Genomic DNA, 286,812 nt, shown 5'->3' on the forward strand with positions numbered 1-286,812 from the left:
GAGGGTGTAGGATCGATCTCACAAAGGCACAAGGCGAAGAGGCTGTTGCAGGGAAAGTGGTGGGATTAGCGTGCTGGAAACTCTTTCCCGGCTGTCGGCAAACAGCTCTATCTCAGAGTGCTTTCAAATGTAAATGACGGGAGGGGGGACATCAGCGACTGAAGTCTTTCCAACAACGATAACACTCCCAAATCTGAGCGTCTAACCTGCGTTTAATAAGAGCATTTAATAAGACATGCAACTGAGATTTCAACCTTTTCTAAAATAAGCCCTGCGTTTCGAAAACAACAAATAAAAAATTACGGCCAAAAAAGGCTCTTGCAGATATGTCTATAAGCCCAGAGAAATGGGAAGAGGGGCCAGGGGAGAGGAAGAAGGTTTATTTCCTTTTTTTTTTTTTCTCTCTTGTTTTCTTTTTTTTTTTTTCTCCTTTTATTTCCTATTTTAATAAATATTTAATCATGGAAAGAGAGCAAAAGGCCGAAAGTAACAAAGAACTGTCGGTTGTTTAGATTACTTGGAAACTCCCTCTTTGCAGCTGACCATTGCTACATGTAGGTTAATTTCCACATGGAGCTGGAGAAACACTATCCCCGCTTTGTGAAGTATGGGTCAGCCGAAGCATGTTAATCTGTTTAGCATGTGTGCTTCGTGGAGGTGCCAGACCACCACCGTGCAAGAGCAGAAGCAGCAGCAGCCACGGTCCTTAGGGATAGTTAATAAAGACTTTAAGAGAAATAAGTTTATGAAGATTTCAGTTCGTACACCGTGCCAGTTCTGGACATTGCAGTCTTCCAGCCCTGCGGAGCAGCAAGTTGAGAGGTCTCTGGGCTGTTTATAGGAGCCTAGAAGGGAGAGTGCCGGTGCCACAGCCTGCACGGTCGGGGGCAAAGTGCCGACAGCCCTGGTGCTTCTTCTCCCCGAGGACAGGGGGAGAGGCACCAGCCCGTCCCCCGCACTCCAGGGGCATCCTGAATCCCCCGTGGCGCAGCACACAAGGGCACCTTCCCTGCCTCGGGCAGCCTGAGAGGTTTTCGGGACCCCGGGTTTAACCTGCGCCCTTCTCGATGCAAAGCTTCAAATCCCGCTGGAGGCTTGGAACATTGTGCTAGTCGCTAAACAAGATAACAGCAAATAAAGCTTCGAGTCTATTCGTATAGCCCCACACAATGCAGACTAATCAACCTCTCGTCTCTCATTCGGGGATGAGCTGTGAAGCATGTGGCGCCCTGGCTGACTCTCTGCTTCTCTCTCAAGATTTTTTAAATTTTCTTTTGAAATACTAGACACTTATTAAAGCGTTTTTAAATAATCAAAATATTTGCTGATGAGTATTTATTTTGACAAGGGTTTTGGTTTGGGTTTCGACTTCCCGCTCAACTATATAGACTGCAGTAATAATTTACTATAAAGCCAAATATGGTTGAGGTTATTCTGCCTTGGCTCTGGGTTTCACTCATTCGGGAGAAGTTTCTCTGGTAGATGAAACAGTCACAAGCACATCTCTTTCCATTTTCCGGCGCGCTTCGCCATGTGTTCCTCAGAGCCAGAGGAAGCTGAGCATTGCTCAAAAGGAAAAATGTACCGAGAACAAACACATCCCCTCGTCATATCCAGAAAACAAGGACATCCACGCAGTCCCGTGGTGTCCGCATCCTAGCCGTATTTAAATCACGGTGGCAAGCACGTCGAGGATTAAAAAACAAGCAAACAAACAAACAAAAAACCAAAACAAAACAAAACAAAAAAAAACACAAAAACCAAACAACGAACTGGAACTGGGACTGGAGGAGACCCGGCACCCCTCCTGCTCCGCTCCGGAGGGGTCCAGGGAGGCACCCCTTAGCGCCCCAGACGCGGGATCCTGGCCCGGGAAACGACAGTGCAGTCGCCATCCAGCAAGGCTTTTTCTTTCCTCCAGGCCCGGGCGCTCGTTCCTGTTATTTTAAGCGTTGTCGGTGATAAGGTCTTGAAGAAGGGTCCAGGACCAGAAGCAGCCGCGATGGCGGTGTACGTGTCTGGAGAAACGGATGGCCTCCTTTTCGCTGGCAGGCGGACCGGCTCCCAGCTTTCCTTCCAGGAATAACCACATGCACTGTTTCCCTTGTTTCTTCTTCGCTAGCAGGAGGCAGTGGCTGTGGTCATCCCCATGTGTCTGCTGGGCTGAGGTCGGGCTTCTCGGCGGTGCCTCCGAGAGAACCATCTCAACACCAAATGAGCCCCTCTTCCATGACATCTGCAGCAGGTTGCTTTGTCCTGCAAAGTTTTTTTACTAGAATATTTTTGCCTTTTGGTTGGTTGGTTTGTCTGGCAGTTATGTTTGAGTGTGTGTTTGTATGTATTGCAAGCTTGCACATATTTTTCTCAGCACTTTTTAAAAATTATTTTATTAATGGCCAAGGAATTGGCCAGGACCTAAACCGTGGTCTAGCTTATGTGCTGGCACTCCTTGCCACTCACTCTTACCTGTACTGGTGGAAGGTATTGTCCATCATTTTGAAAAGGGCGGTGGTTCATGCTTTAAGTTCACTGCTGGGAAAGAAGCCTAACACACCAGTAAAACATACCAACAGTGAACATAGGGGGTCCTTAGGTCGCGTTGTAGAGGGGGAAGGTGTCCACTATTTCAGAACAGTTGACTCTTGCCGGGCCAACACACGCAAGCACACAGAGGAATTTTAAAATTCTACTGGAAGAAGAAATGTCTGTACGAAGTTAAGAGTTTCCAGTACTGAACTGCGCCCCACTCTGCTTCTCCCGGTGAAACAATTCACAAAGTGTTATTTCCTTGGGGAGCGTCCAGGGATCGGTAGTATCCCTGGAATAGCACCGTCTCCTAGCGCGAAAAGCCCTTTTCCACCCAGGGTGTTTAATGCTCTGAGGTACCCTCGAAAAGCAGGCGCGTCCTCCTCTGAGCATAGAAGTAATCTCAGCCGTATCGCTGCTTCTCGGTCCCTACCAGCCGGGCACGGCACACCGAGCAGAGAGACACCCTATCGGTTCAAGCTATCAAAACCTTCTTTTTTTCTTTAATGACCTACAGCCTATTTTCTTTCCCTGAAGAATCCAGTCAGAGCTATTCTATCTGGAGCAGCGGCTGTACCGCTTGGCCGCAGGCCAAGTGAGAGTCCTGCCAGAGGAAGTTAAACAATGAGTTTCCGGGAAATTCTTGGCTTGAAATGTGCTCCTGGTCAGAAACCTGGGTATCCCTCACCCGACAGGTCTGCTCCCGGGCATCTCGGCTTCTTTCGGAGCAAGGCACTTTCACTTCGGTCAGCAATGCCAAATCAGGAAAATGAGGTGGTGCCTGCACTGGTTTATGCATAATCTCGATAGTTAACTGACGTCTGGCTAGCAAACCCGTTATTTCCGACAGCTCGGTCTTTTCGAAAGCCAGAAGCGTAGCAGGGTTGCTTGAAGGTACCAACTTGGCTTTCCAGCCATTAGGACAGCTCGGCCGCCTTCCAGCAGCCTGTCCCCTCGACTGCGCTAGCGCTGCCGCAGCGGCTGCCGGGGGGCTTTTGCGTGGACGGGGAAGGTCTCCGTGATGCCAGCCCGCACGTAGAGGACAAACACCGGGCGACCACGGGGGAACTCATCAGAAACGATGCGAGGCGGCCCGGCCCAACCCGCAGGCCAGGGCCAGGGCGCCGTGGGCACGCCGCCCACGCGAGAATGGCGAGAGGCCGCGAGGCCGATTAGCGTTGAGAACAATAATTCCACGGCGGCATCGGGAACCTGCGGGAACACCGACGTGTTTCAGAGAGGATCCGTGGCACCACTGCCGGGCTGTTTCCCGCCGCCGGAGCGGTGGGGAGAGGACGGGAACCCGACTCCTTCGGAGAGGCGGTGGCGGCAGGATAACCCACACCCGTGGGCTTTCGGCACAGTCCGGCGGTACCGACACGTCGAGTGGGAGCACCCGCACCCGGGAGCCGCTGCAACCCTCCCGGGCCCCCCTGCAGCTCATACCTGCCAGCCGGCTCCGCGCCGGCGCTGAGAGAGGGTCCCGCCGCCCCCCGCTCTGCCCGCCGCGGGCGGACGGCTCCCGTGGCGCTGCGCCGTGTCAGGGCGCTCCCTCGCCGCCGTGGGGCAGGCGCGGGGAAGGGCGGGCACGCATGGGAGCAGACGGGGCGCTCCCGCGGCGCTGCCGGCACCAGGCCCGGGAGCACTTGCCTCGGTTTCTGAGTGTCTCGTAGAACAAACAACGTTAGAAAATAAAATACCCCACGCCACTGAATTCCTCCAGCGCGGCGCGGAGTAGGCTTCCCACTTTAGAAGCTCTCTTCGTGTACAGAGGTATTTTTGTTGTCTCCGAAATAATAAATCGCAACAGCAGACAATAAAATTTACTATCACAGGAGTAACGGAAGCCTAAAATATTCCCAACGTGTTCCTTGAACAAATAACATAATCCCTGGCACACTGGAACACATGGTTTGCTTCAAACATGTTTCATTTTGTCATCGCATTGAGTGTACAGTATTTCTCTTCGGGTGCAAGAGTGATTGATATCTTTGGAAGAATTGTTTGTAAGAACATGAAAGTTGCCAAAGCAAACACGTTGGAGGGAAGTGTGCAGAAGGGGGAGCAGAAGTATTTGGAATAGATCTGGGTTTGGGGAGTTCACACAGAGGTGAGACAGCTAGAAGTAGAACAAATAAAAACATTCTGCACACTTCATCTAAATAAATTATATACAAAAGTTGCCCTTTTGTAGACGGCAACAGCACAGTTACCACTCTTCCCTTATGCCCCTATAGAATGTGGGCTGGAAGCCAATTTTCTTCGGCTAATGATTTGTAACTTTTGCTCCACTTGAATGAATCTATTAATATTTAGATCTCTCCAATTCTGCTTCGTACTAGCTGTCAGCATTGTTAAACAAAATAATCTATTTACCTTCTGTTGAGTGTGTCCAGCAGTGGCTTGCGTGGCTCGATGATGTACGCTAATAGGTTTTTTTATGCTCCAATGCACCGACCAAAGGCAAAACTTCACATATTTTGATCTTTCTTTTTAAAAAATAATGTTTGACAAAACTCATTAGAACGTGCAAACTTTGAGGCGTTAATTTAATAACTTCCATTCCTGAAGGACAAATATTTATTTTAATTCCCCTTTTATCTCTTTCTGCCATCAACATCTGGGGAAAGTCCTTGCTCTGGCCAGCTTGTGATGGCCAGATCACAAGCGTACTTTGACAGGAGATGGCGAGGGGTGCCGTGCTTTCAGACACATACTTCCGAGGCAAAACCCCTCACTTGGGCAGGTCTCTGTGCCTCCGAAACTGCCCTTATTAAAGCCCCTGACCCTCTGCCCCCACTTTCACCGTGGCAGCCGCCCTCAGGACCCTGGGAAGGGTTTGAGGAGGACGTGGGACCTCCTGCATCAACCCACTGCCCAGTGCTGAGTCACTTTCTGGCCTGCTCCTGTCCTGAGCACTGAACGTAAAAAAAAGGGAAACAAACAAATATTAAAAAAAACAAAACCAAAAACAAATCCAACCAAACAAAAAACCAACGACAACACACACACACACACACACACACACACACACACACAAAAAAAAAAAAAAAAAAACAAAAAAAAACAAAAAAAAAAAACAACAAAAAAAAAAAAAAAAACAAAGCAAAAAAAACCCCAAACCCAAACAAACAAACAAACAAAAACCGCAGCACACTCATAGCTCTGTACATCTCAGAGAGCAAAGAGTTCCTCGGGAATGAAATTCCAGGGTCACTGGGCGACTTTGACCCTGCGGCACCGCTGCAAGGGATTTTCACCAAGGACTGGATTTCAGAGAGGCTTGCCCCAACTTCTCTTCCTACCCTCAGCCTCCCAAATCATCCAATGCTCCACCTCTCGCCTCCCTGCCCAGCCCGAGGTGAATAGCACAACTGCACAAGGGAACAACGGAGTAAGGACACTGCTAAGACTCGCAGGAGCAGAGGAGCAAATGGGTGTTGAGGCACAGGTTTCAGCTAAACATCTCAAGCTGAAGCACTGACCTCATGTTTATGCTTCTTGCAGAAACTTCCCATTTGGATCAAATTTTTTTAAAAATCCCCGGTGGTAACAAGGAAATTTGCAGTAAAACGCCCACGAGGAAAACAGTATGAAACATGTAAAATGTAGGCAAACAGCTCAGCCACCTGCTAATTGCAATGGACTACCAGACATACAGCTGTAACTGCCATTGGGTCGGGACAGGGAGAGAGCAACCTCAGCTCTCATCTAGTTGTTTTCTGAAAGAGAGAGGTCATCATCATCAGGACTTTCCCTGGCGGTCCAGAAATGCAGACACTAGCCCTGTGAAGATCTTGCACTCTCTATAATTAAGAAAATTCTAAAACTGAGTGAAATTCAGCAAACTGTCTTCTGCCTCTCACCCTTGTCCTTGGATTCTTGCAGGCCGGACACCCTGTCCTGATTGACTCTTCGGCACCTCCGGAGCTTCCTTTCGTGGTGAAAGGCCCCAGAAGCCATCCGTGCTGGAAGGCTGAGAGCAGAGGCACAGCAGGAAAAAGCGACAAGCCTGCCTGTTGAGAGGGGTTGGCCTCCCTCCTTACATTCTCAGCGGCCTGTCCTGGTAGCCGGGGGAAAGTCTGCTGCTGATCCCCCAGGGCCAAACCCCCCTCCCTGGCATAGGGGGCTGCCTTCTTGCTTCCCGAGGTGGTCCTAGGGGTGCCTCTAGCTCCGCGGACCCAAGCGGAGAAGGGGTGAAATCCTCTCAGGAGCATATAATGGAGAGATGGGCTTTCTGCAGCTGTGTACATCTGTTCTCTGAGCTGGGTTCACTTTTGAAGTGGATTAAAAAAATATGTATATGTATATGTATATGTATATGTATATGTATATGTATATGTATATGTATATGTATATGTATATGTATATGTATATGTATATGTATATGTATATGTATATGTATATGTATATGTATTCCTAAGGGAACTATTGGATAGGTTTTGTCCTTTGGACCCGTCCTGTCGAGTTCACTGGGAACAGAGGTGATGCACAGTGAATAGCTCCCCACCCGGCCTACGGCAGAGGACAGCGAGTCTGGAAGAGCACGCCAGAACCGAGACACGGCAGAGTCTGTCCCCCTTCCCACCTGCCTGTTCATCGCGGGCCCTGAGCCAGTCCTTCCCCCCCAGCAACGCCGTCTGATTGCTGGGGCAAAGAGGAGGGTACTAACCAGACCCTCCTAATTCTCTCCCGTTCCTCTTCCAGCAGAATGGGGGTCTGCAAAAGGGGCTCTGGAGGCTTGGAACAAAAGGGAAGAGTCCGCTTGGTTTTCCGTGCTTCCCAGTCCGGTGGGTTTTTCTCCCACGAGACCCCACGGGCCAGCGGCTCCACAAGACTCGAAGGGGTCTCTCCTGGGGGAAGACAGGGAGAACGGGACGCAGATGCTTCCCCCTGGCAGATACGACTGTTTCTCCAGAGAGGCCCATAAGTGGTCGTAAAAAAAAAAAAAAAAAATCCAATTTTACCCCATTTTATCCCACTCTGCTGACACGTGGTGCTCTGAAATTACTAAAGACCTGGGGGTGAAATCCGCCCTCCCCGCGCCCCGCCGGCTGTACTGACGGGGCCGCAGGAGCCCCGACGCCCTTGTTCGCCGGCACAAAGGACGCTGCAGCCCCCAGGTGAGTGCCGTCTTCGGCACCAGCTGTCGGGAGCTCGTCCCCTGCCAAATCGTAAGTGCGAGCTCTTTTCAGGCACTTTTGGTCATAACTAACCCATAAATTAAAGCATCTGAGTGTAGCAGGGTGGTGTTAATGCAGAAAAAAATTTCCACCTCCCTTCCCTCGTCAGCACCCACTTTTTTACTCGCGTTTATGTGCACAAAAATCCCTCGGTCGCATGGGGAAGCAGCGGCGCCGCACATTTACGAGGTGCTCGACACCGCTGCGCTCCACCGGGGCTGGGCCTCCCCGGGAGTGGGGCATCCAGGGCCGTGAGGCAGGAAACTCGGGTCTGAGCTGCTGCAGGGGGTGCAAACGCCTATGTGCGGTTTGGGTGCGCGGAGGTGTTCCCAACTCCCAGCTGGAAACACAGGGCACCCCAGGAGAGATTTTAGTCGTCTTTCCCTCACACTCCCGGCGGGTCCGGTCGAAACCGTCTCCCTCCCCGGCTTGCCGCAGGCAGCGTTTTGGATGCAGGAGCCGTTCCCCCGGCGGGTGACCTTTCCCCACCCGTCCTGCTCCCTTTTTATACTCCGCTGGTGCTTTCCGACCCACGCCGGAATGACCTAGCGCCGAGGCCAGCGGAACAAGGCGAGAGCCAGGAGCCGGGCTCCGCACCTGCGCACGCACCACGGCCGAGGGGGCGCTGGGCGAGGGGAGGAGAGTGGCAGCCTTTTTCCCTTTCTCAAGCTCCCTCCTAGTAGCAGCAGGCAGCAGACCTTGAGCTGGGGAGCTCAATACAGAACCCCCCTCCCCTACCGGTCTGGCGGGATCGGGAGCATCCTGGACACTGAGAAATCCCGAGGACTGAGAGACTGGCCCTGCGAGCAGAAAAACAGGGCCCGAACACAAGTTTCACGCTTGTGGTGGAAGACCTCAGCATAGCGCCATTTTTCTGCCCTCAGTTTCTATAGCTGCGTTATCTCTTTCTCTCCATCCTTTTATACTTTTTTCCCCCTCCTCTTTTTCTTTTTTCGAGGTGGGGGTGGGGTGGGGGTGGTGGAAACATGTAATTCTGCTGAACAGAAAAGCCAGGCCCGGGAAGAAGTTTCTTTTGACTGCTCAGGGTGATCTATCCAGGCCCTCTAATTAGAGGGGGATCCAGGGTGGCATTAGTTTCCAAACATTTTAATCGAGCTTTAAGCAGAGCTCTTTACAATAGCAGGAGATAAATGTAGCAACTGTTACCGTCCCCCTGAATGGCCACCTCCCATGGTGGGCATTCAGTCTTCCTTTCACAAGCCATAAGCAGTTCAGTCTATGGACCCAGCAACACTCCACGTATCTTCTAATTAGTCTAATTAGAAAGGTGGATTGATAGATGCAAGGAAGACAAAGTTAGGAAGATGCTCAATGCTGCCAATCTGCGCCGGGGAGCCGCTTATTCTCTGTGGGAGGAAAAAGAAAAAAAAAAAGGGGGGGGGGGGGCGAGGGGGGGAAAGGAAAAAAAAAAGGGGGGGGGGGAAGAAAAAAAAAAGAAAAAATTGAAAGAAAAGAGAGAGAGAAAAAAAAGAAGAAAAAGAAGGAGCCTGACACGAAGGATGAGTCCCGAGGAATTCGAGGGGTAGGAGTTGCTGTCTCTTTATTGAGGCGGATGCATAATTGAGGTGCCTTTCCTGGCCGGGTTTTCCCCTGTGGGTTGTCCCGGCTGCAAGGCACAGCTCCGGGCCATGCCGCGCCGTCGGTGCACCGCCTCGGCCCCCGCCCGCTCGCCACGGGGACGCGAGTCCCCGCCATCACACACGCGTGGAGGAGAAGGAAGAGAAAGGAGAAGGCGCCGAGAAGAGGCTTGCTTCCCGGTTGCCCACCTCGGTTCATCGCCTCTCAGGCTGTCGACAGGGAGCGGGGAGCGGAGACTCGCGGAAGCCCCATCGAAGCTGCGTTTTTGCAGGGGTGCGTGATAGGGACCTGGTGGGGCTGCAGGGGCAGGCAGGGGGCTGAGGAGAGTTTCCGCCCCACATTCAAGCCCACCATTGCCTCCTCGCAGGGAGGAAGGTGCCGAGGGAAGCAGTTCGGGTGGTTTGAAGGAGGCTTGAACCTTTAATTGAGCGATAAATCAGGGAGAGGTGCATGAGACAGTGCGCGCAGGTGTCAAAACAGAGGAAAAGTCCGTCGGCCAGCACGGCAGGGCAGGGCCTCCTCGCCCCCTCCCTCACTAATATCAGCCTGGTAAATCTCCCGCCCTCAGACAGGACTTGAGGAGGGGGAAGGCAAGGCGAGGCCGGCGGATCGCGAGTCCTTCCGAGCCATGGGGTGAGGCTGCGGGCTGAGTGTGGGTTCTCTAACCACCATGGCCCGGGAGACCGCGTCCACCGGTGGGCTTCCCCTTCTCTCTCTTTCTCCAAGTCGACACAAAAGCCCGCAGAAGAAGCAGGTCGGAAGGAAAGGTCCCCGTCTTTCATTTCGGCACCCTGCGGCAGCTGAGCTGCCACTCGCCTCCCCGCCCGCTCTCCTTGCTCGGTCCTCACTACCTGCCTTCCCCACACTTGTTCGCTCTCTGGTCCATTTGGATTACTGACCAAATTATGAGCGATTTCAAATTCAATACTTTGCTAGGGGAAAGGCGGCAGGGGGAGCGAAGAATTAAGACCCAGCCTGTCAAAGTCCCTAATCAAACTGCTAGCGAAAGGGGATTCGCAGACAAAAGGAAACAATGGAAGTCTCGTTAGATCATTTTTCTGGACATTGTTTATGGTCTGGAAGGGATCAATCGTTTCAAAATGTTACCAGTAAAAATGATCCTGTGTGGAATGCAGCTAATCCTTTTAGGTTCCTGTCAACTGTTTCCACTCAAGGAATCCGATTTTTCAAATCAAAGGTGCAGAACTCAATTGCAGAGGGATTTATAGCGCCGGCACCAGGCTCTCCGCACCCTCCCCCAGCGACCCACGGTATCTCCAAACGCCCCTCGTGGGTGCCGAATGCAGGGCCGACCCTGGGCCACGGGCTGTCCATGTCGGAGCGCGTTATCAACCCAGGGCGCTCCATCGGCGGAAACGTAGGGCTGCTCTGCCGGCGGGCGACTGGGTGCCCAGGGCAGCCGAGGCAGGGCCGCAGCGTACCTGAGGCCGGGAGAATACAGGGAGCAGCTGGTCCTCTCCAGCCGAGCTCCCCGCGGGGCCCTCGGCTCTGCCTGGAGCGGTCGCGGGAATTTGCGCTGCTCCCCAGGCGAACAGCTCCGTCTCGCAGTCGCAGCAGCTGCCCCGCGGCTGGGTTCAAAAGCTCGTGTGGAAGCGCTGGTTTTGTGTTGCACGTGTGTTAGCAAGTTGTTGCGGGCTTCCTTTGGGTCGGGAGGAGGCTAGAGAGGAAGGGAGTCAGTTTGAAAGCAGAGACATCCATGTTGCTTGTCGGTAGCTCCGCTCCGGTGCGCGGGCCGGGGAATCTGCCTTCTGAGAGTGCGGGAGGGACGAGAGTCTCCCCCGAAAAACATGTCCCGATGGCGGAAAGGCAGATATTTGAACACACGGGGAAGAGCCATAGCGAGGGAAGTCGTGCTGAAAGCGATCTAAATAGGTTAATTTCCAGAGCAGAGCCGCCCTTTTAGCTTCTCGTACAGAAGCGGGAGGCAGAGAGGAGAAGGTCTGCGGTTTGGTCCTAGCGGGGCCGCCGGCTGCCGAGCGCTTGCGGGACAGTACGAGGACACACACTCGTGTGCTCTGCCTCACATGCTGCACCGTCTGCACGGAGAAAGACCCGTTAAGGACTTCCAGGACGGCGAGGAGTATGTTTGACAGAACTCGCCGAGTTGCCCCAGGAGGGATTTCGAGCAATCAGACCCCGCCTGGAATTAATAGTATGAATTATTTTCCACGGTCAGTAATGCCCAGCCCTATCCACTGCCGAGCAAGCCAGTCACCTGACACACCTACCCTGGACTTTTTTTTTTTTTTTAAATCAGTGGTTCCTTTAATCATGAGTTACTGATCTGAAGATTTCCTTTACCCCTTTCCTTTACCCCTCCCTTCGTGCAGCCGACAGGTGGAATTTCACTGTATACACGTCTATTAGAAAACCATCAGTTTCGTCTGGTGGTTGCTGAATAAGCAGACGTGACAGTGTTTATTTTACGAAAAGAAAACGTGAGGAAGACACCTCATTTATCTTGATTGTGTGTATTTAATGTATTTCGTGTATACAGGTGTGCATGTGCTCCTCTGTAATGAAAGCTGAGAAGCAGACCTTCGTCCACCGTGGTAGACATAGCCACATGCCCGGGTTTTACAAGGATTTTCCAGAGCGTGGGCATTTCACTGAGCGACCACCGCAGTGCTACAGATGCCCGGGTGCGGGCTGGTGGCAGCACCGGGTCCCAGACACACAGGCCTGAACGTACACATGTGTTTCGATGCACATATACGGATTTCAATTGCACGGACGGCAGAGGAATACCTTCGGATTAACCGTGGATAAGATTCTCCCAGTCTTAGACAACGAATTAATGCAAGAACTGAAATCTCTATTTATCCTTTTGCTTCCAACATAAATTGTATAATTTATCATCTAAATATGGGGCCCCACAGACTTCTGCATGCCGTTTTGCTCCATCAGCGAAAGGAAAACTTAGAATCAATTCAACAGGTCTCTTGTGGTTTGGAGAAAGGCAAGTTTGACTATTTTGATTTAAAAAAACAACACAATATTCCCTCTGAATTCAGCTCAGTGATACAATTTCTGAAACTGGCTAGACACTGCATTATAAAAATCACAAATTTTAAAAGTCTTCCGTGCAGTCCAGTCCGTATTTTTTTCTACTTTCTGAGCACTCCGGGGCCTAGCCGGTGAGTCTCTCTTCTCCTCCGAGGCGCAGATCACAGCGGGAGCCCCGCTGGCCCTCGCCGCGGAGGCCCGCGGATCCGAAGCCCTCCACAGAAGGCACACCTTCTTACGAGGCGCCCTTTCCACGGGGTTCCCGCGCTGATGCCCGCCGAGCCGCCGCCGCCTGCTTCCCAGCTCCCACGCGCAGGGTCGTCGCGGTGTCCCACCGCGGTGGCGGACGCTCTCCCCTGCAGCGTGTAGTCCGCGGAGCTGCCGCGTTGCTGCCGCCGGGCGGGTTGCGAATTTTGCCGGGGGCTCTCTGACCCCCGCAGACGTGCACCCTTCTCCTCTCGGGAGCTGCGCGGTGAGCCGGGCCGGGCGACAGAGAGGGGGCGGCAGGCCCGTGGGGTCGGCAGCTCACGGCACCCCTCTGGGCGAGAACCGGCGGCTGGACACGGCGCTCTTCTGCAAGAGAAAAACAAGAACAAGGAGTCTACCGACCTGAGGCTCGCCTGCAAGTCTCCGCCTTCCCCCAAAATCGATGGGCACCCATCTTGCGCAGAAAGGCAACGGGAATGTTTGCTGCTGCAGCGTGGATCGGAAAGCACATCGTGCGCCGGCAGTGCCATTTTCCTGCACACGTACATACGTGTACACACGCACCATCTTTTCTCCGCATCTCAATCATGCATTATAGCGCAGGAAGGGGCAGCGAGCGGAGGGTCCACAGCGGCTGCTCGACGTGGCTCTCACCGGGAGGGTTGTGGAGCGGAAAGGACTTATGGAGAAGGGTGGAGGAGCCCCGCAGCCACCTGCGGCAGGTCACCGCGGCTGCGGATGAGTAGCGAGTGGGCACCTACCTGCTCGGAAGGTACCCAGTTGCGGGTTCCCGGGTCCCGCCAGTGTGTGAGACCGCAGCGGCGCCGAAAGGGAAGCAGGAGAAGCTTCACTGCGCGGTGAGGAAGCCGCTGGTAACAAGCTGAAAAACGGATCTGGTTTGGTTAGTAAATCCCAGCGCAGGGAGAGTTTGGCCATGATCATAATTTCCGTGGTTTCTGTCAAATACAATATTGTCGGAGACTACTGAAATACTTCCAGTGAGTAATGAGAGAAAGTATTATGTACGGAGCGGATCCTGAGGGTCCTGCCAAGGGGCCATTAAACCAGACCCGCTTTCCAACAGATCCCCCCCACAGGCCTCAGTCTCGGAGACTGTGCGCTCTGCCCTTGGAACCCGCACCTCAAGAAAAGGAGCAGCTGAGAGCAGGTGAGGCCCTCACTCCCCCTTTTACCGTCATGACTCAGGGATGGGACACTTGAAGTCAACCTACAAGGACGGGGGGTGCACCAGCCGACACCTCGTTGCTCCCGGGGGTGCCCTCGCTGCACGAGAAAAATGCCCAGGAGCGAATGCGTGACCAGAAGGAGCTGCGGATGGGGAAGGTTTGGGAGATCAGCTTCAGGGCCGGGGAGCGGCACACGGGGGCCCCACGTCTCGGCCTGACACCCGGCCTGAGCTGTCGCCCGCAGCCCACGCTGGTCACGCCAGAGACCGCGCGGTGTCTGGCTTCTCCGCGCAAGGAGTTGGGGAGCCCCCCGGCGGGAAGGGCGCAGGGTGCGGATGTGCAAACTAATCAGCTTCGAAACGGGGGAGGGAAGGGGAAACTTATACGGGATGTGGGAAGGGACCTAACGAAGTCCTTCTTGAGAGAAACGCTATACAAGATGTTTGGAAAGAAAATTTTTTTAAAACCTAATTAAAAATATATAAATCACCCAACAGAAACAAAGAAATATGTAGAAGGAAACGTTTCTGGATAGAGACACTGTGTGTGGCATAAAAAGCGATTGAATACATAAGGGCTTCATTAAATTCCCAATAGATAACATTTGGCTAAATCTATCCCTAGATTAAAACTCTGCATAATAGCACCATAAACTAAAGTTTCTTTTTGTGTGGTCCTTCTGGAGGAACTGATTGAAACATTAGCCCCCATATAGAGCAATCCCCTCCCAATTCAGCTCCAGTAATTCGTCTCTCAGCCCTACGGGGACATGATGAGAAAAGGAGACGGGTTAATGAATCTACACTTTGTAGCTGGGAGAAGGAGACGACATCATCCTCTTGTCCCACCGGCTTGTTTATTAGGGTCCAGCCTATTCTAGAGGAATTATTCGTCCGGGCTCTGTCCCTGCGAGGACTACACGTACCCCCCTGTTCGCCTTGAAAGCCGTGGGGGCACGGTAGCCCATTTGCATGCGAATGAGGCGCTGGGGCTCGGCGGTGCTGCGAGCCCATCAAAGATCTGCGGGGCCGGCGCCTTTTCTGGCAGCACCTGCTCCGGCGCAGAGCCTCCAGGAACCGGGGCCGCGGGGCCTCGGGGCCTCGGCCGGGCGGCTTCCCCGAGGACTCGGAGAAAACAAGTGAAGAGGTCTTTCCCTCAGCACCACAGCCTCCTTTCCTGATTCCTTTCCTCAATGTTTAAAACAAAACAAAACAAAACAAACCCCCAAAAAACCTATACCACGTATTAAAATTTGCTCCTGCCAGGTTGCCTACGAACTTCAGGTGAAGGCCCTGTCCTCACAGGATGCAGACGAGCAGCATAACGCGTGGAAGGAACAAGTCACTGAGCAGTTTCCTTGCCGTATATTTTCGAGCAAGGGTTTCTTGTGAAGAGACCCGAGGGGAGGACGGCGGGCACACTCGGACCCCACCGTCCCCACGGACCGGGCCGGCCTGCACTCACGGGAGGTCGCCAGGCTTCCCGGGGTTTGCTGGGAAGCCAAGAGAAAGAAATACCGGGTCGTCGGAACCTGCTCTTGCCATTTAACTGCATGAGGGCAGCACAAGGACTCCCACGGCTTCTCGACCTAGGCCACTGCTCGAGCAGGCAGGAACCGGAACGACGGCAAGCAGCATCCCGCTGCGGGGACTCCGGTACCGCCGTGCTCACGGCTACAGCCCCCTTTCTCCCTCGCAAAACTTTCCCCTGCTTGATTTTCGCCGCAACTCCGAGGGCAGCTTAAGCCGGGCTCTGTATCCCGCGCTGGACTGGCGCTGCAGCCGGGCGCATCCCTCGGCCGGGACCGGGAAAAGAAAGTTAATCGTTCCCTCGTGAAGAGGATGCGCTTTCCCCTACGGGCACGTATGTGGTGCCTCTGAGTTCTTTTCCCCTTAATTTTAGGAATTAAACGGGAGGCTACATCCCTGTTCTCTAAGGAACGCGGAGCACTCAAATAGGCCCTCCAGCTGCAGGCAGCAAATGGAGCCCAGTAGAGTTTTTACATTCAGTTTTTCCACTTATTTAAAACTGTTACTTTAACCCTGCGTTGCTACAAACAAAACAGAAAAAAACCATCACTTTCCTATCTACGAGAATACTTGAAAGAAAGGCGACAAGATATTTCGATACGTAAAAGCACGTAGCCAAACAACCTCCTTCCTTCCAAAGAACGTTAAAACACATCCCTCCCTCCTTTTTTTTTTTCTTTTTCACACAGAAATTTCACACAATTCACCCCTGAATCTACTAAATTGTTATAAGTATAGTCGTATTTGAAAAGTGCATCCCTGAATTGAAAAACTCGTATTCCTATTCCACAACAAGCAACCACACACGTCTACTCCTAAAACCTGCTGTTCTCTTTTAATGCCTAAGCTCCGAATACTTGAGGCACACTTTTTGCTTAAAAAATAATTCTAGTTTATGAAATAGATATCCATGGACCTTATGCATGTTAAGATTGGAGTTCAGAATGAGAAAAGCTGCTTTCACGGTTTTTCCCATACATTTACATATCCTTACTTCAATAGCTCGTGCACTTAATCAGGTCGTCACACGAGTATATTCCAATGTTCATTTTATATTATATGTATTGAAAAGTAGAAACACATGTCCCTATTATCGTCACAGAAGCATGAGAGTGTAGGACAAGCCTCTCTGAAGTTCGGTACGTGCCCCTTATTAGTGGTATTTTCCTTTGGGCCTCCTGGAAAGCCAACTGTGAAGCAGTTGTGATTTAGAACACACCCAAAAGTATAAAAATAGTTTTAAAACGGCTTTTTAATCAGTCCTGTGATTGGTGCCTTACAGAACTGGGTTTTACTCCCGCGAGAAACAGATCTATTTCTATTTATACCCTCTTTTGTCCTTGCTTTTTTTTTGTTGTTGTTGTTGGTTGTTGTTGTCTTTCACTCCCTGCTAGCGTTAACAATGGTTTGACTGTGAAGATCATATTCTGATCTTCTTCTTCGCGCTCAAATCCAGTCATAACAAATTTCAAGCTGTAAAATTCCTCGGCTGTTGTGCTACTAATCCCGAAGAAAAAAAAATAATTCAGTGCCCCAAAGAAGGGAGAAGTATTACAGAGGGACGAGTATGAAGCCAATTGTTTGGCTGGGCTCCTTTGGTCTTTGGGTTGGTTTTTGCCCCTTTTTTTTTTTTTTTTTGAAAATTAATTTTTTTATTTTTGAAAACGTGTAAAAATTTTACATTAGAATGGTACAATAATACTTGCCAGTAATTTTTAACAATATTCCTTGTAAAGAATACGCATAAAGTACGAAATAAAAAAACTCCATAAGTCTATTATAATACAAAACACAGGTTAAAATAAGAAATTATAATCTTGAGTTTCTTCTGTGTAAACATGTTAATCTTTTCTTTTATAAAAGTACATGAGACAAGTGTACTAAAAGGAAAAATTATTGCTTTGCTGTCCTCCCTCAAGTCTTTTTTTTTTTCCTGTACATTACTGTATTCAAGCTCCTAGACCTGAGAATCTCTGAACTTCAACGGTTTAGAGACGTTATTTATCACCATATCACCTTTTTTTTTTTCTTTTTTTTCTTTTCAAGGAGTAACGAGTAACTTTCCAAGAGCGTGACCGCCTGCCTGTGCAGCATCTAGACCAGGCTTTGCAAAAACACGCGGCGGACTCCCTCCGAGCCCCACCGCGCAATCCCCGCGCAAAGCCCGCAACCCCTCCGGGCGGCGTCCACTAGACACCCGAGCGGTCGAGAAAGGAGATAACCCAGATCCTACCTTCGGAAAGACTCCCAAACCCTTAACAATTAGAGATCCGTGCCGCGAAGCCGGAGGCGGCGGGCAGGGCGGCGGCGGGGCGCAGGCTGCCCCCGGAGCTCCCCAGCGAGCGGGCCAGCCCTGGCGCCGCGGCCGACTGCGAGGCGCAGCTGCTGCCCGCACCGGGGCCGGGACCGGAGCCGGGGCCGGCACCCCCCCCGATGATGCTCTCGATGGAGAAGGGCGAGCGAGCCAGCGCCGCGCCGCTGCCGGGCTTGGCAGCGTGCAGGGAGGCCGCCAGCGCCGGGCCCAGCGGGTGCGCGTAGCCGAAGGGCGTCCGTGCCAGCTCCGCCGCCGGCAGCAAGGGGCCCGGCGGCGCGGAGGCGGCGGCGGGGGGCAGCGCCGCGCCGGGGGCGCTGCCGGGGGCGGCGGGGGGCTGGCGGGACGGCGGGGAGGGGTGGTGGAAGGCGAAGAGGGCGGAGTGGGGGTGGTAGGGCTGGAGCTGGAGGCCGTAGCCGCAGCCGTAGGGTCCGTAGGCGCAGGGCGGCTGCTGCGGGGGCTGGGGCGCGGGCTGCGGGAGGAAGGCGGCGGGGTCCACGGCACGCAGCAGCAGCTCGGGCGCCGGGAGCTGCTGCCGCTTGAAGCGCTTTCGGCGGCGCAGGAAGCTCCCGTTGTCGAACATGTCGGCGGACTCGGGGTCCAGCGTCCAGTAGTTGCCCTTGCCCGGGTTGCCGGGCTCCCGGGGGATCTTGACGAAGCAGTCGTTGAGGGAGAGGTTGTGGCGGATGCTGTTCTGCCAGGCAGGGAACTTCTCCCGGTAGTAGGGGAAGCGCCCGCTGATAAACTCGCAGATCTCGCTCAGCGTCAGCCGCTTCTTGGGGCTCTGCAGGATGGCCATGGTGATGAGGGCGATGTAAGAGTAGGGCGGCTTCACCAGGCTGTTCTTGCCGCCGCCGCCCGCCCCGCCGCCGCCGCCGCCCGCCCCGCCGCTGCCCGCCGCCACCGCCTTCTGCGGGCCGCCCCGCGACGGGGGCCGAGAACCGCCGGCACCGTCGCCGCCGCTCGCCCCGCTGCCACCATCGCCTCCGCCGCGCACGGGCGACCGCGGCAGCAGGGCATCGTCGTGGAGGTCGCCCACATCCTCCTCGTCCTCTTCCTCCTCGTCCTCGGCGTAGGAGCGGCGGCGGCGGGGGGGCTGCGGCTCCTCCTCGTCCTCCTCGTCGTCCTCCTCGCCCACCACATCGATGTCGGTCTCCTCAGCCAGTGCCGACGCCTCGGACATCTCCGAGCTCAGGGTCATGGCGCGGCGGCGGGGCAACGCATTGGTGGCTGCCGGCGCGGCGCGGCGGGCGGGCGGGAGCGCTCCCCGCCGCCGCCAGGCCCCCGTGCCGCTCCGCGGAGAGCCGCCCCGCCGCCGCCGCCGCGGGCAGGCGGGCCGCTCCGAGCCGCGCCGGCCCCCAGCGCCGCCGCCGCGCCGCGGAAGCGCTCCCGCGGCTGGTTTGGGGTTTGTTTCGGGGTATTTTTTGCTGCTTTTTTGATTTTTCTCTCTCTCTTTTTTGTCCCCTCCCCTTTTTTGGGGGGTCTTTTGTGGTTTTTTTGGTTGAGGTCGGGGACTGGGAGGCGGGGGGGCTGTGCCGCCGCGCCTGGAAGTCTGTTCCCCCTTCTTCTCACCTCAGCCCCCAGACATTAATGGATGCGGGGCAGGAGGGAGCGCGCCTAGTACTGGGAGGAGAAGAGGGGAGGAGGCTGGCGAGGAGGGAGGGCAGAGGGGGCGGCTTGCTCGGCCTTAGGAAAGACGGTGAAAAGGCTGGGGCCGAGTCCCAGAGAGGGCGGCCTTCCTCCCCGCCTTATAACGAGGGGGCCATCACATGGCTCCCAGCGTCAGAGCGCGGTGGGGCGAGCGGCGGCCCCGGGCGGCGCCGTGTCTCCCCCCCACCGCGGGGCGCCTCTCCATCCTCCCCCGCCCCCCGCCCTCGCCCCGCCAGGAGGGACTCTGGGGGGCCGTGGAGCGAGCGGGGCCGTCTTACGTGGAAAAGGGGGGAAATAAAGACAAACGCACACACATACCGCCGGGAAAGAAAACGGGGAAAAAATAATAAACAAACAAAAAACCCCAAGCAAACACCAACACCAAATGAGTCTGTCCCCAAGTTCTGGAGCATCTTCCTACAAGCCGTCCGGAGGGTGCTGGGAGCTCTGCGTCTGCCTGGGCTGCTCCCAGGATCGGGGTCCCGTTTCCCGTGGGAAGGAGAAAAAGCGTCTTCTCGCCGAGATTCCGGCGCACCGCCGCTGTTTCGTCGCCCGGCGCCCCGTGGCGCGGGGCGGCGTGGGGCCGGCCTGAGGCGGGGGCTGCAGGAAAGCCCGGCTGTCGGGGTGCCGGCGGGGACGGCTGGGGGGGACCTGGCGAGAAGCTGTTTTTTCTTTATCCTCAAAATCATGCCGCAGAGAGAGATGGTGAGTTAATAAACTTCAGACTTCGGTCCGCGGGACGGCTTAGAGACATCTCCCCCTCACTTTCCTCTTCCCGCTCCACAGTTTAATTCATTTTAAAATGAAATCAAATATCTCTCGATGTCGCCCTCACAAGCTCTCAAAGAACCCCGCTAATCTAACGGTTTACTTGTAAGGCTATTGTTTTTAACTGAGTGAAGCAGCTTCCTCCATTATGGGAAACACTAACAGAGAATCAGCGTTATCTCTTTCATATGCAAAGCAAAACAATTCACTGGCCTTTAAAACGCCAATTCTGTTATGAGTGTAAGAGCAGCATCTCCAAGAAAAGCGACACAAAATATTGCTTCCTAACTAAATCTCAGTTTCAGGTGATACACTCGAGGAGAGCAGGAGAGCTGGGACCCCCTTTATGCGGGGGCTGCGGATTTTGGTGAGGGACCAAACTTGTATACAAATGTAATTACCGTGGTCTTAAAAAGAAACTCTTTGAAAATTCCCATCGATCCTAGTTCTGACAGGATAACCCACGATCAGGATCCGATTGATATGGCAGTTTGTAGGAGACCATGTAATGCTCAGGCAGAAATCGTCGTGAGAAGGACGGGCTGATGCCTAGCGTCCTTACTGCTGAAATCTCTCTTCTCAAACAACTCTCACACACCGTTTTCTTGAAATGCATGTTCAGTATATTGTCCTAAGTCAAAGCTTCAAGCCACCTTGTTTCAAACTCAGTTCCACGGATCTACAACATAATCCTTTCTACTATTTCTAAATAATCCTATTTACGTTTTGTTCGCTACTGAGGCGCCTGCAGGACAATACTACCAAAAGTTACAAAAGAAAGAAAGAAAGAAAGAAAGAAAGAAAATAATAATAATAATAATAATAATAATAATAATAATAATAATAATAATAATAATAATAATAATAATAATAATAATAATAATAACAACAACAACTCTTACACCCAGTAACTGACTACTATTTTTTATTCCTGCAGAAAGATTGATAACGTCGCTCGAGATTTACAGTTCACAGGAAGTAAAATGCCTCTTTGAGTCCTAGGGCAAGTTACTAAAAGAAAGGCAGAAAGGACTTTTACTCTCCGAGAGGTTTCTCCTTTTTACAAAGCTAGTATTTTTCCTTTTCACCCTCTTTTTGTTCCTTTTATCCTTGCTCTTCTGGTGGTACTTTCTGATGTGCATGAACATTTAAAACCATCTTGAAACAAAAATTCACTTTATCAAATAGGAAGAACGATGTGGTTTAAAATTTTTTGTGCAAGAACCCAGGAAAGTAGAACCAGAAAGCTGGGTCTGCCCGCTATCTCCTGCTAACACCCAGTCAGGACGCACTGGTATTTCACTGAGAGTGTGATACCGGCGGCTCTTCGGCAGCACTGGGTGCCCGGGAGCTCCGCAGCTCCGGTGTACCGGGTGGGGCCCGGCTGGGGTGAGGGTCCTCCTGGACGTGGCCGGCCGCGGTGACCTCGGAGGGATGGTGGCGGGGCGTTGAGGACCACCCCTGGCAGACGTGGTCAATAATGTAAGCCCTTGTCCGTCTCGGAGTGGGGAATCCAGGGTCTTGCTTTCTGGGGGGCAGCTGAGCCAGCCCAGTGCAAACCATTAAGACCTGACGTTACCGCAGCCCCTAGAGATCGCGACTTTTCTTTGCGCATCTTCGGCTTGCTCCCGTCCCAGCCCGGCAGGTGCCTTCTCAAAACGGCGTGAAAGAAAAAAAAAGGAAGGCGAGGAGTGGCGGCACAAGGCATGAACGGCGTTTCCCAGGTAGGACCCGCCGCCCCCCGGGGCAGCGGGTTTTGCCCCGGCCCTCTCCCGCGGCCGGTCCCGCTGCGCTTCCGGCGCTGCTCAGCGCGGGCGGGCGATGCCACCTACCGGCAGCACTGAGGATGCCACCCACTGCGGGGACGGTCGGGCCGGCTCGGGCATGGCTGTGTGCCGGGGCAGAGCGCCCGACGGGGCCCCTGGCCCAAAGCAGCACATCGGGAAGGAAGCCCATCCCGCACCCCCACACTCCCGGGCAGGACTCCGAGACCCTAAGGAAAAGCAGCGTTTTGGGGAGACCTGAGAAACTCCCATCCATGGGAAGGCTGGGACTTCCCTGACCACTTTCCCACCGCCGCCGCGGGGCTCTGCCGCCCTGCAGTCTTCCTTGGGGGAGAGGGGCTGCCCTCCTCATTCGCCACACACTCACCCGTGAAAAGGCCACCACGGGCCCAGGGCCTCGGGGGCTGTCTTCCATGGTTTCCTGTTGTTTGCGAATGATGTAACATAACGCGTATCTGAAACAAGAGCAGGACAGAAACGAGATGTGAAATACAGCTATGCAGGTGGGGTTTATTTGTTTATTGCTTAGGGTTATTAATATTAATTATAAATCATATGTTACACACAAAATTCCTGCATGCATATATAGAACACCCCACTCTTCATCAATGCAGTGCATGTACTGATCAAAGCATACAAGCAGTCCTGGTGACTCCTGCTCTTCACCTAAGTCCATGGTACTCCCCAGCAATAAGGCTCAGATCTTGGTGTCCACAGCTCGACAGTGGACAGGAGCTTCTCCCCAAGCCTCATCCTCAGATCCAAACCTGAGAAAGACTGGGTATTTTGGCAGCTTCCTGTAGCTGGAGCTGACAGGACAGCCCCAGAAAGCCAGGGCATCCTGCTCAGGTGGTGGCTCCAGGGACACTGGGCAGAAGCCAGACTGGGTGGATCCACTACCATCTCCCTTTGATGGGTTCTGGGGAACAGTGTTCCTTGGGAGACCCACAGTGCCCCAGGCCACACATTCTTCTTACAGCTGGGGAGTCCATGACTGAGCAGAGCACCCTGGAGCCCCTGTTGCAACAGGGGATAGATGAGCCTAAAGACCTCCCCTGCCCCTGAATTCAAAATCAAAGAGCACCGCAGGCACAGCTTAAGGCACTTTCCTGCAGCCACATTGGCACACTGGCTGAGGTGCTTTGGGTTTTCCGGGGTTAACCTTGACCATGCAGATTCCAGAGCCTTCTCCAGCTCCACACAGGTCAGTTGCCTGGGTGATTTTTTGAGTGTTTGAATAGATGCAGCCTGTGGAAAGTGCCACAGATCCTGGCCACCACCTGCACATGCTGCAGTTGAAGAGCCTGCCCTGGGCTTTCTGCGCCTTGCAAGACTCCATCACCAAAGGCTGCACTCCTTTTGTTGCACACCCAGACTTGAGTTTTACGTGCAGAACAGACTTTCTGTTAATTGAAATAAAACTATTTTCCAAATTACATTTTCTGTCAATGTAGTTCATTTGGCCAAAGATTGGACTGGGTTATGAGCTGCTTGTGTCATGGAAGATAAAAATCCTTCACCAATATCCATGCAACTGGATGGTGGCATCCCCTGCACAGATAGCTGTGGTGTCCCTTGTCCAGTATCACTGTGACCACCATTTTAGATGCACTTTTTTGTGAGTTTACCCCCCTGTTCCCTTGCAGTGTAGTTTTGGAGTAAGGTAACATTTGTCTTAGTCTTCTGAAGAGACTGGGATTATAAACAGGGTCTGTGTGACCAGGCCAAAAGGCAGCTCATTGGTGAGGGGTTGCAGCAGTCACCTGAAAAGCTGAAGGAGCCTGAAGGAAAGTTTGTGTCTTCCTGCCATGTCTACTGCTGAAATAGAGTTCCTCACTCTTGGAAATGACCTTTCCACCCCCTCTCACTCTCAAACTTAGTTTTTTTCTTATTTGGTTTGTTGTTTGTTTGTTTTTGTTGTTGTTGGTTTGGTTTGGTTTGTTTTTTGTGTGTGTTGTTGTTGTTGTTGTTGTTTGGTGTTGTTGTGTTGTTGTTGTTGTTTGATGTTGTTGTTTTGTTTTGTTTATTTGTTTGTTTTCTTTTCCCCCCTTCATTCTATAATTCTTACAGGGCAAATACATTTGCCATGACAGGTGAAATTAACTTCTTTTAAGGCACTTTTCAGCCCTTAATTACTGTAAAATGCAATTAAGTGTTCTCAGGACCCTTCTGCACTTCTCATCTAACACAACACAAGGAGAGTTTATACCAGGTTAGACCAAGACCCATACAGCATTATAAGCTAACTTCAACATCGGTCAACACCAGATGTTTAAGGAAGAATGCAGGAACAGAACAAGTGTGTAAATTTTCTTCCTAGCTGAAAGAAATCTAGGTTTTGTTTTGTTTTGTGTTTTGTTTTGTTTTAAGCCAGTGATAACATCTGAATTTAATAGCCGGTTATGTAATTTATTGTGTGAATTTGCCAAGTCACCTTTTGAAATCATGTACATTTACACCACTGAACATGTTCTGTGGTGAAATGCTCTGCAGCTCTAACCACGTGTGGTGTGAAGTGCCTCTTTTTGTTTGCTTTAAGCTGGTCACCCGCTCATTTAATCCGATGCACTCTCATTTTTGTACTAGAAGAGGCAAACAACAACTGTTGCTAACCACCCTCTCCCTGCCGCTCCTGACTCTGTAGATTTTATCACACTTTTTTTCATTGGTCAGCTCTTTTTCAGGCTGAGGGGTTCATTTCAGAATCACTGGATTAGCATGGAAGTAATTCTGTACCCGTGACAATCTTTGCCACTCTCTCCACCTTTTCACGTTCAGCTCAGGCTGACTACTGTAATAATGTTCCAGAACAGCCTGAAGTGCCTAAATTTGCTTTTACAGTTTTCTTTTCAACTTATTATTTCTACTTTTTTATGTCAGTGTCTATTCCCAATGCTAGTGGAGGGATATCTATTTTCAAAATGTAGCACTGGCCATCAAAGCTGATGTAGCAGGGTACTTGTCATATAAACAAATCATGTTTGTTTAGGTTACAATTGATTTCATGACTACCCTGACTATTGAAAATCTTTCTAACATTCTCCACATAAGCACCAAATTTTTCATCGTAGACAAGCTCTGGCAAATTAAGGGGAGATGCCATAACTAACGTCTCAGATATTTGAGATATTTTCCATTTAATTCTGTAGTGATGCAAGTAAGCCCTGAGGGAGTATGAACCCATTCGTAAGTGCAGTGAATATTGGCAGGTATGCTCTTCATTCACTTAGAAACCCTTGGCAATAAGCTATACTGTGATCAAAGACAGAGAAGATTGATTTTTCCATCTAAAATTAAGCGTGTGGTGCATTCCTAACAGGGCTTGAGCAGAAATAACAGCTACCTGCTGCAGAAGGAGGAAGGCCCTTGCCCTGTTCTGCCTCCCCACTTCTGGCCACCTGTGCTTATCTCTTACCTCCTGACAAGCACCTAGTGGGATCAGGAGGCCCAGAAAGCCAAAGGCAAAATCCAGAATGAATCACACCTTCACAGTTGATAAGACATTAGTCCAAGGCGGTATTTTGACAGCTACACACCTGAAGAGGGGCAAATTTAGTCCTGATTCATCCTGGGCTAAATGTGCCATCCTTGAGTGGGACTATGCCGATTTTGGATTGTGACTTAACAGCATTCCTGACTTGTAACTAATTGTCTTAGCAGGGGTCCAAAGATTTCTGTGATTTTAGCTTAAATGAGAAATTTCTCTTCTGTGTATAGGATGCCTACAGGAATAATCTGTTCGGTTGAGTCTCTGACATTTCTGCTTTAATTTAAGGTACCATCTTTTTCACACACAGCCAGTGACAAATATGGTGACTTCTGACTTTAACCTATTATCTAGCAAGATCTTCATTGCTAACTAAGACTAACACTAGAGTCTTTCTAGGCAAGGCTTTACAAGTCCAATTAACATGAACTCCCAAGTATTCAGCAAAGCCTGTTCAAACCACGTTCAGCGAAGGCAGGAGATTCTTCAAGTAGCACAACTCCAGCTACTCTCTAGACAGTCTCTGCGGGATGTTACAAACAGAGAGAGGCATCCCACAGCTCATGAAAGGCTTGTGATGTGGCTTCAAGCCCAGGTATTTTGGGTTGCTGAGTGTAAGAGTTTCAGGCCGTGAGGAGAGGATGCTGTTTGCTGATGAGCACTCTCTCTTCCCTGACACGGAAGTCTATTATGGATTACTCCATACAACTCACTGGCATGTGGTACAACACCATAATATATGAGATAAAAACAAGACTGCACTTAGGTTCAATGTTCCTGGGCTCCCATTCAATGCTTATATATTTAGTATCTCCTAAAAAGTTAATAATGCTTCAGTGAGTCTTGTGTCTGGACTTTTGGAGATAGTTTCTTTTCCATTCATGTCTATCACAACACGTTTGCTCCTGTACCCCATAATGTCACTACTTTCCTCTATTAAATCACTAACATATAAGCATATTATTCCAAATTACTTAGTGCTTTCCTCCTTATGTCATAGAGCAGCTACATTAGGAATGATAACATCATTATTCCCTGTGGTGCCCTGCTGATGTGCCATACACTTCTGCTTTCTTGACTGCTGAATACAGCACTCTTTTGAAAAAATGCTTCCTAATGACATTTTGAGTATCAGACAGGTTTCCTTCACTGCCTGAAAACACATGTGTTCTTTGTGGTCACTGGCAATCAGGACAAATATTACCTCACTTTAGACTGATCACTTATTTTTATGACCTGTGATTTGTTTCCTGAATAACCTAGTAACTTACGTTCTACACATACTCTATTACAAGTTACACAGCACTGGCCATTTTTTCAGGAGAGCTTTTTGACTAGAATTTTGACAGCAAATTCTTGTTCCTTTAAACATAATTTAGGACACAATTTTCCCAAGTAAACATTTTAGTGGTCTTTTTCCACTCCTATGATGCTTCTGAGCAGCTAATAAACTTTGCTTTAGCAATGTGTATTCTTTCATGATTTTGAGATCTTAACTGTAACCCTTTTCAGACCTGAAAAGATGCTTACTGAGCTCAGGCTCCATTTCAGTGTAACACGCTTTGGTGCTATTTCATTTCTCAACAGAAGTTCTCCATCTACAACTAAATCCAGGCTTAGTTTTATGTTTCCCATTATACAAATACACAAAAAGGACCGAAAAAGCAAGCCAATACTATTTTAGCATTCTAAAATACTTTTTCTCTGATGTAGAATGTGTTTTTTGAAGGTTTGCTGTTTGATCCAGCAAATGTAACCACACCTTAGAGAGTCCCTTGAACTGCAGCTCTTGAACTGCTTTAGTTGATTCCTGATACCACTCAGTGATATAGTTTTCAGCATAATTTGTCTCTGAAATCTCACTTGAGGAAATATGAGATCATACCTCCAGCCTAGTTAATCCTAGGCTGACAGCTGGGACACACTTCCTACAGCTTCTGTCTTGGAATAAACTTTCGGTGACTCATTTTCACTTCAGTATTTCAGACTATTAAAATATTTTGCATGTTGGTAATTATCAGTTGTACTAGTAATTCTGAAATCTTTCTTATATGTTGATGGTAGACTGCACTAAGTGTGAAGCTGAAGTATTTATTGTTTTTACTTTCAAAAGCCTGCAATGATTCAGTTTGGTTGTTTTCTTTTGTTTGTTTTCATCTTGGCTCTATTCCCTTTTGCTGCAGGTAAACTGCCAATTTCATCTTGCAATAAATTTATAAGCTTCCTTTTTAGTTCAGAACAAACTCTATCCTCCCCAGATCCCCTCTTCCTCCAAATCCATTTTGTTCCTTCTGAATTTGATATGCATTTGCTAGTTCAGATACAGTAACATGGGCTTCTTCCCACCCCACTCTTTTCTGAGCAATCTGATTCATTTTTCCAATTTTACAGATATACCGGACCAAATTTCTGCAGGTTCCGCCACCATTCTTTATATATGTTTGATCATCCTCGAATTCTTGGCTGTGATGTTAATCTGTTAGCTGCTCTTCAGCAGCACCCTTTGAATCATCACATCCCTGAGACCTTCTGTCACCACCAGTTGAGTAGTTTCAGGTTTATCATTTATTTTCACTCATTACAAAAGTCTCAGTTTTAAGTGATCAAAATCTTCTGTACAAATTGACTCTCAACTCCAGTGTAATGAAGAGCCAATAACATTTACACGCACATGGAAAGCAATACCTCGCAAAAGCCTTGCCTAACACGGGAACCTTAAGCTTAGTCAAGAAAGAATAATAAATTAATTATTAACATAATCTTACAGAAACAAGAACAAAGGGAACAGTTTATTGCGGATATTCCAGAGAAGAACTGGTTTAAAAGGCACTAAAATACAGGATGAGATAACAAGGTCAGTGCTGTTTGTACTTATGCCAGGAGGCCCATGGGGTTCAGGTGTGGTGACGGCGGAGGCGCGACCATAGCACGGCACAGCTCCTCTTCCCTTGCGTCCCCCAGCCAGCATGCGTAGCATTGACGGGAACATGAGGCTTCTTTCCCCGTCAATCTCCTCCCGCACCCCCCTGTGCAAAACTGTCCCCAACTCCGCAAACACCGCTTAGCTTTAACATTCATTGGAGACGGACTAACAAGTTCCTGACAAACGTGAGATTAGGGCCACCAAATTCCTCAGCGAGGGCAAAACAAAACACACCGCTAACCTGCGGACGACCAAAACTGTGGGCTGTGAATGATCCCTGCCCTGAGCAACGTGATTTACAAACACTCAACTGCAGCAGCAACTTAGAGGTGACCTCATCACTCTCTATAACTACCTGAAGGGAAGTTACAGCCAGGTGGGGATTGGTCTCTTCTCCCAGGCAGTTAGCAATAGGACAAGGGGGCATGGGCTTAAACTCTACCAGGGGAAATTTAGGCTGGATATTAGAAAGAAATTCTTTACAGAGAGAGTGGTCAGGCATTGGAATGGCTGCCCAGGGAGGCAGTGGACTCGCCGTCCCTAGAGGTTTTTAAGCTGAGATTGGACATGGCACTTAGTGCCATGATCTAGTAAACGGACTAGAGTTGGACCAAGGGTTGGACTCGATGATCTCTGAGGTCTTTTCCAACCCAGTCGATTCTGTGATTCTGTGATTCTGTGAACTGCTTGACTTCGGGCCTTGACGGCGTCTCGTTAGTTCTCAGAACGGGAACAGCGCGGGCGCGGGGAAGAGGTTTGCGGTACACGAGTAACGCGCGTCCTGGGAAGAAGAAAATTAAACAGGTAATGCCAGGGCGGGGACGAGTTCGCTCGTGGCGGGGAAGCGCCGCGGCACAGAGGGAGGGGCCTGCCGGCGCACGGCCCGCCCAGCCCCCCGCAGCGCCCGCCCGCCCCCGGCGCGGCCAACAACACCCACCGGCGCGGCGCCCCCGCCCCTCTGCCGTGAGGCCCCGCCCCGCCGCCGCGGAAGGGGCGCCGCCTGCCGGCCCGGGCGGCCGCGCATGCGCCGCGGGGCGCGCGGGCCCTTTCTTCCGGCCGCCATCTCGTTGTCGTCCGCGTGCTCCGCCCGGTCCAGCGCCCCGCCCGCGGCCCCGGCCTTTCCCCCGGCCTCTCCCCCGCTCCGGCCCCGCCGCCACAGCGCCGAGAAGGTACGAGCGGGACGGTGGGAGGAAGGTGGTTTTGTGGCTAGGGGCTGCGGGTCGGGGGGTGGAGGCGGGAGAGGCGGTGGCGGACTGGGCCTGAGCCTGAGCCGCGCCTCAGCGCCGCTGCCCTGGAGTAGAGCCCCGTCCGGCCCGCTGCCGGGCTGGGGATGTTTCTGCTGGGGATCGGAGTGGGATGAGGGTTCGCTGCGGATCCGCCTGGCCCCCCTTCCCGCTGCCGGGCCAGCCGCCGCCTGACCCGCCTTCCACGGGCGCTCTTCTTGCTTCCGCAGATGAAAGAAACGATAATGAACCAGGAGAAGCTCGCCAAGCTGCAGGCCCAAGTGCGCATCGGGGGCAAGGTAGGAACCGCGTCCCCAGCGTGTCCCTGCGGGCACAGCGGGCCGAGCACCAGCGGCCCCGCAGAGCGGAGCGGCGAGCAGCCCCACGTTGGGAGCTGAGCTGCTGCAGGGACCTCTAGAGTCAGCCCGGTAGAAGCGGCGTGTAGTCGTTCACCCTCCAGCCTTTTCTGTTCGGACTTGTGGTTACATATTACAGTAGTCTCGCAGCCTGTGTTCTTGTATGAGCTCTCTTATAAGGCACGTAGGGTTTGACGTGAGTAAACCTTCCAGCAAGTGAGCTCGTGGGTAGTTTTCGTAACAGATTGTAGGTGGTTACATGCCAGACTCCTATCACAAATCTTTAAGGTGTCTATGGCTGTTTTTTTTGCCTTTTAGGATAAAGCTGGAAAATCTGTACTTTTCATACTCTTGTAAAGTAGTGTGCTTGGAAGACCCTTTTATTATGGTGTCTGAACATATGTGGCTGTGTGGTTACTGAAAATTTAAAAAGTATGTTGAGTATAGTCATGTGCTAATAAAGTACAGTGTTGATTTTAAGGTAAGAACTAGTTAGTTTTTTTGTATGCCTGAGGAAATGTACACATGATATTCTAAAATACAATCTATTCAACAAAACTCTTCCTGACAGAGTTCCCAGAAGCTTTCATTTCTGTTTTGAATCTTTTCTGTTTTGAATCTTTTTTTGCCCTTAGCCGCACATTTAGACAGCCTTAAGTCGGGATTAACATAGTAGTTAACTGGCTTAGTGATTTTTTTTTTTATTATTTCTTTTTTTTTTTTTGTATGGGTTACTGTTTAGGCAGAGAATTGCTATATTATATTGATGATAGTCTTTGTGTTACTAGCATGTGTGTATTGACTATGGAGGCTTTTAATGTTTGTCACGTAAGAGCATACATTCAGACTACAGCTCTGACAGCTCTCTTGTCAATATGGGCTGTTTAGAGACATAGAGCAAAGCTTAGAATATGCTGATGATACTGTCATTCAGTTTTAAAATTGGTCTGTGAGATACTTTGAATGCCTGAACTTGTCTTTTAAAATTTGTTTTACAACTGGAAATTATTACTGGGATTCTTCATGGTGTTGTCACCTTGTAAGCTGAGATGGGTGTGGAGGCGACGAAGAGGGAAGAGTCACTTCTTGTGAGAAAAAGTTGCACGTGTCCTCTGTTGGAAGGTTTAAATGATGTTGCAAGGCTGCAGATCTTACAAATAAGCTAAATACTATGTTTAGGTCGAGGGCGATTGTAGTACTTTGTTATGTGAAATTTGAGATTTTTATGTAGAATATTGCTACAGCTATATGTCATGGCTCTTCTTCCAAACCTATCTAGAGGAGTGGCAGATGAGTCTGAAGTATTCCATTGTTGGCCTGCTGTATCCACTCCCTTTTAATATAGAGGTAGGAGAGTGAAAACAGCGTGTTTAAGCATGGTTAGGATAGAATTTGCTTAGTAAAAACCTTCAGTCTTTAGCAGCTGAAATCTGCAGAGGTGAAAGCAGCAGCTCTTCATTTAAATTCGATTGTCTGAGGTTTGATATTTATGTTCAATACGGATAAAAAGGAGGTACATGTTCCTAACACAGCTTTTGATTCAATACTTCATTTTTTGAAATTTACTGAGCAGTCTTTTGTCCAGAAAGACTTAATGTATGTCTTATGTAGCTCCATTTCTGGGTAGTTAAGGGACTAAAATAAAGCAGTTTTTATTATGTTAGTAATTTTCACATTGCTGTGTGTGCAAACCCGACAGTAGCAGGGAAAAGATATCAAGCTTTCTAAACAAACTACTAAACTTCTGAGCTGTAGTCTTCCAAGCATTAGTTTCATGTGAATTTGTCAGGAACATTCCTCATTGCTTGTAAATGGATTATGTTAGAGCTGTTAGTGTCCAGTTGGTTTTCTAACTTCTGCCAGTTAACTCAAAAGGTATTGCAGCCATTTATACAACTGTGCAGCAGCACATTCTCTTATTGCTAGCATGTGGCAAATGGGCAACTGGAGTAGGACTTAGATTAATAGTTATAGTGTGTCCGAAAGGAGCTTAGTTTCACCTGTTCCTGGATGTTTTATGTCTGATATTACTGTAGCATTATGATTGTGAAGGAAATATAGAATGACACTTTCTGCTTTTTTCATTCTAATATGGGACAATTATTTCCCTGGAGAAATCTAGAGCTCTTTGTCTTTAGGGGAACTTAACCTTTGCTTGTTTTGCTTTCTAAACAAGGGTAGTCTAGAATACTATGTAGAAATATATTTTTTTAAACCTGTTTATAACATATTTGAAAGACGCTTATTTTCCCCAAATATGCATGTATAATTCAGTCAGATGGGAGATGTCTGTTTGGAATAAAAGTTGAGTATTTTGAGTTTTCTCACATTCATTTGTTAATGATGCATTCATAACTTACGGCCTCTGACTATTATCAAAATTTGGCTACAATTTAAGACAGGTGATCTAAGGAAAAATTCATAAACTTCAGAAGTTATCTAAAACTGTGCTCATTCTTCAGTTTTACGCTTATGATAACAGATAAGGTTAAGCTTGCAGTTTTTATTCTCTAAGATGCTGCAGAATCCCTATGAGAATTGTGGAATAAACATTCTCTGCAGCATTGCTTCCTAAAACCTCATGCTTCTCTGCAAAGCTTGCTTTATAGCAAGGGAAGGACTGCTGCACTGCAGTTGCGGGGGTGGGGTTGTATGCACTGTAGCAAAGAAGCAACACTTTGTATGTTAAGTTAATCTGTAGATGGCTGCAGAGTAGCTATACAGCTCTGAGGATTAGAGTTTGTGAAGAACTACTTAAGTATTAATTTGTAACTTTTTTCTTTTTTTCTTTTTTCTTTTTTTTTTTGGAAAGGGTACCGCCCGCAGAAAGAAGAAGGTTGTCCACAGAACAGCTACAGCAGATGACAAGAAACTTCAGTTTTCTTTGAAGAAACTGGGAGTGAACAATATTTCTGGAATTGAAGAGGTAATTGCTTAAAAGGAAAAAATACTTTTCTATGTAGAAATATAAAATGTATCAGAATCTATTTCCTGGTAAGTAACTTATTAAACTTGTCTGTAAATTATCAGTAGGTCTTTGTTGAGGTTTAGGAGCTGCAATTTCCTGTTAAATTGAAAAATCTTGTTATACTGGTTCAAATACTGGATTTTTTTTTCTTGCAGGTAAACATGTTTACCAACCAAGGAACAGTCATTCACTTCAATAACCCCAAAGTTCAGGCGTCTCTGGCTGCTAACACTTTCACTATCACCGGCCATGCTGAGACAAAGCAGCTGACAGAAATGCTTCCTAGCATCTTAAACCAGCTCGGAGCTGACAGTCTGACCAGCCTGAGGAGATTGGCAGAAGCCCTACCCAAGCAACGTAAGTTGAAACTTGAATGCATTTAATGCTGGCAGCTGACGTGTGGCTTATTTGTGTAGCAGCAGTGAAATGCATTGCTCTCTCACTGTCTACACGCATATTATAAAATGCCTATAAAGAAATGGGACTCTTGGATGTTATTTATAGCTCAGATCCAACAAAGAGTAAAACCAAATAGAGCAGGGGCACCTGTCAGCGTATCTTGCAGCTGGCCTAGCACTGGAAAGCTACAGCCAGGCTTGATTTCATGGTAGTTTACTTCTTGGTGTGGCTACCATATTTTGACATACCTCATTCATTAACGCTAGGTATAAGAGTCAGGTTTTAAGAAAATACATACTTTGAGTTTATCTGTTTTGACACTTTGAATGGAAACCGAAGTAATGGAGAGAGTTACTTCAGACATCTTACAACTGCTTTGCTGCCTCACAGGTGTGATGAAGGTGTTTATTCCGTGGACTTTTTGATAGCTAGGAGTGAATTATGCAGTATTTGTAAGGGAGTATGTTAACAGTTCCTCTGTCTGTAGAAGAGTGTAGAGAACAGGACTATCAGGAACATTATGTTAGATAAACCAAATTCTAACTCCATCTTTAAATTAGTATAAGGACATGGACATATGTTCTTCCCAAAACTGTGTGGGGAAAAGTAGAGAAGGGACCTAAGTGTGTGGTGTTTAGAAAAACTGCTGCTGCTAAAGGGTGAGAATTTGGAGTGAAACACAGGCTTGTTGATGCTGGGAAAACTCCTTGTGTCCTGCATGTACTGTCTTCCTAATTTTATGAAATATCTGAATCACAGAATGTTAGGGATTGGAAAGGACCTCAAAAGATCATCCAGTCCAATCCCCCTGCCGGAGCAGGAACACCTAGATGAGGTTACACAGGAATGTGTCCAGGCAGGTTTTGAATGCCTCCAGAGTAGGAGACTCCACAACCTCCCTGGGCAGCCTGTTCCAGTGTCTGTAACCCTCACTGAGAAGACGTTTCTTCTCATATTTAAGTGGAACCTCTTGTGTTCCAGTTTGTACCCCTTGTCCTATCATTGGTTGTCACTGAGAAGAGCCTGGCTCCATCCTCGTGGCACTCACCCTTCATATATCTGTAAACATTAATGAGGTCACCCCTCAGTCTCCTCCAAGCTAAAGAGACCCAGTTCCCTTAGCCTTTCCTCATAAGGGAGATGCTCCGCTCCCTTAATCATCTTTGTTGTCCTACGCTGGACTTTTTCTGAAGTCCATTCCTTCCAAGGTATGGAATATCCTGAACACATAGTGTATCATTGTGTCCAGTTTGTGGTAGTTCTTAGCTTCATTCTTACATTTTTTTTTTCTTCTTGTACTTTGCTGCCGACAAGACATGCTGTATTTCCATTCCTCAAGTTGATGATACTTCCCTCCTGTCAGCTGCCCACTGAAAAAGTCCTGCTAGAAGTAGTCTTCAGGAGGTGGAGTAAACTGCTTCTTTCCCCATGGAGCTCATCCTTCCTAAAGCTACCAGTGTGGCTTCATTGTAGCAGTAGGGCTTAAAAGAAAAAAAACTTGAAGGATTTAAAATGATTCCCTAAGATCTCTCATAACAAAGCGAGTGTTTTCTGGATAAGCTCAGTTGCGCAGTTTTAATATTAGGGAAGATTGTTTTAAAGTGCTTGCTTTGTATGACCTAGCAGATGGCGATTCCTTTCCACTTTAGGTGGATGCCAGAGTAGTTGCACTAAACTTTCCAATCAGAATTGTCTTGCTAGATTTGGAAGCCTAATGTCAAAAAGTAAATGGTCTGTCATTATTGTATTTACAGGTGCTAAAGTAAACTTAGTCTGGTCTTGGGGATGAGAGAGAATGCATATAATTTAGGAGGAAATAACATGGTTTGCTTTTGAAATGTTGCATTTGACACTAAGAGGTACTTAGGTTGTAACTGTTTTCTGCTGTTAAAAAACAAAGTAGAGTTAGAAGTGACTTTGTCTCAAGCCCTTACTGACCAAAGCTGATGCATTCATCAGGGTACTGGTCAAGTGGAAACCCATCTCTGTCCTCACGTTTTTCTTGAAAACTGAGGAGGATTAATAAAACTGAGGTTATACAGAGTATGAGACAGCTTACCCTTGTAGTATAGCTAAGAATAGCAGTAAAAGTAGTGGCACAGGCACCCAGGGACCTGAGATAGCTATTCTTAGCATTATACTACTGCAGTTTTGGAGGTGCTCATTGGTCTGCCACAGCGGACATGGTTAAGTCTCGCTAGCTCTGGCAAATACAATAGGAATGGTTAGGAAACTACTCAGTCAGCAGATATGGACCAGAACATGTAGTTACCTCAATCACCTAAGTATAAAATTGTGCATCCAGTTTCATATTCCTCTGACTTTGCCAGGGAACAATCATATTTTTAAGCACCTCTGGTCGTGTGTGTAATTGTGAAGCTGCAGGCCTAAGATCATAAGATCTTTTCTTTTCCTTAAGACTTGTTGCAAGGCACTCAGTATACTTAGGTACAAGGTAGTGACCAGTAAACTGTAGCATGCATCCTCACATTTCCCCACTGGGCTGTTTTGAGTGTTAGCAGCAACAAAAGTTAGTTGAAGATTTTTGTTCAGCAGGGGAACTGGATAAAGCATTGCAGTTTAGCTCAGACTCTTTAATAATGTTTTAAAAAAAACACAAAGCAAAACAACTAGTCAAGATACCTATGGTGAGCTTGACTGATACTTTTGAACTACTTGCTCTTGCAGCTGTGGATGGAAAAGCACCACTTGCTACTGGTGAAGATGATGATGATGAAGTTCCAGGTAAGAACAAGCATGCAATGGAGTAGAAGTGAATTTTCCTGATAGATAACCTGTAGCATATGATTGGGCCAAGGATGGTAGGAGTATTTACTAGTCCCTTGCTGTCACAGAATTTCTGTGGGCAGGTTATTTCATGGTTTTCAAACACCGTGAGAGATTTAGATGGACTATTCATTTGAGTGAGCATTTTTTTTCTGTGTGGAAGTAGTAGCTATGGCTAAGATAATTATTTAATATTCAATAAGAAGGGTGGGAATAAACTACCTTTTCAGTATCATTTTGCCCATTGTGCTATAGTGAAGTTAAATGCTTTTAGAATTGTGCTTTATAATGAACTATCTAAAACTTACTTGATTGAACAAGAAGAATGAACTGTGAAGCTCTCAAAAGTTACTTGGTCTGTATTTTATAAGCTGAAGTCTTTATGTTGTAGCACTTGATATGAAGTACAACTTTGGGAAAAAAAAAAAAGCCAGAATGTTTGGTGAAGTGGATCAAACTTTAATTTCAATATTCTTCTTTTTCTAGATCTGGTTGAAAACTTCGACGAAGCTTCAAAGAATGAGGCAAACTGAACTAAGTGTCACTTTCTGAATAAAGTTAAAACTTGAAAAAGCTATATGGAGCTGCTACTTTATATTGTGACTGCTTTTATCTTATTTTCTGATGAGATCTCAAGATCTGTAATATTTGGAAACTCCTTGAACCTGCAGCTCTTTAGTTACTGCTTGTACACAATATTATTTTTGTGGCCTAATTGAACAAACCTGTGCTTTTAAATAAGTCAGATTGCTAATGAATTTCTGCCTAGACACAATTTTTGAGTAACTTGTATACAAGCAAAACTCTATCTTTAATGAACTTTGGCATACAATAAAAATATAAAATAAAGTTCCTGGTGTGGCTTCTTGCCAGAAGACCGTAAGTATTAAACATAAATATTAGACAATGATAGAAGGTCATGCTTTTCTGCAGAGCATCTTCCTTTTGCTGTGTTAGAAAACTGGTTTTAATTTTTTTTCTGTGCATAATGTTGCATTTTAGACTTACTAGATGAATTCCCAGTGTTTGTAGATCAGAGCTACTTATGCTGTAAATCTTTTTATAATCTACTGAATTAAAGAGGTAGATCTGTATTCTAGAAATAATTATTCGTGGTGTAACATGACATAAAAAGTGCAGGCTGAGAGAGAGCTTTACTTGGCAAAAACTCTGGCAAGCTGTTGGCATCTTGTGGGAACTAGATAGTAATGTTAAATTTTTATTTTCAGGAGTGTTTATTAGGTATTTGTAGGGTGTAAGTATTTAAGGAATCAAATAATATTTTCCCAGTATTTTAATTTTACTTATCTGAAAAGTTCAATTGTGGGAGGGAATGAAGTATAGGAATGGGAAAATGCCTTAATAGAATTTATCATGGCTCCTAATTAAGTCTGTATTTAGCATCTCCAGATGTTAACCAATAATATTTGGATGTTTCAGGAATATGTTCTTTCTGTTGCTTTTGTGTGTTTCAGAGGAAAGGAGAACTTGTTTGTTGGGCGCAAGGAATACTTTTTAAATGCTGGTCTGACATTTGCCTAGCTGGAGCTTCCAGGGATGAGAGCTAAATTTCACGTTTGGTAGTCTTTGATGTCAACGGTAGATCACTTCCATAACAAGCTGAGCTAGGATAGAAGAGCACTCAACTAGCAGCCTTCTAAGGTTGTCTCTAGAGCAAGTACTTCTGGAAGTGGAAATTTGTCCTGACTTGTGCAGCATAAAATTCAGGGGAAAACTTGGCTATACCTGTAGCAAACTTGTGCCTGGGAAGAGGTGGGGCCGTGTCTGACTTGCCAAGCATGTTTGTCATGGTGTAAGTCATTGCTGTTGGGAAACAGTGGAGGAATGAATTGCTCAACCCTTGCAACTCCTGTGGTTTGAGGTAAAACAGGAGTCTTACATGAGCATGTCATGGCTGAAGTCAGGTGCAAGAACTTATAGTAACAATTTCATTTTACTTGTCTCAGTTTGCACGTACTTTATCAGTAAATTACACTTTTAACATTGAATTAATTTAAATAAATAAAGTGCATTTATTGAATTGTGGCAATAATGTAGAAGAACTAAACTATGCAAATTTGAGTTTTGAAATGAGGGTGGTGACTTTAAGCTAGTTGACCTGTAAGCAGTGAAAACTAAATTCTGCAGAGTTGTTTACCCGGCTTCTTGTGACCTGTCAAGTCAATAAATCCGTGCTGATTTTTTTTGAGAAATCAGTAATTTGTGACTCTGTGACTCTAAGTCCTCAGAAATATGTCCTTTAAGCCACTGTAGGTAGCCCTTGCTTATGAGATGTTTCATACTGGTTTCTGCCTTAGGAAGTGGCGTAGTGTCTTGCTTAAGTGATTTAGACACTGTTAGCCATTTCCCTACTGACAGACATACCTGGTGCTTAAAAAAATAAGATGCTTGCTAAAACAGTATCTTTGAGATGCAAAATAATGCTTATCCAGTGATAAGCAGCCATGTGACCTGTTTGTGGAAGTCTGCATGCTGGGTATGCTACCAGTCAGGAAATACTGGCATGTCTCTGCATCCCTGAACTGAGACTAAGGATGAAGATATGATCAAAGTATGTTATTGACTATAGCAGATTCTAAATGGAAGTAGTTCTGTTGTTGGAAGTTTATAGTAGTCTTCATGTCTAACAGTTAAATGCTCGGCTCTGGACTCAACACTGTGATTATTTTCTTTTAGTAAGGAGTTTAGTTATGGTCATTCTAGTCAGTCATTAACTGCTAGAAACTGAAAATACTTGTGTTTGTTTCTCATTAGCTTGAACTTCTATGTAACCGTACTGTAATTATGCCATTACAGATGCACATCTGTAGTCTTGCTCAAGGAAAATGGCTTTGTATCTCCATTCCAAATATCTTGGACAATGGAGAAATGAAAACAGATGCCTACATTTCTATTGAAACAAAAGTTTGTTTGAGCTTTTCATTTTTAAAAAGCTGAGGGAATGTCCTGGGTTTGTCAGATCAAGCTTTGTAACAATTTTACTCCAATGCAGTGGTGAGATTTTTTTTTTTTCATAGTTTTTGCAAGATTTTTAGAAATATCTTCATAATTTTTAACCTCATGCTTTAGGGCTTTGTTCTGATTTAAAATTAGTATATGCTGTAGAAAAACCCAATTAAAATTCTTCTGGAAGATGGTGAAACTACATCTTTTATTAAGGTAGTGTGGTGTATATAGCAAAACAAGAACCTGCCTACTATGGTTTTAAAATAACATTGTTTTTAAAGCTCTAGAAGGCTTCTTGAGTCATTAGATGGGATTTTTTTTCTTTTGTCTTTTGATATGTTGTGAGTTTCAGGTTGTGTCTCTTAGGAAGTGTCCCCAGTGAGAATTTATCCTAATTAGCAGTGCGTATTTAACATACGTGACCGAGGAAGATCACTTGGTTTAAAATATTCACAGCTCAATACCTCAAATACCCAATCAATACTTGTGTATCTTACTATATTGATTTGCTGGGTGTGTGGAGGAAATTCATGTAGCTCTGTGAAATTTTCTGCTACCAGTGTGTTTTGCGGGTGGAAAACACAGACATTTCACCTCCCTTGAAGTGATTTCCTGTATCTCTGCTGAAAACTTAAATGTCACGTTATGGTACAGATAAGAGTACTGGAAGACACTTAAAGAGAAAAGCTTGTATTTGTTCTCAGAATCAGTGGAAGAATTAGATGAAAAACAAGATATGATCAAAACAGTGTCCCGGAAAAGCAGTTGTGTATGTGGATATAACAGAGTGGGAGGTGAGTGGAGGAAGCTGGTATTTTTGGTGGGAGGTGGAGGGGAGTCATTGAGAATCCAGAGCGTGGAAGCTAAGCTGGTTGATCATGCTGTTTGTGAGAAAGGATTTGAACAAGTTACAAAACTGCAGAGTTAATGTTCAGCAGAAATAGGGAAACCTACCGGGAAGTTTGTGTTGATGACTACATTACAGCTTTAAGTGACTGACCAGGTGGTCGTATCTGTAAAGAAGAGAGATTTTAAAGCTAGGTATTTTAAAGTGCTAACATGTACTCAACATATCTTTGTCTTACATAAATATATGCAATGTGACTCCTGATTTTTTCTAAGCTATTCATTGTTCCTTTTGAGACCAGTCTTGAGGGATGTGTGTCAGGTGAGGAGTAAAAGTCAGAACCCTGAATTTTACGAAAGCAAGTTTCCAGCTCTCCAAGGAGTTACTCAACAGGACCCCCTGGCAAACTGCCCTCAGGGACAGGGGAGCAGAACAGAGGTGGCAGATTTTAAGGATGCTTTCCAGGGAGTGCAAGAGTTTGTGATCCCCAGGTGTAAGAAATCAGCAAAGGAAGGCTCCTGGCTGAATGGAGACCTGCTGTTCAAACTAAAGGGCAAGAAGGGAATGCAAACGCAGGGGAAGCAGGGATGGGTGTGTTGGAAGAGCACAGGGACACTGCCCGGTTGTGTACAGGTGGGGGCAGGAATGCTGAGGTGCAGCTGGAGCTGAGCTTGGCACAGGACGCAAACAATAACAAGAGGGGCTTCTACAGGTACCTCAACCACAAAAGAAAGATCAAAGAAAGCACAGCCTCCCCAATGAACATGGCTGGCAACCTGGTAAAAAAGGGCAGGAGGAGGCTGAGGTACTCAATAATATTTTTGCTTCGCTCTACACTGGCAACCTCTCTCCCACTTCTCTCGAGTGGATGAACTGCAAGACAGGGACTGGAGGAGCAAAGTCCCTCCCACTAAGAGAAGGTCAGGTTCATGACCACCTGAGGAACCTGAACATACATAAGTCTACGGGATCTGATGAGATGCATCCCAGAGTCCTGAGAGAACTGGCTGATGTAGTTGCTAAGCCACTCAACAAGGTATTTGAGAAGTCATGGCAGTCAGGTGAAGTCCCTGGTGACTGGAAAAAGGGAAACATCACACCTGTTTTTTTAAAAGGATAGAAAGGAGGACTCTGGGAACTACTGTCCTGTCAGCCTCACCTCTGTGCCTGGGAAGCCCATGGAACAGATCACAGAATGTTAGAGATTGGAAGGGACCTCAAAGATCATCTACTCCAACAGATGCTCCTAGGAGCTGTGCTGAGGCACTTGGAAGACAGGGAGGTGATTCGAGACAGGCAGCATGGCTTAACCAAGGGCAAGTCCTGCCTGACCAATCTGGTGACCTTCTGCTATGGAGTAACTACATCAACGGAGAAAAGAAGGGCTATGGATGTTGTCTATCTGGATTTCTGTAGGGGCTTTGACATGGTCTCCCACAACATCCTTCTCTCTAAATCGGAGAGGTATGAGTGTGATGGGTGGACTGTTCAGTGGATGAAGAACTGGCTGAATGGTCTCACCCAGGGAGTACTGGTGGATGGCTCAATGATAGGATGGACACCAGTGACAAGGGGTGTCCCCAAGGAGTTCATATTGGGGCCAGTACTCTTTATTCTTATATCTTCATCAATTACATAGACCAGGAGTATCAAACTCATTTTCACCAGTGGCCACATCAGCCTCACGGTTACCTTCAAAGGTCTGAAGGTAATTTTAGGACTACTTATACAGTCCTAAAGTTACATTTGGGCCTTCAGAAGCCAACTGCAAGGCCGATGTGGTCCCCTGGTGAAAATGAGTTTGACACCCCTGACACAGACAGTGAAATCAAATGCACCCTCAGCAAGTTTACAGATGACACCAAGCTCAGTGGTGCAGTTGACACCTGAGGGACAGAATGCCATCCGGAGGGACCTGGACAAGCTCAAGAAGTTCACCCATGTGAACATAATGAGTTTTAACAAGGCCGAGTACAAGGTCCTTCATCTAGGTTGGGGCAACCACTGATATCAATAGAGGCTGGGGGATGAAGGATTCTAGAGCAGCCCTGTGGAAAAGGACTTGGGAATACTGGTGGATGAAAAGCTGGACATGAGCTGACAGTGTGCATGTGTAGCCCTGAAGGCCATTGTTATCTTGGGCTGCATCAAAAGCAGCGGGGCCAGCAGGTGGAGGGAGGTGATTCTGCCCCTCTACTCAGCCCCGGTGAGACATCACCTGGAGTCCTGTGACCAGCTCTGGAGCCCTCAGCACAGGAAAGAGATGGACCTGTTGGACAGGGGTCAGAGGAGGCCATGAAAATGATCAGAGGGCTGGAACAGCTCTGCTGGGAGGACAGGCTGAGAGAGCTGGGGTTGTTCAGTGTGGAGAAGGGAGTCTCTTCCAACCCAAACTATTCTATGATTCTATATTTTATAGCTTCAGCCGCATCCAGTGATTTGGTAAGTTGCTGAAGATGTTTTCCATCAGATGTGGAAGTTGAAAGATCCTGACCTATAAGAGACTGGATTCTGGGAGGAGGTTTGCTTTACAGAAAAGGAGTTGATGGTGCGGCTCAGCCAAGGTAGTCTGTAGCATGAGCAAATTTGACTGTGAGTCAAACTCAATAACCTTAAAAATGGGTGAGAAGTGGGTGCATTTAGAAGCTGTGAGAACCAGGATTTCTGTGTATTCTCGTAAACTTTAAGCTGCGTTTTTTTTTTTGGTAGCATAAGCTACTTACAGTCTCATTGTGAAGTCTTTTCATTGCTCTGTTGCTATTATGCCTTCATGTATTGATTATCATCAGAGAATGATGTTACTGAATAGAAGGAAGACAGCTTATGTTACTGTACTGTCTTGCTATAATCCCTGTGTTTGTTTATTTTGTTTTTGATTTTTTATTTTTGGTTTTGTGAGAAATAGATTCAACAATGTAACTTGTTTATTGCCCTTACATTGCAGTGAAGGTATTGTGGCAATGAAAAAGCCATTCTAACAGGATTTGTGTAGTGCAGGGATTAATAATTAATTCTTTTGCAGATAAGTTGCAGCCCAACCTTTTGTATTACTAATGAATCTGAACAAATCATAGATTAATTAGTGTTATAATCATATAAACACTAATAATTATTTTTATAGTGTATGTCTATTATTTCCTATGTAATAATTATTTTTATAGTGTATGTCTATTATTTCCTATGTAGGCAGAAGGCAGAATTCTAGGACATCTTACTGCTATTGAGATCCTAGGCTGGTTGAAGCTCAGTTTGATCATGCAACACTTTCCTCACACCGTCTGGGATTTGGTGTGCTGTGCAGGATATTGGCAGGTAATGGTGGAAATAACTGCTGCACTTGCAGTCTTTATTGTACGTTTCTGTTGAGTATTGGTTTAGGTGAGTTTGGGTACTGGAAAAAAGGGAGATGTGGATTCTGCCCTACTCTCTGTTTTTAGAAGGCACCTGAAGTTGAGTTGAACAGATCTTACTTTCTTTATTTGGAGACTTCTGCAGTTGTTCATTGAATTGTTAATATCTAGGCTTGTGCTAGAATCTCAGAAATTTCAGCCATGTACATCTGAGCAGTCTCCTACGTCACAACCAACATGTAACTTGTGGCAGATGTTTGCACCTGCTTGTTATCGTAGAATCATGGAATAGTTTGGGTTGGAAGAGAACTTCAAAGGTCATCTAGTCCAACACCCCTGCAATGAGCAGGGACATCTTCAACTAGATCAGGTTACTCAGAGCGTTCAGCCTGGTCTTGAATGTCTCCAGGGACAAGGTATCTACCACCTTTCTGGGCAACCTGCTCCAGTATTTTACCACCATCACTGAAGGAAATATTTTACTCATATCTATCCTGAAGCTCCCCTGCTTTAGTTTAAAACCATTATCCCTTGTCCTGTTGCAACAGGTGCTGCTAAAAAGAGTATCCTCATCTTTCTTATAGGCCCTTTGTAAGTACTGAAAGGCCACAATAAGGTCTTCCTGGAGCCTTATTTTTTCCATGCTGAGTTTAAAATGATGCAATAAGATTAAACAAGATTTGAAGGTGTTAGAATTATCTACTGAAACAGGAGGAACCCTGGGTTTAAGCCACAGCTTCAGAACTGTGGCTGGTCCTCTTGCATTCTGTTATTTCCAGCAGTTGCATCAGGCATTTGCAGAGGTTACTGAATATGGCCTGACGGTCAGATCTTCTCTCAGCAGTAGCATTTTGTGGGCTACTTTTTTACAACGAGTTCCTAATAACTATTCATCACTGACACCTTAAAGGACCCAGCTGAGATCCAAGAGGGCGTCTTGAACTCGCAACTTGTGACTGTGCAGGAGGACATAGATAATGGAAAGATGGTTGTGTGGGCCAAAATCTATGATCTATGCTAGATCTGTGACATTAGTGTTTGACATTGTCACTGGTGGCATTACAAACCTGTTGAATGTAACTGGCAGTCACAGTAAAATGGTGTTGGTAATGCATGTGGTGATTAAGATGTTCTTTACCTCTTCAGTATTGCTGCCTCTGCAGGACTAGCAGGAGTTGAAAGTGGTGATGCCTCATTAGAGCCACATATGTGAGCAATGTGGCTGTGGAACATAGTGAGCAGACCTTAGTGGGTAGGACCATTTTACAATATTTATTATGATCAGCCACGTTTTAAGGACCTCTGCATTTGTGCTGGTTTCTAACATTGTTTGGCTCACCCTCAGGTGACCTTCACAGGTCAGTCAGCTCACATTTTGTTGTTTTATCATTAGGGGGTTCATCTGCCCCCACCAGACATGAGTCTTATGTGGTGAGAGACGGCAACTGCCTCAAGGCTCTTGATCCTGTGAAGGTAGTGTGAATGCAAGTGTTTGTAGGCTTCATACTTAAACTAAGAACTAGATGAAATGAAAAAATGAACAGTTGATGTGCCTGTCAAAGGTTTTTGTCCCTGGGACAGTTGGCATGCAAAGCAGCAGGGAGGAGTTATATGGAAATTCATTTATTTGCCTTCTGGCTGTTTTGCAGCACTTAGTGTTAGGAATCAGGAGATGGTGCAGTTCTTTCTGGCTTAAGGAAGTCCTCAAACAACATGAAACCAGCATAGCCAGCTCGTGCAGCTGGGGTTTGCCTTTAGCGTATGTTGGGGGCAGCATTTGGATAAACAGTCCCCATGTACATCTGTGGCCTTTCATGCTCCAGTAATTCCCGCCCAGGGGTGGTGATGTTCAAGATTTTTTTGGTGTGTTTTTTACTGTTTGTAGAAGCTGGAGTAGCCTACATGTCTCAGGATTCACTGAGTCATCTTCTTCCACCAGCATACCAAATTCAGACATGCTTAGATGTGACCTCATGCACGTACACACTGGTGTCTAGGCTGACCTCTGTCAGCAGCTGTAGAATAGATGAATTGTCCTTATGCTTCAGAGTGTCAGTCCCCTCACATTTGTAGAATAGGCCTTCTGTTCCTGTTCTGTTTGGTCCTTGTATTTTAGCACTGTCCTACTTCATTCATACCTTGGAAATTAAGCACTATTATTTGTTTTAAAACCTGAAATTGTTTTTACTTTTGCTTATTCAGTTATGTCCCATCTCTGTAGCTCTCTAATTTCATCAGGAAATACAGTATATTTGACAGACTAACTATGTCAGCAGGCTGTAAGTTAAATTCCAAGCAGGACTTGAGCCTTCAAGAATGCACCAATGCGTTTTCTGTGAGGCTGCAGGTCTTCTTGAAACCTTTACGTTTTCTGTGAGCAGAAAAGCATAACACTTCTTAACAAAAGCCTTTTTAGAGACAATGGCCATGTTGCTATGTCTGTGATCCTAGCCTGTACTCAGGACAGACATTATACCACAAATGCAGGATAGTTAGGCAAGCTGTTTTTTGTGATGCATTTTCAGAAACAACAGCATTTTGAGTCCTTTATGTTACAACATTTAAGATAATCTAGGTGTAGTCCAAGGGCTACAAATGCAGGGTGCAGGGGTTTTTAGGGTTTAGACAGAGCTTGCCCATTTTTCAGCTGTTCTAGAAACCTGGCTAAGTGCTGGTGCATCAAGTTTGCCTTCAGATTGCACATCATCTAGTGTCCTCTAGCTGACAACAATAGAGAAGGGCTGAGTCGAGCCATTGAATGGTAAGACATGTCCTCCTGAAATACTTGCAAGTCATATATGCTAGAGTTTTTGTAAAAATTATACTGTCCTGTAAGCTGTATTTTGTATTTCTGAAACAGAAAAGCTGATGTGCTAGAAAAACCTGTGGGCTGTGAAAAAATCATGCCATGTGGCTGTATTTGCCATGTTTTGATTTCAGTGCTAAAAAAGGAGCAAAAACGTTTACGTAATGAATCAAAATAATATTCCCCACAATGCAGGTCAGTATTTTTTTTTTTTCAGAGGATTACTCAGAGGTTACTTAGGCTGCTTCTTGCAGGAAAGGACAGGCGGTACAGCACAGTCCCACAGCTGTAATCCACCTCGTTGCTGTGCCTGGTTTACACCTCCTTTTCTGTGGGGCAACCTTCCCGCTGATTTCTGCATGCATGGTTGGCTTAATCACTGCTCATCTGCTGAAGATTGACTGACATGCTTTACAGTCCTGTATGCCTGGAGAGTTGCTAGCTTAATTTGGTGACAAATCAACCTCAACAGAAAGATCTATTCAGACATCATTCCTAGGACTAACCCCTAACAATATCTTTGATCTTTAAAGTTCCAAGTGACTGGATTCCTAATTTACCCAGTTATACATTCATTGCCAGATGGAGCAGTGTACTTCCTGAAAGCGTTATGTGCTGCTCAGCAGGAGGTGCGTGCAAGCGGAACTGCTATAACAATGCTAATGATGATCATTCTAGTGATGAGCTGTGTCTGCACTCCAGTGATTTATACTGTTGTTGTAAAGGAAAATAAGTCTGGTCCACAGTGTTCAGGAAAAAGTCTGCTGGAATGTCCCTAACAATCATTTTCCCAGTGAAAAATGCAGAACAGATTTTAGTCTATCACCCCAGTATATACAGTCTTTCTCTTTTCTCCTACCACTTATGCTTTACAGTTTTATGAGAATATGGAATTGCATCTGGTTCATGCTAGGGGTTAGCTAGAGCTGTGAATGTGAACTGTTTAGGCGGAACAAGTTACCTATTATAGAATTAGGATAAATTTTCATGGTTACTCCTGGCACTTTCTGTTCCAAGTACTGTTATAAAACAGTTGTGGAAAATAAGTGGTAGGTCTGGACTTATTTTACAGCTATCTTTTCAGGCTGTGAGATAAGTAGCATCATCAGGGTTTAAAGTGAACTTCAAGATTGCTTAAAAGTTGCTGGAAGAATGTATGGCCAAGGCACAGTAAAACAGCTTCAGAAATCCAAAATTGGTGCATGCCATAAGTAGCAGTTTGTCTATGTTGTTTCTTAGCCAACTAAGAATAAGGTTCAGTAGCTGATTTCCATCTCCTTGGAGCTGAGTGATGGTATTTTTGTAGGAGTACCATTGGGATACCAACTTCTGAATTATCTGAAAAAGAGTGTCATGGAGGAAGCCTTGTGTCATGGCCTTGGGACAGAGTTTGCCTCTGGTGCCACAGTGAGGACCTGTGATCACCTCGCATGGATCCTGGGAAAGGTGGAGAGCAGAGGCCCTGTCTTCCATCCCTTGGCTCCCTCGGCTCCATGTGTGGCTTGGGGTGGTGCAGGATACAGTTTTTGTTTTGTTTTGTTTTTTTCTTCTACTAAGGGATAGCCCACAGGAGGCTAAAGAGACATGAGGCTCTGCCCTGGGAAGGTCTGGCTGGAGATTGCTGCTTTCTGTAACTGTCTCAGAAATGCAGGTGGGGAATTCAAAGTACAAGACAGACGAACAAAAGAAGGCAACAGAGTGGAACTAGTAACATCTCCAGGGAAAAACAGAACAGACTGGGAAGAGTGTTGCAAAGTGCTCATCAAATTTGCATGCAAATAGTAATGCTAACACTGTACATGATTAATTGCTCACTTGATTGAATCCTGTCTGGATGAAAATGTATAGATTTAGAGTTACGTTTCTGTCACTCGACACTGAGGGGACAAACAGGTTCTCTTAGAGATCCTTGACAGAACTATGATGGCACTAAATCATATTTATAATTTAAGCTTTATTTTCTTAACAGGAAGTTACAATTAGAATAGCACATGATTTCTACAAGCAGAATCAATGTAGTACAAGCTGTAAGTAGCATAATACAGGATTTATAATACAACTTCATTTCTGGTTTCTAGTGACCTAGACTCTCTGCAGATCAGGTTGGATCTTAACATGTGGTTTATTAATATAACAATCATAATTTAGACTCAAAAATCACGTAAAAGCATGTGAGTCCCTCCCTCAGTCCTCAGAGGAGGCAGACGGTGGTGGGGGCATCCCTGGCCACCCAGGGGTCCAGGTCTCACTGTCCAGCAGCCGTTCTGGTCCAAGTTCCCCTTTAGGACTTGTAACTGCGCAGTTTTACAGACAGTGCCCTGGGAGCTGTTACATTTCCCTGTTCTGTGGTGGGGGCACCAACACCACCAGGTTGGGCGGGTGCTGGGACCTTCAGGGCTGACAAGGGAGTAACGGGCCTGGTGCCCAGGAACCTGTGACCGGTAGGGAAGGGAAGAAGTAGCCTGTTTGGTTTGTCTGCTTCATGCACAGGGGCTTCAGGGACTGGTAGGGAGGGGAAAAGGAACAAACACGCGACCTGCTCGATCCCAGAGAATGGCTGCTTGCCTTATAAAATGGTGTTAGTTATGCCCACCATGTTACCAAGGGTTGGGAGTGGGGGGTACCTGGTCCCAGTTCCTTTAAGAATTCCTTTACATAGTATCTTATTTTAATCAAATATTAACAATCTATGTATGGTTATTCTTCACTGTCTTTGTTGGTCCAGTTTCTCAGCCATTTCCTGTGAGAAAGAACTTTGAGCAATTATAAAGTGGATTTCTTTTCTCCTTGATAGTATTATTTTACAACTATATTATTGCCCTCTATGAACAGAGCTGCTTGCTTTTTTAGCTTTCTTTTGCCTCTCTGCCAGACAGATAAAGCCCGTCTGTCTTGCTCTGTAAGGTTTCTGAGCTGTCATAGCCAGCAGTAGCTGTAAGTGAATGTAAATTCTGGCAAATGTGATACTCACTGCACTGAAGACTAGAGTTTGTTTGTTGTGTGCTCACTGTGTTAAATAAACCCCAATACCCTGTGAAGTCAAAGGCGAATGGATGAGACAAAGACTTTGTGCAGCTCTGAACTGTTTGGCTGTTATTACTACCTGAAACTGTGCTAGGCAGTCTGCTTTGTGAGGCAGAGTTCATGACATCTGTGATTACACGCTGCACACTGAATTTGGCAAAAATAGCTAATCAGGAAAAGCAACTTGTTTGTTAACAGCCTGAAATACAGTACACTGTCATTCTAGTTCAAATGTAAAATATTTTATTAACATTCCCATAAGAAATTACATTGTTAAGAGCTCTTGGTGAAAGGTATGGGGAGAATCAGGTTGGAGTTAAGATTTTGACTGCAGAATTTCCGAACTCCTTTGGTCTTGTGGCATGCCATGGCAAGGAAACACTGCTGCCTTCAGATCCATACGTGTGGTTTGAAGGTAACCTCTAGTGTCTTGTCCATGCCATGTAAGGCTACAGAAATGGTTCACCAAAACAAAATCAGTAGGCTGATGTTTCAAAATGCTCATCAATGCTGAATCAGGGCTTGGAAGTTTTTACCGTTATAAACAAAGAAAACTGAATACTGAGAAGTATTTACAGCAAGAGAAACAAAAATTCATCATTGTGTCTCAAGAAACACAAAGTATGTGAAGCATGCTGTTAATATTGCATAACCAACCGTTGTCTCTACTTTCTTGACAGTAATTTTTTGCAGTGAGTGAAGCTTTGTCTTTTCATAGATTTTTTTTTTTTCAATCTCCATTTGCTAACTGTAAGTTTTCCTCAGGGTGTCTGCACCATAGCTTAAGAAATACTGCTGGCTGTTCCCTGCAGGGCCATTGCAAGAGCGACAGAAAGCTTCAATTCCATGTTTGCTGACTTAGCAGCATAATGTTATGCTATAGAAGGGGTTCTTAATGCAGGAAACTGTTTCTGAAGATGACCATCTTCACCTTTGTACTCACTTTTGTGGGATGTGTGGTGATAACTGACTGACAATTGCTTGAAATTCTACAGCAAAAGATGGAAGAAATTTTACATTTTGCTGTCTTAATATACATTCCTCTATTTTTCACAGAATCACAGAATGGTTGGGGTTGGAAGGGACCTCTGGAGATCATCTAGTTCAACCCACCTGCTAAAGCAGGTTCACCAGAGCAGATCGCACAGATCGTGTCTGGCAGTGTTTTGAATGTCTCCCGAGGAGGAGACTCCACAACCTCTCTGGGCAGCCTGTTCCAGGGCTCTGGCACCATCAAAGTAAAGAAGTTTCTCCTGATGTTTAGATGGAACCTCCTGTGCTTCAGTCTGTGCCCATTGCCCCTCATGCTATCATTGGGCACCACTGAAAGGAGCCTGGTCCCATCCTCTTGACACCCACCCTGGAGATATTTATAAGCATTGATAAGTTCCCCTCTCAGCCTTCTCTTCTCCAGACACCGCTCTCTCAGCCTCTCCACTTAAGAAAGATGCTCCGGCCCTCTAATCATCTTTTTAACTCTCCGCCGGACTACCTCCAGTAGTTCCTTGTCCTTGTTAAACTGGGAAGCCCAAAACTGGATGCAGCACTCCAGATGTGGCCTCACCAGGAGAGAGCAGAGTGGGAGGAGAACCTCCCCCAACCTGCTGGTCACAGTCTTCCTAATGCACCCCAGCTACCACTGGCCTTCTTGGCCACAGGGGCACATTGATGACTCATGGTCAACCTGTCGTCCACCAGAACTCCCAGGTCCTTCTCTGCGGTGCTGCTTTCCAGCAAGTCCACCCCTAATCTGTACTGGTGCCTGTGGTTATTCCTCTGAGGTGTACGACCCTACACCTGCCCTTCATCGGGTTCTTCTCTGCTCAATACTCCAGCCTGTCCAGGTCTCGCTGAATGGCAGCACAGCCTTCTGGTGTGTCAGCCCTTCCTCCCAGCTTGGTATCATCAGCAAACTTGGCTGAGGGTGCACTTGGTCTCTTCATCCAGGTCACTGATGAACAGGTTGAATAAGACTGGACCCAGTACCAACCCCTGGGGAGCCCCACTAACTACAGACCTCCAACCAGACTCTGCACTGTTATCACAACTCTGTTGCTCTGCCATCCGAACAGTTCATGGTCCATCTCACCATGCACTCATCCAACTCCCACTTCCTGAGCTTGCCTATGAGGATGTTGTGAGACACAGTGTCAAAAGCCTTGCTGAAGGCAAGGCAGACAACATCTGCTGCTCTGCCCTCATCTACTCAGCCAGTCATACCATGATCCATTTTCTGTTGCCCCACATAATCCAAAAATGCATTTTCTAGGATACATTTCCAGGCAACAGTTAAGATTATCAGTCAGTTTATTTCCTATATATTAACTCAATGCTGATTGAAGTTCAAGACAAAATACAAAGCAGATATTGAATGTTCACAATTTAGAACAAGTACCTAACTGTAACACAAATAATACAAAAAAAAAATGGAAATTCTCTCCCTTATGTGTACTTATACAGTATGTGTATACTTCAGATGTCCTAAAAATTGATCAGAAGTGGCTCAAGTTCTGATATTTCAAGAAAATACAGTTTGCATTTTATTTGCGTTATTTTTCAACAAACACGGGAGTTCAACATTTGTTTTTACAAATGCCATTAAATCTCAGTATTTCTAATATGAAACTTTACAGTAATTGCCACTTCATTTTATTTTATTTTAAAATGACTTACAATAAGACATATTTTTCTAGATTTTGATTATGAAACAATTTTTCTCTCGCTTCCAAGGCATGTCAAATTTACTGTTTCTTCCATCTGATTTACTCAAGCACGGTACAGTAAAACTGGCATAAACCCTACCTAAAAATACAAGTGTCAAAGCCTGAGAGACAGATAATAGTCACTTAAGTGCTGCAAGGATTGCAAAAGACACCTCCAAGGTCAGTTATATTTTCTTGCTTCACCTCCCCTAAGGTTCATTCAGATTTCAGCTTTGTAAAATAAATGGATCTTCAGACTGGCTCTCACACCAACAACATTTCAGAGGCTAAATCTGATCTGATTTACACCTTTTATATACTGCAGATGTTTCAGTCTAGAGTCAGACAGAAATTTGGCCACAAATTTAGGTTTAATCCATGTAGGTTTGCATTTTTTTTCCTACATTTTCCCTTACTGTATATTCAGACACTCAGAAAAAAACAAAGTTAGCATTTTGAATTCATTATTTCTCTGGCTCTGACCCAAAGAAATTGGTTGGATTATTCCCCAGCCTTCCAGTACCTTTGATCAGGATCACAGTGCATGCACTTAGAACAGTATTGATTTCCTTTATTGTGGAATGATTTTCAAACAGAAGAATTAAACACAGTAGAGATGCTATAGAAGGAATACAGTAACTTCCCTGAGTCCACTCATGTCTTGTGATCCTTAGGTGGAGAGTAAATTGGAGACTGGGCCTACTGTCCATGGAGTGAGGAAGAAAGGTGGGGATTTGGGCTCTATACATCTCAATAGATGCCAGACCTCTACTGGATACAGTGGATAAATGCGTATGGAAACCACACAAGGGATCCATATGTACTGTCAGTGGAAAAGATTCTGAAAAGTCTCTTTCAAAAGCTTGTCTATCATTTGTGCAAAACTATCACGTCCCATTACTCCGTGTAGCTTTGATTAAATGCAGCGATCCCACAAAATCAGTTAACATTGCCTGATCTTTCAACTGATTTCAAAATCATAATTGCTGTTTTAATTAACCTGCCACACTGGGACATCCCCCCCCCCCAAACTGGGGGTCAAGGGGCTGGAGGACAGCCCCACAAAGACATCTGGGAGTTTGGTCTGGGGGTTTGGGTTGATGGCAAGTTGAACATTAGCCAACTGTGTGCCCTGGCAGCCAAGAGGGCAACGGTGCCCTGGGTGCATCAAGCACAGCATTGCCAGCCAGGCGAGGGAGGTGATCGTCCCACTCTCCACTGCGCTGGTACAGCCCCACCTCAAGTGCTCTGTGCAGGTTTGGGAGCTTCAATGTAAGAAGGCCATCAAACTTCGAGCGTGTCCAGAGAAGGGTGACAAAGATGGTGGAAGGCCTCAAGGGCAAGACTTCAGAGGAGCAGCTGAGGTCGCTTAAGTTTGTTCAGCTTGGAGAAAAGAAGGCTGAGGGCTGACCTCATTGCAGCCAACAGATTCCTTGAGGTGGGCAGTGGAGGAGAAAGTGCTGATCTCCCCTCTCTGGTGACCATCAACAGGACATGAGGAAGGGGAATGAAGCTGCATCAGGGGAAGTTCAGATTGGACATCAGGAAAAGGTTCCTGACTGAGAGGGTGGGCAGTCACTCAAACAGTCTCCCCAGGGAAGCAGTCACGGCACCAAGCCTGTCAAGAGTTCAAGGAGTGTCTGGACGATGCTCTTAGTCATGTGGTATAGTTTTAGGTAGTACTCTGAGAAGCACAGAGTTGTACTTGATGGTCCTTATGGGCCCCTTCCACATTCTCCACAATTTGGCTGAAGAAGGCTGGAATGCAGTAGGGTCTGACTTCTCTTCTGTTACAGCTGATGACTGCTTTCAGCCTTGTCAGGGAGGATATTTAGGAGCTAGGAATTCTGCACTTGCCATTAGGCTTACTTATACCAGAGAAATTTCTACCAGGGACACTCAGGCCTAGTTGTTTCAAGACTACAAAAAGAAGGCAGAAGCAAGTGGAAAGAAATCAGGTATGAATTAAACTACCATCAGAGTCCTTCAATTTATTACCATCTTATTAAAAACTGGACAAAGCTACAAGCTGACACAGTAATATTAACAAGGGATCTTCAAAACAACCACGTGTTGTGTGCGTTTTGGTATTACTAAGAGTGAAGACATCTATCTTCTGTGGTGATATACTGCAACATCTAAAGAAACTTCTTTCTGTCAATATTTATCAATGACATGACCAAGTAGAACACTTCGTACAGTGCCACTCACTGCACTCAGTGTAAACATTTAAATAGTCAAAACTGGGTTTATTTACAAAGTTTGTCATGCACAACAACTTTTAATTTTAGAATTATATAAAATACATTTAAGAAAAGGATGACATCACATAGTTCTGTGAACAACAGTAAGAGGAAGCACATTAAAAAGCTTAACTAAAACCAGCAAATATTTGAACTGAGGTAAAGTTAAAAAACAACCAACCCTTTTCACTGATTACAGGGCTAAAAAGCAGTTCAAATCTCTAGGCCAAGAACTGACACCTGCAGAAGGGCGAACCATTATTCCTTGATATTTTGAAGGAGCCTTAATAAATGAGACTCAATAACCTGTTGAACTAAAGCAGAGAAAAATATCAGGTTAATCAGTGTTCAATGTTCTTGCACATCTTTAGGGTTATACTGTTTTTTTCTGACTGGCTCATCCTGTACAACCATTTAATAACAAACAGACAGGAAAAAATTCACTCTGGAAAGAGAGTCTGCATCCCTTCAGAAAATAAAAGCCTCATATAATGCAAAAACAATACACCCAGTAAGGCAGATAATTGTTTTTGCAGGTGATGATATGTTCTCTGGCTGAGGCAGGGATGGAAACTCCTACCCATTTTGAGCCGATACATTTCCGTGTATTAGGACTGTCAGGAAGGAATCTTCTTACAGCTGCAAAAACTCTACTGGGCCATTACAGCAGCCACATAAACAAGGAGCAGTAAAAACAAAAATAAAATAATTTATATTTGCAGTACTCACCACTCCGATATCCCAAAGCTACAGCCAAATCCATGGAATTATAGCCAGCATCTGTTTCAATAGTTGGATCAGCACCACTTTCTATGTAAAACAGAAAAAGAAACTCATATTTCTGACAATGAGAATTAATAGTACATTATTACTGATAATTCAGTTTGGACAGTCTACTTACCAAGGAGAATTTTTACACATTTCACATGGTTCCCATGTACTGCATATAGCAGAGGTGTACCTCCATTCTGCAAAAGCAGGGAAAAGTCTTAGATACTTAATGATTGAGCAGTCTGCAACTCAATTCCTTACACAACAGTATACTTCTATGTACCAGTAAGAGACTTCACAAGTTTTATAAAAATGAGGTTCTGTTTTGGCTCTTCACAACTTACATCTTTTCTTGTCTACTGTTTAGACTGTAGGTTCACCCTCCTATAAGGAGTCCATGTTTGTCTCATTCTCTTTTTACCAAAAAGTCAGAACCAGTACGGCAAACTTCCCTTACCCTATGGAAGTTCTGAAACTCTCAGATATTTCAGAAGAGGTAGAACAATTTTCAAGCACAAGTCAGTGCTGTGCCCTATTTCAAACTTCGGATCAAAGTACCCTCTGACATAAACGCAAGTGAGAGTCTTACCCAGTCATACTCGTTGACATCAACTCCACAGTCCAGCAGCATTTTGACAATATCTGTGTATCCTTTACTGCAAGCCAGTGACAGGGCACTTTCTCGCCCTTTGCCCAAAATCTGAGGATCTGCACCCTGAAATAATAACAACATTTTTTTAAAGTGAAGTTTTACATAGTACTTTAAAACTTTTATGTGTATAGCACCATTGACAAACTTAGGAATGCAAATTGAACTAAAAAGTAAATAAATTTTGGGTTTTTTTCCTTACATTCTGGAGGAGAAATTCCACTACTGCTATCTGCCCGTGAGCTGCAGCCCACATCAGAGGGGTAAATCCTTCTTCATCCTTATGATTGATAACGTTTTCTGTTTAAAGAAAAATATGCAGCTTAGTAATCTCTTTCACTAATGCACTGTATAAGCAGGTGAAATACATTGATGTATCCATGGGGAATAGACTGAGGTACCAACATGTCCCAGAAGTCATTCTCATCTTAACTTTGAAAACAAAATTCTGTCTCAACGGTGGTGCAAATCTCTCTGTCCGAGAAAGAAAAAAAATCCAACTGAAGAAAGTAAAATCTCAGAGTTGGATTTTTTTTTTTTTAAGACCCATAAATCAAACTCTGATTTTACTCAGAAATGCTACAAGTTGTCTGTCATCTGGGCACTATTTTTGGAAAGTGTCTTGGTTTTGGATAAAACAGGACCAATTCTCTCTTAGCAAATTTTCCTTTCAGCTAAGTTCTTCTAAGTAACTGCATTTTTCTGAAGTTAGCTGCACATTTTTTCGACAGTGTTTACTCCAGAATTATAACACCTGCTGTTACAGTTTTACTGACCTAATGGTAGAAATTGTATGCAGAAAAGGCCCATGTTTGTCTTTTATTGCTATAGCAGCCAAGGTCGCTGGTAGACCTCTTATGTCCCGTAAGTGAGGGCTTGTACAAGGGCCGTACTTGCAAGGAAGGGAGAACAGGTGACCCAAACTGACCAAGAAGGTATTCCATGTCATCCGCGTCATGAGGGATCATAAGAGTCTTGGTCTATGGCCAGTGTCTGAAGAGGACCCTGCCTGTTCCCCTGCCTGCAATTCTCATCCTGGTCCCAGTCCATGCATCCCTGAATCCAGTTCCTGTCTACTGCAGAATCCAGTTCAGGACTTCCTAGTGTCTGCCACTTGCTGCTGCTACTCAGGAAGATTCAATATTGGTTTTGTATATTTTGCATTATTTCTATAATAATAATTATTATTACTAATAAAGCTTTTTAAACTTTTCATCTTGTAAGTCTGTCTCTCTTTTCCACCTTTTCACTTTCCTTAGTGTGTGTGTGGGTTAATAGAGAGCATCTGCCACACTTTTATTGTTGCCCTGCAATAAACTGTGGAAGAAAGAAGGGCCACTTGAAAATAAAGAGCTGTTCTGTATTACGCCGAAAAGTGGTTTTTTTTTTTTAAACAAAGCGAGACACAGAATATTGTAAATTATTAGCCTGTAAAACAATATAGATGGTATAACTCCAGTTATAACTCAGTTTTACGGAAGCAGTTAAGGTCTACTTCTAGTGCAGCTGGAAGAACAAGGCTGAGTGAAGTAGTTGAGGTGGATTTTTGTTTTTTAAATATCTGAGTACTTAAAAAATCCCATGCTTATCATAGCACCACAATGTCCCTTTTTAACTGTTACTGACACTCCAGAATAAATTTTCTTCCCATAGACACGGTTCATTACAAAGTATATACACTTGGTGACTCATCACCTCCTTTCCGGTAAATATCTGAACAGAGATGCATTGCTGACGCTGATTACTAATAATACAGTAAGAATATACTATTAAAAGTACTCAATTCAATATGTTACATAGAATTGAAATTTTGTATTTGTACTACAGACACACAAGTGCCATACTGAAGACTATCACACAGCTCAGAACGAGTAGCGCTATTATACTGCAGGTGTGAGCTATAGCTTAAACGACCAACATATAGCTCTGTATGTTGATTGATTAAATAGAATTGGAAAATCACTATTAATATAAGTGTGTTTAAAATTACCAAGACAAAAAAAAAATTGTTCTGATAGAACAAACAGATTCTCCCTTCTCTTTTCCACAATTACCTATACAGCTGGGGAGCAGGGGGAGGAAGAGATTTACCTACAACTCCTATTAATGCTAATGTTCAATTCAAAATACAAATTATAGCAACAAGTGAATAAAAGACTGATGTGAAAGAATAGTCCACACCAGCAAAGAACAGATACCTCAAACATCCTCCAGTCTGTACCACAATTGATGATTTTTAAAAAATACAGCTTTGGGGAAAAAGTCAAGCATAACAGGTTTATAAATACTCCAAAGAAAAAGAAAGGCATTTAACCTCCCTGTGTCTCACCTTGTTCAATACGTGTGGCCAGATATAACATTTCTCCCTGAGCAGCCAGCTGATGAACTGACAAAGCTGAAAGAAGGGAAGCAAAACAGCGTGTTACACACATCAATTTTCATTGTGCTCCATTTAGAGCTGGGCTTAACATGCCCACTCGCTTGAGCAGTACAGAACTTGGATCTGAGAGTGTAGACAGGTTTAACCTTATACTCTTAACTGGAATCATTATCTTAAAAACTGAAAAGTTTCCAAAGAGTTTAACAGATTTAGACAATTTTTTAACCAATGTATAAATCATACTAGAAAGTGAAGATACTTCCTACACTGACTCTTTACAAGGCAATAGGCTCTCTTTTCTGCTGCTTGGTCAGCAACTCAAGATCATATTAAGAACACTTATCAAAAGAAAATAAGCATCTTTTGACAACTTAAGGCTATGTAGTTTAAAAATAACATCTAAGAGATCACATGCCATCAAGAGACCTGTCATACTGCTCAATAAATCCCACAGATCAGACATTACAAAACTATACACAACATGACATCTACAGGTGAAGAAAAAAGACTTTTTAAAAAAATTATTTTTAATAAAAAGTACCAATCATTAAAAGCAGCATAATTCTTAAGAGATTATGAAGAAAAAATCCCTGTTCACAGAGTAAACTCTCTACAGATGCATGGTTTTGATAATTGCAACTTGGAGCAAGTTTGAAAGGTGCTCAGGATGGAATATATGATACATTATCCACATTATGTAATAACAAAATTAGCTAATGATTACACAAAATGTAAATGTTCACTGTCCTCTTCGCTACTTGAAAGGTAGATTTTTTTTTTTTCAGAAAGACTGTGTATTTTGTTCAGAGGCCCGTGTTGCAGTTTCAGATTAACTTTCTCCATGTAAGCAACTTTTTTGGTTAAAACACTGGACTTACAATTTATACAGGAAATAATTTATAGATTACGTAAATTACAGGTAATAATTTACAAAGAAAATGTTTGATAGTTAAGAATAACAAAACCCCATATGTAGTACTGCCTTCTTGACTTTCAACATCTGTGACAATCATAATATTTGCAGCAGTCTGTAGCACTTACCAATCATCTAATTTTAACAAATTTTACAGGATCCACAAGTGCTGAAAACAAGTATATGAAGCACACTAACTTAAAACTTGATCTATATTTTTTAAATCAAGAATTGGATTTTTTCTGGAAAAAATGCTTCAGTCATGGATTCAATAAAACAGATGGATTACTATTTTGCAGTTGGGACCACGTGAAATTAGACAAGACTACCTCAATGCTTTCTTCCTATATTACTGTTTCACAGAATCACAGAACATTAAAACACCAAAGAAAAAATATCAGAAAAATCTGTGAAGCATCTAACATACATTTCACAAAATAATTATCAACAGTAAGGCAGAAGGATACTTACAGTTTACAAGCAGAGGTGTTGTAGAAACTTCATTTCCCCTGTGTTTGTTAGTTAGGGTAGTTGATTGTTTTATCGGTGAGAAATGCTTAGTAGTTGATGGAGTATAAACATGTCTTACTTGAATACCAGGGGAAGGAGAAGTGTGGATGTTGCATTCAGCTACATTGAACAAAGAAAACAGACAGGATTTTAGTACTAGTAAGAGCATCAAAGCAAGCCACAGACTCCAAGTCGAACAAGAAAGCCACAGTACCAAAAGATCTTTAAAATCCATGTTAAGTAAGCTTTGTGACATATGCTTTTTTCCAGTGTGTGAGAATTGAATAAAGGGCTGTATTCATTTCTGGCATAAAACAATGCTGCTACCCAACATGTTCGGTATGGTGTAACATCACCCAGAGACCAGTTGGTATCTAAATAAGGTAAGCCTTTGTCTGGACTTTCAACACGCCTGGCATGGATTCATCAGGTGGGGTGGCTCCACTTAGCCTGTCACACCCTCACTAACACTGTCCAGTGCAGTAATGTGATGCGGCTCTGCTCAGCCATGTAGGCAGGTAACTGCTCAGCTGACCCCTCTACCCACTCTCTAACCAGCCCACTGCATGGGTGGAGACATCCTTCACTCATTTTCTTCATCAGGACATTTTCCGCTCCCGTTGGATAAAACTGTAATGACATTATGAATATCTTACGAGTATGTATCCAGCAGGAAGAGAGATATTCCACACTAATTTATACAAAATGCAACGACAGGTCACCACTTAGAATTCAGGAAGTCACTCAGTGGTGCTGTGTTCATTTGTATTAACTTTTCTAGCTTTCTATTAGAATCTAACCTAATTTAATTACAAAAAATGTGCCTTATCTTGGCTTCTAATTTTCACAAGTATGTTTTGAGAAGTATCTGAGAAACCAAGTAAGTTTTAAGAAGATAACTGATTAAATAGTGGAAAAACATATTGAAGGATTAGACTCCATTATTGGCTAAATTGATTTGACATTACTGTGAAACAATAAATGATTGGAAGCAATTAACATGCACACTGACTTCATACCATAGAGAACGTCATGATCATAAACCCAAGCACAAATTTGGTGAGAGAATCAATTAAAAGTAGAGGGTAACAGGATGGAAATGAAACTATATTTTGTTTGCCAATCAAACAGCTACAGCTGACATGACCAAATTAAGAGACCTACCAGGGATTTTTGACCTGCGGTCCCTGGATCCGCAGGACTACTTCTAAGGGGTTCACAAATGTTACCTAAGAAAAACAACCCTATCGCTGATGGGTCTAACTTTGACGTTCAGGTCTGCAGCTCCACTAGTAAGCACTTAGGGCCTGCAAATCAAAAAAAGTTTGAAAATTACAATGGCTAAACTGCAGCCAAACAATATGAACCAGAAAAATCATCAAAATCCACAATAAGCTTGTGTTTGTTATACGAAATGGGATAAATTCAACCTCTTGAAAAGATACATCACTAACAGTCTGAAATACCACAGCAAGTGCTGGAAACCACAATTTTTAAGGGGAAATAGATGGAAGTCCTAATTCTGTTCTCTGTTGATATGCTCAGCCATGAGAAAGCACAGATCAAGTCTGAAGAAGCTGCCTAGCAATGGCTGGACATTAACTGCAGAGATCCAGAATTGCAGCAACATTTACTTTCGAATAGTGTAAGCTGAACTGGCAAGCCAATCACTACAACTACAGGTTTTGTACAGCCATATTGATAAAAGTCAACTGCATGACCTCTTTTGTCTTTATACTAGTGAAAAGACAAAACATGCTGCAGAAAGCTACTGAAGTTGAAATGATCATATAGGACTTTCACTAGTGTTTTGTAAAGATACATACATTCAGCAATGTGTAGGATATCGCAGGACATGCTACACAAAAGAAGCTTGTTTTCATAAACAGCATCAGCTCTCATTAAATTAGAGACTTATTGTACACCTACTTTTTCAGTTTTAAAAAACTGTGATTTAAAAAATAATCTTTGGGGAAATTGATTTTACATCAATAATCCATTAAGCATACAGTAAAAATGTTAAGGGAACAAATGCTGGAAAACTATTACCGATCAACACACATATAAAGCAAAGACTTAAAAAAAAAAAACAGTTAAAAAGGATAAGACAGTCCACACATAAAAATTTATACCATAAAGTTCAACCTTTAAATAAGACAGATGCCACTTCAAGGTCAGAGTTAACTTGGTCTTGAATATTTTTACTGTCCTCCTCATTCAGAGATTTCACAAATCGTGAGCAGACGTTCATATCAAATCTGTTGGGCAAAATGAATTTCATTCCCATGGCGACACTCTGAGCTGGGCCTTCCTCTGTGCTGGAGTCAAGCTGATGCTCCACCTTAATGTCTGGCATGGGTGGAAGGCTGTAGCTGGTGGTACATTCTTCCACAATTAACTGGGCACCAGCATCTAAGTTTGTTGAAGATGCCATGGCCTCAGTCACGTAGAAGTTTTATGAAAAATGTTTCTTCATAGCTTCTAGCCAAGAGCAGCTCCAGCCAACAAAGCTGTATCTAGAGATGCTGATGTTTGAACTACCTGCAACTGAACACAGGCAAAACAGGTTAACAAAATTCTGGTGAAGTAATGCATAAACAATACATACAACCTGGCTTACAGAATTTGGCTTTGATAGTCAAAATCTTACCAAACTATCAGCCTCCCTCCCCTCACAAACTATTGACTAAATCTTCCACTTAGATTTTATTATATGGGTATTTAAGCCAAATTCCACAATGAAGGCAGTAGGAGCTTCATCTAAAAGACGCTTCAGAATATTAGTCTGGTTGCAACAAAAAACCCACCACAACCAACCACATTTCTATTAAGATAGGAACAAGCTATAAGAAGATGACTTAACTGCCTAAAGACATTAGACTTGAAATAAAAGTTTAAGAGACATTTATGACTATGTCTTTACATAGCCTCAGAGAAATCACAGGATGTCAGGGGTTGGAAGGGACCTCGAAAGCTCATCCAGTCCAATCCCCCTGCTGGAGCAGGAACACCCAGATGAGGTTACACAGGAAGGTGTCCAGGCGGGTTTGAATGTCTCCAGAGAAGGAGACTCCACAACCTCCCTGGGCAGCCTGTTCCAGTGTCTGTCATCCTCACTGACAAGAAGTTTCTTTTCAAATTTAAGTGGAGCCTCTTGTGTTCCAGTTTGAACCCACTACCCCTTGTCCTACTGTTGGCTGTCAGTGGTTTCTACCACGCATGTAGGAAAACAGTCGATCCGTTTTCGATCTATGACAGCAAAACATCCCACAGCACCCGGGAATTTCTGACAGCACCGCGGGAAACCCAGCGTCAGGCCGGGCTCCGCGGCAGCGCCTGGCGGGCAGCGCGGCCTGGCAGCCGCTCCTGGCGCCCTCCCCGCACCGCAGACCGCCGGAAACGGGAACAGGTCGCGGCGACACCCTTCACGGACACGGCAGAGCGTCTCCCAGCGGGAACGACCGGGAAGCGCTCCTGGAGCCGCTCCGGCAACGCGGGCCCGCGGGCCCGCTCCCGCAGCCCCGCCTCACCTCGGCGCCGCCATTTCGGCCGTTGATGTCGAGGGAGGAGTGACGTCACGCCGCCCCGGGGCAGGAGAGCATCACTCACCCTTCGCCGCGGTGTCGATTGGCCGGGGGAGTCGCTTCCTGATGACGTCGTGCCCACACGATCCCGGTGTGTGTCCCGGAGGCCGGCGTGGGACCCGCCATCGCGGCGGCGGGCGCAGCGTGGCCTTCGGGCGCCGGCGGAGCAGCGCTCGGCGGCGGCCGCTCCTGGTCAGACATGGCTGCGTACAAGCCGGTGGTGGTTCAGGCGTTCCCCAAGCTCGGGGAGAAGATTACGCAGGACACGCTGTACTGGCGGGGCTACAAGGTAGGAGGTGGCGCCGCGCGGCAGCGGGCCTGCCCGGGGACCCTGCGCTCTGGTCCGTGAGAGCTGCTTCTGCCAGCTCTTGGGGCTTTCGCTCACAAGCGGTTCTCGAGTACCGCACTGGAACCTGTTAAACGGCTTCCTGGGAAACGAGGCTGATTTGTGCCCCAGGTTGGACCAACAGACGTAATTATTGTCCTTGAGTATTTTTTCAGAGATGTAGAATTATGGAATCATATACTAGTTTAGACTGGAAGGGACCTTGAGCTACTCCAGCCCTCCTGCGGTGAGCAGGGACATCTCCACCTAGATCAGGTTGCTCAGGGCCCCATCCAGTCTGGCCTTGGATGTCTCCAGGGATGGGGCATCTACCACCTCTCTGGGCAACCTGGGCCAGTGTTTCACCATCTGTATTGTAAAAAATTAATTCCTCGTGTCTAGCCTGAATCTCTCCTATTTTAAAACCATTACCCTTGTCCTATCACAACAGGCCCTGCTATAAAGTCTGGCTCCATCTTTCTTATAGGCCTCTTTAAAGTACGGAAAGGATGCAATAAGATCTCTCTTGGCGCCTTCTCCAGGCTGAACAACCCCAACTCTCTCAGCCTGTCCTCCCAGCAGAGCTGTTCCAGCCCTCTGATCATTTCTGTGGCCTCCTCTGACCCCTGTCCAACAGGTCCATCTCTTTCCTGTGCTGAGGGCTCCAGAGCTGGACACAGGACTCCAGGTGATGTCTCACCGGGGCTGAGTAGAGGGGCAGAATCACCTCCCTCCACCTGCTGGCCCTGCTGCTTTTGATGCAGCCCAAGATAACATTGGCCTTCAGGGCTACACATGCACATTGTCAGCTCATGTCCAGCTTTTCATCCACCAGTATCCCCAAGTCCTTCTCCACAGGGCTGCTCTAGAATCCTTCATCCCCCAGCCTCTATTGATATCAGTGGTTGCCCCAACCCAGATGCAGGACCTCGCACTTGGCCTTGTGGAATGTCATGATGTTCACATGGGCCAACTTCTTGAGCTTGTCCAGGTCCCTCTGGATGGCATCCTGTCCCTCAGGTGTCAACTGCACCACTGAGCTTGGTGTCATCTGTAAACTTGCTGAGGGTACACTTGATCTCACTGTCTGTGTCAGGGGTGTCAAACACATTTTCACCGGTGGCCACATCAGCCTCATGGTTACCTTCAAAGATCTGAAGATAATTTTAGGACTATTTATACAGTCCTAAAATTTCATTTATACAGTTCTAAAATTACATTTTGCCCTTCAGAAGGCAACTGTGAGGCTGATGTGGCCACTGGTGAAAATGAGTTTGACACCCCTGGTCTATGTAATTGATGAAGATATAATAATAAAGAGTACTGGCCCCAATATGAACTCCTTGGGGACACCCCTTGTCACTGGTGTCCATCCTATCATTGAGCCATTCACCAATACTCTCTGGATGAGACCATTCAGCCAGTTCTTCATCCACTGAACAGTCCACCCATCACACCCATACCTCTCCGATTTAGAGAGAAGGATGTTGTGGGGGACCGTGTCAGAGCCCCTACAGAAATCCAGATAGACAACATCCATAGCCCTTCCTTTCTCCGTTGATGTAGTTACTCCATAGCAGAAGGTCACCAGATTGGTCAGGCAGGACTTGCCCTTGGTTAAGCCATGCTGCCTGTCTCGAATCACCTCCCTGTCCTCCAGGTGCCTCAGCACAGCTCCTAGGAGCATCTGTTGGAGTAGATGATCTTTGAGGTCTCTTCCCATCTCTAACATTCTGTGATCTGTTCCATGGGCTTCCCAGGCACAGAGGTGAGGCTGACAGGACAGTAGTTCCCAGAGTCCTCCTTTCTATCCTTTTAAAAAAACAGGTGTGATGTTTCCCTTTTTCCAGTCACCAGGGACTTCACCTGACTGCCATGACTTCTCAAATACCTTGTTGAGTGGCTTAGCAACTACATCAGCCAGTTCTCTCAGGACTCTGGGATGCATCTCATCAGATCCCGTAGACTTATGTATGTTCAGGTTCCTCAGGTGGTCATGAACCTGACCTTCTCCCTGTCTTGCAGTTCATCCACTCAAGAGGAGTGGGAAGAGAGGTTGCCAGTGTAGAGCGAAGCAAAAATATTATTGAGTACCTCAGCCTCCTCCTTGCCCTTTTTTACCAGGTTGCCAGTCAAGTTCTTTGGGGATGTTGTGCTTGCTTTGTCCTTTGTTTTCCAGTTGAGGTACCTGTAGAAGCCCCTCTTGTTATTGTTTGCATCCTGTGCCAAGCTCAGCTCCAGCTGCACCTCAGCATTCCTGCCCCCACCTGTACACAACCGGGCAGTGTCTCTGTGCTCTTCCAACACACCCATCCCTGCTTCCCCTGCATCTTCATTTCTTTCTTGCCTTTTAGTTTTCTGCTTTCGTGCCACTAGTCCAAGTATTTTTAAGCATTCGTGAGTTTATGTTTTTTCCTCAAAGCATGTAGTTAATGGGTCAGTTTTAATGTGTTAATTGGAAAAAAAATTATAAGAGCGGACGTAGCCTGGTGGACGATAAACTCTATAGGATTGTATTTTAAAATAATTTGGTTCAAAATGGAGTTTTAATCTCTTAGTATGAAGAACGGGTATTGTTTTGCTGTTTTCATTTTTTATGGTGTGCTTATGGGTATTTAATGATTTTTATCACAATTGTTTCAGACACCTGTTCAGATAAAGGAATTTGGTGCAGTAAATAAAATCCACTTCTCCCCAGTTCCTCCATATAACTATGCTGTCACAGCCTCCTCAAGGGTAAGTGGCTGTTTCGAAGCTTTTGTGTTATTGTCCATCAACTGGTATCATATGGTCGAATGTAATGTCTTCTTATTTCGCTAGATCCACATTTATGGCCGCTACTCTCAGGAGCCAATCAAAACGTTTTCTCGGTTCAAAGATGCTGCTTATTGTGCCACATACCGTGATGATGGCAATCTACTTGTGGCTGGCAGCGAGGAGGGTAGCATTCGCCTCTTTGACGTTGGTGGAAGAGCACCACTGAGACAATTCGATGGTCCTACTAAGTAAGACAGCCTTGTTTTTTTTTCCTTTGTGTGCATAGGCTTGTTTCATGTATTTACACATGTCTGCTTTGCATGTTGCTGAAAACTGAATAACACTGATCTGTAATATATTGCTTGCAACTGTATGATGTAGATCTTACTGAAAATTACATTTTAAATTTGAATGCAAAATTGGATTTTATAAAAATTCTAGATATGAATTGAGTAAATGTAAGAATAAATACATTTTCTAATTCAGGTAGATGTCTGTTAATATGTTGTGTAGACATAGTCTCGAGACTACATGGCATTGATAAGCACATTTTATTTGATGCTGACAGGAAAAGAGTTCTAAAAAGTGACTGAAGAAACCCACTGAAGAAATACACCAGTAAGACCGGGCACCCCTTAAAAAAACAAAACAGAACAAGTGCCTGATTGTGGGGTGGGGTTAGGGTCCGGAAGGAGTTAGAAGAAGAGTTCTGATGTACCAGTGAGGAGAAGATAGTAATAATCCTTAGATCGTGCTGTGGAAGAGCAATACGTGTTTTATCTGTGTAGAACAACAACAAGAAACCTTCTTTCACTGGAAAGCACACAGGCAGACCTTAAGAGTGTTTCTATTTTAGGTCTGTCATTATAGATGTGATATTATCTTATGTCCTAAACACTAGGTAAACTGTAATAAGATTTAGGGTATCTGTGTTTTCTGTCAGAGTCATTCTCTGTCGGGATGTTACGATTGTATTAATAATACAGATATAAATAGTGGTTTTAAAGGACAAGAAAAGTGTCTGACCCAGTGGTACTTAAAACTCACTATTATAATTTTTTTCTAAAGGACAGTGCTAGTGTGCAGACTTCTAAGTAACAGGAGAATTTACAGCTTTTGAATGAGCAGCTAGTAGACCTGTGAAACCTTTAAGGCAGATCAGATCAGTGCTTAGGTAAGCATCTGTCAGCATGACCCTTTTCCGGCTGGAAATATAAAAACTAAAGTGTTTTTAACCTCTAAAGTGAGGCTTTGTAACTGCCAAAAGTAAATACTTCGCACTCTTAAGTTAGAGAGAATATCTTAATAAGCTCTTCATGAAGACCAGCTGCTCTGGAAACAAGTATATATTTTAACTTTGTGTATTGTGGGCTTTGGTTTCTAGAGCTGTTCATGTAGTGGGCTTCCTGTCTGATAAATACCGAATATTTTCTGGTGGTGATGATTATTCGTCAAGTTTGTGGGATATTCCAAATGGTACAGAAATCATCTCATACAATGAACATACTGACTACGTGAGATGCGGCTGTGCAAGTAAAGTGAATGCAGATGTCTTCATAACAGGTTTGATTTTCTTTTTCATACATGCTTCTTTTGGATTGAATTGAAGAAAAATGCAGATAGTTTTTGGTACAGTAGGATCTTGTTTATTATATTTTAAACATGGAGGACCTATCTTCCTACTCAATGCCTACTTTGTTGTTTCCTTTTTTGCTTGCTTTTTAAGTTTGACACTGATATTGGTAGGGAAACTCTGAGTTAACTAATTTTTAACATCTTTTTTCTTTAGCCTGTTAGGGTTAATTGGACTGTTCTGACTGTCCTTTTAAAGTTTTAAGAAAGTCCTGTTAATGTGTCCATTAGTTGGGCCAGACTTAAGTGTTTTGTGAGGGTTCCAGAGGAGGACAGTAGTTCCATTGTAGTTTGTACAGCCCAAAAGTGGCAGACTCAAAAGTAATGTGTCGGATGAGGAGTTATTTGAAACTAATTGCTTTTTATTTTCCTAGCAGTAGCTTTCTATTAGTCTGTGGTAAATTGCTATGAAAAAAGTTAGTATTCCTTACTTTAGGAGCCAAAAGAGACAAGGTTTCACCAGGTTGCCTACTCTTTTTTTCATATAAATACACTTGATTAATGGAATGGAAATAAAATTAAGACCTAAATTACTTTTAAGGCCTTACGTGTTGGTAGGGCTAGCATTGGAAGACTTCTCCTGCCTGAAGGCTGTAAATTAATTAATGTAAACCACAAAGTGGTCTCAGTGTATGGCTTAAAAATGTTTCCATTTGGCAGGAGCTCCTTTAGATTGTAGGACGTGGCTGTTCTAGTTCCTGAAGTAATTGAAACTAGGAAACTGAAGCTATTTTTGGTGTTGTGTGCAGGTTCCTATGATCACACCGTGAAACTATTTGATGCACGAACAAAAAGTAGTGTCATGACAATAGAACATGGCCACCCTGTGGAGAGTGTGCTTCTATTCCAGTCTGGTGGACTTCTAGTATCGGCAGGTACTTCAGTAAAATCAAATTTCTTTTCTGTGGCCCTAATTTGAGAAATACTTCAGCTTCTGCTTTCTTGTATGTTGTTTTCATTTGGTAATGAAGTAGCAGGTGATGCAGGATCTTCTTTAGGAATCTTTGTTGATCTGGAGGGTGAAGGTAGGGGTATTTTTGTCTCTGATTTGATTTTCTTGTGGTTCGTCAAAAAAAACCCACCCAACAAACTCACTTTAGCCCTATGCTAAAGTGAAGGAATGAACATAATTAAATTTTGAATTGGTGGGACTGTCTTTCTCTTGATGATTGACAAGGTTTTTTTGTTATCTTCTTACAATTGTATCAGAAGTCCTGTAACCCAGTGGTGTCTACATTCTTGTTTTTTCTATAAAAAGTGTGTTGAATCACTCAACTGTGCCTGCAGAGTGGCCTAAAAAAAGATCAGGCTGGTAGTGTGTTTTGTCCCAGGAGGCAGTTGTAATGGGTGGGGATGGTGAGTAGGTACAGAAGACTATTTTACGAAGGAGCCATTGTATCAATGTGAAAAGTTCTCCAGAGAAACATAAATGTGTATGTATGTCAAACTGTTTTTTGTGCTTCCTTCTCACAGGCGGTCGATATGTCAAAGTTTGGGATATACTAAAAGGCGGACAGTTACTAGTTTCACTTAAAAATCACCATAAAACTGTAACTTGTTTATGCCTGAATAGCTCTGGCCAGAGGTTATTGTCAGGATCCTTGGACAGGTTGGTATATTTTGTGGCTTTCTTGTGATTTAAATTCTTAAGGACTTTTTTGCTTTGAAGGTAATTCTATGCCAGTATGAAATATGTGCATGTCTTTGGGGCTTAAACACTTTTAACTGTTAGAGATAAAGCTTACTTAAAAACCTGTGTTGGGGCCAAGCTCTGTACTGCTGTATCCATTAACCTTTTATTAGCCAGAATGTCACTAAGTGTTGCATGTGTCATTTGGGAATGCTTGTAGGGAACTTTTGAATATTCATTTTTCTGAATCTCTGAACTGACCTTTGCAGTCTCTGTAAAATAACTACACTTTAATACATTTCAAATAACTGAAAGTGTATTAGTATTCACCTCTACGGAGCCTGATTTTTGTGTCTCTATGCTGTTGCTTTCTGTAACCAAGGTGAACAGGTGAAATATGCCCTCCCTGCATTTTCATTTGTTTGGGTTGAGTTGCTCAGTACCTGTACTCAATATGTTGTCTCTGAGACATTAGAAATATGAAGTGGTCTGAAATGACAGCGGTCTGCTCCCTCCCTTTCTCCTCCCTCCCTCTTGTACTTCCTAGGCTTCCTCAGGCTTTATGATTACAAAATACAAGATGAAGGATCACACTTGTCATTCAGTGCTCACAAGACTGAAGTTCATACTTGTAAAATAATGTTTTGTTTTCCCATTTGTTAAATATTTCCTACCTTCAACCAAATCATTAAAGAGCAGCTGGATACAAGAATATCTGTGGATTTGTTTCCAGAAATTGTCAATAGATCTTACATGTAAATTTTAGGAACAACTTTGGAGAAATGCTGTCTTACTGTTTCCTGATAAGCATTGCTAAAGTCAGATAGTCACTGCATCTGCATTCAATTTCTTTTTCTGTACTTGCCCCATTTTCATCTTTTTTTTGGGTAAGGGTAATCCTTTCTTGACTTTTGTGTATCTTTTGACAGAACCTTTCTGTTGCAGGAGAGGTAATAACCAGGAAGCTCAGTGGCAGTCTGAAGAATGCTTTGTATAAATACTCAGTTTCCTTAAATGAACTATAGAAGTTAAGAGTGATGGAGTTCCTGTAAAGTGTCTACAATAAGGTGTGACTAACAAGGTTTTAATTATTATTCTTCCATGTAGGCATGTGAAGATTTACAGTACTACTTCCTACAAAGTAGTCCACAGCTTTAACTATGCAACGTCCATCCTCAGTCTTGCATTGTCGGTAAGTAAATTAGAAATCTTTCTAGGCAGGGTAATTACTCATACCTGTAAGTCACTGAAGTAATTATTTTTTGCTTTTATTGCTATTGAGTACCCATTTCAGAATAATGCTGTACATGCAAAGTAGGATGATTGAATATATTCCTCCGGAGTAAAAAATGCATTACGATATTTTAAACATAATACATAATATGTTCAGATGTAACCTGATTACATCTGTACAAAAATATGTGTTTATCAAGGACAGTATAAATCATGGGGAAGGCATTCAGATGGGAAGGGTAGTCCTTTGACTTTAATAAGATTTTACTAATCTTTTGCCTTTCATGAACCTTCTGAGTCCTTTTGTGCGGCAGTGATAAAAATAAAAAGTAGTTAATTTGTTGATAAATTTAGAATAGAGTGAACTTATTTTAAAAGTTGTTGGTGTCAGATTGGCCTGAGGAAGAAAAGAGAGGGAAAGAGGCATGAGCATAAACAAACTTGTCTGCCAAGGCGTGTGACTTATTGTCTTGGAAACAGAAAGCAAAGACTATAATTTCTCTGAAACATTTGAATTCTAATAGATAAATGACCTGCTGGTCAGAAATTTGGAGGCTAGCTCTATATTTTAAAACAATGTTGTCGTCATGTAGTTGCCCTTTTATATCATGTCTGAAAGACACGTAAAAGGGACTATGAAGGGATCGTTACTATGTTTGGTATTTTACTATTGTCCTGCTCTCCTGGAACCTAAGGTGTGCATGGAAGTGGTATTTTCCTTCGTGCGTTTCCTGCCTTGTTCACTAGGGAGCTAGAGCTAAACGAGTTCTGAATTATTTTGGTTGAGGTGAAGACCCCATGCCCTTTAAACCTCCACAGCAGCTGCGAAACGTGAGATACCCATAGTGTGTACATGTCTTTTGAAACACGATCTTTTCTTTCATATTGACTAAAAAACTTGAGTTTTAAATTGTCATATGAGAACATAAGGCTGGCTCTACTGGGCCACACTAAAGGTTGGTGTAGGTCAAGACTCTGCTTCCAACTATAGCTGTAAGTAGATGCCTATGGAAAACTAAAAACAGGGCAAGTGCATGTACTAAGTTTCCTGTTATTCTGCCAAACTCCAAACTCATTTTCAGATGAGAAATTTGCTCATCAGAGTACAGTTTCTGTGTATTTCAAAGAATTTATCTTGCATAAACCTGCTCAGTCTCTCCTTGACTTTGGACAAACTTTTAACCTTCACTATGTTCCTAGACAAGGAGTTCCACATTTCTGCTACTTGGTGCATACAGAACTGCCTTGTTTTGTTCCATTTGGTCCTTCATTAGCTTCATTTGATGCCCCTAAATGAGACATTGACCAGCTGATCTCCGTCCATACCTGTCATAATTCTGTATGCTTTTATCATATCCCTCCTCAATTGTCTTCTTTCCCCTGCTGAAGAGTTCTGTCTCAAATCAAGCCAATCTTTGATTCTCCTCAGGGTTTTTGATTCTTCTATTCTGAATCCACTAGTGTGTTTTGAGAACGACTCATGTAGGGTTTAAGATGTGGATAAACAATTAATTTATTCAGTGGTGTAATGACTTGCTAGTTTTTATTTATTCTGTAGTAATTCCTAACACTTTGTGGGGTTTTTCTTGTTGTTTTTTTCTTGAGCATTTGGCCCATGTTTGAAGTTTTTATAGCATTATCTGTTAAGATAATAGTAACAGGTCAGAACTCACTATTTTATATACAAAATCAGTGTTTTTCTCCAGTGTATCATTTAAAATTATAAACTTTAGTATCAAATATGTACAACCTTTGCTATATAGGTAAAACTTGTACCAGTAACTTGTATTTTGAGCAACTTTCACATGTTTCTCAAAATCCTGCTGCACCATCATCGCTTTCGCATAGATGGTGTTCATGTCGATTATATATAGCATGTAATAGCCAAAGGCAGTTGTACCTCATTGAAAACAAACAAACAAACAGTCATAGGTTATACTTACAGAAGGATGTTAATGCATATTTAAGCTTGCTTCTGTAGTCAGGCTGTAGTCCCTCTAACTGTTGGTTAAAAGTGTATTAGATGAATAACATTGCTTATTGTTATAGACTTGAAGCTGTCCCTGTTTTGAATAAGGTAGTTGACCACAGGACCTTCCAACTTAAGTTATTCTATGGTAGTGTGATTAGAGCCTTAGCATGAAGCATAAAAATGTAAAAATCTGTATGGTAGAGCATGCATTATCAAATAAAACACTGGGTTCCTCACTCTGTGATTTCTTCATTTTAGCCTGAAGATGAAACCATAGTCGTAGGCATGACCAATGGAGTGCTAAACGTTAAACACAGAAAGCCTGAAGAAAGGAAAGAAGAGTCTCAAAAGAAGAGACAACCAGCATATAGAACCCATGTGAAAGGAAGAACTTACATGCCAAAACAGGTATAGGAGGGTGAGAAAATATATACTGAAGCATTCCTCAAAATGTCTTTTTTTTTTTTTTTTTTGGTTTGTGCTAAGTTGAAAAAAGGGAAAAGGGGGAAGATACAAAGACATATAAGCTTGTTAATGGTAGTATAATACATCTAATCCATTCTGTGTGTGTGTCTTACTCTGAACTCGTCTTTCAATTCCAGGAAGATTTCTGTGTCAGTAAACCAGTAAAACGTGTTTTGAGGAAATACGACAAGCTGCTGAAGAGCTTTCAGTCTTCCAAGGCCCTCGATGCAGTACTGGAGGTGAGGCACTGGGTTTTGTTTCATCAAGAGTTATGTGCTGTCATCTGATGTGGGTTTTTTCTGTATGTCAAGCTAATTTTATTTCACTGTGTACCTAGAAAATAATGAAGCTTGTGTGGGTTCCATTTTGGTTTTGCTTGTATCAGCCCTGTTTTCTGTGTAAAGATGTTGCTGTGGTACTAAACTCTTCTTACATACGTCCAGCCACCCATCAGGCTTCATACTCCTGAAGTTACGGTTGCAGTCATGCAGGAACTGCATCGCAGAGGAACACTGAGGAGTGCACTTGCAGGCCGAGACGAGAAGCAAATTAATCTCCTTCTTACCTTTGTGGCAAGGTATTATTTTAACCTGAGTTCTCTCTGACTATTTTGAGACCTATATTTCGTAATAACTTTTGCCACAGTGTCTCAAAAGATCATGGGTAGAGCACTGGTACTCTTGAAATCTCACATGCCTTCTGCTTTCTGATATCGAGGTCTGGGATTTCACTCCTAGGACTGAACTAGTTTACTTGTTAGCACCAAAAAATTTTGCTTGTTGTATGAGAGAGTATATTTTACATTGTCAGATATTCTACCCGTGCCCTGTTATTTTCTGTCTCTTTGATGAAGCACATGTCTTCATGTGCTTGAGGCTTTTTTCAGTCCTGCAATCCCCACTGCCTTCCTGAGAAGAGGAGGGTGAATATCTCACGGAGCTTTTTTGATTCACATCTCTGACTGCCGTTCTGTGCCACCTTTTGACAAAGCAAACATTGTCCATGTGCCTGTATGAGAAAGGTGCATGGTGGTGGGAGGAGTGCAGCTGGCAAAAAACAGTAAAACTGAGATGTCTTCTATTTTTGCAGACGTGTCATTGAGCCTAGATTTACTCCTGTACTGGTAACTGTTGCAGATATGATCACTGGTAAGTACAACGCAAAAAAAAGATACTCAGAGCTGGCTTGGAAATAAGGTAAAAGATGCTACATTTTTAAGAAACCAAACTTTTAAGGTATGAACTCAGTGTCAAGAGAGTGATCCAAAAAGAGGTATTGCCAGATCACAGTCAGTATCTGATTTGCATTGGTTGCAGGAAGCTCCTCATGGTCTCTAAGTATCTTTGATACTTTGTGTTTCTATACTTGCATAGTACAAGTGACTTCTGCTTCTCCACTGAGGTAAAAATAGTGTCTGGGGTCATAAAAACAACTGTTAGTTTGACTTACGGTGAGTACATACCAATCATTAGCACTGTTTTCAGAACACCACTAAAATTGCCTTAATTGTCCATAATGTTGGACCATTTTAATGTTTTTATAGATCTGTGGATTCTTAAGTGACTTTTTTTCTTTACAGACATTTATCAGCCTGTGGTTGGGCAATCGGCAATTGTCGATAGACAGTTCTTGAAACTTCAAGAAGCCATAGGAAAAGAAATCGACTATCAAGAAGAGCTACTAGAAGTTTTGGGAATGATGGATACACTGTTTGCTACTTTTACTAAGAAAAGTGCTACTTATCCAGAAGAGAACAAAAGTAATGGTCTAACAGAGACCATTGAAACAAATATGAATAATTGACTGACAACCATCAGAACAAATTTCACAAAAATATTGTGGACTTGAAATACATGACCTGTTCTTCTGGTGACTTTTTATAATCATGACTCTCAAAATAAGCCCTCTGTGTTGAAGGTCTGTCTTCTAAACTGTGTTTCCGAATAGGTTGAATTACTGAAGACAGAGAAAGAAGGACTTTTTCAAAATTTTCCATGCAATATTTTTCAAACAATTGAAATTTAAAGTTTTATCCCAAAGTTGTATGTAACTTTTAAAGAATGTTTTGTGCATACAATAGTCATTATTTGATTTAGAAAACAATTTTTCATTTTTATTTACTAAAATATAATTGCAGTTTGCCTAATTTTAATGTGTCATTGCCCTTATTTAAGGTTAAATCCCATCTCACGTACTTGGACATAGGAATAGAACCATGTACGTATTTGATAAAACTTGACTACTTTGCTTTTTCTCTCCTTTCATCTCTATTTCAGACTTCCACAAATTCCTAGGAAACAGCAAAATGACTAAACAAAATAAGTCAGTTATTTTTTGTTTTGTTTAGTATAATAGAATAAATATGCTTATGTATATTTTTTAAAAGTTCCGTTTTTTAAACAATGCGTATACATTTATGAATTATAATTCTCTAGAAAATATATGTTTCCTACTTCTAAAGGGAAATTAATTCAAATTAAATTAATGTAGTGCATAAGTAAACTGTACACCAGTGACAAAAGCCTCAGTCAAGTAAAATAACTAATTTTTAATGTAATTTTATCACTTTCATTGTACAGTAGATGGAATTTGAGTCTACATTGTTATCAATATGTATTTGAATGCTGGGGTAATGTTTTATTTTAACTTCAAGCAAGGCTGAAGGAGGATGGTATACTTCAGAAAGATGGATGTGCCAAAGCCTGCTCAACACATGTAGGGTGACAGTACGATAGAACTTCGTACTTAGTTGGTTTCCTGTGACTTGCATTTTCCCCCTTTGCTTGGAATTTATTTGAGATATAATATTAATTTCCTGCAAAAGGAATTTGCTTTAGTTTGGCAGTGAGAGATGAATGTCAGTGGTAGAAATAACATGAGCAACTTTGCAACCTATAATCTTAACAATCTCTGAAGAGTGTAGAACAGTATCTGATCTACCCTTAAAGTAATATGTCAGCAATATATGTTCCTGGCTACTGGGATGTCCTGGTTTTGAAAACTTAGTACAATAATAGGTAATAATGAGGAGCATGTTCATGCAAATTTTAAACTTCCAGTTTCCTTGCTGCTTACTTTTTTTATTGTATTTCTGCTAATAGACCTGTCCTTTCTTTTATCTCTTAGGAAGTCTGTGTGTTACTTTTAATTGTGTAACTTAATCAGGCAATCTCTCTTAGGAGACTTCACACAGAATGAGTATTCCATGACTCTTCAGTAGTGCTCGGAGTTGAAGGTGGATATTTCTCTTGGCAACCTGGAGTTCCATGGCTTGAGAACCACTGACCTTGATGTCAAATATATTCTTAGTTCTTATTAACAATATCAATGTCTAAAGTATGCATCCACTGTAGTGCTTCAAAGTTTGATGTCTGGCTAACAGAACCATAGGAAGAAGTTAAGATTAAAATAGCAGACTAGTTTGATGTGAATTGGAGAGGTATGGATTTGATGGGTGGACTGTTCGGTGGATGAGGAACTGTCTGCGTGGTCACATCCAGAGAGTAGTGGTGGATGGCTCAGTGTCTGGGTGGACACTGGTGACAAGTGGTGTCCCTTGGGAGTCCATATTGGGACCAGTACTATTTAATATCTTCATCAGTGACACAGACAATGAGATCAAGTGCATCCTCAGCAAGTTTACAGATGACACCAAGCTCAGTGGTGCAGTTGACACCTGAGGGACGGGATGCCATCCAGAGGGACCTGGACAAGCTCGAGAAGTTGGCCCATGTGAACATCATGACATTCAACAAGGCCAAGTGCAAGGTCCTGCATCTGGGTTGGGGCAACCACTGATCTAGAGCAGCCCTGTGGAGAAGGACTTGGGGATACTGGTGGATGAAAAGCTGGACATGAGCTGACAATGAGCATGTGTAGCCCTGAAGCCCAATGTTATCCTGGGCTGCATTGAAAGTAGCATCAAGGGAGCTGATTCTGCCCCTCTACTCAGCCCTGGTGAGACCTCACCTGGAGTCCTGTGTCCAGCTCTGGAGCCCTCAGTACAGGAAAGACATGGACCTGTTGGAGAGGGGCCAGAGGAGACCACACAAATGATCAGAGGGCTGAAACAGCTCTGCTGTGAGGACAGGCTGAGAGGGTTGGGGTTGTTCAGCCTGGAGAAGAGAAGGCTCCAGGGAGGTCTTATTGTGGCCTTTCAGTACTTAAAAGGTGTCTAAAAGAAAAATGGGAACAGACTTTTTAGCAGGATCTGTTGTGGTAGGACAAGGGGCAATGGTTTTAAACTAAAAGAGGGTAAATTCAGACTAGATATAAGGAAGATTTTTTTTACAATGAGGGTGGTAAAACACTGGAGCAGGTTTCCTAGAGAGGTGATAAATGCCATGGCCCTAGTGATGTTCAGGGCCAGGCTGGACGAGGCTTTCAGCAACCTGATCTAGTTGAAGATGTCCCTGCTCATTGCAGGGAGTTTGGACTAGATGACCTTTGAAGGTCTTTTCCAACCTAAACTGATTCTCTTCCAACTGGAGATACTCTATGATTCTATGAAAAAACTCAGCAGTTTGAATGTGACCACATACTGTTGTGTCTGTCTGTGTATCTGTGTGTGCTTCATATTTGGATTCAGAAAACTGATGTTATCCCCATTTCCCCGTTAAGGCTTACTAAAGAAAACAACGTGTGGTCGACTGTGGCATGGGAAAACTCACTCAGCCCAAACATGGATATGATTGACAGATAAAGAGCTCTTTCTCAGTTCTGTGGTGTGGTGGTGCATGGCTGTTCCTGGTGAAGCAATTTGTCTGTTGATTCCAGTATGATTCTATGACTCTGACAGATTTAACTAGTTAGACCAGAACAACGTCAGGAATGGAGTTCTGGAGGGGTCCCTTGTGTGCTCTCTCTGAGAAGTCATTCTGACCTTCTCTGATCTCTGGAAGGCAAAACATGGTCTCATCAGCAGTTGCACACAACTGATTTTGTTCCTCTCTCTGAGAGTAAGCCTTGGGTTTGTGTTACTAGTACACACTGAGAAAAAGAGGATGCTCCCTCCAGCACGGGGTGAGAGGCAGTAGTTCCACATTTAGTTTGGCAGGAGGAACAGCGTGCTAACATAACCATGGGGGTATTAAATTGTCAACCGTGTCTTTGCCTTTCTGCTCAGGGAGTTGAATGTGTGGGAGTGGATGGGGAGCATGGCTACTAGATGAGCTCCCAGACCTCAACTGCTTTGTGAATTATGCCGTTTCCCCATCTGAAAGGGAACTTAGGATTTGGTAGGTTTGTTGCATCACCACCTGAATTAACAAATAGCTGCTCTTATGAAGAAACTGTTATATGCAATTCTATTTTTTCCTGTATATTTTTCACTATCAAATGAACTGAAAATAGATGATGGCTATCTCTGGCTTTTGGAGATCTGGATTGATGACGTATTGGATTTCATCCACTGTTGCTGGCTTTCTCTTTACATCTGATTAAAAATTATTTTATCCCTTATTATATATTAGACCTGTTATTTTTGTTGCACTGCAGTTGAGCTGGTTTTGTTTAAAGACCAATAACAAAACAAGTATATGTTTCATTATTAAAATCTATTACAAAATTATCACTAGTAAAGTAGCATATGTGATTAATTACATATAAGCTCACATATAAACCGATCACAGAATTGGGACCAATGAAACACATCCCAGAAGTGGGACTAATCGACAATGGACAAGGTCTTGCTTCAAAGATGACCTACATCACAGAGTCTGGAGCAGCTGGGTGTCCCCAGAGAGAATCTGGTTCATCTAGGAGATCTCATAGAAAAGGGTGGGTGCATGGGAAGTTCTTATAGGGAGAGGCTTCATTTTGGGTAGAAAGCAAGACATGTTTGTATTGCAGCGACAAAAGGGGAGATGGGATGCCACCACATGGGACAGCCAATAGATAATGATGTTTTCTATTTTGTGGGACCAATTTTTGTTTTTCAATCTTCTTTCTGGTCTTTCAGTTGTAACAGCCAACAGCATTTACTAATTCCTACTTGCTCAGGATTTTTTCCTGTTTTTTTCTTTTCCAGACTATTTTTCACCTTTGCACATGAAAAGTTGCTTTCATATTTGCTTGTTTTTGTGCATATCAATGGTATCTCAGGGTGTCTGCCATTTCTTGGTGCCCAGCTGCACTTCGAAGATGCTCCTCAAGGATGCTCTGGTTCCCAGGCTGGCAGGCACTTTCTTGCTCAGTATTTGAGCAGACATCTTCCATTCAGTGTGTTTCCCCTTCTAACCAGGTCGTCTGTATCGCTGATCCCATCAGGGTGCCAACAGCATATGAAATAAGACAGCTTAGGTTAGATTTTTGAAGTGTACTTGATAAGTACAGGTATTTTAAATAAACTTGTCTTTCCAAACAAGATAATATAGGATATCTGAATGCAAAATTTGTACTCAAGTTTTTTTGTTGCAGAAAATATTAATGTTCCTGAGTAGTTTTGGCATTGTGCATCACCAACCTTTCTTTAGTAGTAGGGTCTGAGTGATAATATTTGTGAAGATGCTCTGGTAATGGCAGTTGCTAAAAGGCTGCTATACAAAGTGTAAAGAATTTGACAGAGAAAACAGTAAAATGCGAATGGCCAATGATGTGTAAGTGTAATATTGAAGTCACTAATAAAGCAATTTCTGATTGACTGATGCAGCAGGAAGTGCTGGGAAATATGTGAATATAAAAGAAGATGGAAATATTCTTGTGTATGTACCAGGCTGAGTTCCCCCATGACTTAATGCATGAGCCATCACAAGAGAGTTGTTCCAATACTATTATGGTCTCAAAGTATGTGCTTAGTCCAGCCCTCCTCAAATGAAATATGTTCCTACTTACAGAGTCCCCATTTTTATGTAGTCACTGATGGAGTTCTGGAGTTGAGACAACATAAATCAGTTCATGTGCTCACAACAGTAAGTGGGAACAATACACACCACCTAGAATCTGAAGTTTAGATGCAGAATAGGTTTCTTCATGCTTTCAGATCATCTGCCAAGGATTTCTGCTTTAGGTTTGAAATGTTGTGAGTTACCCTAGTGTGAAAGAGTTGGCTGTGTTAGGAAAAAGTTTGAGCACTTCAAAGCAGGCTTTAGACACCCCTTACTTAGAAGGAAACAAGCAAACAAAGAAATACAATGTACCCCTTCATAGATCCAATTTTTTTTTCTGACCCTGCCCATATGAAGCACATTATATTGCAGAAGTCCACCTGGATGATGAATTTGGCATTGCTTTTGTCAGCAAATAGCCATCATTAGTCTTCAGACTATATCACGTCTCTGCATTTAAAAGCAAACAAAAAGCATTTGTAATGGCTCTAAGAATGCTTGTGCTACACAAGCACATCTTGCTAAATATTTGATTTTTGATTTATGTATGTACTCGAGCTCGGAGTTTGTGCAAAGGTTACAGCTGCAGTACTGAGCTGAAACATTTTCAGGTTGCTGTGGATAACCACAGTCAACCTTTCACTGACATTCCATGGTTGGAGCCTATAACATAACCCGTTGAAATACTGAAAACCAAAGCAGTCATAAGATTTATGGAAAGCCAGCAGATTTTATAGGATACCACAGTTTATGACTTAAAATACAAATTTTGTAGCTACAGACCAAATTTGCAGCAAAGGTCACTTTTTATACTAGAAAAAGAGGCAAAACTGAAGAAACAAACCCTGCATATGTAGTTTTCAATACTTCTTTGTTTAAAATCTTTTTTTTTAAATGAAGGAAAAGGCACGTACTTTACTTTACACTGCCTTGTAAAAGGATTTGAATGTAAATTGTGACCTTAATTCTCACCTATGTAACTATTTGTAGCTACAGTGATGGACCATGGCTTAGAGTGGCTTGCCTTTTTTTAAATGTTTTTAATGAAAGTTACTTTGTTTTCTGGAGCTTACCCTACTATGACTTCTAACACTACCTTTGCTGTTCAGGCAATGATTATTTCAGCATTTTACTTATTTTAGTAAGCATTTATTAAGACTGTAATTTCAGGAGTTCACTTGCAGAAGTTTTGCAAAGCTGTGTTGCTTGCGATGTGGTGGGGGGTGATAATTAGAGGAGTAGGAGGAAAAGTAGTAAGTAGTAAGTACTAAGTAAGTAGTAGGAAGCTCAGGAAACTACCTCACTGCTTCTTTGCCTATGATGCTTTCAATTTTGTAACATTACATCTTGCATGTGTGTGTTGAAAGCAAAGCATTCATTTAAACAGTTCAATTCTTACTAGATCACAGCTTTAAGCTGTTTTTAATAACTGATATATTCACACAGAAATGGTTCTGCACATCATAAAAAACTAAGTAAACAGTCAATGACATTTAAGTCCTGGGCAACAGTCACTGCTTTGATGCGAGGATGTTCTGTGTGATCTGAAGACAGTCTCTGAAGAGTGCGCGCTTTCTTTTTTCTTTGATATTTGAACGTAGTTTAGCAAAACTTGTCACGTTGCATGCATAGTCCAAACATATACAAAAAGTTTAACTAAATCCTTGTTTGCATGACAGAAATGCAAGAGATGGTTTAGTCTGGAGTTGTGGTCTAAGCCAGTATCTTAGAGGAATGCTACAGAATGTTGGAAATTAAGTAAATTAAGTTAGAACTCTTAACTAGTCATTTTTGTAACTCTTTCAATTAGGAAAAATTGAAATTGAAATCCTGAGGGTCTACAGCTGCTGCAGATGCACTTAGGCTGGTCTTCTTTTCTTGGATAATATGCAGTTGGATAGCTTGAATATAGCAACTGAAGTAAAGCAATGCGTGCTTCCAGTAAAGTATGCTGGGGCTGGATGTAGAGGAAAAAAGCTGCAAGGTGGTTGCAAGCCAGCCCTAACCTGTCTGCAACCTGCCAGCCTGTGTCTCTTATTTTTCCTCCTTTCACATTTAACCTTCGGAAGTCCTGGTCACACCATAGCCAGCATGTGTATTACCTTTGCAATCTCAGATTTGTGGACTTGTTCTGACAAGTACAGCACATAAAGTTCCTAATTTGTGCTCTGCACAAATGTTTGTCTGAGTAATCAGCCACACAAAGCAAACCAATTAAAAGCTTCAAATTTTAGAGATGAACACGCACCATGTAAAGCCATGAAAGAGCTGACAAAACACAAGGGGTAGTGATGGGGTTTTGCTGGCTTCTTTCTCTCCTTAAGGGAGATACCCTAATGACATGTGCTGTGTTGCAGCAACCTAATAGACTTCCTTTTTAAAAATGCTGGTGAAACTATCTTGCATTTAAATCAGTGAAGGTGAGTTAGAGGGGTTTAATTGTGTTAGGGACATCTGATAAGAAGACAGTAACTGAGAAGCTTGAATTTTTGATTGTGAAATGTGAGTCAGCTTGTGATCTTCTTGTGATCAGCTTGTGAACTAGGAGCTTCCAGTGTATTTACCAGCTCGGCTACAGCTTTTCTGATAGTTGAACAGGCAACACGTAGGCCTTTGAATATCAGCTAAGGAAAATGTTGGTCTGAATTGTGTTGCTGTTTTCTATGTACCATTTATTTAAACTGTAAACACAGACTATTAATGTGTTTACTAGTCTCATTGTAAGTGGTTTTCAGCTTAAAAATCAGGACCTGCAAGTCTGCTTGTGGGTATGGGAAATGAGTATGGGATGAAAAAGTGGTATGGCAATAGAGCATGCTCTCACCTCAGATGATGCTCTCAGAGCACTTGGATAACATTTTTACTATTGGCTTAGTCAATTTGAAACTGGTAGCCCCACTCAATAAACTAATACTTAGACCCTACTTGAGCTCTAACGCCAGACTGAGCAGATTCAGCTCTTTTTTTTTTTTTTAATCTTCTTCCAATTAACATTATTTTCCTCTGTTTCCCAGATATTTGGGATACTAAGGAAACATATACCTTCATAGTGTTACAGCCACTGCTTCACAGTCCCCATGGGACTGTGCTGAAGTGCTGCTGTTACAAATAAAGCGTGCTGTCCGTCTTCAGCAAGCAGGGAATTAAGTTGCAGCACAGCAGAAGGGTGCTTGGTATGTCGCTACTCATCTGGTACTCAACACGCCACCTTCAGTGCTCTATCGTCTTTATTAGTGAAACAGGTTGTCAATATTATACGAAGATTTTAAGAACAGCTGAAGTTATGTACTGCGTATGTGTAGCAGCTGAAAAGTCAAAATACGGTGCGGTTTGTTGGGATCAAAGTACGATGCCGCACGAAAAATGCCTGGAGTGACTGCGCGGTAGCGTGAGCAAGTAACCCGTCGGATGAGCAGCGCCCTGGCGGTGCTGCGGCTCCGGGACAGCGGCCCGGCGGGCGCGGGAGGTCGGGAAGGCTCAGGCTGCCGTGCGGGGATGCTGGGGGGCTGCTCGTGGTCCCGCCTGACCCGCCGGCGGGCTCGCACCCTGCAGCCGCGCTGCGGCCGGGAGATGGCAGCGCTCCCCTCCGAGAAGCTCTGGCTGCCGGTGCTTGCTTCTCCCGGGGTCGAGGAGCTGTCGGGGCCGCGGAGGGCTCCTCGCGGGGGTTCCGCCTTCCCGCCCGCTCCGTCCAGCAAGCGCGGATACCGCTGCCAGTGGGGCCCGAGAGCCCAGCACCAGCCTCCCCTTGCCTGTAGCCATCACAGCGCCGCTTTGTTCCCTCGCCCCGCGGGCTGCCGGGGCCCGGGGGCGGTGCATCCGCGGGGCCGAGCGCTCCTCGCCGGGCTCCTGCAGGCGCGGCCCCTGCGGCAGCGCCGCCTCCTCTCCTGGCAGCGCGGGCGGCGGCGGCAGAGCCGCGGGCGGCGGCGGCAGAGTCTCGGCCGGGACACCCCGCGTAGGTAAGGCGGCCGCTGCCCTCGAGGCGGAGACGGGAGCCCGGCCCGCGGCACCTGCTGCCCGACAGTCCGCGGGGCGAGTGGGCGTCGGGGCCGGGGCCACTGCGCTGGGCTGGGGCGGTGGGTTGCCCTCGCCCTTCTCCGGGGTGCGATGTCAAGCCCCGGGAGATGCAGCGGCGGCGTTGTCGTTCTGCCGGCTGGGTCGCGGTCCTGGCGCCGCTGTGCGCCGTACCCAGGGCTGACGCCGCTTGTCTCCTGGTAAGACGTTTCCCATGGGCTGTCAGTTACCTTTCCAAATCCCAAAAGTGAGGAGAAGGAGGATTTTTTTTTTTTTCCTTACATATATTTTTTTTTTTCTTCTTGTTTGTTCATTATTTTGCCTTAAGAGCCGCTTGTGTTTTTTTCAGTTCTTATCCCTAAGTAAACGAGGATATTTGGTATTAATCATGAAAGTTCTTGTCTTTCTCAACCGGAGCAAAAGAAGTTTCGAACTTATCTTTAACAACTGAAAAATGTAAAGGAAATGAAAACTTTCCTAACAGTAAAATTCTGATAAAGAACTTTCAAAGCATTTCTTGGTTGTGTTTTGTTGGGACACTGATGCGGTGGCCTGGAGTTCCTGAAGTTTTCAACTTGCACAGTGATTCTTACACAGAAAAAAGTCTCTAAAACCCGTCTTCGTTTTTGTGGGCTTATTCCTGCCTCTGTATTTGGTCTTATACAAAAATGCAGGTAGCTCTTCTCATAAATCATTATAAGGCATACAAGTGCAATAGAAAGCCCAACAGATTACACAAGTTTTTTCTTTTATAATTTGCTCTCTGCCACACTTGTGGAAGTAGGATTTCAGGAGTTATTTAAATAAGAGGGATTTTTCCACATAATGAAAGACTGAACTGTATTCTGTGAATTTGGTATGTAAAATTGCCAGGACAAAATCTGGTTAAATTATTTCAGTACTTAAATGTTTTTCCAAAGTGGTGTTTGAATATCCATTGCAACAAAGAAAGTGGTAGTGTAGACGTATCTTAATAATCATCTTCTAGGAAACTAATCTGGCCTTCTCAGTTGACTTGTAAATTAGACATTTCTGCAAACATTTTGTTATGTAATACAAGGGAGGCGTATATCTTTTCTCAATGTGAAACTGCTGCTGTTATTCAGGAGAGGTTGCCATTGTCTCTGCGGAGAATAGTTCCTTTGTGGGGTCATTTCAGAAGGGTACAGTGAGTGAAATGTCCTGACATTCTTTTGATCTGAATAACATGTTGAAGGAGAATTTGCACCAGGATATAGGAAAGATAGCCTGTGACTAATATAGTGACTCAGAAGATCCAGTTCCAATTTTTGGCTTTGCCACCCCAAACTGAGCTCCCTGCATGGTGGTGCATAAGTTACTTGGCACATGCACATCTTGATTTTTCATTTATAGATGGTGAATACGGTAGTCTCGGGACAGGAACGTACTTTCTCTGTGCTTTCTACAAATAGGTGTTTTAGGCACTAAGGTGCTGCCTAGAACAGCAACCAGGATTTGTGTCACCGTGTGTGTTTGTGCCCCAGTATCAAAGCTGCAGAAGTAATTTCTGCAGCAGGAGTTTTCATACTTTTTGACTGGAGCATTCATTTCTTTTTCTCTTCTGTGTTAGCTTGAATATGACTACATCTGTAGTATCTTCTCATCCTCTGCCTCAGGAATGTTCTTGGAACTTACCTCCATGTTGTCTGCTGAAATTCTTAAAAAATTACAGAATTTTCAGAAACTTACAGATTACTTTTAGTTGAAATAAAACTGCTACTTTAAAAATGTTAATACAAGAATGCATACCTCAGGACCAGGCTTCTGTCTAAGAGGTATTTTCCTAGAGTTGTTTTTGTGTTTTAAACCGTCAACCTATTTATAAAAGGTTAAAAAAATTCACCTTTTTTGGAGACTCTTTAAATATTTTCCATGCTAAAGAATACAAAATGCTTGTGGCTTTAACAAATCAAAGAAATCTGGTAGCTGTGAGTGGGCTAGTGGTTTTTGGAGGATGATTTAAGTTTCTTTTTATCTCAAATTAGCAAAAAGAGAACTATTTTTAAAGGCATTTTTCTGCATTTCTTCTGTCCACTTGCTTCAAGAGCAACTAATGTGTAGTGAAGTAATCAATACCAGTGCAAGCGCCTCCTGATAAATTTAATAGCCAAGGGTTTATGTTACCTTTCAGTTTGGATACTGCTAGAAGGCAGTAAACAAATGAGCTTGTAGAGCTGCTAGCTGAGCGTTTTGCTTTGCTCCCTCCCTACCCTAATTGCTCTAGATGTTTGGGACAGCCAAATGTAAAAACCGAAGATCATCTCAAAAACCTTGGCTGTAAAGGTGCAAAATTGACTGTGGGAGTGTGCTATTTATTATGTGTGTGTTCTCAGCTTGCTACTTTTTTGCTTTCATTTAATTCTTCTGAGGTCTTTTGATCTGGTCCAGGGCAAGGACTGCATGTAAAAGAATGTTCCATACCATGTTAGACCCGATTGCTGCACAGCACGGTTCCTGGTGCTTGGGAAGCTGTGAGAAAGCTTTCAGGTATACATATGTAATGTAACTCAGATGGAATCTGTAAATTCAAAAATACACTTTGGTGCAGTTGCCATGCTTGTTGAGAGGAAGCAGTGGGATGAACGTTATTAATGGAAACTGGCTGGTCTGTGAGTACCACAGTAGAATCTCACTGTTTTTGAAGACTATTGAGATCTGAGAAGTATGAACACAATATGTACAACAATTTATATCCATCTTACAGGGTGTACTTTAGCTTGGTGTAGCACCTGCCTCCTATAGACTAGTGCACAATAAAGAATAATAAATTAGTGATAATGATGATGTGCAACACAGTCATCCAGTGCAAGAGAGTTTGGTAGAGGACCTCTTCATATGCGCGTGCTGTTAGACTTTTTTGATGCACAAGACATTTTACTTGGACAAAGATGTTACACTTTAAGACATTGCAAAGGATACTCTGGGGATTCCTGCCCGCCTTCCAGTGGCCGCTGGGTGGAACACACCCTTGCTTTCCTGTTGCTCCAGTTGATCAGAAATAAAAATTTAATGTGCTTGTCTTGATGGTGGTAATATGTGTAATTCTCCGTGTTTTACAGATGTGAATTTCAATATGAGCATCACCAAAAGGAAATAAAATTTAAAAAGGAAGAATTGAATTCTTAAGCACCTGTGAAACGTCATTGGAAGTTTATTTACGTAGCTTGACAGTTTTGACATTTAGTAAGTTGCTTTACAATATCTGAAAGAGCAGTAGTGGTCTGTGTCCCAGATGTGTGTATTATGGTCTGAAAGGAGAATATAGGGAGTAGGGTCCACAGATCTCGTGTTTTGTTTCCTTTGAACTGATACATGGAAGAGAAGTATGAAGTAGATATTTTATACCACTGCTTATACTTTGCAGCCATTTGCAGGGCTTGCACAAACTGCGCTCTCCTCTCGCTTAATGAGGCATGGAAGTTCATTACAGCCACAGCAGAGCTCTAAGAAAGTAAACTCCATACAAGTGGCTCCTGGGTCACAGAGCAGCATCAAAGCCAGAGTCCTGTCTTCACTTTCTCTGTGTCTTTCTCCCATGGTTATGCACTTTATTTACAAGGAAGAGGAGAAAGTCATGTTGTGAGTCGTAAACAAGGTTGCTCTATGATCAGGAAGTGTCCTTTTGTGTTTAGGAAAAAACTGATGGTACACAGTAGGTGCTAGCACAGCCAAATAGCAGTCACAGTGTTGGCTGAAGGGTCACCTTGAGAACCAGTAGAAATGCCTTTCTGCTGAGATTTAGATAATGCTTTCACTTATCTAATTTGTTCAGTGTGTGCAGAGTAAAAAAGTTTGATAACTGATGTCTTTTCCATTAAAATACAGTTAAGTCAATACCTGATGTTTTTATTTTCCATTGGTTTATTTCCTTATTGTGGTTCCTCTAACATGTCTTTGTAATTGGGAAAACCATACTATACAATGCTAACATTTTTAATTTTGAAAGAAATTGGATATGAGTCCTATAATTGGCAACCAATAAATAAAATATTGGTTGAGGAAAAGTGTTGGAGGGATTATTGAAAGGTCTTGCATCTTTGGTAATACCCACAATACTTGTTGATGTTCTTTTCAACTACTTGAGCTCATCAGGAGACTGACAACAGCATTTGACACTAGGTTTAAGGGGAGATTGTGGGTTGAAAAAAAAAAAAGAGAAGCAAAATAATTTGCAATTGTTTTTGCTCTTTTTTGTATATTTACCCCTGCCTGACCAAAATGTATGCTGCAAGTCTCTTTAGCTTGCAGCACAGCATAACAAATGCTTCTATTAAACTTACTGCTACACTGGATGCTGGAAAGGGATTTTTCTGTGTATAGATTAATCCTGCTCCTGCTGACATTGTTGTAATCTCAATATTTGTGGGTAATGCCTGAAACTGGACTTGTTTGTCTGTTGGATGCCTGCCCTGCTGGTTTCTGTGTCAGAGGCACAGCTGTCAGAGGAAGAGATCAGGTGTTGCTGTGTGAAATAATGTGTATACCTGATGTTGAGCGGCTTGACTCTCCCCTTGCTGTGTGGAGCAGGACTGCTCCTCAACACCTGGGAACAGTTGTCTACATGACACCTCTTGGACCCTGCTTTTTGGGGGGCTGAGCAGCTCTTTGCTGTTACAGTTAAGGTGAGCAGTAGGGTGCAACGTGATGGTGTCTCCTTCAGGCCCTCAGTCTGACATGGAGGTTGCACAGAGCTGTGCCATAGCCAGAGCTGATTATTTCCTCCTTACGTGCATCCTATTAGTCTTCCTGCCCCTCCCAGCCACTTCCAGCAGCCAAGCTGAGTTACAGTAAGCCCCAGATGGAGGAAGGACGTGAGCCATTTGTGTAAAACTTCTTTTCTAAACAACCAGCACTCTTGAGGGTGTGAGAAACGCAGGAGAGGTCACTTGTTGCTGTGTGTTGACATGTATTGGTGTGTCTGCAAAAGGAGTACCATTAGGTACACCTTGTATCTGGGAAACACCATCATAAACTGGTTTGTCAGGGGAGAACGTGCTGAAAATATTGATCTTATTTCATCATGGTTCTAGGCAGTGCTCTATGGAAAACACTGGTTGCTTCAACTGAGCTAAACCTTCAGGTTTTTTATTCATCCAGGTTCCATATTGAGCTAGACACTTAGCATTTCCAAATGGACAAGCTCCTAGGGGACCCACAGTATGACGCAAGCAAAGGGTGAAGGGAACTGAAGTCAGGATGGCATGATCTCTCCAGTGACTTGTGTTTGTATTATCGAATACAAAGAAGGGTATTTTATTGGTGGTGCAATAATAATCCCCCAAAGGAAGGGCTAAATTATGCCTTGTAGACTAATGTAGGATAGGTAGACTAGGCTGGATACCTACCTTTTTCATCCTGACAGAGGAGGAAGATGTTGAGATAAATCTCTTGAGGCTCTGGAGGTCAGGCTTGTCACGGGAAGTAACCAGGCATAGGTCTTGTTCTGTTGGCATGACATAATAGTTTGAGTGTGCTCATATTGTCTTACAGAAGAGATGTTGGAGTTTAATTTGGATGTGTTCCTTTAAAGGGGGAGAACCATTGCAAGTGAGGGGATTTTATACAGCAGAATAAAGCAGTGATATAAAACAGCTGACTGGCATGTTTCTAATTTCAGCCAGCCACAAAGTGATACCCTGTATGTATTAATACATAATCTGTGTATGACAGTAATTGTGAGTTGATGACGGGTCTGGGATGGAAGTTAATGTGCTTCTTCCAGTCGGTAAGGTGACACTTGTGAAAAGCTCCTCTTTGAAATTCTCCCTATGGAATTAATATTATGGTTTCTTAATTTCTCTTGTAACCCTGTTTTCTTCTGTACAAACAGGACTGCACTTCCCATGCTACTGCTCCTAAGGCTGGGTTCAGGATGCTGTTTCTGGAAACTGCAGAGCTTTGTCTCTGTCTGTCAAAGCGAGACAGCTTGGAGTCAGCTGTGGGATACCTCCTGCCCCTGCAGAAAATAAGAAAGGACTTAATCTGAATCTCGCTGCTGACCTGGCTGGCTGGATTAATGTTTGCTTTGACACCCTTTTCTTACAAAGTGAAAGGCTGTTGTTTTTCTGGCTGAACATTTGTGGCTGGTGATTTTGTAAAGGATTTTATCTTTGTTCTAAAATCATACTGAAGTCAAGCTGCAAGAATGTAGGTGCTTGTGAATGCAGATGAATTGACTGGCATCAGGAGATGTGTATTAACAAATTTGTGGTTTAAAAGGAGTGGGTGCTGGGATGGTGCGTGGGTCATTTTTCATTTTGGTTGAAGCTGTGCATTTAATTTCTGCAGTTTGTAGGCAAGGAACTTCTCTGATCCTACCTGACTCATAGGGGGCTGTACCTATGCGTTAACCAGCAATGAGCTGCAAACTGTGTTGATCTTGGAAAGAGTTCAGCTGTTACGGCAAGGCCATGTATGAGCTGAGATAGCCTTCTCTTAAGAAAAGCTCTCTTTTTCTGTAGCTTTTTTTCAACAAGTAGAAGATAACTTGTGCATAGTTGTTGAGCCCACATTGCAGTTTTAAAGACGTGAAGTTGCATCTGGTATGCTTTTATCATTTGACAGGAATATTTTTTTAGCATATGAATTTTGAGGATGCAGTGAGTGTGAAATATAATAGTAGGAAACAGAGTTGCTATGATGACTGTAATTATAGTAATTCCAGTGATGACTTGTATCTGTAGCTTGCTGTTTAGGATAGTGAAGGCATCCTGCCTTGGGAATATCTTATATGAAGTTCCTAAAAAACCAACACCAGACACTTGAGTTGTTGATGTGGAGTACAAGTTGCTACAACTACATCTTGAGGTCAAATTCAATTTTTGCATCTAGAAATAAACACCGCGATTCCTGCTACTTGATTTGCTGGAACTGTGGCTGGGCTCAGCCTGACCTATTTTGTTTATTGTGTCTATTGTGTGAGAAGCACACAGCATGTTAACTAAGACCAGCCACCCCTCCTCCAGCCTTGCATGGGCATCGTTACACCAGTGTTTCCTCATTCTGGGGATATTTAGGGCAACTGGATAGCTGGTAAGCTTAATATCCTTTTTCTTTCCCTAATTGTGGAAGTTGTCAACTTAGGTTGCAGGTGTGTGTGGAGTGTAATGGTATCGATGCCGCCTGATGCGGGGTCTAATAATTCCACTGGTTTGTTCTGTTTTTAGATGCTGCGACAATGGAGTTGAGCTGCACTGAAGTACCTCTTTATGTAAGTTCTACAACACAAGGCTTCTGCTTTCTTTTGGTTAATGGCTCATTCAAAAGCAGGGTGAATGAAACCAGAAACCATTTTCTGGTTGTTTGAGACGCAGGCTGTTGAATGTTGCTGTCTGGTGCGGGCATGTGTGGGAAGAATGGTTTTCTGTACCGTGGCTCAGTTCTCTGAAGTACATTAAAATTATTTCCCCTTTATGATCATTATTTTCTTCTCCTTTAGTAGTCTGAATTGCAGTTTTCAAAAGCAGAGTTACTGCCTGTGAAGAGACACCATTCTCTCTCACAATTTATGGTTGTTTCCTGTAAAATGCCAAATTGCCATTCCCTCCACTTCCTCAAAGCAGGAAACTGTATGTTATGTCAAAATTAGTAAGTTGACGTTTGTAATGAAATGGATTTTTTTTTGCCAAACCTGAATTAATTGCTTAAAATGAGTGAATTCAGAGTTCAAAAATGGGTAGTAACAGAAGTATGGACATGCATTGGATAAACTTTCTTTCCTTGTTGCCTTCAGTGGGATGTGAGTATGAGGATTAAAACTTGGGCAATCTAGTCATTATTATTTATAAACTATATTGTCTTTTTTGATTTGTTCTGCTATGATTTGCAGTGAGAGAGGTCGTAGCAGGGGCATGTGAGTGCTGGTGTCAAGGAACGAAGTGGGGGGACACTGAGTGGTTATCAGAAGGGTAGTAAAAGGTGAAACAAAACCAGAAAGAAAACGATTACCTACTGATTGTGACAAGATGGGGATGAAAATGGAGGAGTACAAATAATGTGTACCTCAGAGTATTGAAGGAACATAAGATTACTAATGCACTAGCATGAGTTTCCATTGCATTTGTCAGCCTGGGAGTGGGAACCTCAGGCTTGTAAAAAATTAGATGCGATATCTTTACAAGTTGCAGGGGAGAAAAAATTGTGAGGCCTGGTTATGTGATGTTGGTTGTGTGGTGCAACATCTTAAAAACAAATTTTGTCAGAAAGAATAAAGCAGGACATGGTGGTAATGGGTAAAATGCAACATACCTTTATCATAGGCAGCTGTGTCAGACTGATCTGATATCTTTCCATGATAACAGGCCACCTAGAGAAGGGCAGTGCAATGGGCTTAATCCAGGTTGCTGAAAAGGAAACATTTGATACCGTCTTTCACAGGAAATTCTTATGTAAGATAAAGGAGTTGGAGATCCATATGATATAAGAGATAAGGATATATGGCTACTGCAAGAACACTTATTAGGGTAGAGAGAAAGTAGTGCTCCGTAAGGATCATATGTAAGGGCAGTTCTGTTTAATATTTTGGTTATAATCCTGAGAACCAGATGTAGGCTTGTGAAATCTGTGTAAATCTGTGGGCATCATAATATTGGGAGGTGTTGGATAGTACTGAGGAGAATTTAGTTATTATGTGAGAAGGTAAGGTTTTCCCACCTTTTATTTACTTCAGTTAATAAGAGCATACTACAAAGCTATGCATTTTGGGACTAATAGTGATAAATCTCTTATGAACTAGGGACTCATCAGGTGAAGGCAGAGAGGGATTGGCGTGTAGTAGTCACTTGTAGAGTCATGGATGTGAGAATGTGATTTCAGGTGGGAACATTCACCCTAAGCTTTGCACAAGTGAGAGCCTGTACCAGACCTGAGCTTTGGTAACTTGCTGGTTGTGATCCGCAGCCTCTCACCGGCTCATGTGGGTAGATCCCAGAGGCTCTCCTAATTTGCTAGAAACCCATTGAGAGTGGTTTGGATTGCTGCTAGGCACTCACCAGCTTGTTTCCTTGTGAGGGGAGCAGGTGGAGGTGGTGTCTTTCCGGTGGGTCCCCAGTGTCCTACCAAGCCTGAGGATAGTGGTGACACATGGACTTGCAGTGGGAGCATCTGGGGTGAGTTTTCCAGAAATGGTGATTGTCATAATTTTGGAGCAGCCTCCTATATTTTGTTTAGGTGAGTGTGTATGTGGGAACAAAGCTATATAAAGCTTTCAGGGCTTCTACAGAGGATGGAAAGGGACTATGTGTACACCCTAGGGTGACTGAGAAAGATTCGAGGTCATCTCTCAAGCCCAATCTAAAACATGGGGAGGTCTTGGCAGACCTTAACTGATCATATGAGGTTGATGTAGTTGCTCTGATGGGTTAGTGTCTGAAAATGTTGCAGCTTCATAATCTTGCTTGTCATAGTATTGTTCCCAATCTGAGTATTCCTCAGTGGATCTTGGAAGGTCAAAGAGGTCCGTTGCTCTTGAAAAAGTCCTTGATTCAAGGCATTTTTTTTTCTTTTTGTTAAATTACTTTACCAGTTCTGGAAACTCCTTCCAACGGCTCCTGCTTTATTTGCATGACTTTGCTGGAGAATACAATCAACTCAGCATTTAAATTAGATGTGCAAGTCCTTTCTGACCATGAAGTTCCTTAGAGGGTTTTCATCAAGCAGTTTTCTAGCTAGCTGAGCTTATCTAAAACCTGTTGAATCTTCATCAATAAGAAAGGATTGGGAAAGCATCTTTTGGGAAGACTGACGGAACATGACAAATATTTGCATTGCAGTGAATTCAGGTATTTCTCTGATATGTTCCGGTCCCTTTTGAAGGGCACAGTGGAACTGCAGAATATTATGTTGTAGCAATTGCATACTGTTCACATACAGCTTGAAAAATGTCAGCATACGGTTATAGCACATTATTTTCCACAGAAATAAAGGGGGCCTTAGTTCTAAGTAATTTTCACTCTGTCAGAAAAATCTTTCAATGGAAGTGGTAGGCAGTAATCCCTTTTTTGCAGCCTCTGTGAAAGTGTAAGTTTCTGTTGTATGTGAGAAAGGGAGATCTACTGTATGCTGGGTCCAAAATTTGGATGCTTTTCACGCTATATTCAAACATATTTAGCATCTGTATCAAGTGGATTTTACACTCGTCTTTGTTGCAAGAATGTCTGTCTAAGAGGCTTGTACTTCATGTCGAATTATCTGAGAATTACTGCAGTTCTGTGTTTATGATGTGTATTTTTAAATATTATGTACTAGATACTTTGTTGACTTGCTGTATGTGAGCAGCTGTTACACAGCTGGAGGATGCATCCATACAGTGCCATTACTTCAAACTGACACACTTCATCAGTACTAAATTTCTTTGCAAATATAAAACAGTATGTGTAGTCTGGTCAGCTGAGTGGTGGCTGTTTCTTTTTTGTTACATACAGGGGACTAAGTTGGAAAGCTCAGGGACCTTGCTGGGTAGTATAATTTTTGTGAAATATAATTTAAAAAGACTCTGTGAAATTAGTGTGATTAAAAATGCAATATTTTGTTGAACTTCTCCTTGTATGTAATCTTTATGGAAGCAATATGATTAAATCTAATTACAAGACATGTAAATGTCATGGCTTAAAAAGTAAATAGTAATGAATCAGAAAATTAAATATTGCAAGCACATGCTTTTAACTTTAATTTAAGGAGTCTGTTTCTGGCTTCTAGACAGCAAACTACTGGTAACCACATCATAAAATTGCTCCTTACAAGCCAATCTAATTTTCAGGATTTACTAGCAAAGGATAAACTGAAACACCATACATACTGTCTCTTCTTTCAGTGCTAATAATACATTGTTTTAGTAGGTGGAACTTGATTTTAAATAACTTTTGCCCTCCTAAATTACACTTTTTTAGCCGATAACAAAATTATATTTATCCAGTTCTTTCTGTAAGCAAAGCAGCAAGCTGAGTCTTTTAATTTCACATTAGGTGTATTAAACACAGTATGTGGAATAAGACCATAGTGTCTTCAGGCAGCCACTGGTTTCGCTGTAGATGAAAAAAAGTGTATCTTTGAAAGATAAAAGGCAAAGTATTTGATGAAGCACTTTTCAGATATTAAGGAATTTATATATGGCAGTTGTTCCTCCTATTGAAATAGCTGCCAGTGTGGGAAAACAAATCTCTCCCATGGAAAATCCTTTCTTCTTGTTTAATGGTAGGTGATTTTTTTTGTTTGTTTGTTTTAAGAAATATTATTGATCACTGACATTGATCTTTGACATTGTTGAAGAAATTTCATGCTGCCATGAGGCAAGCATACTGTGGTAGTCAGCTCTCAGAAGCAGAAAATAAGTGATCTCAGACGTTTGTAAATTATTCTCTGTTGAGAGCCTGATTAAGGTTTCCCATGGGAGCAGCAGGGATGCTGAGCCATGGAAGATATCCATAGCAGTTCTCTGTAGACATCAGAGGTATGTCATCTTCCAAGGAGATGCTGGAGGTTATGTGACAATTCTCTCTTTCCAAAGGAGTATTTGGATGTTAATTTTCCGGGAAGAGGCAGAACATGGGCTCTGAGCTCCAAGACTCAAAATCTTCTGGAAAATGAAACTTCCACTTGGTCCTGTACTGTACATTGTTTACTCGTTCTTGAAATGCACTTTCCTCAGATGTCACGTGCTCCTGCTTACAACAACTGGAAGCTGGCTAAAAGCTCTTGAGGTCAAAGCTTAATTAACTTCTTTTGTATTCTGCTATACCTGGTCTGTCACTGTAAAGTGTCTCTGCTGGTTTGCCTTTCTTTGGAGTTGCAGTTGTTTCTCACACTGTTACAGCTGCTTTGGTGAAGTGTGGGGAGCAGTGCTAGTGTATTCACTGTTTAACACGGATGTATCAAAGTATTCCTACAAACAGTGACTACGCAGCAGATTTTCCTCTGACTGGACCTGGGAGAGCTGAGAGTAGGATGTAGCACCAGGCTGCTCACAGCTGCCGAACATCTGAGTGCCTTGGGACTCTCCCACCTTAGATAGGCTTGTCAGTGGTGTTTGCCTGGGCTGGGTTTTCTAAGGTTTCTTTTCCCCTGGCTTTTTTTCTCTGCAGCATTTTTCCTCTTAATGGTCTTTATGAAGTTTGTATGGTTACGCCTGTTCTTTGCTCTTTCTGCTGTTTGGGTTGGTGATTTGCTCTGGGAAATGTGATATTGGCTTAATATTGTCTATGTTAGGAGCCTATGTTTTCCATCACTGTAATAATGTCTGTGCCTGGTGATGTTTGTAGTGCATCATTCTTCACAATGCTCTTTTGTAGACAGGAGATGTTTTTTAACTTCATTTACAAAGAAGGTCTGATGTGATCTGAGTGCAGCAATGTACCTAAAATTTAAGAAAGGTGTGGTGAAACACACTCCTGTCTGGGTTTCTCAGATCTTAGTGCTAGAATGTAGCAACATCCTTCCCCTATAACCCGTTTAGAAGGTAAATATATCTCTGTATGAAGAACATTTTTATGTGTGGTAGTTCATTTTGCTTTGATGGTAAGTGGAAACTGCCTCTAATGCAGTTCGCTTATGGCATGTCCCATCAGGGGAGGTGCATCCCATCTCATTTGTGGTTTCAAAGAAAGGAGTACAGCTGCTTTAGTCAGAGAAGGAGGGAGGTGCATCTAATCTGTATTCGTAGGCCTTTCCTCTCTGAGCATAAATGGTAGCCAGAGAAACCCTGTCTTGAGCTCCATCCAGTCCTCGTGCAGGGAAGCAGGAGGTACCAAGGCCAAGGGCTGTTCCTGTGAGGGTTTGGAGCACTCGAGACAATGTGTCCTGAATTCACACACTGGTTCCATGCGTGTGCAAACCTGGACACTGACCGTGCCACCATTTCCCTTCACCATTGCGTTGCTGGAGCTCAGCCTTGGAAGCAGCAAAGGAGGAGGAGTGAGGGTAACCTGCGGCCCGTGTCTGGCCTTCCAGGTGGACTTGCTCTGAGCAAGTTGAGATGACAGTGTGGCTTCCCCGTTGTCTCCACGCTAACAGCTGGGACAGGAGCTTGCCTCTTAAGAGAGAATAGGACTGCAGAACTGGGAATTAAATGCTGCTGTGGGCAAGAAAAAAGACAGTCTGGCAGCTTTTTTATCACATGCAATATACCTGTAACCTATCCCTACAAAGGCATGTCTACATTACAACCTCAGTTAATTATCCCTGGAATCCTTGCTGTTTTATTTCCTCCTGTCATTAAGTAACAATTTTAAAGTTCTTTTGATCTTTTGCTATATTTTTCAAAGGAAATACCCTCCCTCCAGGAGTGTTTGGGTGAACACCTGGGTTACAGACAGGTTCATTAGCATCTTCACTGTTTTCTTGATCTGGGATCTTGTGGTTCTTCAAGGATGAGCTGGCATAATTCCCTGGGACCCAGTTGAAAACGAAACTGCTTCTTCACAGCTACCTTGGCAGTAGAAGCTATTTGAGTAAGGAGCCGAGAGGAGAAAGTGGAATAAGGGACGTATTCCTACCCAAAGGGCACAGACAACAGCAACAGCAAATTCCTTGGCTGAATTTTAAAGTTCTTCAAAGCAAAGTCTGCTGTATTGATGGACAGTGTAACTACCTGGATTTCTGTGGGTGAGAAACATGGTGAAATATAATTAATTCTAAAACATTTTAGTTCACAAATAAGCTCATTTCATTACCTAGTCAAAGACATAAGCCAGTAGGCACTGGCCGAGGAATGAAGCAAAGGAATTCTGCCCCTCCAGCTGCCAGGGGCCATCCTGCCTTACCCCATTGCTGGCTTTCATGCCACCCTGTTGAATTAGCCCTTGTACTGTTATACCTTCTTCGCACTGGACAGCAGTAGCATGGAGGTGGAAAAATAATTACAAACTCTCATACTGTACATTTGCATAAACTACTTCATGCCAATTTCAGAATGTGCATGGCTGTTCAGGCATGTTAAAACCAAAAAGTTTCATATTAGGAGTCAAAGTCCTGCTGGAAAGGTCAGAAAGCAAAGGGTGATAGAAAGTTCAGTTTGAAAAGAGAGTTTTAATGTATATCCAGTTAATTAGATTAATTTTGTGGTCTGACAGCAACTTTTAGTTGTCTGGGCTCTTTTACCTCAAAACTGAGACTTTTCCAAAGTGCTTGGTGCTGGTTGATGTTGCTCCAGCCAAAGGCTCTGATGTTCGCACAACCCTGAATGCTTCTGAAATTTTCAGTTCTGCACTGAGGTCCATGCAAAAGGTGGTTATATAAACAGGGTTTTATTTTTACTCTAGCACTATGTTCAGGAATACTTTAAGCACGTCTTCTGGAAAATGTTCAGAGGTTCGTAGGCAGAGGGACTCTGAAAACACCTGGTGAAGAAGTTAAAAAGTTGTGAATCATCCTGTTTGACAAGAAGAAATTATTATTATTTTTTTTCCTGAAGTATGTTATTTGTATGCCTAGTTAGAGCTAGAGGGACAAATGACCTGTAATTGTTACCTTCTTCACAAATGCATAGGTTTCAGGTGCATTTGAAGTGGGAAGCAGAATTAGCAGAAATAATTCAACAATGTCTTCTGTTTTCTACGTGACTGATGCAAAGTTCAAACTGATACAGGATGCCAGTGTGCTTTTGTATGGTTAGAAGGAAGCAGCAGTAGGACTTTCATATTGCTCCCAAAGTGAGTAGTTGGTCAACTACCTTGCCAAGCTGTGTGCCTTCCCTGTTCCTCCCTGGTCTACTAGGGTTAGTTGGGATGGGAAGAGGCATGGAAAGAGACAGAGTTTCCCATGGTTGGATGCAGCTTTCGGATTTTCTGCCCTTGCCGTGTGCTCCATCTTGTCTGGCCAGCAGTGTGGAACGAACTAGCCTGTCATGCCTGTCCTGTGCTTTCAAGCTCTTTGCTGTTGTGGTAGGGTTGGCCATATGCTGGGCCAGTCTGTGTGTTTTGTTTTTCTGTTCAGTCCTTAGACTGGGATTTCTCTGGGCAGGGACTTTGTGCTCACATGTATTTGCGCAGTGTCTGCAACAGATGGTCCCTGATGTCACATAGGATATGAGAATAATAAGTACATATATTTATATATATATTTTATATATTTTAAAGCAAGTCAACTGAAAGAGGTAACTAATTTGTTTTAATTAATAATTGCATGTCAAAATGGATGTTCATTTTCTGTTAAAACGCTTTGTTGCAGAAGTTTTCTGACCTGTATATGTGAACAGATGATTCCCAAGCTTCTTAATTCCTGTTTGATTTTTTGCACAAACATAAATTGTGTTGACATTGATAGCAAAACACTGAATGACATTTTTAATGACAGAACAGCAAGAATGTTCATACATTTTGGTACTGTGTAGTGCTTGAAAGTATTTTATTTTATTTTATTTTATTTTATTTTATTTTATTTTATTTTATTTTATTTTATTTTATTTTGTTTTGTTTTGGTTTGTTTTATTTTATTTTATTTATTTCTTCTTTCTGATAAAGACATCCAGGCTATTTTTATTTAGGAGTTCCAGAATTAGATGATGCCCCATTCTCCACAAGTATTGATCATTTTGCCACATGGAACCTTTTTATACCTTACCTTTTGTCAGTTGGTTAGTACACTAAACACAGCTTTAAGACCGTGCGTGACAAGTTAAAGAAGATTGTGGCCATGTGGTTCAACGTGCTGATTTGATATGAACTTGCTCTGCTCTGAGATTGTTTAAAAGCATTCGTAGATCAGTTCTGTACCAGCCAGATCAGGTACTGTCTCTTTTCCTGCTGCTGACATACAGCAGGCATAAAAAGTACAAAGCCATCATAAACTCTGTGCTGTATGCTGTCACTAATTGAACAAAGATGAGACTGTGTGCTCAGATCTTGTGTGGGTCAAGTTAGTGTGGCTGGATGTTGCTTATGGTGATGTGTAAATGGTCTTGCTGCCAGCTGTACCTTTAAATGAGAGATAAATGTTGTTTCAACTTTATCACTTAGCACCCTATGCTGAGGAAGAGGTTAGTGGATGCTTTCATTTTCTTCATCTTTATGATTTGCAAGGGTCGTTTTGGGGTTCTCTTGCTCAACTGAATTCCTGCAGCCAAGTCGTGGGGGAGATCAGCACCTACTTGTGATTGTATGAAGAGCCTGAGCGTCTGTGTTTAGTGCTAGACTATATTACTGAAATGGCTAGTTGTTCAAGTTACACTTTATTTATGTGCCTTTTGATCTTCTGTTATGAGTTAATCCCTTCAGCACCCTACTAGTGTTTGTTTCTTTGCCCTGCCATCACCCTATATACCAGTATAATGGTGCAGTGTGAAAGATTCGTGTGACACCTGCATCACAGCATGCTTTTCAGATCACCTCCTTGCTGCATGCCGTGCTGTTTGCTGGTGGCCTAAAATTGTACCAGGCTTCCCTTGCAACATTGGTGAATCGTAACCTCCTGCTGTGTTTGTGCTTCACATCTTTTTGGGGATGGTGTTTTCCAGTAACGCAAACAGGAGGAGCTGACTGAAGCTAAGCATAAAGTGAAGGGGTGACTGGGAGGGTGCAACACTAAAACAAGGACTGAAGAGGGCATTTTTAGTGGTAAGATGATGCCATAGAAAGTAAATACTTGGAAACACCTGGTCTTGTTGCATGTACACTGAATGCAATGCATTGACATGCCTAGTACATGTTTCTTTTTAATGTGGATGATAGAGGCAATTTAGCAGTGCAAAGCAGCATAAAGACCTACAGACATGTATGTCATTACCTGTTATGGGTTTCTTCTGTTTAGAGGAATTACATTTGATTTTGCTGTAAATAAGCTGTATTTTAGATTTGTGCCTTTTTTTTTTCCCATTCTGATGAATTCTGAATAATTTTCCTAGGGCCAAATCTTGCAGTTCTCAACAAGAAACTTGTTCTTTTGCCTATGTCTACAAAAAGAGGGACACCTGTGTTGAGGCTAGTGAGGAGGCAGGAGGTGTAGCTTATTTAGAAGCATTAGCTTTGGGAAAATGTCAGTGCATGCAAGCTCAGAAATTCTCAATACAGCACATATACTTCAGTTTGTCACCTGAGGGACAAGTATTGCAATAAGCTTGACCAAAAACTACAAGGTTTAAGGCTAATCTCCCATTAAAACCCAACAAAAGAACACACAACCCTTCATCTCTCCTCCTCTTCTAAACAAAAATATAATGCAGCTCCAAAGTCCTCAAAGAGCTCAATTTGTGCATGGAAGCAGTTGTACAGAAACAAGGAATATACTGAAGATAATGAGTAACTGGATATCTGTAATGAGTAGAAGGTCAGAAGGATTGAAGTCAATGGGCAGATATCCTTGAATGTCAGCATACTTATCTAAACTAACTTGCTGAGTCTGCAAAGTTCCACTAATTGGTGTCCTGAAAGTGAACTAGCTAATTATAATATGAAAACCACACCCCTACTCTGGAATTTGCCCACTGCCCAAAGAAGACCCCGATCCACTGAACATGTGCAATTAATTTTTAAGAAACTGTATTTTAAAATGAAAGTGAGAAGACTCTTAGCCAATTAACACATAAGTAGGAATGCATATGTATCATAAAGGTGGCATTCAATACACACCAATGTATAAATAACCTGCTAGTTTAGTGGATTAGTGCCTAGCACCCCATTCCGCACAAAACTCTAAGTAAACAAAGATCTTGACTCTGTGTGTGGAGTGGTCATTGCAGACTGGGTTAAGAACCCATCTTTGGGACAATGGTATCACCCAGCTCTCATGTTAACCAAGGCTGAAGACTTGTCAGGCCCTTAGAAAAAAGCTAAAGTATGTGCCAGCTGTGGCAAGTGGGAGAGGCCACATCGGGAATTGTTTGGGTGGGTAGAAGTTCCCAGTGTTTTGCATTAGTGACTGTGCAGGGGTTGTTTTCAGAACAGGGTGGACAAAAGCTATCTTTGAGCACTAACTTTGGCAGTGTTGATCCCACCTAGAGGTAGGGGAGTCAGCTAGTTGACTTCTTAGGATCTCTTCCATCCTTCTTGTTCTTTATTCCTGGAGTGTACTTTTGTCACTGGTTTGGATGTAGCAGAACACTTTATTTTTTTCCAGTTTATTTGTGCTACTTAGCAGTCAAAGAGGTGGTAATATCTTCTGCCAGCACTTATTTTTCCTTTTAAAAAGGTGCCACATTTAAACCGAAGTGGTGAACTTGCTGATATTTCATAGCAAAAGATGGCAGCTTATTGATCTTCATTAGGATATTCTCTGTTAGTGCTTATCTTTTCAAGGTTGTGCTGGAACCTTGCTAGAAGCATCCTTCAGGTTATATTCTGGGATGCAAGTGGTCACTGAACCCTTTTTTCTCACTCTTTTGACAACAACAGAGAGCTTCCTCAGCTGCTAGTTTTGGGCTTCCCTTGTGCTCTCTTGCCCTAAGCAAAGCTGAGGAGATGCTTCTGACTTGTGCCCAGGGATTTCTGCGCAAATACTTCCTCTGCATTTTTCCCAAAGCTGTCTCATGCAGAAGAAGTACCTACAAATACTTGTTGTGTAAAGCTAGTGTTGTTTGGAGAATCTGCTGTGGCACATTTCCCATGTGCAGATGGTGTCTTGTGCAGAGGCTGAAGGCCATTGTATTACCTGGTAAATCAGCAGAGGACATGGCTCTTCAAAAAGCAACCGCATGTACATACTCGATTTTTATAAAAATCTATATGTAGCCTTTTGGGCAATGTCTGAATACTAAATATGACCATATCATCACATACCTTGTCTCCAGTTTGTATATGGAATTACGCTTGTTCTGTGTCCTGGTTTTGGATAAAACAGGATCAATTCTCTATCAGTGAATTTTCCTTTCAGCTAGGTTCTTCTAAATAACTGCATTTTTCTGAAGTTGGCTGCAGTTTTTCAGACAGTGTTTGCCCCAGAGTTGATAACACCTGCTCTTTACAGTTTTACTGACCTAATGGTAGGAACTGTATGCAGAAAAGGCCCATGTTTGTCTTTTATTGCTATAGCAGCCAAGGTCGCTGGTAGACCTCTTATGTCCCATAAGTGAGGGCTTGTACAAGGGTCATACTTGCAGGGAGGGGCAGACAGAACAGGTGACCAAATTGACCAAGAAGGTATTCCATGCCATCCACGTTATACTCAATTTAAAGCCGAGGTATCATGAGGGTCTTTGTTGATGATCGGCTTCTGAAGAAAACCCTGTGTGTTCTCCTGTCTGCAATACTCATCCTGGTCCCAGTCAGTGCATCACTGAATCCAGTTACCGTCTACTGCGGGATCCAGTCCAGGACTTCCTAGTGTCTGCCTGCAGTGTCTGACACGGCGCCAGCTGCTCCAGACCGCTCTGGTCCGGGAAATACAATATTGGTTCTGTGTATCTTTGTATTATTTTCTCTCATTACTAATGTTTTTGTGTGTGTCTTGTTTGTTTGTTTGTTTTTGTTCGTTTTCTTCCACTTTTCCAACTTTTTCCTTAGTGGGAAGGCAGGGATGTTAATAGAGAGCATCTGCTTCACTTCAGCGTTGTCCTGCAATAAATGGTGAACTTCTTTTACTCTGGACAGAAAATAAATTAATTATACTCAGTTTCTTCTTCTCTTAAATAATTCAACTGGGGAAAACCCTCCTATTTTTGTGTAAGATGTTATTAGCTGTGCAGTTAGAAAGCTAATGCTTACAAAGAAATGTTCAGCGTTATCTTTGACTTTGTTTCTCAGCTTGTTACTGCTTTCCTTCCCTGGGCGTAACTGTTGTATTATTGTGTGTTTAGCCTTGAATCCCATTGCATTGCATTTAAATAGGGCACACACTTTCTTAACAAGTCCACAAAAATGTTTACTGCAGTCTGGCTATGAGAAATCCCTAGTGAATGTTATCAAAATATAATTGAACATTAGAAAGGCACATTTATAACTTTGTCCTTGTTATTAATTATTTTAAGTATGGTTGTTTTGTGTTAAACCACTCTTGTTATTTGTGATTTCCCTAGTGCTTCTTTAGCATCTTTTGCGTATGATTTTTCAAAGTTGCAGCTAAGCTTCATTACAAAGGTCACGTGGCTGCTCAGGGGAAATATCTTGCTATTAGTCTTATCTAAGCACAAGTAAAATATATTTAAACAATTAATCTTAAAATACAAAGATATTCCGAAGTTAGTCTTTTGAGCACTGAAGGAATATGTTGCTAAATTGTAGTGGCTAGTAGTAGCTTACATAGAGGGGAGGAGAGGAAAAGGTCCATTATTGCTGGCAATATTTGGGGATTCACATTTACTTTGAGATGCTGGGTCTTGCCTTTTGGCAACAAAGGACTTTATTTTTTTCACCCCTGCACGTAGATATTTTCCTTGAGCATGTAATTACATATATGGAATCTTTTTATAGCATTATACTTACATATAACATCCTTGAAAACACTGAATAAAACATTACTTCTCAAGCTATTATGTTGCTTATATAGTTTGGTAAAGACGTTTTTAGTGTACTTTACAATCTGCTCTAAGGATATCTCAAAATGGAAATAATTATTTTTTATGGTAAAAGGCTGTTGGAAAAATAGTCTTATCCAGGCTGTGTATGTAAGGATAGGAACCAGTCGTTACATTTTCAGTGTTAGCCAGCACAATGGCCTGGATTTGGAAGCCCACCTAAGATCTAAGGAGCTCTTCTCCTGAGGCTGTGGGGGGACAGGGCTTTGCTGCTCCCCACCTGACACATGTGGCTCAGGGGACTCTGCTGTTGCTCATCCATCTCCGTCAGCTCTCGAGGGCCTTAGAGAAACCAAAGGAAAACATACGTCTGAAAAACCTATTTGATTATGTTGAAAGAGAGCATAGGCCTATGAATCTTGTTCAAAACACAAACCTTCCTAATCTCCTCCTTGGCACTGGTGCCAGGGCAGTGTTTTCACTGTTAATTAAAACGCTTTCCTTTATGGATCCCAGAGAGGTCAAAGCTGCCAAACACTTGCTCAGCAACATGTTTAATGCATGTACAGTGGGGTTGGAGTCTCTTTTAACTGGCCCCATAGCTGCAGCCTCTTCTTCCAGATACTCCCATATGCTTTAAAAAAAAATAAAAATATATATATATATATATACACACATATATATATACATATATATATGTGTGTATATATATATATATAAAAGGTTATTTCAGGGGCTGCAGTAATAATCTTGGCTGTCATTAAATTGGTGGCAAAAGTCCTCCTGGCTTCAATGGACTGAGGGTTTCTCCCATGTTCTTCTGTACAATTTCTGGTACCTTTTTGCAGTCAGATTCTGATGTGTCTGGCTGAAGTTCTCCACTGTTACAGACCTGGAAGGTGCTTGAGGGATCTCCAGTTTCCATGTGTTCCTGTTGTGGTTCAGCAGTGCTGAAGTACTTGTTTTGAGCCAGTCACGTGTAAATGTAAGATAATAACTGGCTAGTCTCAGTAAGTCCCCCTTAACTTTAACATTTGCTTCCTTTACAAGTCCATCAGAATCAACACTGTGTGAACTACAGGAGGTTCCAGGAAGCAAGGACCTTCCCCAGCATCTACCTGAGAGACAAGCTGTGACCACAAGCTGCGTTTATTTGCTAGAGCTGGTGAAGGGGCACATCCTTCCCTTTGTTTTGATTAAATGGGGATTGAACTATCTGAGGTCTATGTGGACCCCAAGAAGCATGCTTAACCATACATAAATGTAGAAATAAACCTAAAACTCCCGCTACATTTTTCCAGGTTCATCTGGATATAAATAACCTTGTTAGGGAGAGGAAAGAGTGTGAGAGAGGTTGAACTGTTGTTAGAGAAATGAACTAGTGAAAATAATGTCAAAGACACCTAGCAACTGGTGGATTCTTGGGAATCTGGCCCAGCAGAGTCCTCTGGGCCCACGCTCTCACAACTGCTCTGTATTCAGGTCACCTGGCCAATTTTCCAAAGATGAGGTGCATGTGTGACTTATCTAGTTTGGGTTTTGGTACCTAGGGAATAAGTGTTAAGCCTAAATTGATTCTGTATTTAGAAAAACACACTACTTTGGAAGAAATTTGCTAGCCGGGATGTGTTTCCAGCTTTAGTGTCTGGAATGGGCTCAGAAGTGTCCTTTCTAGTACAGCATCCCCATTTCAGGTAGTGCATATGTCATAATTTATTTCTATTGTTTTTTCTCTTTTGTACTGACATGTGAATTAGTTCTCAACTACCTAATTTTAAATGCTGATAACTGTAATTTTAGTCTCTTCATGCTTTAGTGATGGGTCAGTGCCAAAGGTTTTTGCAGACTTGAGAAGGTGCTTTGCTTGTGCCCTGCAGAATGGGGTGCGAAGCAGTGGAGAAGTGCTTTCCCAGGTGTGGTGAGTGATACTGAACAAGTGTCTTCTGTGACTGTTAATTCCTCATGGAACTCCTCATAATGTGTTTCACCGTTGATTACTTACAATATTTAATTGTTATAAGCCTAGTCAATGTATGTTTTGATTGAGAGCCTGGGTTGAGCACTAAGGCTCTGACAAGAAGCAGCTCTGTTATAAAGAGGTAGCATCTCCCACAAAGCTCTTGGGAATGCCTTGTGAAGCAGAGAGGCATTGCTTTGGTGGAGGAATATGTTGCTGAGTCTCGTTTCAAGATCTGGCTTACTTTCCTCCTTCCTGCATGCCTTGCTAGGAAAGGAGGAGGAAGATGGAGCTGGCATTGCTCCCACTTCTGTTGCTCTCCAAGTCCATTTTTCTGCAAAGGTCTGCACAGGTAGTTCCTGATGCAACCTGCTCCATGGGCTGGTCTTGCCCAAGGGATCCAGGAAATAAATGCCTCTGCAGGGAATGGATGTAATGGAAAGATACAAATCATCCCTCAGATTTAAGCTGATAAAGAAGGTAGTTTTCAATAAGACAGTAGATTGCCTCTATGCAGAATTCATAGCATGGTGAAATCAATGACCTTGAGTGTTCTGCATTTAAATGCAGGTAAATCATACATGCCGAAACAGAGTGCAAAAAACCTAAAGTCACATCCTCTTTGTCCTTCTCCACCCTGAAAGGCTGCATTTTGGTCTGGCTTGGGAGCTGGCTGAATCCTTCTGCCTTTTCCCACTGTAAAGTCTGGAGGAGGAGGCTCACAGCAACATCACTATCTCCAATAATTTTTCTAGCTGTGAGTGTTCTAGAATTGACTGTAGATGATCTTTGTTTGAAGGCAAAAAAAATTGAATGCTTGTAACAAAGTTGTCTTCATGCAGACTAACTGAGCAACATGCTACAGTGCTGTCTCATTGCAGCTCATTTCACAGCTGTGAAAAGAAATGGGAAAGCATCCTTCATGTGTGTGTGGTCATACATGGGGACACCTCTTGCTGCAGCAGTAAAAGCATTCTCAGAGTTCAGTGGTATTTTTGTTCACGTGTGTGTAATGAATGACCCTCTGCCAGCAAAGTTTGGAGGGAAGTGCAAGTGGCCGTAAGAATGGGAAAGACTGGTCTGCTAAATAAACACATCTGAGCCAGCAGTGCAAATGGGTTGTGGATGCAGCCATCTCCATCAGTCACATCTCTTTGTGGTATTTTCTAGCTCCATTATAGCATCTTTTTTTTTTTTTAATTAATACATATATTTGAGGATGTAGACTATATGCTACATATGCAACATACTGCCTAGTAATTAAATTAACTGTACAATAGCTATATTAAAATCTGTAAAAAAGATTTAGCAAATATAGAAAAGAAATTGATAAAACATAGTATGAGGTTCTTTATTCTGGTTCCATACTGTCCTATGAACACCATTTCTTTAGCATCATACAGATTCCTGGTGCTTTTCTTGGAAGTATTACTTTACTTTAAAACATGGCAATAAAAGGTATAATTCTGCACTGAGGGAAGAAATGTTTAAATATTCAGGTTGAAGTGGAGTATTACATACATTTTGAACAGCAATGGCATTCTTGTTAGCACGAGATATATTTTCAGAAGGGTAGCTAGCATATCTTACCTTAAAAAGATCAAAGTTCCCATGGAGGTTGGCCTTCCCAAATACAGGCTGAGATAGGCTGTGCTGTGTGTAGATCTGTAGCTAGGTAGAAGGCTGTAGCTCAGAGGAGAGGATGAGGAGGGCAGAATGGCTGATGTTTGGTGGAAGAGAAGTTGTCCTGTGAGAGGGCAGGCAGTGGTGTCGCTGTCATGAGGCATGGCCAGGTAGGATAAGTGTTGTGCGAAGCAGAGGAGAGACAGGGAGGCATCAAAGCAAAGAGGTGAACTCCACTAGTAGGATCATAGAATCATAGAATGTCCTGAGTTGGAAGGGACCCACAAGGGTCATCAAGTCCAACTCTTGTCCCTGCATAAGACAGCCCTACAGGATGCAAGTGTAAGGACTTTCAGGTGGTGAAAAGGGAAGATTACGTAACTGCACCAAGGGTATTTTGGAAAGGAATAGGTGAGAATTAAAAAGATACTTGGAATCTAGAGCAAAAGACATTTGTGGTGACCTGAACAGCAAAATGATGCATATTTTAGTAGTGGTAGTAGGGAAGAAGATGGTGGAATTGAGCAATGTAAAATGGGAATGTTTGAAGACAGAATGGATGTGAAGACAAACGGGAAGTGCCGGAGGTGATGACAGGAGTGTGTTCTTTGTGAAATAACTAAGGTTCTGATGCCAGGTGTGGTAGTCGTCCGGCATCAAAAAAGGTACAGCTTAATATTCCCTTGTGAAAGTAACTTTCTCTGTTCTCCTTCATTCCTCCCTAGTAATACAGGGTTTAACCCTCTTTTTGGATCAAGTGGGATTTTCCAAATTAATCGCTTAATTGTTTGACCAGATACAAGCTAGCTGCCAATTTGCCTTCTATCTGTAGAACCCTTGCTTAAATTATCAGCAGTTTCTTCTTCTGGAGGGCTGTAAAGGAGTAGTTTAAGAAAAACCTGTGTTTTATCATACCCATGAGCTTTCCACTGCATCTTTTCCCCTTTTGTTTTTTTCCTTCACTCGTTATTAGACAAGGAACTGAGAAATTGTCTCTCATGCCTGTACATTGGGCAGTGTTATCAGTTTAAGATGTTCCTGTGAGTTTGGATTAACATTTTTAAAAAAGGATAAGTGTAAGCCAATGGATACAATTCGAGTTTACCATTCATGGGATTAAAGAAGCCACCATGTAACAGTGGTGTATTTTCCCTTTTTGTACTCACTGGTTATTTTCAGACTCCAAATCCCCTTTAGAAAACAAGAAAAAATAACAAGCAGATCCTGCTGCATAGGTACATCGTGTCTACAGACATCTACTAACACAAGCGAAAAGGTCACAAAGCACAGCACAAAGCTTGTTTTTTGTGTGTGTGTGTGTGTGTTTGTTTTTAAGAGTAGACTTATGAAATAAGAAATTTTGCCACAAAGTATCTCCCTTTTTTCAGGTACTTAATGCAAAGAAAGAATGAAAGCTGGCTGGTTATATAGTCCCTCAGCATCAGGGATCCAGAAGGTATAGAGGTGGTTTGGGAGTTGTGACCTGTATGGAAGTTCTGTTGTGCTCCTGTGCCCAGGCTTCTGTCAGCTAAGCACCCACTGGAGCAGCCTGTGGAGCGCTTGTAGTTATTTCAGGGGCTTATCCTGTTCCTATCTCCCCAAAATAGCCATCCATAGTATTACACAATGGATGGAAAATGCTATTCACAAGTAACAAAAAGATAAAAAAAGAGTGATGATAAATTACAGATAATAATAGAAGAAAAGCAATTATGTGTATAACAGTGTAAAAAACCAAAGAGAAATAGGAGAAAACACTTGGTAGTTACAGTAATACTTCAGACTACTAGAAAGAGATGTTTCAGTTTCTGGGGATGACAGACACATTTGCAGGCTATGTTGGGCTCCTAATGTTACTTGCATCTAACAATGCTATCTAAGGAAGATTTTGTGCCTGAAACCAGCCTTTGCCTCTTCACCCCTAGTTCAATAGAGCTGCTTATCTTTAAGAGAAAAACAAATACAGGATTTGCATTGTTGCAAGCAAGGAAAAAGATGTCCTTGGGGAAGACAGGCGATGATGTGACATTGTGGGGGATGGCAAGATTCTCACTGCAGTAAAGTATATGTTTGCTGTATAATGGATGTAGGAAGGAGCCTGATTCTCCTTAGTCTGGTCAGGGGCACAACGGAAATTCAGCCACGGAAATTTCTGTGCCACTGTGTCATGCTTTGGTGCAGGTTTTTACCAAACTTGTTTATGGAGCTGATGTAGTTAGAGCTGGTGGTAAGTTTTGGATAGAGGCAGGGTAGGCATCCTTCAGAAACACAAATGACTGAGCTATTCTTCTGCAGTGAGTGAGTTTTCCAGAAAGTACCATTTCTGCCAGATGTTGGGGCAATTCTGTCTTATTTGGAACAACTGTGGCAGGCAGGAACGGTCTTGGAGCATGTTGTCCTTCTCTTCAAGGAAACACAACTGCATCTAAATTTCCTTCCTCAGACATGTCAGACATTTGTTATTGTTTGCTGCTTCTCAGATCCCTTTCCTGTTCTTTTCTGAAGCTATTGTATGACAGATTTTTCTTGGCTGGTTGCTTTCTATTTACTATAAAGAAAACCATGGGCAGATGTCTGGGAACTAGTATTCTTTGAAACCGGCAGAGTCAGTTGTAGAATTACATCAGTACTTTTGTTTTGTAAACTGAGTCTAAGATCATTTCAGCCACTTCGGAATTTTTATTTTTCTTAACACAAAGAATGCTTTTGTAAATAGCAAAATACTGAGGTTGACTAACTCACTTATTCAGATGCATTTTAAATTAAAAGTCAGTTATGTGGGTCAGGATGAAGGAATTAATTAAAAGATGTTATTTAAAAGGCAATTTATAAAATCACCTTTGCTCATGCAGGCATAAAAACTGTTATTTTCTAAGTGGAAGTAGAAAACTGCAGATCTGTCATTGTGTCACAACCTCTGTATAGCAGAGTTGAGAATGTTATAATAAACTTGCATGTGAAATATATATCAATGGGTTTGTTGGAGATGAGAAATTTACTGGATGTTTCTGAAATTGCCTTCATTTTTCAGGGACAAGTGACTATAAATGCAAAATTTGAGAAAGATATTTACCTCCCAGAGGATGCTGAGTTTTACTTTGTTTATGATGGATCCATGAAGAGGCACATAATGTTTGCTGAGCGAATTAGTGACAATGCTCTTCGATCCGTTGTTCCAGGTGAGTGTTACCTCCTCTTTACATTTCTCATCTCTCTGCTATAGCCTACCCTCATTTCAAAGCTGGGCACAGCTGGACAATATGGTATAACTCTGTTTTATGGCCCCGCAAGGGACGAAATGCAGGAATTGAATGGTGACCTTTAGATCCAGGCTGAGTTTGACTGACCACAGGTCAGTCTGACTTTCATAGCAACCCACGCCAGCACAATGTCAGGTGTAGACAGTGTTAGGGGCAGGGCTTGCGTAGTTGAGTGTGCATTGAAGTGCAGCCTTTAGGCATGGCATCATTTTTAATCTGGATTAGTTCTATGCCATAACTGTTTGCCTCCAGGCATCCCAACACCTGCAAAAGTCATGTTTTTGTCTAAGCCTTCCCTGGGTGCAGCACTCAGACCAGCTTGCAAGGCCCCCATTGTAGAAGTGTGCAGTGCTGTGAGCTCTGCTGGAGCTACACACGGTGCAGAGGTGTCAGGGGAACCATTCTGGGGGTGCCTCACTGCAAACAGGGGCAATTTGTGCTGCCTCGGCTGTCTCAGTGTCTTGATGTTGTTCCTCTTGTGGATGTAATATAAACCTTGCTTGTCAGCTTTGTGCTGTGCTTTGTGACCTTTTCGCTTGTGTTAGTAGATGTCTGTAGACACAATGTACCTATGCAGCAGGATCTGCTTGTTATTTGTTCTTGTTTTCTAAAGGGGATTTGGAGTCTGAAAATAACCAGTGAGTACAAAAAGGGAAAATACACCACTGTTACATGGTGGCTTCTTTAATCCCATGAATGGTAAAAGATTGTAATGGAATACATCTATGCAATCTTTTTTTTTTTCTTTTTAAGAGGCCTAAAATGACACTGTTAAATGACTGCTTCTTGGCTGGGAATTAAAAGATGAGGCCACAGGCAACACTTAATCACCTGCCTGTTCAAACAGAAACTGTGAACAGATGAAAATAAAAGTGTGAGGTTAACATATAGCCCTGCCGTTGTTACTGTTTTTTCATAGTGGCCAAATTAAGAATAAGTGAATGGAGAACACTTTAAAAACCACTGCAGATGTGTTAAGTACATGCTTCCTTCTGCGGTTACTAGATTGCATAAATACTTGTAGTTATTTGGGGCTGTTCTGGAGAATTCAAATTGGTATCTATAGTATGTCATGTTTAGCTCTCCAGCTTGCACCTCTTTTAGATGTATGACACCCATCCTTAGATGGCAAAGGAGCATGAGGAACGCATGAGGTGCTTTAGGGATTTGAGAGAGAAATGCCCTTGGACTTCAGTGGCTCCAGCTGTAATTCAGACAGTTGATACAGAATTTAATTAAGTCTGCTAAAAGCATAAAACATACATTTGTTAAAAGCTTTCAGGTTTTGGCCTACGTGGGGACACTGATAGGTACAAAATGCGTGCTAATAAGTAGATATATTACTCAGAGTTTCTGCCACTCTTTTCATGGGTGTCTCATTGTTCTTAATTTTTACCTAAGAACCTTCAGGCTTCTGATTTGTGGGATTTCATCCTGATGTAGTTATCTCTTCTTTCCATTGTTGCTAAAGAACCTTCACCTAGAATGACTGGCTTTAGAATTAATTATGTCAGTATAATTGGTAGGACTGGCAGTTCACAGTCTAGCAGAATCCAAGTTCATCACCAGAAATGGCTGGTTGATGCCCTATGACAAATAGATGTAATTAGAGGGAAGAATAAAGTAATTCTGGATGAGTCATCAGAGTTCTTAAAGGGGGGAAAAATGAGGAAAAACAAATGTTAATGATCAATTTACATTATAATTACAGGCCATGGATGCCAAGAGGCAGTTTCTGTCTCTGTGTTAATGTACACAAGGGGATACTCACCTGTGGTCCTCGGCAGCTGTCCAGTCACTTACAGAGAGAATCTGTCTTCCAAGTTGTCTCGTTTTCTGGTTGATCATGCCGAACATGTCACTGCTGCTAGTCCCAAGATGTTGCTGGATAAGTTTGGTCTAAGGATAAAAGATTTGCAGTCCCTGGATAATGATTTGATGATGGCCATTGCTCATGAAGAGTTGCCATCAACATGGAACATCCTTGGAAGTGGCTCAGAAGGTGGTAAGATTGTATTTTAAGTCTGAAAGCTTCTAACAGTGGTTTGGTGCACAGTTCAGAGCAGAGTATCTCTCCGTTTTATCCCAGGTTCTCAACACTTGTGCTTTATTTTGGGGTTATGATGAAAAATTGTTCAAGTATGAGAGGGCTAATCAGAGATTCAGTTTGTGGCCAGAGGTTTAAAAAGGATAATAATGGCTGTTGTAATTCAGTCTCTCCAGAAGCTGTTTGTGACTTGACTCACTCTGAATGCAGTTCATTATTTATAAATAGACTCTACCTTTGCAAGATTGAAGAGCTGTCTGTTTAAAGAATACAGGTATTGTAGCAGTGAAGTATCTCTGCCATCATTCCAACCAAGTGAGATATTTTAATTACACAGACAAAAAGAAGACAGTCATAAACCAGAAGAATGTGTCACTGTAGGCATTCTGATGTACGGAGTAAACATATTTTTCATCATGGTGCTGTCAGTGTTTATGCTTTATTTATGAGTATGACCATTCTTTGGGGAAAATACAATTAAGCAAATTTTATGGCTTTAAAATTTTTGTTTTAGAGGAAGTGGGCTAAAATACACATGAAACTTTATGTTAGAGTATGCTATTGAAAAATTTTGTAAAAAACTCAGGTGGAATTTTCCTGGTTTCAGGTTTCATTGCAAACAGAAAACTGTAGTTAGGTTTTGCTGAGAGTATAATTTTTTTTGCAGACCTAACTGATTTATAGCTGAGGTTGGAAATAATGTTACACTTGATGGCTTCACATGTTTTTCATTGAAAATTTGGTACTTCTGACTGTTTTCCTTTTAGTACTTTAAATTGCTAAAAATTTGAGGACAGGCAGCTTCCATATAAGCCAAACTGAAAAAGAGATTCATGCAAGCTTTTGTGAAGTGAAAAACCAGCACTTAGCCCAGTTCTTTGGATGAGGGTGTTTTTCCTGTCCTAAATCTTTCTAATTCTTAATGACAGAAGGCTTGAAATCTGCTATTGCCTTCCTCAAGCATGGCTTTTGCCTCTCTGTTGTAAACAGCTCTTTCAAGAGGCAAGAGAGGAGAGAAAAAAGACAACCAAGCCATTACTTGCTTCATTTTGGTGTGTAGTAAATATTTGTTCACATTATGCAGCTGCTGGAATGGCTGTTGGACCTTAGCAATGAAGACCTTGATTCAAAGCCTGAAGAAATCAGCTGTAGTTTTGTTTGTAGACTTGGCTGAGCTTTCTATAAAAACCAGCTGAAGCCCAACCCAGAAGCATCAGCAGGTTATCAGAGGTACTGAGAGATGCCCAGACAAAGCCACCTGGGTACCTGCTTGCTTGAAACATGGGGAAGTTTCTCTTGGGTTGGAGATCAGCTTAGCCACTACCAGACTAAGCTCTGCTAGGGCAGCTACTATCTAAATAGCAAAATTCTTTAATTTTTAGTTATGTTAATTGTTAATTTTCAGCTCTACTGCAACATTTATATGGAAGAGTGTGTTGTCTTCATGTGATTTTCAAAGGACTTGTAGGTTTTTTTGTTTCTATGTCTTTTCCATACTTTGTTCACTTTTCATTTTTGAACATTATACATTAAGGAAATTTTAATAAAGCAGAAGAGCAAGCATGTGTGCTCCAGTCACTATACAAAGTCTCTGTGAATGTTTGAAATGTGTCTTGAGCATGCTGCATTAGTGGTTGCTTCATGGGCACTGTTGCACTGATGAGGTGACTTCTCCCTTTTTACCCCAGTTGTTGCTCCTGAATGACGCTTGGATCTTTCCCTTGTTTCTGAGTAAAACAAAAACTGACTGGAATTCCTGGGGCCTGGTAGTAATGCTTATGCACAGCAAAGACCTCTCAATGCATTTGTGCCTGGGTAGTGCTTGCTGGCCATCCTTGTTGAGTGGGGGGCTACCAAAAGCTTTCCAGACTGCTTCTCCTTCAGCCCAAGGCTGGTCAGTCGTTTCTTCTGTCTCTCTCTGAGGTCCAGGCTTCAGGCTTGGGCTGGGCCTGGTGTTGATGGGTTTTCCCTTCAGCTAGGGTACGTGCAGCACAATAAATATTTTGCTGCCAGTGCCATAGTAGGGTGCAACAGAGGAGGTTAGGGCTGAATCAGGATAAAATGGGTTCTGGCCTTTGAGTGGAAGTTTGCTGTGTCTCCATTAGTGCAGGCTGGTCATGGGGAACCTGCCAGATCCAGACAAGTTGTGACCTGTTGGGGCATATGTCTGTGAGGTCATTCTAGTCCACCACTTGCAAGAAAACATCTGACTCTGTGCATATGTAGAGAAATAAGGAAGGTTGTCATCTCAGGGGGTATACAGTCAGCTTGGCAAGCATGTATCTCACCCCTGCAGGAACTCAATATTCAGCATTTTACTTTAAAAATCTCTGCATAGGTCTTTTAAAATGTCCCCTTTTTTTTCTTTTTTTTTTCTTTTTTTTTTTCTCTTTTTTGTTTTTTCCTCACCAAGTTGGTCTATTTTGGTCTCCTTTAAGCAGTTTGTGTATTTTGTCTTCTGCTCCTGTATCCTCTCTCTCTCCTTCCTGAAAGTATAGTTTTGATTCTTCTTGGGGCCATATTCAGTTTTCACCTGACTCTGAGAAGCACCAACTCATATTGCTTCCCTGTGCTGTCCCCATCATCTCATCACTGTGTTTTTGTACCCAAAGCCAAGAGGCCGAGTGTAGGAAAGATTGCATGTAGCAGAGGGAGCTGTATGCAATGCAAGGGAAGGAGGAGGATGGAGAAGGGAATGGACTGGAGCAGGAGGGTTTCAGATCCCAGCACAAGTGAGAGGAGGATGAGCAGAAAGTTCTTCATCTTCTACCCTGAGGTGATCAAGGGTTCTCCCTGCACCTTGTTTCTTCCTTACCCTCCAAAAGATCAAACTGTGTGAGAAATAGGGGATTTATGAGGAGCTAGAAAGAGAGTGAAGCTCTCTTTCCCTGCCTGCTGTCTCTGCAACTCCTTGCCCCAAAGCTCTAATGGTGCTTTGACAGTGTCAGGACGTTCTTTTTGGTGTTGGTGTTGTGAACAATGCGGGCGCTATTTCTGTCACTAGTTGGGACCTCAAGTTTGTGAGATTCTGTCAGTCTTCAGAGCTACTGGGCTACTTTTTATTGGAAAAACATTACTTTTGAGTGACACATTTCTGGAGAAAATTATTGCACCATCTGGTGTTTTTGGACATTACTCATTTTTATGAGGATTTAGAGACATACAAATTGATGGAAAGATAGAAGAATAATTTATTCCTAGGAGTTTTTGTATTCAGAAAAAGTGTTTCTGTTCCCCTTATAAGGCATAAAAAAGGCTGGATAAAGAGTGAGCCTGGGTTGTCTAGAGAGCATTGCAAGTAATTCAGGAATTTAGTGCAGTTGCTCAGGTCAGGACTTGTTAGCCACACTATTTAAAGTTCAACAAAAGAAACAAGAAAGCACAAACCTTTTGGTAATTCTCACTTTAATAAGTGCCTGTGTGGCAACCAGGAGCTGCCTGCTCACAAAAACTGGCCAGATGTTGCGATCAGCTGGCCCACAAGCAGTTTGTTGCCAGAAGGAACTGAGGACCTGACACAGATGCTGTGCTTAGACATTTATTTGTTGATGGATTTGAATAAAGAAGGAAGAGAAGAGGGAGAGGAAGAGGCTGCTTGTCTTGTTGATCCTTCGTAAAGGATATTTTGCTTTTGAAAACTGAATTATTCAGTTTATGAAGCTAATCAGTATTAAATATTAAGCCAAATAACTTGTTACAGCTGGCCAAGAAAAAAGGAATCTTCCCATCATTTTTCATTGTACTGAAAAAGAAAAGAAGAAAGAATGGTGGAGTGGTTTAATCTGGGTGAGAGAAATGCTTCAAAGTAACCTTTCCTTTCGTGATAGGATCAGGTTAGATCAGTCTTTTAGGACTGGCAACCATCAGGGGCCTTGAGGCATAGCTTCAGCAAATTCATTGCAAGCTTTTTGTCCTTGAAACACTCAGGCTTATGTCCCTTGGCTGTTGGAGGGGGAGCACAGGCGTGTTGACCTTGCAAGGAGTTGGTGTTATGTACAGGCGGCTGAGGGCATCTCAGTTTCTGGTTATTTTAAGGGCGTTGCTGGGACGATGCGTTCAGGTGGTATGGCTGACTTAATTATGCTGGTAATTCAGAACAGTTGCTGCTGCCTTTGTCACTGTTCACAGTTATTTTCAAAAGCAGTGCCCTTTTGAGTTTAATTTTATTAGTAGAAGCAATAAAATTACAGCCTGAAAACTGAAAATTAATTGTGGATCATAAGGAAGGGAACAGTGTCTATAGTTGTTTAATCCCCTTTCACGAAGAAAGATAATTTCTGGTTTGTTTCATAAATGCTTCATAATTGTTTTCTAGGACTAGATTCTGTGGAGTGGACTGAAGTGCCCAACTTTGTTGTTTCATAGTCTGCCTTTGGGGAACACAGTTCCATTTCCCATGGCATTTTCAACTTTATTTCCCTCTCCCTGTCCATTTCTTTGTAAATCTTGTTACTCTTTCCACTTGGTGTTAAACACATTCCTGCTAGGCTGACCGAGTTCAAACCTGGCTGGTAAATGTTGTATTTTTGGTCTAAATTAAAGAAAATTCTGTCTGTGTCTTTTCCTCAGTTGGAATTTCAGAGTTCTTTTCTCCTGTGGAAGGAAATGGAGAGGAGGACAAAGTGCCTGTTTTCTTTCATGGAATTAGGAAAACACTGGGAACAGCAGATAAATATTTCTGGGGGTGGTGAGACTTGTGAGGAGAGGTAGTATTTTTGGTCAGCCAGTTTATGGGGCCAGAGAAACAGACAAATCTTTGGCCCTGTAGAATTTTCCCCCATTGGAAACTGTATGGGGCAAAGGGAGAAGGATGCTAGCCTGGGCATTAGGAAGCAAGAGAAGTGTCTTCCAGTGCCTGCTGCTGACCAAGAAATCTGTGGCATGAGACAAGATGTTGGGAAGCATTCTTCAACCTGTGAGTCCTCATTGAATGATGATCCTCATCTTTTGGTCTGTGGTAGAAATAGCAAGGAGGATATGTTTTGCCCCTGACCACAAAGGGGCTTTTTAGGACAAGGATCAAGCACTTGAAGGAGATGGTGATATGCAGAGTGACGGTAGAACAAGTACTTTAAGAGATACAAGAGATGAGGTTCCTTGTTTAAGCCAATATATAAGTAGTGGGGCTACTTATATAGTGGGGCTTAGTTTTTTGTATCCTGCTCTGCTTCTGGAGAGACCAGGTATGAAGCTGTGGTCTGACCTGCACGCCAGCTTCAGGTCAGTGTGGGGCTGGAGAGACTTTCTTTGCTCCTGGCTGAGAGAATGTCTCTGTCTGGTGTTGAGATACCAATAAACAAGTGTCTTAAACAGCTCAAGGAAGTGTTCAGCTGCAGCACAAGAGAATGAGGAACATCCCTCTCCTAACAGAAAACATCTCCTATAGTGTTTTGCATCTTTGCTGGGGTCACCCAAGCAGTAAAGGCAACTGAAACTTCACCTGCTGTTGTAGGTGGTGCACCATGCGCAGTCTTTACCATATGGGAATAGTGGATGGGAGCCTCCTCTAACCACCCTGCTGCTGAAACTGCTGGAGAAGGACTCCTTAAGGTCCATCCTTGCCATGGAGTTTAACTCTCCCCCATCTCCTCCTTTTCTTCTGCAGCATTGATGCCTGCTTCCAGGTTTTAGATGTGATGAATGGGGGGGGGTATACTTAAAGAAAAGGGGGATGTTCCACGTATTCGGTGAGTGGAAAGGGGAGATACCACCACAGCCTCAGATGGGCTGTCACATACCTGACTTTATGCACTGCGGCCACTGTCCGTGCATGAAACCACTTGCTGTATGAGTTAAGCTCCTATGTGTGTTTTTGCAGCAGCAGAATGCCCTGAATATGGCCTTATAAACCATCTCATACCTAATGGAAAAAAGAAAACGTGAACAGTGGTGCATAAAAGTACAAAGCCAGGAAAAGCTGGAATTTGTCATCCAGTTTTGATGTCTCCCTCTGCTTTTCAAGTCACAAGTCTTGAGGTTTTTTAGTCTCCTTCCAGGAAATGAATGAGATTCATAGCCCAGAAAAGGCTTAGTCATTTATGTCAGAGAGAAATATTTGTTTTTAGTTTATTGTTTTGGACATAGGAAGGGATTCAGGTGCAAGGAAGAACAAAAGGATTTATTTAATGTTTAAAACAGACTGTGTTTGGCTCAGCTCTGTGTAACTCAGAGTGTTTTGGCTGGAGAATCCGGATGCGATGCACAACAACATCTTGATAGGGCGTATCTTTTACAACACCACCTGCCTTGCAGTAGCTGACCTGTATGAATCAGCCAGCAGTGCTTCTTTCGAATCTTAAGAATTGTTTGGTTTATGTCTTGATGGAAGAGGGTGTTTTATACCAATTAAATACGGATATGTTAAAGAAGCCTTGTGTTTTCATTTTTTCCTGATTTTCTTTCTGTTTGCCACTGGATGCAGTTGAATCAATTATGTTTTTGTTTTTGTTTTTTTCATAATATGTTTTTCTTTGTTTATTTTTTTTTCCCCACACTCTCTCAATTTTGCCACATTTGAAATCTTTCTCAAGGAAAGGAGAAAGTGAAGTGAAAACTGTGGGAAAATGCAATTTGCTCTGTCAAAGTGTGGAGCTATAAGAGGATGTGATGACTGACAGAGAAGAACCGAAACTGGAAATTGTTCTTAAGAAAAAATATGCTAAAAAAATTATTTTCAGAAATTTACCTTTTATGTGTGTGTTTGAATTTTTTTTTTTTAATTTTAGGCAAGTCTAGCTTGTTACTCTTACACCTTTTTGCTTTTTGTACTTCGATATTGCTGATCATGGAGTAGAACCACAGCAGAATTTTTCTGGCAGGGGTCCCTTGAGTTGGCCTAATCCTACCCACTGCTTAGAGCAGAACTAGCTTCAAAGTTACATCAGGTTGCTCAGGGTCAGGATTTGAGTACCTCCAAGGACGGACAGTCTGTAACTTCTCTGGTGGCCTGTCCCATTGCTTAACATACTTGTGGTGAAAAATATTTTCCTTATATTGAACGTATTTGCCTTTCGATTTATTATTTTAAATTTAAAAGGGTGTATTTTGAATTTTAATATAATGAAGCTATTAGTAGTTACTTTATGTCACGACGTTCTCCTCGCTCCTGGGCAGGCCAAGTGGGAATAGCCAAGGAATACACGTTGTCTATAGAGGTGAAGGACGGGGAGGAATGTGAGTGCTGTTTTGAAGTGGATGAGTGGTGAAAACAGCTGATTGAGCTGCTGAGTGGTTCTGCTACCATATGCATTTAAGCTAGCCATGAACAAATCTAGGCTAAGGTTAGATGAAGTTTGTTAGGTTGGACAGATAAAAATTAATTACTGGAATATTTGTGGTAAGATAATAGGAGTTAGTATTGTAGAAGATGTTTTAAGACCACAAAGATTAATTGCTGTTTATTAAATTATTTTTAAAACTAGGTTCTTTTGTAGCAAACTTATTCATACTGCTTTGTTTTTAAGACTTGGCTGCCTGAAGAGTAAAATGATTTGATGCAGTGTTGGAACATAGAGAAGGTTCTCCCTGGTTAGGAAAGTCTTCCTAAGGGCTCCCTTTTTACTAAGGGGAAAGTCATAATCTTATTTTGCTTGGAGCAGATTTGTGTGGCACTTTCTTTTTTTTTTTTTTTTTTTTTTTTTTACAATATTAAAATACACATTGAAACCCAGTGGCCCCAGGCCAAATTTTTAATGAGAGGGTGGGGTTCAAGGTAAAGATTGCCTTTTTGTTTCTGCATTTTTAATCTGAGGATTGGGGTGTGGTTAGTACCTAATCAGATGCTTACTGTGCCTAATACTGGTTGATTTATTTTAATGTGTTTAATTAGATTGGCTTATGTGCTGACTGCTTATTAACACCATACATAGAAAAAATGGCCTAGTTGGAAACATCCTAAGAATCCACTTTGATATCTAAAGTAGAACTTCAGCAGAATTTAAGTACTCCAGACCAAGGAGCAATTCTGAAAGCTCATGCTTTAATGAAGATTTTAACCTGGAAATGCATAATGTTTGTTTGGGGTCTGTGTTTTGGACCACATTTCCTGGGTATCTAAACTGTAACTCCCCAGTGTACATATATATAAATGCACAGACACGGGAGTGCTGGTACCTGGCACCCCACTGTGCTCTGCTGGGGTCCAGACCGGTGGCATAACCTAGAGTCTGCTAAGTCCTTGCAGTGGAGGCTCTCTAAGTACAGAAATAGCACTGGGGCCAGTGCAAAGCACAGATGATGTTACTGATCTCTATTCAGAAACACAGCTAGGGAAAGAGAAGATGATGGCACACATTTTCATAGTGTGTCTGAATGGTTAGGGTGTTCTCTGAGCAAGTAAGACACCTGGGCTCACAGTATAGTTTTTCACATCTCATGACATGAGAAATGCATTCGTGTCCAAAAATCAGAGACTTCTCCTAGCTGATTGTTGCATTAGAGTCAGGCTGCGGCTTTCTTGGTCTCCTCCATGTCCCTTGGCTTTCCCGCAGTGACCCATTTTCAGTTGCTTTGCAATGGAGGGAGAGGGTGTGCTTCCAGCAGATGCGTGATCTGAGGAACTGTGAAGATGTGTGTGGGTTCAAATCCTGTCTGGCTGAGGAGGAAGTTGAACTGAGGCCTTCCATTTTTGAAGTGTCACATCAGCCATCATTTCCACTATCTCTGGACAGATTTTGGGAAGCCTGAGCCATGCTCATTTAAATGTTTCTCCATAGAAGAAGGTCTCTGATCCAGGCAGACCAAGGTGTTTGAGGAGTAGTGTTTGGGTGGGCTTTGAAGCTGTGGGTTGGAGTTAGGTCCTCATGCCCTTGTATTCCCTATGGACTGGCTTTAGCTAGCTACTCGCTCACCTCGTGGATTTTGCTCTGGTGAGACTCCACTTGGAGTGCTCTATCCAGCTCTGGGGTCCTCTGCACAAGATAGACACGGACCTGTTGGAGAGGGTCCAGAGAGGGCCACAGAAATGATCAGAGGGATAGAACACCTCTCCTGTGAGGACAGGCTGAGAGAGTTGGAGTTGATCAGCCTGGAGATCTTACTGCAGCCTTTCTATATTTAAAGGGGGCTTCAAAAAAAGATGGAGAGACTTTTTACCAGGGCCTGTAGCAACAGAACAATGGGCAACAGTTTTAAACTGAAAGGGTTTAGATTTGCTAAATACAGATTTTCTATAAGGAAGAAGTTTTTTAGGGTGGTGAGATAGTGGAACAGGTTGCCTATAGAAGTTGTGGATGCCCCATTACTGGAAGTGTTCAAAGTCAGGTTGGATGAGGCTTTAGGGAAGCTGATCTAGTGAAAGCTGTCTCTGGACATGTTAGGGGGTTTGGACTGCATGATCTTTAGTGATGTTAGTAACTGAAATGCAGCAATGATCATTGTCTCTAAAGACTGAAATTAGAAATATTTTGCAGACCTTTGAGGAAAAAAATGTAGTTCACTACTTTCCTCTGTGGCCTGGGATCCTGTAACAGATCCTATGCCCAACTGGACATGTTTTTGCCTAGAATCTGAAATGAGAAGACCAAGAAGTAATTTTATTGCCCAAAACCTGGCTAGAAACTAAGTGTTGCATGGATGAGCTAATGCACCAGTTTATGTGTTGGCTAGCCACAAGTAAAAGGGGAGTTTGAAGATGATTTTGTTTTTTTTTGAGTAATGGGAGACATTTTATATGTGTTCCAGAAATACTTAGGCGGTACATATTGTGTATGTGTTTAGTGATATTCTGGTTTAAAGAATCCTCCCTTCATCTTGTAAATGTGTCTGCTTCCATTAGAACTGCAGAGAAATAAAGGTTTCAGGTGCTACATGCAGGTTTGCTGGCTGTTGCTGTGAGAGAGCCTGTGTCCTGAAGTTCCCTTTTAATCTGGTGTCTGGAATTTGTTTCATTTATTGAATGGTTTTCTGGGAGTTGACTCTGTCTGAAAGTTTTGATTCCATTTGAAATGGAAAGGTAAAAAGTCTGGATGGGTTGCCATCAAATATTCAGAGCAAAAACTGATTACCAGTGGAGATGCCACAGTAATTTTCCATAGGGAGCAGTAGAGCAAGTTGCGTAAGTCCCTTGCTATTGTGGCTTTATGAGATGGGTAGATATGCTTTTTTTTTTTTTTTTTTTTTAAGTATTGTAACACTTTAAGTCCAGCATTTTCAAAGGAAGCTAATGATCTTTGTACCCAGCTCTGAGAGGACACTCCAAAAGCTTCAGCTTTGTAGAAGACAACTCTTTCATTATGATGTCTGGAGAGGAAGGATTCAGCTGAGACGTGGCAGCTGCCTTCAATTATGTAAAAGAAAGAGGTGAAGGGAAAGGAATGAGGTGTTTTTCATGCCTGTTTCAGATGACACAAGAAGCAGCAGGCTTATACTGAGAAAAGGTGAGCTAGGTTAGGCATTTCAAATGTTTCTAACTGTGAGATTAAAATTATCCCTTGTGTAGATTGCCTCTTGTCATTGGGAAGTTGTTAGAACAGATGAGACACACATCTCTGAGGAGCGATTCAGGTTGAGCTTATCCTGCCTGATGGCAAGGAATTGATTAGAGACATCTTGAGGACTTTTCAAGGTTTTCTTTTTAATGATTCTATAAAATAAATATTCCTGATGCTTTCAGAGGGAGGACTTAAATGGAATATGAGTCAGCCATGAGACACTGTATTTGCATGTAACTACATGATACCTTTGCTCGATGCATGAATGTTTCTGAAAAACGTGTTTACTAGTTTTTGGCTACATAACTGCTCTCTCTACTAGGAAATTGCTTTCTCTCAGACATTTTAGTCTTGTAAATAATGATGCAGAGAGGAAATTTGACAGCCCTTTGCTGTTCATTTTAACTGTATTATTTATACAAATTTATACAAACGCGTGCATTTACCTACATATGCTTCAGGAGCTTCAACTTTCCTTCACTCCTTCACTGGAGTGTATAATTTTCAGTGACATATTCTGAACTGTTTGGGTAATAGGGAAGAAAAAAGTCAGTTGAATCAGGATGATAAATTTCAATGGAATTTAATTAATCATTGGAAGCCTAATAGGTTTCAGGCAGTTGTTCTGAGAACTGTAGAGTAACTGCCCTTAAGTACTTGATCCTTGTGAAAGTACCCTTATGTTTAACCTCATACCAAAATATCATACCCTTATGTTTAACCTCATACCAAAATATCAATGTAAGTAACAGATTGAGTGGCGCTTGAGCTTAATTTTATTTATTGTCTTTCAATTGCAGAGGATTTGTGTTTGAGAATGTATGTAGCCAGATAAACCTTATTTGAATAAAGATCAGGCAAGGGTTTGAGTGGAGAATCATCATCTAGTGACTAAGTTGTCATTGTGTACTCTTTTATTTGAAGCTTCACCCTGTTAAGCTTGATGATTACCTGTTAAGAAGTGGAGAGGAAGTATTGGCAGATGAGGTCACCTTTCTGAGAAGAGTAACACAAGAGTTATCATGTGTGTTTTACCCACATGTGTGTTAGGTTATGGCTTGCTATGCTGCTAAGGATCTATTACTGTTCTGATAAGCAGCCTGCAGAAAAATCACACCTTTTTTAAATTTTATTTTTACTTTTTATTTTCCAAGTTCTCATACTTGGCCATGCTACCAGATGTTTTCTGTTGCTGAGGCAATGCAAATAGCTGGAAAATTGCCTCCTAACTTCTGCAGTATATTGGGTCATCTGCTGAATGCTATACTATGTACAAAGAAAGAGAGAAATACTGAGGTTATCTAATTCAAAGTGTTTTCTTGAACTGCTGAAATTAGATATTTTCACATCCTAGTTTGGTTCCACAGATGTAACTAAGTACCTAACCATTGATTTCAGTGAGAGACAGATTCTGCCAAAGTACGTTTTTAAGTCTGAACCTGAGCTGTGATATTTCTGCAGACTATAACAAGTCTGATTTGATGCTTCCTAGCAAATACAATGATGGGTTTTGTTACTTATGATTTTGTTTGTTTGTTGTCCTTTTTCAGAGCCTAAACACAAAGAAACTCTTCTCCACCTTGTGATGAAACTGGGTCTGGTTAAGCTTTCCCAGTTCTTAGCAGCTCAGCCTGGAGGGTCATTGGCATTAGCATTACCTAATGAGGATGGAGCAACACCATTAGATATGGCTTTACAAAGTGGGCACTCCAGACTTGTTGAAGTCTTCACAAAGTGAGTATAACAGTTTGCTGCTACCTCTGAAAAAAAATCCCATCAGTTAAAGGATGTGTTGCTTTTCTTGAAAGAGTTGCCTATTTTGTGTTGTTTTCTGTTGCTTTTTGCCATTATTACAATTTTAAGTGGTAAATTTGCATTTACAGTTAAAGGAAGTTCATAATGTGCATCCTTCATTACATTTGCAAGTCAATTAATAGTGTTATCATTGACATATGCATCTGTGTGTTTTTAAGCTATTGTCTAAAATAGATTAAATAAACTAAAATAATCTCTATTTAGTTTCTCTCTTCAAACTGACTAATAAATGGTGCCTGACATTAACTTGTAGCTTTAAGAGCTTGTATTGTAGTATTTAATAATTTTTGATTTTTGAGATGTCTAAAAGGAAGTTACTAATTAACATGTAGTCATGTTCCCAGGCTTGTTAAAGAACACCCTTGTTTGGAGGGTGATTTAAAACTATTGTCTTGAGCGACTCCCTTTGTGTGTTTGGAGTTACTCCTCTTGTCAGTGCCATACTAACAAAGTGAGATGAAGGGCACTATATTCCCTCTTCTGAAAGAAGGTGATTTTTTACTAAATCTGAATGATAGAACATACCATTTGTAGAAGTGTATAATGAAATAGAAAATGTATTAAAATAACAAAAAATAAGCATCAGCCTTTTTAGATAACTTCAAATGTTACCCCTCAGTAGCATTTGAGTCTGGCTCTGTGACATTGCCACAACTTGCATGTGGACATAGGAAAGCAAAACAGGCATCTTTTGAGAAGGAATTAGTCGTTCCTTTGTATAGTCGGAGTTTTGAAAAAGTGACTAAATATTGAGACAGTTTAAGTGATGAAAGGTCATGAGAGTTTTATGGTAGTGCTGTATCCTGTAAATAACTAGAGAGCACGTAATGGCAGGGGATCGTCTGGGAGCCTCTGCGAGCCCAATGTGCTCTGTGTAAAGTGATGGAGGACCAGCCGTACCATCACGTACCCCTCCCAGCAGTATCGCACCTGGATCCTGACATGTTGCTAACGAGTAAAAACATCCCTTAAGATATATATATGTAGAGAGAAATATGTTGTTTTAAACAGAACCATATGACCAGACTTTCACAAAGCCTTGGCAGACCTTGAGACTTTTGTAAAGCTCAGGTTTCAAAATATAGGGGAGAGTCAGCAGCAAAGCCACTGCTGCAGCTATGGCTTTTTTTGCCATAGACCTGCCACACTGACAGATGACTTAAAGGACAAGTGCTTTCTGGTATTTTTCAGTTGTCTGGAGTTTCCTCTGTAGGGACCTGAAGAGCTGTGTGTGGGGTGTGTGTGTTTTGGGGTACCAAATACTCAGCATCAGAAGCCACTTCTCACTGTTGTTTTTTCTGTGCAAATAGAAATATGCAAGAATTGGGTTACATATCTATTTTGGTATGCAGCTCTTTTGGTTCTGACTCCATGCAGCATGCAGTTTATGTGAAACTAATCCACACTTCAGTTTGAAAAAAAAACAACCCAACAAACTTAAAACAGTGCTACAGTACATTACGTTATGAATGTCTCGTTTGTAATGTCCAAACAATGCAGTATTCCCTTGAGATTCTGTTTTTCAGTGTCCTGCTAGCTGCTGGTTGTGTCCTACTGCAATATACAACAACATTAACGGGAAAAGGTACTTTTGATAATTTACAGCAACAAGGAGAAGTAGCTACTGCTATGGCTTTCTTCTTCTGGCTTATTTTACCAGTGAGTAACCGTCATTTCTAGAGCTGCCTTTGTTTTTTCCACGAAGATGGCTAGAAGTAGCTGCATTTTCTTAGTCCTGAATGGAGTCATTGGTAAGTATTTGTTTGCCCAGCTGTGTTTTTGGTGGATGTTTCAGATTTTCTGACTCTGTTTTTTGCAGCGAGTGCACTGGAATCCTGATGGGCCACGTCAAAGGGGAGCGGGAAGCTCTCTGTGACTGTGTTCTGTTCTACCTGTGCACGGAGCATCTGCTTTGGTTTAAAGAGCATATTGTTCCAGTTTCCAGGGCAGTCACTCACTTGACATTTCAAGAGCGGAGATCAGTGAGGGTGCTTGTGTGCAGTTTGTTCATTCATCAGGAACTCTGACGCTGACATTTAGCCACACCGCACAGCACTTGTTGGAGTCCGACATCAAGCTGTTCAGAAAATACTTCTGGGACAGACCTCTTCTTTACCAGGTAGGTACCTATCTACCTCAGGGCATTGTCAAAGCATTTTTTTCCCAGTAATTTCCAGGCTGAATTTGTTCTTCTTACTATCCTTTTTATTTAAGCTGCCTGTTTGACTAACAGCCAACATAATTGCAGGATTACTGTTGTGGGCTTCTACTTTGTGGAGTGTCGCTCATTGGATGCCTGAAGTTGGACGATAAGAGTTGTTGAGAACTTTATCAAAGCCTCCTTTACCTCCCAAGTTGTTTTTGAATCACTGTGGACTCTACAGTGAATATCTTTCATTGAAATCTCGGTGTCTTTAATTGTGTTGCCATTGTATTCATGTTGGTACTTCAACATATTTCCTTTAGTTCCTTTCTTCTTTCTAGTAGTATTGTGCCTGGGAGCCTTTATCAAGAACCAACCCTAGTCTGTTATTTACACCAGAAATACAGAGTAGAGACTTTAATTATGTTGTAGTGGGTCTTATTTTACTGTAAGGGATCTGGAGCACTGCTGTGAAATTCTTCAGAACATGTCTAAATTTAAGTAAATAGGAGAACAGCTGAAAGCGTAAGTTCTCTAATAGCGATGCAGGTGCTCTCTCATGTTTTTAAATTGAGACCACATGACTCAATTACATACCAATGTACTCAAATTTTATCTTTTCTGGACTTAAAATTCAGCATGTTTCCTTATTTGTGCTAGATTTTCCTTGAGTTATCTTTGCTGCACACTGTATGTTTTTTAACTTAGAACATGATCCACATGTTATTGTTAAACACAAAAACCTTAAGGTGTGATTTGTTGTGTAGCCATTATACATAATGTAGCTTCCCTACAATATTGTGCAGTTACTGCCAAGATTTTTATTTGTTACAATACAAAAAAAGTTGTTCTCTAGTTGTAACTTGCAGAATACCTATAATATGTGTGTGGCTTTTCCATGGAAACAATAGTAAACCCAATAACAAAACAAGACTGTAATGACAAATGCATTGTTATTTATATCACTGGCTTTTTTTTACACTCATCAAAGCCTTCTTCTTCTTGAAGTCTTTGAAATGGAAAAAGAAAGTTAGGTATGTTAGGTATTTGCATGGCTCTCAGAGACAAAAACTGCAAAATTATATGCTTGGTATTTTCAGGAAAAGCCTACTACCCTTTCTGGGTCTCCCTTTTGCTCATTCCTCTAGTTGCAGCAGTCTAGATCCTCTGTTGTGGGGACCTTATTCCCCCCCTATCCAGCATCAGTGTTACCCTACTTTTACTTAAGCAGAAATAAGCCAGCATAACTGGGATGATGACATGGTTTGGTTTAGTTCATTTCCTACACATCAGATATGATCCCAAAGTATATGTGGGAGGATGATCAAACTGTCATGTTTAGACTATGTATTATGTCCAAGGTAAAATTATTTCTTTTTACGTTGAAACAAGGGCTTGTATCCCTTAGTTTGATCCAGAGCATAAGGTGGATGTTAGCGATTTCAAGATACATAGTCTTTTTAAATAAAAGTAGAATTTATTGCTGTACTTGGATTATTCTGCTCATTTACAGCGGACTAGGACTGTACATCTAGTTTATTGTATGTCGAGACTGCAGAAATGACCACATTGGTATTTTAATGTTTGGGTCAAAAAGACACGGACTAAAGAGAAGGAGCTTGTCTCAGTTGTGGTGACATCCAGCTGTGGATGTGCATATGTGAAATGGATGACTTAGGGAGCCACACAAACTATTCTTGCATTTTTTTCATGGAATAAAATCCCAGTCTTTCTCAAGTATATTCTTCAGTCCCCAGTCTGTGGGTTCCTTTTAGTTGCATGACTATTCTGCATAAGTCTAAAAGAATAGTTAAAAGTTAAAACAAAAAAGCTGTTGGTAAGCTACAGTTACTCATACAGGAGCCATGCCTTCACTGGAAACCTTCAGGCTCTGCAGTTCAAAAAGTGTAAACCCATGGGTTTTGTGTCTGTGCTAGGCAATATGGAGGAGAGATTTCAGAAGCTGATGAGGAAGAACATGGAATTGCTTGAGCCTAGCGCAGCCTTCCTGGGGCAGAAATCACCGTGGTGGTAGCAGCAGCTGTCAATGAGGCTGTGTGGTTCATCATGCAGCTCCAGCAGAGCCCTAAGCAGCAGGTGGAGGTGATCTGTTTGACTGCCTGTGTTGCTGGGGGCAACATAGCCAGGGCAGGGAAGGGGTCATCTACAAGAGGAGAAGAAATCTGGGGACTAATGTGAAATGGTGTCAGGGCAATAAAGAAAAAGAACGGTCAAACCAATATAATAATCTAAAATGATCAAGGTAATTTGTGATAATTTAAGTAATTTTATTACTGGTGGTGGTGGACAGATTTAGTAGTTTCCCAAGGAGGAGTTGATTTATTCCTGTCCAGTAGGTGCAGGAGTAGGAAAGTGTCTTGTACACCAAGAGGCCTGCAGATGAAAATGCAACTAGCCCTACTAAGGTGGAAGATACAGCTACCTTGACAGCTGCACGGCTTTCAAATCAGTTTGGCTGCAATATTCAGCCCAGAGCCATCCCTGACTTCTTTCATACTCAGGTTACCTGCCTTTTCTCTGCTGCTCTGGTAGATGACAAATACACAGATAACATAACTAGAGGGAAGGACTAGAAGCAAACAGAGTTGTGGATTAAACTATGCAAGAGGAGACATTCCCTTCCCTCGTTTTTCTTATACTCACTGGAAGTAATTGCTAAAATAAGGGAACAGATCTTACCTACCTGTTCCTTTTGATAGCAGAAGTGATATATACGGTGTGTGTACCTGAGCAAGGATGCGGCCTGCCTAGGGGTGCACGGATGCAGGGAGGGGATGTCTCATGCCTTCCAGGCTGGGTTTACCATATAGACAGTGTTTAGTCCTGGTTTAGTTTTTTTGTATTGCCTATCCATCAAAATTGCTTGCTTTATATAGGTTAACTAGACTTCTGAACAGAGCCATTGTGCATAGCTACTGTGCTGCTTTTCTCATAGAGAAGGTTATACACAACGAAGTACAAATGTTAAATCTGACCCTTTGGATCCCTTGTCTGTTTTATGCAGGAAGTAATTTCTTTCTGTAGTTGAAAATACTTTATCAGTTTCACTCTTGAGGAATTGCTGTTGCTTTCCCCTGGAGGACAACCAATAAAATACTCTGTGGAATCTGTCAGTCATTTTAGTGTTGCTTGTAACATGTTTGTTTGCTAGTCTTTGATTTTGTTTTTGAGTTTTCAGGTAAATGTCATGAGCATCAAATACAGTTACTGTAATTTTGATTTTTTTTTTTTTTTTTTTTTTATAGAGTATTAATTCAAACCAATTTGAGTCAGTGGAAGGTCCCAAAATGCCCTGCAGTACAAGCTCTGTAGAAGGTACAGTTTTTTATTCTGTAATGTTACAGCCCATAAAAGCTCTGGAAAGTTGGCACAGAATCATATACTATTTATGCATTTGGAAAGATCATGTTTCATCTGACATTAGAAGTCTGTAAGTAGACAACAGTGGAATACACAACTCATACACTATGAGAGTTGTGTAAATCATGATACTCCCTACTGAGCATTGGTTTCCCAATGTCAGACTGAAATTGTTCACAAAATATTATGGCATTTGTAACGACTAGAAAAGGCTTAACAAATTTAATTGTGAGAGCCAGAAACATGTTGGTAGGTTCCAGGAGAGGGCAGTGTTTAACTGAATGAAGCTCCAACCTTCAAATTCCAGTAAAGCCAAATAAATCAAGTTAATAAAGATAGGAACAGATTAACAAAAGAGTAACATTTTGTATGAACAGTTTTGGGATACAGCCCAGACTTCTTAAAGTGGCAAAATTCCCATGTGTTTCAATTAGACATTCAGTATTTTGGTGAGTGGTTTACCTGTGTAAGGATTGCCAGACTGTTCTTGTTGAAGAGAATGCTCTTTCATTACCAAAATACATCCCTGTGTGCCTCAGAGGAAGGATCTCTTAGAGCTGAGAAGAAAATAATACAAAAAAGGCCATTCTTCAACACCAGAAGTATGACACTTTGGGTATTTGTGTATGATGGTTAGCTATTAATTAAAAGTTTTTATCGGTTGACCATTTGCTCATGCTGTACATTTGGATGAAGTGACAAGCTGAAAAAGGTGAGCTTTGTGAGAGGCTCTGTCTGTTTCTGTGGCTGTGCTGGAGGCACAAACTTTCAATATGGTCAGGACCAGACTGAGTGAAAGGAACGGGACTGCAGTTCCAGGTGGCATCAGCTAGTAGCTTTAAGTGGATGGATGAAATGGGGATGCAGTCATTGTGTAGCTCATGCTTAGACATGCAGGTTGCTGTTGTCACTACTGGAAAAGGAGTTTTATTATATACCCAGCTTCTCCAGCACTGTTCAGGCAACAACTGTCCTGCCATTAGAAGGTAAATTTGCAAAGAAATGATAAACAGTTGTTAGCAGTTGCAAACTATGCATCTGTTACTGTAAGTGTAAGCAGCAGTTTGCCATACAAGGCTTGTGAATGTCTTTGGTGATGCAGTGTGCAAATGTATTGGTTCTTGGTGTTCATCTGAGTGCTGTACTCTGACCAGCATGATCTTCATGCTGCTCCATGGGGACAAGAAGTGAATGGTCCAGATTTGTAGTGCTACATGTAGCAATAGCTTGGGTAATACAACTTCTAGGTGATGACTACTTTGATATTTTTCACTAAACCCAGTTTTAATTTGGGCTGATTTGAGATAAGCAGGTAACAAACATCAGTGGGTTTTGATTGCCCGGGGAGAGAATCACCAGTTCAGGACATCTAGTCTCATTTTGGATTCTGGTTGTAAAGCTTCTCATCCTCTCTTTATGCCAAATATATTTGGCATAGGTATTGGCATGGGCACAAAGATGTTTGCACACCTACGTATTAGTGTTTTTAGGGGAAGCTGTACACTTCTGTGCTTTTATGCATCAGAGTTATTTTGTGCCTGTTTTGTTTGAAAAAAGACCCTCATTTCAGTTTAACAGCAAGAAAAGTATGCCACATTTTGGCAGTATCCAAGACTTAAACTAATCACAGTGACTATACTTGCACATTTACACTGTGTTATCTGCTTGTAGATAGGAGCAGTCTGTGAGTATTGTTTGTATGCTGATGGGCAGCAAAGTTTTTTTATCTTGTCGTGTTTTGATATTGTCATTGGTTACTATATTTCTGTAAATGAGACTTGTTTTTTTTTTCCATTTCTGCTAACAACCAGGTACTGAAAAATCATTAATGATCATTACTGGTGACTAGTAGCCTATCTTAAGACCTCCACTGGCCAGCATTCAGGGGAGTAAAAGAACTTGAGTTGAAATTGTTGCTGCTAGAAGCTGAAATGTTGTGAAATGATTGATGGAGTGCTTTTTATGACATTCTCAGTTGCATTCAGTGAACTCCTTTGTAAAGTGGCTGCTAAGCTCAGGACATTAATTTGGCTCATTCATGTCATGAAAGGATCCCCCTCAGATTTTAAAACTGCTGCCATTCTGAGAAGTAATAATTACTCAGTTCTGGGTGGGCCTAAAGTCAAGATCAACAGATCTTTAAAACAGAATGCTATCAGAAGCCCTGAGCTATTATCTAGTAGAGGTTTCTATAGCAGCATGTTGCTTCTTGTGAAATGTGATAATTTGAAAGCAGTGGGTCAGTGTAACGCAATGCTACTAGCTTAGCAGTGAATCTCCCATAGCAACTTAATTAAATTCAAATACATGAAGTGATACATTATCTAGTGAGGATGCAGAACAAAAGGTAAAATAGATAATATTTTTGGCTAATTCAGTAGTTTGTGTCTGTTTTCTGACCTTGAAGTTCCATGTCCATGAGTTGACTGAGTACTGTCATCTGGAGGATAAGCCATTTGCTTCTGCAGAATAACTATTAGGTATAGAGCAAACAGCTTTTTATTTCTGTGAATTGTGATACCGCATAATAGTAATGCCAATTGCATGTCCATACTGTGAAAAAAAAAAAAAAATTAGAAGAACCTGGACATTCATTTTCTAGGAACAAGCATAAAAAAATTAAGATTTTTTTTCCCTCATCTGAAAGCTTCCCACTCAAGCTTTTAAAGTAAGTTTCTGCAGGCACAGTTACAAAATAAATGGCCTGTTCCTTCTACCTGCAACATGATGGCCGGCTGGCTTTGTTGATGGCAGTAGTGACTTCGTGTTCTGTGATTGCACTCACTTTGTTAGAACACGAAGGGAGGTATATATGTGGCTGCTAAGGAAGGTTAATTAAAGAAGCTGGATTAATTAAAAATTAGCAATTGAGATACTGATCGGCATGGACCCAGACCTGGCTCTGGCCAGTATCCAGGGGATACTGCAGAGGTCAGGGACAACAGGCACATTGATTGCAATAGGCCCATGATTGCATCCCAGAATTTCATTTCAAAGAGACCTGCAGGCTACGTGAGGTCATTGCTGTTGAAGATTTTGTGATTTAGATAATAGGCACCTGTCTTTGAATTGTTCTTCCAAAGATACATCGATACATTTTCCTAAGCTTAAGTATAGACTTTGTGCAGTGAGAATAAAGGTCGGAAGTCCCCAAGTCCCACATTCCTCAAGGCAGTTCCCCAGACCACTCTATGCTGTATGCTGAATTATATGTAGTTTCACTGTTTGCTGGGGACTGGAGAATAGAGAGGGATTTATGTATCTGAGAACAGACGTGAACCTTGAGTTAAAAGATTCAATATTTTAATAAAAATTTACCAGCATAACTCTGGCTATATAATTATTTTTTAAAATATAGTTGCTGAATAATAATATACCTGGAAGCCTGGGGAATGCTGGTGTTCATCTGCATTCTTGTAGCCAGCTTACTCCTCTTTGCTCTTTCACAATTGTCCTTTAGGCCGTGTTCGGGCAAAACTTGCATAGTGTGGTCTTTCGTTTCCATGTGCTGTGCCATCCCCACAGCCCTGAGAAGAAACCATTAAAAGCAGAGCAACAGAAATGAAGTTTTTTTTTACTTTTTGGTGTGAAAATGCAAGGTCTAATTTCAGAAAACACATAAAATTCCTGTAGGAGGGAAACAGAGCCCAGTTGCTCTGGAGCGTTGGTGTGACGCACTGCGCTGGAACTGCTGTTTTTCTGAGCTCGTCGGGGTTAATCAGCAGCTGGCTGACAGATCGCTGTGTTTGTCTAGCCCCAACATAACTGTGACAATAACATAGCACTTGTTGTGCATCTAGCTCACATGCTGCCCACGGGAACGCTGCTGTGGGGAGATGCATGGGCTGCCCAGTGCCATTGTTCACACTGCCTGTTTGCCTGCTCCTTGTGTCCCTACTTCTGTTGGAAAAAGAGAGAGACTAGCAGCAGGGACCACAGCAGACCCAGAATGAATATGCTTGTTATTAAAGGCAGAAATCTTTGCTTTTACAGGTCCTGTGAACTTGACATCTGATGAATTGTCCCAGGATTATATGAAGGTACAGATTTCTCGTTATACAAATATCTAAGCTTCATTTAGGTTGAGAAGCAGCAACCTCGGCTTGGCTATCTTAGCACCTCCCAGAGCTAACAAAAAAATAAGGTGACTAATGCCTGCCAGACAACATTTCCTGCCTGTTCCTGTCCTCCAGGAACAGTTACATGTGTAGATGCTTGTTATTTGAAGGAACCTATTCTGTGGTTGTGGGCCAGAAAGCTGGGTTTGAGAAGCAGTCTCTGTTCTTGGACTGGAATACTCTTGTGTCTGTGGTGATACTTAGTCCCTTCAGGGAGCCTTCAGCTCAGCTGCCAGTTTGGAGGGGGACACAACCTGTCTCCTATGTGCATAAGCTTCATCCTTGAGATAACTATATCTGCCCTTGTGGGTAACTGTGAGTCCTTAGCTGGGAAAAGTGCATGATGTAAAAATATGGCATTTTCCATTGCCTTCTACATGGAGGTGTCTAAGAGCTTTTGAGGAGACCAGTATTTGTGAAAAGTCCCATTACAGTTAATCAGTTGTATTTGATCTCTAGTCTCATATTATGCTTTTTATTTATATGTATCTGTTTACAAAACCAGAAAAATATTTTGTCTCAGTGTTTTATTTTTTAATCACCTTTTTAAATAGGAGCTTGATTGCTCAACAGTGTATGAAGCTAAAATAATGATTTAGATTGAAGGAACTAAAATCTGGTAAAATGTGGCAGAACTGGTAAAGGTGGTATCTTCTCCATAATAACTATTGAATTTTCTAGTGACGTTTGAGTTGAGAGGAAAGTTTTTTGACTGCCACTTTTGTTAGGTCTTTATTATAAAAGCAATTACGTCTTTAGGTTGTTGGGATATTTTTAGTTGCCAGATGTGTAGAAGATTGACTGTTTAGGAGTAACATGTTGCTCTTGTCATCTCAGAATTGTATAACTGCAGGATGCAAGCATTTTGGAGTCTACATTGAAAATGGACATTGGGGCAGAGTGTTGCAGCTCACAAATCTTGTTGGGGGGAAAAGGTTCTGGTACCATATTGACTGTGTCTTGCTTTAAGCTGACAGAAAGGTTGTTGTTCACTCTATAAGGAACATACTGACCTATGATATTTCTATAGGTCTGAACAGCTCAGGCATTAGAGAATCTTAGAAATAAAATCACAGAATCATTTAAGTTGGAAAAGACCCTTAAGATCACTGAGTCCAGCTGTAAACCTAACACTGCCGAGTCCACCACTAAATGTATGTCTCTTTCCTCCAAAACACTGTTTATTGGCTAATTAGGGCACAGCTAAACGTTGTAAGGAAAGAGCAGGCTGAAAACTGGGGTGTGCATGGAAAGTGAAATATGGTTTGGTCTCTTCTTTGATTCTAGAGATTGAGTCCAAAAGGTTCATGTTCGTATCTTAGAGTCAGGGGATGGTATGCCATATCTGTTACATTTATTAAAATGGCTAAAATGGGATGACTGCTGCTTGGCAGTATTTGAAATTAATTCTGAAACCCCATATCAGAGTGTGCAATTAAGCACAAATGCTATTACTGTCTTCAAAGTTGCAGCTCAAGTTTTCTGTTTCTAGCCTTTCCAAGACTCAGTGGTTCCTTCTAAAGAAAATGAAGATCATGTCCTGTTGGGCGTAGGTAAGAAGTAATTAATCATTTTGAGTTTCAAAAAGCTATTTTATATACCGCAAAATACACACAAAGCTGTTTCTTTAGAAGACGTGAAGGCCCTTGACACTGCAGCATAGCTTGGCGAAAGATCAATCAGTTATATCTATGTCAGAGAGTGAACCTCTTTCAAAGCATCTCTAGTATGGACAGATGGTGTATCTAACAGTATAATGATATCCGAGGATTTTTCAGTAGTATATTAGCTGTTGTATGAACACAATCTTGAAAATAATTCCTGATAGAGCCAAGATATGTGACTGAAGATTAATTGACACATGTAGAAATATTTAGATGCTGCAGTGGTGAGTTGTGGGAGTGGCAGGAGAATATAGACAGCTGCACTAGACTGTATATTTAGAGAATGGAACTCAAATGGAAAGGTATTTTCAAGTTTGCAGAAATGTCCAGTAACACCATGCAACAATGGGCTCGTGCAAGGCACAGCAAAGCAGAAAAAGACAATGGGTAACTTAAGCTCTGCCAGTGGGAACCGCTGTACCAGGCAGAGAATGACAGGCTGGCATCATTTGTCTGTGGTCCAGTGCTGGGCTCAGAACAGTGGAGCCCAGATGCTGGCATTCAGACAGCTCATGTGCAAACTTTGATGGCTACAAAATGAAGAGGCAGTCTGTGTGTGTGAAATGGGAGGGGTTATATATGCATGAGTTGGAGCAGTATATGTTAGAAGGAGGTGAGCTGATGTAAGCTCAGAGACGCAGTTGTAAGATAAGAAGCTAGCAAATTATTATTTTAATGAGAGATTATTAAAATAATATAATTCTCTGTTTTCTAGTCATTGTTATGCCAAATGCCTGCGCTATAGCCATTTCATCATGTTTGTCTTATTCTCCCCTCCAAGGAATATGGGAGCTGCAAAGGGAAATTGAGAGTAGTAGCAAAAACATTAATATTTGGTTATCCTGACTTTAGTGCTTTTGTGTGTAGGACAGTGTAGCAGTGCTTGTCTTGCACAAAAATGCAGTGCATGTACATGAGATATTAGTGCCCATATAATCAAATCTGTTTTGTCAAGCAGGACCAAAGTACTGGACTGCATCTCAGCATAGGAGGGTGTGGGGCCTTTGGGGAGTGATTATGGTTTGCCAATCTGAAGCCACATCTGCTCCAGTCTCCAGTTCAGTTACACCATCTGGAGGGAACATAAGGTAGTTTAAAAGCTGTCAGAGTGGAAATTTTCCACCCTGAAATTATAGCTGGTATTTCTTTTTCTTAGCCCTGAAATGCCTTTTCCTTCTAAGGCATCATTTGCACAGCGCTGCTTGTGACAGCTGGAATGGGAGCCAGGTCTTCTGGCTTCAGACCAGCTCACTCTCCTCTCTGATGCTTCGATAGGCAGCTGCAGCAGAAACTGAGTCCTCTGCTGGAAACAACCAAGCGATGTTGGCCGTGGTTCATACTGGTAGTTAGGAGTGGTAGATTGCAAATTCATAGAGGAGCTTTTGGGTAAAAAAAAAAAAAGGTTGTTTGCATACAAGTTGGCAGAAGATTTAGGTGCTTAAAATTTCATTTATTTTCTAAGGCATATGTATAAAGTAAAATTATAAATATGGATATAAATGTGTAGATATACATGTATCTGTACACATACCTTTTTGACCTTAGTACAGGCTCAGCGTATATTAAACTGAGATAAATACCCTGTTGCGGCTCTTACCTGAAAAAGAACCAGCCTCTCTGTGTCTCCCTGAAATTCCAGTTGCCTTGTAGTACATTTAAGAAGTTGACTTGTTTGTGGAGAAGCTGCAGCCAAGTTGGATCTGCTTGTTTTAGAAGTTAGTCACTATAAGTGAGAATTTGGTCACCCCGTGTCAGGACTGGAGCATGGACTTGCTGCCAGCTGCACTCTTGGCTCTCCTTGGCCATCTCCCTGTTGTGCACTGAAGCTGGATGAAACGCTCGTAACATAGACATCCCGTGGGATTTTGCCACTGACTGCAGCAGGGCCTGGAGGGATTCCAGTCAGCACTGTATGTGAGATCTGATGGGGCTGAGGGGCAGGCTGGGGAGTGAGTGGGTGGTCAGGTGTGCAATAAAAAGTGGAAGTGAGTAGGGACAAAGAAGGATGGAAATAGAGTTTGGTGATAACCAGAAACTTATAAGTTGACTTAAACTGGTTTTATTGATTTATTTTAATGTAAAAATCAGTACATGTTCTAACCTGGCTTGTACAGCCGTATTGCTGAATGTTGTAGTTCTATTACCCTGAATTGTTTTAAACTACTTTTTAAAAACAGTGTTTGCTTGGCAGCATGGTTAAATGGCAATGTTTTGGCGTGAAGGGCACACAGTGGGGGATAAAGAGAGAAATGGAAATGGTTGTCAGTGGGGAGAGGAAGAGGGAAAACAGCTAAAGGGGGCTGAGTGAAGAAGAACGAATAGAAACAAGCAGACTCTGGAATCTCACTAGGAAGTTGGATGCGTAAATCAAAGAGGACTTCCTAGAGTGAGAATGTGAGAGTTCTTTGAATGGGTAAAAATTCCCCTGCTTCAGCTTCTCACTTCTTCTTTCCATGTGGTTCTTACTTTTAGGAAAAAAAGTAATTAGAAAAAAATCAGTCTAATCATGGAATGGTTTGGCTTGGAAGGGACCTTTAAAGAAGTGGTGGCTCATGGAAGGTCTGTCCTGTTCCTGCTCTCTGTTTTCCTCCCCATGCTGCTCTTTCAAGCATATTGACTGTTCTGTCTCTTTCCCCACACCCAACAAAATATCTCTGCAGGGACACTTGAAAGTGTTGGTAGGATGCTAGAAGGATACGCACTTTGGTTACTCTTTGTCTTTTTCATCTTTGGTTTGGAACCCGGCTGCCTTAGGCACTGTTTGAGTCTTACAGTTCAGTATTGAGAATTGTTGCCCTGGGCCTCTGCTGCCCAAGAGGCTTCTTGTCCTCCAGGATCGCTGGAGAGCCCCTGGAGTCCCTCCTGTGTGAGTGCTGTGGTAAGGATGGACCAATAAGAAGTCACCTGAGCTTGTGTTTGCTGTATTCAAGAACTGAAGGAATAGGAGTAAACTGTGGGACACAACAGCATGCCAGACCAGGCTGAAAGAGGGTTGTTTGGAGACTCCTGAGTTCAGTGCTGGTCACACCTGCCAGTCTTCTCCGCGGTCCTCCTGGCTCCCTTAGTCTCACCTGGAAATTGTTATAGATATGTCTTGTGTTTACAAGGAGGTAAAAAAAAAGGAGACTTTTATTTTTTTCATTGAAAGAAAACACATTTGAAATATTGAGAGACAATCCAAATACCCAGTTGGGGAGAGTGAATGGAAGAAACAAAATGGAAAGCAACAAAAAAAAAAGATCTTTTTTTTTTTTTTTTCCTTTCAATGTTAAGCATATGTATTATTGCCAGCCATTGTCATCCTCAGAGTCAGCAACCCGGTATGTTTTGGGAGAGAGTCTAGGAGCTGACAGCTGAATGCTGTTACTGTTGCGCATGTGACGGTGTTAGCAGGGCATGCGTTATGAAAGTTATAATTCCTTCCTGTTTTGCATTGCCGGTTTGGAAGGAGGATATTCACAAGGCCATTTATAAAGCTGCAAAAGTGTCATTTTTCAAGTAAGAAATGTCTAATCTCTAGTTTTTCTTCCAAGGAAATACAGCTTCTCTCCCCTAAACTTTAGGAAGGCAGGATGATGTTAATTTTTCAAAATATTTTCCCTGCTCTCCTAGTTACAGTGCCAATGACCTAGTGGTGTCTGTCTAATCTATTCTGTTTGCTCTGCTGGTGGTGAAAAAGTTTTGCAAGCCACATTTTGCACTTTGAGAGATAAAAATACTGATGCCAAATTTTTAGCAGTTTTCTGTATGTGACCGGGTGGCTATAAAAGATGTTTAGTAGACCCTGACCTTTGATTTTCATGGTTCCACAGAAATCCCAGTTTAACTGGAGGTCGGTTTAAAGAGCAGAACATAATGATCTTCTCTGTGTAAACCACTAGGGCTGCACTGTAATCTGCAGAAAAATCTGGTTTCAATGTTGCTATTTTGTTCTTTAATTAGATTTCCTTACTGTGGTTGGTAAGACTTTAAAAGGTAGTTTTTTTAAGGTAGAAAACAGCATGAATCTGCTGTCAGGAGTCCTGCCTTTATGCAGCTTTTGTTAGGTCTATGGAATGATTAGTTTTTCTGCTGATTGAGGTCAGATCTTTCACTCCTTTTTTAGTATTGGTTTACTTTTTGGTTTTGATGGGCAGAACATTTGCACTTGGAAATGCTTTGAGTCAAGTGTGCCTCTTCTGATATTGAAACTACAGGAAATAATTTTGTGGTTATTGATAGATAAAAGTGAAAGTTTTATGTTAAGTATTGCCTATTTGAGACAGTTCCTAGAGTCCTGTGGTTAAGGCTATACAGATCTTTTCTGTTTCTGGTAATTTTTATGTTTTCCTGGCAGCTCTAAGCTCTTTCCCTGATCGAGTCATAGCATCTCTAGTCCAGGAGCTGCAGACCTTTTCTTCAGTTTCTGCTCTTTTAATGGATATACACTTGGTCCTTGGGCATGTCACAAATCTTCTCCCTGTGTCTCAGTTGTTCATCTGAAACAAAGTGGGCCATGGAGAGTGAGGAGAGAAAGATGTGCTGCAATACTTGGATGACTGGAGATGTGTGAATACTCAGACTGGTTCTTCTGAAGAAGTTCTGGAAGTTCTGTTTGTGGTAAAGGAGGCTTTTTAAGAACACATTTTTAGTTGAAAGGTAGGTGGTTGGAAAATTGCAGAGAAAAATAATAGCTGAAGAAAGCTGCAGAACTATTGCTGCAGCTAATGACTGTAGCACTTGCACTCTGCCCCTTCTTGCTGCAGCTTTCAGAGGTCTATATAGGTTGCTGTTTCTACTTCTCCAAACCTTTGCATGGCTCCTTGCATCTTGCAGAAGAGAGGCTTAAGTTGGGGTTGTTCTGTCAGAGTCCTGCCAGAAAAAAACTTTAAACAACATTTGAACATGGCAATAGTCTATTTCAGTAGATAAAACATACTTCCATTTGTTTGGAGCATCTATAGATGACTAAATATTGAAGCCTGTAGAATAGTTGAGAACTACAGGAAATGTAGGAAGTAAAAAGTTCCTGGGATGTGAGCCTGAGCTGAGCTTAATTAAAAAGCCATGGAGAAATCTGGAAAAAGCAGCATTAGACCCTAAGACAAGCCTGTTCTTGTTTCTTGGAGTTTTCTCTACTCTTGATTTTCTGAGACATTATAATTCAAGTTAACCTCAAAAGGAAGACAGAAAGAAAATGAACAAGTTACAAACATATGCTGTCTGCCTTCCCAGAACTTGTCTTCCTCCTCTGAATAAAATCCAAAACAAATTTGCTCAACAAAATAATCTTTCAAAAAGGGGCTCTTTTTTTCCTGATGTTTAAATAAGCTCTTTGCCTGTCTTCTGCCCAGTCTCGTTTCACACTAACATAAATAAACAATCTGGGATATATCTCATGTCAAGTTACTCTTTAAATGTGAAATATATTCCAGAAATACATTGTGAAGAAAACAGTCATAGTCTTGAAAGTGCATGAACACATATTTCAGCTTTCATCCTCCTTGAGAGGCAGCCCTTCCCTTGAAGTATCCCCTGAAACATGGAAAATTAGATTTTTAAGGAGATGCATCTTTGGTGAGCTTTCTGGCAGCATGGGCTGTCAGCATAAGTGTAGACTCAACAACCAAGTCATTGGCGAAACTTCAGTGCAAGCGAGGTCCAATTCAAACTCTGGGTTTGCTTTCATGTGAGGCCATGTGCCTTCTCCGTGCTGCTGGGGCTTGCACAAGCCTCCGTGGTGCTGAAACCAGGAAGAGACTTTTATTGACTCTAGCCCTTAATTCTCAGGCTTTTGCAAATGAACTCAAGGGAGCTTTTAATCAGGTTACAAGACAAACAGCAAAAAGCTTTCCATCTGCATTTGTGCTGCATATCCCAGCTAGTCTTTTGATGTGAATAGATAGTGGACAAGGAGAGCGTTTAGGCAAATTATATCTTTATGTACTTTGCTGGAAGTGCTCAGTGGTCATTTTAAGAGCCAGAGCATACAGACCTCTGTCATGTGAAAGTAGTATTAATGAGCTTGTTATCCTAAATTGAGCTTATTATCTAAACCACATCAAGTGAATGGTGCTGGTAAAAAAAGAAAAAAAAAAAAGAAAAAAAAAAGAGAAAAACAAATCTGCAATCAGTCATGAACTACACATCAGAAAGCTCCAAGTTGGAGGAACACTGTGAAATCCAAACAGTGGAACAGTGAACTGGATGACACAAAGAGTTTGGGACAAGGCCCAAGATAGTACGGTGTGCATGCTCACTGGCTCTTTGGAGCTGCACTGGGTCAGAATTGGGCAGAGATTATGTTTTTGCTTCAGTTTTGTAGAACCTCTGAACCTTCTTCTTCCCAATTTTGTGGGTGTTCTCCAAGCATTTTACGGTACTCCTGTATCACAGAATCACAGAATGTCAGGGATTGGAAGGGACCTTAAAAGCTCATCCAGTCCAATCCCCCTGCTGGAGCAGGAACACCCAGATGAGGTTACACAGGAATGTGTCCAGGTGGGTTTTGAATCTCTCCAAAGAAGGAGACTCCACAACCTCCCTGGGCAGCCTGGTCCAGTGCTCTGTTACTATAGATTATGCAAAGCTGTTTCTCTTAAACTTTCAAAGGCGAATTGCTCTTTTAATTTATCAAAGAAACAAGATCTAAGTATCACCACTTAAAAACAGTTGCTTTTCCAAAGAGGTAAGTATTGCTAATAAGTCTTTGTAGGATAATGCATCATTCGTTTAATATCATGAACATGATGTTTTTAGCATGAAAATGTTACTCTCATTACAGCTGTTCTAACTGTAGTTGTCACCCTGGTTTCATTAAAACACTAAAAGAACAGCCTTAAAAATTAATTTCATAGTTAAAATTTTAATTAGCAATATACCTGCAGGGGAACAGTGAGGATTTAGGTATAAATTTAGAATGGCATGGTTTTTCTCTCAGTCTGGATGGTTTACAGCAGCACTGTGATTCCATATGCCCCATCTTGGGATGGTAAATGATACATCCTTCTGGAAGTAAATGCAGGGGAGCATAAAACCACTTGGACTGGCAGCCTCGTTTGAAGCAACCCAGAAAGTGGTGCACACAAATTGACTCTGCTTCTCCTGCAGCTTGCCATGACTGTGGAGTGTTCCAGTAAGCTCGGTGGTCTGTGTAGAACAGAGATGGGTAGGGTGGCCTGTCGCTCTCAGCAGGGTGTCTGTGAAGACAGCAGCTGTTCTGTGTTTATTTCCAGGCCAGTGTCCAAGAAACTGCACAAATAAGTAAAAAAAAAAAAAAAAAAAAAAGACTCAGATTTATAGTACTGCATTGTTGTTTTGTATTTTTCATTATTTTTCTGGTGTCTGTCTACGCAGCATCTACAGGAGATACTCGTTACAGAAAAGGGGTCTTTAGTTCTTTAGTGTGGTGGGTTTCGTCATCAGCTGTTTGAGTGGAAAAGTGGGGAACATCTGCATGAGGGGAGGTATGAGTATGAAGGTAAGGGGATGAAGGGCCAGGGCTGTTTAATCTCATGTCAGAACGTGCCTAGTTTTGATACCTGAATTCACTGAGAGCTATGCTTTTCTGGGAGAGCAGAATCTGCCTCTTTAAACTGGTAGTGAGAGGAAGAGGCTCTGTGACACTGATTGTTCACCTTGTTGAAACCTGTGGCTTCATCAGGGTTGAAATGGTGGAAAGCAGGCATGTTTGCAATGGAAGGGTGCAGTGCAAGAAACTCCCCTTTCCTCCTTCCCCTGCCCTGCTCACTGCCCAGCCCTGTCCCCCCGTGGGTGATGCAGGACAGAGTGCTCGCTGTGGCGTGCTGATGAGAGAGGTGGAATGCACAAAATACTGTGATATATGCATCTGGCAGTGATGATGGACAGTGGCTGCCTGCCAGGACCTTTTGGGGTCCACCGCTCAACAGTTTAAATCCCAGACTGCCTCAATAGGTCTCTGTTTACAAAATAAGGAAATAAATGAGCCAGTTTCCTAAAATGAATACACAAATCACTGATCAGAAATTTAGCAGTGGGGAAGACCGTAAACACAAGGAAGGGAGGTTGTCTGCCATGATCTTAAGGATCCGGGCTATGTTTTGCATTTCTCAATGATCAGTTCATTGGTGATTTGGGAAGGAGAGTTGGGGAGAATAGTGATGTAAAGTTTTTTGGACTGTTCCAGTATAAACTTCCGTAAGAAAGACCCATGCCCTTTGTAGGGAAGAGAGGTGCTAAAATTAACATGTATGACAAGGCATCATACGAGACCTGTGAGGCAGTTGCTGCCAGCAGTCTGCACAGCCATCATGTCATTGTGGGCAGGTGGAAGGAGCGTTAGAGTTGGAAGGTGCTTCGTGTGTGGGATCTGGCTGGTACTGTTTTGCTTTTAGTTGCTTTTAATTAACATTTTTTGAGTTTTCAACATGATTTTAAGTCTAATGTAGAGTAACGCAGATATTTTTGTCCAGGTGTGTTGGCTGATCCTCTCTGGGGGAAGATGTGCTCTAATTAATAAAAACAATGGAGTAAAGAAGGTAGGAAAGCCATGTGTGCCTGTGGGTCATAGAGGCTGGTGGAGAAGACCATTTGGCTATTCCTACACCATCTTTCCTTGTCAGAGCCTTATCTGCAACTTTGGGAAATGATTGCAGGCTCTGCTGGTCCTGGGGCAGAACCAAGCTGGGGGGAATCAACTTCATCCCTAACGTCAGGGTAGACTGCCAGAGCAGCAGCATCCAACAGTGACCCTCTCCAGCCTTGTTTCTGGGGTCTGTAGCCCTGTTTTCCATCCTGTGTACCTTCATTCTCCATCTGGGGGGGGCCTGAGGGGGTGCATTTGTCCCAGAGGGTTTACCTCTTTCTGGTCTGTGGAGAGAGAGATAACAGCTATGGAGCTGGCTTAGTGGGGTTTGGGGTGAGGGAGCTGAGTCACCTGCTTGGTGCCTCAAGGGTGTCCTCTGAGTGTGTTGGGGAGCCAACAGTGCGGATGCTGATGACATTCCTCTGCTTCCTTCCGTCTTGCCACAAGCTGAGGGAATGGTCAGACAATAGACTGTAATGTCTCTGTAAAACATTTATATTATACGAATGTGTTTTGGCAAGCATTGGATGAAAGAATTTAAGGCATTACATTATTTATCAAAAGCATTAGCCTTAGGTAATGCACACAAAAACCCCATTTGTTCTTTATCTTCACATCTATACCTTGGTATACATAATTGGAAACATTTTTTCAGTGGAAAGTAAGGTTAATGTTTTCCAGATAGAAAGTACCTTTTATCTCATAAACTGCCAGACCTCTGTGCCAGATGCATGCAAATACCACCACTGAAATGCTGCCACTTTGGAAACAAAGAGTGGCAGGTGAGAAGTGGATTGGATCATCCCATGAAGTGTAAGAGCCAAAGACTGTAAGGCAAAGCTCTTCTTCATGGCAAAAAGCAGCATGAGATCTTTCAATGCTGCATAAAGGAGTTTTAAAAACTAGAAAAAAATAATCTTTCATGGGGGCCGAACAGAACAAATAACATGATACTCAATTAACCCTTCAGAAATAGAGGTTGAGTTTGATAATTTATCTGTGCTTTCAGACTGCCATTGACAAATTGCTGTGCAAGATCCTATTCAGGGGAGATTGCAGTAAGTGGGTGAAAAGCCTAAGAGCCTGGCCAAGAAATAGAATATAAACGGCAGGAGTAGATGATCAGGTTTTTACCACAGCAGAGGTTTAATAGTTGGATTCTCCAAGTTTTATGTGATAGGGCTGCTGTTGAAAAATTATTTTAACAATCTTCAATTACTCATTTGTATTAGGAGGTTCTAAATTAATTCTGCTAGTTTGAAGGATCAGGCAATAACTGAGCAATCAGTGGAAACATTTATGCAGCATACAGAGGTCATTCAGAAAAGTAAATGTCTCGGCATGTAAAATATTTTAATGCCATTAAATGCATCAGCTGCATTTCCGCATTGTGAGTGTTCTGTTCCGTTCTAGTTATCCCTCCCTGGACTAAACAGGCGTCCAGGAAGACCAACAGGAGTGAATTTTTGTTGAATGTGTAAGTGAAAAAAGCCAGAATTAGTTAATTTAGAGAAAAGATGCATAAATGGAAATATCACGGAAGTAAGCAAAATTTACCATTTCTCATAAAGTACACCAAAGGAAAAATTGCTATAGTTGAAAAGTGAAAAAAATTAAAACCAGTGTAAAACATACAGCCCTTTTAAAATGCAAACTAGTGTTCACCCATGGATTGTGCTGCCTTTTGTACATGTCTGAAATGAAGACTTTTATTTGGGTTGGCATTAAATACACCAGCTGATCGAGAGAGCACACTCGGGTAGGGAAAAATTGTTGTGTTAAGGGGAAATCTTTTGTGTCAGAGCAGTTTCCTAAGTGAACAAGTTATCCAACAAATATGCTCCGTCCTTTCCTCTTCTCTCGAACCGTGGCCGCAGCCCGAGGTAGGCGAGGACCCTGGACGCCATGCAGATGGGAAGGGGTACATCAGCACCTGCATTCCGCCGTACCCAAGGGATTTATCAGTGCAATTTGAACCTGACATTCCAGGGAGTGGAGATATTTTGAAGTGGATGCTTGAAGCATGGGTTTATATCCTCTCTGTATTTTCAGTCATCTATTGTCTGTTGTAATTCCCTGGGGCTGTTAATTATATATATAAATCAAACAAAGCCTATGGGAGTGTCTAATATTTAAAGTGAAAGTCTAAGACTTCCAGTGTCTGGGACAAATTATTATTTTCAGGCCTAACAAAGCTGGCAGAACTTCAGTTAAGGGACGGGCAGAACAATGATGTGTTTCAACTGTGTTTTATGTAATTTGTGCACTTTGTGAAGTGCTTATATAATAATTGTTTTATCTTTGAAAACCTGATAGATATTTTTCTAATAGGTTTTGAATTAAATTTGCATTTGAATTTCATTATTTTCTTTCAACAAGTATGTTGTTATCTTTGACTGAAACGTGCACTGAGGAATCACTTGAAACATAATACAGAAGTAGCGCTGCAGACCTCAGCAGCCTGAAAAATAATTGAAGTGAAGTAAGGAATGTTAACAAGCTCAAATGTCATCATCTTCCAAAAACTGACATTTAAGCTGATCCACATTCCCTCCCCTCCTTTATGTGGAATACAAAACCCCATACATTGTGGGGTAACTAAAAGAAGTGTTTGGTGGAGTTGGTTAAGAAACAGTGGACATGTTATTTTTGTATTAGCTCTTGTATAGCCACATTAGAGCCTGTTTAAAAAAATGTACTTTGTGTGGTATAAAGATGTTGGGGGAAGGGATAATGAGTTCCTACTGAATACTAATTGCCTAGGAGTTGTTCAGGGAGACTGTATAAGAATGGAGGATTTGTTGTAAATTAATCACTAGCTGTATTGTGCATTGCTGTGAGGTTAGACCAGAGCTGTAAAGGTGCCAGCTCTACAAAATCCTTATGATTCACTGTCTAACTTGGTGACTGCATGAAGGAGAAAATACTATTTAGACTAAATATTTTTGGGAAGAGAGGCTCTCTAATGACAATGTAATCTTTCTTTGTAACACTTAAGATTTAAGTTCATTTGAGCTAGAAGAATGGGAGCAACAGACTTTTCACTGGGTTATCACTGTTTTTCCAGCCACGACACCCCAAGGTCTGCCAAAGTTGCAAACACTGAGAAGGGAGGTATTGCTTGGCAGCCATATAGACAACAGTGGATTGATTAGAACCCTCAGCTTACTGTTACTCTTTGGTTTCTTTAATTCCAGCTTTTTGCCTGTCCTTAATTTGAGAGTCTGTATAAATCCCACTTTTAACATGAAAACAAAGCCTTGAAAAAGCTTGCAATAGTTTGTTTACTTTTGAGACGTACTTTCTCATTCCTTACTGGGCTCCTATTGTTTTCATTTACATCAAAATGGAAAGGTGAGTTAATGATTCATTGGCACACAGTGACCTTTCAAATTGCTCTGGACCACGATGCAACAGCTCCACTTGAAGCTCTCGTACTTTAACCTCCTTGCTTCTGCCTTAATATTTGCAGCCTGATCTATCTACATGCCTGGACGCCTGAAGAGAGCAAACATTTACAGCTTCTCCCTCCCCTGTGTTTAGTGGGCAATTTGATCCTTCTTTGTCCATTCCTTTATTTTACATCACTCTTAGACTTGACTTGCTATTGAGAACAACGAAGTGCAACTTTGGGAATCTGTTCTCTGTTTGTACATAATAAAAATGGACTCAGACTCTGACTCACCTTTTAATTACTCTTGGCCTTCCTTACCTAAAATGAGGATTCGAAGAAGGGCATCCAAACCAGGTAGAAAAAGCTATCTTCTCTTAAATCTTGCTTAATAGCTCTGCCTCCTTTTTATTGTCTGGTTGTGTGCAAGTGGCTATAAACAGCTCACATGAGGTAGATTTTCTTCCTTTCTATCAAAAGTCTACCTCACTGTTCATAATGTTTCTGTAGATAATGGTGTTGGAATTTAAGTAAGAAGAAAATGTTTTCTCCAAATTATGTGGTTTGTTTTTTTTTTTTTTTTTTTAAATTTCTCTACTCACTCAGAACTTTTAATTTTTTTTTCTTCTGGTTGCATGTGTAGCTCTCACTGAGCAGCTCTGGTATACTGGGAACTTACAGAGCAGCACTGCAGGGATTGTGAAAAGCTCTGCTGGTTACGGTTGTTTTCATTTAGGGGGAATTTGGTAGTTCAAATATGCCTCAGTGGCTAACAGAGATTTTTTTAAAATTATGTGCAAAAATCCTACCAGAATGAAAAGGGAAATCGTTTGCTTTCTGTAAAACAAAGGGTCAGTTGCTCTTTGGTGACAGGGTCAGTTACTGTCCTTGCACAGTTAGACGATGCCCTCCTTTTTGGAGAAGTCTTCAGGAGGTAAGGATTATAAATGTTGCCAGTATGATAAAGGGGGTTTTAAGGAGGTTGAAAGGCACTGACTAGCAAGTTTATGTTAGGAAGAATTATCACTGAAAGCTGTAATGAGGAAGAATGAATTTTGACTATGATTAGAAGCAAAGAAATGAAGAGAGTGAATGGCAAAAATGTGATTTGTATTCCATGAAATTGCTTTTTTGTGTTTCAGAAAGGGAAAAGAACAAATAAAAGAAGTAGGAGCCATCAGTGTCACTAAAATCAATGAGCTGGGAAAATCATGTTGTTTACACAGGCTGAGACTTTGACCTAATTTTAGAGCAAAAAGTGTCTGTAGAATGCACATTTTAACATGCAGAACAGTTTCTGAACATTTTACTTTTATTAATGAGGAAACCCATTGTTTCTAAAGTGCATAGGAGTTTTTGTAGTGTGTATGGAGGCACATACATACAATGTGCAAAGAAAATGAAAAAATGAAATGGGGTGCAAGTTGTGTGGTGTGAATTCTTTCCATCTCTCATGAGGAGCTGTTTTATCTGTAAATGCTGCAGATGTGCATGCATCCTATTATTTAGCTTTAAAAAACTTATTATTTAGGTGTGTGTTGGTTTTTTTTTTAATACTTTACCTGTTGTAGAGCAGTATATACATATCTGGTGTTACCATGTTATAGTACTCTATCTTGTTTCCTGTCACTGTTAACAGTGTACCAGCACGTGTGGGTTGTATGCACAGCTGACCATATACATGAGTTTGTTGGAACAAGAAGATGCTCTGGGTGCATGCACATGTTTTAGTGGTAAAGTCAAAGGATTTGCTTGTGCTTGGGGAATTGAAATCTGGGCTGCCCATGGCGTGGGAGGAGTATCTCTGCAAGGGGACAGCAGCCTCGTGGTCTGTGGGTTTTTTTTCTGGTAGTATCTGAACGTGGCCAGCTGTTCCTGGCATGCAGGTGTGGGGCATAATGTACCTCACAGCAGCATTTCCATCGTGCAGGAGTTCAGATCTCAGTGAGCAAGAGACCTGTAGTGCCTGATGGGAAGTGGTGCGGGATTCTTCCACCTCATCTTGAAAGTCATGAAGTCATTGTGTACCTGCGCTGGCTGCTCTAGCTGGTCCAGGCAATGAAATGTCAGCCCCCGCGCTCCCCCACTGAACCAGCAGCCTCTTGGTTTCCTGGTCTGGGGTTGCCCCTGCTGGGAGACAGGGGAGCTGTGCAGGCCTCCGATGGGAGACTCCACAGTGGAAATTCTCACACCCCGCTTTGCACCATATGCCTCAGTGTTTTCAGATTTCAAGTTCCCTGCATACAGCAAGGTCAGCTTTTGTCCCTGCTTGGAGATCTCTCAGACTGGGTGCTGGAGCCTCTGCCCTCCCCCTGAGCCCCTGGGGGCAGCAGGAACCAAGCCAGGCTGTGTACCTTCGGGGCAGTGCATGGCAGCTCCCTCCCTCCCGCTGAGCCTGCCTGTGCGTGGCATAATTAAAGGTCAATTAGGCTCAACAGAGGGTGCGAACATGACTGTGTTTTAGTGGTTGGGCTGAGGACTGGGCGGGCAGGTCTAAATTTTGTTGCTTGCTGCAAGACCCCTACTGGTATTTACGTTGTTATCCAGTGTTAGATGGCCATAAGTTAGGTCTCTTCTCCTCTCCCTCCAGATGTATTCCTAACCCTTGTGCTGTACTGTATTACTTGTGTAGTGATGGTGACTCTCAGAGCTGTTTTGGAAGCTTTAACAACCTCAGGGGTGCTGAGAGTGTCTGGCTCTGACAAGTCTGTCTTGCTGTGCTGAGAGGTGGGAATTATGTACTGAGTTCACTCAAGCAGAGGTGGGAACTGAAACCAAGCGTCCTCTGTCTTAGGAAAGTACTTTTTCTGTTGTTCTGTTGTATAAAATGAGACACCACCTTATGCTTTGTTCTGTATTCATTTATATAGTAGGCAAGGTGCTGGCTACAGGGGGAGAGGTCAAGGCTGTGAATCCCATGTTGAATGGGAATGCTTTCTTGCAGTCCAGGTTTAGGTAACAAAGACCAAAGGCAATGATTAAGAAGTGCCTTTGTCCTCAGTGTTTCTTAGTGGCTACTTTAGGAGCACATTTTGTACATACTTGATATGATTTCCAGCATCCAGACCCCTGATCCTCTCCACATAGTGTGTAGGAAACGCAGTGCTTTCAGTTCCACTCCATAGATTTAGAGCAGTTAAATGTTTGGCTTTATGAGAACAGCACTCGAAAGCCAACCTTGCTTTACATTCCATGTGCTGTTCTTACATACTTGCTAAACTTTGCTGTCATGAGTAGTTGCACTGTCTGAATGAAGTACTAAGACTCTGGAATTAGGGATGCAGGTCGCCATTGAAACTGTTTGTATGGTCCACATCTACAGACGTGTGTGTCACGTTGGTCAGCCCGTTGCCAGGAATGTGTGGACTTCTTTCCCCAAATTCAGGTTACTGGTTGTGGATTTAGAGGAGTATTTCAGCAGTCCCGTGTGACTAATGTACCTAGTTGTCTGCATTTTTTGCTGACTTCATAGCTCTGTTCCTTCCAGTTGTACATTAACCCCTGATCACATTGCTGGGGGTAAATGTGATGAGCTGTCTGAAAACTATTCATTGTATTTAGAGAAGGGAATTTTATATTTCCTGGCTCTCAGTTTGGTCACGTTGATGTACTTCACTTCTCTTGCTGTGTGCTCTCTCACAGAATGATTTAAGTTTTGATTTTTGTGGAAAAACAGTCAGTCTCATGTTCTTGCCATTTTTCGACACAGTTCATTCAAGGCTGTACATTTTCATATGCCAACATTAAGTATGTTTTGAATTATTGCTATGATGATCATGTGGGGTTTTTTTTTGAAGTTAAAGTATTTTTATAAGCTTTTTTCCTCATAAAATCTTCAGCCTTTGCTGTATGACTTTGAAGATACAGAGAGTTTGTGCCTGGTTATTAATTGGTCAAGGTCTTTTATTTTATCCATGTTTGGAGATTATCCTTCCCAGCACTGTGGCTTTTGTTCACCTATATCTAAATAATGCATTCATCTTTCTTGTCTGTTTACCAGGCAGATGGCGGAGAGCCACAGGCCCTGTTAAAAGAGATATGCCTTTATTTTTATTTTTCTGTGGCCGTGGCGCAATATACAGCCAGGGAGCAAGCATTCACTTCTGGCAGGAGGATCAGGTTGTTGAGCTGTGCTTGCTGGTTTGTTTCAGTACCAGAGCCAATTCTGGTGTGTCATATTCGGGTAATTTTTACCTTAGTAAGTACCTTGTAGTCCATTACTGACACCTTTCAGAGCTAAAACTATTTGGGACACCTTCAGCGTCAGGAGAGGTGCAAGTTTGCCCTGGCAGTCTTAGCTTTCCTTCACTATGCCACGCTGAAGTTTTACATCTGCAATGAGGATAATAATTTTGAACGGGTAGGGGACATTTCTGAGATATTTTATTTGAAAATGCATTTTGTTGATACTCCTCATCTTTCAGGCAAGGACAGCCTTGCTGTGTATTATTACTGGTACCCAGTGCAGCAGCCAGCAGTGGCCTGCTGCCATTGTACCCTGGTGGAAGGTCTGCTGATGGTCATCATAAGACCGATATGACTTGTAGCCAGGGGAGCAGGCTTGAGGCAATTAGTGGGGCTATAGGAATTCAGCGTGGGATGGGGACGTTTGTGATGGTTTTGTCATTTTTTAAACTATACTGGCCTGACTGGTAGAAATAAGTTACGAGCAGAGTCAATGTGTAATTAGTCATGCTCTCCCCTGCATTCAACAAAGTCTTGAAATACTTCTGTTGTTACACAGTTAGTTTGGTGTAGTCGCTTCATGGATGTTTGAAATTGGGCAGAGGAGGAGTGGGAATAAGGAGGTACAGTACGGTCATATCACAGAATCACAGAATGTCCGGGATTGGAAGGGACCTCAAAAGTTCATCCAGTCCGATCCCCCTGCCGGAGCAGGAACACCCAGATGAGGTTACACAGGGATGTGTCCAGGCGGGTTCTGAATGTCTTCAGAGAAGGGGACTCCACAACCCCCCTGGGCAGCCTGGTCCAGTGTTTTGTTACCCTCATTGAGAAGACGTTTCTTCTCAAATTTACTGACAAAATGTACTGCAGATAACGTATTCTGATATATCTTGTATTTGCAGCAACTTTCTTCAAAAGTTGTTACTTAGGTTGTTATTCTGTTACAGAATTTTATAATAATGTAAAATGTTGTACTAGAAGTTGCTGTATAAATAAAAATGCAAAGTAATAGGGGGATTTTGTTGTTTCTTGGAAGGCTTTACTTGCCACAAGGAAGTACTGCCTGTTTTGCCAAATCGTGTTTCCATATGCTTTTAGCTGACAAAGTCTGAACTGCTCTAGAAAACAATGCTTTTTTAATATTTATAAACAAAGTCTTCTGGATCTTAGCAGACATAAGGAAATGGTTTGTAGCATTAGCAGTTTCCAAGATGGCAGTCACTAAAATCGTATTAAAATTCTTGCAGGAGGGAGAAGCAAAACAAGAAGCCTAAGGATGTTTTTAATGGTATGAGGTCCTACAAGGCCTGCCATGACTAGAAACCAAATAATTCATGGTGTGCCATTTCTAAATGGGAATTTCCAGTTTTCTCTTAAATATAGAGCTTACTGTTCTTGGGTTTTATGAGATAGCATCTTAAATAAAAGCTGTGGTGTAGCATTGCAGTTTTGGCAGTGGTTCAAGACCTTTTTTTTTTTTTTTCTCCAAAGCAACAAATGCCCCAGACCTTGGCAAGTGTAGTTTCTAATCCAGTGTCATTGAGTCATTATAATTTTACTTGCAATCTTGTGGCCATAAGAATCTTGGATGGGGCTTTGAGCAACCTGATCTAGTGAAAGATGTCCCTGCCCATGGCAGGGTGGGTAGACTAGGTGATCTTTAAAGGTCCCTTCCAACACAAGCCATGCTATATGATTCTGTGATCTTCCACAAGCAGTTTAATTGTTTTAGGAATATAGCCTGAGGAAAGTCTTTAGTGGTGTCTTCTGCTTTCCACCTTGGCAGAAAATAAATTTCTGGTGCAGACTAAGAAGGATTTTTTGAATACTTTTCAATAACAAACAAACTGGGACTATGTTTATTGAGAATTTTCATTGCAGATGTTTTTCTGGGCATAAGACTTTATCACATCATTCTTATGCTAGTCTATCTCAGTTCACTTCCAATGGCAATGCTTGACTTACAGCATCTTAAAAAAAAGAAAATTACATTGCAACTGTGTTTGTTTTGTTTTGTTTTTTTTTTTAATCCTGTTATCAACAGTCAAGAGGAAGGTTGGTTTCTACATTGTGAAATTTTGCTGGTTTTACAATCAGAATACAATATTAGGCCTTGACTACCAGCTGAAATACTGGACTGGTGCATGTTCTTCATACTGGCAAGCAGCTTTAAGAGAAGTTGGCCTGCAGGACAGACAGACAGTGTTTCTGTAGCAGTTGGTTAGATTTTCTGCTGCTCAAAGCCATGAAATAAAGAGTCAGCCCATGCTGCTTTTTATAATATTTGCAGTCATGAACACATCATTGCAAAGCTAAACTCTGAACTTCTGTTAATGGTTTCTGGTGAAACTGATAACATCTTATTTCAGTACCAAAAGCAGATCAGATGCAGTCTTCATCCCAAGCATGTTCCTGGGACAGATCTTGATTGATTACTGTCAGTCTGTAAAGGCACTGTTTTATTAATATCCCTCTTACTATTTTGCTGCGCCCCCCCTCCCCCTTTTATTTTATTTTTTTTTTTTTTAGTTTTAAGAACAGTAATCTGCTTTATCAGTTTCCATAGGTTTCCTATAGCAGACTGCTAGACTCAGGCATAGATTCCTGAAATTCTTCTAAAATAAACAACTTATTTTCAGGGTACAGTGTAGAGCAGCTCAAGCTGATGCTTCAAGAAGGGAGACTGTCAGCAGAAAAAAAGCTTGGACAATTATACCACCACAATCCCTCACCCCCTGCGTGTCACTCTGGGCCAACTGCAAAATTAGTGTCTGGAGTGTCACAGTTCTTCGTTAGATCTCATCATTTTTGTCAGGCGGGCTGTCAATCAAAGTCCTGACCTTCAGTTGCTGTTTTGCACCTGTGGCTGAGGAAAAATAAGTTCTTGGCAAACCAAAACATTCTTATGTTTCCTCTTCTTTTATAATAGATGCTGTTCTGTTCCTTATCTCCAGGGTTGCAACTCCCCATATCTCCTAGCTTGAAAACTCTGAGGCCTTTTCTCTTTGACGAGGCAGAAAGTTTGAAGGTTCACAGCTTGCAGAAGTTATGCTAAGCAAACTTACACTTACACTTACTTTGTATAAGCAGTTTCTGAACAAGCTCTATAAGAAGCAGCGCACCCAGTAATTCAATACGCTAAGGCTTATTCCTTAACATTTCAATTGCTCCCAGTAGGTAGAATGCCTTAGTGGAGTCATTATTTGACTGCAATAGAAAGTGTTCCTTTCATATAATGTATTAGATGTTAGATATTTAATGTATAGGCCAGAATCATGCATATTTGATCCCAGCCCATAAATCTTGTCCTGTGTACTTCTACAATGACAGATCTGTACAGAGTTCTAGCTTGGGTGCAAAATAGAAAGGTTTGCTAGCCAAGATACAGGAGCACTTAATTCTAAGTTATGTTAATGATTCTGTGGTACTTTTTAACGTCTTGTCAACCATAGGATTCATGAAACATGTAGCAAGTCTTAGGTAATTAGGAAATGGGCAGGTTTTTGAGCAGCCACACAAATATTACTGCAATTGTAATCCTAAGATCTGGTGCTTAATGTTTAACTTTGGCATTTTTGTGACAGTATGTATACCTGAAGAGAAAATGGTTTGCGATTTAATGGCATATTTTGCACAATTTCTTTTTTTCCAGAGCAGGGACACTCTACCCTTGATCTTCTCAGGAAACTCAAGACTCCACCTACTTTCTTTGCTGCAACCAGAATTTCTGCCATGCTCAGTGGAAGTGACGAAGTATATGCAAACTGCATGGTGGTAGACCAAGTAAGCTGATGTTTGAACTTCTGGCAAACATTTCATCATCTTCTGTTAAAGTAACTTATTTGTGTGATAGTAGGATCTTCCGGATCTGTCAGCAGTGGTGTGTGGCCAGTTATTCAAGATCTAATACAAAAACAGTAATACCTTACTCTTCTCAATTGTATTTTGTAAACCATTTATGAGGCCAACAGATTTAGTTGATGATAGGCATTATTCTCCCTAGTCTACAGGGAGAACTCTAAGGCAGCTCTTACTGTCTTTTCTATGTGCTTGTGAGCTGACGGGTATTTGCTTCTTTTTAAGAACCATTAACACAATGTAACTTGCTTATGTTTACTTCAGATTTTTCTGAATTCTGTGTACATTCATAAAAGACACAAATTTGCTGATGCTGGCTGATTTCAGAAGTTAATTAAGGGCTCATAGCTGAGCTTATAGGTTCAAAAAAAAATGAGACATTGCTGAAAAGGTGAAGTCAGTGTCATACAACTGGCATGGAGCGTTTGCCTTTGTGCATCTCATCTGCACAGTGCATGTGCCATATCTTTGAATGCAAATATGGGCTGCTGTAAAAATACTGGTAATTCTCTCTATCTTTTACTGAGAGAAACATCATTAGAGTGGGAATGAAAATACATTTAAAGTGAGCTGGTGAGGAGGAAGTTGGCAGTCTGAAACACCAGGGCTTTGGAAAGGCTTGCACTCATTCCTTTCTTCTTGCTTTTGTGCAGGTGTTTTTTGGAGACTGAGTGTTTTCTTTGGCTATGTGACTTTTCAGTACTACTCAGTGTCTAAATAGACAGCAATAGCATCTGACTAAAATTCTGACAATAAACTGTATTAAAATATCTTCTGCAGAGTTGATAGAAGAATTCAACCTCAGTCACAAAGAATTATTTGATACTAACCAGGGTTTAAATCTTATCCCCCTACCTGAGAAAATGTAATTCCCAACTCCATTCCTGTCTTTGTGCAAGACAGGCGTGCTTCATGCCCATAATTGCTTAATGGCAAAAAAAGAACGATTCCTTTCTCTTCCTCACCTGGAGAACCTCTCTTCCAGGTCTTGTATATTTGTCTCAAAGCTTAGGAAATCGGTTCTGGAAAATTAAAAGTACATGATGTGTAGGCTGATTTTTCCAAATTAAATTGCACAATGTTTGGATTCTTCTCCATTATGTCTCCCTCACTAGTGTATTATGTATATCTTTTCCTTGACTCGAGGATATTTTAAAATAAAAACTATAGAGATATGAATTGATACTTTTAACAAAAGGTATAAATGTGAGTGAAAAATCCATGGACTTGCAAATACTAATTCATTACTATGCTGATTAGGGAAAAAAGTAATGCAAGGTCTAGGATCTCTTAACGATATAGCTTGCCTTCAATTCATGTGCTGTAAAAAGTAATAGGGCAAAAAAAAGGCAAAACACATAAGCATAAATGAAATGACAAGATATTCTCATCCTTGTTCCCTGACAATATGTCTTGTTACTGCCTCTTACCAGCATTCACTTTTTCCTCTACAGGCTGGAGATTTAAAGACTAATTACATTCATGGAAATGGTGTCGGCAGCGAAAACTGTCTGAATCCCACCAACTCAGTCCCGATGGCTAAGAGCTCTTCATCTCCCTCCCTTGAGGAGGATGACCAATATATATATCTTCCTAATGAAGGAAATCAAAGGCCAGTGAAAACTGGAGAAAATGCTGGTTTAAGACATACTGTTACACCTTCAGATCCGTATGGAGTAGATTCATATCTTCCATTCAAGACTCCTGGATTCATTAAGGATCGAGGACAACTCTATGCTGAAATGAAAAAGAAAAGGTATTGAATTGACTTGACGATATGACCAGAATAAGGATTATTTATGATAACCTTTTGTTTCAAAAGATGAAGCAGAATCTTGATTAATAAATATTATTACCAAAGTAATAATATGTTTTCCATCAGTGATGTTTTCATAAAATAGTTATGAAGACATTTTTTACAAAGAAAAGGTGTCCTCCAAGTATATTAGTTTTTAACACAATTTATACTTTTGTTCCTTTTTTTTTGGGTATGTAGTCTTTAAAAAAAGAGTCAGCTGTTTGGTGTAAGAGTTTCCATTGTGGCATATTTGTCAGAAACCACAATGTCACCCTCATTTTCCTCAGTTATATTTTCCATTAAGAAAATAGTCCAAAATCTGTAGAACTCTCTGGGACCTTTCCACTCTTTGCACTGGCATGTGGAAGGAGCAACTTATTCCTGATTACATATATATATGTGTATATATATATATACACGTATATAATTTTATTTTAACCTCAAAAGACACAGTGCACAATACAGCTTGTGTTTCTGAGAGGTTTTCTGCTCTTTTTCTGGAACACAAGTTTTGCTGCCAACAGAGCCAGTGGTCTGAGGACCCTCCTCCAGATGGCTTTAGGTTGTGCTGGAAACTGGTTGGCTTCAGGAATGAAGTATGTGCTTTGGAGATGAAACTATGATTTCTGTTTTTAACAATTAATGAATTTCGTTGATAAAAAGGCGTTATATTTTCTCTGGATAGAAGAGGCATGAAATCAGCTCCTTCTTCTATAGGAGGAAATTTTAATCTGTCCCCCACCTTTTAAGAGTGTTTAGACTATTTGGAAGTAGGACATCACATCTGTGTAAACACAGCAAGAAGCAGTAGCATCTGTCCGTTGACAATTAAAGTGGGCAATAACGCTTTCTCTGCCTTAATTTTGAGTTTCTTACACAACTATGGAGTCCCATTAAGAGAAATCTTGTAACACAGATACGATGACAAATGTCAGACTAGGAGTTTTTCTTTCACAAACCTTTAATTTTTGCCGGCTATGGGGATAACATATAGATTACTAGAAATAATCATCTGCCTCTCTGTCATAAGCTTTTTTCTACTATACATTTTTAAAGTATTCGCACCTTTTTCAAGACCTAGGTCAGGTACCTATTTATGACCTTTAAGAGTTTATATGAAGAGATGTGATTGAACTTAATGTGTCAACTGTAAGTGATGCAAATATTACACATCAAATAAGACTGTCAGTATATAATTCCAGTAGCATCTTCCTTGAAGGATCTGAGGTCATGTGGCAAGTCACTTAGTAGATCTTTAAACCAGCTTGTTATGTCAGAAAAATTTCTAGGGTAAGTTACCCCCAGTAAGACAGGTATGCTTGTCTGTTGACATAGGCATGTATTGCTTTTCCAGTTTTGAAATGTGACAGTAACTGATAATATGGTTAAATAATTATTTCTGAAATATCACATGGGCTATTGCTTCGAAACATTGTGAAAAATGGTCTCCGGAAGTAAAATAAGAAAGTAGTTTTGGACACTATTGATAGGTTTTCCCTTTGATAAAGTGAATTGTAATGATGTGTGAAGGAATTGTTGTGCTATTTTTCCTGGTATCAACTCTGGCTATTTAGAAATACCACACATAATTTAAAGTTTTATGTTGTAAGGCTGGAATGTTATTGCAAGCAGTCAACCATTCCTTCCAGTCACTCTGAAGAGGCCATGAACTTGCCCTTGTAGCTAAAGAGACCCATCTTGGGAAACCTTGATACTGCTGAGAAACCTTATTGCACTCTCCTGCTCAGAAACCCTTGCTAGTCAAACAGTGTCTAGGTGTTTGAAGTATTGATTTAGCTGGAGATTTTTCAGTCTCTTTATAGTCCTGTATGTTTTTAAGTTTAAATGTTTTAAAATGAATATGAGATTAGTAAGCAGACCCTCCTTCACTTTCATCCTTGAGATTATGAAAGATGAGATGTCTGTGGATAGCCATTGTCAGGCCTTTTAAATACATACACTCAAAAAACCATCCATACGAACCTACATATGTTAATACTGAAATCTGAGGTAGTTGTCTCTGTTCTCGTTATTGTCTATATAGAGAGGCAGGTACAGGCAGGTACATGCGTGGAAAAAAACATTTCATTTTAAGGGAGATGCTGAACATGAATCTGAAAGTCATCCTCCAGTGGTGGCTCTGGTGGGAATCTATGTGATTGTGGGTAACATCTGTACTGCAGATCAACAAGATTAGGTCAGGTAAGTCCTGTACAGAGGACTGAGTACCTTGACTGGGTGACTGCAAGCCTGAGAGGTGACTGACATAAACATGGTGGTTTGGGTTGTCATTGGTCAGAGTATAGAGCAGTATCTTTGCTTGTTGCATTAAGGTTGAGGTGGTTTATTACTAGAATTCATGGGAATTAAAGACTTTGTTTTCTGCTGCAGTTCAAGTCTTGATGACCTTGAAGTAGATGGTGTAAGTGGAGGTGCTTCAGAGAGATCACACGTTCCCTACCCTCCCCTTGGCTCTTCAAAGGCCATGGCTTGTAGCAGAGATGGATTAGACGTATCTACGAGTCTGCAGCCCAAGGTATTTGATACTATCTTGGTTTACATTGTTTTCCTTTTAAGTAAATCACTAAAAACTTGTGAGTAATATTTGAAGGGTTAAAAAAAGAGGTCCCAGTTGGAAGTGCTGGGTGTTAGTTCCTCCAGAGAACAGCATGCTGTTGTTGTGGAGCTGGAGCTCCTCAGTTGTGGCTGGGCTTAGCAGCAGCCCTGGGAAGGTTCCATCAGAGATCTGCTTTGAAAAAGGCATCATTTATCAGAAGCATTTCAAAGGAAATATCTTAGATTCAGTGTATCAGCATTTTCTAACCAAAATATATTTAATAGGTAAATGTTTAACCAGCTGTAGTTATGTAAAAGGATTAACAGCTTCGTAAAGTATAAAACTTGTCTGCTGCTAGATTTAGGGAGGGTCAGCTGGGTTTGTTACACTGATTAGTGCAAATCTCTCCTCCTAAATATGATTTTCTAAGGTGTCCTGGCTCCATTCATTTTCTTAGACCATGGTGCCATTTCTAGGATCTTCAGACACATACATAGGAGTTTTTTTTTTATTCATAGGGCTTCTTTATTAGATAGACTTCTTGCTGTTGTAGAGCTTTATCGTACCTTCACCAAATGATTACATAAAGGGAGAAAAAGAGTCTGGCACAAACACTGAATTAAGTGTTAGGGCTACTTCTAGAAATGATAAGGTAAGCAGTTTAGGAGGAGACTCTTGAAATGTAAATGATGTCTAAAAAATCAGGGGATGTCTTTTCAAGCTTTACCATTGACATATTTGGGGATCAGAAAGCCTTTTCAAACACAATTAAGAAAATGAAGAATGGAAAGAGAAAGAGACTACCTCCTTTGTTTGAAAATTCTGACATCAGTAATTACCAAGGCAGGGCGTTAGTCTACATGAAATGTTCTTGATGTATTAAAGTACTAAGATTCATCACTGTCTTGCTAAAAGAAGATAGCTTCATCATTGATACAATGGTTGACAACATTATTTGAACGGTGCTTAGTACCAAACTGGAAAATAATGTAAACTTAATCTAACTTTCACCTGCAAATTATTACCTGTAATATAAAAAATTTTATCATGGTGGAAATATAACAGGTTTCCTAAGAATTCAAATGAAGTTGTTAAAATCTATGCTTCAACTTAAAGCTTTAATGAAGCAAGAAAATGTGTGCATATGGTCATCTGTCTTTCAGAAATTCCAACACTGATTTATTTTGTTTCTGTTGCTGATGCACTTGAAAATGGTGCAAGTTTTATTTTGCTTCAATTTCTTGTAGGAATGTATAGGGTCTGGCATTCGGTCACGGTCCTATTCCTACTCCTCGCCCAAAAGTTTATTAAGAAGACCTCGCATTCCTCAGGACTTCGCAGCTGGGGATTCAAATGAAGGTCAGTTCTCTGGCTTTGCATCTGCACAGCCTCCTCCCTTCCTTGCCTGCTTCGGTCCCAGCACTGATGGCTTTACTCAGGCCTGCCCTGTCCCCTTGGTCTGTGCATATACAGACCTCACCAACACAAGCAAAAGCAGGGTTCAGCTGCCTTCAGGTATCCCTGCCATCATCCCTTGCTCTTCCCCCATTTACTGGCCCATCATACCCTTCCTGATACAGCAGCTCATCCTCGGGAGGGCATGTTAACCGGGACAGCAAGAGCGTTAGTCAGAAGTAATGCAGGCAAGGGTAGCAATCTTTTTAGAAGATCCTTACCCCAGCCTCCTGCTGGGTGCTAGGCCGAGACTGTGAGGAGGCTCATGATGACACACGAGAGGAGACAAAGAAGGTGGATGGCCTCAGATTCCTGTAGATTCCAGGGAATCTCTGACACATGGATGGGCTGTGGTCTTCTTGACAGGCAGCAGAGCAAAACCAGCTTTTCCATCAAGTGGAGTTGGAGGAATCTCTGTAAGAAGCCTCTAATTTTTTACAAATTGGTTCTAACATGCTTTATTTCTAGACACATGGTTTCATATTTAAAAGACAACTCACACTCTTTGCAATGAAAGTATAGGTTATATTTGAAAACCATGCAAAGTGTGAAATACATACACATTGTTTTTCACATAGATCACATCACTTAAAACCAAGTTGCATTTCAAGAAACTTGGCCTCTGTGCCTATAACCTTGCCCATTGCCATACTTCCAGCTTGTCTCTACTTCCAGTATACGTTTAGCTTTCCACTAGTCCTGAGCAAGGGGCAGAACATGTGCTGTGCTGGCTGGTTGTGAGTTACAGTGAACCTAATGGAATGGACACCCATAGAAGCTGTGGATGCCCCGTCACTGAAATTATTCAAAGTCAGGTTGGTCAGTGCTTTGCACAACCCAACCTAGGGAAAGGTGATCCTGCCTGTGTTAGAGGAGTTGGACTAGGTGATCTTTGAAGGTCACTTCCAACCCAAACCATTTTGTGATTCTGTCACACCAAATGTGCAAACACACAAAAGTTGTGGAAATGTTATAATTAACTTTGAAACCAGTTAACAAATTCAAAAGCTGTTGATAAGGTGAGGTGGAGAAAGCTGATGGGCATACATCAGTGACTGCAGACATCTTTTTTCCTTAAGAAATCATGTTAAGCAGTGCGGCAAATAATTTGTCTATTGTTTCTTGAATTCACTGTAAGATTTCATGTCCCTTTGTAAGGAGGACTGTGTGCTGCGGCTTGCCACATGTAGCTGTGCTGTTTTTACACGTCACTTAATGTGTTTGTAGCCATTTGTATCCTACAGATTAGGTGAAAAGTCTTTGACAAAACAAGACAGAAAAAATGGGGAAAGTGTGTCACAGGAGAAGATTGCAGATCAGCAAAGCCCAGTGGTGTGTTCTTCAAACGAAAACTGAATTCCTTTAACCTGTCAGCTGAAGGACTGTTGGTGTCACAGCCCATTAAGTCTCATCCAGACACCATTGCCTGCTCTGACCTGTTCTGGGCTTGAGCCCATGTCCTCTTCATTCTCTCTTCCCCCAGGACAGTCAGTGCTGAACATACACCTGTCTTGTGGAGGGGATGGAAACCCTGTCCTGTCCATCCTTTGGGAACATGTTGTTCTGCAGCCTGCACCGCAGATGCGATGTGCTGCTGAGAGGGAGGGTGGTGGTCTGCTGAGGTTCCTGCTGGCATTTCCGTGCCACCAGCACATCCTGCCTTGCTCCTCCCTTGCCAGCGTTTTGTGGGGATGGGAGCTTTGAACAAAGCATTTGGCAGCTGGCAGTGGTGACTTCTGTGTGAGGCAGGCATAGCTGCACTTGCTTTGAGCAGTCTCATCTGGGTACAGTACAAGCCCCAGAGCTTAGTCTGAGAAGCTAGGTCAGATAGTTCATCCTGATCTCTGCCGGATTGTGTCTGGGTCTGTGCAATGAAAGCCTGCCCCTTCCCCTCTGTCCAGCTGCTACTGCTTCAGACATCTTGCTCAGGGCTTAGCTATGCAGGAGGGAGGTGCAGCTGACCTTGTACATTGCAATTAAACATAAGCCAAAGCAGATGACTGCAGGATAGCAACAGGCTGGTCTTTCTTGCAAATATACAAGAAAAAAGTGAGAAATACCATCCATTTCTGATGGAAGCTTTTCAGTATGCTGAGGGTTAAAACAAGTTACTGCTTTCATTTGAGAAGGTATTACCTGGCTGTAACAATAAAGGCTTTGTCCCTGCTCTGTAGATGGGTGTGCTTATGAGCAGTGGTCGTACCTCCTTCAGGCTCTTTCACTTTCTAAGTCAGTGTCTCTGCTCCACCACTGTAGTAAGTACCACAATGCCAACGCCACAGTGCTGTTTTGCATGAGGCTGTCTTCATATCCCATGGGTACATGGGCTTTGTTTCTTCCAAAAGCATCCTTCCCTACAGGTTGTTCCTGGCAACTAGCTGAAATGCTGTTTTAGTCTCGCTGCTTCTTTGGTAAATATTCTAGCACTCACTAAGCTGAAGTCTACATTTGTCTGAAGACATGTTGATTCAGTGAAGATTATTTAAGTTTGTATCTAATTTTAAATAAGGCATAGGCTGGTGCTTTGACTTTGGCAGGTGTTTAAGTATCTTTCTGCACCATACCCATGGCAGCTTTGCAAAAAATCTCTGCAAAATGGAATGACTTCTAATTTGAAAATTAGAGGGCTCTCAATCTTCCTTCCTGCAAGCCCAACAACCCAGCTGAATTATTTATCTTTTATTTTGCTTTTTAAACAATTTGTTGAAAAGTATCTCATGGAGTCCTGTGCAGCAGGAAGCTGTTGGGGACTGCCCTCTTTCTTTGATGGCCACCGGCCCTGTGCAGTCCCTCTCCCGCTTGTGGTTTCCGGTACCTGACTCCTCAGTTTCTCGGTGGCCAGTTCCTCCGTTTCCCAGTGCCTGACTTCATGGTTTCCCAGGACCCAATTCCGTGGTTTCCTGGTACCTGACTCCTCACTTTTCTGTTACTCAGTTCCTCGGTTTCTTGGTGTCCGATACCATGGTTTCCTGGTGCTGGCTCCTCGGTTTCCTGGTGCCAGGTTCCTCTGTTTCCAGGTGCCCAATTCCACGCTTTCCCAGTGCCCAGTTCCATAGTTTCCTGGTGCCAATTCCTTGGTTTCCCGGTGCCCAGTTCCGTGGTTTCCCAGTAGCTGATTCCTCAGTTTCCCAGTGCTTGGTTCCATGGTCTCCCAGTGCCAACTCCTTGGTTTCCCAGTGCTTGGTTCCTTGTTTCCCAGTGCCCAAATGAATGGTTTCCTGGTGCCGACTCCTCAGTTTCCCGTTGCTCAGTTCCTTGGTTTCCGGTGCCCAATTCCATGGTTTCCTGGTACCTGGTTCCTCATTTTCCCAGGGCCGACTCCTCAGTTTCTTGGTGCCTGGTACCTAAGTTTCCTGGTGCTGACTCCTCAGTTTCCTGGTGTCCAATTCCATGGTTTCCTGGTGCCTGGTTCCTCAGTTTCCAAGTGCCCAATTCCATACTTTACCGGTACCTGACTCCTCTGTCTTCCGGCACCCAGTTCCTCGGTTTCCCAGCTCAGGGTCTCTTGGTTTCCCGGCACCCAGTTCCTCAGTTTCCCGGCACCTGGTTCTTTGGTTTCCCAGCATCTGGTTCTTTGGTTTCCCGTTGCCCAGTTCCTTGGTTTCCTGGCACCCGGTTCCTCAGTTTCCTGGTGACCAATTCCTCGATTCCCAGCGCCCAATTATTTGGTTTCCTGTTGCCTGGTTCCTCGGTTTCTTGGTGCCCAAATCTGTGGTTACCAGGTACCCAGTTCTTTTGTTGCCCAGAGCCAATTCTTTTGTTGCCCGGGACCTGGTTCCTTGGTTTCCTAGCACCCAATTCTTTGGTTGCCAGGTACCCAGTTCCCTGATTTCCAGTTGCCCAGTTCCCCAGTTTCCCAGCCCCCTTTTCCTTGCCTTCCCGGCACCCGGTTCCTCAGTTTCCTGGCACCTAGTTCCTCGGTTTCCTAGTGCCCAGTTCGTTGGCTGCCTGATAACTGGTTCCTTGGTTTCCTGTTGCCCAGTTCCCAGCTTTCCCAGCACCCAGTTCCTCGGTTTCCCAACCCCGGTTCCTCTGTTTCCTGGTGCCGTATTCTGTCGTTTCCTGGCACCCGGTTCCCTGGTTTCCCGTTGCCCTGTTCCCCAGTTTCCCAGCACCTGGTACCTCGGTTACCCAGCACCCAGTTCCTTGGTTTCCCGGCACCGGTTCCTCGGTTTCCCAGTGCCCAGTTCTGCGGTTGCCAGGTACCCGGTTCCCTGGTTTCCCCTTGCCCGGTTTCCCAGCACCTGGTTTCTCGGATTGCCGGCACCCAGTTCCTTGGTATTCCGGAACCTGGGTCCTCAGTTTCCCAGTGCCCAATTCTGCGGTTGCCAGGTACGTGGTTTCCTGGTTTTCCGTTGCCCAGTTCCCCAGTTTCCCAGCACCTGGTTCCTCGGATTGCCGGCACCCAATTCCTTGGTATCCTGGAACCCGGGTCCTCAGTTTCCCGGCGCCCAATTCTGTGGTTGCCCAGTTCCTGGATCCTTTGTTGCCCAGAGCCCAATTCTTTTGTTGCCTGGGACCTGGTTTCTCGGTTTCCCGTTGCCCGTTTCCCAGCAACCTTTTCCTTGGTTTCCCGGCATCTGGTTCCTCCGTCTCCCGGCATGCAGTTCCATGGTTTCCCGGCACCTGTTTCCTCAGTTTCCCGGCATGCAGTTCCTCAGTTTCCAGTGCCCAATGCTTTGGCTGCCCCGGACCCGGTTCCTTGGTTTCCTAGCGCCCAGTTCTTTTGTTGCCCAGTTTCCTGGGTTTCCCGGTGCCCGAAGTCTGCGGTTTCCCGTCACGTAGTTCCTCAGTTTCCCAGCGCCCACTTCTATGGTTTCCCGGCACCTACTTCCTTGGTTTGCTAGTGCCGAATTTTTTGTTTGCCTGGCACCCGGTTCCTCGGTTTCCCGGCACCCAGTTCCTTGGTTTCCTGGCACACGGTTCCTCGGTTTCTCGGCGCCCAATTCTGTGGTTTCTCAGCACCAGATTCCTTGGTTTCCCTTTGCCCAGTTCCCCGGTTTCCCAGCACCCAGTTCCTTGTTTTCCTGGCGCCCAATTCTGTGGCATTCAGGTACATGATTCCTTGGTTGCCCGGCGCCCAGTTCTTTTGTTGCCCGGGACCCGGTTTCTTGGTTTCCCCTTTCCCAGTTCCCCAGATTCCCAGCATCCTTTGTTTTGGTTTCCGGGCACCCAGATTGTCGGTTTCCCAGTGCCCAATTCTGTGGTTTCCCAGCGCTGAGTTATTTGGTTTCCCGTCACCTGGTTCATAGGTTTCCCGGTGCCCAGTTCTTTGGTTTCCCAGTGCCCAAATCTGTGCTGTCCTGTCACCTGGTTCCTTCCTTTCACAGCGCCCAGTTCTGTGGTTTCTCGGCACCTGCTTCCTCGGTTTTCTGGCGCCCGGTTCCTCGGTTTCCCGGCGCCCAATTCTGTGGTCTTCAGGTACCTGGATCCTTGGTTTCCCATTGCTCAGGTTTCCCAGCACCCAGTTCCTTGGTTTCCTGGCACCCAGTTCCTCGGTTTCCTAGTGCTCAGTTCTTTGGTTGCCTGATACATGGTTCCTTGGTTTCCCGTTGCCCAGTTCCCAGATTTCGCAGCACCCGGTTCCTTGGTTTCCTGGCACCGAATTCCATGGTTTCCTGGCACCTGATTCCTCCGTTTCCTGGCACCTGATTCTGTGTTTGCCAGGTACCCGGTTACTTGGTTTCCTGGCGCCCAAATCTGTGGTTTCCCCTCACGTGGTTCCTCAGTTTCCCAGTGCCAACTTCTTTGGTTCCTGGCACCTGGTTCCTCGGTTTCCAAGCGCCAAACTCTTTGTTTGCCTTGTAGCTGGTTCCTAGGTTTCTCGTTGCCTAGTTCCCAGGTTTCCCAGCACCTGGTTCCTCTGTTTCCCAGCGCCCAAATATGTGGTTTCCCGGCACCGTTTTCCTCAGTTTCCTGGGACCCAGTTCCTCGGTTGCCTGGCACCCAGTTCCTCGGTTTCCCAGCTCAGGGTCTCTCGGTTTCCCGGCACCCGGTTTTTCGGTTTCCCAGTACCCAATTCTGTGGTTTCCCAACATCTGGTTCTTCGGTTTCCCGTTGTCCAGTTCCATGGTTTCCTGGTACCCGGTTCCTCGTTTTCTCGGTGACCAATTCCTCGATTCCTAGCCCCCAATTATTTGGTTTCCTGTCACATGGTTCCTTGGTTTCCCAGTGCCCAAATCTGTGGTTTGCTGTAACCTGGTTCCTTGGTTTCGCAGTGCCCAATTCTGTGGTTTCTCGACACCCGGTTCCTTGATTGCCTGGTGCCCAATTCTTTTGTTGCCCAGGACCTGGTTTCTTGGTTTCCCGTTGCCCAGTTCCCCTGTTTCCCAGCACCCTTTTCCTCGGTTTCCTGGCACCCCTTTCTTCGGTGTCCCACCACCTTGTTCCTTGGTTTACTAGCGCCCAGTTCTTTGGTTGCCTGATACATGTTTCCTTGGTTTCCTGTTACCCTGTCCCAGTTGTCCAAGCACCCGGTTCCTCGGTTTCCCGGCACCCAATTCCATAATTTCCCGGCACCCGGTTCCTTATTATCCCGGCACCTGGTTCCTCGGTTTACAGGCGCTCAGTTCTGTGTTTGCCAGGTACCTGTTCCCTTGGTGGCCCGGGGCCCAATTCTTTTGTTGCCCAGGATCTGGTTTCTTGGTTTCTGGTTGCCCAGTTCCCCAGCACCCTTTTCCTTGGTTTCCGGGCACCTGGATCGTCGTTTTTGCAGCGCCCAATTCTGTGGTGTCCCGGCACCCAGTTCCTCGGTTTCCCGATGCCCAATTCTGTGGTTTCCCAGCACCCGGTTAGTCGGTTTCCCGGTGCCCAGTTCAGTGGTTTCCCAGGTACAGGTTCCTTGGTTTCCCATTACCCAGTTCGTAGGATTCCCAGCACTCGGTTCCTCAGTTTCCTGGTGCCCAGTTCAGTGTTTTCCCAGGTACCGGTTCCTTGGTTTCCCACTACCCAGTTCGTAGGATCCCCAGCACCGAGTACCTCGGTTTCCCGGCACCCGTTTCCTCGGTTTCCCGGCGTCCGGTTCCTCAGTTTCCAGCGCCCAATTCTTTGGTTGCCCGGGACCTGGTTCCTTGGTTTCCTAGCATCCAGTTCTTTGGTTGCCCAGTACCCGGTTCCTGGGTTTCCCCTCACGTGGTTCCTCAGTTTCCCGGCGCCAACTTCTGTGGTTTCCCAGCACCTGGTTCCTTGGTTTCCTAGCGCCGAATTCTTTGTTTGCCCAGTAGCCGGTTCCTAGGTTTCCTGTTGCCCAGTTCCCAGCTTTCCTAGCACCCGGTTCCTCGGTTTCCCGGCACCCGGTTCCTCGGTTTCCCAGGGTCCAGTTCTTTGGTTGCCTGATACCCGGTTCCTTGGTTTTCCATTGCCAAGGTCCCAGGTTTCCCAGCACCCTTTTTCTTGGTTTCCCGGCATCAGGTTCCTCGGTTTCCCAGCACCCATTTCCTTGGTTTCCCAGTGCCCAATTCTGTGGTTTCCCGGCACCTGGTTCCTTGGTTTCCTCGTGCCCAATTCTGTGGTTTCCCAGCATGTGGTTCCTTGGTTTCCCGTTGCCCAGTCCCAGTTGTTTGAGAACCCGGTTCCTCGGTTTCCCGGCACCCAATTCTGTGGTTTCCTGGCACGTTTCCTCGGTTTCCCGGCACCCTTTTCCTTGGTTTCCTGGAACCCGGTTCCTCAGTTGCCCAGTGCCCAATTCTTTGGTTGCCTGTGACCTGGTTCCTTGATTTACTAGCGCCCAGTTCTTTGGTTGTTCGGTACCCATTTCCTTGGTTGCCTGTGGTTTCCCATCACCTTGTTCCTCAGTTTCCCAGTGCCTAATTCTGTGGTTTCCCGGCACCCAGTTCCTCTGTTTCCCATTGCACAACTCTTTGGTTGCCTGGTACCCGGTTTCTTGGTTTCCCGATGCCCAGTTCCCAGGTTTCCCAGCACCCAGTGCTCGGTTTCCCGGCACCCATTTCCATGGATTCCCAGCACCCGGTTCCTCGGTATCCCGGCACCCATTTCCATGGTTTCCCTGTACCCGGTTCCTCGGTTTCCCGGCACCCGGTTCCTCGGTTTCCCAGCGCCCAATTCTGTTCTTGCCAGGTACCCGGTTCCCTGGTTTCCCATTGCCCAGTTTCCCAGCACACTTTTCCTTGGTTTCCCGGCATCCGGTTGCTCAGTCTCCAGGCATGCAATTCCATGGCTTCCCTGCACCTGTTTCCTCAGTTTCCCGGCACGCAGTTTCTCGGTTTCCAGTGCCCAATTCTTTGGCTGCCCGGGACCTGGTTCCTTGGTTTCCTAGCGCCCAGTTCTTTTGTTGCCCGGTACCCGTTTCCTGGGTTTCCCGGTGCCCAAATCTGTGGTTTCCCGTCACATGGTTCCTTAGTTTCCCAGCGCCCAGTTCAGTGTTTTCCCAGGTACCGGTTCCTTGGTTTCCCACTACCCAGTTTGTAGGATTCCCAGCACCCGGTTCCTCGGTTTCCCGGTGCCGAATATCTCGGTTGCCTGGCGCCCAGTTGTTTGGCATTCCGTCGCCTGGTTCCTTGGTTTCCCAGCATCTAGTTCCTCGGTTTCCCAGTGCCCAATTCCTCGGTTTCCCGGTGCCCAGTTCTTCCGTTTCTCGGCAGCTGGTTCCTCGGTTGCCCGGCGCCCATTTCCTTGTTGACCAGTACCCGGTTCCCTGGTTGCCTAGTGCCCAGTTCCCCGGTTTCCCAGCACCCTTTTCCTTGTTTTCCTGGCACCAGGTTCCTCTGTTTCCCGGCACCTGGTTCATCGGTTTCCCAGTGCCCAATTCTGTGGTTTCCCAGCATCTGGTTCCTTGGTTTCCCGGTGACTAATTCCTCGGTTTCCCAGTGCCCAATTATTTGGTTTCTCGTTGGCCAGTTCCTTGGTTTCCTGGTGCCCAATTCTTCGGTTTCCTGGTGCCCAAATCTGTGATTTCCTGTCACCTAGTTCTTGGTTTTGCAGCGCCCAATTCTGAGGTTTCTTGGCACCTGGTTCCTCGGTTGCCCGGCGCACATTTCTTTTGTTGCCCAGTACCTGGTTCCTTGGTTTCCTGTTCCCCAGTTCCCCGGTTTCCCAGCACCCGGTACCTCGGTTTCCGGGCACCCAATTCCATGGTTTCCCGTCACACGATCTCTCGGTATCCTGGCACCCAGTTCCTCAGTTTCCCGGCACCGAATTCTGTGGTTCCCCGTTACCCGGTTCCTCAGTTTCCTGGTGCCCAATTCTGTTGTTTCCCATCACCCAGTTCCTCGGTTACCCGGCGCCCAACTCTGTGGTTTCCCGGCAGGCATTTCCCTGTTTTCCCGTTGCCCAGTTCTCCGGTTTCCCAGTACCCTTTTCCTCAGTTTCCCTGCACCCAGTTCCTTCGTTTTCTAGTGCCCAGTTCTTTGGTTGCCCGCTACTCGGTTCCTTGGTTTCCTGGCACCCGGTTCCGTGGTTTCATGGTGCCCAATTCTGTGGTTTCCCAGCACCCGGTTCCCTGTTTTCCCGTTGCCCAGTTCCCCAGTTTCCCAGCACTCTTTTCCTTGGTTTCCTGGCACCCATTTTGTTGGTTTCCCGGCACCCGGTTCCTCGGCTTCCCGGTGCAGAATTTCTCGGGTGCCTGGTGCCTAATTCTCTGGTTTCCTGGCACCCGGTTTCTCAGTTGCCTGACGCCCAATTCTCTGGTTGCCCGGGACCTGGTTCCTTGGTTTCCTGTTGCCTGGTTTCCCACTTTCCCAGCACCCGGTTATTCGGTTACCCGGCACCCAATTTCATGGTATCCTGGCACCCGGTTCCTCGGATACCCATTGCCTAATTTCTAGGTTTCCTGGTGCGTGGTTCCTTCAGGTCCTTTTACCCGGTTCCTCGGTTTCCCGGTGCCAGGTTGTTCAGTTTACTGCAGCAGAATTCCTCAGTTTCCCAGCACCCAATTCGTCATTTTCACAGTGACCAATTAATCGGTTTCCCGGTGCCCAAATCTTTGGCTTCCCTGCGCCCAGTTCCTCAGTTTCCCGGTGCCCAATTCTGTGGTTTCTCGGCACCTGGTCCCTGTTTTCCCGTTCCCCAGTTCCCCGGTTTCCCAGCACACTTTTACTTGGTTTCCTGGCACCCATTTCCTGGGTTTCCCGTCACCCGGTTCCTCGGTTTCCTAGCGCCCAATTCTCTGGTAGCCCGGTACCCGGTTTCTTGTTTTCCTGTTGCTCAGTTTCCATGTTTCCCGGTGCCCAGTTCCTTGGTTTCCCGGCTCCCAAGTCTGTGGTTTCCCAGCAATCGGTTCCTTGGTTTCCCGGTGCCCAGTTCAGTGTTTTCCCAGGTACTGGTTCCTTGGTTTCCCATTACCCAGTTCGTAGGATTCCCAGCACCTGGTTCCTCGGTTTCCCAGCACCCAATTCCATGGTTTCCCGGCACCCGTTTGCTCGGTTTCCCGGCGTCCAGTTCTTTGGTTGCCCGGTACCCGGTTTCTTGTTTTATGGTTGTCCAGTTCCCAGGTTTCCCGGTACCCAGTTCCTCGGTTTCCAGAGCCCAGTTCTTTGGTTGCCTGGGACTTGGTTCCTTTGTTTCCTAGCGTCCAGTTCTTTGGTTGCCCAGTATACGGTTCCTCGGTTTCCCGGCAACCAAATCTGTGGTTTCCTGTCATGTGGTTCCTCTAGTTTCCCAGCGCTCCCTTCTATGGTTTTCTGGCACCTGGTTCCTCGGTTTCCTAGTGCCGAGTTCTTTGGTTTCCCGTCACCCAGTTACTTGGTTTCCCGTTGCCCAGTTCCCAGGTTTCCCAGCACCCGGTTCCTCGGTTGCCTGGCACCCAATTCCATGGTTTCCCGGCACCCGTTTCCTCAGTTTCCCAACGCCCGGTTCCTCGGTTTCCGGTGTCCAGTTCTTCAGTTGCCCGGGACCTGGTTCCTTGGTTTCCCAGCACCCGGTTCCTCGGTTGTCCAGTGCCCAACTCTGTGGTTTCTCATCACCCGCTTCCTTGTTTTCCCGGCGCCCAAGTCTGTGGTTGCCAGGTACCGGGTTCTGTGGTTTCCCCACACCCTTTTCCTTGGTTTCCCGGCACCAGGATCCTCGGTTTCCCGGCACTCGGTTTGTCAGTTTCCCGGTGCCCAATTCTGTGGTGTCCCGGCATCTGGTTCCTTGGTTTCCCGGTTCCAGTTCTGTGGTTTCCCAGCATCTGGTTCCTCGGTTTCTCAGCACCCAATTCTGTGGTTTCCTGGCGCCCGGTTCCTCGGTTTCCCGGTGACCAATTCCTCAGTTTCCCAGCGCCCAGTTATTTGGTTTCTCATCGCCCAATTCTTTGGTTTCCTGGTGCCCAAATCTGTGATTTCCTGTCACCTAGTTCTTGGTTTTGCAGCGCCCAATTCTGTTGTTTCTCAGCACCTGGTCTTCGGTTGCCTGTTGCCTGTTTCTTTGGCTGACTGTTACCCGGTTCCTTGGTTTCCCGTTGCCCAGTTCCCCCGTTTCCCAGCACCTGATTCCTCATTTTCCCGTCACCCAATTCCATGGTTTCCTGGCACATGGTCTCTCGGATTCCTGGCACCTGGTTCCTCGGTTTGCCGACGCCCAAATCTGTGGTTGTCAGGTACCCAGTTGCCTGGTTTCCTGTTGTCCCCGGTTTCCCAGCACCCTTTTTCTTGGCTTACCGGCACCCAGTTCTTCGGCTTCCCAGCAACCAGTTCCTCGGTTTCCTAGTGCCCAGTTCTTTGGTTGCCCGGTACCCGGTTCCTTGGTTTCCTGTTGCCCAGCTCCCCGTTTTCCCAGCACCCGGTACCTTGGTTTCCCGACACCCAATTCCGTGGTTTCCCGGCACACAGTCTCTCGGTTTCCCGTCACCCAGTTCCTTGGTTTCTCGGCACCCAATTCTGTGGTTTCCCAGCACCTGGTTCCTCTGTTACCCAGCACCCAATTTTGTGGCTTCGCGGCACCTAGTTCCTCGGATACCCATTGCCCAATTTCTAGGTTTCCCGGCACCCGGTTCCTTCAGGTCCTTTTACCCGGTTCCTCGATTTCCTTGTGCCTGGTTGTTCGTTTTACTGGAACCCAATTTCTCAGTTTCCCAGCATCCGATTCCTCGGTTTCCTGGTGACCCATTCCTCGGTTTACCGGCGCCCAATTCTTTGGTTGCCCGATACCCGGTTCCTTGGTTTCCAAGTGCCCAATTCTTCGGTTTCCCGGCACCCGGTTCCTCGTTTTCCCAGCACCCTTTTCCTTGTTTTCCCAGCACCCTGTCCCTCGGTTTCCCGGCACCCGGTTCCCAGTTTCACGGCGCCCAATTCTATGGTTGCCTGGCACCCGGTTCCTTGGTTTCCCATTGCTCAGTTCCCCAGTTTCCGCATACTCGTGTTGTCGGTTACCTGGCACCCAATTCCGTGGCTTCCTGGTACCCTGTTCCTCCATTTCCCGGTGCCTAATTCCTTGGTTTCCTGGTACACGGGTTCCTCAGTCTTCCAGAACCAAGTTTGTCAATTCCCTGGTGCCTGCTTCCTCGGTTTCCTGGTGCCTAATTCCTCGGTTTCCCGACACCTGATCCTGCAGTTTCCAGGCACACAGTTCCTTACATTCCTGGTTCCCTTTTCTTTGGTTTCCCGGCGCCGAGTTCTTTCATTTTCCAGCACCTGGTTCCTCGGATTCCTGGAGCCCAGCTCCTCGGTTTCCTGGCACCCAGTTCCTCACTTTCCCATTCCATGGTTTCCGGCGCCCAAATCTGTGGTTTCCCATCACCTGGTTCCTCAGTTTCCCAGCGCCCAAATCTGAGTTTGCCCAGCACACGGCTCCTTGGTTTCCCTTTGCCCAGTTCCCCATTTTCCCAGAACCCTTTACCTTGGTTACCCGGCACCCAATTTCATGGTTTCCTATCACCCAGTTCCTTGGTTTCTCGGTGACCAATTCTTCAGTTGCCTGGTGCCCAAATGTTTTGTTTCCTGTTGCCTGGTTCTTCAGATTCCTGCTGCCCAGTTCCTCTGTTTCCTGGCACCAAATTCTGTGGTTTCCTTGCACCCAATTCTGTGGTTGCTCAGTATCCTTTCTCTGGGCCCTTTTCTTTGGTTTCTTGGCGCCCAATTATTTCGTTTCACATCGCCTGGTTCCTCTGCTTCCCGGTACCCAATTCCTTGGTTTCCCGGCACATAAATCTGTGGTTTTCTGTCACCTGGTTCTTCCGTTTCCCAGCGAGCAAATCTGTTGTTTCCTGGCACCCGGTTCCTTGGTTTCTGGTTGCCCAGTTCCCCGGTTTCCCTGCACCCAGTTCCTCGGTTGCCCGGCATCCAATTCTGTGGTTTCCTGGGCCCCAGTTTCTTGGTTTCCCATTGCCCAGTTCCCCGGTTTCCCAGCACCCCGTTCCTTGGTTTTCCAGCATCCAAATCTGTGGTTTCCCAGGCACCAGGTTCCTCAGATACCCTGTGCCCAATTTCTCAGTGTCTCGGCACCCGATTCCGAAGTTTCCCATTACCCGGTTCCTCGGTTTCCTGGTGCCTGGTTGTTCAGTTTACTGGAACCCAATTCCTCAGTTTCCCAGCACCCGATTCTTCATTTTCCTGGTGCCCAATTCCTCGTTTTCCTGACGCCCAAATCTGTGGTTTCCCATCACCTTGTTCCTCAGTTTCCCGGCACCCAGTTCCTCTGTTTCCCATTGCCCAACTCTTTGGTTGCCTGGTACCCGGTTCCTTGGTACCCGTTGCCCAGTTCACCAGTTTCCCCATACCTTGTTCCTCGGTTTCCCGGCACCCAGTTCTGTGGTTTCCCAACATCTGGTTCTTCGGTTTCCTGGTGCCCAGTTCCTTTTTTCCTGGCACCTGGTTCCTCGGTTTCTTGGTGACCAATTCCTCGGTTTCCCGGTGCCCAGTTATTTGGTTTCCTGTTGCCCGGTTCCTCCTTTTCCCGGTGCCCAATTATTTGGTTTCCCATTACCCGGTTCCTCGGTTTCCTGGTGCCTGGTTGTTCGGTTTACTGGAACCCAATTCCTCAGTTTCCCAGCACCTGATTCCTCAGTTTCCTGGTGCCCAATTCCTCGGTTTTCCGGCGCCCAGTTCTGTGGTTTCCGAGCATCTGGCTCTTCGGTGTCCCGGCGCCCAATTATTTTGTTCCCTGGTACCCGGTTTCTTGGTTTCCTGTTGCCCGTTCCCTGGTTTCCCAGCACCCCATTCCTCTGTTTCCCTGCACCCAAATCTGTGGGTTCCCGGTTCCTCGGATACCCTGTGGCCAATTCCTCAGTTTCCCAGTGCCCGATTCCTCATTTTCCTGTTACCCGGTTCCTCCGTTTCCCAGTGCCTGGTTGTTCAGTTTACTGAAACGGAATTCCTCAGTTTCCCGTCGCCTGGTTCCTCAGTTTTCCTGTGCCCAATTCCTCATTTTCCCAGGGCCCAATTATTTGGTTTCCCGTAGCCTGCTTCCTCCGTTTCCCGGTGTCCAATTTCTCAGTTTCCTGGCACCCAATTCCTTGGTTTCCCAGCACCCGGTTCCTCCATTTCCCAGTGCCTAATTCCTTGGTTTCCCGGTACACGGATTCCTCAGTTTTCCAGCACCAGGTTCCTCAATTCCCTGACACCCGGTTCCTCGGTTTCCCGAAGCCCAATTCCTCAGATTCCTGGCACCCTCAGTTTCCTGGTACCCAATTTCTCGGTTTCCTGGCAACCAATTCTGTCGTGTCTTGACACCCAGATCCCTGCTTTTCCCGTGCCATTTTCTTTGCTTTCCCTGCGCCCAGTTCTTTGGTTTCCCAGCACCCCGTTCCTTGGTTTCCCGGCACCCAAATCTGTGGTTTCCCATGCACCAGGTTCCTCGGATACCCTGTGCCTAATTTCTCAGTGTCTTGGCACCCGATTGCACAGTTTCCTGTTACCTGGTTCCTCGGTTTCCTGGTGCCTGGTTGTTCGGTATACTGGAACCCAATTCCTCAGTTTCCCAGCACCTGATTCCTCAGTTTCCTGGTGCCCAACTCCTCGTTTTCCTGGCGCCCAAATCTGTGGTTTCCCGTCACCTGGTTCCTCAGTTTCCCAGCACCCAATTCTGTGGTTTCCCGGCACCCAGTTCCTCTGTTTCCCGTTGCTCAATTCTTTGGTTGCCTGGTACCCGGTTCCTTGGTTTCCTGTTGCCCAGTTCACCGGTTTCCCTGTATCCGGTTCCTCCGTTTCCTGGCACCCAACTCTGTGGTTTCCCAGCATCTGGTTCTTCAGCTTCCTGGTGCCCAGTTCCTTTTTTTCTGGCACCTGGTTCCTCGGTTCCTTGGTGACCAATTCCTCGGTTTCCCGGTGCCCAATTATTTGGTTTCCCGTTGCCCGGTTCCTCGGTTTCCTGATGCCTGGTTGTTCGGTTTACTGGAACCCAATTTCTCAGATCCCCAGCACCTGATTCCTCGGTTTCCCGGTGACCAGTTCCTCAGTCTCCCGGCGCCCAGTTCGTTTTTTTCCCATCACCTGGTTCTCCAGTTTCCCAGTGCCCAATTCCTTGGCTTCCCGGTGCCCAAATCTGTAGTTTCCTGGCATCCTGTTCCTCGGTTTTCTGGCGCCCAATTCTGTGGTTGCCCGGTACCTGTTTCCCTGGTTTCCCTTTGCCCAGTTCCCCGGTTTCCCAGCACCCTTTTGCTCGGATACCCAGCACCCAATTCTGTGGTTTCGAGGCACCCGGTTCTTCAGTTTCCCGGTGCCCAATTCTGTGGTTTCTGAGCATCTGGCTCTTCGGTGTCCCGACACCCAATTCTTCTGTTCCCCGGTACCTGGTTTCTTGGTTTCCCGTTGCCCATTCCCTGTTTTCCCAGCACCCCGTTCTTCTGTTTCCCAGCACCCAAATCTGTGGTTTCCTGGTTCCCAGTTCCTCGGATACCCTGTGGCCAATTCCTCAGTTTCCCAGCGCTCTGTTCTTTGGTTTCGCGTCACCTGGTTCTCGAGTTTCCCGGTGCCCAATTCCTTGGAATTCTGGCACCCGGTTACTTGGTTTCTGGTGCCCGGTTCCTCAGTGTCCTGGCGCATGGTTCCTCTTTTTCCCGGCATCTGTTACCTTGGTTTCCTAGTTCCCGGTTCCTCAGTTTCCCAGCATGAGGTTCCTCAGTTTCCCAGTGCCCAATTCCTTGGTTTCCCAGTGTCAAATTCGTGGTGTGCCTGCACCCGGTTCCTCGGTTTCCCTGTGCCGAATTCCTTGGTTTCCTATCACCCGGTTCCTTGGTTTTCCAGTACCCAACTTCTTGGTTTCCCAGCAACTGCTTTCTCCATTTCCCAGTGCCCAATTCCTCTGTTCCCGGCGCCCTGTTCTGTGGTTTCCCAGCACATGGTTCCTTGGCTTCCCATTGCCCAATCCCTTGTTTTCCCAGCACCTGGTTCCTTGGTTTCCCGGTGCCCGATTCCTCAGTTTTCTGGCACCTAATTCCGTGGTTTACTGGCACCTGGTTCCTCAGTTTCGCCTCACCCTTTCTTCAGTTTCCCGGTGCCAGTTCCTCGGTTTCCTACCGCCCAATTCTTTGGTTTCCCGTTGCTTGACTCTTAACTTTCCCGATGCCCAGTTCCTTGGATTCCCAGTACCTGGTTCCTCAGTTTCCTGGCACCCAGTTCCTTGATTTCCTGGTGCCCAGTTCTTCAGTGTTCTGGCGCCTGTTTTCTCAGTTTCCCGGCACCTGGTACCTTGGTTTGCCAGCACCCGGTTCCTCGGTTTCCTGGAGCCCCGTTCTCCGGTTTCCCAATTTCCAGTTCCTCGGTTTCCCAGTGCCCAGTTCTTTGGCTTCCCGGCACCCAGTTCCTCATTTTCCCAGTGTCCAATTTTTTGGTTTCCTAGCACCCATTTCTTTGGTTTCTCGGCACCCGGTTCCTCAGTTTCCTGTTGCCAGTTCCTCAGTTTCCCGGTGCCTAATTTCTTGTTTTTCTGGTGCCCAGTTCTTTGGTTTCCCAGTGCCCAATTTCTTGGTTTCTCAGCACCTGTTTCCTCAGTTTTCCAGTGCCCAGTTCCTTGGTTTCCCAGCACCTAATTCTTTGTTTTCCCATCGCCTGATTCTTCAGTTTCTTGGTGCTCAATTTTTTGGTTTCCCGGCACCCGGTTCCTGAGTTTCCCAGCACCGACTGCTTGGTTTCCTGCTGCCCAGTTCCATGGTTTCTTGGTGCCAACTTCTAGTTTTCCTGGTTTCTGTTTCCTCAGCTTCCTGTTGCCCAGTTGCTTGGTTTCCCGGTACCTGACTCTTTGGTTTCCCAGAGCCTGGTTCCTCGTTTTTCTGGTGGCAACTCCTCAGTTTCCTGGTGTCTAATTCCATGGATTCCTGGTGTCAAGTCCTCAATTTCGCGGTTGCCCATTCCTTGGTTTCCCATACCCGCTTCCTCAGTTTCCCGGCGCCCGGTTCCTCGGTTTCCCATTGCCATGGTGCCCCAGCGCTTCACAGCAGCCGCTCCGCTTGCCGTGTTTTCCCTCTTCCGCCCCCTGCCGGCAATGTGCATTCCCGTCACGGAGTGTTGCTTTGCATCTTTTGATTGTTGCATTCGTATTCATTCTTCATTATTGTTTTATTAAATTGATTTTTGTTTTAATCCACGAGTCCTTCCTCCTTTTTGCCCCCTCTTTTTTCCCTCCTCTTTTGCTTCCTTCTCTTGCAAGGAAGGAAAGGTGAGATAGCAGCTGTTTAGCTGCTGGCCTACCTCTAAATGGTCACGAAAGACATTTAAAATTTCTTAGTACTGTAGATAAAGCTGCATGAGACAGGTCATTGAAAAGGTTAGAAGATCTTCATTAAGCTATTTTACAACAAATTATGTGAAAAGCAAAATGAAGTGTGAATCAATCAAGTCTGGGTTGTGAATTAAAACCAATAGTTTTTGTTATTATTGAAAACAGACCATTTGCAGAGACTGGTGTTCACTGATATCCATCTCAGTTCTGGCAGATTCGATGTACTAAACAAAGCTTAGTTGGCAGTGCTCGTACCCTAGGAAAAGCTGCTTCTAATGTATATACATTTTTGCTTTCCTAATTTTCAAATGACATTGCAAGCACTCAGTGACAAGCTAATGGCCTGGTGGAGGTTGTGTGTTTGAAATAAAACTGATGACCTTGCAACTGTTTATGTCTTGCAGAGCGAGCATACAGTCTGCCCGAGCAGTCCCGAGAGACGAGGTATGCTTGACACACCTGTGTTTTCAGGCACTGGGAGTGGGTCTGCTCAAGAATGCTATCTAGGGAGCAGAGTGGGGAAGAGGCCTCGGCAGCCCTTACAGTGGGTTTTTTAGCAGTGATTTAGGGAAACGCTCCCAGCCCAGGGGATCTGTAAGCCCACGCTTAAACCTTGTGCTGAGCTCAGACTGGCCCCCTCTGTGCTGTCACTACTGTGCACATCCTGCAGTGGGGATTAGCTGTGCACCACCACGGGACATGGAGGTAGGGATGTGCTCCTATTTGCTGTAGGAGCTCCTGTCCACTGTAGGAATTCCTGTCCACTATAGGAGCCATCTGAAGAGACATTCAAAACACCGTAATAAAAGCAAGAAGGCTTTTAATACCAGTTGTAATCCAGGCAAGCTTGTAAGACATTGCACATTCAGAGCACGCTGTGGGCTGGTGTTACACCCCCCTGCAGAGGGACTGCTCTCTTTTTAATAATGCTTGCTTAACCCACAATAATACGTATAATTATAGATGGTAGGTCAAACGATTACCATCTAGATTCTGCTCTGTTTTGAGGGACTGTTCCTGCTGAAGTGAGTTTTTTTTCACTGGTCTCTGTTACAGGATTCAGGAGGAGGAATGGAATAAATATAATATACCCTCAAAAAATGAGTCTGAAAAATGTAAAGTGAGTCGGACTTTTAGCTTTTTGATGAATAGAATGACCAGCACACGGAATAAGTGCAAGGTAATTTGGGATTTATGTCTATATTATTACGTATAATTATGTCACTGTGATTAAATATATTATAGGTGAGAATCTAAATTTTTATGTAAAGGTAAGTTGTTGCTTAATCACACAAAACCACATAAGTAAGAGGAAGAAACTTTTATCTTTCTTTTTTAAATTTAAAATCTCTGCAAGATACCCTGAAATGGACTTCATATTAAAAACCAGCTTTCATTTTAAATAGTAGCCGTAGCTGAACAATATCAAGTATTTGTCTCACCATTTTTTGATGTTATCAATAATCTCATTTGATGATTTTGCCAAAGTTTAAATACAGGGATTGCCTTGCCTTTGAGAAATAATTTTCTGTTAAATAAAATTAAGAGCTATAGGGCTGTTGTAGCAATTACTCTCATAAGTAATTGAGTCTGTAACTTCTGCATTGGCACATAATCAGTTGAATTTGCTTTATTTGAAGTTAATGGCACTACTTGCATGAGTAAGCACTGCTTAGTGTTGAAGAGTTGCAGATTTGAGGCCTGTACAGTCAGACATACATGGTATGAAAGGTAGAACACAGAGATAGACTGGGCCTGCAGGATCTTTCCAGCTGGTCTTTCAGCAGTTTTGCAGGCTTTCTGGTACACCCTTCTGTGCCCCAGGGTATCCTGACATACATGGATGTGAAAATGATTGGCTGACATGATATCTTCAAGAGTGGCAGAACTGGCTGTGAACATGTATGTCTGGTCCAGCAGCCATAAATTAACCTGTGTCTGTGTGGCATCCTAGAGAATAACCAGATAAGTTATCTGAGTTACATAACTGCAGCTTTAGCTGCAGAGGCACAAGTTTGCAGGTATGCCTCAGGGAGATGTAGGTATTGATATGTGCATGTGCAGTGAGTCAATAACACTTCTTAAGCTTTATTTTCCAGCCCTTCCTTTTTTGAAGCTTTGTAAATGTATTTCTGCCAGTCTTCCTTGATAATGCTTGTTGACTTAGCTGCCAGTGAAAGCAATCCCTGCTTCATTTCAGAACTTCAACAATGTTGGATGTAATAATGTAGTATACTGTTACAGGTCTTCTAGGACAGGGTTCAGTGTTTTAAAATAATCTGCTCTTAAAAGGGAATGTTTTGGAGTTAAAATTGAATCGCTTTATTTTATTTTCTCATGTCACTTTTTCTTTCTTTTTTTCTGCCTTTGTTGTTGGGGATGAAGACAAAAAATAAAGATACCAAAGATAAAGAGAAACTGAACAGGCACAATTTTACAAATGGGACCTTCTCAGGAGTTATCCCATGTATGGCCTGTGAAAAGGCCCTCCTGGGAAAGGAGTCACTGCAGTGCTCTCGTAAGTATTTGCTGGCTTTTGCATGTTAACTTACAGGGCTCCAAATCTTGCTTTGAGATTCCTGTTCAGTGTTTTGTTTCGAAAAGAAGCTTTGCCTAGATTTGATTGTGCCTCCTTTATGTAACGAGTGGAGGTTGGCGCGGGAGAGGGAGGAAGGAGGACAGGTGACAGCTTCATAAACAACCATGGCCCTCTTCTAGCTGGGGCACATTAGGCAAAGCCTTCCTAGCCAGAGGCTGTAACATCAAAGCATCCTCAGGGCTACATAAGGAAGTGGACATGGAGGAGGGAAAAAGGTGAAGCCTCGAAGTACTATGTTCTGTAGGCTGGGAACCCTGTTTGGTGCCAGGCTTTGAAATGTGCCTTCTCTTTCAGATTGCAACGTGATTGTACACAAAAGCTGCAAGGAGTGTGCTCCTGTGTGCACGAAGGTAACCTCCTGTATCACACTGTCCTTCCTGAAGCACATCTGCTTTCCAAGGGTTCTGTAAACATGAAGGCATCAAGAAAGTACATGCAGCCTGCCCAGACTGAGTGTCTGTATGGAAAGGGCTGCAAGGGTGTAAAAATGTCAAATTTTTACAACACCAGAGCAAGCACAGTGCTTGAACAATTTTTAGAAGAGGGTCTAAAATGAGATATTTCTGGTTTTGAAAAACTTGCAAGCTCAATTGTGAAATGGTGCGCCTGGATGAATGCACAAAGGAATTAAAAAGAAGGGGTCCTCAAAACCACAGAATACCCCGTTGTGTAGAAGGGGGCATACTGTATGTTTTCAATAATGGAAAGCAGAGACAGAACGGACTTTGGGAGGTGACCTAGTCCACCTCCTCACCTTCAGGCAGGTGTACTTCTAGGTAACAATTTGGGCAGATGGTTGTCTGACCTATTCAGGAAAATTGCTCCCAGTGTTCCGTTGCCACTCAGGCAGGGCAAAATCAACGTTAGAGCTGATGGATACTGCCTTCTTTTCAGTAGGAATACATGCATGGTGAGGTTATCATGACAAAGACATTGCTTTCAAAACCAGATCTGTAAGGCTTCTGCCCTCATGGAATACATGTGACTTGCAGAGAAGTGTGCCACAGTGATACAGGTCATTTTTCAAATTAGTGGAGTGTGTCTTTCTGGTCTAGTTGGGTTTTGCATCTTGGTGGCTTGCAGTGTGCATGTATTCCCATACAGACTCTTCAGGGTAAACAAGCCTTAAACTGGACGTAAGTCAGATGGTTTTATTTATTTTGGTTGTAGCTCTGATGTCATAGCCTTGCACAAAGTTCTGGGCAACTTTAAGGAATCAGGGCAGCTGAACTAGCAGTTTTAATTACTGGGGCTGGTGAGTAATTTGTCAAGAGCAGACGAGAGCCCATCTTGCCATAGGGTTTGCAAAAGTTTGCTTTGGAAGGAGGATTGATTCTGCCTCTGGTACACAGGCTTCCTCAGGTAGTGTTCTGCCACAGGTACTTTGAGCTTATTTGAATATAAAGCCCTGAATGTGAACATCTATTCTTTCAGCCTTCAAAGGAAATACTCATATAGAGAAGGTAGAATGCTGTAACTCAGTGACTTGGTTTAGAATAAACAGATTTGGTTTTATACTGTAATACAAATAATATCATTCTACTTTGAATATTGTTTTCTACCAATAACCAATAAACTTGGATTTATTAGGTATTTGTAGAAATTAGGACCATAATACAGAATCACCTGCTTGAAGCCCTTTTGCATGATGATATACAGAAGTGAGTTGACTATTCTGTGTGTTATCAGCTATGATTTCATTGCAATCTTATAAAATGCTTTTTTTCTTTTTCAGAAATCCCAGGAGAGGTACCATAATAAAAACAAACCTCAAGCTGCTGTAACAAGTAAGATAGGAGGTACAAACCTAGTACTTCTAAGTTAAGCCTCAGTTAAAATCAACTTTCCTGCTTCATTTGTGTGTTTCTGGTTTTCATTTCAATGTCTGTAAGAATGTGTGTGTATCTCAGATATGAATAGGATTTTTTAAAGAAATTACTCTTGAATTAACTTGTCTTCTACTAAAATCAGTGGCAATTTTACTACGTTTTGTTTTCAATGAGAATGAAAATCAAAATCAGTCAGTTCTGCCTTGTGCTTTTGAGTATTTCATTTACTGTATGCACAAATATTTGGATTTCTTATGGTCAGGTTGCAATTTTAAAACAGGGGTGATTTGAGATTGTTTTCATCTTAATAAGATCCATGCCAGAGCTATTCCACTTTGCCTACAGGCTTATCTTTATATTCTGTGGGAAAGCATCATGGTCTCATACCATAGCAAATGGTTATTCTTTGTACCCAGTATACTTCCATATGAACACCAGATAGCAGTATAACTGTTCTGATGTTGACATACTCTACATTGTTTGTCAAAATCTGTTGTGCTTTGCCTCACAGATTCCCTGCCTGGAGATGTTTCACAGCCAGTGGTCTCCCTAGTGCATCCTTCTTCCCCTGTGCCGATTGAACTGCCTGCTGGAAGGAGAGAAGCCTCACAACAGACCCCTTTCTTGTCCAAAAGTGTCCCCAGTGCCAGTTTTGAAAGGTAGCTGCTGGAGGACCATGCTGAATACACCATTCAGCATTTCTAGAAAAAGTGGAACCATTAAATAAAAGTGGGATTTTTTTTTTTCCTGCTACAGAAGATCTATGCCATTTTCTGAACAAGACTCTGAAGCTGGCACCTGGAGGTCCAAGTCACGGTCTGAAGAGATGCTACAAGCAGTAGGGACCTTTCCTTCAATGGATCCATTTATGATGGAAGGTGAGAAGTATTGTGCAGGTGTTGCATTTCATAACCTGTATTGGAAAGTGCAAAATAAAACAACTCCTTAGTTGCTATAGGAAATAACTTCATCTGCTAAAAGAAAGAGCACCTATTTTTGATAATCACAATTGTGTCCTTCATTAAAATGATACAATCAGACATGTTAGTCTCAAAATACTTTAACTAACTCTTCGGTAACTTTTAGAACATTTTTGTACAGTGCTACCATTTCAAAATAACAGAGATAAATATATTTGACATTCCTGTAGAACCAGAAGAGGAATGTACTTCTGTGCTCATCTAATCCATTGACAGTGTACATTGCAAAATATAAACCTGTATATCACTTGTATTTCCTCAATAGCCCAAAAATCTTACCTCCCACTGGTGAACTGCCCTCCTTAAAAAGGCTGCATATCCTTGTGAAGTGAATAGAAATAGGCCTTTTTTATAACTGGGTGTGAGACTGAATTTAAAGCTTAAGGATGTTCACTCACTGGGCATTGCAAAATGGTTGGTGTCCCTCCAACACTAAAGCTACTTTTGAAAATGTTGGATTTGATTGCTAAATTTTGTGAAGTTTATTGAAGCAAAGAAATATAAAAAGGATTTAATCTGAGAAAAGAGGGGTGGGGTTTTTTTTTGTTCTCCTTCCCTGCTGTCATGTCCACATTTCAACACTTTGGTAATGATATTGACATCTGGCAAGCTTCTCTGTTGTAAAGCCAGTGCCAGTGTTTGCAGAAGCCTTGTCTAAAGTTCATCCCTGTGATGTGTTCCTCTTACTTTATGAATAGATCTGCATGTGCAAAGAAACTTTCCTTACTGTTAATATGCTTGGTGTTTATGGGATATATATTTTATCCTAGATGAAGTGGATTTGTCTCAGTGGACTGATCTCCGCACAGATGCACAAGAGTTTGAGGCAGAATCCTGGAGTCTTGCTGTGGATCCAATATTCTGTAGTGAGCAAGAAAAGGATGTTATCAGGAGGCAGGATGTAATTTTCGGTGAGTATTTTAAAGCTTTCTGTAGGTTTAAAAGCAATTTGCCTTAGAATACAGAGAGAGAGCCTACATGTTTTATGTCCAGAGGAATGAATGCCTCAACTCAGAAAAATAAGAAGGTTCAAAGTATATTTTTGTCACAGATTGCATTGTGTCCTAGAGCTAGGGAAATAGGGAGTGTTGACTAGCAAAGACACGTCTGTGTTGACCTGTGTTGTTCACAGCATGGTTGAGGTTGGAACTGACCTCATCCAGTCCCCAGCTTGAACAGTTACTACCCCAGCTTCTTCAGTGGGGTGCAGCTGAGAGAACTGTGCCAGAACCGGACAAAGTCTTCCTGGTGACGTAATCTATTAGATTTGAGGCTCACACAGAAAAAATAATTATGACTGTATATTTGAATGTTGCTAAACATCTTATCTTTGAAGGTGTGCAAAATGTTCAGGTGATTACTATACTATGCTGTTTTCTTTTATGCTGCAGAACTGATGCAAACAGAAGTGCATCACATCCATACCCTGTTCATTATGTCTGAACTATTCAGGAAAGGGATGAAGGAAGAACTGCAGCTAGACCACAGCACAGTGGACAGAATATTCCCTTGCTTAGATGAGCTACTGGAGATCCACAGGCGATTCTTCTGCAGAATGAAGGAGAGACGGCAGGAATCATGTGAGGCAGGGAGTGAACGTAATTTTGTTATTAGCAGAATTGGAGACATCCTTGTGCAGCAGGTAGAGTCATCAGCTCTGTTAATCCTTTATGTGCTCAGGGTTCCCAAATTAAACAATTTATTGACTTGGAAACTTTTGTGTGCAGGAAGAGGTCGATGCTTGCCTCATAAAATTCAAAGGCAGTCCTTTCCAGATTATTGCAGGGTGAAATAGCAACGAAAGAAAATCATTACTAATAGGTAACCGTGATAAACTTGGACTGAATTTCTACCTATGGTACAAGTGATGACGAAAGTGATGAACTTGATCACAGTAGAAGGCCAGTCCCATCACACCATGGACTGCAAAAAATGGAAGCAATGGATTCAGTTTTTTAACAGCTGAGCAGAGGTGTGAAGAATTGACTGGTATTGGAAAACAAACTACCCGTTCATTTCTTGTAGTCATCTGGCATAGTGCATCTTAAGTTGTTGTTCATTAGGGAAAGGGTGGTCACAGGGTGTTTATGGTGGCCAGAGAACAGCTAGCTAACTTTGCTTGCTGGTAGCCTTGCAATCAGGAGTATGTGGCTTTTCACCTTTGGTCAGTCAGTTTTCACTCACTGAAATAAAGCAGCTGAACCGTTACGTTGTCTAGAAGCGGCGTGGAGATCAGATGAATGCAAGTAAGCCTCAAACAGATAGTGTTTGCAAAAAGGTGAAGGAACCACTGTTGTAATAATTTTTCTAGCTGTTATTGGCAAAACTGTAGTGAAGGTCACTTGTGCTCTGTCCAGCATCTGTTCCTCTTCTTGCTCCTAAAAAAGGAGTGTTCTGTAGTGACAGGCCCTGTTAGTGAAAATCAGAGAACCTGAGAAAGAAGCAGGATAAAAGTTAAAAATTCTCTATTTGCACAAAATAAATGAGTTAAAGCTGTACAATTTCCTGTTAGGTACAATGTAGAGTGAAATTCACTCATTAATTTCTTCAGTTTTCAGAGGAGAATGCAACTAAAATGAAGAAAATATATGGAGAGTTTTGCAGCCATCATAAGGAAGCTGTTAATCTCTTCAAAGAGTTGCAACAAAACAAGAAGTTCCAGAATTTTATTAAAGTAAGTTTCCATGGAAACATGATCACTATTGACAGAATGATCAGGCAGAAGATATGTAGCTTTTACTCAGATTTAGGATTAAAATTATATTCCGTAACTCACTTTTAATAGCTAACAAAAATGGCAAAGTTTTTCCTCCTTAACCAGTGAGCTGATAAATTACATTTTTCTTTCAAATTTAAGAAAGCTTTGGCATACAGTGTGTGTTACACACATGTTCCTGTTACTGTATACCTCATCCCTCAGGGTAACAACTGTTCCTTGGGGATGGTTCAGATAACCCAGCATTTTGTTTTAGCTTATTCTGACACATTTAGGTCACATTTCTTATTAGTCAATTGGTGGTTTAATATACATTTGCTACTTAAGGTATATATTTATATCCGTGCAGCTGAGAAATAGTAACCTGTTGGCGCGACGCCGAGGAATCCCCGAGTGCATTCTGCTTGTCACCCAGCGAATCACGAAATACCCTGTTCTGGTTGAAAGGATATTGCAATACTCAAAAGGTGAATAAAAGCTAAAGTGTTGCTTCGTGTCTGGAATTCTAGCATGTTTCTAACGTAAGGAATATGTACTGCCACAATATAAAAAAGGATGAAATTCACTGCTCTGTAAGGAACCAGAGCAACGTAAATACCCACTGTTCAAGCAGTATGTGCGTTTGGTGTATATAGTCTTTGTGAAGGCTGGGATGAGAAGATTTGCACTATTCCAACCACACATACGTAGCTTCTTTGAAATGAATTCTCGTGGAGTCTCTTGTAAGTAGGGTTAGGCAAATGTTCCATAAATTACTCTTCAGTTTTTCAAACAAAGCTTGAATGACCTCTGGAATTTCCTAGAGCATTTTTAGAAATACTAGTAACTGTTTCAAGTGGTTTCTTCCTTAGCCAGGATAGTAATATGATATATAATTAGTCAGTAATTTTTTAAAAATACTAACAGCTCATAAATATGTCAGAAACTATTCAATGTGTTGTTTTGACTAAGGAATAAATCTGAGGTACATGGCATCTTTTAGTAGGCAAGGCAAACAAAGGTAGATGCCTCTAGTATTTCTAGTAAATTGGTTGCCAGGTTCAACTTAAAATGTCACACTTATCGATTTAAGATTTGCATCATGTCGACTGTTTCCAGAAATTAAGGAACGATACCTTCTCTTTAATATACTGACTACTATCATATTGTTGTTTTTTGTTTCATACAGAAGGAACAGAAGAACATAAAGACCTCTGCAAAGCCCTTTGTCTAATTAAGGACATGATTGCAGCAGTAGATTTGAAAGTGAATGAATATGAGAAAAAGCAAAAGCTGTTGGAAGTCCTCAGTAGAACTGAAAACAAAACATATACAAAACTGAAAAATGGCCATGTTTTTAGGAAGCAAGATTTGATGAAGAAAGAGAGGATACTTCTTCATGAAGGTTTAGTGTACTGGAAGACAGCAACTGGTCGTTTCAAAGGTATTCCATACAAGCAATGAAGTCCTTTAACTTTTTATTTGCAAATAACATATGAAGATTATTTGGTTTAAGTATGAAAATAGTTTATTACACTGTATTGCAAACACAAATTCTGTGGTGATGGTGTTGAGAATATGCCACCAATTGTTAGAAGAGTGGTCCCAGAAGCTGCCATGGTTTGTGTGTAATCCACTGTATATCTGAGCAAGAAAACAAGTCCAAATACAAAGCCATCAGCCTTCTTCCAGTCCCTCCTTTCAGTTCCTACAGTTTGCAGTTTCATCCCATAATGTAGATCCTTGACTTGTACATTGATATTGTTCACAGTACTGGCCATTGAAAATAATGCGTGAAAAATCATGTGCTGTTCTTCAGTGGTACCGGGACATCTGCCATCGAAAAGAAAATCTGAAGTCACATTTGGCTGGAGCCCAATTTTTACACGCAGGCCCAGAATTTGACTTTTGTCGTTAAACACATGTTGTTAAACACATGTAGAAACATGAGGCTTTTTGGACCTTACTAATCTTTACTGTACAATTTTATAAAGCTATCTGTTCACTGTTATTCCAGAAATATTTTTATCAGTGTTACATTGTGCTGTGAGTATATGTTACAGCGTAGGCAAAACAAAATTTTTGTGGTGTAGTCTTTGCCAGGTTGCCTGTGAGTGGCTTGGAGAAGTTGGGGTGACATTGGAGTGAGGGTTTCTTCTTTCCCTGGTCCAGTGCTCTGTCACAGTGCTGCAGGAGGGCAGGTAGCAGGAAGTGTGGTCTTTCCTGGGAGATACAAAGTGATGATGTGCAGTTGCACATTCAGACCATGGGTTGATCCAGATACTTCCTGTTGAGTTTACTGTAGGATTCCATGGGACATTTATCCATCAGGGCTTTTCCCTTTTTAAAGATAAAAGAAGAACTGTAATTGTAATAATTTCAATTAAAAAACATTCTTTTCCTTTTCTCATTTTAAGAGACCTTAGCTCTGCTTTTTACCGACGCACTGCTGTTCTTACAAGAAAAAGATCAAAAATACATCTTTGCAGCTGTTGTAAGTATACTGTCAGATATTTGAATATACACATTGCTCTTTTATTTGTATATCTCTCAAAAGTTCCATCCTTTCCTAGGTTATTCCACCTCTTTTTTTTATTTAAATCCTGGTTGTATATTCAGAATGGTAATATGCCAGTATTTCAAAAATTTAGTTTATTTTGAAAATAAAGTATTTTTTTAGGAAGATGGATAAAAATAACAATGGCATTTTAGTGTTCTGCCTCATCTGATTATGAAGCTGCAAAGTAGTACAGGCTCTTTCAGTTATCTAAAATAAATTTTATCTTCTCTTTCTGTAAAACAAAGCAGAAGAATAATTTTAACTGCAAGTGTAGTAGTAAACACACTGGTCATGGGGCAAAGTTCCCTAGCTATGTAAATACAAACATTATATGGATACTGTGCCTCAGTATCATTGAGCCTCTGGGACTAACTTTTAGCACATACTCAGTTCTTCACTTGCTCATAAATACTAAGAGGTATTTTTAAAAATATTTTTAAAAGATGTCAGAATACTCAAATCTTTCAGCCTCTTAAAACTGATGAGAACATTCATAGTCTGATGATACCAGGACTAGAATTAGTCCAATTATTTAAAAATCATGCACTTCTATAAGTGTCGTGTTTTATAAGAGAGTAATTTATTGTTTGCATGTGCTGTGACTGTTTCCCCCAGGACCAGAAGCCTTCTGTTATCTCCCTTCAGAGACTCATAGTCAGAGAAGTGGCCAATGAAGAAAGGGGGATGTTTCTGATTAGCGCTTCCTCTGCAGGACCTGAAATGTATGAGGTTCATACCAACTCCAAAGAGGAACGTAACAACTGGATGAGGTGTATTCAAGATGCAGCAGAAAGGTAGAAGAAAAGGCTTTTTAGTTTTCATTCTGGTAGTCCGAAGCAGATGGGAGGTGGGTGGGATATTTGTGGCAGTGTGCTCTCTACTGTGTTGCACTGAATGCATCCTGTGAGGTTGGGTTTTAGTCTGAGCTTAGGATTCACAGACCCGCAAAACCTCACTGTCACTTCTGCCAAACTCTTGGTGTTACCTCTGGTTTCTTAGTGAATCAGTAGACTCTTCCTGCTCCCCGGTAGATGTCCTTACTAGCCATTGTAAGGTTACCTTATTTTTGCCTTTGAGACTGCATGCTTTCCAGAGTCCTGCAGGTGTCCATACACCCATTTTGGGGAAAACACAGAATCATGCCTGTTATCTCGGTGTTAACTGATTAAGAATGGTAGGGAAAGCATTGCTCCTCATCACTTCCAAGTTTATGCTTAGCACAGCAAACCTGTATAAGAGCCAGCCATCCATTCACTGCGCTGTGCAGTCTTACCAGGCTTAAAAAGAGTAATTTAGTCTGATTTTGTCCAATTGATACTTTTTAAAGAAGCAGACAAATGGTATGCTTCTGGATTGTAGCAGAAGCTGGTGTTGGTGTTGTGTTCTGTTTATTATGAATGCAACAATGTTCTCAAGATGAATATACAATGTGCGGATTTTGCTTTAGCCCCCTTTGTTTTCTTGTCTTTCATCTTTGAAGTTGTCCGGAAGAAGAAAAAATGAATGAATCTGATGAGGACAGACGTATTGCTGAGGCCAAAGCATCCAGAATTCAGAAATGTCAAGGTGCAGTACCCTTCCTGCCACTCTGAGAGCTCCTACATCCTGAAAGTTCAGGATGAACTAATAATACGTCCGTATGGGTTTGTGGGTTCAGAGTGGCTCAATAGGCAGAGTCACAGCAGAGAAAGGTGGGGAGGTCTGATTATTTAATGTGAGTTTCATGAAGGAGAAACCATTCTATTTTTTTTTTCTTTAATTACCATGAGTACAAAAAAAAAGGGGGGGGGGAAATGGATAATTTTAGAATAAACTGAATTTCCCAGGTTATTATCAGCATTGTTCATTGTGAGAGCAACAGGAGGTAGCTGAGCAGAGCCAAGGCCACCTCATCAGCGTAGGGCACTGCCCTACCCTCTGCCAGGAGCTGTGCCAGCTTTCATCAGGATGGACTATGGGTTGAATTTGGTTCCTGGCCACTTAGAAAAGGTGTTGTCCAACTCAGTTTCCCAGCTCAAGTTAGCATTGTCTGTGTAGCATAAGGATTAGATGAGTGAATGGGGAATGCACTTTGCCTGCAAGATAAAAAAATATTAATACAGTGTTCCGTTTTGGTTGACAGAATCACTGAGTAACCAGGACCAGCAGATCTGTAGTTGTCTGGAGGATAAGTTGCATATCTATGCAGAACTGGGAGTTATGAGTGGCTTTGAGGATGTTCATGTGGAACCTCACCTCCTTATCAAACCTGATTCTGGAGAAACTCCACAGGCTGCTTCATTGCTGGCAGCAGCACTCAGAGAAGGTGAGTTTGCAGGGAAAGAGTGGACTGGTGTCTCTTCACATGAGCAGATATTTCAAGGTAACAAAATACAGCTGTATTGCTTTGTGCTATGATTCTGCCTAATCTTAAGAACTGACAGTGTCAAAACTTGGCAAAAGGCATCAAAAAGAAGTCTCTCAAATTTACACTTGTCACATGCACAAGATGGTACCCACCGGATTGAAAGATAAGGGCTATGTTTAGTGTGTAACATCAGATACGAGCAAGAAGGGACATGGTGTTAAGTTGTACCTGAGGACTGTTTCCTTAGCTATCCTTCTAGTGGTATGGCCTTGAGAAGTAGATCACAGGATGCAGTACAATATTGCACCTAGTCCCTGACCTTCACCTATCTTGTTTGATCTGATGACAGATCAGAATGACTGAGGGTCATAGACAGACCAGACTGCAGATGATCTTGGCAGATCTGCCAAGAAACACCTGCCAGAATTGCTGTAGGAACTGTGTTTTTTCTGCATACTATCTAACAGAGAGATGATAGTCTTGTGCTACCTACAGTGCCATCTGCTGAAGGAAGGTAATGGTATTTGTGGATACCTTGCCTAGCTGGAAGTTCAGCTAAACTCCTGCGAAACTTAATAGAAAATAGTTCTGGTATATTTGGCCATATGCAGCTTGGGCTGTATGCTGTTTGACAAGGACTACAAGATTTTAGCCCCACCTAGGTTGAAAGCTATGGGCCAATAACCTCATTACAACTGATTAATTGGCACAGGTTGGCTTCCGTCACCATTATGCGGTCAGAGAACATTTTATTGATAAAATTTGGGTAGGGAATCCAAGTCAGTGACACAGTAGTAAATTTCATTTCAGCTAAAATGGCAGCCTATACTTACTGATCTTATTCTGCCCACTTTTAGTTTTTACTTTCTGTCATGCTAATGTTGCTGTTGAGGATGTCTTGAATTTCAGGACTCTTCAGCACACTGTAAGGAATTTACAGTTGCTTACACTGTGAGTGATTTGTGGGAGACATTTTCCAGAACAGAAATACTAAGTCCCTGGGCTAATAACAGACTCAACAGCAAAAAAATCATTGCTCACAGCAGAGAAGAATAGAATTAGGAAGTGCTTAAGCAAAGTGGATATACACAAATCTGTGGGATATGATGGGATAAGTCCAAGTCTGCTCAGGGAGCTGGCCAATGTCGTTGTGAGGCTGCTCTCTGTTATCTTCAAAAGGTCACAGGATAAGGAGATGTTCCTAATGACTTGAAGAGGGCAAGCATGACACCGCTATTCAAGAAGGAATATATAGGGAACTACAAAATAGTCAGCCTCACCTCCATCTCTGGGACAGTGATAGGGCAAATCCTCCTGGAAACGATTCCTAAGCACATGAAGGACAAGAAGGTGACTGCGAACAGCCAGCATGGACTCATCAATGACAAATGTGTCTGGCCAACCTGACCATTTCTATGATGAGAGAAGAGCAATGCTTGTTGTTTACTTTGAAATCTGCAATGCCTTCAACACTCTCTGCTGTTGGCTACACTATCCTCACAGCTGAACTGGTGAGATACAGGTGGCATGACTGGGTGGAAAACTGGCTGGACTGAAGGGCTGAAAGGATTGTGATCAATGGTATCATGTCCAGCTGGCAACCTTTTGTTAGGGGATTCCCTTAGGGATGGATCACGAGACCAATACTGTTCAATATATTTATTAATAAAGTTAACCAAGGGATTGAGTGCACTCTTAGTGAATTCATGGCTGACACCAAATGGCAGGAGGGGGTGATCAGCATGCTGGAGAGACATCTACAGACTGGGAAAATGGGCTAAGAGAAACACCTAAAAGTTTTACAAAGACAAGTGTGAAGTCCTGCACTTGCAATGGAGTAATCCCATATGTTGGTACAGGCCGGACACTGACTGGACAGAAAATGGCTTTGCAGAAGTGGATCTGGCAGTTCTGTTCAACAGCAGATTGACCATGAGCCAGCAGTATGCCCTTGTGGCAAAGGCAGCCAGCTGCCTCCCAGGCTGCTGCACAAGGAGGAGAGTTGCCAGCAGGTGGAGGGAGGTGATCCTTCTTCTCCTCACCCCTGGTGAGACCAGTCTGTAGTGCCACGTCCAGTGCTAGGCCCCCCAGGACAACAGAGGCATTGACAAAGTGGAGCAAATCCAGCAGATGGTACCAGGGTGACTAAGGGACTGGAGCACATGGCTGCAGTAGCTGGTCTTTTGAGCGCTAAGAAGGCTTGGCAGGATCTCATTGCTGTCCTCAGCTGCCTAATAGGACGATACAGAGAAGCCAATTTTTTCATGGAGGCACATGGTGCTAGGATGAGAGGTAACAGGCACATGTACAAAGATGGGCAATTCCAATTAAATTAAAGGAAAAAGTATATAGCATATGGGTGGTCAAAAGCAGAACAAGTTGCCTAAAGAGGTTGTGATGTCTCTGTTCTTGGAGATGTTAAAAGCTTGTCTGTGCAAAGCTCCGAGTGACGCAATTTAGTTGGAACAGCTTTGAGTAGTGCATTGTAATAGATGACTTCCGAAAGTCCCTTCCAACCTAAATTATTCTATGATTCTATGTCATTGACTTACGCATTAAGGAGCTATTTAAGGGACCTCTGTAATTCTGCATGTTTTCCTCTAGTTGAAAGTCTCCATCTTGCTATAACTATATCACAAGTGAATGAAACAGACAGATCACCAGAAGAAACTATTGAGGAATTAAGTGTGAAGCACGGATTTAATGCCAATGAAATCTTGGAATCTGTTCCTAATGGTGAGTAAAATGTAATGCTTTTACGTATTCAGACTGCTAGAATAATAGTTACCGGATTGTGTTTTGAAAACCTTTCTCAGTCCATGGCAGAATCAATAGAAAATAATGTAGTAAAAGTTGTCTGTGGGCAAATATTCAGGTAGTATAAATTGTCATATACCTTCATTGAAGTAAATGAATTGTTTGCATCCACAGGAGTTTTTCCATAGCACATGTTTGTGTTCAGCGTTATTGAGTCAAATTTGCATATCTCCACATGCTTTCTCGTCATTGTTGCTCAGCTGCACATCAAACCTGTATTGCAGTACAGGCCATTTCCCAAGTCAGCTGACTTTTGTCAGAAGGCCTGAAAAACAGGATTGATATTGCAATAATTTCATCTATAAAAGGTATAGGATGGATTTCTTGCAAGAAAAATGCAAATAAAATTCTGTGAAAACCATTGCTGCACAGTATTTTTAGTGGTAAGCCTATACATGTCTCCAAACTTTGACAAGTGAAACACTACTAATTTATTAGTAATTCTGCTAATTTATTCAATTTTTTTTAAAAAGCCTAGTATCCAGTATGTAATTCCAAATTACATAAAATCTCTATTTTCAGCATTCTATGAGTAGCTGTAAAAAAGTATGCCCTTTGTTTATTTAGTTTGAATCTGCTCTGATACCTTTCTCTTGCATCTTATTGGGGCTTTATTTGCTAGATGCGGAAATAAAAGAAGTTGAAGAATCATCTGAAGTCAGTCTCAGTGCTGAAAAGGAAGTGGCAGGTGCCAATCTAGAGGATAAGGTATTTTAACCAATTTTTTATTCCTGTGTTGCATGTAGCACTCTGGGCTGTATAACTACTGGGAATATAACTACTGTCCAAATTTTTATGGGGTATCTAAAGGCTGCTGCAAAACAAAAACCATAGGATAGGCACATTTCATCCAACTCCAGATAACTGAGTTTAATAGAGGTCACCACAATTAATAATGAATTTTAAAAAAGCAATCATAAACAATCCAAACACAGAATTATTTTCCTGCCAGGCTTACAGATTGGTGGATTGTAATAGCAGCCACAATGTTTTTGTGCCACTTGTATGGGACACTTAAGAGCCTGGTTCTCTGTTGTCGTCATTCTATACATCCACCTCTATGGAGCTGACAACAGAATTCCCTCTACTCCCTCCTCCTGTCCACAGGATAAGACAGTCTCTTGCAATGGCAGAAACCTCAACTAATGCAAGGAAGATTTAGGCACTGGAAGAACTTCATCCTGAGAACACACACACAAAATAAGGCAGATTGCCTTACATAAGCTTGCTTCAGAATTTGGAATTTAAAAAAAAAATAAAAATGGAGCAATTAGAGAATGGAAGAGTAACTGACCATTTTTCAAAGTACTATAACTCATAAGCAAATCTGCAGTAAAAGCAGAATCAGAAGTCAGTTCTGGGCAAAATTAGGAAGGGCAAATTTCAGGTACCAGCAAAGAGTGTTGGAATAAGAGCAGTATGAATTAATGTGTGAAAATAAACTAAACTGTAATTGTAGAGTCCTTAAGTGGGGAAGCAGGAGCACAAAAGTAGTAAAGGGGAGAGACAGAAATAGAAGATATGTGACTTGAAATAGAAAGCAAAGTTTGCTAGAAAAGGAGATACTTAGCATTAGCATAGTGTCTTTGCATCAGATCTGAAAGACAACTTGTGTGCCTGAAACCTTGGGGTTTTTTTCTGGCTGTTTCTGGAAGACTCTTGCTAATACACTAATCTCCCTATAGCCTTGCCCATGTTCAGTTCTAGGTCATCTTACTTACAGACTGCTGTGTTAGATGGGAGTAGGAAGAAGAGCATGTGTGGATAAAACGGGGTGAAAACAGAAGTCCAGGTGAGGGAGCACAGAAGCTAGGTGAGGGGACATAAAATAACCTAGTAGAAGATAGAGATGCTCAGATCTCGCCCATTAAATGTTCCAGTAGGTCCACATGAAAACATTGCCATTGAGGTTATAGAGAAGACAGAACCAGGCTTTTCTCAGAGGTACACAGCAAAAGGATAAGCATCCAAGATTACAGGTTGCAGCAGGGGAAATTCTGGCTGTACATAAGGAACATAAGTCACTGCAAGAGTGATCAAGCAGGAACAGGCTGTCCAGAGAGGCTAAGGTTGCCTGGGTTTGACTAGAGAAGGCCCGGAGCTTACCCCATCTAACTTTGAAGTTAGCCCTGCTTTGAACCCCGGCTGGACTAGAAGGATCTGCAGCAAATTCTTCCACTTTAAGTTATTCTTCTGGTCTGGCCTATTTTTTGGGCAAGACTAATTGTCACATATTACCATGTCAGAATCAGACTTACCAGGAGGTGGCAGAACGCACAAACAAAACAGGGAAGACAAGGGCTTTCAAGGGCGGAGGACGTTTTGTCTGCTTTCAGATGCTGGGTGTACAGTCCTGGGGCACCAGGGGTCACACCAGCTAGCCTGGGAAACCAGGAGCTGGAAAGCTGGAATGAAAGCCCTCACCTTGGGGGTTAGATGCTGACAAAGCATCAGAAGGAAGATTGTAGCCCATGCAACATGTGAGGTCCGAAGTGCTCTCCAACTCATCCACCCTGCTTCTGCCTTGTAATTGCATCTCTGGGGGGTTGTCTGAGGTACAGTTTATGCAGCCTGCCCTGGGATCTGACCCTGGTCCCCACTGCTGCTCATTGCTCTGAAGCGGGGTGCTAGGGAAGAGTGGCAGGGACGTGGCGGTGGCCTGCAGCACAGGTTAAACCGCTGGACATATTGCTTCGGGCCTAGCTGGGCTTAACAGGGCTTGTTCTGCAGCTGCAGCGCTGCTGTCACCCTGGCTAGCTCGATTAACCTACCTTAGGCTCATCCCTCAGCACTCAAGTGGTGCTGCGGTGAGGAGACCACAGGTACTTGGGCTGGCCACTTGCTACCCTTGGCGATGCCAAAGCCAGCTAAGCCTTCAGTCTCCCTACACTGCCATTATTAAGTGAAACGGGGCTTCAAAAAGGGAGGGGAACAGCTGATCCCACTGTTGTTTAGCATGTGGGCTTTCCTTTGTACCCTTTCACCCTTCTTCACCATGCCAGCATCTCCTTCTCCTTTGTCTTCCTCTTGGCCCCATTCATCCTCCTTGACTGCCGCTCATCATGCCTGTGCAGTGAAGGGAAAGCGGAGCTCCCTTGAGTCAGTCCTTGCGCTACGCAGAGGCACCTGTGCAAAGTCCTCTGCTTCCTGTGGCAGAGCCGGGCAGTTCCATGTCTCGTGGGTGCAGTGGGAAGTGGAGAAGGTGAAGATGTGGAGGGTTAATGGAGGGAAATACTGAAGAGAGATAATGAGAGAGAGAGAGAGGGGTGGAGGAAATATCACAGCTGGTGCACCTTTTCCCCCCGACTTGTCTGTCGAGCTGTGTTTTGGGGCCTGTCCTTTTTCATTTGCAGTTATCACAGCTACATGGAGCAGCTGCTTTGCTCTCTGTGGGGGAAAACGAGACTGGGTAGAGAGCTTAGGGGAATCAGAGAGACAGTAACTATTCCCCAAACCCTCCTCCACTCCTCTGGAAAAAAAAGAAAAAAGTCATACAGGAAGTCTTTTCAGCGTAGCCTCAGAAGGGCTTGTGTTTTATTTCTCCACCGTTTCACCGTATCTTTCTCAGAGGAGCTGTTCTTCATGCTGAGGGGATTATGGGTGGCTTCACCCCATAAATTTAGAAGGCTCTGCAGGAAAAGTGAGCAGGATGGAAAGTGTGAAATGGCTGAGCCTTGCTGCAGTGGACAGTAGTAACTACACTGATATGTTTTGCAGAGTACAGTGGACACCCAACGTTTGCTTAGCTCCTCACAGCACATCAGAGGCATTCACCATGACCCACTCACATCTTCTTGCTACATTAATACCTCTATTTTTGAAGTCTCGTGTTATTTCATCCTACTATAAGTAATCTAAACCCACTCTGCTGTATATACAGAAGTCTGGTTACTGTATTTCAAAATTGTCAAGTAAACAAAGAATGAATGGAAATATCTTTTCTGTGTAGCATTACTCACAGGAGGATTAAAATTGTGGATGAAATATTTTTGTTTTTACAGTTGTGCTTAGAATCTCTAGTGATTTCCACGGAAACTCCAGTGTTGATGAATTATTAGTCTTTGTAGGTTATTGCTTCTGTCTTTTTTCACATACCCTAAAAAGGTTTGACTCACCATTGCATATATGAGCAATATTAATGTCTCCACTAGTATTTTTTTTTTAAATTACTTAAATGATACAATTCTAAAGTAAAAAACTACTTTTTTAAAACAACACGTGTTTATTTTAGGGAGGAAGTATGAATTTCCCAGGATCTACAGGGACAGAGGTGAGTTTATTTAAACCCCAGACAGAATGCAATAACTATTTAGTTAATAGTGGTCAAAGTTTTGAAAATCCTTCTCTTTTATTTTCTAGATTGTACAAGCAATCCAGAACTTAACCCGTCTCTTGTACAGCCTACAGGTGACTACTCCAATCTTAACTTTATAATTAGTCATAATAATTTACTACCTAAGATGTGTTTTCATTTTGCCCTACTTTTAGACATTATGTCAGTAGAGACCTATCTCTACTGACTGCTGCATAAGTTGTCATGTAATATAATTTTATTCTACATCAGTGACAGATTTAAGAACTGGATAATGCTTGCTTGAAGATTAATTCCCCCTCAAAAAAAGATTTGTGTATAGTCCAAAAGTCTAGGGGGGAAGTAAAATTATAGTTCTAACTGAACTGATGTCATTTTGGGTACAGATTTCGGAAATTATAGTTCAAAATATTGAAAAATAATAGTGTTTTGTTAGAATATTCTCCTGGCTAATAATAAAGAGTGCATCTCCCACTTAGGTAGCAAATCAACCCATTTTAGATATTTCAGTCTCAGTTAATTGTTGTGTGTATTTTGTAGGGCCTTAGTCTGAAGCTTTTGCCTCTTTTGTTCTGAGTATTTTAACTTACTTTTTTTATTTAGGTGCAGTTTTATAGTTTTATTTAAAAATGTTTCATTTCAGTATATTTAATTTTTAGGCCCTCTTGGCATTAACATACTTCATAGTAGTGCTGGAATTAGAAGTTAAATGGATTGAAGCAATGCAGAAGTAAAATAAAAAGCTTGTAATTCAGGCAAAATTTTTCAGAAAACTTAAAAACAGCTTATCACCACAGAGGCAGTAAAGTAAGGCTTGAGATCATGCCTTATTGTTCAGACCATGAAAATTTGCATAAACTGATAGTATAGGTGCAGAAGAACAAGCAGAAGATACTGTCCTTGGCTTGTTTACAAATTATTGGAACTGACACAGTATTGGGGCAAGTTCCAAGAACACTGGAAACTGCACATTGCATAAAGTGAAAAACTCTTTCTGAGGAGGATGGTATGGGGTAACGGGACTGTGGGAATTCTCTGGGAATGTCTACTGAAGTAGATTCACATGTCAGCTGTTGAAGATAGGCTGTGCAATAAGTGCCTGAGCAGTTCTAGGGCTTTCTTGCTTTTCTTTCTTCTTAATCCCAGCAATTTATTTTTCTGTTATTGGAGGATGTCATAATCTTTAATGCAAACAATATCACAATGTCCTTGTGAAGGATGGAATATGGAGCTCTCTATTGTAAAATACATTACTGAAACATCACAATCATTACTATACTGCAGATTTTTGCTGGCAGAGATATCTCAGTCAGGTGCATGTAGCAGGACGGTCCTGATGACATGGCTGTGTTGGCAGATGCCTGTAGGACTGAGGTTAGTAGGACTGCACTGCTATAGGTTAACAAGGAGAGCCTTAGGGGTGTAGTGAGCTGTACTGGAAACAGTACTGTTTTATCTGTATAAACCACATCTGTATTAGGAATACTTTGTTGAATGTAGTGCCTTAATGCCCTCTTTAACTATGAAAAATCATTTTTCCTATGTGTCTTAACATCTCTGACAGAACAGGACCCCAGCTGTAACTGAAGTGCATATGCACAGCTGTACTATAAACATATTTAATAATACTAAGTGTAAACCAGAAGCCTTGTTATAAGTGCTTGAAATGGTTGAGTGCTTTTAGAAACATCAAGGCATGAACAGAATTTTCTCTACTTGCATGAGGAATAACCTCCCAAAATAATTAAATGCTGATATTACAGGAGGTTGGAGCATTTTAACATAATGCTTCTATGTAAAAATACAGAAATGGATTAATGCTAGCATTTAAACATTTGTGTCTGATTTTGTTGTTGTGTCTAGGCAGCATTTGCTATCCAGGACAGCCACAGAGAGCTCCATAGGTTACTCCTGCAAGAGAACGAGAAGGCCTGTCGGGGCCACAGCTCTCGGCTAAACCTCCTTCTGGAACAAGAAAAATACCGGAATTTGGAAAAGCAAAGGGTGGAGCTGGCCAACATACACAAACTTAAGCAGCAGTTCCAGCAAGAGCAGCAGCGGTGGCTGCGTGAGTGTGACCAGCGGCAGCGGGAGCAGAAGGCGAGGAAGGACCAACTGGGGCAGCGGGAGAGAGACTGCGGGTGGCAGGAGGAGCTGCTGGAGAGGAGCCGGCAAGAACTGGCGCTGCAGCTGCAGGAGTACCAGCAGAGCCTGGAGAGACTCCAGGAGGGCCAGAACATGGTGGAGAGAGAAAGAAACAGTGTGAAATTGCAGAAGAAGCTCCTCTGGCACTGGAAGCATGGTCAACAAACTAGTCTGTTATCATCCACAGGGAGCTATGAGGTGTGTGGTTGCCTGCCGTAATTATATCCCCAACTGCAGCCCCCTAGAGGGACTTTTCCTCGATGAATAGACTAGTGTGCCTGGGTTTTGTTGGCTGGTAATTTAACAAGTGAATGTGTGGGAAGCTGAGATTCAGGCATATCCAAGCGCCTTGTTTGAACTTCATGAAATTTAATTGGTGAAATACAAATTCCTGCCCCTTGGAGGAACAACCCTAATGCATCAATATATGCTGGGGGTCACATAAGTGGAAAGCAGCTTTGCAGAAAAGGACCTGGGGGCTCTGGGGGACACCAGATTGAACATAAGCCAACAATGTGCCCTACCACAAAGAAGGCAAATGGTCTTCTCATCTGTATTAGGCAAAGTATTGCTAGCAGTCTGGGGAAGGTGACCGTTTTGCTCCACTTAGCACTGGTGAGGCCACACCTAGAGTCCAGTTCTGGGCCCGCAGTACAACAGAGACATAGAGATGGAGTGTGTGTGTGTCCACTGAAGGGCCTCAAAAATGTCTGAGGGACTGGGGCATCTCTGCTATGAGAACTGAGCCTGTTCAGCCTGAAGAAGAAAAGGCTCATGGGGAGTTCTTATTAATGTGTATAAATACCTAAACAGAGGGTGTAAATAGGGTGGATCCAGGCTCTTTCCAGTGGTGCCCAGTGACAGGACCAGAGGCAATGGGCACAAACTGAAATACAGAAGGTACCTGCAGAACATCAGAACATCACTTTTCCTATGAGGGTGACTGAGCCCTGGCATGGGTGGCCCAGGGAAGTAGAGGATTCTCCATCCTTGGAGATGACCAAAAGCCATCTGGATGTGGTCCTGGGCAACCTGCTCTAGGTGGCCCTGCTTGAGCAGGAAGGTGGACCAGATGGCCTCCAGAGGTGCCTTCCTGTCTCAACCATTCTGTTAAGCTGAGTGCCCTACAGAAGTCAAACAGACCAATGGGTATTAAATTGAGATGGAAATTTTAAGTGTGGGACTCTGTGTTTTGTTTTGCTGCTGTGCTTCCTAGATACATTGTGCTTCTCACCTCTTGTAGGAAAGCTAAGTTATTGTAATGCTTGAGGCATATAAAGGTTTTAGTGATGTGTTATGCAATTTAAAGCAGCTTTGAGGCTGCTTAAGCATTTAATACTAAAAAAAGTTTTTGTTGATGGTGAAGGGTAGAGGCTGGGTGCATTAGGAAAACTGTGTTGAGGGGTAGCCGGCACAGAATGAAGCACATTCCATCTGAATGTGAGGAGAAACTTCTGTACTTTGTGGGTGACAGAGCACTGGAACAGGCTGTCCAGAGAGCTTGCGGAGTCTCCTCCTCTGGAGACATTCAAACCCACATGGACACATTCCTTTGTGATCTGCTCTGGTGAACCTGCTTTAGCAGGTGGGTTGGACTAGGTGATCTCTAGAGGTCCCTTCCAACCCCAACCATTCTGTGATTCTGTGACTCTGAACTCAGCTGTTTCGGTGTTCACCTGCTAGGTGGGATCTGGCCTCTAGTTCTTGACTTAGTGGGTAGAGTCTTGATTTCCATTACTGTTCTCTAAAATACCTGAAAACCAAAACATTTTGCCTGGCTTGTGCATAAATGGGAAGCTCACTGACTGAAACAGCCTTTTTTTTCCCTCAGGTTTTCATTTTCATAAGAAAATCTGTAGAGCCTTTCTTCAGGCCATCTTCTCCCTAGTTTTTCAGCTGGTAACTGCCCCATAATGAGTGGTGACCACTCAGCATCTAATTCTGTGCTTGTATGAAAGGGTGAAGGAATGACCTCTGACCTCTCCCTTTTCATCTGGCTTTTGTGAACACGACTTATCTGTATATGCTTGCCCAGCCCAAACAACTAAGGCTCTTACTAGTATAGCTTGCAGTACAATTTTGATGTGTTTGGCAGTGCTTAAGAAGTAGACGTTAAAGCCAAAACCGAACCTGTCAGCTTTATGGATTGAATTTCTGAAGTTTTTTGAGGAGAGGAGGTTGAAGGATGATAGGCTGATGCAGGGATGGCCATCATCATAGAGACAGAGAGGCAAAACGATGAAATATTGAGTGTCAAAAGTAGTAGTTGGCGATCTAATATTTAATGTGTAAGACTACTTGTATTTTTTTTTTTTTCAAGTAAAATACATGGCTTTGGATATACTCCAGGCCTTGGGATTGTCTTTTGTCCTGCATTTGCCACTACCATACTCCTTTCAGCAGCAGAGCTGGCTGAATGGTTGCCAGTCAGGCAGTATTCCCAGCCCAGTATTTCTGCCATTACACTGAGCCAGCTACCTAGCTAGTTTTGTGTGGCCAAATATTGTAGTAGTAACTCACACTGCTACTCCTACTTTTTTTGTGAGCTCTACCCTGATAAAACACCTGTAGGCTTAGCAGGATTTGCTTTTTGAGCCCCTGAAAGCCATGGCTGCTTGCTGGAAGCTGTTTGCCACCCCCGGTTTGACTGCTGCAGTCCAGTTCTCTGTGATTAAATGTATACGTGAGGTACGATGTTGTTTTTGGATTGCAGTGTATGGGAATTTACATATGTAAAGTGGTACCTCATTGAGCCGTCGGGCAATATTAACCCCCTGAAAGGACTCAGCAGAGCTCAGTGCCTCCCAGGTAGAGACCCTTTGTTATTTGCTATTTCACAGTTATTACTTAGTTTTTCTCTGTTTTGAGGGGAGCAAAGACAAAATGTACTAGGTTATTGTTGTTTATTCCTGAATGCACAAACTATTTAAGTTCTGGGAAATGAGATGACTATTTGCTATGAATCCCCATTCTGTCTGGCAGTTAATTTTAGGTATCCTGGTGTAAGGATTCTTCTGGATGATGCTCTTAGTCATATGGTTTAGACTTAGGTAGCCCTGCAAGGAACAGGGAGTTGGCATTGATGATCCCTATGGGTCCCTTCCAACTCAAGATATTCTGTGATTCTATGATTCTGATGCTGGACGAAATTGAAAATTATGTTCTCTGGTTTTTTTTCCCCTTCTGCAGATAATGGGACATAATCAATCAAACAGCTTACATGGCGAAAATACGTTCTACTTAAATGAAGCTGTAGTATGTGTGTCTCTAAGCAGTCTCAGCAGATCAGATTCTTCTCTTGTTTATGCGGATGGTGTGTATGGGCTCAATGTCTCAAATACTCATACAGCAAGGACTAATGAAAATCAGGTGGATGTCAAAACGGACACTTCTTGTCAGCCAGCATTAACCAGTGCACTGTGGAAGTCCACTGGTCCTTGCCAGCAGATGTCTATCTCCTGCAAAAGCAACAAGGATGCCTTTAATAATGGTAATTAACACTTTATTTAATTAACAAGTAGTGCAGGCAGTTTGCCAAATCTCAGAATGAATAGTCCTAGGAACTAAGACATCTTGATAGCAGTGGAAGCAATAGGTTTTGCTAAAACAATTGCATGCTACTTTGCAAGCTTGTTGAGAGTAGGTGAGAAAATGAGCAGAATAGAAACACAGAAAGCTTTTGAAAAAACCCACAAAACCAAACCTCTATTTGTGTCTGTATAATGGTACTCAGAATGTTGATTTCTGCAAATCCTTTCCCAGTGTTGGTTTTTTTTTTTGTTTTGTTTTTGTTTGTTTGTTTGTTTGCTTTGGTGTTTTTGTTTGGTTTTGGTTTTGTTTTCCAAGCTGAAGTCACTCTCGCTGTTTCCAAGTACATTTATCAGCTGTTTTAGAATGCATGTGTGTTACTTGATGATTTCTAGTTAGAATAGCTTTTAATTTACCATCTTAAAATGATAACTGATGATCAAACACCCTCTTCTTTCTTCATTGAGAATGAAATGCAAAATAACTTGGAAGACTCTATAGTTGTGGAAAGAAAATTACATCACTTCTAAGGGATAATAATATCTTTGATAAAAAGTTTCCATGTTAGTAAAAATAGCTCTTACTGCATTATCTTTCTTTATTTTTGTTATTTTTGCCAGTACTCTTTTGTCAAAGTTAAGTAGATTGCATGGCAGTTATTGACTGTGGCTACCAAAATAAGTGGAAGAGGCCACTTTTCTGAGCACTGTATTGCTCTGAAAATTCCCTGAAGGACTTAAGAAGATGCTAATGAGAAACTCTAACCCATATGAGATTTATTTCTCATTTTGCAGAATGCTAGTTTTGATCCGACTTGGTGACTTCATTCATTATTGTGGGAGTTGTAGAGCAGCATGTAAAAATGGAACATCTAAAAGTCTTAAGAGGAAAATGCTGCACTTTTGGGGTAATAGATTAAGTAATGTGGTAGGCTTTTCCTGCACAGTTGTGAAATTCAAGTGAGATGCGACAGTAGTCAGCACTGCAGCAATGCTTGAGCTCCTGTTTTTCTGCAGCTGGCAGCGCAGGATGACTTCTGCCCTCACACTAGCTGTTTGCTGGTCACATCACAGCAAAGGACAGAGAGCAGCAGGATCAGAAGTTGAAAGCGTACTCAAGGATGATGTTTTTTAATTGTCCTACATCAAATCTTGAAGCTGTTTAAATAAAATAGTCTTTGATTAAGGAACTTGCTTGTTAGTACTCCTTGTAATGTATTAAGCAGGCATCCACTACAGCCTTACTAGTCTTTAGTACATGGATTGCCAAAATAGCATTTTATAATCAAAGGCAGGGCAGGCTAATCTCATCACCACAATCAGCAAACCAAGCTGATGAGTGAAAGAGATAAATATTTCTAAAAATGCCTAAATAATTAGCCTGGTGAAACTTGTTCTAGTTTGACTGAAGTTGTCATTTTAGTAATAGGTCAGCTAAGCTAGTGCAAATTTGAAAAGGAACACATATGTAGGTATAACCTCTCAAAAGTGGATTAGCTTGCACTGGCAAATGTTCAGATGCAAGCTAACCAGGATACTTTCTATTGAGCCCACATGAGAGCGTCTGGTTTAATTAAACTGGCTTGCACCAGTTTAATTGCACTGATTCTAAGATAAGCTGGCAGAGCTTCTGTGTGTAAAGATACCCTTCACCTACAGTAGGCCAGCTTTGTGTTCAGCTGCTGTCTCTGCATCTTGTGCAGACATCCTTATCTTGCCCTGATAACAGGGCACCAATGCAGCACCAGCAGCTTGGGGACCAGTACTTGGCTACAAAGTCTGCACAAGAGGTAGAGTAACAAGCTAGTGTAAGTCTCCCTGGCTAAGTCATGTCTGGAAAATCTGCAACTACTGCTCTGATTGAGTCACAGGGTGCCTTTGCCAAAGCAGCACAGCAAATCCTTGCAGCATCCTGATGGGTGCAGATGGTTCTGTTAAGCCCACTGGCATGTTGCTACAGCAGGCAGGGCTGGGAGCACCCCAGAGTGATGTGCCATCAGATTCCAGTCTCCTTTGTGATTTGGAGGGTGACAAGTATTTTATGCTCTGATCCTGTAGTGCATGAGTCTGTGCAGTGCAATTTGCCTCTGTCATGCATCAGGAGCTGTTGTATGGGGAGGGAGAAATGAGAAGAGTGCTAGACTTCTCCCCGAAAGACATGACCTCCAAAGCCTCAGCAAAGTTTAAGATCTCTGACCTTGTGCCTCTGTTTCCTGTCACCTCTGCAGGATAAAGTCAGTCCTGATCATTGTGAATTAAAACCAACAGGGATGCAATGAAAGACTAGAAAGAATTTGAAAGTTAGAAGAAACTTTTCATATTTCATGTGGCTGAATCTTTCACGATGTTTTCCCACATTTTTTCAACCAGCTCTATATAAGAAGTCTCATAATCATCTTTCAAAAAACATTCCTAAATAAGAAGTCAAAATTGAACTAAGAAACAAATACTGAGTGTGGTAATAGCTCTGTACCAGATATATACGCGGTTGGATCCTGCATATAGTAAGTTTTCTGTGTCCACAAAAGTTTTATGTGTACAGGAAAGGAATTTCTTGCATTTGATTAACTTTCCTAGAACTACTAGGCATCCTGCAAGAAGTCTGGTCTGTCAAACAATTCTTAAATTATTTAATGAGAAGCACCACCTGAACATGTTGTCAAGGAGCTAATCATGCTGCATTCTACTGTATGTTAAGTACTATGCAATTGCGCTTCATAAATACACTCAAATGGAAGCGGCTACATTCCTCCAGTGCATAATTTTTCATTCATATTTTTTAAGGTAAGGTGCATGTCTCTTCACATAGCTAGCATCATGGTTATATATCATTGTTTTACGTGTATGGGAGGGAACTTTACTAAAGACCTTGGGGCAAGTTCCCACAAAGCTGAAACTGGCACAAGTACACTCGCTAGAGAAGGTGTGTCAGTCAACAGGAGGAAAGTATGATTGAAAGAAAAATGTGTTAATGCTTTACACTAATGGTTATGAAATTACCTGCATGAAAGAACACAAGTACTTTGGCTAATTAGGAACCAGGGGAAGTATAGGTTTTGTTTCAGACTAGACTGAGAATTGAATAAATTACTCTTGCATTTAATTGACATGTCAGGTTAACTATCTGGAGTAATGCCTAAGGATTTACCTATGGATTCACCTCTTTGATTTCAGGAATCAGTGCAATTTTAATTATTTTAAGCTTTGAAGTCAACAGCATTGTTTGCTGATAATGCCTTTCATTTCTTTAATTCAGATGTTGTACTACAGGAATAGAGTTGAAAAGTGATACATGTGGAAAACTGCACTGGAACTTCGTTGTGGGATGCTTTTTCCCCCAACATTTTTGGTGTTAGCATGAAGGATCTGAATGTGTGACACAGTGAAAAACACAGTTTAAAACTTTATGGAGAACATAGAAATACCTATGATCCCCATAAACAGCCAAATGCAAAACCAGGGAGAAAAAATAGGGCTCTATTTGACCCATGTGATTTTAATATTTTTTTTAAAGGATGGAAATTTGTATTCTATAAAAAGTACATGCATATTTTTTGCATCAGGGAAGTTGAGGATGGTGCTTTGTGGGCCTGGCTCTTTTCTCATATTTGTGTAAGATGAACCTGTTTCAGTCAGAAGGGGTATACAATGTGAAGCTCATGCAAGTGTGATTAAAAACATTGCAAATATGCTCTGCACTACAGTGTTAAAAAGCCGTCTGAAGATGTACAAGCTGTTTCCCTGTGGTTCCAAGTCAGCACAGTGTTTTGGCAACGGCCAAAGCTCAGTAACTCTGGGCCTTATTTAAATAAGCTTAGCTACTGTGGCCAGCGCTGGAGGTGATTAATAGGATCCCATATTGAGGACTTTGTTGAGTAAGATCTCTTTCATGGCTTGGAACCTATTAAATAATTACTAAGTCCTACAAAAAAGGTCATCACAGTTCTGCATGTATGATGATTGTAAGTTAATTTCTCTACTATTGCTGCTGCATGAATTCCTGAGTACATTTTACCCATTTGTCTTCTGAGCTGGACCGTCGCTGTACCCCGTATGGCATATACTTTACATGTCTTCTGTTTAGACAGCATCCGTTGTAGCTAGCAGCAGGCCAACCCCTTAGCACTTGTGGATTGGCCTGTAAAGATGCTTTTCTGCCTATTTTGAGTTTTTCTGGTGTATTTCACAATATTTTTAATAGTGCCATTTTTCCACTGCCCTTCACAGTGAGCAAATTCTTGCTGTTGTTCTTTGACTTGAGAAGAGGGAAGGAACAAAATTTTATAAAAGTAAAAAACTATATGACTGTGAAGCTTCTGGTTTGTCAGGAAGCCTTCAGAGCAGATGTGGTACTTCAAACTTTCTCTCTTCCTTAATTGAGTAAATGCCAAATGGAGAATCATGGAATGGTTTGGGTTGGAAGGGGCCTTTCAAGGTAATCTAGTCCAACCCCCCTGCAATGAGCAGGGACATCTTCAGCTAGATCAGGTTGCTCAGAGCCCCATCCAGCCTGGCCTTGAATGTCTCCAGGGATGGGGCATCTACCACCTCTCTGGGCAACCTGGGCCAGTGTTTCACCACCCTCATTGTAACAATTTCTTCCTTTTTAAGAAATACAGCATGCAATTAATTCCAAGTTGCCCTTTCTGTGTACAACATATTTCTTCTACTTTTAGCATGGATGACTGCATAGGTAAGCACAGAGCTCATTCGGTGTTCAAGTTACAATTAAAACAAAATGAAATGGAACTATATAAGAATATGAAGGTAACATCAGCATCCTCATCTCCTAAGTTCAAAATAGAATTCATTTATTAAAACAAGTAAGATCTTACTTTTAACTCTGCAACAGATAATGGCAAATTTACCTCTCCGTACCAGAGAACATGGAGTTTCGTGCCCTGCCTTAAGACATCAGTGTCTGTGGGATACATGGTGGAAGTGAACCACAGGGGAAGTACTTTTTTTCCTCTTGGAAATAACACTGCCATTTGTTTAAAGCAGATGGCAAAAGGGATTAAATCACATGGCAGTGTGATACCAAAGCAAAAAATTATGTCATTATGTGTCATTTGTAATTAGTACATTTCAAGTAACACTTGCTTTTCAGCTCTGCAGTGCTAGTGTTTTGTACTTCTGTTACTGTTTTTCTCATCTCAAAATACTTTTTCTGATTTCTGAACATAACCACAGTAAATGCCGTAGTATTACTTAACCTTTTAATTAAGGCAGTTAATGATGTTCTGGTTTAATTTTGTACACTAATATAGGTACAGAATTGCCTGCGTAATGCCTGATTGATTTTATTCTTTCTAATATCTCCTCATTTAGAGCTTATTCATTAGGAGGGAAATTTAGAATAGTGCACATCTTTGAGGTAATGAATTGAGCAGAGAGATTGTCCATCCCTGTCTATTGAGGTTCCACAGGGGTTGGTGTAAATCAGCACACCATACTCCAGGTTACATTACCTGCAGACTTCTTAAACAACAGGATGATGGCCAGATCTTTTTCATTTTGCTTATATTAATGGTGCCAGCATCTTCAGTGAGGTGCTTTTTGCCCTTACTGGAATTACTGGTATCAGTGAGACTACAATGGTTTGGACCATCATCTCTTACACACAGATTTATTCTTCACTTAGGTAAGGTTGTACCAATAGATCCGAGTTTCAGGGAAGTAGATTGAGGGAAAGGAGCAAATTTTGTAGCAGAAGACCCTTGGCAAGGGGGTCTTTTGCCAGACAGCTGCTTCTCCTGGTCTGCAGTGAAGCAGCTCCATCTCAGGGTTGTGCAGTGTTGTGAAGTTGGCAGCAAGTCTTCAGGGAAAGAGGTGTACTCTCAGGAAAAGCAGTGACAATACAAAAGAGTCTTGCTAATTGTTGTTTGATGTCAGGAAGATAACCTTGGGATGTCCTTGTTTTCCTCTGGTAATGTGATCTGTGGGTGGAGGCCTCGTTAGGTGCCTTGCTTTAGTACATTAAAAATGTTTTGTGTATGTTTTTGTAATGCAGTTAAGAGTCTGAAATTGGTGCACAAGTATGAATAAATAATGCATACTAATGGCCGGGAGAAGTTTTTTATGAATGATCGAATTTTGTAAGATACCGAGTATGAAAACACACCCAGTAAAATCATGTAGCTGAATCACCAAGTGTTTCTGTCTGGCTTATTTTGAAAAGTACCATCTCATTTTAATTATTTAGTATAACACTTTACATATTCCGGGAAATAGCCTGTAGCATGTTGTGTAAAAGTAATGAAGTCTTAGTAATATGAAACCTCCTCAGCAGCATCTGCCGTTAAATATGTGTTGAGAAACTGGGGAAGATTTTCTGTCTGTCTTTTACTAGCATTTGTCGCAGGAGCATTCGATTGCCTTCCACATAAATTATATTGGCTGTAGCCAAGCTGCTAGGGAAGATGTCATGGAGTATCTTGTTCTGCCTCCCCGGATACTATAGAAAAAATTCCTTTGTTTATAAATTTTTGCTGGAGTGGTAAAGGGGAGAAGCCTTGGTGCTGGTATGAAGGTTGGTTTTAGTTTAATCAAATAGGAAGATTTCCAATAGTCACCTGCCAAGATTCTGTGAGTATCCCTTGAAAGATTGTTCTAGAGGTGGAACATAAAGAATACAAAAATGGATGTGATTTGACTGTATTCATTTAGGGTCTGACATATAAAAATCAAGGAAGCCAACGTGCCTTTAAGAGTTATTGAATATATTCTGTGTTAAAGCACACATGACAGACAGGTAAGCTAGTATATTTGGCAAGGATGAAAAGGGATTTTTGTTTTTCTTTTTTTAATTGAGGTTGAGAATTGCAGGATAGTTGTTGCTGACAGTAAGAACTGCAGAGAAGCTGGCTGCTATGCAAAGGAACCTGCCATTACAGAGCAGCGGTAACTGGAAGTGGGATGAAGGTCCCAAGAAAGGCAGTTTTGAGTCAGAGGAGAGGACTGTCTTTTAAAACATTGCATCACTTTTTCTTTTTGCTGTGAGGACGTGGCCCACGCTCTGGAGCAGCGGGATGGCATCAGGGCAGAGCTTCAGCACATGGAACGAGGGGATGGTGAAGGCACCAGAGGGAGTTGGACCAAAGCAGAGACAGGGTCTACCGAGGCACAGTTGCGGGCCTAGAGATGGAGAAAACCTGTAGCAAAGGCAAGGTGGAAGGAGGTGGTGATGAATTCCGGCTTAAGGGTAAGACCAGTATTGCCCATAGTGGAGAGAAATGGGAGCAGAAGAAAGGAAAGTGGATCCAAGTATGTTCTGTATACTCAAGGAAAGCACTTTGCTGAAGGGGTGAAGGCACATGCCTCTTTGATAATTGTGCTTTTTTCTGGCTTTGATGTACAGTTTTCCCTTTAGCTTTTATGCAAACTGTTTTCACAGCAGTTATACATTCACAGAACATTTAGCAAACAATTAAAAAGGGCACCCATTTCAGAATATTTGATTACACCCTGTGATCCTGTGCTTATGATGCAAACTTGGGGAATGTGCAACTGTTCAATTTTTTCTGTTGTTTTTAATGAGTGCAAGAAGCAAATGTCAGTGCATATACTTCCTGACAGTCTGACTGCAACCAGCCGAAAATGGCTGTGCTAATACTCAAACTGCAGTCGAAAATTAGTCACAATTTCCCTGACTTTTGAGCTTGGTGTAGAACAAGTATCTCTGTGACTGTCAGATAATAGGCTTCTTTCAGCTGCTTACTCTTCTAGCAATGCCCATATTTTTTCCTGCATTAATCATTAAGAGACAGCTTCTATTAAAGGGTAAGATTAGCATGTAATTGATTTGAAACAGGTGCTTTGCCTCATGTTTTGCTTCTGTGGCAATTCTATATATTGGCTTAGTGTTGCTCTGCCAGTTACTTTGAGTTTTGATCTCATCAGATTTTATGAGTAAGAAGTGATGGATCTGGTCTGTTGTTGGGAAACCATCACATAAAACTGAGGTGTTTAGGAGGAGATGTGAGAGTGTTTTATAAATGACCTCCCTCTTTTGGCTTTTGTAAGAGGGTTGTGCCCAGTGCTACTCAAGAAAATGTTTGCTGAAGTCCAGAGCATGCTCCTTTGTGTTGCACCTGAAAGACCAGCCAAAAGCTGGGGACAAAACCTATTGTTTGCCAAGGTCTTTGATTTAATGTTTATTTCAAAGCAAACTTGTAGTTAAAAAAAAAAAAAAAAAAAAGAAGGCGCATTAAAAACAACCATAAAATATGAAGCAAGATTAATCAGCACAATAATGTCTGTCTGCGGTAACAGGGTGCTCAAAAGAACAGTTTTGATGTGTAAATGTCCCCTTTTATTTCAAAGGCAGTGAATTCATGTGCCAGAGACAGTCTTCTTTCAGGGTTAATGCTAACTGTTCGTCTGTTCAAGAGGGAAGGAGAGGAGGCTTCACTGCAGTGTTTTACCTTCACGGTGCAAATTGGGACAGGGCAAAGGAGGTGTGGGGATGTGCAGGCTGGTGGCAGAATGGGTGGGCTGATTTCATCATCTGTGGAGATTTTGGGAACACTACTTGTGTCTGTAACTTCTATGAGACTTCCATTTCTCCAGCAAACACTCAAGCAGGAGCGCTACCCACTGACCACAGTTTGTTGTGAGTTCAGCCTGCTGGCCAAATGTCTTCTGCAGGTTATGGGCTGGGGGAAGCCGTTGCAGCCCACTTCAGATGCACCCACATCAGACACCCCAAGGAACAGGCTGCAGGAGATTTCCCACTGCTGCTGTCAGCAGACAGATGGGTTGCCCCTGCCCCCAGCAAGGTGCCCTGCATGGGCATGCAGTGGCCCCGCACCGGCGGCTGGTCGCCTTCCTTGTGATCCTTTGTAGGAAGGGTGTTCTTGGGGTTTTATGGTTATTTTCTCTTGATCATTTGAGTGCAGCTGTGTTTAATGAGCTGGAAAAGAAGTAGGTCAATAAAACATGTGTTCGCTGTTAGCAGAATACCTGTTGGACCATGTGTGTGTCTGTAATTGACCATCTAAAGCTTCAAAGCTTAGCACAAAGACAATTTAATAGGGAATTCATACCTAAATAAATTAATATTAAGCAGAAACAGACAGCTGGCAGGCAGTATACCCTGCCAAGGTGAGACTGTGGGTATTTAATGCACAGACAATTTATGATTTCAAGTCAGAACTATTTTTAGGTCTCTGTTATTGATATGCATTAAAAACCAGCATGCCAAAAATAGTTTAGAAGCTGTGTTCTTTAAAGCCAACACAATCGATAACATAGCCACGTAACAAGTTAAAATTTTAAATTATTGCAACCTAGGGGCATGCTGTAAACTTGATTTTGAAGTGGCATCACTGGCAGTGTCTGAGCTTGAGATGCTTTCAAAAGATTTTCTTTGGTAACACCAGTGTTAGAAATAGTGTGTTTGCTGGGCTTCAGTGGAAGAAAAGACAGCTGCATCATCATGTGACTCCAAAATCTGAAGCTTTAAGACAAATATAAAATAAACAAGCTGGAACCATTATGAAGCTTTATGATAAAAGCAGTTTCAGTGGAATAAATGCAAATTTTGTCTTAGCCAAGAATTTGGTCCAAATTCTCTAGACCAAACCTCTTTAAACAATTATGAGGCAAAACCTGAAAACTGAATTGCGTTTTAGTACCTAGGCCAACAACTAAACAAAGAACAGAAACATGCTGAATAATGGCATTTCCAGTAATTTTACTGTGATCAAAATTCCAAAGTACAGTCATGAAGAGAGGTATGTTGCAGACCTTATTCATCATTGACTTTGAATTCTTTCTGTTTTCTGTCTTGCTCGTGAGACTAATTAATGTAGGATCTATTGTGATCTAATTGCTTATCTGCTTTTTGTGAAAAGACTTCTTATTTGTGAAGGTGCTTGTTTGCCTAAGAAATGCAGCTGCTGCTTTTTCATGGACTTGGGCTGGTTAAAAGTAAATAGCAGCATTAAAATTCTCAAATTGATTTCCTGCCATATACAGTCAGCTGGGAAATGGATTAGGCTTCACCTTCCTTGGTAGCTTCAGGATCAAAATATTTTTCCCAGTGTTTTTTGAGACCAGGTACCAAATTTAGTTCCCACTGTGAAATCAGATTTACTGAGGTGCAAAGTCCTGTTTTTTCTATGGTACTTGAGATTAAGACTCTCAGTGAATAACTGCTGGGAATTGTGTTCAGATCCTCAAAGCTTGTAGATGCCATTTCAATACCAAGTGGCGGCAGCAGTGGCTGCATCCTGGCTGTTCCAAGGTGACAGGATATGCTGCCCGTCAGGTCCGGTGCTGCCAAGTGGTGTTGCCTTTCTGCCACCACCCATCAGCTCCATAAACAATTGAACCTGCTGTGTGGAAAAATCCATCACCAGCTGGGAAAGTCATAGTAGGCACTGAAAGAAGCAATCAAAACTAATCGTGGTGCGTTTCACCAAAAGAAAAGGGAGAGAGGCTAATGAATCTGCCTGGAAACCACTGGGAGCATCATTAGAGAGAAAGCACTGTGGTGGGATTTGCCAGTGGGAACTTTCAGTGGAGCCCATGGGAGTTAGGCTGCCCTTTGCTACTGAACTGTAATGGCAAATGGGAGCCTGTTACCCTTGAATTCCTTTGAATATCCCAGGCCCGGTAGACTTAGCCCTGGTTTTGAGGTGTCTGCTTGTGCTTTGCATTATGCATGAATGCTAGTGGAGGGATTAAATACAGCAGCTCTGCCATTTCAAATAGCTTTGACCTGAAGTTGATGTGTCAGCTGTCAGTCCAGATGAACTTGGTATAAAAACTGGTACCAGTTATTATAAAAAAATGGTAAAAGCAAAGCCTTACTTAATATATTAAGAGGAGTAATTGTTTTGAGAATTTTTAACATATTTGTTGCTAAAAGTGGCATAACTCCCCATTTAATGAAATTTTATTTTGTAAAGAGGGCAAACATATGACACAGATCTCTGAAAGTCACAGCAAATTAACTCAGTGCAAAATCTGCATGCTGAATTCCCCCAAAACCTCCTTTGTGTGTGTTTATGTGTGTGTGTGTGTGTAAACAGCTGGAAGGAAAAAACCTGGAGTATCCAACCTGCCAGCCTGACCTCAGAGGTGACCCAGCTTTGAGCAGGAGTTTGAACCAGAATTCTCTTAAAATCCCTTCCAACTTGAATTATCCTGTGATGCTGTGAAATTAGGGCCAGAGTTGGAGAAGAAAAACAGGGCTTTCCATTAAAAACAGGCTTGAGAGAGGTTTTTTTTGCCTAGCGTTGTTTCCTAGTGCCTTCCTGTCCTTCCCATAGTCATTGTGGGTACTCCAGGCTCACCTGGAGAGCTCTGATGCTTGGGGGAGAGAGAGGAGGGCTGAAGGGGAGAATCCCTGGCATTTATGTGATGTGGAAGTACTTACATCCTATGACAACAGAGAGAAGGTGAGAATCGCTGTGACTAATGAGTTGTTTACTTGGCTTTTGTATCACTCACCTCAGGAGCAGATGCTGTGTTTGTGTTGGTATGTATTGATTGCAGATTCCTGCAAATTCCATCGCTTTGTACGTCACCTTCCAGGCAGTTTATGTGATGCCACTAATCCTGTCTCTTAGTGCTACAGGAATGGTATAGTAGTTAGGGTGCAGAATGCCACTTTTTTTTTCCGTTTCCCATACATTAGCACATTTTAAGCCAGGAGCTGTTGTTTCTCTGAGTTTGGATCCCGATCCGGTTTGGAGAACTGAAGTGTCCTTAGAAAGTCCAATGCAAGCTGTGCCCTCCACGTGCTGCAGGCCTGGCGTCTGCTGTTGTTGTATTTAAGTTGCCTAGGAAAGCATTTTTACTTTGGGAGAGTAGAGTGTTTCCCTGCAGTATCCTGATGCCTATCCTCATGGTTGTGGAGCTAAACTCATGGAAAACAGGGGGAAAAATTGGATTAGTTTTTAATGTTGGATTTGGCAGTATGTGTCTGTGTGCATGGGGCAATTAGTGATTTTTTTTAATCCAGAATTTGGTAGAAACAGCCTCTAACTCCTTTTGGGAAAATTGGTGGGGGAGACAACAAGGAATGCCTGGGCTTTCTTTATTTAATGAAACAGTCTTAGCTGAGATTAAAAGGCAAAAAAGTTGGACTTAGGAGGTATTTTTTGCTGCAGTGTGACACTGCTAGGCTGAACAGGCTACATTGCCCCAAAATGCTGAAGTGCTATCACAGATCACCTAATACCATGCATCCAGCCTCAAGCCTTTTTGCTGGGGAGCCTGACCAGCCCAACATTGAATGCGTGGATTTTTCTGGTCTGCTGTTTTGTCTAGGGTACATGTGGTGCAGCTGAGGATCTGGCTCTGGCTCTTTAGGAAAGAGTTACATGGGGTGGTGTAGGAGAAATAAATTCTGCATGACTGAGAAGCAGTTAAAGGTGTTTCAGTTTTCACATAAGCTTCAGGGCTGGAGTGCGTTGAGGTGCCAACAGCCTTTGCCTGCATCAGAAGTGGGACCGTGGACCTGGGAGTCTCAGAGAAGACCCTGTGGAAGAGTCTGAGCTACAGCTCATTAAAGCTTTGGAAATCTGGGAATATATTCTGCACTTAAGTAAATAGGAAAGAAACACTGTGTTCCTTAAGTGTAAATGAGCAAGAGGAAGGCTGAGGCCAGGTACAGTCCCCTTTGCTTGTCCTTTCTGTGCAGGGGGTGTAGGATGGAGGCAGCAGACAGAGCCCAGCCCAGGCAGGGACAGCGGGGGCACTTTTGCTGGGTGCTGGTGATGTGGGTGCTGGTCTGGTGGGCGCGCTGTTGAGCTGAACACAGCCTGCCCGAGCATCACTCGGCAGGTTGGAAGGGAGCAGAAGAAGGGATAAGCAAATGCTGAATTTAAAGAAAGGGACTAATACAAAGCTCATTTTGTGGCTGATCTTGGCAGGTGAGTTACAGTCACAACGAAGAAGGCTTGTAAAAAGCTGATGGTCCTTATTTACCTGGCACTTGATCCATACCAAGTTCTGGCTGTCAGCCGTAGCGCAGCAGAGAACAGGCCTGGAGAGGGGCTGGGGAAGTTCTTGTGGGTGCCCCAGCTGCCCGGGGAGCACGGCAGAGCCTCCCAGCTGCTGCTTTCTGGTAGCAGCCACCTTTGCCAGCCCTCCTCTGCCTTGCTGCTTACACGGATAATGTAGTTTCTTTGTTTGTTTGTTAGTTTTTTTCTTTTGAGCATGCTCAGCTGTCAGAGTTTTGTAGCAGGCAAAAGCTGATGATTTCAAGGCTGGTCCTGGAGGTTTCTTCCCTGTTTTGGTGGAGCACTTAAAAAGGAGGATTTGTCCCATCATTCTCCTGCTTGGGGCTGAGCAGCCCATATCCCTGTGCTTACACCAGGGACCTTGGGGGAGGCATCTTGTCAGCTGTCACTGCTCTGCATAACAAGAACCAGTGCTGGCTGGTGGATCAGTCCATTTTCCTCACTCTGTTCACCTGAGGCTGTTATTACCAATTCTGGCAGTTCTTGCACCCCCCCTGAGCAGCTACTCTCGGGATGCATTGCAATACCGGCTGGTCTCCTGGCTCGGCTGCTTCCAGCACGGCACTGGGTGAGGAGATAGCAGGCACCCTCCTCACCGGCAGGCTGAGTTTGTCAGCCCCGGGACACATCGTGCTTTCACTAGGCAGAGCCTGTGTTGCGTGCCACCCGAAGCACAGCCAAAAACAGGCACTCCCCTTCTCAGTTGGGTTCAGCACAACCTTTCCAGCCTGAGAAGCCACTCACTACACTGGTGGCAGCTGCTGGGCTCGCACCTCCTGGGTGTTCCCCTGCTGTTCAGGGTCTCTGGGTGCAACAGAATTAAAAAAAAACAAAAACAAAAACCAAGACACAACTAAACTAGTGATAAATCATTTATTTCAATAGTGACAGAATCTGATTTTGTTTTTCCATAATACAGTTTCCACTACTCAGCTCTGCAGCTTAGAGTTGTAACAGTTAATGAGAAATGTTTTGGAGACAGCTACTGTTTTAATTGGTGAAGCAATTACTGTTTAGTTTTGACGGTGGAAAATGACTGCATGTAAGGTGTTTTTCTTTCTTTTCTAGGTTTTTTCAAATTTGTAATTAGGCTTCTCCAATTATGTACTTCATAAACTTTGGAAACAGATCTTTCAAATAAGTGCTTACTGCCTGGTATTCTTATGCACAATACTTTGTAAAGGTGAATAGAGTCACAGGACTTAAAAGGAATATTAATATGGGGAAAATTACCCGAAAGTATAAATGTTCAGAGGTTGATGACCTTCCACTGGTAGGGCTCTTTTTAATAAATAAAACTGAAGTATCCAGTTTCCATAAAAAAAAGCAGATGTAGGGTATTTCTAGTTTCTTGAATCTGACTCTGCAAATTGTAATCTTTTTCTAATATGGCGATCAAAAAGAAATAAATGCAAATGTCCACTTTAATAAAGAAGGGCTGTTCAATTAAGTCAGGGAGTCAAATCCTGCTGTGTTACGTATTGCAGGTATTAATAACTCACCTGCAATAAAGATTTACTCCAGATTTTCATCAACACCAAAACTTGATCTTTTAAAAATAGTAAAAGAAAGGGAATTCAGGATTAATTTTCTTAACATTCTGTTTCACCCCATTATGATTAAGCAGCGCTTGTTTATAAATACCTTGCCCCTGCCACAGACCTGCAGCCTCAGCAGCAGGTATAACATAATATGTGGCTTGCAGTGGAAGCAAAAGCCCCAAACCTGTTTGAGGCTAGTTGTGTGAATATCAAAGAGGAAATTATGCTGACGGCAGAGGCGGTGATAGGACATGTTCCCACATGTCCATTGCATAATCTTCTCCCACCACTCCACATGCCCTGCGGCAGGGAGCAGCCGGAGAGCTTGGGCTTTGCAGGGTGCCAGCCAGCTTGTTTTGCTTTAGACTCCTGCCTCAAGGAACAAGGCTGGTGAAAGCCGCATGCATCAGGGGAATGCTAAATATGGGCAGGTGTCACTGTAAACTGTCACCGGTTAGAGCAGCACAGTGTGTAAAACAAACAAACAAACAAAGAACCCCCCAAAAGACGCCAAAAAAAAAAACCCCAAACAACAACAACATAAACAACAAAACAAACAAGTATCTCCTTTGTAATAAGTTTTCATTTCACATACATATGAGAAGGGATAGGGACCAGAGCAGGCATGAAATATCTTTTTAAATCTCTGCATGGATGACTAAGGCTCAAAGGATGCCACTGCTGTTTCTGGTGTTACCCGTGCTGGTGCTGGAAGGGATGCCAAGCTCTGCTTCTTCTTGCAGAGTCATTTTTGCAGAGGGAAGAATGAAAAGTTAACCCTCCTCATGTAATAGCAGAGGTCAGGCCAGGATTATACTGAAAAGACTGGAACAAGTATTGCAGCCTGTCCATTGCAGACTTTCTTTTCTCATCCCTAGGTGCAAAGATAGATGCTCCCTTGTTATGCAGCTTGTTTTTATGGTAAAAATTGCTTGTAGAAATAAAGATGTAGAGGGCCTGAAGTGTTGTAGAAGGCTGAGTGGAGAAAAAACGCAACCATGATTATGTTTTTTTGAGTAGACCATAGATCATCACAAAAGCCTTCAAAGCTCGATGTTGGGATTAAAAGTACTGGATTCTCTGCATTTACAGGAGAAAATTGGAAAGATAACAAATTAAGATCCTCGTGAAATAATTTCTTAGTGTTTGTGTGCAAGTATTCTCTCTGTACTATACCTAAAGGATCGAGAAAAGAATAGGGTAAGTTGTTTGCTCAAAGAAACACAGATAAACTTGTCAGAAAAAGCTGAAAGGTTATACATCTATTACAGACTGCAAGTGCCAGTCAACTAGCCTTTTAACTGGGTTTACTCAGTTGATGATTTTTCATTTGTAAAATGAAGGCTTGCAAATAAAATTCTTCGTAATGATGGAAACAATATTAATTTTACAACCGGATTATCTTACTAATAAAGGTACTAATCATGAGCTGTATGTTTCCCTCCAGCCCAATTCTGACAACATTTATGTCTTTACTGTGAGTCTGGTTAGTAGAGCATGGGTGTAAATTTCTTCTATTGTAAAAATAGTAGCAGTGATCCAAAACCTTGGATGATAGTGGAAAGACGTGAACAGATTTCAGTAAATTTGGGTAAGGTACCTCTTACCGGTCAGTACTATAAATTGTAATATAGCAGTGTTTTCCTTTCTAGACAGATGCTACAAGCTAGAAAATGGTGCTAATGAAAAAAATCAGAATTTGTGCTTTATGGTGTAACAGGCATGGCAGAAGATGCACTGTCACATGTCCTTCTCTTGTGCATTACAGATCTGAATGCATCACAGACCCAGGGTCCCCAAGCAAGCGTTCCAAACCATGGATCCATCCAGTCGCCACGGGTCGACACACTGCTGCTGAACCACCAGCCTGAGAGCCTGCAGGACACTGAAAGTGGAGACAGCGTAGAGGAGAAGATTGTTTACCTCTGATGGCTTATTTTCTAATTTCAGTAGCACTTTGGAAATACAATTGTGTTTCATTTTCTAAATGTCTGTAGTTGCTCTCTGTATGACCAAATAGTTTTAAGGATAGTATTAAATATTCACTGCAAAATTCTCCCCATGATAAATATAACAATTAAGTTATTTTGAAGTCTTTGGTTTATAATTTTTAATTTATGACATGATTTCAAATGCTTTGCAAGAAGCAATGAGTATCAGGGGATATGTAACATTTAAAAATCATTAAGATGGCACCAAGAGCTGTGAATACTAGTGCTGATTTTTCTCTTCAGTCCTCTTTTTAAAAGGGCAAGTTAAGAGAGGTGGGCTTGCTATTTGAGATTTCAAAGTATGTATCAGTAACCTTCTAACAATTGTGATATAACATGAGAAGACAGCAATGTAAGAATGATGGCTATAGTCCTTGCTATGGTACGTACCCTTTCTATGGTATGTACTCTGAACTATCAGGTCGTTTTCAGTATCTCCTGGCTCAGGAACCAGTCAGAAGAAGATGTGTTTTATGGTATCAACAGAATTGCAGAATTGTGTTTGTACATGTCTCAAGAGTTATAATCATTTTGGTACTATTGCCAGTTTCTGTGCAGAGATGCTGTAAATCAGTTGGTTATTGTATTTTAAGTGTACCTCATTTCAGCAAGTGCCCTTATGCATTACTATTTACCAGATGAAATCTGGTAATAACTGGGTCAAAAGAAAAAATTGGTCAAAAGAAAGGAGAAGAATAGTATGCTGTTAGTGAACTGAACTCACCTGTAACGCTGTTGCTTTCCCATGTAGGAGCCAGTTATTTTCCTGCTTTTAGGTTCACAGAGTCGTCTCTGTGTTAGGCAATAAGAAACCAGGATCTGTTTTGTGCCTTTCTATCTTTCAGAAATATTTGTACACTTCTGTCGAACTGAATAAATGTTCTGTATATCACTACAAAACTATAACTTTGATTCATTGTCAGGTCCTCCAAAGAAGTTTGTAAATATGAGGGGAAAAAAAAAATGTCCTTGCCTGGTTGGCACTCTGCTCTGCTGCAGAAGCTCCTGCCTCGTTCCAGCACAGCCAAAGCTGTGCCCCAGGCACCGCAGCTGGCAAAACCCAGGACGTGCTTATTTGGGAGGGCATGGGCAGCCCTCTGGGTCTTGCTTAGGGTGGCTGATGGGATCCGCAGCGTCGCAGCAGGGATGCAGCTGCACAGCTCCTGGACCAGAGCTGCCTTTCCTCAGCCCAGCTCACAGGGTAGAGGAACGCAGGGTTGCCCCTGCCTGTTCAGATAAGCCCCAAGCATCGTATGGTTTTCATTTTACCCTGAGTCTTGAATTGTGCAAAATCTCTTGCAACAGAGCAGAGTTTTAGATAGTAGGTGTGTCAGGAAGGGTCTCCTGATGTGGAGGATTCTCTTCCAGCGATTGGTGTTGCTACAGGGAATATTCAAAAGCAGTGCTTTCTGAGTAGCACCTGACAGGGTTACCTGACAAGCTGTTTGGTTGATACCTTGGGCTAACAGCTGAGACACTGACTTTCTCAACGAGCAGGTACTGATTCCCATCTGGTATTAGTCAGTGTGCCACTGTCACCAGGGAAAGACTGGGCCTGCAGATGTGTTCTTCAATTTCTATTTCTGGCCTTCAATACTCCTGCTCACCTGACAGCATTTCTTTAATATGTTTCCATATAAGAGAAGAAGCCTTTTTAGAATTTCAGGAAACATCTTACCTTCTTTACATTCCATAGTTAGACTAAAATTAAAATGGGAATCCAACCTCTCATTAGAGGTCCTACAGTAAGGACAGTCCACAACCTCTCTATTTTACAAGTCAACAATGAAAGCAGTGTTGCCATCTGGACAGATTTTTGGCAAATTTCTGAATAATCAGACCAGTTTATTGGGATACAGTATGTCCTGGTATACGTGCATTGCCTAGGGACTGGCGGGAAACTGGGAAAAACTGTGTAGTTTTCTCCACAATTGCTCCCTCTGCATTTTATTATGTCTTTGCTGAAACATCTGGTACTGGTTACTGTCAAATCTGAGCTGCTGGATGGATAGGTGCTGTCCCAGCCTGGTGTGGGAATTCCCATGTAAGCATCTTGCCACTGGGAGAGGAAGAGAGGATACTGCTTCTCTCATCAGTTTTTAATTGAGGGCCTGTAAGTCAAAAAGTGTTTGGCCAGGACTTCAGCTGTTGTGCAAATTCCTCGAGTCCCCTAACATCAGGAAGCATCTTATTTTGCTCACCTGTGTTTACAGTAAAACTTCTGGCACTTGAGGAAGGCAAAGGCAGGAAACAGGTGGCCTCTAGATTTAGGTATTTTAATTGTAGAAAATGTTTAAACTATAGGCCAGTATGGTCTTGGCAGGTGCTTTTTATAACAAGATGTATTATGCACCCATGACCTCTGTCCATTATTTAGGCATTTGTTAATACTTAGCAGAATTTAAATGCAGCCTTAATGAGACTCAGCCGTACTAACAGACTGCATTTTCAGTCACTGACAGGCATATTTTGAAGCTTCATCTTCCTTTTTAATTAGAAAAATACATTCAGAAGTTCTCCTTGTCACCTTTATTACATTATTTTGTAGTGGACATATTCACAAGGCCTGTTGTTCTTTTTTTTAACTCAACCTCTGTATTGTGTTTTCTTTTTTTACTGTGCTTCTCAAGGTGTCTTGCCTCTGAAAGCTCAAAGTCAAATTTAGTCATTCATTTCAGTGTCGAAATTATAGGAGCAGTTGCTGTACTGCCAGCTTGGGCTTTGCCTCTGGTGTTTTGTTTTTTGTGGTGTTTTGTTTTGGTTGTTTGGTTTAGGTTTTTTGGGGTTTTTTGCTTGTTTTGTTTGTTTGTTTGTTTGTCTTTCCAAGAAATTTATACAATGGTAAAGAAGTAATTTATAAAGGACTCAAGTTTACAGTGGGCTGGATCCAGAACCTTGGATTTGTCATTCAGTCAGTTACTGAATGAAGCCAGAATAGAGCAAATGCTTCACTTGGCTGTTATTTGAGTAATAGGGTAAACAACACGTTTAGCTGAATTTTTAAGAGATTTTCCAAAAGCTCATCCACATAATTTTCAAATGACTAAATTAAATACAGATTAGGCTCTCAGCAGCAAAACTCCCCAAACATTGTTTACTGAAGTGATTAAAAAAACCCAAAGTGTTAATGTTTCCATGTAAGAAAGATGAATCATTTCACTTAGAATGCCCTGTGGGCTGCATTAATTTAATGCCACCCATTTGGGTTAAAAAAGTGAGTAACATTTTTCACTGCATCTCAGTCAAGTTGGTGCAAATTTGGTAGCAATGTACCATAATGCTGGTAAAATCGTGTTTGTAGTGGGGCTCATTCAGAGGCTTTGTTGTGGTAAGTAACGGGTACAACTTGCTCTGACTGCCTTTTGGAGCAAAGGAGAGCTGTGGCTGAAGCAGTTTGCCTTGTGCATTTGATGACAAATGGGGAAATAGTGTGACTGCACCGATACCTCCCAATCACTATTCTCTCTGAAAAGCATTCCAGGCCCAAAATCTTCCTGTCTAAAGCCTTCACTGCATCCAGTTCATATTATAGAGGTAGAAACAGCACACGTTGTGGGACATTATCACTCTGTAAGAGGTTGGACATCTGCTTTTTGAATTGCAGTTGCATTGTGACTTTTTTTTTGCCAAGGTACATGGATGTATTTATTTTTTTCTTATCCCCAGTAAAGATCTGTATGTAGAAGCACTGCAGAAATAGCTGTAAATCTTGGTGATCTTACTCATAAGGACAACCACCTGTTAGCCTCAAAAAGTTTTTCCCATCTCGCTGCCAGGTTCTGAGAAGAGGCTGTGAAGATGGCGTGAATTCAATGGCTTGAATTTTGCATAAAGGCTCCCTTTGGCAGGCTGATGTGAAACCAGAGTGTTTGATTTCTTCAGTATAAAGGAAAAACCTCAAAGGATAACCTTGCTGGCATTAATCTAAAGTGTTCTCATTAACACAGCCCTTTGCTCTGCAAAAGTGCAATGGACAATAGACTACTGGGCTGCTTCTATCAGGACATCACCAAAGACTAAGAGGATTGCGGAGGATCTTGCTGGTATTTGTGGGCCATGGTGGTGAATTGGTCCAGATACTTCATCTGGGAATGTCAACATTTTTCACTGACATGCAGAGCAGTGTTGGCAACAGCTCTATTGAGGTCAGTAGCTGGCTCCCAAATTCCCAGGCAGCTATGTTTCCTATCCTAGTGATTAGCTATGCAGAAGTTTCTTCCTCTTCTCCTCAGTCTCAGTTTCAGTCTCAGATAAGGATGTTCCCACACCTTACTTAGAAGGGTTCAGCCCCAGGGAGGTCTGCAGCATCTGCTGAGGTCTGAGGTTGGGTCTTGAAATATCCTGAGTGGAGACCAGAAGAAGAGAAAAGAAACATGAAAAAGGCATTCTTGATATAAAGAAGGCAGGAAGAGTGTCCCCTCTACCATGGGATGTTTTCTAAGCTCTTCAATGGAACAAGCTTTTCCATTCAGAGAAGAAAACAAAATCAGCAATTATCACACTGCTTATTTTTTGTTAGACTGATAATCTGAGAACTAGTTAGATGTCATATTTGTGAACTCCAGTGCCAGATGGAGCAAGACTCAAATATTTATGAAAGTGACTGTGAAGCATGCAAGTCGAAACAAAGAATTTCTTCTATGGAGACTGTTGAACAGACCCAGGGGAACTTTCTTACCAGCTTTCTATAGAACTGTCAAATCATGCCTACAGGAGCTATGCAGAAGTGTGAACCTTTGACTAACCTGGTTTACCACTGCTAACAACAAAGCCCTGCATGGATGAACAATCTTAAGAGTTGAAGTTGGTTTGTCAAGACCAGCATGAGTCCCTTGCTCTCTTGTGCAAATGAACAAGCAGGATGCTTGCATTCCTCATGGTTATCCCATTGAAGATGCTCAGGTCAAGCTGTAGAGCTACTTGTTTCCCTCCTGAGTAGTACAAGAAACATGAGATATTGATGTCACTCCTGGGTGAAGTTAGTAATGCCTGGAAAGTAAAGTTTTCCTCTTTTCCTACATGCACAGAGTTGTCCTAGAATTGCTGAGTAAATGCTATAAGAAGCCATTATGGGACAATGATAAACTCATCAAACCAAGCCCAATCCACATAGAAAGGCAACTAAGAGGACAAAAATGGCTTTAATAGGACTGTCTGAGGATGTCCTGCTTTCAGTCAGTGGAGGGTAACCATTCTCATCCTTTGGGGCCTCTCTCCAGCTTTTGATGCTGTTGTCTATGTGCTACTGATGTCCTGTAGGTGTAAGGAGCAAGGCTTCAGAATCATGTACTGGAATTGTCAGTGAAAAGGAAAACATCAGAATGAGTGAAATTGCTTCTCTGCTGATGTTGCTCTCTTTTTCAAAGTCCAGCATGATCAGCTATGGTCTGATTTTAAACCTGTGTGCAGCCACCATGTGAACTGACAAGGTGGCACAGACTTTGTAAAATTATCTCCAAGTGCCTGATGCTTGAGTAATATCAAAACATCTTGTACTTCAATGAAGGCCAGACAGTGGCAATGCTACAGGTGAAGGAAGGACTTGAAGGATCCAAAGCTAAGGTGTGGCCTCCTTTGAAGCCGTGTCAAATCAATAATCTACTTTGAGGTCTGGGAGTGCTTCTAGATGCCCTATGGACAGAAGAAACTTGTACATAGGTTCATCTATGAGTAAGATTCCCTTCCTTCTTCTAGTTGATTTGAAGACTCAGTCCCACTTTGGAAACATTGTCTTGGCCTCAACGGTCCTTCATTTGATATCTGGACTACAGCGGTGCAAAATGTCTGGGCCCTAAGACATGAGACTGTTGCTGCTCTTGAAAGTTGTGGCACACATCTTGAGCATATCAGGCTACCTTTCAATTGCTTCCCAGGCTTTCTGTACGAAGACTTATCAGGATAATTTTCTTTAGTTTTAAGTCCTCAGTAAACATATAAAGGTCTAGACCAGAGGGCATGGTTGATATTTTTCTATGCCTGGCACAGCAGAATTTTTTACTATCAGGTGAAACAGTGGTACAGGAGGCAAAGCTTACTTGTGTCTGATCTCTGGATGGGGGTGAACTCCCTGATAAACTACAGGTGCTCCCTAATGTTGCAGGTGCGCTATGAGGCATGTTCCTCTGAATGGCCCTTAATCAGAATGGTGTGTGTGGTGGGAAAGGTTCTGGCTCTGGGGCTGGTACACGGCTGTCAACAGGGTGGTGCTGACATCTTGGTAATCCAGAAAACCTACCTGTGGGAGGACCAAGCCATTTGGTGATGCTGAAGATGATGACACAGGTTGTGCTGGGGACTGGCTGCATATTCAACCTTGCTTTGGTGCACAGCGAATGAAGAACCCGTCTGGCTCTCATCCTCTTCAGTACTTGTCTTCGGGTCGAATGGTTATGTGCAGTTTGTGAAAGGTGGCTTATAGCACTGGGAAACCCCTCTTGGCATGTGAAATGAATGCTAAGCATTGAAGGGTGTTTCACAATATGAAATAATTACTGACAAAGGTTAGGGTGCATCCGCTATTTTACTGGAAATCTCGGTTTGCACAATAGAAATAGTTCAATTTCTAATTCTGATTCCAGCTGCTCTAATTTGATTTACAGCATAATTCGCCAAAGAGATCAGGAAATTACTTTCAAGGACAATATATCAACATTGTGTGAGACCGCTGAAAGAAGGGAAGCAGTTTTACTTATTTGAAAGGGGCTAGTCACTTCTGCTTGTCCCGCAGGCAGGACTGCGTTGGAGTCTCATGAACCAAAACCCCCATGTGATGGCTAGGGCTTCAACATTCTTCTCGAATGTTCTGAACATGAGTATCAGAGCATGATTTACAGACATCAAACTCAAAACATTTTTCCTTCTGGGAAATCTGGAGCTCAGAACATCTGGGCAACTGAAATTCCCCAGAATGCAGTCCTTCCATCTGTAATTTTAATTATATGTAACTCAATTAGTGCTCACCTGATTGCCTTCTGATAAGCAGAAACATTTCCCTAAATTTTGCTCAGATGTTTACAACCTATTATTTCTGCAACTTCTGTTAGCGACTCTGGGGTAATTACAGAGATGGGCCTGAACATAAAAGAGATCTGAAGTCCGTCAGATATTTGGAACATCAAGACTTGAATCCAAGTTTGAAAGACTGAGACAAAATATTTCACTTCAATGCAATGTTTTTCAAACTCAGCTTATGAACTGTCAGACAAAAAGATACAGACTCAAGAATAAGTAATTGGGGAAATAAACAGCACAAGAGATAGTGGAAACTGCTTCCTTCGTACAGTGTTCAGGGAGTTACTGATGAAAAAATCCCTATAGGCAGTCTATGAAATTACATTATTATAACAATTATATGTTATTTTTGATTTGACATTTTGTTAATTGGGGTTTAGCATAGAATTAAATTACTGGGTAGCTCTAGTGTTGGAAGTAAAGCTGAATATGATGGACTGGGTTTAACAAGGTATAGCAATTCACAGTCAGGTAGCAGGACCTTCATCCATGGAAAGCTTTTTCATGGACTGAGGATCCACAACTGGCAGAGAATGCCTGTGAGGTGGCACTGTCTGTTCCTGCTGGAGCTGCTATACTCTCCTGGATGTGCCAGGTTTTGGCTTCAGGTCTGTCACTATGCCATGACCGCTCTCGTGCAACACAAAGCCAGAATTCTTTGGGCCCTTTCCACTGGGTATCTAACCTGGGCACATGTGCCCAGGGGCAGCTGTGAGTGTGTGGAAAGTTGGCCTTCAGGCCTGGCCCATGGCCATGGTGGTGAGGTCAGTTTCCCCATGCTGCTAGTGTCCCTTGTGTGCTAAATGGGGGGTTTCTCCTGGATTTCAGAGTAGCTGTGCATTACACGTATCACACAAGCAGGTTCTCATATATTTGATGCTGTTACCTTGCCATTTTAGCTACTGTTTAAAGACATTTGACAAGGATATGAAGTAGTGCTTTCTGAAATGCAACATCTCTGTGAAAACTCAATATTCATTTAAATTTTTACAAAGCAACGAGGGTCAAGTATGGTTGTAATAACTAACAACATGTGTGTTGTTTAATCTTCAAAGCAAGTTTTACCTTTAGAGGTCCATAATTTAGACAGTAAATATTGTTTCTCTTACTTCAAAAGGAAGCAGTAATTAGATTATCCCTGGACTCAGATTAACATTTAATTTGTACATTCCTTCATAGCTGTCTGCATACAATAGCAAAATAATTCTTTTCATCTCTGTGTGTGCATGCTGTCAGTGTTTAAAGTTGTAATTCAATACCCAGAAGAAAGATATGGCAGTGTATGAGATGCAAACATGCAGAGGTTTTTTCCAAGACAATGTGCCCTCCATCCGCTTGCCCCTGGTGCACAATCATATCCTGAAGCCACCTGCTCCTGCCTCCTCCTGACCTGTCATTGTACCCAAGTCTCTTCTCAAGTCACTTGTCATGTTGTTATGGGTTTTTTTGTTAGTTTGTTTTGGTTGATTGTTTGTGTTGTTTTTTTTTTTTCCTGTTTGTTTCTTTCTACAGGGATAATTTGTGGGTTTACAGGATGATAAATGGTACATGTGATTCTGGCCCTGTGTAATACCCTGCTCCAGTCCCACCAAGAGAGCCTGGCCTGGGGGCACAGTGGTCCTCTGCCAGCCCCTTCCCACAGCTGTCCCCAGGGAAGGGGCTTGCTGGGCACATGTGAGATGGAAAACAGCAGGGACAGCTTGTGTTTCCCCTCTTTGAGGCTGGCCTAAGATGTTTTGTTCAAACAACATCCCAATGCCATGCTGGCTACGGGAGAGACTGGATTGGCTCTTGGACTTCAGCCATCAGGACTGCCTTCATTGGAGGGCTGAGACAAGCATTTAATTCCTGGGAAGCACAGTGTCCTGCCACCCAGTTGGCAGCATCCTGTCACCATCATGGTGAAGACTTCCAGTCTAGTGCCTCGTTCAACATAGCTGGAGAGGGTGCAGCCAAAAACCAAGAATGGGTGTCCCTTGCCCACCTAAGAAAAGAAATAAGCTTCCATTAGCTGTAACAGTCATCTTTAGCCTTCGCTAAGATTTAAATAATGGGGATCGCACATTGCCAAAACTCATGCTTGGACACTAAGCTGACAAGATATCAGGACTAGAGAGGTAGGTAATACACCAAGGAAACACCTTTCTGCTACTGATTTTTTCGTAATTGCCTGTATTTATGAGCTGTAGATGCGGCACTGCAAAATATTTCTATTCATTTTCTGAAGCCCAAGAGTTTCTTTGAAACATAAAAAAAGTGGTAATGGGCTTCTTTCTAGGCATTGAAAAAGAGCGTGTCTGCTTTAATGTGACTTAGTTGGAGCGCCATTATACATTTTAATGAGGTAATGCATGAGGAGGGGTCAAGTGGAGCAAGGACTTGTTCCGTTCCCATCAACACTGACACTACATTGCTAACACAGAATTAATTCTGTGGCCATAATTTGAATAAAATATGTAGCGCAAGATTCACTATTGAATATTCCAAGTTAGGGGAGTCTGTTAAGCATCGTTGCCATGGGGACTGCTTGAAGGTTGGATTAATTAAGGCCCGAACAGATGCTGTGTAACATGTAGTGTCATTTGTGCTTTCTGCTTGTAATTAATGTGTGCATGTGTGGGGTGAGAAGCAAGGCAAGAGGGAGATACCCACCTTAATTTATGTGTGACAGCTTTTCAGGTAAAATGAATTATTGGTATTTGAAAAGTGATGCCTCTACACATGCTAAAAATACAGATTTAAAAAGGAAGGAAAAAGAGACTATCGAATTCAACTCCTAGCTGGGTCATCATGTTTCAAATGAAAATGCCAGAATCAAAGACACAAGCTTCTCGCCTTGTTCCTACAAAATTTAGAAATTCAGAAGAGCCGGTTCACCTGCTAAATTGCTTAAGATTAAAGAGTAGCATTTATTGTCAGCCTAGAAGGCTCAAACATATCATAGCTTTTGGGGACATTTATATGCATACATAAATTTATGCATGCAAAGAGAAAGGGGATGACTTATACACATGCATGTGTATGTAAAATTTAGGCCTCCTTGCTGCTTTATTCAAGTCTGTTGGGTACTGCTGAGATCAAAAGCAGCACCGAAACATAATTTCAAACACCTTTTCTCTCACTATGCTCTATTGCTACCACAGGGCTTGAGATCTTTGAGATGACATTAAATAGTGCCTAGGTCTTCAGTGTGTGCTCTGAGCTTCATGGTAAAGGTTTTGGGGGCATAAGGGACCGCAAATAGGAGTGGCATCCTCCAAAGAAGGAGACTGGTGTGGTGGTGGGCATCTGCGCTTCTGCCACCGCTCTCATTCTTCCTTCATCTTCATGTGTGGAGACGGACAGCCCTGAATTTTCAAAGCCTCATTCAAAAGCAATAAGGATGAACAATGTCATCAGCTGTCCAATGGAATAAAACGTTACCCAGACTTGTTTTTTTGAGCCTTTATGATGCAGGAATACAGTACTCCAGGACAGACATGGTTGATTTGTGAATAACTGGTTGCATTGACACAGTAGATGCTTGAAAAAGAAATGCAAAAAGTGATCATAGTGTTTTCTAGCAGCATTTAATTGAAAAAAATCAGCTTCTCAGAATGGCACACATTTTCTACAGTGGAAGAATAGTCTTCACAATGTTTTCCAGAGAAATTTTGCAAAATCCCAGCAGCTCCATGTTTTAAAAGGACAAGAGTCCACTATTTCTTCATTAGAAAATGTGTTCCTACCACTCCTAGTAGTAAGACAAAATTAAGAATTTTCATCTAAAGACATAGAGGGCAAGATAAAGAATGTTAACTTGCGGAGAGCTATTAAATAAAATATTTCTGTGCTACAATCCTCATCCTAGATCCTATTTAAAATTATTTTATAAGCATTTTTGGCAAAATTTCATACCCGAGTCTGCTGCTCATATAACAATCAGGTACTTGAAATATTTTTTAAAATAGTATTATTTGTAGTGTAAAACTCTCTGAATCATCTGTGTGACTGAGGAATGAAATGTGATGGATGCTTTTTTCCAGATTGTGAGAAATAACAGCCGGTCTAATGAGTGCTGAAGCATGTCTCTTTCCCAGGTGCTCAATTCTCTCTTTCTCTCTCCAATTTGCCTGCTAAATCTGCTGCATTTTCCACTCGTTTCTTAATATTCAAGGATTATCTCAGATGCTCTCTTGGGAAATGTGGCTTCCTTAAGGTTATGGAAATAATTAGAAAAGATTACAGCCTGCTTTTTGAATGAGTCTAGATTTATTTCTGTTTTTCTTGTTGCTAATGAGAGGCTTGCTTGTTCTTACTTTGATTTAGAAAACATTTTTTTCAGAAAGAAAAGTAGAATCTAATCAACAATGTGAAAAAATAAATCTTTGAGTGAAAGTTGAAAAATCAGCATAAATGCCTGAATGGTTTTGATTAAATGAATATACTCAAATTAAACATAGATAACCTTTTAAATAGGAAGGACTGAAATAGACTGGAAGTATTGATTTAGCTACCATGTCACTAGGAGAAGTCAGAAATCTAATGAACCATCTAGCAGGAGTGTCCCCAGATTTGTGATGACATTCAAGTGAATTTAGTTCAAGCAAATATGCTCGTCTCTGCCCCAGTCCTGATCCTTTAAGTAAATGAAACCTGTACCATTCCTCTAAGTGCACACAGATATGTGTCTCTAGAGACATAGAATAATTTCATCCACAGCATACTTTCCTACTATCTTACTCCTTATATAAATAATTTCTGAATACATGTATTTAATTACCAGCTACTTGATTTCAATGGCAATTTAGATGCCTTCTTACTTTTAGGTAGATGCTCAAATACATTTTTGCCCCTGATCCCTGCTCCTTGGCTCTAGTATTTTTTATGTTATTGGCTGATCTTATAGTTATTTGCCATCTTTTTCTGTCACAAACTATTTTCCCCTTTCATTAGCAATACATAGAAAAGCGTTGCTATGTTTTTACAATATTTACATGAAAGTCTTCCTACAATTCCTTATTAGATCATCACATACCACTCTTCCTTTCTGACGTTCAAATTCATCTTTATTTTTCCTGTGATCCTTAATTGCCTGTCTTCCTTAATGAGACAATAACTGAATGATAACTCTTGAAATGATCTTTTTGTATCTGGAAGTTACTGTAATATGCCTCCACCAACCAACACCATTAAGGGTCTTCTGCTACGTATAAATCAACCAGCTTGGATGCTACACAAAATGTAGCTGTGGCAACCTCAAGCCCCACGTGTGCTAAACTCCTTGGCAGAGAGAATGACCTGTAGTGAGTGCCATACAGCTGCATTTGAAGTGTTTGTGGTATCCAAACTAACTTGTTGAAAGAGAGCTTGGATGCTGTTAAGGTGTTTTGCATCTTCCAGGTCAAAAAAGCCTAGGGCTTTCTCAGGAATAGGGCAGAAATGGGTATTCATGTTCTGTATTCATACCTTAATTGCTTTTCCTAGACTTCTTACTGAATGTATGACTTCACTTCTTCATCAAGGCTTTTGGTATGTGTTTTCCTCTCATTCTTGAAACCAAATTGAGCAGGGTATTTGTCAATAAAGATAAATACAAAGTCTTGCATCTGTGCTGGAGTAACACGAGACAGCTGCAGGGGCTGGGGAACTAGAACAGGAGTGGTGAGCCCTACTGGGCCAGTCGAGCTGAGCCAGCAATGTACCCGTGCAGTGACAAAGGCAGAGCTGCAAATTCAACCATATTATTACAGCAAAAACACCACCAGCAGGTCAAGGGAAGAAATTATTTCCCTCTACTGGGTACTCGTGAGGCTTGGGCACCCAGTGCAAGACAGTTATTGTAAAACTGGAATTTTGGTGGATGGAGTGGAGGCCATCCAAGGGGAGTCTGAGCAAACCAGGATGGCTTAGTTCACGGAAGAGAGAGCTGAGCTGGGAGACCTTACTGCTGCCTTCACCTACCTAGTGGGGTTGGAGAGAAAATGGAGCCAGACTTCTCTTTGAGTAGCACAGTGAAAGGACAGGAGGCAGCAGATACAAATAGCTACAAAGGGGGATTCCTACTGCATTTAAAGGAAAAAGCCTTCACCATGACAGGACAGGTTGTGCAGAGAGGTTATAGCATCTCCATCCTTGGTGATATCCTGCCTAGTAGCATATAAAAGCTTTATTATCTGGATTGCTCCACTACAGCCTCAGTGTTTCATTTGGGTTTTTGTCACGGAGGCACCCCGAGGTTAGTTTACGGGACAACAGGGTCCAAAACAACTCTTATTAAACCAGCGAAATACAGGGTTTTAGCACTGCAAAAGTGACTTAAATACAGGTTCGGATACCAGATGAGGAAAATTATTAAGGGGCAGCAACTAATACAACAGGCGGTCCACAGAGTGCATGCACATGGCTTCACCAAAACAATGCTGGAGCCGTCCCTGAGTCCCGGAGAAGTACACACTTCCCTGAACACGGTGTGGGATTATTTTAAAAGAGATACACGTACTCATAGTGAGTACAGGAAGTGTACACTCATGATTCTGCGAGGGTAAATTTATAATACACTCGCAATCCTGTGAGGATTAATACACATGCAAATGTGCATGGAATATTACACGTGCTTATGTGGAAGCACGGGAGGAAAACACACTTGTGATTGTGTGAGGAAATAATTTATACACGTGCTCGTATTGAGCACGTAAAGTTACACGTGCAAATGTGCACGGAAAGTTACACGTGCTTATGTGGAAGCACGGGAGGAAAATACACTCGCGATTGTGCGAGTATTAATTTTACACATGCTCATATTGGGCACGGAAAGTTACACGTGCACATGTGCACGGGAAGTAAATACACTGGCAATGGCACGGCAAGCCCAGTCTCCATCCCGGGGATGGGGGCGGGGCTCTCGGAGGCAGCATCTCGCTCGTGCTCCGAGAGACCCACGACAATGGGCGGAGTCTCGATGGGAGTCCCGTTTTCTATTGGCTGATCAGATCTGACTGTGGGCATTCCAGAAGCTTCTCTGCACCCCCACCCTGGCTGTGGGTGCCCCTGAAGCCTCCAAACGGATATCCCCCACAGTGGCCTCGGCGCTCCCTTCTCCTGACGGCCCTGGCCAGGGGCTCTGGGGCCAAACAAAAGAAGCTGTCAGCCTCAAACAGCAGAGAGAAGGAGATGTGTCTACTCCTTCCATATCGAAGGAGGGAGAGAGGCGGGGTTTGCATCCTGCCACAGTTTCACCACCTTCTTCAATCTTATTCTGCCTTAGAAGGCATATAACAGATATTTATTGCTGAGAACAGCCAGGTTTCTACTCTTATTTCAAATTCCATAGGCTGCAATTACACCATTTTTTTCTGTGAATACAGTTCTAGCGGTCACTGTTCTTTGGATTGTGTTACACACTCGCTGTTCTCTGCAGGGGATGATACTTGTGTTACCTTAATTATAACACCAAAAAGGAGTTTTGTTTCTCTGGATTATTTGTTTTGTTTTACCTTCAATTTAGCTCATCTTCTGCAGGTGGTAGGTTCAGGAGATGGGCTCAAGTATTTTTTCTTAAAACATTCTTCTTGGACTGAAGAACAAAAGTCTTGGCTTCATATGCTGTCTAGAAATAATACCTAAGGCAACAGAGGATCTGAAACATGATAAACATGGGCACACATTGTTTCAGTTGTTTATCAAAGCTGCAGAATAAAATCTTAGCTAACACAGAATTGGCTGCTGAAGATGTGTGATCTCAGTAGTTACTTTTGCACACAAGCTATGATAAATATTCAAAGCAATTTGTGTCTCTTTTTTATCATTTAAATCCTACTAATTATTTTTAAAATGCGTAGGATTGAATTTCAAGTTCTTTCAGTTGCACTGTTTGAGTTTACATAGGCTTTTCGTTAAGGATTTTAGAAGCACTTTGAAATTAAGGGGAAGACTCACATTGGCTTTAGTAGGCCCAGGACAAATGCCCTTGTGAGGACTTGGGAAGGGTGCCAACCAGACACACAGGTGTCCCTTTATTTACCAGTGACACATCGCTAGTGCTGTAAAAGCCATTGCCAGACCACACAGGGTGTCACACATGGGGTGACAAAGAGGGTAGGGGCGTTTGGTTCTTCTTTTGTTGACTCGGTGGGGCTGCTCGAGACTGCTGCCCGCGGCCATGGCTCAGGGGAGGCGAGCGCCTGCCTCCCAGAAGCAGCATGGAGGTTGTCAGCTCCCATCTGGAGCTGGCAGAAGGGAATGAAATCCTATTATTTAATGAACAGCTGTCCAGCGTGCAAGGCGCTTCTTTCTCAAGGAGGTTAAGGTGTTTGGCCAGTGCTACTGGGGCCGGTTGAAAAAGACAGAGCCTGAGAGCTGCACCTAGCACTACGAAGCGAAACAAATGCCAGATACTGTACTGAGTCTTGGCATGGCTTCTAGGGAGAAATTTTGCAGGCTCCTCCTTCCACAATGTGCAATTTCTAACCTTGGGGCCAGCACATGGGCACTGAAAGATACTGCTAAGGGTCGAGGGCATGCCAGCAAGACTCCATCATTTGGTTACTGAATTGTTCTTGGCTGATGTTTCAAGTGTGAACTGTAGGAATGGATGTAGCTGATTAGCAAATAATAGCAGAGAGTGGATAATGAGCTTTCTGACAAACTGAGAGCAACTAGTAAAATTTATTGGAAAATCAAAACACCTCTGGTATTCCTTGGTATAAAGAGAAGGATGTTAGGGCTACAGTGACTTCAGATGATGTAGTATTTAATATTTTCAGTATGCTTTTGTTCTCACTAATCCTGAAAGTTAGGGTTTTTTCAGCCTTGCTCAAGGAAAGAACAAAGACTGAGAGAGGCAGGTCTCACATCTGTCACATCTCAGGACGATGCACCCATTTGTTCAGCTTCTTAAATGTCACTGCTTATTTTGACAATTCAGTACCAGGATCTGAGTGACTTTTCCTGTTGACAGCCAGGAAAAATTATTTGGAACACAAAAGCAAATAACAAACTTTGAAGATTCATGGGAGTCTGGCCAATATAGCTGCATGCCTCTCTCCTCCAGGCCCAAGTGGACTAAAGATGAGAAAGGGACAAAGACAGGAAAGTGGTTTAGTGTTGAGGTCTCATTCAACCATCCATGAGCTAGAGGAAAACCTGGGGCCTCATGTTTTCAGTCCTTCTGCGACTGCAGAAGGACAGAGAAAGGAGGTGTCTGCCTCACTCCTGATTGTCCTGCCCATTCCTCATGTGACCCAACAGTGCTCCTTGCCTGCAGGAAATAAAGGGGCATCATCAATTCCCCTTCATGGTTATCTGGAGGTCTTGCTGCAGAGCCAAGCTGGACGGAACTGCTGGAGCAAGCTAGGCTCATTTCCATTTTCTAGGTGGGAGGTGAGGAAGCAGTGACTTACTAAACCATTCAGTGACAAAGTTTTCAGCAGCACCCGTGACTGATCTCAGAGGTCTGGTCATACTCATCACATGGCCATGCAGCCAACCTTTCCCAAGCACAGAGCCACTGGGAGGCCACAAATGCTGTATGCCAGAAAAGCAAGGGCCCAGGAAAGTTGTAATGGAGTTACTGAGGCCATGGAAGGGCTAACAGCCAGGAATTCTTCTATATGGATTTCCCATGGCTTTCCTATCTGCCTGATCACAGCCTAGCTCTTTGGCATGTCAGACTGCAGCAATTTTTCAGGAGGCATAGAGATAAGGTACAGTCTGGGAAACAGGGAATTCAAAGACCAGACTGAGGAAGTGCAGCTGTGTCTTTTCACAAAAACAGGTGCATTTCACTTATATGGGGGGAATACATATAAACAAATTAAAAAAAAAAAAAAGAAAAAAAAGACAAAAAAAAAAAGACAGGCTTGCAGCCAACATCAAGCCTCTGACTTGATGTTTACAGAAGACAGCTGATGCTTCTGAGTCTGTTCACTGCCCTGCTAATTCAGATCAGCATTGCACTGGGTTGGCTGGTCCTGCTGGCAGAGAGGGGACATGAAATGCAGATGCATTGCTCTATCTATCTATCTATCTATCTATTTATCTATCTATCTATCTATCTATCTATCTATCTATCTATCTATCTATCTATCTACCTATCTATCTATCTGTCTGTCTATCTATCTATCTATCTGTCTACCTACTTATCTATCTATCTGTTGGCTAAACACATCCATGTTTGTTTATCTGGTCATACTTCACTGATCAGCTGTGAGGCCAGAGTCTTGATTTTGTTGGTACAAGCCTGTAACTGTATCTTTGACCTCTAAGAGCTCATGCCCATCTATATTTCTGGAGTTGAGAGTGAGATTTTTGTCCCACTAATTTGCCATTTCTCAAGCTGCCTCCTGTCAGCCCATGTGGAAGGCATGAAATTGTAAACTAGTATCTCAATAGCTATGCTGCTCTCCCTCAGTAGGATATCACTTGGGGAATTTATCTCAGGCTGTGGAAAAAAATTAAAGATAATTGTTTATGTTTCAGCAGTTCTTAGTTTTGTTGCCTTTGAACTGTGTCTGGAAACAAATACCTTTCTTCTTTATTTTCCTCCTGGGACTGTCAGTAGATCTGCTTTCAGGTGATTTAATGAGAAACAAGCCTCTGTCGACAATGTTTAAGGAACATGATTAATTGCTTGAGCCGAGGCAGCATACCTCCATTTAATGCCTTGAAAAGCAGTAATCAGGGGCAGAATTGTGCCCTTTCAGTGGTGGGGCTGTTCCTGAGCACAAAAAACCCAGCCCAAATGTCTCCCCCCACATCACCCCAAACTGAAAATTGTGACTGCAAACAGGCAACCACTGGCTGCTTGGGTCCCATACCACAATCTTCTTTTGCAAATTTGGCATCTGGATGTTTCTTTGCCTTGCAGACTTCGCACTGCGGCTGCATACTGAATATCCAGGGTGAACCAGGTGCTGTACAGTGTCCTAGCCACAAGGACGACAAAAGCAGCTTAAAAATCCTGACTCCACAAAGAGGAGACGTGATCCTCAGCTCTTCCAAAGAAGCTGAAAGGCATTAGGGGAGGCTCAGACCAAGAGCTCTAAGTCTACAATCAGTTCAGGGATGAGCTGACTGAGTTCATAGTCAGCCATCTCCAGGACAGGCAGCTGTGCTTCTACTCGGTACAGGCTTTGGGATAATTTTTGTTTGCCAAAGCAGGGCTTGGCACGGCCCTACAAACAAGTACTATGGCAGCAAAGAAGCCTAGCACCAGTTTGCCCTCCTCACAAGGATAACTTGCGACTAAAAAATCCTGGAAAATACTGCTGTAATTTGATGATCATAAGGCCTTGAGGTCTTCTCTTCCGCTACTTTTGGTTTGTTGATGCATGACAAACTGAAAGAGGGTAGATTTAGATTAAAGGAAGAAATTCTTCACCATGAGGGTGTGAGGTACTGGAACAGGCTGCCCAGAGAAGCTGTGCATGCCACATCCCTGGAAGTGTTCAAGGCCAGGTTGGATGAAGCTTTGAGCAACCTGGTCTGGTGGAAGGTGTCCCTGCCCGTGGCAGGTGGGTTAGAACTAGGTTACCTTTGTGGTCCGTTCCAACCCAAACCATTCTATGATTCTGTAATTTTATTGATATCTCTGAGGAGGAGGAGATCCCTTGAGAGCCTCAGGAAGAGTCCTTGATAGTTCAGAGGCCTGTTTCTTCCAGGAATGAATTCAACTCAATCCATAACAAAGATTTCCCACATATCAGGAGCCGAGTCAAAAGTGCTGGGTTGTATTCGCAGGGCTTGAACATTTTTCTAACCCATGTGCAGGCAGCATGGATGCGTGCCTGCCCAGCACCTCTACATCTTATTTCCATATGGGTGGGTGCTCTTTAAATGCATTTATCAGTTTCCCTCCCGCCTACCCCGACTTGTGACAACATGGCAAAGTGGCTCAGTCTTTGTATTTGATTGCTGGCTTAGGAAATGAATGGTCTGTTATGGTCCTGGTTGGGTTAAACCTGTAGCCTGCAGATTGTCAGCAGGAATGTTGCCACTTGTTACCACGGGGACCCAAGTCCGTGACACAGCCTGAAAGGGAATGATAAAGACTTGAGCTGGGTCTGGTCAACTCCTGGTTTTACAAACCATTTTCCAGCCCCTCATGCCATGCCAGGCTGGGTTTGTTACAGCTCGAGTAAGCAATTGTCCCTCTCTGTGCTACTCTGGAAGCTGGGACTGAATCAAAGCAGAACTTTCCAAACAAGAACAACTCCCAAATGAGGAGGATGTATGGAGAAAATGGTTCCCCACTCTGGAAAAACTGAAGAGGGACATGTTTAGGGTAAAAATCTCTGCTTAGTGCACTGCATGTGGTTAAATCATCACAAAGGACCAGGACACAAGTCTTCACTTTTACCATAGTTCTGTTTAGTTTTCTTAAGGCTTGTCTGAAGTAATTTGAATTGTTGCCACTACACATATTCCACTTCAGGAAAAAAAAAAAAAAAGTAGTAAGTCTGCAAAGATTCTCTGTTACTCACATTTGATTACTGGATGGCCAGCATAATACAGTTCTTAAAATGAATCATCTTGGCCAGCCTGAATTGAGGAATTGTGCTGAAAAAGAGGCTACAGAAATGGCAACATTTTCTCTCTTTCCAGTACCGGCACTCACAGCCATGGAAAAGCAGGGATTGTTACGGGGGAAATGCAAAGGCTGAGAGTTGACATGAAGTAAGCAGGGGAAAAAATACCCAAGCATTGGGTCTGAGGGAAAGGTGTGGTCAACATACTATGTGTCTCAGTTGTGCTGGAGTCACTGACTGTAGTGTCTTATTACATGATATTTTAAAATTAGAAGTTATATTGCAAATGCTGCTGAAGTGGGCAGAAAGTTGCTTGGAGACAGCTATAGAGTTTGCTTTATCCATAGGGCATACATTAAGACTTAGGCCTTCAGTAGTTATTCTTAGATATTTATATGTGATTCCTTCACCTGGTTGTATCATACACAGTTATTTACACTTTTGGGAAGAGTGAGCTCTCTCTGTGAAACATGTCACATCAGATTAGTGAGATTTACATTAGTACTCTTATTTAATTTCTTATGGACTGCAGAAAGCTCAGAAATCAAATCCATTATTGCATATATTGTTTCTGTATGAATTATATCCCCTGTAAATGGTATGGCATGCTTACAAAGCTTTGATTACTCATCCCAGCCCGAGGTGAAAAACTGCTGATCCTCACAGAAAAAAGGGGAGACTTTGAAGTCTACCAACATTGACATGTCATGGAGTGAATGAACCTGAAAGAGAAGTGCAAGCCCTTACTTTTGATATAGCAGAAAACTGGCATGTTCGTGCAGATTTTTACTCCTGGATGACGTCAGTTTCTTGCTGGCAACTTGCAGCTTGTCTAGCACTGCAAGGTAAATACAGCCATGCCATGCAGTGCTAGGGCTGCACCCGTCACCTCTGAGAGGGTCTTCCTGTTCTTAATCAGCAAACTGCAGAGCAAGTGATGTACGAACCTGCAAAGGTAGATTTGCAGCCAGTGTGAATTGGCATATCTCCCATATAGCGGAGGCAAAAGTTATGCAGATTTATACGCTTTGAGACTCTAGCCCAAGGTAATGGCCTGTTCCCTTCTGACTTCAATAGGAGCAGGCGCTGGTGTTGGGAGTGAGGCTTCCTTTCACTAGAGGGAAAACGCAGCTGGAACATGAAGTCCAAGAAAGAGAAACATCAAAAGCTGCCTCAACAGCAGCAGTTAGATTTAAACACTGTGCACACCTTTAATGTTCCTAAGAGCCAGGTTTCAGATGTGTAAGTGCATTTTTTGTCTGATGCCAAGAAAACAGATGTGAGAGTTATTTTCTAATAGCCATGGGCAGCGTCACATGACTAATTCCGCATCTCCAAAACTGGGTGCCTGCCTAGACGTGTGATGGAAAGGTGGGAGGAAATCGTCTGGGTATGTACATTCCTTGTGGTAAAGCAAATTTAGCTCGGTGAAGCCTGTGACTAACAAATACCAAGCACTCAAGATCTTAAATTATAAAATTACAACACCGTGAAACCTGTTGATAAGCTTTTACAAAGGTTGTAAAGTTTGGATGAAAAGGGAGCATTGTGGGGCTCAGAAAGAAAATTTTGTGGTGGCCAATAGGTGTGTACTTTACATGTTCTGTTTGAGATTAAATCATAGGAAAACCCCTCTTAGAAAATAAGTGCATTCTGCCATTCTAACCAGTTAAAGTAGCAATGCTAAAAATAAGTAACCAGCCTCTCTCTGGAGATTATTTTCTGTTTTGTAATCACCCTGAAACTGGTGTAGAGAGTATCTGATAATACAGCCTACTGGCACAAATCTGCAGGAGGAAATCATCCTCAGAACAAACTACCTCATAGCCCATTAAACAACATTTTTTATTTAAAGAATATGTCTTAACACTAATGATGCAACTATAACATCCTCCTCTGATTCCCTTGTAATTTGTCATCCCCTAATTACCCAGCAAGGTACATACTTCAAGGGATGCTCGTGATGCCTTGTCAACTTTCTGTGGTAACCCTGTACAGCTCTGCTGTTGGCTGCCATCTTGTTTCTCCCTGCCTCTTATCTCTGAGTAGTCCTAGCCAGGAATATAAATTTAACCCTGTTAGCTCTGCAGTGTTTCCTGAGCTTACAGCTGTGCTGCAGAACCGCCTCCTTCAGTCCAAGCTAAAATTTTGGCTAGACCTCTTTAAAACTCCCCCTTTCCATGGTGTCCTGCAAAGACATGACAGATGCTAGGTTGCCAGTGAGATGCAACCAGTGCACATGATGTTGTCCAACACTGTCGTCTTTTTTCTAGCACCTATTTCAATGTCTCTTGTTTTTATACTTGGCTTGCCAGGTCTTTGGGATAAAGCTTGTCTGTGCTAGCTCCTATTTTGGGACTGCAGCTTACAAGAGCTACAATAATACATATAGCAAATAACCATAGAGCGGTATTAAAAATGCAGTTAAAGTGTATCTACCTTCCTTGTATGTTAAACTCACAGTGAGAAAGCTTATTGATCTTTATTTGTATAAAAGACAAGGTATTTTTCACTGAAACTCTTTCCTGAAAAGGCTAGTCTGTACAATTACATTATGCTTGTGGGCATACAGGTAAAAATATCTCAGCCTAATGCAAGAATAGAGTTAAATGCTTTCCCTTTTTCATTTTTGTAGTGCAATAAAAATAAGATATACATTAACAAATCAAAAATATATCTGATATGATCTGGCAGATCATGTCTTACACATATTTTCAGTGTAATAAAAAAAAAAACAAAATGCAAATAGCTCATAAAAACTTTGCAGTGGCTTCAGTATTTTTCTCTGATAATAAAGTGCAATTTCAGGTAACAGCGTCTTTTGGTCAGCTAGCTGTTGAACTGCCTGTGGTGTAGAGCTGTGCTATCTTTGTAAAAAAAAAATACATATTTACCTTTTTGAATATATCAGTTAAACTATGTACATCCCACTCAAGAGGCAAATGACAAAGCCAGGCTATAGAAACCCCACTGATGTCTGGAATCTATGGCCTTTTAGGCAAAGATGCAGTTAATATGCTAAAACTGCTGTGGCAATCTGGGAAGCCCCCTTGAACAGCTGGTGGATCCTGACAGGTACAATGAGATTTTTGCCCCAGGAACTGCTGTACTTTTCACTGCCTAAGTAACCTGCACAAACAGGCAAGCTGAGCCAGGTCTGCACCAAGCCAGAGGTGATGGCATGAGCTCTATGATCACCTATAGGTGGTGAAAGGCTTGAGGACAGTGCTTTTGCCAAAGTTGATGGGAGGTGGCCCTTCCTCTTGTCTGAAGGACTCATGAAAATTTTCCAACCTCAAGATAAAGAAAGGCAAACTGTAAAATATCACTGTAAGTGACACTGGGGAATCTAAAACCAGAGGCAGGTATTGACTTGGTGATCATGAAAACTTAGCTTAGGGTCTCATTCTATGTTGGAGAAATTAGACTGATCGAGTCCAAGGGTCAGTGAGGAGAGGGTAGCTGGACTGGGGGATTTTACATTGAAGGACTATGTTATTTTTCCTAAGGACATCTGGTCTCTTGTGTTTTATTTCATAAAGAAACACAGCAGTGTCTTTACACAATCTCTGCAAAGGCTATTTATATCAGCTTCTTGTCCTTTCCGTTCAAGGCTTCACAAAGAAATTTCGTAGGACAGAAGATTCAGCCTTTTGGGTGAGGATGTACTTACGGTCAAGAGCCAGGACTGGAACTGAGGAACAGAGGAAAAGGGCTTTTGGGCAGATGCTGCACTGTGGTCGTATGCCAGAGTCCTCAGGGTTTAGAGGATGGTCCTTAGGCATGGCTGAGATCCCAGATGTCTGCAGAACCCCTGGGAAACAGAAACTAGATCTCCTAGTAGCTAGATGAAGAACATTAAGGATATTTGGACAACTGCCATTACAGCTGCATCATTCCTTGCAAAGCTGAGTCATTACAAGTCTCATTTTATAAAAGTCGCCACTTCAGAAGCATGCATAGCTTTACCACATTTAAATGAGCAAACTGGCATTTGAAAGCAATTGTAGCTGCTTCTGTTCTTGCCCTGCCTCACCATTGCATACCTAGAGGTAGATTAATGTGCACAAGCCAAGTCATCACTTGTGAAGAAACAGACTGTGCTCTTGTTCAGCAGTTGTCATCAGTTAGTGGTATCTTGCAATAGAATGGAGACCCAAAAGCTAAGCTCATCCAAGGAGAGAGGTGAATGCAGTGTTATCATCCTCCATGATTCCCTTTCCTGCCCTGCCACTGGGGCCATCTCCTCAGAGCTGCCACATCAGTGTGGACGCTCTGCAAAGGACTGTAATATGGTCTTCCATGTCCTTCCCAGCTTATAGACCTTCATACCCTTCTTAGAGTCCTGACGAGGGTTGCAACTCTTCTGCACAAGAGCCAAATGGGCTGGTTGATTTACTTCCTCTCTCTTAAGTCCCCTTTAAAATATCTTCATGTGTGATAGCACAGTAACTGACACGTTTGTTGTAACCCTGATGGTCTAAAGGCATAAGCAAGGCTTAGGAGATATAACACAGTGAGGCTGCCTTGTAGGAGACTTTCAAGTGAATAAGTTTTGATTAAACCTAGAGATCACATCTCACTGGATTCTACTGGTGAGTCTGCTTTAATCCTGAAAAGTAATAAATCCACAGAGAAGCCTGTAAGTGTAACCAGTGCCATTTGTTGTATCTTAGTCCAGAAGCATGCCATTCTTATTGAAGTAGATGCCTTTATTTTGAATTAAAACTAGGAGGTTTCTTTTAAAGGTACTGCAGTGCCTTTGCTTAGGTAGCAGACTTTTTTCTTGCAGTGTGTTTCATCATTTCTGCTCTCATGCATCATTTTTCAAACATTCCCTCATTAAATTACCACAGCTCTAGGGGTCCCAAAAAAATTAGAATAATCACTCACCGTAATTAAATGTTTCATGTTTTATTAGACACTGCAAGCAATATGCAGCATGGAGATCTCATATACAGCCTGCTGTATCTTTACACATCTCTTTAATACACCTGGTGGAATCAATCAGGGCAAAGATTTATTTCCCTCACAACTTCTGTGTTGCAGAGGTGATGTGTTGTATTGTGTCAGTGAGGCTTCGTCATCTGAATTGGCAGCTGCCAAGAATGGCCTCGCCTGCATCTGAGCCTGAGGGAAAGAGAGGCAACACAAAGTTACATTGTATTGCCAATGGCCAGGCCTTCTTACCAAGATGGAGATGATAAAAAAGGACTTAGGAGGGGCCCACAAAAGCACAGACCTATGCAGTGCATCTTGGTATGGATGATCCTCAGTCAAAGCTTTAAACAGCTCTAAAACAGGGCTTTGCTTCCTTGTCCGGGGCTCAGTCAGCCAGGCTAAACAATTAAAATTGTCCAGGGAAGTCTCAGAAAGATCTCAAGAAGTTATGAGTTTGGCATGAAATTGTGTCACTGGAAGGATTTTGTGGTCTCAGTTTTCATAAGCTGAGGTGTCATTAGTGAATTTATGGCGGTACTTTGGATGTCATTTTTCACTGTTGAAACATAAATTATTGAGAAGCTTGAAAGAACTTGCTCAGAAATAAACTGAATAAATGCCCACAACCAGCAACTCATAAATAAAGGAGAGAGAGTGATGCTAGGTATAAACTGTTATAAACGCCTCATCTCTTGTGTTGTTCCTGAAGGACCTGCTCAGGAGTTACTGGGAAGTGATGCTGTTGTTCCAGAGGGAATATGGCTCTTTCCCACATTTACTTATCTCTTTGGATGTGTTCTTTGATTTCCAGATCTATTTTTCTTTACCTCCTGGGTAGAATATAAAAAAAAAGAGAAACACTGTAAGAGCCACATGAAAAGTTATTTATTGAAACTCTGATCTCCAGAGAGAGATAGAGGAAACCATGCAAGCCACTCTGTAAAAACAGGAATAATTTAATAACTTGCAACAGAGCAGGAAGTTAAACAATAATAATAATTTTTAAAAGCCACAATTATAAAATTCAGAATGAAAACAAAGAAACCACATGAAATACGTATTCCATCACAGAAGAACAAACAAGAAGAGAAAAAAACAACTGTAAAGGAGATATATTAAAAATAACCTTAAACACAATGCTGAATCTATACCACTGCACTAGGCTGCTCGGGACCTATATTTTGAGACATCAGCATGTTAAGCTCCCGATATTGCCTTGGAAACCTGAGCTAGCATTGTGTGCTTGGATAACTGTGTCCATATCATTGCTCCTGAGGTCCTGTGTGCTCTAGCGAGAGGGTGAATGTTTTCCTCTTTGTGCATTGCTGAAGTTCTCTGTCCTTGTTTGCAGCAGAGGAGACAGTCATCATTTAATTACAGTGGGCTGCTTGAGTTGCAGGTTGCCAGTATCATTTACAAGCTGTTTTCCCATGATACTAAATAGCATAGTCCTGAGGACAGGGCTGAACTGGGAAGCAGGGAACCTGCCTGCTCCATCCAGGCATGTCCTTGGCCTCTTGCATAACCACGTACACCTCCTTAATAGACTATGTGCTGTTATTGTCCTATGCATAAAACACATAGAGACATATATAAATATGTCTGTGTGTGTATATGTGTATGTGTATGTGTATGTGTATGTGTATGTGTATGTGTATGTGTATGTATATGTATATGTATATGTATATGTATATGTATATGTATATGTATATGTGTATGTATGTGCCTGAAGAGTTATATATTTAGCCTTCTTGATGCTTAATGCATGTAGTTTGTATTAATGGAAAACTAAATTGCATACTCCATTTTAATTTTTATTTTAAACTTAGCAGCTCTCTTGGGATGAGCAATACTCAGGAGACACCATACAGCTACAGAACATGCTCTAGATATTGCAAATCTCAGTAGCCATCAGATCATGGTCTCCTGCAGCCCTGATACATATTCCTGCCTGTGCTTGTGCCAGCTGTAGGGGATGCCACACTCCAGTGAGATAAAACTGGGCCCCATCTGTTGCCACCACATCTGGGCGCATCAGGGAGCACAGATCAATAACCTACGTTGCTCACTCCTTCACAGGTTTTTCACTCAGAATGAGCAGTTGAAAATGTCAATTCCATAGTTGGAAAGGGGAAAAAATATTCAGATGTTTCAGAGCTGAGGCATTCACTTGCCATTGTCGGTGCCAGCAAAGCCACCGTGGTCAGAGATGGCAGCCAGTAACATGAAAGTTGCTGGCAGAACGGCTAGTGACAAAATGCTAATTTTAACAGTTCATTCTTTTTTCTGAAGCATTTGAGAAATGCATTGTGGGCAGATGTCTCATTTCTGTGAAAGGACTTTAACAAAATCTACAGCTTTGCAGCTCTCCCTTTCTGCTTTGCAGAGCAAGCTGAGACCCAGTCTGGAACATGTTTCTGTGGGACAAGCACCTAAACCCAGGATATTGTATTGGAAACCTGAGCTACCTTATGCAGCAACCCTGTATAATGCTTTCCAGATGAATAAAAGGGCAGTAATGGTGAGGCTGTACAAATAGCATGATGAATGTGGAGGTATCTTTTTTCCTCTATGTTTGTATCACAACACACACACAGACAAGTAGCTGTGCTAAAGCACATAATCAAGGCTAATCAACGTGTAGGAAATGCCAGAATGAAGATTGCCTGTATGCTTTTACCTCTGTTGCTCTCACACCTTATACAGGATGCACAGTTTTAAGAAGGTCACATATTAATTTTTCCATATACCTGTGCCTCATTAAGTATACAGGGCAGATGCATCCCCTTAGTGAGCAATTATATAGTGTTTCATTCCACCTTTGCTATTTAATATGAGGCTTTATGCCTTATTTATTACTCATCCCAATAAATCCTGCCTCGAAGATGAAGTTATTAACTGCTTCATAGTTTTTTCTGTGGTATCTTCCATTATGAAGCCTCAGTATTTCACAAACAATAATGAATATATCCTCCCACTAGCTCTGTAGGGTGATGGTGAGGGTTATCTCCATCTTAGAACTGGCAAGTTGAAGCACAGAATGATTAGGATCAGAACTATTTCCTAAGCTTAGACATTTACTTTGGAGTACATGGGATACTAGACTATTTATAGCCAGAGTTTTTGTGTTGCGATTGGAATAACATTTGTTTCACCCTTGAAGCTGGTCTACGCTGCACACTGAATGCTTTTGAAAAAAATTGTTCATGACTATGTAGCTGAAGTTTGTACTGTGCTGTATTTGCTTATTTGCTGCCCAGATGACAACAGAGTCTTCCATACAGTCCACTGCTTTTGGGTTAGGGTTGTATTTTATTATTTTGTTTTATTTTATTTTATTTTATTTTATTTTATTTTATTTTATTTTATTTTATTTTATTTTATTTTATTTTATTTTATAATTTTATATTATTTTATTTAATTTTTTTGTCCCCTTGGGCAGAAGATGGAATTTTTAGTAGCCAGTAGAGGACAATCATAAGGACTTCCAGTTTAGGGATTAGACCCTACGTCACTCATCCCATCTCTGCTTTGGAGGCTTATTCCCCATGCTGAAACTCCCTCTGAGCTCCTCATCCCAGCTCTGTCTTTGCTCAGTCTACCAGGATTGCAGCAGCCTACAAATGTAGCCAAGAAAAAACACCTAAGCAAGACACTCATTGTTTAAAGACAGCATTGGCATGAGAACAAATAGTTACAAACTTCCCACAAAGACGTTTAGACTGTAATTTAGAGGAAGGTGCTTAAACATCAGAGAAATATGCAGTGGCATTCTACCTGAGATTTGTGGAGAGAAAGGTGCTTTTAAGATGCAGCTGAGTGAGATCCCAAATGAACAAGCACATCTGTGGTGCCCACAAGAGCTGGGACCCTTCTTTCCTGTGGACACGTGTCCCTTGTTGCTGCCTCAGACGAAGCAGGTTCCTTGGTCTGATCAGGTCCCTTCTGTCCCTAGAAGGGTCAGAGGAGGTGCTGGGGTGTGTGTGGCACAGCTGGGTGGAGATTGCCTTTTTTTGCTTGTGTCCAGTGCTCAGGGCTCTGAGTTCTTGGTCATGGCAGGCAAAAAGGAAAGCTGACTTTGTCATCCCCACCAGACTTTGTCATTTAAACACTGAATGTGGGTGGACAGAAGACCCAAGAACTCTACAGGTGTGTACATACCACAATGTATGCAGGCCAGGTGTTGATTGAATAGTCTTCAGGATTTCAATTGATGAAATCAAGGTTTCCACTCAGTGGTGGTGATTTTTTAATCTTACAATCTGGACAAATTTGGAAACGTTTTCACAGCATGGGAGAAAACAGATGCGTAGGGTGAGTGCAGTCTTATTCAGCTTACCAAAACTTTCCCAAAGATGAGAGGAAACCCTGAGATGCTCAGAGCAAAGGCCTTAAGAAATTTTTTTAAACAAAGGCAAAGCAACATATCTTCCCTAGTTCTGTATTTTTAAATGCCAGAACTGTTTTTTTCTACAACTGCAGAAACCAGTACTGCAGAAAAATGATGTAAACATCTTGTACATGTAAATATCAGTCCAAATGATCAAAATTTGGTATATATGGAACTAAGAACAGGGTCTTGCAATGGGATGTATGTGATAACTTTAAGACTGGGTAGAGCTACCAGCCCTACCTGTAATATTTGATTTCACCACTCTGAAGCAATTTGCAAGTGCTCTGTGTCTTTTGCTGCACATCCAGTCACGTTGTTACACATCAGGAAGCTTCCTCATTATCTGTATGATCAAGTCACTGAAATGTGGATACACATCTATATTTCATTTTTGGGGTGTACTCTAGCTACTGTGGTTCACCAGCTGTGCACAAGTTTGTACTTGTATGAGTAAAGCATAAAAAGTGTGTGTATGCAGGGACATGTGAGCATGCGTGTATACACACGCGTGTGTGCAAGGATGCTGGAGATACTTACCACATGATTGATTTCACTTTGGAGCTATGACTGTGTCCTGACATTAGACAATGAGCTTAAGAGCAGAGGGTTTGTCCCCTCTGCCCCGCTCCCTGGAGGCGACATGTCTCTTGCTGGTCCCAGCAGCTCCTTCATGGTGCCTCCCACACCAAAGGTGAGGGCACAGCCTTGGGGCCCAGATATTCCCTTTGAGTGAGGAGGCACAGCCAAAGCAGCAACCCACTGTGTGCGTTCAGACAGTGTGGGAAGGATTGCCAAGGGAGAGAGGCAGCTGGACCATATTTTGGCATAGCAACTGCTGCATCAGAGATAGAGAGATGTGGAAATCCCTCCTATGGGCTGCTGCAAAGAGAGGCAGGAGAGCAGCGTCATTCAAAGTGATGCGGGATCACTGCCACGCTGAGGACATTTACTATGTACATCAGTGGGTGCTTGTTTTTCTGGTTACTGGGTGAAGAATGAGCCAAAACACTTGCCTGCACAGCCCCAACTCTCATTTGGGTCTGGGGTGCAGGAGCAGCTGCCCTGTGCAGGTCTGGTGCAGGAGCTGTGGGGTCCAGCAGCCGCAGCCTGGGAGGCTGAGGGGCAGCTGGGCCGGCAGAACATCACCATGTGAGTGAGTTCCTGCAAGGCAACAGTGCCCCAGGCCTTCAGGCACAGTGAAGAAACCATCCAGAAATGTGATCCCACCTTTAAATGACAGGCTTACTGAGGGTCAAGTGGGAAGGACATTCACATAGGAAGGAGGTGCTTAACACTTTCTTCATAAAGATGTGAACCCTTGTTTCCCACATCTAAAGAGATTGTCCCAGCTGATGTCCCTGCTCTAGGCTATAGGAAAACTGGTGGGACTCCTGTTCCCCTGTGCCTGTTGCTGCTGAAAGGCAAAGAAACTGAGCTTCACCTGTGATCAAGAGAAGTGCCCTGTGGTGAGGACTCGGGGAATGGAAAATCCCAGCCTCTGTTGCCAACCCTGCTTCTATGTTTCATCAATGGCTGCTCAATATAAAATGCAGGAATAATGCAAAATTTGCTTAATTTGCACTTAATTAAACTGCACTTAATTGAACTGCATGCTTAAATGCTTTTACTGGATCTAAATCTGAGTTACACTACAGATTCTGACCAGGTAGTGACTGGGAGAAGAGTCTTTGACAATATCCTCCAAATTACATTATTTTATTTATTTATTTATTTGTTTGTTTGTTTGTTTGTTTGTTTGTTTGTTTCCAAGCAGAGTAAAGAATTGGGATTTTTTCCTGGTGCAGTGAATGCAAAAATAGCCTGGACATAGTCTCAGTCTATAAAGCTACAGAAAATGAGAAAAAGAATTGCTTTAAAGAAGATTTTTTAATAGAAAACCTATTTGAGATGTCCTGAAATGAAAAGGAATTGCTTGGTCATGTCAGAGCTCACTTGTTGCTGGTGACAGCTTTACTGTTGGGGACACCACTTTCCAGCAGCCCATGAACCAACCCCACTGGTGCCCAGTGCCCTGAGTTTTGCAAGTGGGACCCCTCTGTGCACAGGGACCCCCTGTCCCCAGGGCGGCCGTGCCAGCACCCCCAGCCACCTCCAGCCCCAGGAACCCAGAGTGAGTGGAAACCACAACTCTGCAAATACCAGAAAAAGTCAGAGAGCACAGGTCTGAAAAAACACGAATAAATATATTTACAGAAACAAACACAATAGTAAACCTCTTTGCAGAAAAAAGACACGAACTACAACAAACTATATACAGAAAAAAACCCGAACTACAACAAACTATTTACAGAAGAAACCCCAAAATACAACAAACTATTTACAGAAAAAAACCCCAAATACTGCAAACTAAATACTACAAACGTGCTAAATAGAACAAACTGCAAAACTCCCTCTTCAATAGTCTACCCCACCCCACCAAGCCCATCTTCAACAGATGTACTACCCATCCACCTCCATAGCTTCTCCTACATCTTCAACAACTTCCATTACTTCATCCACCCCTCCGTCTACTTCCATGTATTCTTGGTCTTTCAAATCTGTGTCCATCTTCTGTCTCTTCCCTTTAAGAAGCCAGTGCTGTGCACAGCATGGTGTAACGTAAGGCAAAAGCCAAGCAGAAATTGCATTGGTCCTGCCGTGGGCAGGCCGGAAGAGCTGTAGGATGCGGGTCTCAGCACCTATGACCCCTTTCACTGCCCATGGAGAGCTGTGGGGTGATGGGTCCCCTGGGCACGTCCCCAGCAGGAGCTGCCTGGAGTTTGGGCAGCTCCTGGGCTACCAGCACCCACGGGCCAGCACCTGCAGCCAAATGATCCTTTCCTTGGTGCGCTTTGGCATCTTGTGCGGCAATGAGTTCTTGCAGGACTGTGGGAACAGACAGGGCAGGTGCGAGCAGCCATGTCCCGGCCCCGTGGGGGGTCCCAGGCACAGACCCCGGCCCCACACCTCCCTCAGAGCCCAGTAGCTCCTTAACCTGTGTTGGTGTTTTTTTTTTTGGCTCCACGCTGCTCCCCGGGCAGGGCTGGGCTGCCCTGGCTCCAACCTGGAAAGGGGCAGAGGAGGCAGGGGCTCAGGCTCTGGGCAGCACCAGCTGCTCCCGCCAAGCATCCCTCCAGCACAAGCACGGGGTGCCCTGGGCTCCCCTGGGGACGTGTCCCCCAGGCAGGGATGCTCGATTTCAGCAGACAAGCAGACCAGAAGGGCTTCTCCCAGCCCGTGGCCTTGCAGGGGTGGGTGGAGAGGACGAGCTGAGCTCCTGGTCCCCAAGCTCCCCAGAGCGGGTTCCCCACCCCACCCCATCCCTGTGGTGCCTGCTCCAGCCTGGCCGGGCAGTGGAGGTGCCCAAAGCCATGGAGCGGGACGGTACCTCGAGTAGTAGTGGTCTCCCTGTAGAAGACACAGCAAGGGAAGAAAGAAGGGACGGAGATGCAGGGTGTAGGTGAGAAGGGTTGAGTTGAGTGGCTGAGGCAACTGGAACCGGAGAGAAGGGCTGGACTGGGAGCAGGGCAAGCAGGAGGGAATAGAGAAGGGGAGAGCAAACAGGCTGTGGCGGGTTCTGGAGAGGGTCGCTGTGTTGTGGTCGTTGCCGGGCACCAGCGCTGCAGAAGGAACACAGGCCGTGACATCACACCTCGGTTGCATGGGCACTCTGGTGTGGGCTGAGCAGCAGGGATGGGGGTGACCCCCTCAATGGTGGTTATGGATGTACTAACCTGCCTTTTTACCAGTTTCAGAATGCCAACCACTTATAGTTCCATGCTGCCTTAAGCGGTTCCTCCCAGTCGTCCTGTCATACCCGGCAGCCATCCTCACCCCTTGGACAGGTTTTTCTCCACTTGGTTCCTGCGGTAGCTGAAGTTGAGCTCAATGTTGATGGCCATCCCTTTGCAGGCTCTGATCTCGCTTTGCCCTGTACAGCACAGCCACTCTTCCATGTGGGCACGAATGGCAGCGCAAGGAGGAACCTGGGTAGAATCAAGGAAGACTCTAAAGCCCTGGGGGTGGCAGTGAATTCAAGTGGTGCCCAAGTCATCTTCTCTTCCCTTCTAGCATTGGGAGGAAAGGGGGCAGCCAGAAATGTATAATGCATCTTAACTCCTGGCTTGGTGGCTGGTGCCGTCCTGAAGGATGTTGGCTTTTCTGACAATGGGACATTTGTGATGACTAGAAGCATCTAGTGAGGGATGGGATCCACATGTCTAGAAGAGGTGAGGGAATGTTTGGCAGCAGGCTGGCCAACTTGGTGAGGTGGGCTTTCAGCTGAAGGGCTTGGGGACAGTGTCCAAAGTGGCAATGCTCACACCACCACATCCAGCTGGGGAAAATAAGCCAGGCCAAGCAGAGCAGTGACAAAAGTTCCTGAGCTGCCTCCCAGGATGAGACCCAGCAGGCCAACCACCTCCAGGGTGTGTATGGAAAGTATCCAAGGTGGAATTAAGCATTTTGGGGCCATCCCCCTTTTGGAAAAAGCTGAAAAGCTGAATTTCAAAATGAGAGAAATTGGGCTTTTTCTTTCTGAGCTCTGCAGAAACGCAGCAAGTTGAAGGCTGCAATAGGAACTTGCAGCACAGAGACACTGGCTGTGTCCCTTCATGCTTTAGAAAGAACAGAGTGCTTCACCAGCCTTGCATGAAGAATTTTTTCCTAATATCCCATGAACCAACACCATGGTGCCATGGGGTGGGCAGGGTGTCCCTAGCCCTGTGCTTTTTTCTGGGGCTATGGGGAATGCTTGTGGGAACAGGTGGGGCTTAGCTGCGGAAAGCACGGTGAAGCAGAGCTGGAGCTCAGTTTCTCCTGCCTGGATTAGGTCGGCTTTGCTGCCATCCTCTTCCTCTGGCAGAAAAGTGAGATTCATTCCAAGCACGGATGAGGACTCATCAACAGTTTGGCTCTGCTCGCCTGGGCGGTGGGTGTGTGGGCAGTGGCTATGTGTCCTTTGCCCGCCCCAGCACACGCCCCGGGCCATGCTGGGGAGATGAGCATTGTCTCCACTCACCTTCCCCTCCTGCCAGCTGCAGCCATGCTAGCAGCCTTGCATGGATACAGCTCTGGGAATGGGCTGGGGGCTCAGCTGTGGTGCAGAGAGACCAGAAAAACATGTGGGTCTCAAGACCGTCCCCATTTCATCCCCTTCTCAACTGATTTTCTTATACCAGCGTCAGAAGTTTTATGTCCACATAGTTTTGTGCAGAGCTTCTGGAACTTGAGATCCTCAGTTCTCCTGCATGTTGGAGAGAAATGCAGTAGGAATTGGAAATTTTTAACCTGAGTAATGTGGTAGCATTAGTGGACTCTATTTTGGACACATACAAGGGAAGTTTGTGGTGCTCAGGAGGGTGAAGGCAGCCAGGATCCCACTCTGTGCTGCATCAGTGAGGTGTGTGAGGACACTGTGGGGAAGGTGCAGGTGACTGGTCAAGTCCAGCTCCTTTGTCTCATTAAGGAAAGCGGTTGACCTCTCCTGGTGGATACTGCTGTGGATCAGCTGACCCTCCTGCATCACATGGAGGCTCCTTCCTTGGCCTCCCACCACCGGTCCTGTCTCTCTTAATGCTGACGGTGATGTCCTGTGGTTTCTTGGTCCCTCGGGGAGCTGGGCATGGGACACCATGGGGAAAAGAGTCTGCTGTGACAGCCAGGCAGTGCTTTCCCACTGCTTCCCCTATCCCACCTCTTCTCCTCTCATTATTTGCTAAGCAAAGTCAGTTCACTGAAGCAGCAGCAAGGGCAGGTGGGCTCGTTTCTGCCTGCTCCATGAGCTGAATCATCTCTCTGAAGCACCAAATGACCCTTATACCAGAACTGCAAAGAGCAAAGTCAGTTTCCTGGTTTTCACCAGCTCATACTCTGTACCCAGTGCTGAGCTGCTTCAGTGCCAAGAGCAGAAATCACCTCCTGCAGTAAAGTTGCTGTGGTATGGGCACCTTGTCCTCCCAGCTCCTTCCTCCCAGCCCTGTGGTTCCCTCCCTGCTGCTGGAAGGAGCGTTTTGCTGGGGCAAGACCCCTTCCCCGTGCCGGCAGCTGCCAGCAGCACGTTCAGAGGCCAGCGTTCCCGCAGTGCTCTGGATGTGCATGGCCTCGGCGCTTGGCTGCATAGAGGCTGTGCCCAGACGGTTCGCAGCACCAGCCATGGTTGCGTTGCTGTCCTGGTCAGACACGTGCTTCCTAGAGTGACGAATGCAGAAATAACCCGTAGTGTAAATGAAAAACGGTTTACTTCTTTTGGAGCATTTGAATTGACTTCACACTTCTGCAGCAGCGCGGGAGCTGGCTCTCAGTCTCTGCTGCTGCTGCCGCTCTGCCTGGGTCAGGTCATGTCTGGGAGATGCTCCTGCTGCAGCAGGAGCTGTTCCCCACCGCTGAGATGCTCTGAGCGTGTGGTTGCCGTCTGCCTACTGGAATATCTTGTGCACGTATACGGCACCATGCTCCTGGTACTCGCTCTTTGCCATCCACGTGTGCTGGAAGGACGTGAGTGATGCAGCCATTGAGTCCCCCAGCCAGGCTGCGGTGCCTCTCTGGCATTGCCAGGACGCGAATCTGGCAGCCCGTGCCGTGGAGCAGAGCGTTCAGCTCTAAGCACATCCTCTTGGGAAAACCAGGAAACATGGAGGAGCCCCTGGCCAGCACAATGTTATCCACCGTGTCCTTCCTGGCGTGGTCAGGTACCTTCTGGAGACTCTGAAAGGCCAAGTGGTGGAGCCCTGGGGAGCTTTTCCAGGAAAAGCATTTCAGCACAGAGGAGTACGAAGGTGAATACTTGACCTTCCTTGGAGGCCTGTTTCTATGTGGGGTCAGGCAGAAAGACAGCACCTGATGATGGCTGAAGATAAATCCAGGATAAAACATGGAGGCTGACTGAGAGTTCAGGCTTCATGGTTCATACTTGAGCCTTATCGCCACTGAAAGAAAATTGAAGTGATTATATGATACTTTGAACTTAATGGAAAGAAGAAATATAGTGAATGGCTGATTACATCTCTTCTTGAAGTCATTCAAGCACAGGCCATTGCCCATTAAACTTCATGTTGCCAAGGCAGCATTAGCTGGCAGCTAGATAGCCCAGGATCCTCTCTTTAGCCTTCTCTGGTAAAGATTTATCGTATTGTCCCACTGTCCCTCATCCGCAGAGCAGGACAGAGCAAAAAGTGCTGTGGGAGGTTTCAGTGCTTCTCCATTGCCTTTAGTCTGGGTTCAGACCAGGATGCAATGAAAACAGCAGGATGCTTGGGCTTGTATGGGGATGGGGCAACCTGACTCACAGGAACATAAGAAAAACACTCCTACATTTCTGTACAAGAGGTTGCAAGACGTAAGTCCCCACAAGTTCCTTAAGAGTAAAATCACCAAGAACTACTGTTTTTTCTAGGAGACTTTCACACAGTGTTGAGGCCTGACTCATGATTTTGGGAGGATGCAGCACATAAAAGAACAGCCAGAGATGTGTGTACTAGGGAGAATTCCTGGGACCTGATGTGAGGGCACGTCTATGAACAAAAGTGAATTTCAGCCACTACTAAGAATAAAATAAGCTGTCACACATTTTACGTAGCCATCACTAACTCAGACCAAACAGGCTACAAACTTCCCTATATTGGGCCTTCAAAAGTCATAATGAAACTGTGGCAGAGTGGAGAGATAGCAGAAAAAAGGACTGGGATTATACTGATGTTGTGGCTAGGATAAAATCACGGCACTTTCCTTTCACAGGTTCCCCCTGTAGAGTTAGCTCAATTGCTAATAATGGGACCTACTGTCAGCATTAATTATATCACTGTGGAAAATGCTGCAGCTGGCCATGACAGGTCTCCTCCATGGCTCTGTGGAAGGACTGTTATGTGTCCACAGAAAAATGCTGTCCTGCTGGGAGGAAACAAAACTAATGTTTGTGCTGGGCTCCAGGTCACTAAGAGCAAAAGAGCTCAGGGTCCGAATGATGTGGAATACAGCAATTCTGTCCTGAAGAGCACTAGTGCTGTAGCTGATGCCTAGACTTGTATCAGAGCTTATTATGGGCAGCAACAGAAAATATTTGAGCCCATCAATCAGAAGGAGCAAGTGTGAACACACCCACTTTCACACAAAGAACTAAAAAGTAGTTTTGATCTCTTTAACATTGGGTTGTACAGTTTGTAAGAGACTTGACATGAAACAGATCTACCAGTCAGCAGTGTCCTCTTGCCATCCATTACAAAAGAAGAGCACAAGAGACCCTTGCACTTCATTTCATTTTAAAAATAGCTAAAATCAGGCAACAAATGAGAAGTCTTAAATTTTTTCTCCACAGAAATATGTAAAAAAGAGAGAGATTGATGGCTTGGATATTGGTTAATTAGCAGTTTAGCCACAGGAACCAGGCACTTTTATGTGATTCTAACCAGCCAGGAAGATGCAGAAGTGGCAAAATTCAGAAACAGAAAAATCACTTCAAAGTGGTATACCATTGGTCTTCTCTTACTACTACCAAAATAAATGGGAGTTTGTTTGGCTGAATGGAAACACTGTCTGGGAAATGTTCAGGGACACTAACATGTCCTTGAAAGGAGTGCAATACCATTTTCTTTGCATGTTTATAGTGTGGCTATGTTGTTGCATGTTTCTTATTGAATTAACTGAGCGGTGTATCCTAAAACTGAGCTTCAGCATATAAGAACAGCCTACCCTTATCTCAGAGCAACACCACTAGCACTTCATGGTCATGGTCCCCAAAAAGGCTACAGGTCCTTCCTTTACCCTCCACTTACCATCCCCCCAGGTCCTCCCTTCTCAAGTCCTTGCCACTCCCCAGCAGCAGATAGCTGGGGGGGGGGTTGGCATTCAGGTGAGATGTACTGGCTGGTGGAGAAATTGATGCCCTGAATTCTTATCTTCACTGGAGAAATTAATCTTCTTCTCCAAGGAGTTACTGATTTAAACAAAACTAGGAACTAAGACTTTCTGTCCCTGTCAAATGTGATTGTAACTGGCAGAGAGCTCAAAAGTGAAGAGGAAAGATGGTCCAAGGGAAAGGTAGTAAAATCTCTCTTTCTTAGGGGATTAGTGAAATAGATATAAAAATAACCAGTCTGTCTGCTTGTCAGTTGTGAGCTGTCAAATGCAGACATATATCCTGATCTTTAGTTATGAAAATATGGCAGTTCTTAAAAAAAGGCGTAAAATAAATATATATGTGCATGTGTATGCATAACCACATAGGAAAAAACAACTGAATAAGTACAAAATTGAATTTAGATGGTGAAGACAAAGAACAGGCTTTCTGGAGGCAAGCTCAAATCAAAGTTCTAGTTAGGATCTTTTCTGGAATTTATGGAAAAGATGATGCAGATCTAGCTCCACATTCAAATGCCTTAATTAATAATGAACTCAATCTGTCTCACAGAGCCTGACATCTCTGACATGTAGAAAACCTCACGTCTCACACCAGACAGAAGCTAAAATTCACAGCACTAAATCTGTGTCTCCTTTCTCATGGTGACATCCTTGGTCCTACAGTCACACTTGCAGTTCAAGAAAACATTCACAGATCTTGACTCCTAGAAGCCTGCTATCCCTTCTGAAAAAAATTGAGTGCTTATGAAATGGCCGTGGCCTTGGGCTCCATTCAGTTAAGCAGTGTGTCATAAATACCAGGGATGTTTCAGTGTGTGCAAGGGCTGCACCTCAGCACAAGAGGTAGAAAAGGCACAAAAGTTTTGCTGCTTAAAACAACGTCACAAGTATTGCAGGGTGAAAATTTGAAGAAGCATAAGTGAAATATGCTTCTTCCTTCTTTGATGACAGCTTTGCAATGCCGGGTATTCCTATGCCCACACAAAAAGCTTTGTGGCTAATCTCTTTCTATCCTGGGCATTGGCTTAGACTCTCCTCGCAGTGTGACACCTCTGAAGCTGGTACCAGAGGTACCTTAAACCCTGCTGAGCCTTTGCTATTGCTTTTCCCTGTGAAGTGTTTTGTAAGATGGGCCTTTATCAATTGAACTCTGTACTCAAAAGCTCTCTACCACCTCGGAAAATGCTCTCCAGAGCAGCCATGCCTCCCACCCCATCCCACATCAGGGGCAGCCTGCACAGACTGCCTGTGGCTACAGAGGTGTGCATAGGCAGCGGGCTCACTTGCTAGGGGTGTTTGAGTGCAGGGGTCCCGTGTGCCCAGGAGATTGGTTTTAGCTGCATCTTCTCCCAGGACCGCTGTATCTGTGTTATGTCTGAAACATCCTGGGGCCACCAGGGCTGCCCTCTGGATGCAGACTAAGCATAACTCCCCGTAATGCTCCTTCATAGCATTTTCTTTGTTAATGCACTTCAGCTCCTTCTAAACATTTGATGTGTCCAAGAAGCTCAGAATTACTTGGCAATAAGGAGTTAGCTTGGCTTATCTGCTTCTTTCATTGTATTTGACTTATTCGTGGGCCTACTGGACTCTTCTTTGCTTAACTACATGTGCAGAGCCATGTTACACAAATGCAAACAGGAAAATGAATAGGTGTGTGGTAAGTGAACTCCTACGGCAATCTGGCATTCCTAATTACTGTGTCAAATCATTTCCCAACAGGAGGATAATGAAAAGTGAAGCATTGGAGTTAATGAAAAAAATCAGGTTGAGAAATCAAGCCCTGAAACAGGAAAGGTATTCCTGAAATGAATGTTGCCAACTGTAGAACAATGATTATCTCTGTGGTCTTGCAGCATGTTGATGATAAACATTTCTTAGATAAACTGGAAAGATAAGTGGGATAGAATTATTTCTGCTGTGGGATCTCTGATTTAGGAGATTTCCTGGGATTTGAATGCTCTGTTTATGAATCTTAATGGTAGTTTTTTACTTTTATTTTTTCTGCTGATTTAAAGGAATAAAGAAAGAAAGGAACATCTGAACTACTTGGCACTCATAACACATATGTTCCTTTGGCTTCATTTGATCACAAACGTTGCAAGCTCCCCCAAGTGTGCCAGGAAAGCTTGTAAATTTTCTAAGTTAAATGAAGAGATTAGATTTGCTAAACATGCAAAAATCTATCATCTTTGTCAATGGAGCTATTAAACTCTTTGATCCACAGCTGTTTGGCCTGAAGCGTCTCACAGGCAAGCTGATCCTCTTTCTCCATCCTGTCTTTTACCAGGTACAATTCCCCAAAGCATCTGAACCCCAGAGGAGCCTACGTCCCCAAGACTTGGATCTTTGTGTGCTAAGCCCTGCATGGTAGGATTTGTCCCACCCGATGTTAGCTCTCAGACACAACATGTCATCTAGGCTGGCTATCCAGGTCTGTCTGTAACCAGCAGAGATACTTGTGAAGACAGCAGTCCGGTCTGCCTTGGTGTGGGATGAACACACGGGGTAGGAGTGTTGAACCACTTGTTTCCTTTCACTGACTGTGGGGACACCTAGAGAACTAGCTTCCACTTGGTGCCCCATGTTGACCAAGTGGGATTAGTTCCACTCGAAGGGCTAACCCAGATGACTGACAGATAAGATGGCCAGATGGGCACCCATATACACACCCATGTGTGTCTGGGATTTATCAGCTGTGCGTCCTTGCATGTAAGTCCTTTGAGGGATGTGATCCAGACCTCATTTCACCATGTGATCCTATGGACAAGAACACAAGTATTTCTCCTCCAGGTCTTTTAAGGTATTAACACCCATTTATAACAAAGGTCACACAACTGGCTGCAATCCTCTCTCCAGGAAAGGGCACACTGTTTACTTAAATTACTATTTATTCCAGTTTCTTAAGGGAACATGGGTCATGACGTTTGCTCTGCCTGTCTATCTTCCTCTCAGTCAAGTTCTCTTAATAAGCTGCATTCCTTCTTGCTTGCTCCCTCCATAGCCTCACAAATATTTAGTTTTCAGATGCTCACTGGCGTAGCTTTAACACAAGGTGGGCTACCTCCATACCCAAGATTCACTTGCAGCTTATATAATAGGTTAGGACCCTCTCTTATGTGATGTAGTAAAAAGTGGGTTTGAGCTTTCTAGGCTGAAGAGTGTACTCAGTCTACCTCACTTATCATCTGGACAAGTACTTTAGCCCTTGAGCTATTATGTGAAAAACTCCTTCAAAGTCTCCCCACCTCGGTTTCTTAGAATAAGAAAGCACACCCTTGGATATTGCCCTTAATGTGGCATTCCTGTCTCCTACCTTTAGCCTTCTATAAGATAGGCCTTTGGTTGCACATACCCAGAAGGATGTTTTAGGTACCAGGTATGATGACAGACTTAAAAGCAAAGGTGTCTGTTCATTATTTCCCAGGTGTGATAGGTAAGTCTAAACTTCATAGAAAATAGGATAAGCCTTACCAGAGATGGAGATAGACACCATCAGGCATACCCCTTCCTTCACGTTGGTACCACCTCTGAGGTTTTCTGAGGAAATTAAAACTAGACAATGAGGGTTGGTCCCTAGGAAAACTTATGTGCAAGGATACTTGGTTTTAACCCAAAATGCACATTGGGCTATATCCTGTGCTTAACCAATGCATTGTTATTTCAAGCACACTAGAGGCCTGATTTTCTAAGCATGTTAAACTCTCCCAGTCTCTTAACATGAGGTAGGGTGTTCTGTGTTACCTCCTCCATATGGATTTCTCTCTCTTGAACGTCCATTACTAGTCTTGTTCTTGATATTCCAAGTAACACTGATCAATGTGGTGTGCAAGTCTGTGGACACTTCCCTACATCTGCTGGAAGTACTTTACCTAACAAATTCTGGGATCTCATTTGCATTTTGTACAGCCATATCACCCTGGTGATTCATAGTAACTCCTGTAAGCAAATAAAATTCCCAGTTCTTTCTCCATCTCTGTCACTTCCCCAGACTACTGCAGGAATGTAGTGCTGAATCCCCTGGGTGAATTCCCAGACTACAGCAGAAATCCTCCTGTTAGATACTAAAGGCATGACCTGGAAATGGGTGCTAAATTTCACACTGCTACTATTACTCCCTGTACCTGTACCTATACCATGTTCAGGTGTCTTTTTGTGCCAAGTTGTCTCCTGCAAGGACCTAATCAGCAAATTTCTTTAACATGCACTTACCTTTTTGACCATAGTTCTTGATGGGAACAGCTAAAAACATCCCTCTTCCCCAGTTCCTGGGAAATGCTTGGAGTTCTCCTTCAGCACTACCCCTTATCATCTCCCTTTACAGCCATTTCTTACCCTCTTGCTACAGTTAATGTGTTTTTCCTTATTTTTCCCCTCCATTTTATCTAATGATTTCCCATAGCACAAAGACTCAGCTGTGATTGCCCTCCTTAAAGCAATCAATCAGCTCTCTTGCCAGGAAAGGCGTTAGTTAGGCTGGCCTGGTACCGTCTATCTGGCAGGCCCAGGCTGTTATTCTTTCTTTCCCTTTTCATTAATCATCACATCATTCATTCGTCCTTTCCTTTAGATTTTGCCCTGTACTCTTGCATACTATTGCAATCAAGGTAATGCTCCTTTAGATGCAAGTTCACTTTCTTAATTATGGTTACTATATTTGCTATTCTCGAGTCTTGTGCATCCCTCTCCTTAATGGCTTGACAGAATTATTTGGAGTGGCTGCCAGGTCTCCAAGTGTCCTGTGGTGAGGAACCTGCTCCCCACTGGCTGAGTGCATCCAGCTCTCAGAGTTTTGCTTCTCCCCTGAGGAGATACTTTCAATTTCCTGACACTCATCCCATATCTGTCCTGCTTTTCTCCAGATTTTAATGTTCTTACAGAAAACCAAGGCTGAGTTTCATTTAGCACTTTCACAGACCTACTCCGCCTCTAATCCTCTCAGTATTAAAACATCACTGCTTTTCTCCTTTAAAAATCTTTGTGTTTCAATAACTGAATAACATTTTATGATTTCCTTTTATTATTACTATTTAATTTCCTCTGCAAACTTCTAACTGGGTTTGACTTTTGGCAATGTTTACTCCACCCCTGTGCTTCCTGGCCTCCAAAATGAAATTTTCTTTGCTGATTAGCTCTTTCCTCCTTTCCAAGTAGACGCTGTGCTGGACTTTCTAAGGTGGTTCTCCATGTATTTTGGTCTACAGCCCCTTCCTGCAATTTTTCTTCCTTTGTTGTGAAATGGATTCCAGAGAGATCCTTGCAGTTTTTATTGAAAATAAGTTGCCGATCTCCTTCAGCTGAAGTACCTCACAACTCTTTGGCCTGACTGGCCTCACTAATCAGTTCGCTTTCTGAAACCTGTACTTTCGATACTGAAAATCTGACTTGTATGTGCCTCCATTTCATCTAAAACAAATCAACTCTGTTTGGCTAATGGCTCAGTTTAGCTCTGACATTAATGTTAGTGTTTCCACTGGCTGCAGAAACTTGGATCTATCCTGTTTAAATGTTCTCCAGGGCTGAGGGTGTAAACACAGTATTATAGGCCATGGTTTCAGCTGGTTTGAATTGCTCAAGCTCTGCTGGACTCTGGCCAGTCAAGTGGAGTCTCCCTTGTCTAAGAAGCTGAAGTTTTCATCAAAGTATTTTGGAAGCAACTACAGTCTCTTAGGTTACTAAGAAAAGAGATATTTTTGCCATCTTTCCACAGATGAAACTGCAATAAAATGTGTTCTCACACTGTTTATAGTAGTCTTCAAATTAATTTACTATACCTGTCATAATATATTATCAATGCCTTCCATGTGCATTACCTCATTTGAGAGCCTCTTCTTGTTGTATATAGCAAATGGCAGGAAAAATTTAATGTGATACAAATAACCTTTGGATTGATTTAGCTCTGCGTGCCCAGACTCTCCCAGTCCTCCTACTTATGGTGATTGCAAGTTAGCATTCAGACAGCAGCAGTGGTAATGAGAGAGGGAGAGACCAGCATCAAGCTTCAAAATCTCCAGTGAGTTAAGCAGAGCAGAACAGGCTACAAATGGGCCAGCAGCTAATTATCATATCAAAGTTTGAGTGAGTGGTAGCACACTGAATTGGACAGCGAGATTACACAGTCTAAGACTGTTAAATCCTCATCCTTTCTTCCCCTCCATTACACTCTACCACATCCCTATCACCAGGCACGTCTAAAGACACACCAGAGGAAAGAGGAGGAGGACAGAGGAGTCAAGTGGACCATAGCACAAATAAAACACACCAGTGCCTCTGAGGGCATTTTGTATCTTAAGGCAAATAATGTATTCTGCAATGTTGGGGATAAAGTCATTCAATGCAAACTAATAACAAGAAAGCCCATAATGGCTTTCTGCCACCCACCACCCAACATTAATATTGCCTGATAACATGCTGTTACTTATTCAATAATAATACAGTGTTAGCTGGTCTTGAATAGCTGCTCACACTTGACATGCTTTGAAGTATTTGCATGAGTAGCTCCTCTGTACCGGGATTTAAACAGAGGTGTGAATTCTGACATTCAGCTTGTCCTTTTCTTCCTTGTGTCCTAAATTATACCTGCTCTAAAATACGTAACGACCTTATCACAGGTTGCTTGGTTCATTGTAATAGGTAGGCTAAGAGACCAAACCTGGGTTTCAGCAGTTACCTGCCCTGCACAGGAACACAGGTGCGCAAACATTAGCCTAAGAACAAGCCACTTCATTTTTGACAGGTTTTATAGACTACTGAGGAAAACAAACCAGCCCTCTTTCTATTTTTAACTTCTGATTGACACAGTGCCCACCTCAGACTGACTGCAAGCCCAATTTCTGGAGGCTGCGCCGATGAGAGGGGGCTGTTTGCAGCTCCGGCTTCTGTGGGGCAGGAGGAGGGAGCTGGAGGCAGCATCAGGGAGGAGAACGAGGCAAAGATGAGTCCATGAAGGCAAAGGCAGCCATTTCAGCAGTGAATACCTGCTCATGGTCTCCACGTGCTTCACTGCAATGTTGCTGTGTCTGTACTGTGGATGAATTGAGGCTTTGCTGAAAAGAAATGCTTGAGTCCAAAAATATATCCATTTTGCTTTTTTTTTTTGCTTCCCTCCAAATCTCTCCTCTCTTAAGGTATTGAATCCAGTTCAACGTTAGGCTAGCTCAACTCAAACCACTTGGATCACTCCAACAGCAAGCTAAACTCTCAGCAGCCAAATAACTGGTCCATCCCCCCTTAGCATATGCTGTTTGCCTGAGGCACAAGTCACACGTAGTTTCCTAGACATTGAAACCCCTCAAAATAAGCAGGTGTCAACAAAACTCAAACAACTGATCTGCTATAGTTTATACTGCACTAATTTCTGACGTGAACCATAGATTATTATTAGCTTTAAAGAGCAAGCAAACAGATGCATGCACACTAGGGCAAAAAAGTCACTGTAGTTTATATTTGTGCTCTACCAGTGGTTTTCACTTTTTATCATTGTTGTTGTGGGGTTGGTTTGTTTGTTTGTTTGTTTGTTTTCAGTGAAGGCACAGATGCCTATATAGCAAACTTTAGCCTGCTGACACAGTCTTGCTTTTCTCAGTTGCCTTCTTCAGATTCTCTAGAGGTACCCCAGAGATTCCATAGGGTTTCTGAGACCCTTAACATAAAAAGAATACCCACCACACTATGCCACAGCACAGAGTTGAGTCTTCAGTGTTCTGTGGTTCTGGACACTGCTTTTGCAGCAATGTTAGAAAGCTGAATTCTAACCTCTTTGAGTGGGGGTAACCTTATTTAAAATCTGACAAGGCTATTATAGTTGGAAGTTAAGGTTTTCCTTTCCTCACCGGCAAACACTGTGGAAAAACAGAGAAAGTGATACCACTAGGGTTTATTGAAACTAGACACTTTAGGATAGTGGGAAAGTTTGACAAAATTTGTTGCTTAATGTGTTTGGTTTATGAGTTGGGCTATATGAGGTAATTAGGGTACTGTTAGTGTGTAAAAGACAAAAGTAAGAATTCAAAATTCTAATATCTGTTTCCATGCTTGTGTTAATCCTGTGCTTATTCCCTGTTACGCTTGTTATGGAATCTGCGTATCCTTTAATGCAGGTAACATTTGTGCATATTTTATAGTATGCATAGAGTTTGATCTGATGATTTGCTGCCATTTAACTTAATTCAGTTTGGAAAGGCCAGCAGAGAACATTGGAAGTAGTATTGTGCTTGTTGTCCCCTACCAACTATCATGCATTTTCCCCACTGTTTTCCGGCCAGAACAAATACATCGATCCTTCATTTTCCCACACCGGTGCCAGCTGCAGTGTCAGAGAAACACCCATCTCTCAAGAAGAAAAAGTGCATCTCGCAGGCTAGGGGTTCGCCATGCAACAACATCGGGACGGTGCTATCCTGAAAGCTTTGGGGGAAGATCTCCCCTCCTACCAGCTTTGGGATGCAGCAAGCCAGCGCTCTTGGCAGAGGCTGGGTGGAGGAAGCAGCGAGTCCTGGCTAGCCCACTCCTGTCATCTCCTGCCTGCAAACAGCTCCTCAGCTGTCCTTTCCCCTCAGAAGATTTCTCGTGGTTTGCAAAGATGTGAAAATGCTGGTATACTGCTCATGCAGGCAGCAGACAACCTTTCTTGTTTTACAGTTCACACTCAAAGTAGCTCTTGGAGCGGGAACAAGTCACTACAGCATAAGGGAGGGTATGAGCTGGCAGGGCATCAGCTGTGCCAGGGAAACTCTGCACGCTCTTGCCTGGTGGCTCCCTGCAAAAAATGGGAGGCAGCTTGTCGCCCCAGGGAATGGAGTGCTTTTCTGTCTTTGTGTGTCATGATGTGGGGTCTGGAAAGCTGCCTGGAAGCTGATCTGGCCATGATCGCAGTATGAAGCCTCACAATCAGTCTCTGATGTTCCTTACTGTCCTTTTCCTATAGCTTGCTGTGTTGCCGTCATGCTGATTTTACAAAAATGGTGTTGGTGTTTCATTGTAGAAATTACCAGCTATCAGGGTCAATCTAGATTGTTGTCTCAAATTGATACTCCAGTGCTTCAATTTAACCAGCATCTATTGCTAAAGGTTTTTTCTTTTTTAAAAAGAAAAACAAATATTTAGATGCGGGTACTCAGTCACTTGCAGAATAATTTATCTGATAAAGATATATTATATGTCCTGCTTCCTCACAAGGAAGGGTATTATGACTCGCTAAAATTTGCCATGTGCCTACTCCCAGTGTAGGAAACACAGCTTCGGAAAGCAATAATACAACAACTTTTCTTATCCATCTCGTTAATGGCCCTGTCTTTATTCATATGTCTGAGATAACGGGATAAAAGATTTCCCTTGACTCTTTCAACATTGTAAACAATGTACTTGGAAAGAAAATTGTGCACACTTTTATCCTGCTGGTACCTGGAGGAGCTTCTACTTTTTCCTGCCATTACTAATTCATGGGTGATTTTTTTTTTTGACAAGCATATAATAATGCTTAACCATATCCATAGTTCCTGAGATGGAAACTGTAATTAATGTCAGTGATAATAAGCCATTTTAAGACTGCTTTCATGTTTTTGTCCCTGTAGCTCACCACTAGAAATGAGCACTGATCTCACAGCATTGAGGCCAGGTTTAAAATCTGACATCCTAGTACTTTTTGCTCTGATTTGGCCTGCTGGTTAATGCTACTGGTGCTGGTTCAGTGTTAGACGCTGGAAAATGAAGGATTCACATATACTCACTGCTGTTAATAAGCTTTCAGTGGGATGTCAGCTATGGAAGGAGTGGAAGGCTTGGTCTGGGAGCAATTATTACCCTGCTGGACCAGGAGAGCATATGTGTGACTGCTGGAGAGAAGTTTACACTCGCGGGGCCATATGAGGATCTCACTCCAGTGTAAATCATGTCTGCTTTGAAGTCAAGGAAATTCCATTAGCAGGGAAGAAGTGTGAGATCAGGATCAAACACCAAAGAGTTGTGATCTTCCTAATGCTAAGAGGCAAGTGTAGGAATTTCATTTTTCAGAGATTGCTGCTGTGTGAGCTGACACGTTTTATTTGCATAATTATGCTTGACTACAGCCATACCCAGGGAAGGGAGTGGTGGTGCTCAATGTAGGCACACACATACAAAAGCTGAGAGCAGCTGCCTGCAGAATATTGATAACAGAATAATGCTGGTTGGTAGAAGAAGAAACGTCTAGCAGCAAATCTCTGAATCTCGTTCACATGCACTTTGAAAGCCACTGACATTGGAGGGTTATGGAAATGCAAAGTATTATTACTCCATGGCTCTTGTTTTCTTCCTTCTGGGTTGTTCATTCACACCAAATGCTGGACTTGCACCAAAGTATCTACATCCAGCCAAGAAATGCAGCGTGAAGACAAGAGTCATCTTTTCACATTTTATTCATACATGGATTGTGAGAGAAAACATGTTGCATGGGACCACATGAGGGAGGATCAAAGTCACAGCAGCAAAGCCTGAGATTCAGCGTGGAAAGGCCAGCCACAGCACTGTTTGAACAGCTCATTTGAAAACCAGCAGTTCTAGGATGGTCAGAAGCCTCCTTACCCATCTCTGAGTAGCTAATCTTGAATCCTCCATCACCTTGTTCCAGCACAGACAGCTCCTGGCAGGCTTCCCTCCTTTCTACCTGGTGTGGGAGGCAGGAGCACTTCAGGCCAAGACAGCATATTTTCCAGACATTTTATAAGTCTGCTCCAGGGATTCCCAGTTCCTGGTTGCTCTTCTCCCTTTCCTTAGCTCTCCTGTCAAATCTGCCAGCTGGGAGATTTGGGAGAGAGCTTTGTTCTGCTCACCCATATTTTTTTCTCATTTCTTCTCCCCAGATACTCAAGAAAATGAAAAGTCAAGCTCCTTGCCCTTTTCAGATGACCACAGCCAATGCAGACACCAGGTAATGACCTCCTCAGCTGGAGCTCCTCCATGTTGGCAGAGCTGCGGCTGCTCTCTGATGTTCCTCTTTGGGGAGGGACCTCTGAGTTGGTGGGTTGCTGGTAAAGTCGCTTAGAGCATCATGGGTGCCTCTCTTTGACTCACCGTGAACAATCTTTCCGTCACCTTGGGCAGTGGATATAGATTAGGTAATCTGCGTTGTTCTATGGCCTTCTGGTGCTCAGGCTAAAATAGCTTTTTTCAAGAATCTCTTGACTGTAAAGAGTTTTTAAATATACTTCTTTTTCCTTGGGCTTTGCTGGGGGGGACAGAGACTGTCCTTTAAGCTGAAGCATCTGTTTCTGCAGTCCTCTCTTTGGGAATTAAGAACGGAGATATTAATTTTATCCCAATAATGTGATGCAGGATTGAGGTTATCATGCTAAAATAATGTCTTTTTTATTTTTTTTTCTGGATTATGCTCCAGAGCTCCTCATGTTTCGTCACTGCTGAACAATATAGTTGTTCTGACCCCCACACCTGGCATCCTGCTGAGGTGGCTACATGCCGTTGCGACCTCTGGTCCAGCACTGGAGAGGCTGAGGAATCTCAGCATTGCCCTGGGACCGTGAACAAAGGGCAGCCAACAGTCCTGGCACTGCAGCTGGTCATGAGGCTTCTGCTTTCTCCATTGTTGCAGCTTTTATAGGTGGTGAGAGGCAGTGGGTTGCCTTGCTAAGAGTCAGTATAAATACTGAAGGGGCCATAGGATGCTAACAACAGTGTAAGATGTGAAAAATGAGACCATTGAACATGCTCCAAGGGCTGTGGTGCATCAGTGTCACATTGGCTTCAAAACAGGTGATGTTGCAGAGTGAGTCATATGCCCTGAGAGCTACGGTGAGCATCCCAGGGCAGGCACCAAGAGCTGTGCCACTGTCCTGCCACCCACCAGAAGCGAAGACAGGCAGACATGTAGTGGGATTTTGGTCTCACCCATTTGGGCTGGCTGTGTTTCTCTCCTGGCTGCATACAGCATCTTTTATTGGAGAAAGAACTGCTGGTACAGTGCTAAGGATCTCCCTTTATTTACTGGCCACACGCTTCATTTTGTGAAAGCCACGGTATGAAAGCAACAGCTTATATCAAGAGAGAAACTGAACAAAAATGATGGCTTGTGCTGAATGTGGCAGTGGCTTGCAGGGTTTGTCAGAAGGAGGGATCACAAGGGCTGGCTATTACTTTGTCTCATTTTCTTGAAGCATGACACTGTGCAAATGATTGAGGAGGGAAGTATGGATTTACTCCTGCTGTCTCCATCCTAAAATATTTGGTCAGTGAGACGGTTCTCACTGCAATTTACAGTCGACCAAAAGAAGAATAAAAATGCGACTAAAAGCACCCTAACAAGAAATAAGAGAAAAGGGAAGAAGACTAATTGGCTGAGAGGCAGGCAGTCACTTTGTACTCATCCTTCTCCCTACAATCAGACAAATACCACAATCTGACTGTGGCTTCTCAACGAGCAGATACGCTTCCATTATGCAGGATTTTTGTACTTTTTTCAATCCTAAAGGTGATTTTAATGATATCCACTATGTTTTACTGTAGAGATAATAATGAAATCCTGTTCCTAATGACTGAGATACAATTTTCAGTTGGAGAAATACCTATCATTTTGTACTTGTGTTATGAGGTGATGAATAGGAAATGCTGTGAGGCAGATCTGCTTCCTCTCCTGAAGAGATACCAGGAGAGATACTCACACATCTGTGACAGAGCAGGGAGAATAAACCCGATTGTTTTGTGGCACTGGCTAGAGCAGTTTTACATAGGTTGTTTTCTCTTTGAACTCCTTCTAAATAAAAAGAGATCCTTCTCACAAACATGACAGTCAACTGTCTTCAATACAAGACAATATGAAATTCAGGAGAGCATCAAATGATGTTATTGTGTGATTTTATACAGATCAGTGGTTCCCAAAATTTCTGGATGAAGAACTGGGATTCCTCCAAGATAACCAGCCATTTTTATCATTAAACTGTGAGAGCCATGGTTCTGTGGACCTGTTGGAGGCCACTTGTGTTAACTCTACAACATGTAGAAATCTTTGTCTCCACTACCTTAACTGAAGAAGGGATGAAATTTATGCACTATACATATCTTGTGAGTATTGTAAAGATTCATTCATCCTCCCATCATGCAGCATTTTGGAAACTGAGGTGCTAGATGCACATATGATATACTTGAGAACTACCATTGTTTCTTACACAAGGCAGACTTGGACAATATTTTTAATAGTAGAGCTTCATGTGTCGTACAATGCAGAAGGTGAGTTGAGGTCCATGGAAAACTGTGCTGCTTGCTCTGAGGTTTCAGGACCCGAGAGTGGGAGCTGTAGCAAAACAGAGTCAAGGAGTACAAATAGAGTAAGTACAGAGCAAATGTAATCTTTCATTACAGGCACTTTCTGTTGAGGAATATAGTAGTTATTGATTTCCCACCATAACTTCAAGCATCACATTTTATGCTATTTTTTGAAGCATGACTTAGATTATAGAACACTTGGAGCAGCAAAGACCCATGTACTGTACCCAAGAGCACTGCATGGCCCAGCGGGGTGCCTTCTCCTTTTTTGACTCCTTAAGGACCACTGCAAGTCAAACACATCAAATTATGATAATCGTAATAGGATATGACAGAAGTAGCAAATTCTTTCTATCAGGCAGTTTAAGTGGAACTCATTTTCTAAATCTGCTATTTAGAGCTGAAGGGCATAAAATATCAATTCTTTCCTTTCATTTGAAGATTTCAAAAGAAAAGTTATTGCAGTGACACCAAGGTCGCAAATATCCTAGCATGAACTTTGCTAGAAAGGTTAAAACATGTAGGGAAGGCTTCATTCCAGAAATTAACATGGCGTTTCTCTCTCCCTCATGGGACACAGGAAGGATGGATAATGCTTTCCTAAAGGTTGTGATCACAGCGAGACTGAGACCTAAAGATTTACCTTGTGCTTGTCTTTTTCCAACAATCAGCTGATCCCATGCAGTCAGGACTGATTAACTTTCACATGTGTGCAGGAGAAAGAGAACATGGGAAGAATTTTGTCCTTGCATTAACATCCATAAGGCTGGCCACAGCTGAAGCTCTGGTATCCTGAGCACTGCTGGCCCTTGGTATCCTCTAAACACAAACCCCCATGCTATACCCCCAGAATTTTTTGCATTGGCTGTAGGCTGTGGTTAGTGGAAAGAGCACCTTCTGAAAGAATCTCATGTCATTCCTCAACCATGTGGGTGTGCTACAGATCCCATGCAAGTTCTTACTTCTATGTAGGGACATGCCTTTGAGAGACAACACCAGTTTTTCATCAAAGGTTTCCATACTTGGATACAACTATTCTGCTGAAGCAAGTATAAATAAGGTTCCAACCATTTAGTAGTACTACTAATGTACCTGGAAATTTTCACTTAGAATTGCCATCCTAAATTCTTGTATGTGTGTCTAAGTGGACAGCCTGGGAAACTGCTGAGCAACCAGCAGCTCACATGAGATAAATGATGTGATCTGTTCTGTGCTGTGAAATTGATTGCAACCTTGCAGCTGCAGTACCATCTGGAAAAGGTAAACTACTAGCAGCTCTTCCATTTCATGTCAGTATTTGGAGAAGTTCAGAAAGTTCCATCTTCCTTGTGGTGCTGGAAGTGAGAATATTTCCCTTTCAGGCTGGGGGATAGGGTCCTGAGGAGTAACAGCTCCTAACTTGCAGTGGCATTTCCCTGTCCTCAATGTCAGGTGACTGATGCTATTTAAAAGCCAATTCACAGGTCAGCAATGCCATGGTAATGTTTTAGGCACACGGAGAAGTGAGACATGGGTGTGTTTTCCTTTGTTCTATTAATAAACACCAAATAGCTTTGAATTAAGCATTTCCTCATACTGTGAACAATGCCATGAAGAAGCTACGCTGCTGGCCAACCTTAAACATCAAAGTGAATGTGTCTTATTTTAATTGGCAGGTAAAACAGACAGCAGGTGACGAGATGCTGCCTGCTTTGAAGATAACAATTGAAAATCATAGCTCTTTGTGTCAAGTCAGCGCCCTTCACTTTAACTCCTGGTGACTCTGGTTGAGATGGCAAAAGGGAAGGATAAGAGTCTTATGCTCTGACAGCTGCATCTGAACAGCCCCATCCTGGAAGATGAGGAGGATGCTGTGTGGTCAGTATTGAAACTACACAGAAGGAAGTTCATGTCTCGGGCCTTGGGCTTCGGGTTGCTCTAAAAGCATAAGCTGTTTGTTTCCCCAGGTAGGAGAAACACCAGATACTTTTATGTTTTATGACAGGAGGCTATTCTATACTTTCTTGTGAACACAGAGCTTGACTGAGAGGCAACTTTGATCAGTTAACGCAGAGGGAGAGATTTTAAAAATAGCTGAACAAAGCTGACCCTCTACATACAATTTTCAGAAGAATAAATTATTGATAATGAGTTATGAACATCACTGGCAGGATTAGCCATTGATTACAAGAGAAAAAGCTATTGATATAAGGTTAGTTAACCACAGAAAGCCCATGCCCCATTATGACTTTGCATTTAATTTATCTCATCTCCAAAAAAATGCAATCAAAATTCTTCCTACTCTTTGGGTGTTTGATTTCAGCTTTCTTCAAGACTTTTATGACTAGCAGGTAAATACTGCAGCTTCCAGGCAGGCTCACACACATCTGAACTACCATAATCCCCAAGGTGGACACTTTTCAAAGATTAGTAGAAGTTATCTTCAAAGGGTAAAAAAGGAAAAGTGCTGTCTTGAGGCACTGAACAGCACTTTTGCTGGAGTAGGATTTTACTACTCCAGATTGTTTTGAAAAACAACCCTTTATTTTTTAAATTCTAGCTAGACTTTACAAAATAACTCAAAATGAAGGTCTTACAGTTTTATTTTTAGTCATAGTTCATTCCACATAAAGCACTTTCGCTGGAGACTTACTAGTGTCAATTATTGCACAGAAATTTTGGCTGGACATTGTAACAGTTTCCAGTTGCCCTGGAACAGATCTGATTCAGTTGAGAGAACAGGGTAAACACTTTCAGTAACACCAGTTCAAGTGGACTGTCTTATACTTAGTTCTTATACAATGTTTGTCACCATAAGAACTAGGTAAAAATGTGAGAAGATATTCTGGTACCTTGTTACACAGAGTTTAACAGGCGAGAGGTACCTGTGTCTATTTTCAAAACAGATCCTGCAGACAACATATTGGATATTTCTGAAAATGTTCTCTGATTTTCACTTGCGCAGACCCTCAGATCCCACACACAGGCTTCTCACACTAATGTCTTCCACAAGCTCTGGTGTAGAGGTGAGGTTATAAATGCATGTTGTTAATTTAGTTGCCGTCTCTGCAGTGCAGCTAAATCTTTGTCAGAGCCTGAAATAGGTGATGTAAGTGATCACACTGTATCAAACTGGTTGGGAAATACAAACTAAAGATTTCTCAAATTAAAAAAAAAAAGAAAAAATAATTATTTTGCTTTTTACTTTCCATTACAAATTTGTAATGATTTGTTAATGCTGTTTATTTTAACTGCTGGCTGAGTCCTTCAAATGGAAATATTCTCTGCAAGCCTGGAGTAGTGAGAAAAGCAGCACAAACCTAAATCCTGACAATGTCCAGTAGTTTACTTGATTTATACAGGCTCTGTGGCATTTACAGCACGTGCAAGGAAAAGAAGCTTACTGTGTGGTTACCTAAAGCTGCCTTTGACTTACAGTGGATCTATATGATCAGACCAAAGGTTGTGTATAACAAGTTACAGTGTAACTGATATTGAAACAAGCCAAAGATTAATGTTTCAAAAAGAGGAGGAAATTACATAGCTGATTAAGAAATTTAATGTCCATGTAATTATGGTTCTTGCCACACTATGTCCTAAAAATGTATCTCCAGCTATGCTGCTTCTCTGCAAACTTACTCGAGTAATATAACTAAAAACTAAAGGAAAGGAAATACTAATAGACAAGACTTAGATGTTCTTTTTATAAATTAGGACTGCACAAGAGTTTGCTTTGTCTGGTAATACAAATATACCCGAAAGTGACAATGTGTGGCTGTCACACTCATAGGGCAGGTTTGGTTTTCAGTTTCAGTGAAATGCATCTCATGGTTTCTCATACAAAGTCAAGCCCAGGAGAATAACATATGATTGCTGTACCTGATGGCAGTCCTCCAGGGACTCTTAAAATTAGATACATTTTCAAATGAAGTCAAACAAAGAAATAAGGCAATTTGCTGATATTCTGCAATACCTTTCTTGGAATAAGTGGAACAGATGCCTCCTTAAGGTCTGAATTCTATTAATTGCTTTATAAAGCATGCTTTTCTTTTAAAAATGCAGTCTCTGCACTGGCCTGCTGACCCTGGAAATTCAAACCTTATTATTCCAGTTTAAACACTTGCCAGTGCTTAAACAGTTAACAAAGCTAAAGCCTCTCCCAGCTGAATGCTAAATTCCCCCGGGAATCCAATCAGGCTACTTTATTCTGGTCTTTTTAAAAGTCAGGTCAAATAGCTGTTTGAATTGTAATGATCTCCATGTGAATTCTGGTTTTGATAGCAATTACTGATATCCTCTTAGCTTCCAGACAGACAAACTAATTGCATATCTTCTGTCATATACAGTGCAATGCTGCTGCTTCTCCTGCTTCTGCTGATTTTTTACCTGCATCTGAACATTTAATTGGGTAAACAAAATAAATATGGTAACCATGAGCTGTGCTACTTTGGTGAAACTGATACCTAGTCTCCTGCTACTGTTATTAGAAATGTTAAAACTTATGACTGGAGAGGTGGTTGAAAGGAGCTGTCTATATCCAGAAAACTGCAGTTTGGAAAGACCCAGAAGGATTTCTTGAGTCATTTCAGCTGCAGTTTCCCTAAGCACGGTGTGAAGAGCAATGTCACAGAAGATCCCAATATGTCTATAGCAATCCTCAAGAGCTCCAACAGTCTGCAAGGGTGAGAAAGCTTTTAATTTTTTTTTTTTTTCCAGTATTTAGTAGTTAGAAATTTTTGCATCACTGTATCTTACCCTTTCAGCCAGCCAGCAAGTAATGGAGGATAAGTGACAAGGAGGCATTCAGTGTCTGACAGTTTTCACTCACCAGCTCAGCCTTATAGGAGTAATTTATTTAAGTCATTGTGGTTAAGCCTGCTCCCCACAAGGTTAAATCTTGTTTGCCTAAAAGAAAATATCTAACTGTGTCTTACAATATTTCCTTGAGCAGCTGTCACCATAGTAACATTCTGCTAGATGAGAGTCTAATCTTCAGCAAACAATGAGAATAGCTGCCTTTCTTGACGCAGAAAATTCTGCAAATTAACTATAACTCCAGAAATAGAACAGTCTAATCCTTTTTTAAAGGGTAAAAATAGATATACTTTCATCTTTTTGCCTTTTCATTGTACTTTGTCTAATATTTTTTTTTTTTAATAACTACTCTGTAACCTCTTCAAATGAATATTTTTACTAGGTCTGTTCAGCTGACTTTTACCTCAGATCTTTAAAAACAATGACAATACATATCTGCTTTGAAATAACTAGGTTCTTATACACTTTGCTCAACCAGATCCTAAAAAAGATTGATCATGGTTAAAGGCGCATGGAAGAAAAAGGCAGGTGTGAAATTCTTCTCAGCTAGATTTTGTAGGAGTATAGCACAATAAGCTGGAGGACAGCTGTACATCCCAAAGAGACCATCCCTCACCAGAAACTGGCATGTAAAGAGTAATGTGTTGGTCCTTACTGTACTGGGAACATTTACTGCTACTGGGATGTTTGCTGTATTCACCTGCTCAGAAGGAAGGATCCAGAGCATTCAACACATTTTAAACAGCTATGCCTAGCTGCATACCAAGATCTGAAAGGCACTAACTTTACCAGTAGTGAAATGCCTCATTTGAGGAACAGTGTTACCATTTTTCTTGATGCTCCAGAGAAAACCTCTAGCCAATGACATCGAGTCTTATACTGAGATCATTGAGAGTGTTGATAATAAATTTATCTAGGAATGCATATGCCAACTGTCCTCCTAACTCACAGTGCTGCTATACCTTACTTGGAGTGAACTCAGTGTAATTCAAGAAATGTGGAGACAGAGGGCAAAATATATTGTAATGATCCTTTGTTCCATTTACAGTGACCTCATAGATGTTTAATGTGCTGAAGGACCATAAAAGCCGAAGTCCCATACAGAAGCATATTTTGAAGGGCTTTCTAAGACAGAGTCAATGTCTGTTAAATGTCATTTCTGCTGCTAGTGTACATCAGCGCCGGCACTGGAAAGCCCCGGGTGCTGCAGACCCACCTCCCAGTGCAGTGCAGACATACGCTACATCTCCTGTGATGGTCAGTAGGTGCAGTCTGAGCCCTGACCATGCCTGCAGACAGAACACACACATGCTGCACCTCCCCTTTCAGCCCTGGTGCTGGCCAACCATGCTTTACAGAAAACTCAGAGGTGCCTGATTCACTTATATACGTGGCCTAAATATAGACAGGGTTATAATCTCAGCTTTTCAGGGAGGCCACTGCATACTCTTCATGCCCCTGCTTCCAGCTCCCAAAAGGCCCGTAGTTCAGGATTCAGGGGTAGGAGGAGTGCAATGTGTCCTGCCAGCCATCTGTGGCACAAGCTGTGCCTTGTCTCTTCTAGGGTTTCACACAAGTGTCTTACTTATGCCACTGTTAAAAACCAAAAGCAAAACCCAACAAAAAACAACAACAACCCCCCCCCAAAGCCCTGGAGAAAATAAAGCAGTCTCCTGTCTTATTACCAGTATACAAATGAATTTTGGCTTCCTAGTCATTTTGGGAGCAGCAGAATAATCTGGACGTTCATTTTAGTAGTCATGGATTTCTGTGCTGAAGATTTTGTTCAAATTAAAGCAACTTGCTTCTTACTCAGCCGTCTGTGCTGAATAACAGTGGCAGATGGAGAGAGGAAAATCTGGATTTTTCTGCTTTCAAGGAACCACAAAAGCTAATGAGGTACGGATAATTGTTCAGTGGCTGTAACTGAAAGAGGTCTCTGCACAGCAAGTACATTGCTTCCTCTTTCTCTTGAGGGTGAAAAGAATAATGTACGAAAGAAATGCAGCTGAGTCATTATGTTAGAGTGTGATAAATCAGAGACTCTTACGCAAAATTACATACTGGAGTAGAAGGTAAGGAGCAATTTTATTTGTTCCTATTAGAAGAACTAGGAGCACTCTTAAGTGCTGTGTAAGTTATGAAAATGGTGTACACTCCAATAATGTTTGTTTTTTTTTTTCTTTTTCAGATGACATAAGTACATTTTAGGTCTTTTAAAAAGTAATTATGATATTTTATCAGGATATCCTTAACATGCGATCCAATTCTCTGCCCGCATTTCACTCAGAACAATTTATCTGTGCAGTGCAGTATTCTAGCCAAGCACAGCAGCGAATGTGATTTCAGAACTGATTTCAATAACCATTTTCCTGTCCCTGCTTATAGAAAAAGCAAGGCCTCTGAGATGCTGGCGTTTACCTTCTCTGAGGATCCGACAAAACTTGTGATATGGCAAATAGTTAATACTGATGGGTATGAGTAAAGTAACATTTCCTCTTACATTCCACCATTTTCTGATCTCTTTGGAGGCATGGTCCTTTATAATGGATGAATCTTTCACCATTAATAAGCATTTTCTCTGTTGTTTCCTAAAGAGCCATTCACTAGATTAACAAAACAACAGTTACAAGCTAATAAACGTCCTCTCAGCTAGATTTGAGAGAAGGACACGTTAATGCCCCCAGGCAAAATCCATTGAAACCATAATGTCAGGATTGGTCACAAAGACTTTGACCTGTAATTGTCTCTAGGGAGTTCAAAAGCATGAGAGTTTCCAGGGGAGGAGAAGGGAGCAGATTTGCCAGAGCATTCACGGCCTGCAATTAAGGATGCGTTCTCAACGGAGTGAACAGGCACCCACCAGCTCCGGATTGCTCTCAGTGGGAGCTTCTGAAAAGCCTCCCTCCGAATGCCTGGTGAGCAGGAGCTAAAGGTGAATTTTGGACACCCCAGGTGTGCCTGTGGTGGTTCCCCACCACTCCACAGGGGATCCTGGGAAACCAAATTAAGGATGAGAAAACAGTAGCTCCTCCTTCTCTGTGTGCAGCCGCAAAGAATAATGGCCCCATGTGTTTCAGTTTCCTCAGTGCTAAAGTTTATATGGCATTTCTTATCACCTTGGGATTTAAACCCTGAGGGTTAAGGCCAATGGTTCCCATGGAATAAGCACTGACTGGAATTTGCATCCAAAATTCAAACCAAATTAAACATTAGTAATATTTCAGCATACATTAGGCTAATGACCCTACAGTCCTCTACTTTATACAATAATTTCATTGTGAAAATGCAGCCAGTTCCAGCATAAAATACAGCAGTACAGCAACATTACACCAGATTTTATATCAACAAATACCACCCAAACAAACAGGCTTAAGCAGAAGGAAGTTTGAGAGAAACTGATGCTCAGTTGTAATTTAGCCTAAATGCTTCCACTTGCACTGCAGGTGCCGCACAAAATGACTACAAGTAAACAGAACTTTTGCGCTACTTTTTGTGAAAGCTGACACATCCAAAAGCTGTCTTCACTAGCCCCATGCAGAGATAATGGTCCAATATGAACTGCAAGAAGAGACACCTATTAAACTACTTCCCACAGTAAGAAACCTAATCCAGCTGGGTCTTTATTTTGCCACCATTCCTTGTAAGTGCTTCTTATTTTTCTAAGGCTCTGCCCCATTGTCTATCTCTTAAAAGCTGAGTTGGTACAGGTACATGAAACTTCACTTCTCCTATTTGTATTTCCCTTTACCTTGCTAGTTGGACTACGCTGCTTTTTTTAAGGAGAAGCGAGCTGTTAAAACTCCAGATTTTCCTCTTGCTCGATTTGCAACACCGAAGACAGACCTGTTGAGTGGTTTCTTTCATTGTGCTGTTTGCTGTCCCTGAGTTTGCCATGGATAATTCTGGCCTTCTAGCAGCCAGCTCTGGTTGGGATGCACTTTGATCTTATTGCCATGTATTTTTTGTGGCATGCAGGGCTGAAGCAATTGCAACTAATCTCAACAGCAGACTATTAGAGAAAGAGGCATTATGAATACAATTCATAGTTTGTGGTGGTCCTCATCTGCAATGTTTATCAGACATGCTTTGGAAAATGTCATTATTCTCCCTTAGGTGCTGCAGGCAACCTTGGGCAACAGCCTTCTGATAGGGTTTCAAAATTTTGTCCTGTTCATCATTCAACATTTTGTTAATTAGAGTTGTGTCTCAGGAGCTACAACTGGGTATGTAGAATTATGATTTACACCTTAGCAATCCACAAGGAAGAGAGAGACAAAGGAAAGATGCATGTATTAATATGAAAAAATTACAGAGATTTCTGTGTACAGTATATTATGAAATTGCAGCAGAGTCATTTCAAGGATTTGCATTTAATCAAACTCACTCTAACTTGTAACAAAATCCTTCGTGTGGCTGTGAATTTTGAGGAAACAAGATGTTGAATCTTGGTGATGATGCACACTGAAAAGCAAAGCCATAAATAAGAAGCCTCATATTTTCCAGATCTGGCTTGGGAAGTGGTAAATGTGGTCATGCTCCAGCATGCTGCAGCACAGTCCATATCCCAGAGTCCTGAAAATGAAAACGATTGCAAAACTTAATATTCATAAATATTCTAAGTGCAAACCCAAGGTTGGATGCAGGTTTCCTTTTTCCTTTAGATTCTTTTCACTCTTCAATGCTCTGCAAGTTTTTACACCTATCCGCTGCCCCTCCAGTCCCTGCCTCTAACACACACAAATGGCTTTCCTAGGATTTACCAGTAATGAAAACAGAGCATATTTTCTGTATCGTGCCAGATGGTGCTTGTGAAGACTGGACGTGCAGGAGGTTCCTAATTAAAGCTTTAAACCTGAGGATGAGAAACGGCAGGCACAGTCTGTTGGGTGCCCAGATAGTGGACACATAGGCAGGCTGCCTAAAAACCTTTTTGCACACACCCTCACACCCATCCTCAGGGAGCTCATGATGACAAGAGGCAGTTAATTTAAAGCTAATTGAGAAATCTCTTTCCAATTTTCACACAATAAAACAAGGTGCCAGGCCTCAGCTGGTATTTGCACCCTGACAGGAAGAAAATGGCCAGAACGGGGCTGCAAAAGCTGCCACCTCATTCTCACCCCAGGCAAACGAAGTGACCGAATCCTTTAACATTTACCTTTTCAGCAGCACTTCAGCCTATAAATAAGAAGTGTCGAAGGGGTATGCCTCTGGCTAGGAATAGGAATGAAATCTGTAGCTCTGTAAAGGCTGTTTCTTCAGCAGTAAGACCTTGCAGAGCCGAGGGGGCAAGTAAATGCAGTGCTGTCCACTGGAACAGGCTGATGCCAGACTCCCTGTAGGCAGGGGGGACCCCTGGAGCCACTGTCTAGGGCACTACAGATCTTTCATCTGCTGAAAGCTTTGGATTTTATCCCAGCCTTGCTGCATTCTGGCACCTTTCCTGGCTTTCTGTGGCAGACAGTGCTACAGCAAGGACTTTTGCGTCCACTGCAAGCAAATGCTTGATGTTTCAAAGCAGCCAAGAAGGAGGGATACTTGCACTAGCACAGCTACCATTAAGTCCTGCAAAACCATTGTCAACCACTTCACTATAAAGGCAGTCCCTGCACCTTAGTGGTACCACAAGTGGCCGGAGGGGATGAGGCACCAGCAGAAAGCACAGCTGTGAGCACTCGGCCGGTTTCATCTGCCCAGGTGCTGCTCACAACTGCTGCTTTGCCTTCGTGCAGAGCAGGTGGACGGCCTGACCAACGTTGCTGATCTCTGAGGCAGCTCTTAGGACACTGAATAAGTTGGTCTCACTCTTCTGCAACACTGCACTTCCAAGCACCAGGAGGGCCCTCGGTCTTTAGCCACCCACAAGGGACCTGTTTACCTCTTCAGTTTGTACCAGCTGAACCTCTGGAAATCCAGGTTCTCCATGAAAGCTCAGCTGGGAGAGGCGGCAGGAATCAAAGGGACAACTCACAGACTGGTGCTGACTCTTTACCCTCATAAACTGAGATTATGAGCTCCAGGGGAACTCTTGAGGAGAAGATTGTTTAGAGGCACGTAAGCATTTGCTCATGTAGCACATACAGCTTGTGTAGCTTAGGATTCCATATAGACACACTGTGTTCTTCCTGGGTCTCTGGTCTGCCAGTGAATTTCTTTGCTTGTTGTCCTTTCCTCAGTTCTGCCCAAAGTCACCAGCCCTCACCTCTATTTTGAACAAAATCTCACATTTTAAAAAATACTATTAACAGATAGTAAATGTACTTTTGTGACAATTTTTGGAAGGAATGGCACAACCTGAGCTGTATCTCTGCCTTGTGCTATGCAGCAGTCACAACTGCTGGACCCTCAGTGTGTTTGAGCTAAATCACCAGTTCTTACTACAGGAGAAAAATTGCTCTTCTCCTGGCCTGACTGAGGGTGTAGCTCCTTATTACATTAGATTTTAAGACATCCCCACCTTTTCCTGCCTCTGGCTGCTCGTTCCAATCCCTAAATAACTTGGTTGCACTCCCTGCTAGGCCAGTGACAACCGTGGGACTATGCTCAATGCCAGGTCAGCAATTCAGGCTGAATCTCAGCCGCTTCTGTGTTTGTTTTGGAAGACACAACATGGAGCATCACTTTGAGAGCAGGACTTTGTCTCTTTCTGAGGAAGCCAAATGTTTCTGACTTGTGAGTGAGTCCCAGCTACTGCACACAGATGAAAGGACTGGAAGTGCTCGAGCTCCATCTGCTTTCATTGGCTGTAGAGCTGACCCTCTGCTCCTGCCGAAGTTACAGTCTGGACACCAAGTGTTTTATAAACTGTGAGGAGTAATCAGAGAAGTAGGTGATTGTATTCTCATCCTCATTTTCCCCAGACCCATTCTTTGGGTAATGCTACAATGCTATAGAATTATGGGTGTCCTATAAATATGTATTGCCACAGATACTCTTGCATAAGTGCACTGTAAAATACGCTGTAGAAAATTGTAAAATTTATTAAACTGAGTGAGAGAGAGGAACAGTTTCATTTCTTGGAAGTTTGGAAATCCTTAAGAACACAGTGAAGAGGATTTGCAATGTGAGTAGATTCATAAAATTCCTATTCTAACAGAGGGAAGTAAATTAGCCATGAAAGCAATATCACAGACCTGAAAAAGAGCCTGTCTCATCAGAGAGCTTGTGGAAATGAACAGCAAATTAATCTGCAGGGTGCAGAAAGTGTGAGATTAGCTTGGCAGAACAGGAAGATTTAATTAAAGACATATACAAACCAAATTGCAAAGCATGTATTATTCTGCTGTTGAAGAGCTTGGGAAAGACAGCGATTAGCAGAAGGTGGGAAGGAAGGCATGAGAGCTGGGGAACAGCAGGGTTTGCCAGTCAGTGGCAGCGCTGAGGGCTGATTGCTCCTCCAGGGAAGGCTGAGACAGGCTGGAGGCAATTCAAGGTGGAAAAGGGCAATTCAGGTAAAGGAACCTGTTCTTACCTGAATTTTACATTTATCACTGTCCCTATAAGGACAATTTGCCTCTTTCAAGGCTGAAGAAAAGCATCAAGTAGCAGAAAGTAGCAGAATAGGATTTGACTCAGAGAAAAAGGTCAAGGATCTTACGTTACAGAAATGCAAGCTCATTGGTTTCAGCCCAGTCAAGAGCAGTACTTGCTCCCTACAATACAAGCAATAGATTTATGCATTTGGAGAACACAAAAATTATCTGGTCATCTTTCCTGGTCTGCTAAGATCTGATCGTTCAAGGATTGGGAACCTTGATTTTCTGGACGCTGACATTATGGCTGCTGTGACAGCATTTCAACAGTGTCCATACATGGAATATACAGAGGGATCAACGCCTCATTTTGGGCAGTTCTACTAATAATATTTTAAAATGCTAATTCAGCAGACCTCCTCCATTACTAAAAGCTCAGCTTTTTCCTAAAAGGAATGGCACCTCCTTAAACCCCTCCATCTGCAAGGCCCAGAGCAAGCACCCTGCCATTGGGTGCCCTCCAAATTTCCTATGAGTAAAGGGGCAGCGTGTGCCAGCTGAGTTACCTTTCAGGGTGCAGCCCTTCTTGCAGCCTGCCAGCGTTACTTGTTTAGCAGCAGGAATGGCCCACAGATCATGGCAGTTGTGTCCCTTCCAGAAAGCGGATGGGAGCTCCGTGAAGGACACTGCTGCCGGTTCTTGTGAATGAAGCAGCGTGAAGGGAGCCTGCCTGTGCAAAGCCCTTCTCACTTTGCTGTGAGCCACTAGCTAAGCTTGCTAATTCAGCTCAAATAGTCCTTCAGCTGTCCATCTCTTTCAGGAAGAAAAGAACCATGTAGTTGCTTTATTAGTGAGGAAAGAAAATGCTTAGTTGTAGCCAAGACAGAAATCTTTTTGGAGTGTAGAGCATGTAAATGCAATATCAAGAACACAATGGCTATAGAAAATGAAATGTTTTATACCTGAGGTAAGTTATTGAATGTGTGTAAAGGACTGAATAGCTTTCTGATGGTGAAATTAACATTTATTTTCTTTTTCTCCCTTAGGAAAGCAAATTGGATTTCTGCACATTTTTGTTTTCCAAGTGGGTTGGTCCCCAATAATCTCAGTTTAACCAATATGTAAGAGATTTTCTTCCCAATCTGTTATGTTATCTTCTTGTCACTGCTTTCAGTTCAATCAATTCTGCTCATTTAAGCCTGGCAGATCAAAATGGGCTGTGTTTTGTCTGGCTGCCAGAGTTCACCTTAAGCTGATGCTAATAGTGGTTGTAAAATTGATGTGTGTTTGTGTATGTGCATGAATGCAAATGAGATCAGGAAGAATAAATATGCAGCTAGATCAAAAAATACAGGCTCTTTTTGAAAACAACTCAGAGAAAGCCAGAGGGAATTTGTACTGATGATTAACAATTTGAAGAGGTGGTACACCATGTGTCAAGCAGAGGAAACGTGGAAAGGGAGTAAAATTACAGTGTCAGTCTCTGCAAGCAGCTGGCAGATATTGGAAAGAAGGAGAATTTATGCCAGGCGTGTGGGCATGTTC

The 286,812-nt window shown here is 43.1% G+C and overlaps 5 protein-coding genes and 2 long non-coding RNA genes across 21 annotated transcripts in view; 5 read left to right on the plus strand and 2 right to left on the minus strand.

Annotated features, from left to right (window-relative positions):
• The first annotated feature begins 9,153 nt into the window (after window positions 1-9,153).
• LOC135577438 (uncharacterized) lies at window positions 9,154-12,441 on the plus strand. Its single transcript, XR_010469235.1, has 2 exons — window positions 9,154-9,581; window positions 11,827-12,441. It is a non-coding gene; the product is annotated as an uncharacterized LOC135577438 (long non-coding RNA).
• FOXD1 (forkhead box D1) lies at window positions 9,706-20,747 on the minus strand. Of its 3 annotated transcripts, XR_010469234.1 has the most exons (3): window positions 17,492-20,747; window positions 13,304-13,422; window positions 9,706-12,908 (listed from the first exon to the last, which is right to left on the minus strand). XR_010469234.1 is itself a non-coding variant. In XM_065047301.1 (2 exons), exon 1 carries the CDS (start codon window positions 18,768-18,770, stop codon window positions 17,514-17,516), a length of 1,257 nt encoding a protein of 418 aa, XP_064903373.1. In that variant the 5' UTR covers window positions 18,771-20,747; the 3' UTR covers window positions 9,706-12,908; window positions 17,492-17,513. The 3 variants fall into 3 exon arrangements, 2 of the variants coding, with proteins under 2 accessions (XP_064903373.1, XP_064903372.1); XM_065047301.1 differs by lacking the exon at window positions 13,304-13,422; XM_065047300.1 differs by having other exon boundaries at window positions 9,706-13,422.
• An 8,437-nt stretch (window positions 20,748-29,184) lies between these two features.
• Window positions 29,185-36,763, plus strand: BTF3 (basic transcription factor 3). Its single transcript, XM_065047305.1, has 6 exons — window positions 29,185-29,350; window positions 29,635-29,703; window positions 32,573-32,686; window positions 32,884-33,085; window positions 35,816-35,872; window positions 36,401-36,763. The coding sequence occupies exons 1-6, from the start codon at window positions 29,204-29,206 to the stop codon at window positions 36,445-36,447; spliced, it is 636 nt and encodes a 211-aa protein (XP_064903377.1). The 5' UTR covers window positions 29,185-29,203; the 3' UTR covers window positions 36,448-36,763.
• A 14,434-nt stretch (window positions 36,764-51,197) lies between these two features.
• On the minus strand, window positions 51,198-62,698 carry ANKRA2 (ankyrin repeat family A member 2). Its single transcript, XM_005511870.3, has 9 exons — window positions 62,607-62,698; window positions 61,222-61,623; window positions 59,038-59,196; window positions 57,603-57,668; window positions 55,476-55,573; window positions 55,214-55,339; window positions 54,755-54,821; window positions 54,583-54,663; window positions 51,198-54,167 (listed from the first exon to the last, which is right to left on the minus strand). Exons 2-9 carry the CDS (start codon window positions 61,508-61,510, stop codon window positions 54,112-54,114), a joined length of 942 nt encoding a protein of 313 aa, XP_005511927.1. The 5' UTR covers window positions 61,511-61,623; window positions 62,607-62,698; the 3' UTR covers window positions 51,198-54,111.
• A 31-nt stretch (window positions 62,699-62,729) lies between these two features.
• Window positions 62,730-75,998, plus strand: UTP15 (UTP15 small subunit processome component). 2 transcript variants are annotated; one of them, XM_065047302.1, is made up of 12 exons: window positions 62,730-62,949; window positions 65,629-65,721; window positions 65,806-65,990; window positions 67,127-67,305; window positions 68,124-68,249; window positions 68,848-68,983; window positions 70,112-70,196; window positions 72,468-72,617; window positions 72,812-72,913; window positions 73,118-73,251; window positions 73,764-73,822; window positions 74,254-75,998. In XM_065047302.1, exons 1-12 carry the CDS (start codon window positions 62,860-62,862, stop codon window positions 74,475-74,477), a joined length of 1,563 nt encoding a protein of 520 aa, XP_064903374.1. In that variant the 5' UTR covers window positions 62,730-62,859; the 3' UTR covers window positions 74,478-75,998. The 2 variants fall into 2 exon arrangements, with proteins under 2 accessions (XP_064903374.1, XP_064903375.1); XM_065047303.1 differs by lacking the exon at window positions 74,254-75,998 and adding an exon at window positions 73,910-74,136.
• A 7,125-nt stretch (window positions 75,999-83,123) lies between these two features.
• ARHGEF28 (Rho guanine nucleotide exchange factor 28) lies at window positions 83,124-222,943 on the plus strand. 11 transcript variants are annotated; one of them, XM_065047306.1, is made up of 36 exons: window positions 83,124-83,454; window positions 90,697-90,740; window positions 110,516-110,663; window positions 112,456-112,749; window positions 124,772-124,955; window positions 126,975-127,155; window positions 130,446-130,515; window positions 134,554-134,600; window positions 136,171-136,231; window positions 156,119-156,249; window positions 157,779-158,080; window positions 160,514-160,658; window positions 161,927-162,038; window positions 180,128-180,167; window positions 180,780-180,903; window positions 182,109-182,241; window positions 182,617-182,672; window positions 184,058-184,121; window positions 184,663-184,810; window positions 184,908-185,029; window positions 185,902-186,042; window positions 186,523-186,773; window positions 187,683-187,805; window positions 188,197-188,314; window positions 189,016-189,270; window positions 190,244-190,320; window positions 191,002-191,180; window positions 191,867-191,952; window positions 192,509-192,691; window positions 195,338-195,469; window positions 196,173-196,258; window positions 199,782-199,820; window positions 199,910-199,957; window positions 201,726-202,205; window positions 205,197-205,497; window positions 221,821-222,943. In XM_065047306.1, the coding sequence occupies exons 2-36, from the start codon at window positions 90,708-90,710 to the stop codon at window positions 221,979-221,981; spliced, it is 5,055 nt and encodes a 1,684-aa protein (XP_064903378.1). In that variant the 5' UTR covers window positions 83,124-83,454; window positions 90,697-90,707; the 3' UTR covers window positions 221,982-222,943. The 11 variants fall into 11 exon arrangements, with proteins under 11 accessions (XP_064903378.1, XP_064903382.1, XP_064903381.1 ...); XM_065047310.1 differs by having other exon boundaries at window positions 184,058-184,109; XM_065047309.1 differs by having other exon boundaries at window positions 112,456-112,746.
• A 44,613-nt stretch (window positions 222,944-267,556) lies between these two features.
• Window positions 267,557-286,812, plus strand: part of LOC110365778 (uncharacterized) — a 20,775-nt gene continuing 1,519 nt past the window's right edge. Inside the window, exons 1-4 of one of the 2 annotated variants that reach the window (XR_010469236.1) lie at window positions 267,557-270,653; window positions 272,600-272,797; window positions 274,654-277,659; window positions 286,314-286,388. This is a non-coding gene — a long non-coding RNA (uncharacterized LOC110365778). The remainder of the gene's footprint in view (window positions 270,654-272,599; window positions 272,798-274,653; window positions 277,660-286,313; window positions 286,389-286,812) is intronic. The other variant, XR_002425560.2, reaches the window with a different exon arrangement.

Source organism: Columba livia, chromosome Z, assembly GCF_036013475.1.
Source record: "Columba livia isolate bColLiv1 breed racing homer chromosome Z, bColLiv1.pat.W.v2, whole genome shotgun sequence".
Classification (NCBI taxonomy): Eukaryota; Metazoa; Chordata; class Aves; order Columbiformes; family Columbidae; genus Columba; species Columba livia.

Excerpts from the sequence above, each read along its gene's own strand:
- FOXD1 (XM_065047301.1), bottom strand. The coding sequence starts at position 18,770 with ATGACCCTGAGCTCGGAGATGTCCGAGGCGTCGGCACTGGCTGAGGAG.
- BTF3 (XM_065047305.1), top strand. The coding sequence starts at position 29,204 with ATGCGCCGCGGGGCGCGCGGGCCCTTTCTTCCGGCCGCCATCTCGTTG. Across the intron at positions 33,086-35,815 it reads AGAAGCCCTACCCAAGCAAC|CTGTGGATGGAAAAGCACCA; the intron begins GTAAGTTGAAAC and ends TTGCTCTTGCAG. Across the intron at positions 35,873-36,400 it reads TGATGATGATGAAGTTCCAG|ATCTGGTTGAAAACTTCGAC; the intron begins GTAAGAACAAGC and ends TTCTTTTTCTAG.
- ANKRA2 (XM_005511870.3), bottom strand. The coding sequence starts at position 61,510 with ATGGCATCTTCAACAAACTTAGATGCTGGTGCCCAGTTAATTGTGGAA. Across the intron at positions 57,669-59,037 it reads AACACCTCTGCTTGTAAACT|CTTTGTCAGTTCATCAGCTG; the intron begins GTAAGTATCCTT and ends CCCTTCTTTCAG. Across the intron at positions 55,574-57,602 it reads GGCCACACGTATTGAACAAG|AAAACGTTATCAATCATAAG; the intron begins GTGAGACACAGG and ends TTCTTTAAACAG.
- UTP15 (XM_065047302.1), top strand. The coding sequence starts at position 62,860 with ATGGCTGCGTACAAGCCGGTGGTGGTTCAGGCGTTCCCCAAGCTCGGG. Across the intron at positions 70,197-72,467 it reads TCCTCAGTCTTGCATTGTCG|CCTGAAGATGAAACCATAGT; the intron begins GTAAGTAAATTA and ends TCTTCATTTTAG. Across the intron at positions 73,823-74,253 it reads TGTTGCAGATATGATCACTG|ACATTTATCAGCCTGTGGTT; the intron begins GTAAGTACAACG and ends TTTTCTTTACAG.
- ARHGEF28 (XM_065047306.1), top strand. The coding sequence starts at position 90,708 with ATGGAGTTGAGCTGCACTGAAGTACCTCTTTAT. Across the intron at positions 134,601-136,170 it reads TGTCCCAGGATTATATGAAG|CCTTTCCAAGACTCAGTGGT; the intron begins GTACAGATTTCT and ends TTCTGTTTCTAG. Across the intron at positions 182,673-184,057 it reads GTGCTCCTGTGTGCACGAAG|AAATCCCAGGAGAGGTACCA; the intron begins GTAACCTCCTGT and ends TTTCTTTTTCAG.